At 40.2% G+C, this 288358-nt stretch overlaps 3 protein-coding genes and 1 non-coding gene across 4 annotated transcripts; all 4 read left to right on the top strand.

Annotated features, from left to right (window-relative positions):
* The first annotated feature begins 46506 nt into the window (after positions 1-46506).
* HSD17B12 (hydroxysteroid 17-beta dehydrogenase 12) lies at positions 46507-212068 on the top strand. The gene is made up of 11 exons (XM_068554437.1): positions 46507-46795; positions 100291-100337; positions 107320-107395; positions 150008-150115; positions 171108-171172; positions 172020-172064; positions 188029-188063; positions 195416-195497; positions 197136-197201; positions 210238-210387; positions 210646-212068. Exons 1-11 carry the CDS (start codon positions 46636-46638, stop codon positions 210748-210750), a joined length of 939 nt encoding a protein of 312 aa, XP_068410538.1. The 5' UTR covers positions 46507-46635; the 3' UTR covers positions 210751-212068.
* Positions 182942-183047, top strand: LOC137772766 (U6 spliceosomal RNA). The gene has a single exon (XR_011075569.1). It is a non-coding gene; the product is annotated as a U6 spliceosomal RNA (small nuclear RNA).
* A 15027-nt stretch (positions 212069-227095) lies between the features above and the next one.
* Positions 227096-263024, top strand: ALKBH3 (alkB homolog 3, alpha-ketoglutarate dependent dioxygenase). The gene is made up of 10 exons (XM_068554893.1): positions 227096-227230; positions 228890-229038; positions 229210-229313; positions 230129-230163; positions 233158-233205; positions 235461-235564; positions 237206-237294; positions 243945-244154; positions 261626-261724; positions 262482-263024. Exons 2-10 carry the CDS (start codon positions 228960-228962, stop codon positions 262557-262559), a joined length of 846 nt encoding a protein of 281 aa, XP_068410994.1. The 5' UTR covers positions 227096-227230; positions 228890-228959; the 3' UTR covers positions 262560-263024.
* An 18775-nt stretch (positions 263025-281799) lies between these two features.
* Positions 281800-282822, top strand: C11H11orf96 (chromosome 11 C11orf96 homolog). Its single transcript, XM_068555524.1, has one exon. The coding sequence runs from the start codon at positions 281827-281829 to the stop codon at positions 282196-282198; it is 372 nt and encodes a 123-aa protein (XP_068411625.1). The 5' UTR covers positions 281800-281826; the 3' UTR covers positions 282199-282822.
* Positions 282823-288358: the final 5536 nt, after the last annotated feature.

Here is a 288358-nt window from a genome sequence, read left to right on the forward strand (position 1 = left end):
TATAATTTTTTACATTCTCCCATAAGAAATCATTGGCAATTTCTAAATTTTAAGATGAATTATTTTTAATTCATAAATATTTTAATTTAGGAATAACATTATTGTAAATATTGAAAACTCTTCCTATGCTTTTTAAAAGTTTAAATTCTTGATATTTGAAATAATAATATTTGAAATACTAAAAGGAAGATGAGCTAATTTCATTAAAGTTTTATTTCTATGAAAAACAAGGAGCTGCTAAGAAAGTATTAATTGCTTAAGATTTTTTATTTCAATTTTTGAAAAATTGAATTAAAAAAAACTCTGCATTATACCATTTGTAAAACAATGGAAAAGTATACATTCTGGACAGAAATCCTATTTAAAAACATTTACTAAAAACCAAAAGCAATTTTAACTAAATATAAAAAATTTTAAATTATTTCAGTTAAGCTCTTCTTACATTTATAAAGCAGAATAACAAAATTTTATTTTGAGTGCCAAAATTTAAGTAATTTGGTATTTTATTGCTCAGATTTTTGTAACCTTTAGTTGGAATATAAACCTTCTACTTACTTCAATTTATTTATAAATTCTAAACATAAAGTATACATTCTAGAATTAGTCACATATTTATTTATTGGTTTTTAAAATGCATATAAAAATAATGCATTTTTGTTTTTACAAACAAATAAATGAACTAGTAGCAAGAAACAGAAACCATATGGCATATTAAAGATTTCTTGCATTTTATTTTTTAAAATTTGCTAAAACAATAATTTCAGGAAAAGGATTATTTTCATTTTATCTGAGACCTGTAGTAAAATAAGTAACATTTTCAAAGGAAAATAATACTATTCTTTTTAAACTTTCCATTTTGCCCACTCTTAGGCTTAAATGAAACAGATGCAGCAGATTACAATTTGATGCAAAATGTAACTCAAAACATGGTTCATAATCTTATCTTACCAAACTAAGTATTTGCATTGATATAGAAATAAATATTACACATTCTATAGGGTAAAAATAATAGTAAAATGGGTATTACACAGAACGTAGGAGCTACTACAGAAAGAATCAGTAAGGAGGGAAATTTTAATACAGTTTTAGAACCTTCAAATCCATGCTAATCAGTTGCATTTACTTTACTTTCTTAATGAATTAAACTCACAGTCTTGAAAGCTGCAGAGGGGTAGCTTGGTTTTAGAAGGTGCACAAAGGTTAGATGACTCGGTTCTAGCTACCTGATGTTTACAAACATCCAGTTGTCAGGCTTCACCCAGGCAATAGTCCTGCGCAGATTTCTGGTTTTTCATACAGATATACTGACATTATAAAAACATGGTAATTGGTTTTATAGTGATTATATGGAATTATACCAACATTGAAAGAAATGTTAGGGATAAGCCCTATTATCTCCTGAATTTGCTATTTAAATGTTTAGGTATTAGTCCTTGATTTAAAAACAAAATTAACTCAATTACAATGAACTGCATTTAAGAAAAAAAAAAAAATATATATATATATATATATTTTTGAGTTAAAACAAAATACATGATTTAACAAAAAATTTATGCTGATATCGAATAGGAACCATAGATGAAAACTAAAATGACAAAAAAAAAAACCCCTAAAATGGCATTTTACTGTTTTGTTATTTACTATTATGCATTCATTAGATATTTAAAACATTTTAAAAATAGTGATGTTATATCTGTTAATGTGTAATTTTTAATTAACTTTAAAAAATTTTATAGTATTAAAAAAATCTGTATTCTGGTGTCAGAGTATTTGCCAGTATCAATGAAAGCTTAACAAGTAAATTGTGCCTATTTCTAAAACATATTTTCAAATATTCTAAATGATATTCCTCTCTAGATTTTGATCAAAGAGTTCTGATATAATGCTAACCTTTAGACTCTTGATCATGATAAATCTTTAAGAAGTTTTAATTTTGTGTAATGTTAAAAAAAATCTTATCTGTATTTTCAAAGTATTATTAGAAAGAACTGAAAAGCAGTGGCAAATTTTTCTTTTTGTCAGCTTTAATGTAGGTAATAATAATATTTTAAAACTTTCAATACTGGTCCAGAAGTTTTTGTCTTTTTGACTTTTTTTTAATTTTTTTTTTTACAAAATACCATATAAGAAGAGATATAAGCAACAAGGATTTACTGTATAACACAGGAAGCAGTATTCAATATCTTGTAATAACCTATAATAGAAATAGTCTGAAAAAAAATGTATATATAACTGAATCACTTTGCTGTGCACTTGAAATTAAATCAACTATACTTTAAAAAAAAGAAGAAATATAAAATTATGGTTTAAAATGTTTGCAACATACCACATAAAACAAATATTACAAAGCAATGATTTTTTTTAATTACTAGAGAAATTAGATCCCATTTCAGTACAATTTTCTTTCCTTTTTTAAATAAAATTAAAAAAAAATTTTTATTAGCTTCTCATGTTTTGTTTTTATAGTGAAATCTCATTTTGCTGAAGAACTTTCTGTTTGAAACTTACCCCAAACAAAATAGATTTGAGCATTCTCAGCGACATTATTGGTTCAAGCTTGGCAACTATTGACTACATTTCTTTTGCTATCCACATGTTAACAAAAACAACAACAAACCCTCTGGCCTTGATCACTTCTCACTGTCACTGTTGACTAGAATTTTAGAAGCATTTTTAATTCTCAAGATTTGTTAGGCATTCAGATGAGCACTGGCTCACAACTCACAGATAAAAAATCGGCTACCCAAAAAGAATACGTTGTGCAAATATAAATGTTAATAAAAATGGACAAGAAGACCAGTTCACCCTCTCGCAGTTTTTCAGGCTTTGACTTAAAACCATTGTGTCCTAATACACATTTGGCTGGGTTAGAACTAGTCTCCAGATCTGTGTTAACTTTCTAAACCTTTTTTTTAACCTGTATTATAGCCATAGCCAAAGAAATAAGAAATGAATGGATGTATGGAAGCACACATGTATATTCTTTTGGTTTTATATATTTATTGTATTCATGGTTCTAACTGAACTGTGATACTACGTTATACCATTGGTAGAGCTATCCCAAACCTCTCTTAAAAAGCTCTGAGATTCATCTAAGTAATTTTCAAACAATTACTGTCGACTTTTGCAACGTCATTTGACTGGCTTAATCAAAAGTGTTATGAGCTATCCAAATAAGCATTTAAGAATGTCACTCATCTTTACTGATAATCCATACCATTAATCTCATAACCACGTTTCACCCAATGTCTGGGTCTACATTTGTAATTGTTACAAAGCAGTTACTTGGCCAAATGTGATCCCACCCTTACTTTTTTTTTTTTCATGTTGATGGAATTGGAAGTTGATTTACCCAGGACTATTTTTCTAGGGAAACATGGATGATGGGTGGAGGAGGGTGGGAGGGGAAGGGGGATGAAGAAACATCTTTATTCCTCTCTGTCTACAAACCTGGAAAGATCTAGTTAACTGCCAATTCTGACAAAGTCTATTTGCAATCCCTTTGCATTGAACAAATGACCTAGACTTCTTGACAAAATATAATAATTTTTTATAATATTATAATTTTACAAATGAGCAGTGTCAAGTGATTCTAATGGGGTCCTGTGACATCTTGGTTTTCAAATTGTGATCATATGTGTTATTTTTGTTCGTTAACAGGAGTAAGTCTAGTTCATTATCTCTAAGTGTACCTTGAGAAAGCTACTATAATTTTTTTTGTTTGTCCTTGGTATTTGTTCAATTTTCTCTCTTTCTCAGCTTTAAATCTATTGGGTGACCCTAACCAACATAGAATATGCTGTTCTTAGAAGAGCTCATTGGCAGATGGTTCAAACCCCTTGGGGATCCCACTCATGGAGTTTATTGAGCCTGTCTGGTGAAGTTTCCTCCTCTCTCTTCTTCCCTCTTTTCTCTTCCTTATCACTTCTCTCTAGGTCTGCGTAGAAGGACATATTACCTTGGCCACAGGCTCAATGGGTTTACACCAGTTTCATTTGGTGAATTCCTTGTGACTGCAGGCTCTTTTCTGTATTAAATGATCGCTATAAAATAGGAAAGCCCATAGGGTTGGACTTCCCAGCCATGGTAAAACCTGGTGTTAGGTCCAGAAGGGAATTTACAAATCAATACATTCTCCATAACTGTTTAGTAGGGAGGTTGCAGTGTTGGAACTCATTTTTTCACGGGAAATATTTGTATTCAGTCTGATCTCCAATTCAAACAGGGTGTGTTTAATTTTGTTTGTTTTTTTAAAAATTGGGATACAAAAGAAAAATCATAATATACGCAGTACGAATGTAGACGCTAAACAAACAGAAACTATTGTTTTCAGACGTCAGTTAGGAGAACCTCTGATTCCGTGTCCAGGAGATCTACTTTAATTCTGAGTCTGGCAGTGACTCCTGGTGTAAACGTCTATAGTAATTTCTTTGTCTGGAAAATGGGGATAACTGTATCTACCACAGAGGTTTCCTTACAGGATTATTTAAGGTGATGAATGTTTAAACATTTTGGAAAGGTGAAATCCAGTGCATAGAAAAGAGAACTGGACAGGAGGCAGAAGTTCCGGATTTTTCAACTTGTTGGTTGTGTCGCTTCGGGTACTTTCCCTCTCTGGATCCCAGTCTCCTTATTTATAAAATGTTAAAAGTGGACTAGATGAGTTTAAGTCCTCTAGTAGCTTTGACAACTTGTCTTCGGGGATGATGATGAGCCTTAGGGCTGGTGTCTATTGACAAGATAGCAAGTCTCCGAACTACCCCCAAGGTGGAGGGTTTCCAAGGTGGTTTTTTTTTTTTTTCTGTGCTTGCATTAATGCGCTACATTTCTGTTTGCGCCTCATGCCTCCGTTTTTTTAGGTGATACTGCCCTGGAGGGTATTACAAACCACGACAAGCCCCTGTGCCTCCAGGTTTCTGTGACAACCAGAAGCATTTTTGTCTAAATGCCCCGCAGTGGAGTATCTTGCCATAGAGTGGACTGTGGGGGAAGGTTCACTATTCGGCTACCTCAACTTCTGTGTTTCTATGAAGTTCATCTCCTTGTAAGAACCTAACTGGATGGCCAATTGAATGGGTCAAAAGGATGAAGGTTCAAGATGGTTGAGTTTTTACTGCCTTAATTAATATGTCACCTCTATTGAAGTTTCCCCAGCATTGGATTTAATGCCCTGTAAATTGAATCTTAATCGTCTAATAGGTTTCTTTTCTTAAAAAAAAAAAAATGTACCTTTGTCTTTCTAAAGTTGGTTGCTTGGACACATGATTTAGACTACAAAGGAGATTTAAGTTTTGGTGCAATCAGAAAATAGATGGTGGCTGGTTTGTCCAGTGGTAAAACAAAACAAAAGAAAACAACTATAAAGTTTTTTGAACAAATACAGATTGGATAGAAAGTAAGGGATCTCAAGTGTCTCTTTATAAGTATTATATTTAACAAGAGAGCTCCAAGTCCTCTTGTAGCAAGAGGACTTTCTAAAATATATTTTAGAAATAAACAGAATTTACTTGTTAAGCTTTCATTGTTACTGGCAACTACTTTAAGAGGCCAGAATATAGATATTTTAATACTATAAGAAAATTTTAAGTTAATGAAAAAGTACATGCTAACAGATATAACATCACTACTTTTTTTTAAAGAATCTTCCAAACATTTTCCCTCAAAATTCCTAAGGGCAGTTTCTTATTTGTCCAGAGCATGGTCAGTCCTAATAGGCACCAGCTGAGCTCCTTTTGACCCTTTCTGTTAAAAGAGACCATCAACATTAATACTGGGAGACAATAAGGTCCCATATCAGGAGACTGAATGAACGACAGAAAAATGAGTTTCTCTCTCTCTCTCTTTCTCTTCTTTCCCCTTCATTTCTTTCATTGTAAGAATTGTTCTCTATTAAACCCTGAGCTGTTCTGCCCTGAAGTTACCATGCAATGAGCTATGGATTCTCATAGAAAGGAACCACCTTATCAATATTTGATTTAAAGCTCAATCTGCAGGGATCCTGCCATTTTTCTGAACCGTGGTTTCGACTGTGTCTGGGAGAGCCTCTATGTCCTATAGCCAGTGTCCTGTTTTTTCCCTATCATCTCTCCCTCTCACCACAGCTGGGCTGGAGAGCAATCCGGGTGGCAGTTGGTTGACCATGCCCCATCAGGGTGCATGTGTGAGGGAGTGGGAAGTGAGAAAGGAGGGATGGAGAAAATGGCCAGAACTTTTCCTTCTTCTGAAAAGTTGTCAGAAAGCACAATTCTTCATCTTTTAGTTTTGCTAGCTATTCTCTATCATGTCCCTGGCAGTTCCTTCTTTTGAGCTCTTTGCCATCTATTGAAGAAGATAAACGATTCAGAAAGCCGTTTGACATTGGTAAGTCATTTTACCTCTCTTGTCTCCCTCTGTAGAGTGAATAACTTGAATTAGATTATCTTTAAGGACACTTCCAACTTCAAAGACCAATGTATCTATTACCAGGCATGTAGAGGTAATCAATAAGTATTTATTATATAAGTAAATGATGCCAACATTCTGTTTCTTGGACATGCTGTAAGGATGGCATAACACAGGACTACTTATACTGTAAACGTCACTTAGAAAGTAAATCTGTACAGGGAAAAAAATACCTTTCTTTTGAGGCATTTAAAGTTTTCTGAAGTGTGTGTGTGCGTGTGTGTGTGTGTGTGTGTGTGTGTCTGTGTCTTTTGAAGTTGTAACACGCCGTTGAGTGAGGGCAGGAAGGCATCCGGAGGGACGACCACATGGGCAAGGGTGGATGCACAGCCTGTCTGTCCATCCGCATATATGTTGAGTGGCTCTGCAGCCAGTGTCACTGGTCAGGGATGGATTTCTGAGTTTTTAGATCTCCATAGGTCCTTTACAGCTCTTTTTTACTTCTTGCATATTTGCCATTTTTCTTGCCTTTATTCCGAAGAGTGGTAAGGGGAGGTAGCCAACAATTAAGTTATTTATTTATTTTGCTGGAAAGCTTTTTATTACTAAAGGGAAAGATGGAGAACTGTCTTTGGATTCTGGTTTCCCATACTGTCCTTTGTTCCCATTTTTGGAAGCAGTTCACTTTGATTTCCTCCACCTAAATTATCATATCAAATGTAAATGTTTCCACACATACGTTTTTGTAAATGTACACATGGGCATGTTGGCATGTCTTTTAGAATGAGGTTCTTAAGGGGGTGGCACATGGCTGAGCGCTGATGGGTATGCCTCACTCAATTCTGATACTATCAGTAAATATTTTCTACTTCATACTTTTGCTATAGTTCTCTTATTATAAAAGAAAAAAAAGAGAGAGAAAACATAATATGGTATGCTTTGGTTACAAAGGAAAGGGGAAGTATCTTTTCCCCACCCAGTTTTACCTCAGTGAACAAACCAAAATTTGTATTTCTTTAACTAGTTCAGTCATAGGTAAAAAAATATATATTTTTTTAAAATAATGAGAGCACACATTTTTAAGGTGGCTTTGTGGCTTCAGGGAGAAGGGGAAGATTCAAAAGGTAAAGCTTGAGAAAGGATGCTGTTGGGAATTCCCTGGGGTTCAATCCCTGGTCAGGGAACTAAGATCCCACAAGCTGTGTGGGGTGGCCAAAAAAAAAAAGGATGCTGTTTAGCTGTTCCAAGCAATGCTCTCACTGTAAATAGCATGGAAGAATAGCCTTCAAGTGTCCGAGCTTGCAAAACCCTTGACTAACCATCTTCCTTTGTTTGCATCAGTTTTTGAAAGACATATATATGTATATAGAGATATATAGATATAGATTTAGATATAGATAGATGATCATTTCTAGAAAAACAAATAGCTCGCAGATGGAACTGAAAAGAAAAGATAATCTTAGGTTACCTATTTTCCTTATTCTGATTATTTCCTACAAAAGGACAAGAGAGATCTTTTGCCCTGGTCTGTATGACAAAGCATAACAAAATTTATGTCAGGTTAATTTCTAGTCTCCTCCCCAAACCCCTCAAAAACCCTCTTTATTCCTCACTTCTAGAAATCCAAATAATCCAGTTATTCCATCACCTTCATGGATTATTATAATTTTACTTTCACTGAGTTAAATAAATGATTGAAGGAAAAATGAATTTTTTCCTCTGAGTTTCAGTGAATTTGACTCTATCAAAAATTACCACCTTAGCATCTTGTGCGGGTTGGGCTGTATAGACCTGTACTGAGTGAGGCAAAACAGCCCCATTTTAAACTATGTGACTGTATTTGGGGTTTATGGTCCCCTGTCCCACTCTCTTTGCTCCCCAATGCACACTGATTATTGAGGGGAGATATCTATTTGAAATACCACAGGATCTTTTATCGAGTTCTCATCAGTGTTTGATTTAACGTGACATCCCCAACAGGCAAAAGGGCAAGATTAGATGATGCCTGATGATCTGTCAGATAACGGACTTGGAGCAGTTCAAGGTGGGTATTGCTTCCTTAGCAGAACTAGTTGGAATTAGCCACTTTAGAGGTGGCTTTTATTTAAGAACATGTGTGTACTGTCACTGATGACAGAACAGAGACTTAAAAGATATTATCAAGAAAATTAGATTCCAAGTGGAGAAATTAGAATATGGCCTGTGTAATAGGGAATTATTGTTAATTTTGTAGGAGTGATAATGGCATTCTGGTTACGTAGGAAAATGTCCTTACTTTTTAGACGAGCACAGTGAAGAATTTGGGAGTGAAATGCCATGATGTCTGTAATTTCCTTTAGCGTATCTCAGCAAAGAAAAAAAGGGAGAGAGAGGAAGCAAATATGACTAAATGTTAATAACTATTAACATTTAAATAGAAATGATGTATGCACGATGTTTGTTATACTCTTTCTACTTTTCTTTGAAATTCTCCATCATAAATAGTTTAGAAAAAAAAAAAAAACCCCGAACAAATAAAACCCCCTTGGGATCCAATATTTTAATGTTAAAAAATACCATGCATATTAATAAAATAAAATCTTATTGAGATAATATTTTGTGTGCATGTTCAAGAGGGGAGCATGGACTTAAAATTTCCCTGGACTAAGGGCAAATTTAATGTTCTGAGGTGGGGCTTTAGTTTTAAAGAGTATGGTTAGTAACACAAACCAGTATAAAATGAAAATCCTGTGCAAAAATACTATTTAATGTTTTTTAAATGCATTTAAAATTCTAGAATTGAAACTACAAGAAAAGCTCAGTAGACATTAAAAAATGAAGACGTGTTCCTTTTTATTTACCTGAGCTAATAGATGAAAAGTTTGGGGTTCTGACCTCAGGGCAAGGTGGAATGTTGCTTGAAGAAGGTCACAGAAATAAAAGGGTTTGAGGAACTTGGATTCTTGGATAAGAACTTGAGAGGAAATCAGGGTAGCCAGTATCGCCATATAAGATAACTGCAAATCTGATGCTGATGAGATAAATTATGAAATTATAAATTATACCAAGATATTTTGTTTTAAACATCTTTAGAATTACCAGATTTATGTGCTTCTTAAAAATGCTTCTTTTATCTTTTGAATAGTAATTATCGCAGTAGCTGTGTTCTAACCAAGTAATGTAATACTTTTTTGGTATGTTAGTATAGCATTTGTTTCTCACAAAATGTGTGTGTGTGTTTATTTATTGCCATGAGGACACAAAAAGAAGATATACCTACAGTAGTGAAGGGATTGTTTCTACGTAAAATTCTAGAGTGCAGAGCTCAGCTTCAACTGTGCTGATGTCAAGCCCTTTGATTCTTTGCTGTATGCAAATGCATGCCTGAATCTACTGTTATCATATTTGATACGTCACATTGATTTAAAAATATAAATATTACCTGCACAACCCTTGCAAGCCCCAGTTTTGTTTATACAGGGAAGGAGATCTTTCCTTTTGAATACCTTTTTTTTTTTTTTCAGTTAATACCTATAAAATGGGCTCATTTTCAAGTATGGGGCCTCTGGTGAGAAATACATTTCACCAAATCAATATCACTATTTGAAAAGACTTTAAACCTATTCTTAACACGGTGGTCATTTTTAATAAACAGGAAGCCTCTGGTAAGCTTGCTCTTCCAAAAACAGACACTGCTGACTTACAGGTTAGCAAAGCCCAGCTGTGCACCAGGAGGTGAAGACAGACAAATCCAGACTCCTTGATTCCCTGGAATTTGCCTTTTAGCAAGAGCTGTGTGGCTCAATAGCTAAAGCCCTGAACTAAGAAACACAAGACATGGGATATTTTAAAGTCTTAAAATTTAAGTGTGTCTCTGAAGTTAGCCTTGCATTAGTAAATGGTATTTTTAAAAAAGAAGTGGGTGCATTACTCCTGGGTTCCAGTCCTAGATTTTCCCACTAACTTCTGACCTCAGTGTGTTCATTTGCAAATTGAGAGCTCACCCATTAAATAATTGCTGATGTCTTTTCAAGCTATTTACTCTGTGCCAGGCACTGTTTTGAGTGCTTTACATTAAATTTCTTTAATTCTCATAATTATAAAGTAGATATTCTGCTTATGCCTAATTCATCAATTAAGAAATTAGATATTCTGAGGTAATCAAGTGCTGGGTAATCAGAGGATTTTAGAGGTGGGAGGGCCCATGGAAATCATTTAAGCAGAAAGGCAGGGCATCATAGTGGTTAAGGGTGCAAGCTCTGTCCCCAAAATGTATGGTTTTCAAACTTGGATCCTTCACTCATCAGGAATACACCTTGGACAAATGACTTAACCTTTGTTTGCCTCAATTTCTTCATCTGTAATATGGGGGCGATAATAGAATCTGCATTAGAAGGTTGTTAGGATTAAATGTGCAGTGCTTAGAATAGTCATCTGCCATCTAGGAAGCTGTCATGAATATTATAAATGATGAGGAGGATGACGATGATGACAGTAGGGTAAGTAAACACTATTGTTTCACTTAGAAGAATGTGTCACTGTCATTAAGAGATCCTCAGTTAGGTCAGAAAAAGGCTGCTGGTGGCAGTGATAGTCTTGATGGGAAGGATAGAGTTAACGTTATTAGAGATACAGATGGTTTCTTAGAGAAAGAAAATAATTAGTTTGAAGAAGCAAACTGAAGAGGGGACTGGTAGCCTAGAAAGGCAGAAAAATTGTGTTATATTGTGATTTAGCAAAAAGTTTATAGAAACATAGTGACAGCAGTAACACACATAGAAATGAGACTCAAATTTCGGTGCTTATATGGAGTTGGTCCAGTTTCTCTGGATCATCATAGACACATATAGAATGTTAGAGCTAAATGGGACCTTGGAGATTGTCCTGTACAACCCCCTCATTTTACATTTTACATTTCTATGAGGGTAGAATTTGAAGAAATTCGGCCAAGATTGCAGTACAGTGAAGCCAGGGAAATTTGTGGTATGTTTAAAGAGGGATTTCAAATAAGGATGAAGGAAAAGAGAGGGGAAGTTTCTTCAGTTTTAAAATGATACCCGGGTAGCAGAATAGAGAAGTCAGTGAACTTTCCCAAATTAATTAAAAGAGGGAGGGAAAGAAGGAGGGAGGGAGGGAAAGAGAGAGACAGAGACAGAGAGAGAACTCTAATTTTACGCTAAACAGTGTTAGATTGGATTTGCGGTTAATGTTTAAAAGCCCATAGTAAAGAAAATTCTTTTTTTAAAGATTATTTCTAGGAACTTGGTTTCTAAAATGAAAAGGAAGTTTGGGGGAGAGTTTGGCAGCGTTTATGGTTGCAGCAAATGAAGAATCAACCCCGTTTGCAGCTGGTGTTGAAACTGGTAAGCAGTTAATGTTAATCTGTTACTGTTTAGGATGACTATATCTTGGCTTTTTTAAAAAATCACTTTTAACTAAGTTTAAGCTTAGTGCTTTCTTTTACATAATGGAGTGTCTCAATAGGATCTAATGAGTCAGATTAATTTGGCGTGGAGTTCTGAACAGGGGAGGGGCAGAATCCTCCCAAACACTAATAACGCTTTGCTGAGTTTCCTTCACAATTCACTGAGCTAGGGTTGGGTTGGAGGGAGTTTCTCTGAGGGGTTTAAAGGCTCCCCACTGTGCTTGCTCCCCAGTTATGAGAGCGTTGGGTTACTGAATGAGGACTAGTTTGTCTGTTTACATGGAGAAAAAGAAGCCAATAGCACTGAGGCTGAAGGAAAGATAAGATTTTTATGGCCCTGAACCCACTTGTGTATTCTTCTTTATAAAAAGCATTTACCTACCATGTCAATATTTTAGAAAGAGGCTTTTAGCCTGGCTTTTTTTTTTCTTTTTTTTATTAAAAAAGAAAAACATTGCTGTTATTTCTGACCCTCATTGCCTGCACTGTTGTAGGGTTTGGAGATATTGGAGGCTGTCCATTTTTTTCCCATCAACCTCACCCAATGGCACAGCCCACCGCCATTGCTGGGAGGCTTCAGGAAAATGGGTGGAGCTGAGGCATAGATGCCAGGTTAGTTTAAGTCTCTCTTCTTTTGGCCTTTTGATTCTGCCTTCCTTGGCTACTCCCACTTCAGCATCTGCTTGTTGTACTGAGTCAGGGAATGCAGTTAGAGATGAAGAAACTGAGGCACGGTGTAGTTATATGCTTATCTTCAATCCCTCGGGAGCATATGACAGGCAAAATGAGAGGCAGAACTCAAGCTTTTAGTCTGGGTAGAGACCCCGGAGGTCACGTTGCTTCTGACCTAGAAACTGGTTGGGTCTGTGAGTGGCCCCCTTTCCTACCCTCAAAAGAAACCTTTGCTTTGCGCGTGCATATTATACCACAAAGTTTACATCCTTTGAAAAAATGGCTTAGGAAATTGAAGATAGCCGAGGGTAACATGAGGAAAGGGATTTTTTTTAGTGCTTGTGCGTGTGAATTTTTAAAACCCTAAAGCGTCAAGGTAGTTTGAGCAAGATACTTTCAGTGATGTGAACAGTGGTATCTGTGGTTGGCATTCTTTCTTGTGGATCTAATTCACCTTCACTCTCCAGCTTTATTCATCCATATGTGAATCCCAAATGGACGTCCTGGTGAAGAACAGGAAATTTCTAGGGTCTGTTGAATGAAAGCCCACAAGTCTCTAGTGGGGAGTGAAATTATTTATGTTTGGAGTATGGAGAGGTACCATTAGCCAGACTGTGATACATGCATCAAAACCCAAAAAGAAAATTGGAATATGCCCTGAAATGTTGGGGAAAGAAATGTCAGACAAATCTTGGTGGTGTTAAAAAAAAAAAAAGAAAGAAAAAAGCTAAGTGGGGTATGGTAGAATCATATAGAGGGAAGAATTAGAAACAGGTCTAGGAAAAGAAATTCAGGGGAGAAACAGCATAATTAACACTCATTAATACTCAGTTTGACATAGTAGCTCCTTATGTGAAATTAAGGGAAAATGTAAGGGATCTGAAAGTTTTCCAAGCCGAAGGTAATTTTTCTTTGGAGAGAAGGCATGATGGGGGTTAATGAATGTAATCCTGAATTAAAGTGGAGAAAAAATTATGAGCACAAAGAGGAAGAGGGAGGAGCAGGATAATTGTTTTTAAAAATTCAGCCTAAATCCTACTCTGTCTTAGAGTATTAGTATTTCTGCCTTAGAGTAGGTAGTGTTTTACACATCTCTTTTGGGGGAAATTGATTTGAAGTTAGAAAAAGCCTTCTGAAAGAAAGTTTAGAGTTTGGATTTTTTTCTTTCACGTATTTATTTGAAATTTAGACTATAGAAAGTATATATAAAGGAGGCATTATTATGTATTAGAAAACATCTTAAAACAGATAAAGATAGTTAATGACTTCAATAGATTGAAAGAGTATTAAAACTATTGAGCCATATGCATAAAAACAAGAAAAATCAATGGCAGAATAAAATGCAGAACAAGTAAGTATAAGAAACTACTACCTTGTGGCGGTTCTGTGATAAAATTTAAACTGTAAAACAAGATGATTTTTTAACTGACAGCATTGATTTAATTAAATTCTATTTAGACCTTGCTCTCTAAAATTAAGACTAAAAAGATTCAACTATCCATCATCCTATTATGATTTTTTACAGAGTAGAAGTGATCATAATCATTAACCTGTATCTTTTTCATTTCCACAGGAAAATGTAAAAAGTCTTATCTCCAGACAAACCTTGAAGATTCTTTTTGAAAGTGAAACATTTCATCTTTAGGTAAGGAAACGTTTTCCATTGTTTATCCATCTGTTGAAAAGAGAGCATTTCGATCAGAGAAAAGAAGTGACATGTACTTAAGCTTTGCTTATCCTAACTGATGTCAAACATTATGAAGAGGAAAGAAAGCAAGATTTTTTAAATTAAATAAAACAAATTAGTTGGAAAATTTTGATTTAAAAAGATTAATTGGTTGGAAAAAAATGAATGCAAAATTTTTTTTGCACTTTCTCATAGACTGACGTGATAGTAGGATTCCCATCATCCAGCTTTTCTAAGTATTTAAGGCATAAAATTAAAATTATATTTAGCAAAATCAGAAACTAGAGATTTTTCAGACAACTAGAATATTCCTAAACATAAATGTAAACGTATACGGTAATAAAAAGTAGACTATTTTGATAAATTTGAAAGACTGGCCACTGCTTTAAAAGCAGGCCAATGAATTAAAGTTAATTAAGATTTGAGAGAGAAGCTTAAGCTCTGGGATAGACTCACAATATTGCTTTGTAGGGTTATAATGTAAATATAACCAATTAGTTTAATCAGGCAAGAACCTGTCCTTTGTGTGTGACCTCTTTTCAGTTTTTGCTTGTGTCATACTGGTAATGTCGGAAAAGAAAAGACAGACTAACTTTTTGAGCAAAAAAGAATATTAGCAACTCATTCTGTTTTTGGCAGTAATTCTATTAGTGCAGTTTACTTGCATGAACAGTATAAATTATGTATATGAAAATCAGATGTTTTAAAGCAGATAAACTAAAACTGCAATTAAAACATCTAAACAAACATTTAGAGATGCATTGAAGTATTTTATGAAGTTAAAAGGATAAAAGAAGTAGTTACTGAAATTATATATAGAATCTGTTGTAAGATCTGCAAATCTGTACATTCTAGCTTTGTCACCAATACCACATTTGGAAAAAGAAATAGATTGCAGTGTTTGACTTCTATTAACATATATTCTCAAGAATAAACAAGATTTACCCTAATTTTAAATACATTAATACCGTTACATGTGAATATTAAAAACAAAACATAGTATAGAGGTTTAGGTTTTTAAGAAATACACGTAAAAATTCATGTAATAAAACAGAATCTAAAATTTTGGGAGAAAAATACTAAATTTTTGGTATGAATTTGAAAAATTCATTTCTAGAATACATTTGTTATAAAGGAACTCACGTTAATATTAAGTATATAGGTTAAGACTTACTTAAATTACTTAACTAGGATATACTAAACTTCTAAGTTATTTTTAAAAGAAGAATTATGGTAACTTAAAAAAATATAAAATTACTTCTATTTTAATCTTTAAATATAGCCCTTTAATATACCAATTTTTAAATCTTATAATTTGAAAGATAAAAGCAAAGCAAAGAAAAAAATGACTAACCTCCTAATGGAAAATATAATCTCATAGCACTGAGAAGAGAGTTGTAAGCATGTAATACATATACGAGGAGATAAGTTTCATTTCTGACTTGTATCTTAGCCTTTCTTATGAATCATATATTTTAACATCAGGAGAATAATATATAAAATATGCATTAAATTCTTATGGTCTGGCAGCTATTAAAAAATAGGGGGAAAACAAGTCAACTTCTTCTACCTAAATTCTAGCTAAAGTGTTAAGTGAAAATTAGAAAAATACAGAAGCTATAATAGTATAATGAACTAAAATTCAAAACATATATGAATGTATAATTTTTTATGTCTTGGTATGTAGCATTTATCTTAATTGTTAATGAAACTACATACTGTAACATGAGTGAAAAAAATAAATGATGGAGAAATATTTTCTCATTGTAGTTTACTAGATCAAAACATTTACTAATAAGCTAAATGTAATATTAAAAGATACGTTTAAAATAGAATATTGTAGAATAGAGTTTTGCTGATGATGTATCTTTCCAAGAAGGCTATGGGTTTTTGTTCGTGTATTAGGATTTCTGAGTTTTGTGCTTTGAAATTCAGGATACATTTTGAGTGCCCTTTCAAATGGCAAAATGCTCCAATGGAAAAATCAGACATTGTGTACATTTTATTTTATATTTGGGTATAAGAAAAATAGCAGATACTTTAGGAGAATTCTAGTTGTTGTTTTAGTGCATGCATCAAATACCAAACAATTATTTTGTCTGTCAGTCAGTTACACGTCTGAGCAAGTTAGTTTGTGTAAGTACAGCTTAGACACTTAATTTATATTGATGATACAGTGATCTCTAAATGTGATTGTCATCTTTACTGAAATTATGGGCAATATATTTAAAAGAAATGTATTTTAAACCTTACTTTTAATTAAAATGAGAAAGACTTTAAAGGAGTTCTTTCGTGAGAAAAAGATGTGCTGTGCAGTTTTCTGAAAGAATGAAGTCTTCGTTTATTTTTCAAATTATATTAAAATGTTTCTTTACCTGTTGTTTGCTGATATTTTAAAGTCGGAAAGGAATAAAGCAGCAGTTTATGCTATATCTGACTGTCTATCAATAGAAAGAGAAGAGAGAAAGCAAAGTATGTTGGCACATGAGGTTTTCCCTTAAAAAAAAAATTAACTTGAAATTTAAAAGATATATTGCCCATAACTAATTTGTCTTATTAGGACTTATTTAGAGTTGCATGAATTTCTTAGTCAAATATTTGAGAAAATTCGTCTTATAAAATGGAGAGATGTAGAACATTGTGGTCAGTTATAGGATAGTCTTTCTCTCTTGATTCCCAGAACTTGGAAAACAGATTTAAAATTAATAAAGTTGAGTACCAAAAGCTCGAGGCTATAATAATTCAGAAAAATGTCAGAAAATTATGAGGGCGAAGGGGAAGATTAATTGAAGTTAAATGTCCCCGAAAATGATAAACATTTGGCACTGTGAGGAGAGCTCTGGAAATACCAAAAAGTTCTCTGTCAGGGATAATCTTCTGGGCTGCTGAGGTTGTTTGTATGATAAAAGAAGGCACCGAGATAGCATAACTGTAGCTGCTTGACAAAATTTCCAAAGTTAGTTTCGGACTGTGAGGGTGAAAGTAAGTGCAGCAGTTGGGAGTTGGGAGGGGGACGGGAGAAGGGCTCGCCAGCCCCGGCGCCACGACAGGGTTAACCGCGGCGCCGCCCGGTGCACTCTGGGAGTTGTAGGCCGCGGCATTGTGGGAGTTGTCGTAAAAGTCCGTTTTCTTGCTGTGATGGCCGCTGCCGAGGCAGGAGTTGGGGGATCCTGCCATTCCGGACGGCTTGGGGGGCTCTCTGTACCGTTAGAGGGCCCCCAACAGCCCCCAGGTTGCCAAGAGCCTGTTAGTTGTGTGCTTGGGAGGTGGGAGAGCGGCCTGACGGGTTAATTCGGGGGCCTGCTGTCGTTAGATTGTCCGGGGCGGTGGGGAGGGGGGGGCCCTGGCGGCTACCGGCTTGATGAGGGGCCCCAGCCTGCCGGACCCTGGCCGTCTGGCCTTCTGCCTTTGAAATACCTGTGTGGCTAGCGCCTGAGAGTTTTGGAGTCGCCTCTGTTTTGTTGTGGTGTGTGTCCTGCGCCCCTTCCGCGTTTCTTACAGCGCTCCACTCTGCTGTAGTCGGTGATGCTTACGACCCTGTTTGGGGTGAGGTTGGGCTCGTTTTCTTGGGTCTGGTGGGATTTATGCAAGAGCTGGGATTTTGGAAAGGGTGGACAGCAGTAGCTTGGGTGTTGTCTCTTGTTTTAGGTGTAAGAAACTGTATGAGTTGTAAGCCTGTCGGTCGTGAATGTGTGATTCCCTTTCTCTTGCATGTGGTGAACTTTAACCTTGTTTGCTAATGCTGTGAGGTAGTGGCAGGCAGTTCCTTCTTGTGAAGTGCTTTTCTGCTAACTTGGATGTGTTCTTAAATCTTTGGAGCTCTCAGAAGAGTGTTTTGCAGCTGTCTGTAGAAAAGTATTGTGTGCAAAAATGGATTTAAAACAAATGCTAGTATCACAAGTAATACCTTTAGTTCTAGGGAGCAAGCCCCTTCGGCTTCTCTGGTGCTCTGAAGTTGTTTGGGAACTTTTGGAACTGTTTGGGAATCAGATTTACTTTTACCTGTGTTACCTGACTCTTGGCTCACAGGGTGCTTCTGCATGTTGGGACACTTTGATCTTTGTTATTGGGTATTTTCTCAACATGAGGCAAAAGGAGACACTGTGCACTGACATGTAACTTCATGTATTAGCATCTCCGGATAACACCAGATTGCCAAGCAGGTCAGCAGCTGCCTTACCTACTGCAAGAACTTGGACCTCACTATTTCTGCCACCATGTGTTGCTCCATAAATTCTGCCTTATAGTCTGGTTGTTGTCTATGTAACTTGAGACCTAACTGGCCATGAAAAGCCATTTCTCAGACAAGGTTATTTAAAAGCTTCCCCCCCCCCCACCCCCAAGTAGAACTGGTGTGTAGAAAGTTCTTTCACTCAAGTTTGGTGAAGTAGGGGATTTGAAATAATGTATAATAGATGTTTTGGAAATCAGCTATCAGTTTTTAGTTTGGGGGGCAGGCCACATTACAGAAATTATTTATAGAGAGAGTAAAAAAATTATGTTCCATTTTTCTCTTGGTATTTTGGAGCATCTAAAACCTGTTTCTGTGTCATTGCATTGGACCACTTTCATATATCATTAAAAAGCCCTTTGACGTTTTGTAATGAAGTAGGTTTTCATAATTTTCCTCATCTGAGTTTGCTTAGTACTTGACTACTTGAGAGTATACTAATGGTAGAAAAAGTAGCAAAGCTGGGTGCGTTTGTGTGTTTCTGCTGAATGTGATTTTGGGTATAAATTGGTAGACTGATGTTGTTGGCTTGCTAGTCACGTCAGTTCAATTCTGCTGCTGATGTAAAATGTGTTTTGTAATACATAAAGTTCTTTCCTTTCCTCTGACCTGACCCCAATGTGTCTCAGAATATTAGCTAACTTTCCAGTTGATAAAAGATTGAGAAACTTACTTTTAAATGGTCTGTATTGTCCACATTTGTTATGGTTTGGTGATGCAGTAGAATAACTGGTGAGTTGGTTTTGTATCTTAGGAAAACTGGATGGCTAGAAGTTGTAGATTTGTAGAATCATTCAGAATCATTCAAAACCAACCACAAGCACAATTTGCTTTGAAAGAAGATACATTAATTTTAAATTGCCAGGTTACCTTTGACTTGCGTTAAGCAGAACAGATGGTTCATAAGAAGGTGCTTTGAGAGTGGATGGGTGTTTACTTATAAGTTTAGAGATAAACTTTTCAATGCATTTGCAAAGAACCCTTCTGGACATTTACGAGTAGGCACATCTCTTGACGAAATGGTGAGGTTTTACACCCAAGAATTCTAACATTTGGCCCCTGAGGCCTTTATTTTGTACTCTGCTTTCCGTCTCCATCACTTCAGTTCTGCTGCTGGTGTAAAATGTGTTTTGTAATACGTAAAGTCAACAGTAGTTTCAGAAAAAAATATGGCAAAATCCACTGCCTTTTGGAGAGGATGATCCCTAAGGTTGTGTGTTGGATAGGTATGTCAAAAGCTGTCTTTTTGAAACTTAGGCTTTGCATGGTTTTGATGAAACTCCTTTCAATGAGACATAAACCAAAGGGTAACTTTCTTGACCTAGGTGTTATAAGTGAAAGCCTTTGGTTCTGGTGTTCATTCAAAAAAGAGACACAAACTTAGTTCCAGATACAGGCATACTGTGTTTTACTGTGCTTCACTTTATTGCACTTAGCAGCTTTGGTGGGTTTTTGTTTGTTTGTTTGTTTGCTTTAATAAATGTGTTTATTTTTGGCTGCATTGGGTTTTCGTTGCTGTGAGCGGGCTTTCTCTAGTTGTGGCGAGTGGGGGCTACTCATTGCAGTGCACGTGCTTCTCATTTTGGTGGCTTCTCTTGTTGCGGAGCACGGGCTCCAGGTGTGTGGGCTTCATTAGTTGTGGCACATGGGCTCTAGAGTGCAGGCTCAGTAGTTGTGACACACGGGCTTAGTTGCTCCGTGGCATGTGGGATCTTCCTGGACCAGGGCTTGAACCCGTGTCTCCTGCATTGGCAGGTGGATTCTTAACCATTGCACCACCAGGGAAGTCCAGTACCATTTTTCTAATAGCATTTGCTTACTTTGTGTCTTTGTGTTACCTTTTTGTAATTCTCACAATATTTTAAACTTTTTCATTATTATTATATTTTTTATGGTGATCTGTGATCAGTGATCTTTGATGTTACTGCTGTGACTTGCTGAAGGCTCAAATGAGGGTTAGCATTTTTGGCAATTTTTTTTTTTTTGCGTTGCCTCGCAGCATGCGGGATCTCAGTTCCCTGACCAGGGATCGAACCCACGCCCCCTGCAGTGAAAGTGCGGAGTCTTAACCACTGGACCACCAGGAAAGTCCCAATAAAATATTTTTTAGTTGAGGTCTGTACATTATTTTTTAGATATAATGCTATTGCACACTTAATAGACTACAGTGTAGTGTAAACAGTACTTTTATATGCACTGAGAAACCAAAAAATTTGCATGACTTGCTTTATTGCGATATTCGCTTTATCACGGTGGCCTGGAGCCGAACCTGCAATATCTCTGAGGTACGTGGTAATAGAGTTCGGAAGATAACAAAAAATTAAGTTTTCATTTTAGATTGTAGCCAAAATTTGGAAACACTTGTAGGGGTGGGGGTAGGAATATCTATTTGAGGCTTTTTCTCGAGTCCTTTCTATTCCATTTCCCTTTGCTGAAAGTAAGCATCTCTTATTAATGTGTTTCTGCATCTGTGAACATTTGTGAGTGGCAAAACTGCATGTACAAGGCAACAAATCACCCATTCAGAATTTGGCCCTTATTTTTCATTTACATTATTTGAAGAGGAAGAATTATTGATTGTATTTTGTGCACTTGTATGTGTATTTTGTTTTCTTCTGTTTAATACATTTGTTTTTAGATTGTGATACTCTTAAACACACAGTGTGTCTCCACCCCTCACCTCCACCTTCCTGGGAGAAAGAGGAAAGGTATTTAAAATTTTTGCATGCCTGTCAATTTTATTTTCTGATTCTTCCTACATATATTTCTAGGACAGAATACATTATCTCTGCTCTGCTGGGCCTTATTTTTTGAAGTCAGAGTATGTCATATGATTTTTATGGGCAAGACACAGCAAACCAACAGGTACTTCAAAATACTGTGTCTAAATTAAAAGACATTAATTCATTTCCATCTGAAAGAAAACAAGGTCATAAGCATATATCCTGCCACTTAAAGGATTCTAGCTATATCTGAAAGCTTCAGAAGACCTTAAGAGGTCATTTTGCTGTGTCCTCTGCCTTCCTTGTTTTTCTTTCTGTTTGACTTTCTCCTTCAGTGTGCCTGTGTGCTTCTAGAACTTAAATGACATTTTTGTTTAGTTTGGAATTTGTTTTTCCAAATTAATTTGCTTCAACTTTAAAAACCATTTTTATCTGAAATATTTGTAATAAGGACATTATTTTAATAAAGGATACTTGTCATATTATAGTTTTATAATTAAAATGCTATGCATATTATATTTCTATGTGCTGGGGAAAAATGAGTTAATAACTACCTTAAACCTGAGCACAAAGTGCCAGAATTTGGCATGCAAAAAATCCAGGACATATAGCTTTAGTTTGCTTTTTTGTTATTAACAGTCTTTAGTTAATGAAGAGACGCATGACTTGTCATTTTCAGACAAGTCTTGCTTGAAGACAGTATTATTTCTTGTCTGACACTCTCATGAAATAAATATTTGTGAAAGGTTTTATTGAGACAATATTAGAAGTCCTTGAATTCACATAATAGAAGAAAGCAGTTCTGTGTGTGTTTATTAACCAAAAAATATTATTGGTAAACTGCTTTTGTAGTTTGCTTTTTTTTAACTCTGAAATAAATACATGTTTCTGGATTTTAAATTGTTTCTAAAGAACTTTTTTTGAGGGGGTGAGGACCATATTGTCAATGAAGTTGTATTAAAAGAGTGGACAACTTTTTCTTTTTTATTTTAGCGTTAACCAAGGGTGTAGAGTATGTGCAGTTTATGAGGGGAAAGAAAAGGCCCATTGTATTAGAAAGTTAAAATGAAGACATCAGTGATTTTAAACTTTTTGTGCCATTTATTCTAATTATTTTATTATACAATTTTATTTATTTTTTTTTGGGCGTGCCACGCGGCATGTGGGATCTTAGTTCCCCGACCAGGGATCGAACCCACGCCCCCTGCACTGGAAGCACAGAGTCTTAACCACTGGACCACCAAGGAAGTCCCTGAATTTTTAATATAATGGGATTAATTTAAAGATATCTGTGAAATGGTTTATTCTTTGAGAAGATCCTGTAACATATATCATTAATTTTTTGAGATATATAGATTTCAGTAATTTTTTCATCCTAACAAAAGATTTTTAGAAGGAAACAGTGAAGTAAATGAAACTGTCTTATATTCTTCTACCTGAGGAGGAAAACTTGGAAAAAACATAATTTTTATAAATGAAAATTTTTGAGATATGTAATATAAAAAGTTTTTATAAATCAGTAGGAAAAGATGGAAGGGCTAAGCCATGGTTTGACAACTCACAAAAGAAAAAAAAAAATCAATAATGTGGCAGACTGTGTTTTCCAAAGTTGGCCACAACAATATCTCCCAGCTCACATGTTCTTCTACAACGTGATGTTACTCTGTCATCAAAAGGTGGCATCTCTCCACTTTCTTGAATTTGGGCAGGGCCTTTGAGTGCTTTGACCAAGAGAATATGGTAGAAGTGATGGTGTGCCAATTCCAGGTGTTGCTTTTACCTTGCCTGACTTCTCTTTCCTGCCTCTTGGAAGCCAGCCACTACATAAGAAATCCAATTACCCTGAAATCACCATGTTGTGAGAAGTCCAAGGTCATAAAAATAAGCCCTGGAGACTGAGACATCAAGTAGAGAAGCCAAGGAGCACCAAGGAAACTGAAGAAGTGAAGTGTAAGTGAAGAAGTCATTTTGGAAATGGACCTTCCAGCCCCAGCTGCCTTGGCTATTGCTGTGTAAATCAGGGGAAACGCCCAGTGGAGCCCCTCCCAATTTTTGACCCAAAAATATCATGAGCAATGTAAAATGGTTTGTTTTAAGTGTCTGAGGTTTTGAGTGCTTCATTATGCATCAACAGATCACTGGAAAAAGGTACTGAGAAAAAAAGATTCATAATTTATAATAGATGGCACTATTGGAGAATATATTTTCATGTCTAAATCCAACAAGGACCTAGTATCTATAATACAACAAGTAATACCTAGTGGAATCTAGAAAAATGGTACAGATGAACCAGTTTGCAAGGCAGAAATAGAGACACAGATGTAGAGAACAAACATGGACACCAAGGGGGGAAAGCGGTGGGGCGGGGGTGGGGGTGGGATGAATTGGGAGATTGGGATTGACATATATACACTAATATGTATAAAATAGATAACTAATAACCTGCTGTATAAAAAAAATAAATTTCAAAAAAAAATACAACAAGGAATACCTAGATCATCAAACAAAAAATAAGAGACCGATAGAAAAATGCACCAAGGTTATAATCAAGCTAACAACATAGAAAGATATGCTCAAATTCATTAGTAATCAGAGGGGTTCAGATTAAAGCCACAATATAATATCCTTTATACCCAGTAGACTAAGAAATTAGAAGGATGGGTAATGTCAAGTGTTGATAAGGATGAGGGGATAGGAACCCTCATACACTGGTGCTGAGAGTATAAAGTGGTAGAACCATTCTGGAGATTAATCTGGCAGAATTTAGTCAAATGAATATAGATCTTAATAAATTGTTTCTGGGTATGTGTCCTCAAGTCTTATGCAGGTCTCCAGAGAAACAAAAATGAGGATATTGATCTCACTGTTTTTGGTGGCAGTAGCTTAGAGTGAACCTGGGATTCTTAATCCCTTTGGGGAGATGGGGGAATAGGTAAAATATGGTGGAAGCACATATATAGTACTATGCATTACATAGAAGCAAAGGACTACATATACCCACCACATGTGCGTATATTTTTTAAAATGCAGTGTTTAGTGAAAGTAATAATGAAATCTATAACATAATACCATTGTGTACATTTAAAACACATGGAAACAAAAATGTCTTACAAGAAAATATTCAAAAACATGTCAAACATAGAATGGTTTCCTAAGGACAAGAAAAATGTTGCCCATAGACCAAAAAGGAGAGAGAATAGGAGCAGGAAATGAAGTAAAAGGAACTAAATTAAAAGGCCAATGATGATGGTGTGCTGTAAACCAAGGCATATGTTCAAACTTTCTGTGCCTGAGGTCCAACAATCTTCCCAAGAAGAGAAAATTACTCTCCAGTAATCAAAGAAAGTAAGTTGAAAGAATAGAACTATATTTAAAATCTGCCACATTTGGAGAAAAATGTTTAAATGTGATAAGTACTTACAAAAGTGTGGTCAAACAGGCATTCTCATATTTTGTTGGATATACAAACTGGTATGACCTTCATAAAGGACAGTATTTACCAAGAGTCTTAAAAATGCTCATGTCATAACAACAATAATTGTAAATTGAAATTAAGAAACAAAACCATTTAACTAGCCCCAGTAAACATGAAATACTTAAAGATATATTTAACAAGGTATGTTCAAGACTTGTATGCTGAAGCTGCTGAGAGAAGCTAAAGAATACCTAAATAATGAGAAAGATACCATGTTCATGTATTGGAAGACTCAATATAGTTAAAATTTCACTTCTCAAATTGGTGTATCTCTCTCTCTCTCTCTCTCTCTCTCTATATAAATATATATGTAATTCAACAGGTTAAAATTTATATGGAAATGCAAAGGCTCTAGGGTAGCCAAATCAGAACACTCTGATTTTAAGACTTTAATTTTTGGCCATGCAGCGTGGCTTGCAGGATCTTAGTTCCCCGACCAGGGATTGAACCCAGGTCCCAGCAGTGAAAGTACCAAGTCCTAACCACTGGACCACCAGGGAATTCCCAAGACTTACTTTAAAACTACAGTAACCTAACTGTAATTTTAACAATGATAAATCAGTGGAACAAAACAAAATGGAGATGTGCACATGTAACATCAAGTGACTTTCAACAAAAGTGCCAGGGTGCGTATGCGTTTTTTCCTGAATATATTCAGGAAAAAACGCATCCACCCTTTTTGGCCAACCAAGCAACCTGGAAAGGCAAAACAGCGCTACAAAGAAGTCTCGCTTCCCATCGGTCAAAAGGGCTATGCTGAAAAAAGTGTCAAAATCAGAAATGCAGGACAGGCCATGGAGAAATGGGAGCCTTGCTATGCTGATGGGCGGGATGTAAATTGCCAACAGCCACTCTGGAGAAGTGTACGGTGTGTCCTGAAACATCGAAAAAACACAGCTTAGGGAGCATAGGGCACTTCCACTCATGGGCGTATAAACTGGGAAAACTAAAAATCAGCAAGACACAGGCACCCCAAAGTTTAGGTCTGCTCTGTTGACAAGAACCTCCACTTCATGACACCTTAAATATCCCAGGAAAGAGAAAAATGGATAAAGAAGTTGTGGTCCTTATGTACAATGGAATATCACTCAGCCATGAAATCAATGTCATAAGGCTAGTAGCAGCATGATGAGTGGATTTAGGTACGACGATTCTAAGTGAAATAAGTCACACAGAAAAAGACACTTATCATAAGCTATCACTTATAGAGGGAATGTAAAAACCGCTACACTTGAACTGAATTACAAAACAGAACAGAGTCACACGTTTAGAAAACACACTATGGCTGCTTAACGGGAAAGGTGAGGTGGGGTGATGAAAAAAAAAAAAAAAAAAAAGTGCCAGGGTGAGTCAATAGGCAAAAATAATCTTTTCAACAAATGATTCTGGAACAGTTGGGTATCCATATGCAAAATGATGAGCCCTGTTCCTAGCCTCATACTATACTATACACAAAGATTAACTTGAAATGGGTCATAAATCTAAACATAAGAGATAAAACTCCTAGAAGAAAACAGGAGAAAAATCTTTGTGATCTTGGTTAATGCAAAGATTTTTTAGATAAGACACAAAAAGAAGGAAGCGAAAGAGAATAAAATTGATTAATTGTATTTCATCAAAATTAAAAACTTCCTCATCAAAATACACTTAAAAAAATGAAAAAGTAAGCCAAAGACTGGGAAAAAATATTTGCAACACATCTCAGTAATTGCATTTCTAAGAATTTAATATAAAATAATCAAGAGATGTGTATAAAAACATACTAGTATTTGTTTCAGCTTTATTTATAATAGCTGAATACTAGAAACAACCTAAATGCCCAGGAATAGAATATCATTTAGATCTATCTATGATATATCCATACATGGAATCTGTCAAGCCATTAAAAGTTATATAGAAAATATGACTTGGAAAAATGTTTACTATTTTAAGTACAAAGGCAGATTACAATATAGTATGCACTCTAGTTTTTGCTTTTATTTTTATTTTGAAACTGGGTTAATAGAATACATTGTTCACTATCTCACTGATAAATGAGGGGCAAGTGGGATTTTTGTGGTATTGTGCAAATGAGATCTGAAAATCTGCTACCTCCATATGTATTTTTTCTTCTCATCAGAAATGGAAGAGATTAAAAATTTAGAGCAATGTTCTTTAGCACTAAGGTAGACCAAGTTCACCATTTCCTTTTACTATAAAACGAGGATTATACTCACTCTGAAGGATATTGACTAATGTTTATAAATCCCCCAATAGATCCCCTTAGGTTTGATTTATTAAAAATCTCCCTAAATTAGATTAAGAGGACACTTACTCACTTGTATCTCAAATCAGAAAAGAGTTGAAATGAGACTATAACAAGGGCAAAATTCTAACTAAACATAGATCCTCAGTACATTCCCTGGGGTATGGAAAGGGTCAGAATATCTCATCCCATCAATAGCCTGTACGTAAAATTTCCCATCTACTGGTTGAGCAGCCCCAGAGCAGGAGTTCAGGACCACTTAGACTACTGAATATTTCCACCTTGAGGCAGGGAAGGTAAAACAGGTCATCTGATAGTGTTCGAACCTACATTAAATAAGGAATAAAGAGACTGTGAAATTCTTGGATTAGTCTCTATCTTGGTGTCCCCAAATTTTCATTTCATGATTAAAAGAAAGAATGGATTAACTCCAAGATCTCCAACTTTGCACCTCCAACTTTCACCAACCCTAGAACATCAAGGAAGTTATCTAAACAGGCAAAATAACTATTAAATAATTGTATATATATTTTCAGTATCAGTTAATTTTTTGAAAGTAAAGTAGAAAAAAGTGGTAATGTTCAAACATTTTAAACCATGTCTTCTATATACTTGGAAATCTGTACTCAAAAATTACAATCTTGTCCAAAAATTGTTTTTGTTGTCTTCTCTATAAATTTGCAATTAATTGGATTTTTAAAAACAGGGTCTTTTATGTTAAGCCCAGATTATTAAACACTTTGTATGAATAACATATATTCTCCGTTTTGGATATCAAGTCTTTTTCACATTCACATTTAAATGATTAAAATATCTCATTCATGAAATGATGAATGAGCAGTTTATTTATGAGGAACTTGTGAAAATATTAAAATTGGGCTCTTTGGTCTCTCTACAAATTCAAACCAAAAAGAGACCTATGTTAAGAAACTTACAGAAAGAGTGAGCATATCTCCATTAAATACACATATATAAACATATGATAAAGTGCAGAATATAGTTATAATGCTGAAGGAAAAAAATGTCTAAGAGACAGTGTATGGATTGGGAATAGAAAACAGAGCCCTAGGAAGTACTCATATGTTGTGCAAAGGTTGTTTCTCCGTAACAAAAACTAGAGTTTTGTTACTGAGTCCAAGCTCGCTCTGCTTGCTGCATGACAGACCAATAAATTGGGAGACGAGGTGTTGAGGCAAGCAATAGCGACTTTATTCAGAAAGCCAGTCGTCCAAGAAATGGTGAACTAGCATCCCAGATGTACCATCTTATGTGGTCTGGATGCTAGCTTCCTTTATAGAACAGAGAGGGGGAGGAGGTGAGGAAGTAAAGTAAAAAGGCCATAAGTCTTGCAAAATATCTCCTGGTTTTGGCCAGCCTCAGGGAAGGGGTGTGTTAATTTCTTCTTTCCTGCAGCCATTCACAAGTGGGCAGGGTCAGGGTGTTTCCCTGTGGGCTGAACAAAGGCACTTTATTTTAACATTCAGGCAGAGGGGCAGGGTTCCCTGAGGCAGGCCATTATGTATGCCTATAGCTATAGACAGAACAAAAGTAATGGAAAGCAAAGGTCAAAGTAAAAGAAACAGATCCAACATGGAGTCAGATTTTGTTCTTCCCTGTTACAGTTTCATAGTTTTATTTTCAGATTTGTTTCAAAGAGCTATTGTCATTTGCACTCTGATTTTCATTTAATACAGGTATGCTAAAACCTGTATTTCATTTAATAGAGGTATGCTAAAACCAAGAGCAGTTTTTTCCTTTGTGTCCAACTATAAATAAAGACCACTTGCTTTGTGCTCCAAGAAGCTATTTCACCATTAGGATAATCACATAGTCCTTTTTTTTTTTTTTTTTTTCTTCTCCCTTCTGTTATTCACAAAGTGGAATGTTGTTTTCTTAGCTGACTTGGTTTACACATGTTTCTGATGATTTCTTTATTTGTGGTGAGTCTGGTTACTGATTTTACATCTGTCTTTAACAATTCACTTCTAGTAGTTCTTTGTTTAGTTAGCTAGATATCTATTTTTGCAATTGACTTAAACTTTTTTTTCCATGTAATCCTACTTTCTTGTTTGCTTTTCCTGGTCATTAAAATGTTCTCAACTTGATGAATCTTCCAAGTACGTATGTTTGAAACTTGCAAAGATAAAAATGGTATGTGGTATGTGACTTAGTGGTATTATAATTTTAAAAAGAGCTGTTACCAAATGCAAGTTCGTGTGCCTGACTAGCATAGGAGTTTGGAGCAGAGAAATGTTTATTGCAAAGAACATACAAGGAGAATGGGTGGGTCAAACTCAAAAACCCAGAACTCCCTAATGGTTTTGTTGCAGGAAGGGGGACCCCTTCCAGGGCCCGAGAGTGGGCTCTTGTCTAACACTTGGAAATGAATTGTCTGAGGAGACACATGTGCTGACAAAGCAAGAGACTTTATTGGGAAGGGGCAGCCCGGTGGAAAGCAGGAGGGTAAGGGAACCCAGGAGTACTGCTCTGCCATGTGGCTCGCAGTCTTGGGTTTTATGGTGATGGGATTAGTTTCCGGGTTGTCTCTGGCCAATCATTCTGACTCAGGGTCCTTCCTGGTGGTGCACACATTGCTCAGCCAAGATGGATTCCAGTGAGGAGGATTCTGGGAGATTGGTAGGACATATGGACTGGCATCTCCTTTTGACCTTTCCCAAATTCTTCTGGTTGGTGGTAGCTTATTAGTTCCGTGTTCCTTACCAGGACCTCCTGTCATAAAATAACTCATGCAAATGGCTACTGTGGTGCCTGGCCAGGGTAGGCAGTTTCAGTGAGTGTTTCCCCTAACGGTTTTGGGGGAGTTTTACAGGCAAAATTTGGGGTGGTGGCTGCAGGGGGTGTGACTTTCTTCTGATTTGTTGGTGGTGAGGTAACTAGATTGGTGTTCCAGGATTGTGCTGAGCCTGAACTTACCATCCTCCGCCTAGACAGGGCATTAGTTCCTGTAGCAGAATTCAAAGACACTGTTATGTATAACCCTTGAGGAGGAACCAGGACCCAGCTCTAGTTGCTGCACTATTCTTTCTTGGTTGCTCCTCCTTTGTTCTGCATTCCCTCACTTCTCTGATTAGCAACTGTTTGAATCTGCCCTTTGGAACTCAGGGAAGGTCTTAGGAGGTTAAATGAAGCCCATTTCCTACAAACAAGAAACAGGGGACATGGAAAGGATTTGTACCTGGGAGCCTCACAGGGTCCTGCTTGGTTCCAGAGCCATTATAATTTTAGAGATACATGCTGAAATATTTTCATAAATGATATGCTTTCTGGGATTTGCTTCAGAATAATTTGTGAAAGGGGAAGTGGATAGGGGTATAGATGAAACAAGAGTGGACATGAGTTTATAGTTATGGAAGTTCATTATGTGTAGGAATTCATCAAATTATTGTCTGCCTTTTCATGTGTTTGAAATTATCCACAATAAAAAGGTAAATGCAGGGACTTCCCTGGTGGTCCAGTGGCTAAGACTCCACGCTCCCAATGCAGGGGGCCCGTGTTCAATCCCTGGTCAGGGAACTAGATCCCACATGCCGCAACTAAGAGTTCACATGCTGCAACTAAAAGATCCCACATGCTGCAACGAAGATCCTGCATGCAGCAACTAAGACCTGGCGCAGCCAAATAAATAAATAAATATTTTAAAAAGTAAATGCATTTTGAAAAGGTTTAATAACCTTACACTAATAACCTTGTAATAACCTTTTACAGATCATTAGGATAAAGAGAAATACACCAGTGAGCAAAAGACATGAACAGGCAGTGTGCAAAAGAAAATATATAAATGGCAAATAAACATATGAAGAAAACTTCTGCCTCAAAAAAAATGCAAATTAAAACAATGTGTGATTATATTGTGATTTATAATGAGAAACATATATTTGGTCTTCCTCCACTGTTCCTGGCTCACAGCTCCCCAAACCCTTGGAATTTCCTAAGTGAAAAGAACAATGGGAGCATCATTTGTTATAATATTTGCTCTTCTGTAATCAGTTCCTTGAAATAGTTCCAGAGCCATAAGGGTGATAGGAGTGTCTTGTTATTCATAGCAAGCTCCTTTGAACCGCATCTGAGTTTATGTTAATGAGGTGACTTTTAGAAAGCTCCTAAGGATGGGGGCTGGTTGCCAGGGGACCCCACAGTGATTAGAGGGTTGAAACTTTTAGTCACACCCCTCCCCCCACCTCGGGGGAGGGGAGAGGGGCTGGAGGTTGAATCAGTTGCTAATGGCCTACTATTTCATCAAGCATGTCTACGTAATGAGCCCTCCAATAGGATGGGGTTCTGAGAGCTTCCAGGTTGCTGAACAAAGTGTATGTGCTGGGAGAGTGGTGCAGCTGGAGAGGGCATGGAAACTTTGTGCCCTTTTCCCACACTCCTCGCCTTATGCATCTCTTCCATCTGGTTGTTCCTGAATTATATCCTTTTACAATACAGTAATCTAGTAAGCAAACTGTTTTCCTGAGTTCTGTGAGCCATTCTAGCAAATTAATAGAACCTGAGAAAGGGGTTGTAGTGAAACCCTGCACCTCAGATTGGGACTTGAACCCACTGTCTTTTAATTGAGATCACACACCTGTTCTCAGGACTTAAGGAAACTCAGGTTCTTTATGTCTAGTTGCAGAAAGAATTCAGAGACAGAGTGACAGGTAAGAAGTGGATTCATTTAGAGAGATACACATTCCATAGACAGAATGCAGTTTGTCTCAGAAGGCAAGAGCGGCCCGAGGGCATGGGGGTCATCTGGAAAGTGAGAGCGGCCAAGATAGAAACACACTCCACAGACAGAGTGTGGGCCATCTCAGAAGGTGAGAGACCCCGAAATATGGGGTGGTTAGTTTTTATGGACTGGGTAATTTCATAGGCTAATGAGTGCGAGGATTATTCCAAGTACTTTGGAGAAGGGGTGGGGATTTCCAGGAATTGGGCCACTGCCCACTTTTTGGCCTTTTATGGTTTGGCCTTGGAACTGTCATGCTGCCTGTGGGTGTGACCTTTAGCATATGCTAATGTATTACAATGAGCATATAACAAGGCTCAAGGTCTACTGTAAGTCGAATCTTCTGCCATGTTGGACCTAGTAGGTTCTAACCAGTTTTTTTCATATCCTTAAGGGCTATGTCATTCTTTTAAAGGCTGTGCCCTGCCCCCTTCCCTTCTGTTTCAGTAGGAACCTCCAATTTATAACCAGTCAGTCAGAAGTGCAATTACAACCTGTATTTGCATTTGGTGTCTGAAGTGGGGGCAGTCTTGTGGGACTAAGCCTGTAAGATCTTATGCTATCTCCAGCAGATAGTGTCAGGATTGAGTTAATTTAATTGCTCACTAGTGTTGGAAAACACATTTGGAAATGAGAGACTTTTTTTCCCCTGTAGAATTGACTGAGGACAAAATTGAATGATAATAGCTACTGTTGATGAGGATGAGGTAAGGCAAATAATCCACCTGAGACAGGAGGGAAGGGGGCAGGGCACAACCTTTAAAAGAATGACACAGCTGTTGAGGATATGACAAAAACTAGTTAGAACCTACTAGGGCCAGGGACTTCCCTGGTGGTCCAGTAGGTAAGACTGCATGCTCCCAACGCAGAGGCCCTGGGTTCAATCCCTGGTCGGGGAACTAGATCCCACATGCCTGCCACAACTAAGAGTCCACATGCCACAACTAAAAAGATCTCAGATGCCACAGTGAAGATCCTACGTACCACAACTAAGACCCAGCACAGCCAAAATAAATACATAAATAAATAAATATTAAAAAAAAAAAACCTACTAGGGCCAAGATGGTGGAAGATTTGACTTCCAGTAGACCTTGAGCCTCATTATATGCTCATTGTAATACATTAGCATATGCTAAATGACACACCCACAGGCACCATGATAGTTCTGAGGGCGACCATAAAAGGCCAAAAAGTGGGCAGTGGCCCAGTTCCTGGAAATCCCCACCCACTTCTCCAAGACAGAATATTCCTCCCACTCGTTAGCAGATGAAATTACCAAGCCCATAAAAACTAACTACCCCATATTTCAGGGCTTCTCGCCTTCTGAAACGGTCCACATTCCTATGGAATGTGTATCTCTCTAAATAAACCTGTTTTCACTTTACTACAGCCCACTCTTGAATTCTTTCCTACGCAAAGCCAAGGACCCTCACTTGGCAGCCCCAAACCTGGGACATGACCATCCTGTCGCCCCCCATTTTCCTGCAACACACCCACCACTAGTAGATATGTAAACCCAGCAGGCCTCTCAGGTTTCTTGGTTGTCCTCTCTGTCTTCCCCAAAAGGTAGGCATTATTTGCCATCCCCATTTTACACGTGAGCTAACTAAATACTAGAGCTGTCCAAGGGGATACAACTTAAGACTTGTTCTTTTCCTCATACTACTGAAAGAGAAGATTCTGTTTTTGAAATATTTTGCAATATATATAATAATGAGTTGTTTTCTGACCTGGGTGATCCAAGATGATTGTGAAACAGAGCAGACGTAAGCCCAGCCCTGTCATTCCCTTTCCTGCCCTACTTCCCTTGCCCTCCGGTCCTGCTACTCTCTTCCTCCCTGAACTCTTCAGCCTTACACCCTTTAGGCATGCTCTTCCCTCAGTTCCCTCCATACCTGGGTGCTAGGAAAGGGGGGGCAGCTATTTATTTCTCCATTCCCCATCTTGTTTAGAAGATTTTGAGGAGGCTTATTAAAATTCTCTTACTGCAAAATGAAGAAAAATAGAAGGGAGCTAGAGATAGGAAAATATGTTTAGGTCCCCTACATAGGTAATGTGAACATAGTTCACTAACAATATCTATTTCACAGAGACATACCCAGCATTTTGACTTTTCAACATCCCCTGTAAACTGAGTAACAGGAGGTGGTATTCCTAAGATCCAATCACTCTTGAGTAAGAGGTGACAATGAAGTTGGTAGACTTACCAGGTGAGCCCCAAAAGCAGGACAAATAGTAACCAACTAATTGTGTACTATTTTTAACAGCTTGCTTTCCCCCCTGCAGATAGTAAACAAACTGATTTGGGCTAGGTGAGTTAATAAAGCATAGCTTCTGTCTAATTCTTGGTTTTATAAAGGAAAAATCGGTGAGTTATAACTTAAGAAAAGTAGAACCAACAGATGAGCTATATAGTTTAAAAATTGTGACTGATTTTACTTTTCAACTGGAAGTTATTGCTCCCTGCCACTAACTTTTACACTTTTCCTTCTACAATAATAACCCATTCGATCATTTAATGGATACTTATTGAGAGCCTATTATATATTTACCAGGGCTATACTAGTGAATAAGACAAACAGAACTTTATGGTGCTTAAAGTATGGTTGGTGCAGTATGGATCTTTGTGCTTTTGAGGACTGTAGAGAAGGACCTTATCGCTTATGTGTAGTGAACAAGAGAGGAGGGCAGGGGCCAGAACCAGGTATGCTTCTTTAGGGCACACACACACACACACACACACAAACAGCATTAGTTTTCTACTGTCGATATTACAAATTACTACAAATTGGTGGCTTTAAGCAACACACACTTATTATCTGACAGTTCTATAGGTTAGAATTGCAACATGGGACTTACTGTACTAAAATCAAAATTTTTGTTTTGGAGGTTCTAGGGAAGAGTTTTTTTCCTTGCCTTTTTCAGCTTCTAGAGGCTGCCCACATTCTTTGGCTCGTGGACCCCTTCCTACATCTTCAGAGCCCGCATCATTGCATCTCTCTGACCATTCGTCCATAGTCACATCTCCCTTTCTGACCAAAGCTGGGAAAGATTCTCTAATGTTAAGAGCCCGGGTGATTATATTAGGCTCATGTGAATAATCCCCTCATCTGAAAATCCTTAACTTAATTGTATCATCATAATATGTTGTCATATAATATTCACAGGTTCCAGTGGTTAGGATGTGAATCTTTGGGGGGTGTCATTATTCTGCCTAACACATACATATATGTACAAAGATAGATATGTAATGAATTTTAAAATTTATATAGAATTTTTCTCAAAAAATGTGAAATAAAGGAACAAACAATAAGACTATACCCTCAAACAGAGGAATAATCATTGTAGAAAGAATAAAGTTTTTCACATATGTATTATTACTAGGTCTCTGATGAGATATTGCCATTGATATTGAGGGGGAAAAAATGGAGAGCTACAGCTACAGTAAACAACATGAATAATCCTTAGAAACATGATGTCCAGTAAAAAAAGCAAGTCCCAGAAGACTACCCAAATGTAGGTCTTAAGTCTATGTATGAGCTTCCTTGGGCTGCTGTAACAAATTGACAAAAGCTGGGTAGATTTAGAGAATGGAAATTTGTTGTTTCACAGTTCTGGAGGCTAAAAGTTCTAAATCAAGGTATTGGCAGGGCCATGCTCACTCTGAAGGCTCTAGCGAAGAGCCTTCTTCCTAGCTTTTAGGGGTTGTCAACAATCCTTAGCATTCTTTGTCTTGTAGCTGCATCACTACATTCTCTCCCTCACATGGTCTTCTTTCTTCTGTCTTTCTGTGTGTTTCAAATCTCCTACTCTTTATAAGGGCAGTCACTGGATGTAAGTCCCACTCTAATCCTATATGACCTCATCTTAATTTGATTACATCTGTAAATACCTTACTTGCAAAGAAGGTCACATTCATAGGTGACCATAGGGACCATTCCTTATGGAATGCCAGGGACTTCAACATATCTTTTGTGGGAACATAGTTCAACCTACAACAGTCAGGTTTCCCAGGAAATAGACTCTAAGACTGAGATTTGCTTGCAGGGGACTTATTTATGGAGTACTCTGGGGAACAACATCAGTAAGAGAATGAGGGAAGCAGGATCAAGCTGAGGAAGAAGCTGAGCTTCAATGCAGCAGTAATAGAGGCCTCAGCCAATTCCACAGGGAGCTCTGAAGCTAGGATGGCCCTTCAGAGATGTCTGTAATTGAAATAAGTGGGCCAGGCTTTTGTATTTCTGCATTAACCAGGCACTGGAAGCAGGCTGTCCACAGGAGGGACAAAGCAGCTCCCTTTGGCCAAGGATAATGCCCAGGGAGGGACACAGCTGTGAGCCCTCAGCAATTAGCACTCTCCTCAAATGGATATCTTGATCCTGCTGTGGGTGTCTGGGTTGCATCCCCCAGCATCCATTTATACTATGGTTTTTGTTTTGTTTTAATATTTTATTTATTTATTTATTTATTTGGCTGCCTGGGTCTTAGTTGCAGCACACTGGATCTTTTTAGTTGCGGCATGCGAGATCTAGTTCCCTGACCAGGGACCAAACCCTGGCCCCCTGCATTGGGAGCATGGAGTCTTAACCACTGGACCACCAGGGAAGTCCCTACAATATGGTTTGTAATAGATCTCAAAAATAAGCAAAACTAAACAATATATTATTTCATATAAATTTGTGATAAAGTATTTATATGTATATGTATTTTTAAAACATTTATATATAAAAACAGCAGAATGACACACAACATTTAGGAATGTGCTTACCTCTGAAGTGTAGGATAGGGTAGCTTCTTGAGTCTTTGGTTCTTGAATTGGATGGTGAGTTTAGGGGTTTTTTAAATTATATTTTGATTTATAACTAACTTATGTATTTCACATAATCTTTTGTATACATCGAATATATTTACAAATACAATAAAGGGAAGAAAGAAAAGAACCAGGTGAAAGTCATAGAAATTAAGGTAGCCAGAAATTTTAGAAAAAAAAATATGAATAAAGATAGCAAATCTTGAGTCCACTGCTAAAGGAAGCATTTAGGTGAAGAAAAACTTCACCTGAAATTCCCTCATATTCTTTATTTCAGTTTGTTTGCATAACCATCCTAAAGTTTTGTTATTTTTGGCTAGCAGTGGGATGTTGGCAAAATATATTGTTTACTTTCCCTTTCACCTCATTTTAAACTGATGTGTTCATCATGGCACGAATTTTTTTTTAAGTGTAAGAATATTTTGGGTAAGGTTGTTGGAATGATTAATAGATCTGCTGGTGAAACAAAGAAATCCAGTAATGTGCAACCCTTATATGTTATTTCACTATGTCTTTTTAAAGGTATATTGAGTGGAGAAAGAAAGTGGTTGGCTTATGTTTGTATGATCACAGTTTGTACTTTTTTTCTTCTTTTTTTATTGAAATATACAAAATATTTATTGTTGACATACAAAATTATGCTAGTTTTAGGTGTACTGCATAGTGATTTGCCAATTGCATACATTATGAAATTATCACCCCAATAAGTCTAGTAACCATCTGTCCCCATACAAAGTTATTACAATATTATTGGCCATATTCCTTATGTTGTGTATTATATACCTGTGGCTTATTCATTTTATAACTGGAGATTTGTACCTGTTAACCCACTTCACCTATTTCACCCACTCCACCACCCTCTCCTCTGGCAAACACCGATTTGTTCTCTGTATCTATGAGTCTTGTTTTCATTTTGTTTTATTTGCTTTGTTTCTTACATTCCACATTTAAGTGATATCATACATATTTGTTTTTCTCTGTCTGACTTATTTCACTTAGCATAATACTCTCTAGATTCACTCATGTTGTCGCAAATGGCAAGATTTCATTATTTTTCATGGATCAGTAATATTCCATATATATCTCTATGTATCTATGTTGATATATATATATATCTCACATCTTTTTATCTACTCATCTATCGATGGACACTTAGCTTCCATATCTTGGCTATTGCAAATAATGATGCAGTGAACGTTCGTGTGCATGTATCTTTTTGAATTAATGTTTCCGTTTTCTTTAGATAAATACCCAGGAGTGGAATTGCTGGATCGTATAGTAATTGATAATTATATTTTTAATTTTTGAGGCACCTCCATACTCTTTCTCATACTGGCTGCACCAATTTATAATCTCACCAACAGTGCATGAGGGTTCCCTTTTCTCCCCATTCTCACCAACACTTGTTATTTCTTGTCTTTTTGCCAATAGCCATTCTGACAAGTGTGAGGTGATAGCTCATTGTGGTTTTGATTTGCATTCCTTTCCCTGATGATAAGTAATGTTGAACATCTTTTTATGTGCCTGTTGTCCATCTGTATGTCTACTTTGGAAAAACGTCTAGTTAGGTCCTCTGCCCATTTTTTAAACAGGTTGTTTGTTTTTTTGATATTGAGTTGTGTGAATTCTTTATATATTTTGGATATTAACCCCTTATTGGACATATTGTTTGCAAATATCTTCTCCCATTCATTAGGCAGCCTTTTGTTTTTGATAATTTCCTTTGCTGTGGGAAAGCATTTTAGTTTGATGTAGTCCCATTTGTTTATTTTTGCTTTGGTTTCCCTTGCCCAAGGTGACATATCCAAAAAAAATTTCTAAGACCAATGAGAAAGACCATAGTGCCTATGTTTTCTTCTAGAAGTTTTATGGTTTTGTTACAAGAAAATGGGGCACAAGAGGATGGCCATGTCCTGGGTCTTGGGCGAGTTCCTGGGATGGGCCACCAAGTGAGGGTCCTTGGCTTCACGCAGAAAAGATTTCAAGAGTGGGCCATAGTAAAGTGAAAGCAAGTTTATTTAGAGAGATACACATTCCATAGGCAGAATGTGGTCCTTCTCAGAAGGTGACAGTGGCGCTGAAATATGGAATGGTTAGTTTTTATGGACTGGGTAATTTCATAGACTAACAAGTGGGAGGATTATTCCAACTATTTTGGGGGAGGGGCGGGGATTTCCAGGAATTGGGACATTACCTACTCTTTGGCCTTTTATGGTCAACCTCGGGACTGTCATGGCACCTGTGGGTGTGTCATTTAGCATGCTCATGTGTTACAGTGAGTGTATAATGAGGCTCAAAGTCTACCGGAAGTTGAATCTTCCACCGTCTTAGGCCTAATAGGTTTTAACCAGTTTCTGTTGTATCCTCAACAGCTAATGGTTGTGCTCTGCCCCCTTCCCTCCTTTCTCACTTTTAGGACTTACATTTAAGTCTTTAATCCATTTTGAGTTTATATGGTGTGAGAAAGTAGTCCAGTTTGATTCTTTTGCGTATAGCTCTATGGGGCTCAGCAGTGTGCTCCTCTCTGGTCATCAGAACGATATGCTCTAGGGGTGCCCCCTATGTGTACACCCTTCTGTTGTGATGGGCTTGACTACTGCGGGCTCTCTGGTAGGTGAGGCTGGTCCCTATCCTGATTGGCTGCAAGGCAATGCCTCCAGAAGTGGATGTGGGCTTCCTGGAGCATGGGGTAGTCTTCCCTTGAGGCTGTCTGTGTGGTCCAGGGGTTATTGGGGCCACTTCTGCTGCTGAAGTGTGGGGCCAGGTGCCTGGTGCTAATAGACTAGATGGAGGGTTACAAAATGACATTTGCCAGCAGCAGTGTTATTACGGAAGAATGAGCTCCCCAAAATGGCTGCCACCAATGTCTCTTTTCCCAGGGGGGAGTTCCAGTTGCCTCTTTCCTCTCCCGGAGGCTCTCCAAGATCAGCCAGTGGGTCTCACCCAGGCTCTTTTCAAACTACTGATTCTGTGCTGGGACTTGGGGCATGTGAGATTTTGTGCACACTCTTAAGAGCAGAGTCTGTGTTTCCTACAGCTCCCTGGCTCTCCCAAACATAAGCCCTGCTGGTTTTCAAAGCCAGATGTTCTGGAGGCTTATTTTCCTGGTGCAGGAGGTGCACGACCTTTGGGCTGGGGAGCCCAGTGTGGTGCTTGGGCCCCCTGCTTCACGGAGAGGACCTCAATGATTGTGATATTTTTCCCATTTGTGGGTTGCCCACCCAGGTGTGTGGGTCCTGACTATATTGCATCTCCATTCCTCCTACCTGTCTCATTGTGGTTCCTTCTTGATGTCTTTAGTTGTGAAAAATCTTTTCTGCTAGTATTCAGGCCATTCAAATAGATAGTTGCTCTGTAAGTAGCTGTAATTTTGGTGTGTCCTTGCTAAGAGGTGCGTTCAGGGTCTTCCTACGCCACCATCTTGGCTACCTCTTCACAGTTTTTTTACTAAAAAAGAAGTATGTATGTTGTATATATCATATAGCTTTATTACATAGAAAAAGAAATGGAAGAATGCACTCCAAATTGCCAGCTGCATTAGTGGGAACAGGAAATGAGGTGGGATGGTTTTTATATACTTCTGTGAGCTTTTGAAGCTAAAAAAATAAAATACTAAAACTGTATTTTTTCAATCATTTGTTTCAAAATGATTAGTTTAGTTTTATATATTTACAGAAGGTTGCATGAAATGTGAGCGTTAAGTTCTCTTATAAGGTAGGTGATAAGAGTAGAAAAGAGCACTGGATTTTTAGTGCAAACACCTTGGTTCTAGAAACAGGCCTACTGCACCAGAGTGGTTCTTAGGCAAGAAGTTCATCTCAAAGAGTTTGTTTCCTTGTTGAAAAAATAAGAGTGCTAACGTGATGTTTGAATGGATAATATATGTGAAGTCACTTTGAAAACGATAATGCAATATTGAAGCATATAAACGTTAATGCTCATGTCATGGTACTACTGTGTGTTAAAGAAATTAAATTTTTACTATTTGGAAACCTCCCAATTTCTAATGTCACAGGTTTGTTTATCATGGCACTATTTCTTTTTAACCTAGAATTGAACACCTCAACTGAACTTAAAGGAGAAATTAAGTGCAATATTTTGAACTGAGTTTAAATGAAGATGAGATAGAAGACAGAACTGTTATAAATATGTAAGTTTTATTATACAGACAAATGAAGGATTCAGCTCTGTTGTAATGTATTCTTAAAAATTCCTAGCTTCTATGTAATTCTCTAATTACAGAATTTTGTTTCATTATATTGAACTACTCCTGATTTCACCATGAAAATCTGACCTGGAACTCAGTTTACAGAAATACTGCAAATGAATTTACAATTAAATGGGAATATTGGTATATTAATATGATACAATTTGGTTGATTCCCATTTTTTTCCATATTAAAGATTATTCTGAACTCTAAATCTTTTAAATAAATGAGACTGAAATTCAATGTGGTTACGTCTGAGTATGTTATCTGTGTAACAACCAAATATTTCTAGAGACTGTTCTATTCGCCCTTAAGCATTTTTAAAAATGCTGCCTTCTCTGATCTAGTTATTGAGAAATGATTGCATAACCACAGTTTTTTTCCATGAATTTCTTTATTTTAGTTTTATTAGAGTATAGTTGATTTACAATGTTGTGTTAGTTTCAGGTGTACAGCAAAGTGATTCAGTTATATATATACATATATTCATTCTTTTTATAGATTCTTTTCCATATAGGTTATCACAGAATATTGAGTAGAGTTCCTGGTGCTATACAGTAGGTCCTTGTTGGTTATCTGTCTTATACATAGTAGTGTATGTGTTCAACCCAAGCCCCTGATTTATTCCCCCACCATGTTTCCCCTTTGGTAACCATAAGTTTGTTCTCGATATCTATAAGTCTGTTTCTGTTTTGTAAATAAGTTCATTTGTATCTTCATGTTTTAAATTAGATTCCACACATGAGTGATATCATATATTTGTCTTTCTCTGACTTATTTCACTTAGTATGATAATCTCTAGATCCATCCATGTTGCTGCAAATGACATTATTTCATTCTTTTTTATGGCTGAGTAGTATTCCATTGTATATATGTACCACATCTTTTTTACATCTGATGATGGACATTTAGGTTACTTCCATGTCTTCGCTATTGTAAATAGTGCTACAATGAACATTGGGGTGCGTATATCCTTTCAGATTATGGTTTTCTCAACCACAGCTTTTTTCTTTTTTTAAGACACCAGTTGTACTTGAACATTTGTTGCTTTCTTTCTTTTTTTAAAAAATTAATTAATTAATGAATTTATTTTTGGCTGTGTTGGGTCTTCGTTTCTGTGCGAGGGCTTTCTCTAGTTGTGGCAAGCGGGGGCCTCTCTTCATCGCGGTGCGCGGGCCTCTCGCTATCGCGGCCTCTCTTGTTGCGGAGCACAGGCTCCAGACGCGCAGGCTCAGTAGTTGTGGCTCACGGGCCTAGTTGCTCTGCGGCATGTGGGATCCTCCCAGACCAGGGCTCGAACCCATGTCCCTTGCGTTAGCAGGCAGACTCTCAACCACTGCGCCACCAGGGAAACCCCCTCAACCACAGCTTTTAAATTGAAATCCCAATTCTACTACTTAGTTTCTATGTGTCCATAGGAAAAGTATGTAAATGTTTTAAGCCTCACTTTCCTCATCTGTAAAATGGGGATAAAAGTAGTACCAACCTCTCTGAACACAATATCTCTGTGCCAATCGCTGCTTAAGTAGTATTGCCGCATTTTACAGATGTAGAATTTGAATGCTTAGTAGCTAAATCCACCCAAGATCATACAGCTAATAAGAGGTAGAAGTAGGATCTTGTCCCAGATTTCCCTGACACCAAGCCCAAAGTTTTATAGTTTTGCTCCCTCTTTGGAGAGTTTTTAATGGTTTCATATGTTTCTACCAATCTCTGGGAACCGTGGTCTATATTAAATTTTAGCACAGAATACTGCTGAATAGGAGTAGATCACCATAGGTTCCTGTATGTATTAGTGTTTTTAGAGGTTCATAAAGTTTATCCAGGGGCAAAGGATTGTTGTTCAATTCCAAAAGTGTGTAAGTGTCTGAACCAGAAAGGGCTTAACTCTGTCATGTACCACTTCACTCTGTGAAGCCTCTTTTTTTTACTTTTAATGAATAGAATAATTAATATTTCTAAAAGGAAGTTGAGGTGATCAGAATAAATGTGTACATTTTTAATAAAAATTATTCCTGTTAATTGCATGGGTAGTGCCCAGATTTTATAGAAAAAGAACAGATATCAAAATGAGGTGGTTTCAATCTTCAATATTCCTTGAGTTAAAATAACATACTTAATATGAACTCTAACAGCAATGGAAAGTATATTTCTATGGTACCTGTCTTTATTTATTAAGAAAAATCCAAAATCAACAATTATTTTTTAATGCCTGTTTAATTTTATGTCAGATGCTATGATAGGTGCTAAAGACACATATGTGTATTCTTCAAAACCATTAACAGGTATTGTTGCTCTTTCCTCTCCTCTCTTCCACTCCACTCTTTGCCAGATTAATTTCTGCTTATCCTTAGATCCAGTTTAAATGCTACTTCCTTAGAAAGGCCTTTCAGGGCAGTCTCCTCTCCCCACCTATCCTCTTGCCTTAAGCCCTATTCTTTTCTTCTTTGTACTTATTACAATTTTTACCATATAATTAGTTGGATATTTGCTTAATGTCTGTCTCTCCTGCTAAAGTGTTTTCCTTCATTCATCATTCATCCATTCAATGGGTATTTATTGAATACCTACTAAGTGTCAAGTACTCTTAGGTGCACATCTGAGGTGAAGAGAACAGTGGTGGACAAGAAAAGATCACTGTCCTCATGAACTTAACATGCTATTGGGAAGATGAACAAAAATTAATCAAAGAATTTGAAAACATTAAGTGTTATAAGGAAAACAAATTAGGGTAAAAGGATAAGTAGTGACAGGGCAAAGGAGACAGGCTATTTGGTCTATTTATGTAGGTCAGTTAGTGAAAATCACAAGTGGTGAGCAAAAGTCTAAATAATGTAAAGGACTGAGTCTTGGGAAATAGAAGGTAAGAGGTTCCAGGGAGAGGGAACAAGAAGTAAAACTACTTTGAGATTGAAATGAACTTGACTTATCTGAGAAACTGCAAAAAGTGTGGCTGGAATCAAGTGAACATAGGAGAGGGTGGTTGATACTGCTGGAGAGGTCAGGGCAGTTAAGCTGGTATTGGAGGATTTTGTTAACGTGATGTAAAGTCCGTGAAAGGATTTGAGCGAAAGAGATATCTAATTTACTTTAAAAAAATTCTAGTTGCTTCATGGAGAACAAACGCCAAGACAGGCTTCAGGGGGACGAGTTAGGAGGCTATTGCCATATTCCAGGTAAGGAATACTTGTCATTTGGATTAGGTTGGTAGGAGCAGAAGTGGGGGAAGTGGTCTGTCAAGGTATATTTTGGAGGTAGAATGAAAAAGACTTGCTGAAGAATTGGATATGGGAATGCAATGGAAAGGCAAAAAATCAAATCAAGGTTGACCCCTAGATTTTGGGCTTTCAGAAGTGGGTATATAGTGGTGCCTTTAACAGGGGAAGGGAGGGGTATGTGTATGGTCGGAGTAGAGTTCTGTTTTGAATGTTAAATTTGAGATGTTTATTTTTATCGTACATCTGAGTGGAGATGTTGGGTAGGCAGGTGGAGATGTGTGTGTGTGTGTGTGTGTGTGTGCGTGTGTGTGTGTGTATACACACTCTGGTCTGGCCAGAGACATTTGGAAATTATCCGCTTACAGTTGATATTTAAAAACAAGGGACTATGGTAGTTCCCTGGTGGTATAGTGGTTAGGATTCGGTGCTTTCACTGCCACAGCCCAGGTTCAGTCCTTGGTCAGGGAACTGAGATCCTGCAAGCCGCGTGGTGTGGCCAAGATCAAACAAACAAAAACAAACAAACAAGCAAAAAAAACAAGGGACTAGATAAAATGTAGAGAAGTAAAGAGAGCGGGGGTCTGAGCCCAAGGGCATTGCATCATTTAGGGGTCATCAAGAGCAAGGGCCAGCAAAGGACTCTGGGAAGGAGCAGCTGGTGAGGAAAACAGTGGCCACCCACTGTTGAATGATAAAATAGGATGAGGATTAAGAATTGACCATTTTTTTCACTATTGTATACCTAGTACCGAGTTCAGTTACTGGTACATAATTAGAGCAGAATAATATATATATTTTTGGCTGTGCTGGGCGGCTTGCAGGATCTTAGTTCCCTGACCAGGGATTGAACCCAGGCCCTCGGCAGTGAAAGCGCAGAGTCCTAATCACTGGACCGCCAGGGAATTCCCAGAATAGTGTTTGTTGAATGAATGAATCTTTACTTCTACTTATCTGTTAGATATTTGAGTGTCTCTAAGTTCCAGGTACTATTCTAGGTCCTATGGATTCACAGCATAGTGTTCCCAATAATCATAAATTGTAGTGTGAGCTATATATGCATACAGTACATACATACAAATGCCACAAAATATGTATTTTTAGTTTATGTAACTCTTGCCCCCTCCTTCCACCTTATTCTAAGAAGAATGGGATTGAATATCTGGAGGGCCCTTTTTTGGTGAGCAATGATGAATTGGGATATATAAATTTGGGGCTGTACTGTAGGCAAAGGTTTTGACAAGAGCGAGAGGAGGAAGGTGAGGTGGAGGGAGAGGAGTGGTGAGACTTCAGTTGAATTGGACAGGCAGCCCCAGCCAAAGATATCAAATTCAATTATAACAAAATATGGTGCCAGCTCAACTCACATGGCTGAATTCTGCTGGACAACTGACAGTTTATGAAGAACATTAATTAATCCTATAAGAGGGAGTGGAGAAATAATATATAATCCCATAAGAGAGGTTATATCTAATTAATCCTATAAGAGGAGGAGAGAGGGGGTTGGGCAGGGAGACATAAGGCTCTTAAAGTAAATATTATAAAATTATGACTTTAGCTTCAAGATGTGTTAAAATGTTGACCCTTAGAATTATTACCCTTAAGTCTCTGCCTTTTAAGAAACTCTCAAGTCTTGAATCAGCAGCCCCTACTGACTAAGAAAACATTTTAGGTATCTTATATGATTCCCAAATCCCTGCCAGAAAAAGAAACAAAAACTCCTGATGGGAGGATGAAGGAGTATGTGTGAAGCACCATATGGCATTACACAATTTCTTAAATTTACCTTGTGGTCCTACTCCCCTGGAACTTTGCTGCGGTGGTTTTCGTATCTGTACTTGGACTGTGCACTTTTGTACCGTCTCACCACTCCCCCTCGCCCCCCACCAAAAAAAAAAAAAGAAATACAAAAGGAAAGTAAAAGAAAAATCTCTATAGTCCTTTAAGTCCAGTTAAAACATGGAGCCCTTCCCCCATCTAACTGTTCATCAAGCTGTATTCCCATAATGTATCTTTCATTCATTTTATAGCTCTTATGCCATTGCGTATTATAGTCATTTGACGCCATGAAGTTATTTGCCTTGAACTCCAAGACATGGGGAACTGTGTTATTTAATGCTCCGCGCGAGAGGGACGCCTGGCATTTAGAAGGCCCTCCATAAGGCTGTGTAACCGGAGCGAAGGTGTGTCGTGGGGACGGCACAGAAACAGAAGATGCAAGCCTTTATTCGGAAAAGCTTACAGGAACAATGACAGCACATTTAACAATGGTACAGAATCGTTTAACAAAGATGTGAAAATAAAACCATGGCTCCACGTCCACTTCTTACTACAATCTTCCCATTCACTAGCGTTGTCTCTGACCCCATTCCCCCCTCAAACCCAAGCTCAAACCAGACTGGGTCTGATTGGCCAATAGGAGCACAACCTTCGGTAATCGCGAGGCCTTCTCCAGCCAATGAGAGACCTGGGCGATTTGGCGGCGGTGAGACGTGCAGCCGTCTGGCGGAATCCTGGGGGCGTGGGGACACGTTGGGCGGGACTGAAGTTTGATTGGCAGGTGAGCGATCCGCCGCCTTAGAACGGAAACGCGGCTAGGTGAGAGCAAGGGGGGGGTCGTGGGCGGGGCAGTGAAACTAGGGTCAGCCAATGACCGACGCACTACATGCAGAGAGAAAGATAGATCACCAATGGCGGCACGGATATGGTGCCATGGGCGGGGTTTAGGCCCAAAGCTGTGTAGGAGCAGCGCCTATTACGGTAGTCCTCATCTTCACGGCCGGCGCCTCTGCCTGCATTCATTCGTTTGTTTTTTCCATTCACGAAGGTAGTGAGGCCTGGTTGAAAGCCATGGAGAGCGGTCTGCCTGCCGCCGGCTTCCTGTACTGGGTGGGCGCGGGCACCGTGGCCTACCTGGCCCTGCGCATCTCGTGCTCGCTCTTCACGGCCCTTAGAGTCTGGGGTTTGGGTCACGAGGCGGGGGTCGGACCGGGGCTCGGTGAATGGGCAGGTGAGTCGAATCCAGGGCCGCCGGCCCCCTCGCTCTTGCTGCGGCTCGCGCGGCTCCCGGCCGGGCCTGGTACGCGCTGTTCACTTCTGGGCCCAGCGCTTGGCCTTCCCGTCCCCAGCTCCCCTCTCCTCCATTCTGAGACTCCTGCGTCCCGCATACCTGCCTGTCCCCTAAGCCATTTTCTGGCTTGCTTAGACTTGTAGAGTTTTTAAATACTAAATACATTGCTGGCTTAAGTCAGCGAATCTGAAGTGCCACTTGGTGGGCGCGGGAGAAATCTGGCCTGAACTCCCTGGGGCTTGTGTCCTTTAAGCCGTTCCGGGTTAACGGAGTTAGTCGCCTTGCTGCTTGCTTCCTCAGTCGCACTCTACCCACCTTGGCTCGCCCCTTATGAGTGTTTTTAAAACAAAGTCTTTGTCTTGAATACTGGCCCTGTGCTCAGGATGAAAAGCATTCTGTTGCCTTTTGGGGGGCGAGGGTGGAGGAAGAGGACACAGAATTTCAGAAGACTTTCTGCTCTTTGGAACCTTGGATTCGGCCTAGTTCATGTAATTTACCAAAAAAATTTGGTTAACTGTTCTGGAGTCCTAATGAGTAGCAAGAATTATTGCTTCTGCAAAACGGTAACTCTTCATGTAGAAATCGGAAATACTTTCTGCAGAAGGACATTTGCAGGAAAAAGTATCCCCAGAAAGAGTGAGCTAAACAAACAGGTCTTGTTCCATCTAGTCGGGGGATTTTGAAGATGGAGGAGAAAGGTCAGATTGGAGAAGTTGGGAAACATCTGAGGAAAGTTTTGCGCTTACTGTTTTTCTTTTTCTGCCTTTTTTGCTGATTTTCTTTCCTTATTTTTTGTTTCTTTTAGCTTTTTTTTTTTTTTTAAACCGAGTGATATGCCGTTCTCCGATGTGATTATTCATTCTGCTGTTTTATAATTGAATGTTCACTTCACAAAGCATTTTATTGAATTTTGGGGTAGTTAGGGGTTGCTTTCAGACTAGGCTCAAATAATGTACACAAATAATGTTACTCCATATTCTTAACTTTATTCACTCAAACACATTTCAACAACTTAGTAGGAAAAACATAATAAATTAACATTTTGGGACAGCAACAAAAGGAGAAAACATCTCAAGTAGGAATGAATATGTGAAGCAGCTATTAACATAATACATATTTTAAAAAGTCACTTAATTGTTTTTTGATCGTTGAAAAAGCAAGTGAAGTGCTCAGCTTGATTATAATCAAGATTGTAATTTCACGGTTGATAAGCCCAAATTCTTGGTTGTCATGTTTGGAAAACTTGCTTGTTGACTCTTTTTTTTTTTTAAATGAAGGTTTTATTTATTTATTTAGGCTGTGTTGGGTCTTCGTTGCTGTGCGCGGGCTTTCTCTAGTTGTGGTGAGCGGGGCTACTCTTTGTTGCGGTGCGCAGCCTTCTCATTGCTGGGGCTTCTCTTGTTGCGGAGCACGGGCTCCAGGTGTGCGGGCTTCAGTAGTTGTGGCACATGGGCTTAGCTGCTCCGACGCATGTGGGATCTTCCCGCACCAGGGCTCGAACCCATGTCCTCTGCATTGGCAGGCGGATTCTTAACCACTGCGCCACCAAGGAAGTCCACTTGTTGACTTTTGAACAAGACCCTAGTGCCTTAGGAAATTATATATCAAGATGAATAAGTTTTGTAATATGTAAGCAAAGACTTATGGTAAAAACTTTTTTTTTGCAACTATCTAAAATTGACCATAGTGGCTAATAACTCAAAGGGACCAAGTCATCTGTATATGAATCCATAGTAAAAAGCCAAGTGATATGACATTGCCATTTCATAAGTATTATTTATATTGAAAAGATTTGGCCCCAGAGGAAGGATGTTTGATAAATTAAGGGCAATGTTTAAAAGATTTGGAAATGAAATTTGAACTAGAACACTGGGATATAACAGAGAGGATCATAGTATCATAAAGTGAAATGTTATCCAGTTCACTTGTTGGGAAAACTGTCTTTTTTAAGTACTTAAGTAGAAAAAATAATGAAGTTGTTATTTTTAACATTACTTACATGTGGTGGCCTGGATCTTAAAAGTAAATACGTCTTCCTTTATGTCTCCAAATTCAGGGAATCTTTGAAAAACAAAGAAAAACTGAAATAATTTGAAAAACAAACCAGCAGAGATGACATTTGAATAATTAGGGTTAAATTGTGATTAAAAATAGGTAATTTGTTCAACCAGTTATTAGTGTAACTAACCAGGCAAGGGCTCGTGTGCCTGTGGTGCTGAAAGCCAAACTCTGACAGTAAGTGTTTGCAGCAAAGTAAGGGTTTATTTGCAGGGCACCAAGCAGGGGAGTGGGAGACAAGCCTCAGATCCACTTCAACTTGGTCTTTGAGTTTAAGGTTCTGTTTTTTTTGTTTTTTTTGTTTTTTACGGGAAAGAACAAAGAGGCTGGGGTTAATTATCATCTAGGGACATTTCTGTAACATTTCCTAATCATAGTTTTGGGAGTGAGGGTGTCTCTGGTTTATGATTCCCAGGCCAGGTGGTCCACGGCTCAGGGGTCTGTGAGCTCATCTTGTAGTGGAGAAACAGCCTGAGTTTATACGTTGATGATGTTATTGACAACAGCAGTTTTAGTACATTAATGATGTTATATGGACAGTGGCAGTTTCAGTCATCTGACTCTGGTTGATTAGTGTTCAGTTAGCACAGGATTGAGGTCAGAGGGGACCAGAGAAGGAATAAAGTTTTGGGTAGAGAGATTAATCATAAACTCAATAAGGGAACTCGGTTTTAGGGCACCTTGGTGTCATTAGGGAGGCATTGCCTGGTTTCTAATACTGATGTTTATTTAACATCTTCCTCTCCATAACCAATTATTTTAAGTATTACATAATAATGTGTGTTGAGTTGGTAGTATATTTTTATACTTGTTATTCTTAAGTCTCTGTATGTGAGTATGTTTAATTTCTCCCCTTCAGATTTTAGAATCTGAGAGGCAGGGACTGTGGGTCCTCATTTTTTGTCTTTTCCCACAGTAACTGGCATATTGATCAGATATAAGCTCTTCTAGATATTTAAAAAAAAAAAACCTTGGAAAATCCCCAAAATACAGTTGTGCTTTGCAATCTGTAAAAATATTCCAGACCACAGATTCCTTAGTCTAGTAGGTTTTTAAGACCATCCATTACATGGCCCATCCTCTAATTTATCTCCTTCATCTTCTAATCAAGAGCTGGGTCATCCCTTCCCTAGTTCTCTCCAGTAACAGTCCCACTCAAGTGAATCATGCTGATTTCACTAGGTCCCTAGCAGGTGGGTTTAGCCAATTTAGGAGGTAAGGCTCTCTTGCCTGCCATTGTCATGTGACACTTTCTGTATCTCTTCCGAGAACAAAGAGATCCTGTGAAAGTGGAGCTTCAAGTTGTTTGAAGGTCACTGTAGCAAGTAATGAAAAGAAGATTGCTAACAAAGGTGGTCAGTTTGTGCTAAGAAGAGAATAGTCCTTGCTGTGGAGCAACAGAGAATGTAATCTGTAGAATTTGGTTTGAGCGTAGACACATTTTGCATTTATTTGAGCAAGTTTCCATCATTGGAGTTCATCAGTTAATGAGTTAGATTTTTAAAATAGCTTTATTGAGATATAACTCATAGACCATACAATTTACCCATTTTAAAGTGTACAATTCAAGGTTTTTATTATATTCACAGGGTTGCGCAACCATCATTATAACCTAATTTTAGAGCATTTTCATCTTCCTTAAAAGAAACCCTGTACCTATTAGCTGTCACTCCCTCATTCCCACCCCCTCGAGCCCTAGTCTTTCTGTCTATATACATTTCCCTATTCTGGATATTTCATGGAAATGGAATGAGATAATGTGAAGTTTTTGGTGGCTGGCTTCTTTGATTTAGCACAGTGTTTTCAAGGTTCCTTCATGTTGTGGCAAGTTTCAGTGGCTTCATTTTTTTTTTTTTAATTGCTGAATAATATTCCATTCTGTGGGGAAGGAAATCCAAAAAAGAGGGAATATATGTATATGTATAGCTGATTCACTTTTCTTTACAGCAGAAATGAACACATTATAAAGCAAACTATACTCCAATAAAAATTAATTAAATAAAAAAAGGAAAACTAATGAAATCCAAATAAAGTATGAAGTTTAACAACAACAACAAAAAATATTCCATTCTGTGGAGTGAGTTAGATTTTGCAAAGGGTCTTCTCCTCTGTATTTTGCCCTCTGCACATCTGCATTAGCAGATCCCTGAGATTTTCCAAAGCTGATGGAACTCATTTGGCTCTGTAGTATTGCAAGGTTTTCCTAATTCAGTAGACAATGAGGACTTAAAAAGGGTATGGGGTGTTGGGGTTCTCCTGTGGAAAAGCCATTCGTCAAAGCTGGCTCTGCTTAGCCAAGCTCCAAGAATCAAAGGGTTCTCAAAATCAGGTGTGGTACATAATTACTGTTTTTACATCAGACAGCTGTGCAGGATTAGTCTAGTTACCTCAAACTGTTGAAGGCTACTTGAGTGACCAGGGCCCACTGACAGTGGGTCCCTTTCTTTAACTAGGTTTTGAGGTATTACATGATTATGTATGTACATATGTATGTATGAAATGTTATTTAACTTGGCAAGTCCAGAAGAAATATTACTATCACTTATTGAATGCTTGAAGTGTTCCAGGCACTTCACATAGATTATCATTAATTTCTCTTTGAGTTGTGCTCCAAAATCCCCAGTGTACAGAGAAGGAAACAGGGGCTTAGGTAAATGACTTCGTCTGTGGTTTCATAGCTGGTGAGTTACAGGATCAGGATGCAAAGCCAAGTTGTCCGTTATGCAACATCTACATGCTGGGTGTGGTGGGGATTGGCTTACAGACTACGTGGATACTTGGGGTGGATTCCTTTATACCTTAGGAACTTTATTGCTTTTTGATTTAAGGCACACTTTCAAATCTGGACATGCTTGGTAATTCTGGAAGCATTTCAGGATAAGCAGCACATTTTAGAATCAAGTAGCTCGGTATTTTCTTCAGATTTGTAACCATCAACACATTGGAAAGGCACTCAAGGTGCTTAACAAAGCAAAGGGTTTGACTGGCATCAGTACCTGACCTTGAATGCTGTTTTCTGTTTATCAGTCTGGCATTCTCAAATGGATTTAGTGATTCTCCGGAGGTCCAGCTTGGTTAGTGTAATATGCTCCCTGTTGACATTCTGGTAGACCTGTTCTTGCTGGTGAGTTTGTTTTTGATGTTGATCACAGTGTTTTTTAAAAAAGCTGTTTTTTTTTTGTTTGGTTGTTTGTTTTGTTTTTTTAAAGCAGGGCAGGTGGTGGAGGGCAGAGAAACAGATGAACTTAGTCATAAAAGTTCTTGAAGATATTTATTAATTCTTCACTTCATCTCTGAAAAGGGAGTCCATAGGCCTAAATGGAACAAAGTTTCCAGATTGGAGTTAGCAGTGGCAACCTTAAAGCACTAGGGCTAGAGCTGTGTAAGAGGAAACAGATGGAACTGGAGGATCGGCCCTAAAAGCATGCCCTGGTCTTATTTGGAGGAAAAACCAAAGAGGATGGTTTCCTGGAATTAGAAATTCAGCCTCCTTACTCTGAGCTGTTCCCTCCAACCTCACACCAGCCTCCATTGTCTCCTGCTCCCTTTTTTTTTTTTTTTTTTTCTTTTCTGTTCTTCCTCTTCCTTTCTGTGCAATAATAAGTTTCCTATTTAAGGGTCAAGCCTGAGACCTCAGAGACTCAAATCTAGACTTGGATTCTAGCTCCTCCAGTTTAAACTAGAGTGTAACATTGAGTAAGGTAGTAAACATCTGTGAGCCTCACTTTCCTCATCTACAAAATGGGGATAATACTGGAGCCTGTTTCATAGGATTGTTGTGAAGGGTAAATGAAAATACTTATTCTGTGTAAAATAGGTGGTGCAGTGCCTAGTACATAAATGCTTAATAACGTATTAGTAATATTATTAGCCTTTGTAGCATTATATATTAATCACTTGAGCTAATTGACAAGATAAGGCTTAGTAAGAAAAGGTTATTAGCTGGCTGACTGCATCTTCAGCAAACAGATTACCTTTGCTACTCAAGTGAGACTATTGAGCTTCGAAACTAATTTTCTGTTTGTTTCTGTTGGTTGAGGATAATTTTCAGTTTCAGAAAAAAGTTATTGAAAGATTTAGTTAGTGAGCAGAGTACATTGGTAAGTGGGTTTGAATAGATCAATTCCATTGCCTTTAAAGCCATTTGTAGATAAGGATAAGTTAAAAGAAATTTTATTTAATAGTGTGTCTTAGTTCGTTTAGGCTGCTATAACAAAAATAGTCTAGGCTAGGTGGCTTAAACAACAAACATTTCTCACAGTTCTGGAGGCTGGGAAGTCAGATCAAGGTGCTGGCAGATTTGGTGTCTGATGAGGAACTGCTTCCTAGTTTGTAGATAGCTGTCTTCTTTTTCTGTCTTCACATGACAGAAGGGGCCAGGGAGCTCTCTGGGGTGTCTTATAAGGGCACTGATGCCATTTGTTAGGGCTCCACCCTCATGACCCAATCACCTCCCAAAGACCCCACCTCCTAATACCATTATATTGAGGGGGTTAGGATTTCAGTATATACATTTTGTTTCTAGCATATGAATTCAGTCTGTAGCACAGATCCTTTATTCCATTTCTCTCCCGCTCATCTTTCCTGAACATAAAAATATTAAAATATAGCAATTTGTGTCTCTGCCTTCTGGGATAGATTACGATTAAGGCTAGGAGGCAGGGAGGGTGAAGCCTTCACCATCTTGGTGGAGAATGTGATCCAACACTGTTCATTTGTCCACCCACCATCCACATCCTCCTGAGGCTGGCCATGGACCTTGTAACAGACCAGTGGGATGGCAAACAGGAATCAGGAACAAACTGCCCTGTTAAGTGGTGGAAAGCAGACACACTTGGTTCTATGGGAGCTTGTGAAAGAAGGTCAGAGTGATGACTGAGCTGAGATCTGAAGGGAAGTGAAGAGTAGCAGACAGAGCAGAGGGACCAGCAGGTGCTAGGCTCCTGAGGTGGGAAAGAGCAGGGTCCCCTTAAAACAAGGCCTGAGCGCTTGGAGCCAAGAAAGGGTAGGCATGATGTAAGATGGGAGTGGAGAGGGGCTCAGGGGCCAGTGAGCAGGGCTGTTTAAGAACACGGAAGACAATTGTGGGGATTTTAAGCAGAAGAGTAATGCTGAGTTGCAGCTTTATTGTTTTAAGTAAATTTATTTATTTATTTATTTTTGGCTGCGTTGGGTTTTCGTTGCTGCGAGTGGGCTTTCTCTAGTTGTGGAGAGAGGGTTCTATTCTTCGTTTTGGTGCGTGGGCTTCTCATTTTGGTGGCTTCTCTTGTGGAGCTTGGGCTCTGGGTGCTCAGGCTTCAGTACTTGTGGCACTCGGGCTCAATAGTTGTGGCTCGTGGGCTCTAGAGCACAGGCTCAGTAGTTGTCGTGCACAGGCTTAGTTGCTCCGCGGCACGTGGGATCTTCCCGGACCAGGGCTCGAACCTGTGTCACCTGCATTAGCAGGTGGATTCTTAACCACTGCGCCACCAGGGAAGCCCTGAGTTGCAACTTTAAACAGAAGTTTTTGCTTCTGTGATCTTTCTGAAGCTGTTGCATTGTCACAGAGGTAGAGAAGAGCAGATTATTCACATAATCTCAGTTAAAATTGCCTTTAAAAATGCAAATTCATACTTTATAGTAAGGGAGGCCATTTTTGTGCACTTTCTGGTTATCATCTTTCAAAGACTATTTCTCCCTGGGGGAAAATCTAATCACTGTGGTATGGGAAGTTCTACTCTTGACCAGGGACTGGATGATAACGTTGCATGAACCCTGAAACTGGGTTATTGCTTTCTCGAGGTCACGCCATAGGACCATGATGTGATAGTTGAGAAGTCTGCCACACATCCGTCTCAGAAGGAATGCTTTGTTTTCTTATTCATTTTGTCTGGTGAAAAAACGTGTTTGTCTGGTGAAAAAACGTGTTTGCCTGGTCTCTAACTGGCAATTCCAGGGAGACTATCCAGTTTCTGAAAAGTTATCCTTACCACTATTAAGTGAAGTTATTTCTACTTAAATGATCTAGTCATTGGGGGAAAGGAGGAAAGACTAGAGAACTAAAGATTTTGAACAATTACTGCCTCTCAGGAGTATGACATTGGGGAACAGTAACGCTAACGGAAGATTGGCTTTAGGGTCAGTACAGCAGGTCTGAGCTTTGCTACTTGCTAAGAAGTTTGACCTTGGAGAAAGATTGCTAACCTCTGAGCATAACTTTCTTCATCTAGTAAATGGGGCTGTTACTTTTCAGGGTTATTATGACAGTGAAATGAGATGTAAATGAGGTTCTCATGTAACATCTTATGTGTTTTTATGGATGCCAAGTAACATATATTTAAGACATCTTTATTTGTATACATTGCTCTTATTTGATGAAAAGAGATTGTTGAAACCAAGAAATGTAGTTCACTCAGCAGATAAACTATTGGAAATCTGAAGTTGTGAATAGATTGATTAGGAGGTGATTCACAGTACTCCAGGAGAATTGCTTGCTTTGTGAAAAGATTTACTAAGTGGTTCCTTGAAATATGGTCCCCATTAGTGAACCTGAGATACGATGGACTTAGAAAAATCTGGTTCTGTGCAACTTTTCAACTACATTGTAAAAACCTTGGGTCATTTTCAGCTCTTCTTCTCTCACCCACATACAGTCTATTAGGAAATCCTATTGACTTTAACTTCAAAATATCCAGTATCCAGTTCCTTCTACCACTCTGGTGTAAGCCACCAAAATCTCTTGCCTTGATTATTATAACAGCCTCCTGTCCTTCTGATTCCACCTTGGCTCCCCTATAATCAGTTCTTACAGAGCAGCCAGTGATCCTTGAAAAGTTCTAGTCAGATCATGTGATCCTTTGCTCAGATCCCTCCAATGTCTTCTCATCCTGTTTACTTATTTATTTTTTTAAAATGAATTTTTATTGGTGTATGGTTGCTTTACAATGTTATGTAAGTTTCTGCTGTACAGCAAAATGAATCAGCTATACATATACATATATCCCCTCTTTTTTGGATTTCCTTCCCATTTAAGTCACCATAGTGCATTAAGTAGAGTTCCCTGTGCTATATAGTATGTTCTCATTAGTTGTCTATTTTATACATAGCATCAATAGTGTGTATACATCAATTCCAGTCTCCCATCTCATCCTGTTTAGATGAAAACCCCACTTGTCACCATCTCCCATACTGCATACTTTGCTCATGTATGACATTTCTTGTTTGTCTACCCCTGTTAGAATGGAAGCACCATGAAGACAAAGATCTGTCTCTCTTGTTCACTTACGTATCTCAAGTGCCTAGGACAGAGCCTGCACAAAATAAGTGCTAATACATAGTTGTTGTATGAATGAAAATATTCAGGTATTCCAGTGTTTTTGAGGGATAATGTATTTTTTGTGGGGAATTATCTTCTCTTTCTATTTTCTCTTATTAGTTGTAAATCTAAGAAATATTAGTGGTCTCCCCACCTCTAAAAATGAAATTATTTAGTCTGAAAACAAAATATAGATTATAACCTCAGGAAGAAGTTCTCATAGTATAGACCCTGGAACTAGACTGCCCTGAATGTCTTTGTGTCCCAGATGTGCCTGTACTTACCGCTTCTTTCTGCTTCTGTGTCCTTTTGCTTGTGCAGAGACATTCAGTAGTTTCAGTGGTTGTTGAATGTTGATCTCTCTGCCTGGAGTGCTCTTTCTTCTGTTGTTCACTCTTCCTTACTCCTCCTGTTCATGAAATTCTACCTACTTTTCAGAGTCCTGATTCTGAATGTTTATGTGCAGCTGCCCACATGGAAGCCATCATGTACTTTTGGAACTCTGATAGTGCTTGTTTTGTGCTTTTTTGTGGGCTTTTCCACACTTTACCTTTTTGGTTGTTTGTGTGTGTGTCTGTGCTTGCACTCATGACTTTGTTCTAAACTACAAGCCCCTCGAGAGTGCACAATAAATAATACGTAGTGAATGAATATATTTTCTTTGAATTATATTTTGATGGGGATGGGGTGTTTTGCTTTGCTTTTGTATTTTTTTGGTTGTGTTTTACAAAATAATTTGTACACCTTTTTTCCTCTTTGTTTTAAAACCTCAAGTGACACCTAAAAAGCTAGATTGAAGTTAAACCCAGACTGACTAGACAAAGACTGGTTATGGAATTATTGTAGCAGAGCTGGGATAACAGTTTTGAAAGTGTGAAATGCAGTGAGAGCAAAGAGATGTCCTTGTGTAGCATTGGTAATAAGCTAATCTTCCTTCATACTTGTGTTAGGAAATTGCTGTAGGAAATCAACCACTTTGCCAGATTTAATAAACATTTCAATATTAATGGCTATATTTATTATTCATCCCCGAGTCTTTATAAAATTGTTACAAGTAGGCTTTCTTTTAGTAAGAAAGACTTTTCCAATGAAAGTTCCAGTGAAACCTTGCTAATTGGTAAGGCTGAGATGAATGAGTGAAAAAACTGAATTCTAGGATGTGTTGATCAAAATGTAGTTTTGTTATTTTAAAGGCCTGAGAAAATGAACCCACGCCTTCTAGAGCCTTCAGACTTTTTGGGGACATTGAGCTGAATTTCCTGGAAAATCTCTTTGGTAGTAAAGGCATTGAATGGTCAATGTATGTACTTAATAACTGCTAGAAAGTTAACCACAGAGCATTGAATATATGCGTTGTTTGCTTCATGGAAAAAATGAATACTGCAGTTGGTTGATAATCTACAAAAGTTTAGTCAGCCATTTTGTGAGAAACTTGAGAAAATTGAAAAATCATTAGGAGGCAGAAGAGACTAATGATAGAATAACAAAACTGGAAGGGCTGTTGGTGACCTCTTCAGTTGAACTATTAGGGAAATAAGCTGGAAGAGGTAATGACTTGCTCAAGTTCATTCATCCAGTTAGAGATTGTTTAGGCAAGAGGGTCAGTGGCAAAGAGCAGAAAATGGGGGTTGCATCGGTGGTCGGTTGATTAAAAGCAGTGGTAGGAGTGATGAGCGGCAGGCTCTGACAGCAGAATAGAAGAGACTTGTCAGGGATGAATTAAGAGAGGAAAACTGGTGAGGAGGACAGGCAGAGGTGATGAGTGCTAACAGTAAGGATGCTGGCAGAACTGAACTTCATCCCATTTCCGCAACTGGTATGGGGCGAAAAGCCTTCTCTGTGCAAGAGCCTGAACTCTCGAAGAAATGACACACATCTCTGTAGCCCCGAGGGTACCGTGTTTCCTACCCTTGGTACACTCCTACATGGATGTTAAGACCCGGGGACTTTTTCACTATGTATAGTGCTACAAGCCAAGTGGGTCGATCCAATGTCTCTTATCTATAGTCTTGGCTGTGCCTGTAGCCCTAACTACAGATGATGTTGGTGACACTAAATTGCCAAGGAAATACTGTATAGTTTTTAGGGTTGCTTCTCAAGGTGGCCAGAAAAGGGTGCAGTATCCTTTAGAAGTTTAAATTCCAGTTTTAGAGTTCCCTTAACCTTCCTCGTATGTAGAAATCTCATTCTCCAGATTGGTTTTACTGTAATGCCGGCAGTAACTGCTCACCACCAAGCTCACTTCCAGTAGAAATATTGCCAAGCTTGCTCTAATGATTGCTGAAACTCCCATCTTGTCACATAAACAGACTTAATAAAGTAAGCAAGCTCTCCTAATCTTGCACATTCAGTCATAATTTTGCTGTGGAACGGGGAGCAGCTTCTTATCTGTGTGTTCCAGTACCTATCATTGCCTGTCATGAGAAAGGGGGGGATGATCTCTTTATAGATAATGTGAAAAAAAAAAACCCACAGGGGTTAGACAATGATGTTCACACATTCTGAATTAGAGGAGGCTGAATTCATGAAATTTTACCGTAATGTTGACATCTTAATTTACAAATTGCTTTTGCAAGTATTCTCCAGTGATTGCCATTACCACCCTGTAGTTATTATTTCCACGTAATATACCAGGACCAGAGGGAGCTGCAGGGACTGGTAGAGGGGTTACACAGCTAGTAAGTGACACAAGAAATTGAATCCAGGTTTTCTGAGTCCGGGCTCCTGCCAAATTTCCTGCCGAAGCTCCTGATAAGGGTGATTCTAAGGCAATTTGCAGTTCCTGTCCAAGAGCTTATACGTCGGAGACTTCCTCAAATGTTGTCTGACAGTGAAAGGTCTGTTTATGCCAATATCCATGGGACATAAGAATCAGTTGGATGTGTTGGTTAAAAATAGAGAGTCTAGGGCTTCACTACAGACCTACTCAATCAAACTCTCTAAGAAAAGAACACGGGAAAATGTATTTTTAACAAATTAAGTTGATTCTTAAGTTGATTCATGCATTTTGGGAAACACTGGACTGGGGTCGGGCTAGCCTTAGAAGAAGGCAGTGGACTACACGTGCAGGCTTTTTAGCCAGATAGCTATTCTTGGTACCAGGGCTTGGTTTATAATAGTGTTAAAACTTCAAGTGATTTCTGTACTAAATATTTACATATAACTTTGACAGTTAAATAGAGATTCTATTTTAGGCTAGTTCTGTGTTTGTGCATTTGAAATAGATTAGAAAAAAAGAGAGAAAACTTGAAACTTCTCTGTGTTGCTATGCAATGAGAAGAACCACAAGCAGCACATCCAGTATTTCCCAGTCTTCACTAATTGGAGATCGGGGGTGAGGGTAGTGGGGTCAATAAGAATGGTTTTTGGTAGATGCAAATAATTGAAATTTTACTTTGCTTTTGGTAAGACCATAGGAAGAATAGCTGAGGACTTTGGAAGCTTCACTATAAAGAATAGAGAGGGGCTTCCCTGGTGGCGCAGTGGTTGAGAATCTTCCTGCCAATGCAGGGGACACGGGTTCGAGCCCTGGTCTGGAAAGATCCCACATGCCGCGGAGCAACTGGGCCCGTGAGCCACAACTACTGAGCCTGCGCGTCTGGAGCCTGTGCCCCGCAACCAGAGAGGCCGCGACAGTGAGAGGCCCGCGCACCGCGATGAAGAGTGGCCCCCGCTTGCCGCAACTAGAGAAAGCCCTCACGCGGAAACGAAGACCCAACACAGCAAAAATAAATAAATAAATAGTAATAATAAAAAAAAATAATGAAATCTGCCATTCTGACCATTCAAAAAAAAAAAAAAAGTTTCTGTAAGAAGTCAAATTTAATCCAAGGTGTGGAAGAAAAGTAGTAGGAAGATGATGATGTTAATAATAGTAATAAGACAAAATGTTTGTTAAAAAGCTTACCATTTACCAGATACTCTTCTAAATGCCTCAGTGAATTCATGTACTCCTCACGCACTCCAATAAGGTAGGTCCTATCCCCATCTGACTGAAAGAAAGCTAAGATAATAGAGAGGTCAAGCAGTTTGTCTGAAGGCACATGGCTAGGAAGTGGAGGAGCCTCTGGGATTGGAACTCCTGTGAACTCTGCAAACTGCGTTGATGAATGAGAAGTGGGCAGGTGGGGGGTTGGAGGACAGGGGAGTTTTTCCAGCAGAGAGAAGACTTGGCGTGAAGACCTTGAGGAAAGTGAGAGCATTCAAGAACTTTGGGCAGACAGTCCTTGAGAGGAGAGAGGCAAGAGATAAGACTTAGAGAAATGGGCAGCGGGCCAGTCCTAAAGGACCTTGAGGCTCCGTGAGGGTTTTATTTATTCTCAGGGCAGTGGGAAGTCATTGAAAGATTTTAAGCAGTAGATGTCATGATCGAGTTTGTATTTGGACCGCTTACTCTCGCATTTTGGAGAATGGATGTGGAGGGAGCCACCCAGGAGATGGGGGGGGACCAGCAGGAGACTGGTGATGGGTGATGGTGGCTTGGATTAAGGTCATGGGGCAGGGACTGAGCGGGGGAGTCAGACGAGAGACAGAGGTAGAAGTCCTGGGCCCTCGTCACAGGTATGTTGTGTGGGTGAATGAGGCGGCAGAGGCTGACACTGGGCACCGACCGTGGGAACCCAAAGAGAAGGAGCAGGATTTGGGAGGAAAGCAGTGATTCCCGTGTGGTTCTGGGTGGATGTCCGGCAGTCTTCCTGTAGATTAGCACTGGCCCGAGCCTGATGTTCTGGAGCTCCTTACCAGAGTCCTTTGGCTCAGCAATCAATTATAGTTGTCAAAAATTATATGCTATATCTTACGATCTATAGAAACTTTGGAGCCTCAACATGTAATATCTTAGGACAAGGAGAACATTATTTTTGAGCTGTTTGAGTGTATCCCATGTAGCACTTGGTGGCTTAGTTTGGTAAATGTTTGCTATTTCCTTTTTAGGCGGAAAAGCAGGGAAACACAATCAGAAGACCTGAGTTCAGAGTCCACCTTCCTTTGACATTTATTATCTGTGGAATTTTCAGTCAGCCCCTCTGTTTATTGCATCTATCAAATTATGTCTAAAAATACCCACTCTGTATATCTTCAGAGATGTTGAGTCTCTGAATCGTGTCTGGAAACACTGTACAAAGCATTATGCACAAACGGGACATGGGGCCTTTTTCCCCCTTCCATTTTCAGTTAGAAACCTAGAAATAGAATTGCCCCATGAGTTGATCAGAGCCTTTGTGTGAGGTTCAAATTGCTTCAGAGATTTATTTTGGGATCTGTTGCACATTTGTCATGATCAACACCTAAGTTTCTTTTGAAGTGAGTATCTAATATATGTCAATTTTAGAACATACCTAAAACTTTTTTTTAAACAACTTTGTTGATGTAAGCTGGGTTTCTGCATGAAAAGTTAAACTAATTTAACCACAAATTATGTTAATTTTAAATAAATACTTCAACTTTATTTTTAACATATGCAATGGCTATGGTTAGGTATAATGGATTAAGGTTATAGTTAAGTTATTGGCAGTGAAGTGTCATTTCAACTCTGATGTAATTGGAAGACTCTCAAGTTTGACATAACTGTTTAAAGTTCCATTATTGTATTAGAAGCGTTATTGTAAGAGGTAATTAGAAGTTCCTGTCATTTTTTACTCGGTACCCTACTGTTTTTGTCTCAGGCTTAAAGATATTCAGAGGGTAATTTTCCTTTAGTTAAAGTTTTCTATTCCAACCTTCATTTAAGCTAGATTCTTATGAATTATGACATTGATGACATAATGGTACTTTTTAGCTCTCCAGAGCAAAAGTATTATCTTTGATATGAGGAAATAGTTTCCGGATGTACTTTGATTCTGATTTTAAAAAATATAGCAAAGATTAGGACCATGTATAAACACCCAAATCTTCTAATAATACTTGCTTCAAAATACATTACTGCTTTGAAAATTGTGAATTACTTTTTTTTTTTTTATTTGTCAATGTGTTAATGTTTCTTCAAATGGAAACATTTACTTTTCTCTCCTTTTGCATTCCTATCTTTGGGTTCTCCCAGAAGCAGATACTGAGACAGGGACTCAAGTGCAATTAGTTTGTTTGGAAGATGATCCCAAGAAACACCAGTAGGGAGGGAGACAGGGAAGGGAACACAGCCAATAAAGGGGCTATTATCAAGACCTGTGATCACCTGTAGCTAGTGTAGAACTCAAGTTTCAGAGCTACTTCACCTGCAGGGCCTGGAAGCTCAAGTATTTTATATACCAATGGCCATTAGTCACTGGTTGAGGGCTGTTGGTGGTGAGGAACACTAATTCGATAGTACTTATTATGTCCACTGTGCACTTGGGTGTTGCTGGCTTCAGCCCCCAGATAAAGCCCTTGGGGCGAAGAGACACATTTGGAGTGTGCTGTCCAATGGTGTGGTCAGCATGGATATGGACAGGGCACTACCGGCTTAGCTCTAATTCCCATCACCATATTTGCCCTTGGTTTCATTTTCTTTAAACAAAGCAACGAATAAAGACCAAGGAAAAGGTAGGAGGAGTTATTTCCTGGAAATAATAAAAGAAATATAGTAGATTTGAAGTAGATTTGATATATGTTATAATCTTTCACTGTGGATGGGAGTTCTGCTACCTCTCAGGCTGGTTGATGGATTAGCCTGTTTTAAGTGTTTTTACACTTTTTATAAATACAGATGACTGACTAAATATTGAATGAACTTCATTAGGATTATGTTTGCATTAAGGTATGAATTAATCTCTTCCTCTCCATAATTTAGTTCTGATCTACTAAACAGGAGATGGTTGCCATATGGTCAGTACAGAGTGAGTACAGCATTTGAGGGAGTTGTGGCAGATGTGGTTGGTTGCTTGTTGACAGAATGCCAGATTTGTATAGGTATTGGACAACCATATACTTCAGAGGAGAATGGCCCTCTCCTCAGACCCAGGGGCCCAATCGTAGTTTACACTTATTTTGATGATTCCTCTCTCCTTGCTAGAGATTGGTTTAGGAATGGGCATGTAGCACAGTTCTGGCCAATGAGATGTAAGAAATCTCCTGGAGCGAGGGCTTCTGAGAAGCTTTCCTCCCCTTTCAAAAGAGGCAGAAGGAAGGGTACTGGTCTGTGAGGATGTGATGCCTGTAGCCGTCTTTGGGACCAGAGGGGACAAACTGAGGAAGGAACCAGCACACTGAGGGCTGCAGAGCAGAAAGATGGAAAGCATCTGGGTCTTTGATTCTGTCATTGAGCTGCTGAATTCACCCATTCTGGTGGTGCCTTACACTTCCTTTTGTTTTCAGATAATAAACCCCATTTTTCTTAAAGCTATTTCTGTTATTTCAGCTGAAAGCATCCTAACCTACAGATTCAGTAGAAAAGTAGGGAGATTTTCTTGTTTTGAGTAAAATTTTATAATTGATGTAAGGTCCTATAGACTTGGATAAACAATATATTGCAGTTCATTTGAATACTGAAATGGATGAAAGGAGGCCAACTTTGGTATGAGATATGATTGCACGTCTCATTAAACAAATAAAGTCTCATTCCTGATTATGCTGGTCATTGAGTTCTTGGCCATATTAGGCCATTAAATTGTTTTAGTCAGGTCTACAGTTTATAAAGCCAAAGAGTATAAGTATGTGAAAACTGTCTTATTGCCAAGATTCTTTGAGAACTGTTACCAAATGATTTAGGAATATTGGGTTTTCAATTAATTTGAAGTAAATGTCATAAGATGGTCTACTTTAAGTTAGTCTAAGTAACTTTATTTTTAGGAAGTACCTAGTAATCTGAAGACTTTGACCCAGTGTAGTTCAACTGAGCTGGAAAAGGATCAGGACTGGACATGAAGAAGTGAAGGTGGGGTGGGTGCATGTTATGTGTGGGTCTGTTACTATCCTTAGAGCTTATTTCTCTCTAATTCCATTTCAAAGCCAGTAAGAAGTCAATAGTGTTCATTACCCTGGTGGTATATTCTTAGCTTTGCCATTTCCCCATATTAATGTATTATTAATATAAAAATTATGAAATCCATTTCAAATATTCCTGGTTGGGGCAACAATCGAATATAAGGTTAGAGATTCAGTGTTATTTAAATTCCCTTGTTTTTAAAGTCCAAATGGGGAAATGTGCCATCTGAGTCACTGAAAAGCTGGAACAAAGATACAGGAGCTTAGGGACATGGATTCTGCTTTGTATCTCAGATAGGGATATGGCCTTACTGATGCTGAGTTTGTTTTAAGAACCAGGAGAGCCTGATGCGTGAGTCTAAATACTATTTTAAAAAGAAGATAGAGATTGAGTTCATCTTGAATAGCAGTAATGCAAGGACCAAGTCTAAAAGGACTGTAGTACAATAAGAAATTAAGCCTCTTGGGCCTGTCAAGACTCAGGTTGGCCATGCACCATCGCTGGGGCTCAAGGGAAGCTGTGCTTCTTTGTGTGGGTGTGTCACTTCTGATAGGAGAGATTCGGTAACTTACTCAAATTTTGTCCCTTGAATGAAGGGGTGTGTGTGTGTGTTCTTTTCCTGCCTTCCTCTTTCAGAGGTGAAACACTCATGGGTTTTGGAAAGATGACTATTCTTGTGTTTAAGAAACAGGTATTATTTAAGGTAAGGTCTTATTGCTGATTAGTGAAAGAATCTGATTCTCTGGTAACAGATCAAAGGCAAGTATAAGAAGACTAGGACGGCTATTATCACCAGTTTTAATTTTGTAGTCTTTATGCCTCTTTTTCTTCTGTATTTGTTGTTACATTTTTATATTACTACCATTTCTGCCCCTTATTTGGTATTGGCACCTCATATCAGGCGTACAACATATATCATGGATATTGTATCGTCTATTCTCGGGCTGTCTCCATACTCCCATCATTAATCTTTCATTTAATTGATTCAACAAATATTTGATCATCTTCGGTGTGCCAGATACTTTGCAGTGTGCTGGGGGGGATAGCAATGAGCAAAATGGTCCAAGTGTTGGCTTTCATGGAACTTGCATTTTAATAGGGAAGGATGGACAATAAACAAACAAATATTTGGTAAGTCTTGCGATGAGATGTACTAAGAAGAAAAATAAAGCAAGGTAGACAATAGAGAATAACAGGAGCATGGAGAGGAAGTTTGTATCCCTGCTAGTTTTATATAGGGTAGTTAGGCAAGATTTTCTCATGAGGTGACATTTGAACTCAGACCTGAATGCAATTGCCTCTCTCCACCCCAGCCATCCTGGCCTCCTTGCTGTTCCTTGTGCATCTACAGCACAGGCTTTGTACTAGTTTATCCTTCTGCCTAGAAGACTCTTCTTATGGTTAGCCATGATTTAAATAAATGGGGAAAAGGATTGGGAACGATCAATTGTGTTACCAGGCAGATCGAATTCTTTCTTCTCTTAGGACTGCAGAGGATTGGTCTGCCTGCCACTGAATTATGTAGAAGATCCTAGCTGGAACTTCTGGATTTCTTTGATGCACTTAAAATAACATGAATAATTTGTTTAAATGTACATGATATTTAGAAGATCTTTCTGAAGGCTTAATCCCACCCAAGTTATTCTGCCCCATTTGCTACTTTAAAAAATTAATTTGATCTATCTGTAATAAAAAACTAAGTTTTAATGTTTTGTCATTTGACCTAATAAAACGTGATTCCCTGGGTAATATCCATGGAGTTGTCCTCCATCACTTTACTTTCAACACAATAAAAGCTTAGAAAGCTTACTGATAAGTTGGAGCCTACAAACAGTTTTATTCAAAAGCAGTTTTTAAAACAACAAAAGACTGTTGTTTTCTAAGCTCCTCTGAAAGCTGTACATTTATTGACTTTATCGAGAAGTGCAGTGTTTGTGTCTCTTTGCTAATCTTTTTCCTAAGCATATTGAAACTACACCCTTATGATTGATTAGGTTTGTAAAGCAAAGGCAGCTATAAATGAACTTCTGAATAGCATCCCCTATTGGCTTATCTCTAAAATGATAATGCAAAAACCAGAAAATAAAAAAAAAACTATTTTTTCTGAGCTTATGATTTACGTCATTGCAAAAGAACTGAGTCATTCAACACCACATTCTCATGGTGATGCCTTGTTGGGACCTTAGTAGTCGTGTATATGCTTGTTGAAGAGGAGAATTTCTGTTTGCACTTACTCTTTAGATTATTCTGTACCTGAAGTGGGTCATTTTCACCATTTTTAAAAAGTCATTCTTTGCTTTCCGCCTCATCTTTTATTTATGCTTTATATAGATAGTGGTGTTTGGAATATATTTTTTTTGGCTGTTAGCCAATTAGTGATTATCTTTTATAATGGTTTTCAAGGAGAACAGAGATAGGTAAAATTCAGAAATATTACTGAGACATCCTTTCTGAGAGCAGCTTTAACCTCATTTCCCACCCATACTTTTTCTGGAACCGTAGAACAGACCAAATTAGGTTTCACCAAATTTTCTTTTAGCTAACTGTGCCCTCCAGTGGAGAAAACACAGGGCAGTGAAATAGCCCAGGTAATAAGCAGCAGAGAGGAGGCGATGTAACACATCAAGAGCCAAGCTGCATAACTATTTTCTACATAAAAGAAAGAGCTTGTTTTTACCCCTCATAAGCAAGAATACTATGCATTAGCCCTCCTCTTTATGGGTTTGTTGAACGTCTAAAGAGGGATTTATCAGTAGTGCTTTGACTTCATTGCTTTATCAAAGTAGTTGATGCAACGCTTTGCCGCGTTTTGTCCCCTCCGTGATGGTGTATGCAGTTTATGAAACATCAGGCAAGTTTAGTAAGAGCTGAGAGTAGGGAGTAATTGGAGTTTTCCCCCTAGAATGAGCTTAAACAATTACTTTTTTAAAAAAATTTTTAAAGAGACAGAAGAAAACCCGAAATTAATTTAGTGGATGTACACAATAAACATCTTGCTGCTGTACCTGTGCATATTTAAAGCGTTCAGAAAATTGTGAATGGACCACTACTCCCCTCTTTTCTGAACAGAAAGGGCTGCTGCCTTGTGCTCTGACTGCTGGCCTGAACGTAGTGGTCTTCTGGTGACCACAGGCTTCATCTGTGGGTATGGTGACTGCGTGTGCCTGAGCCCCTGAGAGCATTGCAGAGGCGCATGCTCAGAACACGGGTTGGTACATGTGCAGCTCTGGGCTGGGGGATGAAGCCAGCGTTAGGGGTTGCTGAATTCTGCTGCGTGATGATGGGCACATTGTGCCTGCAGGTTTCCTTTGTGTCTCTGCACTTCTAGGGTCGGAGAACTGGATCACTCAGTTGAAGGGGAAACATAAAAAGAGATTTGATGGTAGTTTTTGTGTTGGTGGAAATTTGGAGATATGTTTCACTAAAATAATTTAGTGGGTGATATCTGAGAAATAGTAAACACAGGCTTTCTTTTTCTTGACTCTCACAAAAACCTGGGCCAACTGTCCTTACAGTGAATTGTCATTTGAAATTTTCAACATATTCAAGAAATATAAGCTTCCTTTATCTTATTTTAATGGAGTATATATTAGGTAAACTTTTTTACACATAGAGTGATTCTTAAAATTTAGGCATATGGAGGACAACTAGAAATAAAAATACATGACTTAAAAATCTTAAAAATGCAGGTTTTGGAGCAAGAATCTTTGCATAGTAAACTTCAAAAGGCATAGTGTCTTTCACTTGAAACATCTTTTTGCAAAACAATATAAATATCTAAAGGAGACACTGCGAAACAACTCATTTTTAAAAAAGTGTATGCGGACTTTTAGAGGGGAATTTTGAAATTTTTGAGGGAAAATTATGATATGACTGTGATTTAAGTTCTTTAAAAATTATTTACCGTTATTTTATCACTTTTTATTTTATTTATTTATAAAAATTTATTTATTTATTTATTTTTGGCTGCATTGGGTCTTCGTTGCTGCGCGCGGGCTTTCTCTAGTTGCAGCGAGTGGGGGCTACTCTTTGTTGTGGTGCACGGCCTTCTCATTGCGGTGGCTTCTCTTGTTGCGGAGCACGGGCTCTAGGCACGTGTGCTCAGTAGTTGTGGTGCCACGGGCTTAGTTGCTCCGTGGCATGTGGGATCTTCCCAGACCAGTGTTCGAACCCGTGTCCCCTGTATTGGCAGGCGGATTCTTAACCACTGAGCCACCAGAGAAGTCTGTATCACTTTTATTTTAAATAATGAATTACTGTTTTAACATCTGGTTCACTTTGAACTGTAATAACTGACTCTAGAGGGCGCTGATGAGCACCAAACACTTTATAAAAATTTATATTGAAGGTGATTTTTATTAAAATGAAGTTTCCTTTGGTTTTTAATTTAGTACTTGAACATAAATACATATTTTGCCTCCCAAGAGAGCCCAAAGCAAACATACTTAGTTTTTTTTTTCAATTGGGTAAATAATTTACCATTATATTTTGAAATTCTTTGAAAATTCCATTGAATTTGTGCAATTTCTGTAAACCATCTTTGCATCCCACTTTTGGAAGCTTGTTTAATATTTCAAAAGAAAAGAACCTACTTCATGGATATAAAATACAAATCTTAGTACTGGATAGATTTGCCATCTTTTAAATTCAGATAAGTTTGCAGAGATATTTATTTTAATGCTTTAGAAACTCTTCCAAAAGTGTATTCTAAAGTTAGAATTTATAGAATTAACATTCAGCTATTAGAGTCCCAAATAAAATATGCTTTATATATTTTAGGAGATAAAATACTTTAAAAGTATAGTGTGATATATTAATTTGAAGAAAGTGATCAGACTTTTAACATGGGAAAGCTTTTAGAAGATTGCTCCTTTTACCCAAACTCCAAAGATGGTGATGTTGAAGATGTACATTAAGAAAAAGGTCTATATTACAGGGAGGAAAGTTTGCTAAACAAAATTAGCATTGCCAATTAGTATTGCCATTAATTGGAATATTAGTCACTTCAAAGAATGAATTTTTACATAAACTTGCATCCTCTCAACCTATGAAAAAACGATATATTTCCTTTTCTTCTGACTACCCCTCTGTTTAACATTTCTTCTGAACTATCACACTGTTTTCATTACTGCAGGCAGAAAGCCATATTGAAAGAATTCTCTCAGTAATTTGATATGAAACTGTTTCACTGAAGGCAGTGTTGTCCAATAGAACTTCCCATGATGATGGGAATATTCCCTTTTTTTCTTAAATAAATTTATTTATTTTTTATTTTATTTTTGGCTGCATTGGGTCTTCGTTGCTGCACGTGGGCTTTCTCTAGTTGCGGCAAGCGGGAGCTACTCTTCATGTGTGCAGACCTCTCACTGCGCGGCTTCTCTTGTTGCTGAGCACGGGCTCCAGGGGTGCGGGCTTCAGTAGTTGTGGCTCGCGGACTCTAGAGCACAGGCTCAGTAGTTGTGGCGCACGGGCTTAGTTGCTCCTCGGCATGTGAGATCTTCCCGGACCAGGGCTCGAACCCGTGTCCCCTGCATTGGCAGGCGGATTCTTAACCACTGCGCCACCAGGGAAGCCCAATGATGGGAATGTTCTATATATGCACTGTACGGTTTGGTAGCCACCAACTACATGTGGCCTTTGAGCACTTGAAATGTGGCTAGAGCAACTGAGGAACTGAATTTTTAATTTTATCTAATTGAAATTAAATTAAAATTAATAACCATGTGGCTAGTGACTACTGTGATGGACAGTGTAGATTTAAAGTGCCTCTGCTGAGTGATAGATATATCAGGGGTTGAATCATGACTCTAATGGGATGTATGCATATCCATTCAGTCCTCTGCATTTTTATAATCTTGCCTGAGATTCTATAATATGTAAACATCTGGCTTTAAAATAACTACCTTTATGTGGAAAGAAGAGGAATTTTGTTCTGAAAACTAAGTTGATGTGTCTGTTTAGGTCTAGAATTCTGTGACTCTTAAAACCCACAAATGAAAGTGTTTTTGCCCTTTGGGTATAGCACAAACCATGAAGGTTTTCTTCATGTTAAATACAATTACATGTTAAAATACAGATACACAGGATATGACAACTGACTGCAAATGGAGTGACCGATTAAAACAAAGCAAAAAAGCCCAACACACCAAATCATGTCTGGTAAATAATGTTAAAAAGTTTGAATGATGCTTTATAGTTTCCCAGGCAGTTGCAATTCAATCTTCTTCTTGGATTATTAGCCCCATTTTACAGCTGAGGGAACCATGATTTAATCAAAGTTTAAGGCTCATTCATTCAACAGACATTTATTTTTCATTTACGATTATACGTAGATTTCTGGGTTAGAAATGGAAGAACAGCCCTCCTTTGGAGGAACTAACAATCTAGTGGGCGCAATTAAACAAATAAATAAGAAATTATAATATAGTATGTTCAATACTGTGCTCTATTTATGCCAAGGATGCAGTGGAAGAGCAGGAGAAGCCCCTGACTGATGAGGACATCGGGAGTCCTCCAGGTGAAGAATGTGGGGGAAGGGCACTCCAGGAAGAGGAGACAGCAGGAGCAAAGGTGCAAAAGTGCTCATGTTCTAATCAGGGAATAAATTTAGTACATTGAAGATACCTGAAAACTCAGGTGTTCAAAATTTACTAGTGGTATTAAATCATCTTGACCTCATTTTTTCTTCTAGCTCAGCCTGAAGGAGGGCCGGGCTAAAAAGAACTCCTGGTACAGTGATAAAGCATCCAAGTAACAATTTCAAGGAGAAAGTTAAAACTAGGTTTAGTTATTTGGCAAACACTAACTTACAATATTGATGTGCTTAGTAGAAATCATTTTATTTATTAAAGCAGATCCCTAAAGGTCTCTTTGTTTCGCTTGCTTGTTCCTACTTTCACACCTTTGCTCCTGCTGTCTCCACAGGACTTTAATTCACTGCTGTTTTCCCAGGGCCTAGAACAGTGCCTGGCACATATTAGGTGCTCGGTAAATATTTGGTGAATGAAGAAATGAGTCCTAGGTTATTATCCTAAAAGTCACTGTGAATGTTTAAAAGTATTAAAATGTGTTTTTTTTCAAACTTGAAAAATTCAGACATTTTTATTATTCACACTGGCCTTCCCACCCCCCCCCCCCCACCCAATGTTTCAGTTACCTGTTGTATATAACAAGCTATCCTAAAACTCAATGGTTTAAGAAAGCAACCAAATATATTATTGCTAATGATTTGTGGATCAGGAATTTGGGCAGGGCTCAGTGGATACAACTTTGTTTCACATGGTAATCGCTGGGGCAGCTCCACTGGGGCTGGAATGTTCAAGACAGCCTCACCTCCATATCTGTGGCCTTGGAACTCTTTGAGGGGAGCTTCATTTCTTCTCCATGTGGCCTTTCTAGGTGGTCTCTCATCATTCATTAGACTGGGTTGAGCTTCTTTACATGGCAATGAGATTGTTCCAAGAAGGTAAAAACAGAAGTTGCAAGGTATCCTAAAGCCTTGACCTGGAAATCATACAGTGTCACTTCTGCCACATTCTCTTGGTCAGAACAAGTCACAGGACCCTCCCAGAATCAAGTGGGAGAGAAAGGGTTCCACCTTTTGATGGAAGAGTGGCAGATTCCCATAGCAAAGTGGCATAAGATGGGAGATATTGTTGCAGCCATCTTTGGAAATGGTCTACTACAGTCAACCCTCTAAGCATAACAATTCACATCTCTTTCATATGCAGAATACACTTACCCCTTTTCCAGAAGTTTTGGAGAAGTTTTATCCCATTACTTCAACCTGAAGTTGAGGACCTTATCATTTAAATAAAGAACAGATGCACATGAAGTTTCTCAGGCACCTCTGCTCTGGTACAGCTTCTTATGATCTAGAGGTCTATGAACTAAGAAGACAAGTTGCCTACCCCACTCACCTGACCCACCCACACCCAACATATGCTGGTGAGACAGGGACAGGAAAATTGCAATAGGTATTCCCATTCAAAAAAAGGAAGAATGAGAAGTACATAGCCATCACTGGTCCATAGCAATTTTGAAATCCAGCTGGGCACTATGTTGCCAGTTTTCTTATTCCACATATTGAAAATGTTCCTTGATTTGTGCCCATTTCTGATCCTTGGGAGTTGTTCCCTAGTACATTGTTTTCTGAGACTGTCAGCTCTACCCTTTGGTCTTCTGGCTTTCTCCTCTGCTGCTTTTCTTTTCCATAAGAGATGAATTATATTTGCAGCTGAGTAGCTTTTTCAACCTGCTTCCTATCTATATGAAGTTGGGACCCCCGCCCCCAGACACATTTTTTCATTTTGAACTATTTCTTTCTCTTTTAGTCCAAGATGGTAGTGCTTTTAGCACTACAATTTTCTTAGAAACTTTGAAGGTTTTCTATGAATTTTATTGGGGGTTGATTTTATGTCCCCAAAGCTACATCCATTATTTTTTCCAAGACAGACTTGTCTTTGGTTTGCATCTATAAGACAAGGTCCATACGATTCTTACAAGTCCCTCTGTATAGGTGAGAAGAGTCTACTAGATAATACCTTAAATATTTCCAGGGTCTCAACAAAAGATTTTAGGGACAAACCCTTGATTTGATATTTACCCTGAGACCATTTCTTAATTTGAGAATCTTTTGCCAATCCTGTGCCCTCTATAACTTCTTGAAAATTCTGCTTGAAAATTAAACAGGTCCTTGTTTAGATTATTTCTATCTGGAAATAATTTGGTATTTGAATTTGTATTCTTTGCTGCTGTAGATGATTGATTTGTACAGTACGTCTTTTAGGGGATACAGTGATGTGTAAGACAGACATAGAGATTATTATCCATCTTTCCCTCCTTGAATATAATCAACTAGCTCCATAAATAATAGAATCACAGATAGTGATAATTGCTCTGATGGAATAAAGGAAGGATAAAGACGATTGAAAGTAACTGGTATGTGAGTGGTGAAGTGGTGGGGATATTTTAGGTAGGATGGTCAGGGAGGCCTCTCTGAAGACATGATATTGAGTGGAGACCTTAGTGATGAGAAGCAGCCAATCTTGTGAAGTTCTACAGTAAGAGTGTTCCAGACAGAGGGAAAAGCAAGTAAGAAGACCAACAGGTGGGACTGGGCTTGGTGTGTTTGAGAAAAGGCAAGACCTTTGGCTGAGCTGTGTGACTAGGTGTGGAGTGTAAGGGGGAAAATGGTAGTAGAAGAGGTAGGTATGGATGAGGCCATGAAAGATCCCATAGGACATGGAAAGGACTTTGGATTTTATTCATTTTGAATATTGGGAAGTCATGGCGGAATTCAAGAGGGGTAGTGATGTGACATGATGCCATTCACTTTTGTAAAGGTGACTCTGGCCGCTGTGTGGTGAATAGACTGGAGTGGCCAAGGGTGGAAGCTGGATGGGCACTAAGGAGCCTTGCAGTCATCTAGGGGAGATGTGCATGGTGGCCCCTTGAACTAGGGTATGGTGCTTTAGGGCATGAGAAGTGCTTGTACATGGTATATATGTGAGAGATAGAGTAGACAGGTCTTGTGGGTGGATTGGGTATAGGATGTGGGAAGGAGGAATCAGAGCTGACTTCTAGGCTTTTGGCTTGAGTAGCTGTTGGGTGGTCCCATGGGGAGTCTGCAAGAGGAGCAAGCTTGAAGTGGGAATCAAGAGTTTTACTGTGACCGTTACTAAGTTTGTGATACCTACTATGAAAATAAGATCGATGATAATAAAAACTCCTAAAAGTGAAATTTTTTTCTTATGGCTTTTTATGGCTTTTTATACGTGCTTTTTTATTCATTAGGAAACTTTGCCACTATTTAGATTGAGACGCAGTGAAGCATATGGATGTGTATTGGAGGAGATATATTTTTTAATGTGCAGCCATTTACTGTGAAATTAGTAGTACAACCAAATACCTTCCAGAGTTAGGCAGTGTTTTTTGTACTATGTTGTAAAAACTTCATGCGCCCCTGAAAAAAATGTCGATTTGGTTTTTTTCCCCTATTTATTCCAACTGGGCGTGGTCATAAAGGGTCATGTGTCATTTGTTATTCATATGCTATTGTTATGGAGAGTTCATTCGTTTTTACTATTAAAAATGGTGACATGATAGTAACCAAAATGTTCTGGGAGAGCCTTCTAGAGGGGCGTAACTCTTAGCATTGAAACCAGCATTTAGCTGAGACCAGACTCCTAACTACATAAAGCAGAATTGAGGAAGGTGAATGGCTTTGATGAATTATAGTGCTGCTTGTGAAGGGCAGTAACTTCACTTTTCCATTTGAGCTAACAGCTTTTTATTGTGGAGTTCAGATGCAAAATGAGATAATAGGTGTTTCACCCTATCTCCAGAGTCATTTGGAGATGGTGTTTTGACCAGATCTGCCATTCAAGTCAGCAAGCCTTAGAAATAATTCATGATTTTATTTTCAAATTGTGATTTTAGGCTATTATCATGAGATGGTTATGATGCCACTCTATTGTACTATAATTGGGCTGGGAGGAAATAATCTTTTATATAAGGTGAGTTAATGGTTTATTGCTGTTACCACTTATTTTACCTTTTTTAGTAAATGAAAATCATTTAAACTTAATTTAAATTCAAATGGATATTCTATAGAGAGCATAACTGATTGAAAACCACATAAAATATGTCCTTTTGGCAACAAAATGTTCAGTTTTTCCTTCTTTTTGAAACCTTGAGTCAAAATGTGCTAGTGAGTGAGGGTGTTTGTATTCCAGTGGTGTAGCTGAACCAGACAGGTCTGCAGCGCAAGGGATTATTTTTAGATACTGGGATGCCATTTTTATCCTGCAAAAATATTCATCAGTGTCTTGCTGACAGGCCATCAGTTTTATAAATGTGTCACACAGACCAGATTTAATTCTTTGTCTCATTTTCCCTCCAACTTTTTTCCTTTCCCTTTGATTTGTTCCTATAACTGTTTGGAGGAGGAGAATTGTTTTTTTTATTTCAATTCATGTATTAGATACTTCAATTCACAGATTTTCAGCATCACACAGTTCATTCATCTCTCTGCAGCTGCTCACGCATCTCTGCTTATTATCTATTATGGGAAAACTGTTATAGATTACTGAGCTGTAGGCAAGGAAAAGAGGAACGTGTGCATTGGAGGCTCTCTTCATGGGCCCATTCAGTTTTTGGCTGCCTTCTCCAGATATGTTATTTTATGTATGTATTTGTATGCAGTGTGTGTGTGTGTTTATTTACTTGTCTCACCCAACTAGGGACTGGCATTATTTTGCATGAGGGATAGCTGCGTAAGGGCCTAGGGGTTACTATATGTGGCAGAAAGCCTATTGGTGTGTGTTGAAAATAAGTCCATCATTATCTCTAAATACATACAACACCAATCATTTAATTTGTTAGGAGGCCCTTCTTTTATTCTGGATGGTTGAGTGGCAGATACAGCCACAACAGGAGAATCCCTGCAATTAAGAGAAAGCAAGGGGCAGCTCATAAATATAGTAAATTCATTTTTTTTTTTTAACAAAGTATACTCATGTCTCATTTTTATAAAAGTTTAGATTTCCAAAGTGGGCGTGGTATTCACTTGCCCATCTCTCTAATAAATGTTTACTGAGTAGATACTTCAGGTCCTAACACATTAATTGCTCTGGTAGATACCAAGGCTTGGAAAACAGGCTTCCTGACTTGTAGAGTTTATAGTTATTTTAAAGAGAGAAGATATATGTGGATATTTCACAGACATGGTTGTATAGTTTACTGGGGAAGAGTGTAGGCACAGGAGCCAGAAATTGGGGTTTTCAACTTGTGCTTGTCATCTCCTAGTTCTGTTACCTTGGGCAAATTATTTAGCTTCTCCGAGCCTCAGTTTCTTCATCTACAAAATTGGTATGTACCTTGAAGCTACTGACTGTAAAGGTTAAAAAGATGGTGCTTATTTAGCAATATGCTAAGGATATGGACCATCATGCCTAGAACCTCGTAAGCACATAATAAATGCTAGTTAATTTATAATAACTGTAATAGCAATAACAGGGATAATAATGAATATTTGATGAGTATTCTATAGTGCTCTAACAGTCAGGAATGTATTCAGCTATAAATAACAGAATACCTGAGTCTGGTGGCTTAAATAGATAGGTATTTATTTATCTAATAAGAGGTCTAGGGCAGGCCAGATTGAATATTCATCATTCAGTAATGTTTATTGGAAATCTATATGCCAGCTCCTATTCTAGGCACAGGGATTCTTCAATAAGTAAAATATAACAGTCCCTACCCTCCTAAAGCTTTTATTCTAACTAGGGAGAGAGGCAAAATAAACAAAATAAAAATGTAAGTTATTAGTATACTAGGAGGTGGACTGCAGAAAAAGCTTCATAAAGGAAGGCCCATTTAATTACGTCATAAGAGAACAATAGAGTTTTAGTAAATGAAGGCTAAGAGAAAATACACAATAAATGTAAGAAAGGATGGAGGGCCTTCCCCAAAATGGACTTTCTGTGTTAGTCATCAAGTAGTCAGGAACCAAGAATGTAAGATTTTTGTTAAGTTTTCTAAATTAAAAAAATCTTCTGTGTTAATGTTATTATTCTCGCTTTATATAACAATTAGCAATCAGATACTTCAAACACCAATAATGATACTAGTATATAGTGCTTTTATGTCAAACATTGTTCTAAACAGTAATAATAATGAAACATAATGGCTGACACATATAATTAGCACATACAATGCTAATTATGTGCCAGGAACTAAGGATTTGATATCCATATTCATATCCTAGTCTCTGAGTTAAGTACTATTGCTATTGCCATTTTATAGACGAGTGCATTGAGGTAGTTTAGTAGCTTGGACCAGGTTATTTGTCTTCGAGAACAAGGAAAGAGGCAGCCAGAGAGATAGCATCTCGTTCTCTAGTCCAGAGGATCAAGTAGGTGAGAGTAATGCTAATGGAGTGTAAGTAGGTTGCATCCCTAAATCCTGAGCAAAGGAAGGAAGGAGAAATCGAGGGCCTGAGATGGCTCATACCAACACTCCTATCCCTGACCTCTACGACTCGGCTTACCAGTAGATGTGATTTGGTCCAGAACTCTTGTCATACTTCACAGATAGTCTTCCCACAACTAAGCCTCAAGCATATACTTTCCTCATCAGGTACCATTAGAATCCTTTGCTCATAGAGAGAGTATCTTTTTTGTTTGTTTTTCTCTTGGTTATCTCTTGAATTAAATGAAAAAGGACTTTTGCAGCTTCAGTGTTGGCCTTCTAATGGACTGAGTTTCCAAGATTAAGCACATTTAGGTAGTATCTGAATAGCTCTTATAGAACAAATGTTATGACGTGGCCTGTCTATTAAAATTTCCATCTGGTTTCTTGTATACATTCTGTCCCAAATTAGAAGCTGCCAATCCATCAGCATACAGGTGTGGTCCATTCTTAAGGAAACCTGGTGTAAGAGAATATAAATTTACAAAAATAGCTAAAGTAGGAGGGGATATTTACATTCCAAAAAGATTCTTAAGGCTTCTATTAAGTTAATTGGGGAGTTTGCTTTACATAATAATTAAAATAACAGATTTTATTTATACAGTATATAAATATGAGACCACAGTTATTACCTAAAGGGTAAACTTACTTATATATACATTGCATGGAGGACTCGATCATGATACAATGTCATGTTTATTCTCAGTGAAGGTGACAATTGTGTAGTCAGGTAGCACATGCAGAGAAGACCGTAGCCTATTTAAAGGCCAAGAGGGAACAAATTCAATGTAAAATATTGCAGCAGTCCTCACTATTTCATTAATTATTCTTATGTGTTATCAGCTGACTCACTAAAAGTGGCTCTGTTGTCTTTATCTTTTTTTAGTTTTTATTTTGGCTCTGTTGTCTTTAAATGAAAGCTGAGTAGATGGCTCCAGGGAAGATCCAGTTTAGAGACAACTTTGTGGGAACTTTGAGTCTGTTTGAATCTTTAGCTTGCTAGAAAAGTAACTCATGATTATAAGGCACTTTGTTGATATAAATTGCCCTCATAGAGTAAACCATCATCTCTTAATGCTGAATTTTACAACTGTCTTTCTCCAAGTACTTGGTATTACGGTAAAACAGTAGAAAACCCGCCAAATTCCCCTCTCAATACCCTCTTATCCTTTTTGGCCTTTGATCAGTCCTGTTTCTCTTTGTTTTCCCCACTATACCTCTGGGTCTCAGGTCAGGAGAGATGGACTGAAGCAGTGAGTGTACAGTGGGCATGGCTGTCCACTTCTCCAGAAGTGGTAGAATAGGTTCAGCTCTTTATTTTGTTTCATTTCTAGAAAGCCTGAGTTTATTAAGTGCTTTTCTAGCCTAGGTTTTAAGTGGTAACTGAATTGAACAGACCATCTCACTGAGGCAATAACCACATAGGGACTTCCACAGTGTAATTCAGTTTAAGTTAGCACTTACAGAATATAATTTTATTTGAATTTTAAACTTTAAAAAAACATTATATAAGAAATACCTTTAATTATTATAGAAAAATTAGAAAATGCAGCTAAGTAAAAAGAAGCAAATAAAAATTACTTACAGTCCTCTACCTAGAGGTAACTACCATCAACTTCTTGGTCTATGTATGACCTTTTAGACTTTTTCCAACATACAAACAAACATACACATACATATGTATGTGTAAATCTTTTTTTTTATATAAAAGATAGCAATTGTACTTGTCATTCCTACTATTGCATCTGGGAATTGGCTTGTTTATAAGCTAGGTTTTTGATAAGCTTCTTTTGGCTCATTATTAGATAATGGTCATTAGAAATTCCAACTAAGGGTCTTCAGGAGAAATAAATGTCGTTAAAACAAATATAGTCAATTTTGTTCCTTATGGTTTTTCTCCAATTTGTCTTCACTTAGCAATATATCATGGACACCATTCACTGCCAATAGCTGTTCTTTGGTGCTATAATTTTTGATGGCTGCATTGTGTTTCTATTGTATTGACATACTATCATATATAATATAGGTATTATATATTTTATATGTAGTATACATATGTATGGATATACTATGTATTACTATATATACCATAATTATATACTGTATATCTACTATATCCATATATAGTATATATATTCTTAATTATATATTCTGTGTAATTTATTTAGTGGTCCCTTATTGTTGAATGGTTTCGATTTTGCTATTGCAAACAATGCTGCAGTATACCAGCATCTTAAAGGTCATGCTCATTCTGAAAAATTAAAAAGGAAAGGCAATAGAGCATTAAGTTAGTAAGGGCCAGCAGATGGCATGGAAAGGCATGACATTTAAAGAATTGCTTCAGATGCCCTTGTTTCTTAAGGATCAATGACCAATTAAGAAAAACTGTACAATTAAGGGCTACTGTACATCTACTAGAATCTAGTAGAATACTGAAATTTATGAGTTGAGCAGTGAGGCATCCTAATCTTGTGAGGAATTGAAGATGTTTTCAAAACATTAAATAGCAGATGGTATTAATCCTTCCAGCATACCTGTAAGGTAGGTGAGTAGGTCAGTAAACAACACAACTTTAACATCAGGCATCAGAGACCTTATTGTTTCTCTTTTTCAGCTCTAGTTCAGACAGTGAGACTTTGTTAAATAATTTACATTCGAAAAAGTTGTGGAAACTTTTACTAGAGACCAGTGAGTTGCCACAGTTCCTTTGCGGAATAAGAAGAGGTATAAGTAAAGAAATGGGACTGCTGAAAAGTACATAAGATTGCATTTTAGATCAGCCTTTTGTTAGAATTAATGTTTGAAGGAGGTAGCTTCTTGAAGAGAGGAGAGTATGTGTCCTTTGGGTCCATAATGCTCCCAGACAGCTGTGCTTGCTACCTAACCATTGCATCTGAGCGAGGACTTATTCATGAACTTGAATAAAGCAGGCTTCAAGCAACAAGCAGAAAATCATTTCACTGGTCTTTACCACCTCCAGAACACCAATGGTTCACAGGTGAAATAAAGTTATAAAACAAGCCTCAAGCTTTCTACCTTTCTTGTTAACTTTTTTTTGGAAGAAAAGTTGAAAACAGTTAAAAGAGTTTTTGATTCAGTTACTCATGTTCTTTCTGTCTTGACTTTCTAAAGATGAGCTAGCTGTAGGTCTATTTTATTATCATAAATCATAGCTCTGACTTGACGTCTACTGTTTCTAACACTTTTGGATGTGTTTGTTTCAATAATTAAAGGTGAGAAAGAAGTCATGACCATGACTTTATATTCATCATAGTCATGGAACCATAGGGTCTTGGCTATTCATTTAATATGTGACTACACTTAAAAAGATGCTGAAATTGAGGCTCAGAATGTTAATTAGTGGTCGAGGTTCACTGAGCTAGCAGAACCAGGGCTAGAACCAAGGTTTCCTGACTGCTAGTCAACTCACCCCTTTTTAACATATCAATAGAATATGATCTCTGTAACTGAGAAACATGGTGTTGGGTTATATGAAGCTCCTTTAAAAAGATTAGGTTGAAAATGTATCTCACTGAGTGTTCATTTTGAAAAGTGTGATAGTCGTTAAGTTGCTTAGCATAATTTCATTGGCAGTCTTGGGTTTTCCTAAAAAGTACAGAGGATTCAGCTAGATGTTGTCTGATAGGAGGGAACTGTGCTTCCGTGCTTCCATGGTTTTGGCTTTTCAGGGATAAGAAAAAAAAAAAAAAACTATTGGAGAGAATAGATTAGCATTCTTCATTTCCTTCCTCAAATTTGTTGTTGATACTAGCCAATCTTCAAGATATATATCATAAATTGTTTATTGGGGAAGCTGTTCTGAAGTTCTTTTTTATTTTTATTTTATTTTTTATTGACGTATAGTTGCTGGACAATGTTTTGAAGTTCTTGACCAGGCCTGAGTCAGAATGAATTTGATTTCTTCTGGGTGTAAAGTACCTGCGGATGTGGTGAGGCTTCTTTGGCTGAAGCATGAACATTTAGGCTAGGGAAGCATCTGATCCTTGAAAAAGAAATTATTTACTAGGAAACTCTGGCTCAAAATATGACTTTATTGCAGTGTTACTGTGATAAACCTAGTTGAAAGCAGAATAGCTTTTTAGTTGGAAGGGACTTATTTATCAAAGTGACTAAAATCTGGGTCTCTTTGTTGGAGGAATTTACCCACTTCTTATCTGAAGAATATTGTTAAGAGCTTAAACTGGTTGAATTTGGTTGAAATAAACCAAACAATCTACACTAGACCCTCCTTATATATATATATATGTATATATATCTACCTTGGTGTGTATAAATTCAGACCATTCAAAAGAAGTTAATTATTGGAATTCCCAAGTAGATCTCATTATAACTCTTTCACTTTTATCAGGCCTGAATTATATATTTCAAGGACACTCATGTAATAGACACTATTGTCCTAATAGTGTGTTTTCGTACTGTTTATTAGCTAAGGAAATGTTTGATTTAGTTATCACTATTCCAGTTAAATGCATATAATCATAAGATATGTCAAGAACTAATGTTTCTTGTTTTGAGCTAAAGGACTGTTCCAATTTGGACTTGTTGAAGTAACTTCAAGCCTGTAGGCCTTTACGAGATGTAAATTTCTTACATAGGCGTAGAGGGAATGTTATAGTTTATGTTGAATATAAAACAATTACATAGACTGGACAATTGTCATTTGAATGTTACCTACTCCACATGAAGAAGAAAATGGAGCCAGGATTACGTAACATATCAGAGGTAGGAATCTTGTAACTATGCCATCAACTCATTCTTTTTCTTTGCCTTATTTCTTTGGCCGCACTGTGTGGTTTGTGGGATGTTAGTTCCCTGACCAGGGATTGAACCCGGGCCGGCCGCAGTGAAAGCGCAGAGTCCTAACCATTGGAGTGCCAGGGAATTCCCTTCCTTGCCTTATTTCATGATCTAAGTTTTTATTTTTTTTTAAATTTATTTATTTATATTTTTGGCAGCCTTGGGTCTTCGTTGCTGCGCGTTGGCTTTCTCTAGTTGCCGTGAGCGGGGGCTACTCTTCCTTGTGGTGCATGGGCTTCTCATTGCAGTGGCTTCTCTTGTTGCAGAGCACGGGTTCTAGGCGCGTGGGCTTCAGTAGTTGTGGCGCACGGGCTTAGTTGCTCCATGGCATGTGGGATCTTCCCGGACCAGGACTCAAACCCATGTTCCCTGCTTTGGCAGGCGGATTCTTAACCACTGTGCTACCAGGGGAGTCCCTCATGATCTAATTAACCATTAGGATTAGAACTAGATAAAAAGTCAGAGAACTTCAGTTCTGTTTCTTTGCTTCCAGTTATTGTGAACTTGTGAACAGTATTTAGCTTCGAATAATAGATTAGTCAGGCTTTGACATCCTAGAGGCTAGGATGTGATTAAGTCAGCTGGACTTAATGATTGTTGTTGTCTGTAAAGCTTAGAGGTTCAGATTACTGGAAGGTGGCTAATGGGGGTAGAGAGTAAAGAGAAACATCCTTCTCAATATTGAGCACAACATGGGGCCCATTCCCTGGCATGTTATATTTGGAAAACACCAGACAAATTGTCTGGGGTTAAGAGGCTGGTTAAGGAATAATGAAAAATAAAGTTGGATTCTGCATCATCCGATTAATGAGCAAGGAACTCTGGAGTATTTGTGTATGCACCATGCATCCTTGCTAAATGTGACTGTTTTAGGCACTTTCAAGTTTATAAGTCAGTGTTCTATTGTGTAGTGGGTTCATGTTCTGGGGATCAGATTTAGGATGATGTGACCATTGGCAAGTCACTTAACCTTTCTGAGATGGTTTCTTTATTTATAAAATTAGATATTGGGAATTCCCGGACACTTCAGTGGTTGGGACTCAGTGCTTTCACTGCTGGGGCCCGGGTTCAGTCTCTGATCGGGGAACTAAGATCCCGCAAGCTGCATGGTGTGGCCCCCAAAAATAAAAATTAGATACTATAATAAGATCTTATTATCTATAACCCTCACATACTTGCTGGGGTAGCTACTAATTGAGTGTTGGGACAATTAAAATATCTGTAAATTGCTTGCTACTGTGTTTGGCACAGAGTAGGTCCTCCATAAATTTAGATGCATGTAAAAGGGCTGTTCTACCCATGGGAGCAATCCAAATGTAGGTTCCTCTGCATTCTGTTGTGTAAATTGAATGATGTGTTAATTGAAGTCTTACTTCCTGAATTCAAGGAACCATACGGCAAGAGAAATAGCGATTTCTTTTCTTTTCTTGGTCTAGCCCTTGGTGAAAAGCTAATCTTTACTAACTTTTTTTAAAAGAGACTTTTAAAAATTGAGGCAAAATTCTCATAACAGAAAATTAACCATTAACCATTTTAAAGTACACAGTTCAATGGAATTTAGGACATTCACAGTGTTGTGCAACCATTACTTCTATCTAATGCCAACACATTTTTCTCACCCTAGGAGGAAACACCATACCAAGTAAGCAGTCACTCTTTATCCCTCTTTCCCCAGCTCCTGGCAACCACTAATCTTTCTTCTCTGTGGATTTAACTATGCTGGATGTTTCATGTAAATGGGATCATACAGTGTGTGATCTTTTGTGTCTGGCTTCTTTCACTTTGAGTGTTTATACATAAGGTTCATCCACATTGTAACATGTGCCAGTACTTCATTCCTTTTTATGGCTGAGTAATGTTCATTGTATGGATATGCCACATTTTGTTTATCCATTCATCAGTCGATGGACATTTGGGTTGTTTCAACTTTTGGGCTATTAATGTACAAGTTTCTGTTTGAATGCAGTTTTCAGTTCTTTTGAGTATATACCTAGGAGTGGAATTAATGGGTCACATGGTAAATCCGTGTTTATCTTTTTGAGGAGCCACTAAACGGTTTTTCCTCAGTGGCTGTACCATCTTGCTTTCCTACCAGCAATGTACAAGGACTCCACTTTCTTTCTTTTTTTTTTTTTTTAATTGCATAATTTCACTATCACCCAGAGAAAATTACTGCTAGATCTCTTTCTTTCTTTCTTTCTTTCTTTCTTTTCTTTTCTTTTCTTTTCTTTTCTTTTCTTTTCTCTTCTTTTCTTTTCTTTTCTCTTTATTTTTGGCTGTGTTGGGTGTTTGTTGCTGCACGCGGGCTTTCTCTAGTTGTGGAGAGCCGGGGCTAGTCTTCATTGTGGTGCGCGGGCTTCTCATTGTGGTGGCTTCTGTTGTTGCGGAGCATGGGCTCTATGCATGCGGGCTTCAGTAGTTGTGGCTTTCAGGCTCAGTAGTTGTGGCTCTCGGGCTCTAGAGTGCAGGCTCAGTAGTTGTGGCGCACGGGCTTAGTTGCTCTGCAGCATGTGGGATCTTCCCTGACCAGGGATCGAACTTGTGTCCCCTGCATAGGCAGGCGGATTCTTAATCACTGCACCACCAGGGAAGTCCCCAAGGACTCCACTTTCTGTACATCCTGACCAACACTTGCTATTTTCCATTTTCTTTTTTTAAAAAATTATGGCCAAACTAGTTTGTCATTGTAGTTTTAACTTGTGTTTTCCTAATGATGCTGAACATTTTTTCATGTGCTTGTTAGCCACTTGTATATCTTTTTTGGATAAATATCTATACAGGTCTTGCCCATTTTAATATTGGGTTGTCTTTTTGTCGTTGAGTTGTAGGAATTCTTTATATATTTTGGGTATTGGTCCCTTATTAGATATATGATTTGCAAATATTTTCTCCCATCCTTTGGTTTGTCTTTTCACTCTCTTGATATCGTCCTTTGATGTACAAAAAAATTTAGTTTTGATGAGGTCCAGCCTATTTTTTTCTTTCGTTGCACATACTTTTTTTAAAAAATTTAATTAATTAATTAATTTATTTATTTATGGCTGTGTTGGGTCTTCGTTTCTGTGTGAGGGCTTCCTCCAGTTGCGGCAAGTGGGGGCCACTCTTCATCACGGTGTGCGGGCCTCTCATCATCGCGGCCTCTCCACAGACTCCAGACGCGCAGGCTCAGTAGTTGTGGCTCACGGGCCCAGTTGCTCCGCGGCATGTGGGATCTTCCCAGACCAGGGCTCGAACCCGTGTCCCCTGCATTAGCAGGCAGACTCTCAACCACTGCGCCACCAGGGACGCCCCGTTGCACATACATTTGATGTACTTTTAGTAGCTTCTTAATTTTCCTTTCTGTACCCCTTCCACTTTCTATTATTCCTCATCTATTGCTAATATTTGTTGAGAATTTATAATATGCTAAGTTCCATGCTAAGTACATTGTATACATTATGCTGTTTAATTCTCAAACAATCCAGTATGATGAGTACTATTATTAACATTTTATTGAGTCTTTACAGTAACTCTGTGGGACAGATGGTGTTGTCTTCACTTTATAGATAAAGAAACTGAGACAATAGAGGTTAAGTAGCTTCTGATAGTTGGCAGAGTTTGCATTTGAACCTGGACTTGGAACCTTGCTGGTCTGATTTTAGCACCCATGTTCTTAACCACTTCACATACTCCCTTTGTACTTAAATGGCAAAAGCCTAAAGGCTTTCCTCTGTGGGATCTTACTAGGCCTGTGATCCAGAAGTAGTAACCCCTTTGTTCCCAGTCAGAATTCCTACTCTCAGGAGGCCCCTTCTGTGTTACCCTCACATTTTGGGTATTCCCAAAGGAAGCCACAAAGCAGTTTGAATCCGCTAAATCACGCAAAGGCACAAGGATTGATAACCTTTTAATTCTTGTGCAAGGGTTTGCATTTTTAAAGAGGATGTGGCATTCACTGAAATGAATCATTATCTGCCAAGGTTTTCAGTTAACCAAGTAAAGTGAAAGAATCAGGCAGAAGATATTTTTGGGTTTTGGTGCTGCCAGAATGTTATTACTGGGCCTTGCCTGGAAGTGGGCCCAGGGGATTAGCTGCCTTAAGGGGATCCTGCTTTTTGCAGTTTCTTCCTTTTCTCTGTTCTGAACCTCTGGGTGCTTTGAATGTTGTCTTGTTCTGTTTTGGTTTTGTTTGTTAGTTTTTGAAGTGGCAAATTATAACTGTCTGCCCTATTTGGTTGGGTCAAGGGAAAAGGAGGGAAGGTTAAGAGAGAGAGAGCTGTTCAGTAGGGAACCCAAGAGGACGTAGTGGGAGAGGGGCCTATGCAGTACTGGGATAGCATGTTTGTAAACTGACCCTTTTCTTTCCATAGTAGCATACTGTACTTGAGAAGAGGTGTGTATTTCCCCAAACCGTGAGGTTGTGGGAAATGCCCACAATATCAAGGTTGATGCATAATCTGATTTTTCTTCCTATAAAATTTTTTTAAAAAAATATGATGAGAACAAGTTATAGTTGTCTTTATTTTGCATCACTTTCACTGCTTCTCTTTAATAAAAATGCAGGAAGTTGCTGCTGTTTTATTAACTTGCAGGCTGCATGCCTCTCTTCTTTGTTCTTTGTTAAATATGAGCTGGCATGTGTTAGACTACTTTAGCATTTGCTGTTAGGACTTCAGTGGTTTCTAAATTCAGCCTGGCTAAGCCTGTTCCCTGTTTGCCTGAATCAATTGAGACTGCTATTTTTAGCAACAAAAGGGGATTGAAATAGCAATTTTCTTTCCATGTAATAGATCCCCAAGAGGAATACTGATGCAAGCTCTCTGTCATTTTCTGTTCTCCCCACCCCGCAAAAGCACTCAGAGGAACGGCAGCTGTCGTGGTTTGCGGCAGTATTAATCTTTAATCAATCGAGTGTTTTCTGCATTCAGGTGTTGGGGGAGGGGTGGGGAGGGAAGGGTCAGGAGAAGGAACCTGCTTGGAATAACTTAAGCTCTTATGCATGGGCTCTGCAGTCAGAATTTGGTGGGTAGTAGCAGAGAATAGACAGCAGAGCTAAAAATAGCATGTTTGCTTCCAGTGTTCCTCTAGTCTACTTTTGATGTTTGACTTTGATAAGGTTGATTGGGTTCTTACTAAAAATATCTGTTCCTAGCAAGTTGAGGACAAAAAGAGTAGAATATTTTTAACCTACACAAACAGAAGCATTTTTGTTGACTGTATAAAATCTGGAAGCTGAGCCCTGGTCAGTTGCCAGTATTTTATATAATCTGTAACAAGCTAGACACTTCTGGATGCCAAGTTGGGATATTCTTTATAGTTGTCAGTTTCTATCTTCTCAAAGGCTTGCAAATGTGGTTTCTGGTGTTATATTTATATATGAAAACATAAGCCTTTTTGAATCTCCTTTTTCCCCCCTCCCTTCTCTCCTTCCTCTACCTCAGTTCTGGCCCTGGCTATCATAAATTACTCTCACAACCCATAGGGTTGTGGGTAATACCTGAGGCCACTGGGTTATGCGTGGGCAATACCTGTAGCTTTTTTCTGTGTATTGTTGAAAACTACCTTAAGTTATCCACTTGCTCCATGGCAAAATGAAATCTGAGAACCCCGAGTGTTAATTGAAGAAGCCAATCTTAATGACAAGAACAGAGAACTGTCCTTTGAAAATGTGTATCTATAGATTCATCATAAACTAAGTTAAACTTCTCTCTGAAATTTCTTAAATTTTATTTTAGATCACTGATTCTTGATGTTGAGAGGGGCTGAGGAGTAGGTGGGGTTGTGTACAGTAGGTGATTGGGTGTTATTTCTAAAAAAAATGGGTAAAGCAGTGGGGAGTATCACAAGAGGCTAGTTTTCCATTCATAATCTCCTTTTATTCATTCACTCATCTCACAGAACCTCATTCATCATCTACTTTTTGCCAGGCACCATGCTAGCACTTAGACTGTGGTGACCCAGACCCTTATGGAAACCTATACGATGAATGTCATGCAGGGGAAGTACAGAGTACCATGGGGCCAGTGAGCTATGAGAGCCTGCTAGTCTAGAGGTCAAGGAAGGCTTAAGGGAGAGGAGATGCTCAAGCGAAGATGTCAAGGATGGGAGAGAGAAACTGGGGGATGTGAAATTGGGAGTAGAGGGGACATTTGTGAAAGGAGAGCATGTTACCTTGTAGGAACTGGAAAAATTTCAGCATGACTAGGGCAGTGGGTGGTAGGGGGAAAGTGATGAGAGGTGCGGTCAGCTCATGGAAGACCTTGTAAAGAATAAGGGCAGTGGGAAACGACTGACAGATTTTTGGCAGAGAAGTGATGTCAGATCTGCCCAGTGGAGTGATCGCTTTGGCTGCAGTGCAGAGAGTGAGTTGGAGAGGAATAAGAAAGGGAGCAAGGGGCTTCCCTGGTGTCGCAGTGGTTAAGAATCCGCCTGCCAATGCAGGGGACACAGGTTCGAGCCCTGGTCTGGGAAGATCCCACATGCCGCAGAGCAACTAAACCCATGTGCCACAACTACTGAGCTTGCGCTCTAGAGCCCGCGAGCCACAACTACTGAGCCCGTGTGCCTAGAGCCCGTGCTCTGCAACAAGAGAAGCCACCCAATGAGAAGCCCGCGCGCTGCAATGAAGAGTAGCCCCCCGCTTGCTGCAACTAGAGAAAAGCCCGCGTGCAGCAACAAAGACCCAATGCAGCCAAAAATATAAATAAATAAATAAATAAATTAGAAAAAAAAAAAGGAGCAGGTGAAGTAGTTAGAAGGCTGTTGCAGTAGTTCTTGTGGGAGATGAATGCTGGTAGCCCCAGGTGGTGGCAGTGGGGAGATGTGACTAGATTTGTGTTCCAGGTTTTATATAATTAGCAATAGGGAAATATTGTTGCTTCTTGACAGAAGAATGAGATCATAAAAATGATGTCTGAGAAAGATAATTCTTAGCTGTGTATTGCATGAATCAAGCGGGAAGGAACTGAAAGGGTCATTGCACAAGTCCTTGTGTGTTGGGATGATAGCTTAGACTAGGGTGAGAGCTGTTGTGAGAATTAACTGGATAATATCAATGAAGTACCTTGAGCAAATAGTCTTATAATGTGAATACTGTTGATGAAAATAATCAATAAACAATCAATAATGAGACTAGAAAAAGAGTTTTATTTGAACTGAACTGAGGACTATAGCTGGGAAAACAGCCTTCAGATAACTCTTGAGAAACTGCTCCTGAGAAGCCTGGTTTTCAGTACGGTTTTATATCTTGTCGGAAGAAAGAACATTAAACAACTCAGGGATACATTTCTTCAGGGTTTCCAGAAAAACGACCAGCATGTACACGGTGAGTCAGTATGGCCTGGGCGGAGGGAGTCTTATCATCAAAGGAGTACCAGCATTGGCGTCCCAGGAAGGGAGACAGTTAATCTTTATTTTTAACGTGGACATTCTTTACTTCTCGTCAGTGTGCCCTTTTCTTTAATAATTAAAGCAGATGTACAGTGTATGTTTGATAGGCCACAAACAGGCTGTTTCAGTTAAAATAAAATTCAAGTTAACTCATATATAAGCCAGAATGGCTTCCCCATACCTCAAGATGTGAAAATTTATTTTATCAATATTAAATATTTTGTTTTAACAATTTACTGACAGCTTACTCTTGCTTTTCTGGCCCTGTAATAGTGACTTTAACCATATAGAAGTTTATTTATTTTTCACCAGTTTAAAGAAGACCAGATAGACTTTTTGTGTATGTTGTTTTGTTTTTTGTTTTTTTTTCTTTGGCTGCTCCTTGCAGCATGCAGGATCTTAGTTTCCCAACCAGAGATCAAACCTGCACCCCTGCAGTGGAAGCTTGGAGTCCTAACCACTGGACTGCCAGGGAATTCCCACTTTTTATGTATGTTTGATTCCCTGTGGTAAGCAGTTAATAAAAGAAGAACTGATTGGTTGAAAAAAAAAACACCTGGCATAGCAATTCCATGGCGTCATGAAAAACCTTGATTTCTACGAGTATGTTCCTTCACCTTAGCCCATGGCTTCTACCCTCAAGGTTACTTCCTGGTTCAAGACTGCTGGAGCTACAGCCATCATTTTTTGAATTGGCTAGACGATGGGCAGAAAGGGGCCTCTCCCTGCTGAGTCACTCCTTTAAGCAGCCTTTCTCAAAGTCCCTCACAACACTGCATCTTACTTTCAAGATTTAATCCCATGGCCACACCTAGCTGCTAGGGAGGTTGTATTCCAGGCCACGATTGCTGCAAAGAAGGAAGGGAAGGATGGGTACTGAGGAAGACAGCAGGCTCTGGCCCATGTGTGTACATAACATAAGAAGGATGGGTCCCCAGGAGTGTTTTTGCACATTGCATCATCTTTCGGTGTGGCTATGAGTGCTTAATTTTTTCATCTTAAGAAAATGCAAAAAACAAGCAGTATTTCTAATTTGGATGATTTGGAAGCTGGTCTTTGTTTCATTTGGTTTTCATTGCAAGGTGGTAGGTATATCAGGGTGATAGTGCTTAGATCGTGTTTCCCAAAAGACCTACCAAGAAATGATCTTAGGTACTGCACTGATGAATATTTTAAAATGTTAATGGCTTTTTTACATACGTATTTTACACTAATCTATTTATATTTATTGAAACTGGTAGTCTTTTACGATAACCAAGTAGTTAAGTAAATAGTAGTCCGGTAATTAAGATTTCTATTAAATTTAATTGTTTAAAAATCAGTTTTAAGAAGGTATTAGGTGACCTTAGGAAACACTGACTTAAGCAGTGCTACATTGATTTTTGGGAAACTGGAATTGATGAAGAACCTGCTGGATCAGTTTACACCATCTTTCTATTCCTGGTATTTTCCTGGTATTCAGTTTACACCATCTTTCTATTCCTGGTATTTTCTTTCCTTTGGAAAGGCAATACAAGCACACGGTTAAAGAATACCAACAGTAAGAAGAGTAAAAAATAGTAACCTCTTCCCTGTATTTCCCCAGTGCCCCAGAACAACTGCCAAAAGAATTTTGATTTAAGGTATGCTTTAATTAGCTTCAGTAGTTGTGGCTCGTGGGCTGCAGAGCACAGGCTCAGTAGTTGTGACGCACAGGCTGAGTTGCTCTGCCGCATGTGGGATCTTCCCGGACCAGGGCTCGAACCCATGTCCCCTGCATTGGCAGGCGAGTTCTTAACCACTGTGCCATCAGGAAAGACCCAAGGATTTTTTTTCTATCCAACTATGAGCTGCTGTCTCTGCTACTACTGTTGGAAGGTATGTAGCTTTAAAGCAAAGAATATATCTTTAAAAGCAAAGACAGGATAATCCTTGTCCCCATCCTCCCTGTCTTAAATAAACAAATTTATTATTATTATTTTTTGGCATCAAGTAAAACTTTTATGAGTGAGTAAAGTTTGACAGATGACTTGGTTGTGTCTGTACATTATTTCAAAAATATTACCTATCATATGACTTAGAGAACTAAAGAATTTGTCATTTCCTTTGATGGGGAAATGATACTTGATCCCCCATTGCCTGGCCATTGTACATGCCTCTGATTATTATAGAACTGCAGTGGTGCTTACAGAGACGAATAAAGGAGGCTCTTGGTTTCCAATTTTATTTTTTGTTTCTTTGTGCCCATAAAAATAATTTTTATACTTTTCTATTTTCTCAGGAAAAAAACATACTTGTGAGGCAGTATCTGACTTATGTGTAACTATACAGTTCTGCATTTGGTTTTGAGAATTATCAGAATATGGAAAAGTGATATTTTATCTATCTAAAAAGATCAGAGGCTAAATTTTTAATATTTATACAATTTAAAGTCATATTATTTCTGTTTAATATTTGAAGCCTTAACCGTGAAATGGGTGATTTATGGAACACCTAATATCCACAGTGGGTCTTATACATCATTGTATTCTCTGTAGTCATATACATAATAGTTCCTAAAAACTGTTAGTTTGATTTAAATTTGATAGTTAATAGCAGATGATAGGAAAAAATGTTCTTGTTGGGAGCATAAAGCTAAATCTTTTGAGAAGTGTGTTTTGTATTTATTCTCAACTTAGTCTACTTTAAAATGTTTAAGAGGGACCTTGGGGGACTTGCAGTTTTAAAATAGCCAAGTAACAGTATTTCTAGCCTTTTATCTCTTGGAAATCCTCTCTAATAATTAGGAGAATTAGGAACAGAAAGCACCATTTTGATGAAACTAGGGAACTTCTGAAATCCCTCATCCCCAGTCACAGCAAATGAAGTTGGAAGAGTGATAACTTACCTCACCGAGCCGACACCTGAGTGCTCATGGATGGTCCACCATTGGGAAGCAAGCAAGTTTGCTCTGCACCCCAGAAAAGCACAGGAATTAGAAGTACCAGGTACCTCAAAAGACAGGGATGGGGAAGGTCACTGAACCAGATGTGCTTGAGACTCCAGAAAATTGGGCACAGAAGAGGGCAGAGGTGAGATACGAGACTGAGAACAGGGGTTAAGTGAAAAGTCTACAGACTTAATAGCTGCCCAACTACCCAGCAGCCAGAAGACTGGAATTTGGGAAATGCTTAAGAGATACTGAAGGGTCCTAGAGAAAATGCAGATACTGACTTGTGGATTCCCTAATCAAAAAGCTGGTTTGCCCATCGATTACCCTATAGTGGGGGTCACAGTATAGTCATCCCACCCATGTACACTAATTGCCATGTTATTGCCTTCAAGATGAGACAGACCAAAACAATCAAAAGGAACTTAGAGGAAACAGAATAAAAGAGTAGAAGAAAGTATATGTAAACAAAGTCTAATTAATGTCCTCAGAGATAAGATAATGGATTTATAATAAGAATAAACTGCTGCTTTAAAAAGAGAAAGAGCAATCAATACAGAAGAGCTCTTCAAAATTAAAAAATTGGCAACCTAAGTTTAAAAAGTCAATAGAACATTTGGAAGATAAAAGTTGAAGAAATTTCCAGGAAAGTAAACAAGAAGAAAAGTAAGATTAATAGAGAAACTCTTATGTCTGAACTCTGATTAATGGAAATTCTAGAGAAAAATGTGAAGAAATTATCAAAGAGTTAATACATAAGAAAATTGCCAGAATTGAAGATCATGGATTTTAAGGCCCATCAGTGCCTAGCACCAATGAATGGAAAAGCACCCAGCCCAAGCTCTGTTACCATGACAGAGTCCTAAAGATTAAGTAACAATCCTAAAAGCCCCAGTGACCAAAAAGTTCATGTGCAAATTGTCTGAAATGAGAATGGTGAAACATTCTTTTTAAACAATACTGGTGCAATGGAGAGTTGTTTTTAATTTTTTGTTAAAAATGATCTGTTTAGAATTCCATACCTAGTGTCGACTTAAAAAAAAATGCACAACCTAAAAGTTGAAATTATGTTTTATTCGGTGGACATACTGAGGACGTAAGCCCAGGAGACAGCCTCTCAAATAGCACTCAGGGAGATAAGGGAGGAGCCGGGATACATAGGAGTTTTCACAACAAAACCAAGTAATCAAAAGATTGCTGTTAATTAAAGAAAACCAGACTTCTCGAGTTAATGAATTTAGCACTTTTCCATGTGTGGGAAGATGCAAGAGACTGCGTTTATTGAAGTCATTCCTTTGATATGCACCCTAAAAGGCCAGTATCCTGTTTTTCTCCATCCTGAATCCCCTCAGGGTGCATACTTGGGGGTGGCTATGGCTTGATGGCCTCAACATCCCTTGTTTACTGATATGGCAGGCGACATTCTTTGTCCACACTAGTTAAAATATTATGTGTGAAGTTAGAATATAGACTTTATTTTTAAAGATATAAAAATGTAAAAAAAATTTGCTTCAAACTGTCACACGAAGAGACGTGATAACTAAATGTAATATGATATTCTGGATGGCATCCTAGAACAGAAGGACACTCAGTAACAAGACAGTCTGAAAAAATATGAACTTTAGTTAATAATGTATCATAATTGGTTCATTAATTGTGACAAATTTACCATACTAATGTAAGATGTTAGTAATAGGATAAACTGGCTTGGAGTGTAGGGAATACTCTGTATTATCTTCACTTTTTTTTTTTTTGGTAAGTCTAAAACTTATTTTAAAATCTAAAATTTACTTTTCAAAATGTTTACAAAGTGTATCTTCATGCATCCTTTCTTGGGAAGCTAGATGTGCTGCATAATGAGGGAATAGAACAAGATCTAGAAAACAAGAGCTTCAACCCTGGAGAGACAGTCCAAGGGAATTCCCAAGATTATGTTCTAGAACAATAGCTGTGCCACAGAGTATTCCAGGTTGGATAGGATGAAAGCTGGAGTGCTCTGTGAAGGCGATCTTTAAGGGGAAAAAAAAAAAAAGTAATGGAACAAATTGATGGGGTTGATCATGTGGAAAATTATATTGAGAGGCTGTTAGAGACTGGGGGAACATTTAAAAAGAAAACTACGCAAATGCAATAAAAAGGCAATTTTAACTCCAGGAGAACAAAAACGTTGATTAGGGAAGAGAATGTAATTCTACTATACTGTTTGGTTCACTAGCGGATAATATATTTTTCTAGCCACAGTAATTGTTGTATAATAAAGAATTTGACTGACCTTTGTTCCTGGGAGGGAGCATCTAGATCCTTGGAATTTCCTAAGTGATAGGAGTGTCTTTGTTATTTATGGTGGGCTCTGATAGTTCATACTAATGAAGTCACTCAAGGTGGGACTGCACAGAGCTTCAGGATGGGGGCTGGTCCTGCCAGAAACACCAACCATGTGATCAGAAGATTGGAGCTTTGAGCCTTGTGATACCAACTCAACCTTCCAACCTCTGGGGAGGGAAGGGGGTAGTTGGAGATTGAGTTCAGTCCTGTGACCAATGATTCAGTCAACCATACCTTTGTAATGAAACCCAGTGAAAACTCTGGACCCTGAAGCTTGATGTAGGTTCTTCCTAGTGGGTGAACACATTGAAGTGCTGGGTGAGGGTGGGGGGATGGCCTGCCCTGATTCAGAGAGGGCATGGAAGCTCTGCATTTGGGACCGCCCTTGACCTTGCCCTAAGTGGCTTATTCATTTGGTTGGTCCTGATTTGTATCCTTTATTATAAAGTCGTAATCATGAACTGTAAGTTATCCTGAGGTCTGTGAGTCATTCTAGTGAATTATTGAACCTGAGGAGTTATAGGAACCTGGAACTTTGTAGCCAAGTAAGTCACAAGTGTTGGTGGCCTAGGGACCCCTGAACTTGTGGCTGGTGCCTGCATTGTGGGCAGTTTTGCTTGGGACCATGTCTTTCACCTGTGGGATCTGTACTAACTCTGGGTGGTTAATATCAGAATTGAGTTGCAGTATTACAATAAGGTAAACACTGACAAGTGACAGAATCTTGTGATATAACTTCATTGGAAGGATGGGGAAAATATAAAGGGAGTGAAAGTTCTCATCAACCCTAATGAGCCAAGTAGCATATTGATGAATCAGGAAATTACAGTGTAACATAGGATTTAGAACATGTAAAGATAAGGAAAAACAGTTAAAAGCAATGAAAATGGTTGCTTCTGGGGATGGAATAGGAAGGTGCAGAAGGATAGGGGTAAAGTCCTGCTGTTTTTGGCCTAAAAATTTGTAACTATTATCTTTTGTGGACTAAGTTATGTATTACTGAGACATAAATAAAATCACTTTAAAAAGAAGGAGCTTGGGGCTTCCCTGGTGGTGCAGTGGTTGAGAGTCTGCCTGCCAATGCAGGGGACACGGGTTCGAGCCCTGGTCTGGGAAGATCCCACATGCCACGGAGCAACTGGGCCCGTGAGCCGTAATTACTGAGCCTGCGCGTCTGGAGCCTGTGCTCCGCAACAAGAGAGGCCCGCGCACCGCGATGAAGAGTGGCCTCCTCTTGCCGCAACTAGAGAAAGCCCTCGCACAGAAACGAAGACCCAACACAGCCATAAATAAATAAATTTTAAAAAAAAATTGCAAACCTTTAAAAAAAAAAAAAAAAAGGAGCTTGACTGTAGGCTGTCAGTAGTTCATCAGGAAATAAACTTGGACAGTGAGATGTGTGTATGTGGGGGGGTGCTTTGGGGGATGCTCTCAGGAAGAGCACCTGTGAGGAAGCAAAGGGAGCCGAGTAGGGCAGAGGGAGAAGTCAAACTGTGATGCAGAGTCAAACCTGATCCCATGGGAAGCTCTGAACCTGGGATGGTGCTTCAGAGATGCTTAAGTGAAGTAAGGGAGCTGGATCTTTGTGTGGACCAGTCATTAGACATGTACTGCCCAGGGGAGGCACTGTAACCTCGGGCAAGGCAGCTCCCTTTGGCTGAGGGCAGTTCCTGGGAGATGCTCACTTGTGAGCTGACAGCAGATAACACTCCTGGCAAGAGGACTGCCTGAAGACCTCTGTGCTGGAGGGGAGGATGTGGTTGGTGCTCTAACAGTACCCACTACAAACTCCAAAAACTGGAGAATCTGGAAAAGGAAGGTTTGATATCCCTTAGGCAAATTTTATAATCTCTAGTCCTGGCATATTCTGAGCTATCCAGGATTATTTTTTTTTTAATTTATTTTATTTTTATTTATTTTTGGCTGTGTTGGGTCTTTGTTGCTGCGCGCGGGGGCTACTCTTCGTTGTAGTGCATGGGCTTCTCATTGCGGTGGCTTCTCTTGTCGTGGAGCACGGGCTCTAGGCATGCGGGCTTCAGTGGTTGTGGCGCGCGGGCTCTAGAGCTCAGGCTCAGTAGTTGTGGTGCATGGGCTTAGTTGCTCCGTGGCATGTGGGGTCTTCCCGGACCAGGGCTCGAACTTATGTCCCCTGCACTGGCAGGCGGATTCTTAACCACTGCACCACCAGGGAAGTCCTCCAGGACTATTTTTAAAGTGTGGTATGCTGCTTTAGCTCAGCCTGGGGTTGACAATGTTAAATACACACAAACACACACACACACACACACACACACACACACACACACACCAGAGTCATCTGTGTTCTTCTGAAATATGTATATTCCAGCCAGAAATTCTAGATGCATTATTTGGAGTGACTTTATTGTAGTTTAATTATTGAGCATTTCTTATTGAGGGATTTTAAAGCACACAATCTGAGAAAATCTGATGTTGCCACTGATTCAATGCTGTAATCACATATAGGATTTGCTTGCTCCACAGTTGTAGAGAATAAACAGAATAATCTAGGTACCAAAGGCTCTGTGAATGGACAGATTGAGTGGCAGACAGATTAGGAGAATATAAGGTACTGTACTTGTAAAGTGAAGAACTTTGAGAAACCAGGTTCTCAGGGAAATCGTCCAAGTCCTGTGTGTTTTGTAGTTTGTAAGACCAAGTAAACGTGAGCATCATTCATGCATTCAGCAAATGTCTACTGAGCACCTACCTTGTGCACATCACGTAGCAAGGAGCCTGGAATCTGGTAGAAGAATTAAGACGTGTACACGTAAGAAAATGCAATTCAAAGTAGAGAGTGGTAAGTGCTGTAAGAGAAGTGCATGTAAAGGGCTGAGGGAGCTTAGGGGAGAGAGAGGTTCCTTTTGTTTGAAGTTATCTGAACAGTGGAATTAGTTGGTGAAGTTTGAACAAGCCTTTGAAGGAAGCGGCGAGTAGGTGAGATTCTGGGGGTCTTGGAGAGAGCAGAAAAGTTTATCACAGAAGGAAAAGGAGAGAATTGGAAACAGGAAATGTTTATATTTCATGTGTGACACATTAGTGCATCAGTAACAGGAATACAGTATAAAACTTGGGTCCCCATACTTCCAAAGTACTCAGGAGATGAAGAGTTACAGAAATATGCAACTGAATTGATCATGAGGTTGAGGAACTCTCATATGATTCTTAATTTCATATAGATGGGTTCTGCTATGAATGTTTAAATCCATGAGTTAGTAATGTTTCTTGTAAACAAAACCACAATCATAAAAATGCATAAGTTACCTTTGGGAGATGCCAGAGAACCAATTTACTTTGAAAACTGGTAAAGGAGAAAAAGAATCAAACATTTATCTTGTGTTCCTGTGCAAACTCTGTATCATTTGTAATCAAATAACTGATGAGGAGTCATTTCTCGATGGAACTATTCCAGCTACTAAATGAAGACGGGATGATAGAATTCAAATATCACCATTTTGCAATATCTAATGAAATAATGTGTCTCAGTGGTGATCATCAATGGCTGCTAATATAACAAAAAGTAAGGTTAGCAAACATGTGCCTCCTGATGGAAATATGCAATATCACTTACGAAGTATTCTTACCCAAAAAATCAAACCTGAATTTGATCATCTACAGCTAACTTTTAGGGGATGGAAGAACATGTTAAATGACATCAGGAGGATGCAATCAACCAATGACAGGCTGGTTAAGTATAAATGTATGACCTAATGTCTTCGACAGATGATGGGGGTGGAGCAAGCAGGGAGGGAGAGGAAGAAAAAGAGGAAGAGATAGAGGGGGGGAGACAAAGGGAGATGGAGACAGATAAGTAGATCTAGACAGACATGATTTTATAACTTATTCTATTATTTCATAATCTATTATGATTATGAAAGATATGGCTAGGAAGAATTTAGATATGTTTGCCATATTTCTGCATAGTAAAATAGGGACCATCATGTAATTTCAAAGAAGTGGTTTTAGGACAAATACAAGAAAATCCTACTTTACACCATAACTTGGTTTCCATAATTTATAAATGGTTTGGGAAAACTCATAGAGAATTTTGGGGGGCATCCCTAACCTTTTGCGATGCTATTCAAAACCATGCTATGAATTTGTAACAAACATGATTCTGGTATTTTAGAGATAAGATACCATGGTCTAGCCTGACCCATTATCATTTTCAAATGTTTATGCTACATAAGGTTTTAGAGCTTTTAAGAGAAATATGCTCTCCCATAGAAGAAATAGGTATTATTCAATTTCTACTACCTATAATTAAAAAAAATAGTTTATTAAGGTATAACAGATACAGTGTGTACTTAATTGTACAGCTATATGAATTTTTACATACACACATACACAACAAGATATAGAATATTTCCTACATCCTGAAGGTTCCCTTAATGCCTCTTCCCTGTCATCTGCCCCGTTACTCGGGGTAACCAATATTATCACTTATATCTTTATAGATTAGTTTTGCCCTTTTTGAAATTGCATAAATGGAATCATAACAGCTTGTACACTTTTTTAAAAATTTTTATTTATTTATTTATTTTTGGCTGTGTTGGGTCTTCGTTTCTGTGCGAGGGTTTTCTCCAGTTGCGGCGAATGGGGGCCACTCTTCATCGCGGTGCGTGGGCCTCTCACTGTCGCGGCCTCTCCCGTTGCGGAGCACTGGCTCCAGATGCGCAGGCTCAGTAGTTGTGGCTCATGGGCTTAGTCGCTCCGCGGCATGTGGGATCTTCCCAGACCAGGGCTCGAACCTGTGTCCCCTGCACCGGCAGGCAGACTGCCAACCACTGCGCCACCAGGGAAGCCCAACAGCTTGTACACTTTTATCTCAGGCTTTTTTCACTCAACATAATGTCTGGGAGATTTGTTCTTGTTTTGAGTGTATTGGTAGTTCTTTTTTTTTGAATTGCTATTTGGTATTGTGTGAATATATCTGTTTTTTTAAGCTCTTTTTTTAATTAATTAATTTTATTTTATTTATTTTTGGCTGTGTTGGGTCTTTGTTGCTGTGCGTGGGCTTTCTCTAGTTGCGGCGAGGGGGGGCTACTCTTCTTTGCAGTGCGCGGGCTTCTCATTGCGTACTGTGTTAATATATCTTAATTTACTTACTCATTCTCTTGTAGTTTATTATTTGGGCATGTTTATCGACTATACATAAATAAAGCTACCACGGGCATTGTTTTGGTAGACATGATGCCTATTACCTCTTGGAAATTGTTTAAGTCATAGATAGGCACACATTTATTTCTAGACATAATGTAAAATCGTTTTTCCAACATGACTGTGTCAATTTACAGTGCCACCAGCAATGTATGAGAGTTCTAGTTGCTCCACATCCTTGTCAACACTTGGTATTGCAGTCTTTTAAATTTTAGCCATTGTCATGGGTATTCATTCCTAAATTTGAGCCACTGGTAATTGCTCCATCTTTTACATCAAGTACAGTTGACCCTTGAACAGCATGGGAGGGTGAGGGGCACGGACCCTCCACGCAGTTGGAAATTCAAGTATAACTTTACATTTGGCTCTCAGTATCTGGATCTTGCTTCCGAGGTTTTGCATCTGCGGATTCAACCAACCTTGGATCGTGTAGTACTGTAGTATGTATTTATTGGAAAAAATATCCGCGTATAGGTGGACCCTCGCAGTTCAAACCCATGTTGTTCAAGGGTCAACTGTATTACACAGGTCTTCTTGTGTCTAATTGGTGGGTCCTAATTGTGATCAGTTCTACATTGTAATTCTTAAACTAAACTGTTACTTTTTTCTTTTCTCAGTTGTCACAGGTAGTACTGATGGAATTGGAAAATCATATGCAGAAGAGGTAGGTAATTTTCAAGACTTTTCTTTTTGGTATGAGAATATAAGAACAGATATAGAATGATCTCTTATAGTAGTTTTGATTTTTGAAGTTAAAAGCCCAAATATAGTGTTACACCATATAATAGATGTACTTTGTTTCGATCTTGTTAGAAATGCTATGTTTGCTTAAACACAACTTTAAAACAAATTTTTGTGCAAAATGTGTGTCAAACTTTTTATCCTGGAAAGTTGGAGTTGTGAAAATTTTAGTGTAATTTTATTTTATATTGTGTAACTATAGACAGTTCTCAGTTTTTAAAGTTAATTGTTTTGTATTATTTTCCAAAAGGTAGACAGATTATTAGAGAGTGGTTACATCTCCAAACAAGTCCATGGCGTCATTTTCACAAGAAGGACTGTGATGGACAGATATTGACAGACAGAGGCAAAAGATTCAAGTTCTCTGTAATGTAATTGAAGGAGGGGAAACCATCATAGTTTGAAGACCACTGTACAAACCTCTCCTGTGAAGGAGAGCTTCCCTGCCTTCCAGTTCCACAGAGGCACCAATAGCCTCTGATATTGCCCGATTGTGATGAAGGTCCTGACAGATCCATTGAATCTCTCATTTGTCCTTTAAAAAGGGTTTTAAAAAAAAATCCTTTGTTTTCTCAGCTTTTTACTTTGAGTATAAAAACTACAGAAAAGTTTCAAGAAGAGTATACAATGAACACCCACACACCTTTCACAAGGATTCACCAGCTGTTAACATTTTGCTACATTTAACTTATCATTATAATTATAATTTGGCTGGACTATTTGGGAGTTACAGACATTGTAACAGTTCACTCCTAAATATTTCAGCTTGAAGCTTCTGAGAACTAGAATATTCACCGTTGTAACCACAGTACAGTGGTCACACATAGGAAGTTTAACTTGACACAGTACTATTATACAATATACAGTCCAGATACAAGTTTCCCAATTGTCCCATTAATGTCTTTCATAGAGCTTCTTTTTTTGTTCCAAAATCCATTTAAGGATTATGCATTGCTTCTTAATGTCATATCTCTTGACTAGGAGAGTTCCCTAGCCCCTCCTTTTTTTCTCTTTTTTCTTTTATAACAGTGGCATTTTTGAAAAAACCTAAGCCAGCTGTTTTTTAGATTTCTCAGTATGGATTTGTCTGATTGTTTCCTCATGATTAGATTCAAGTTAAACATTTTTTAGCAGGAATGCTACACAGGTGATACTGTATTCTTTTGAGTTTATCTTATCAGGAGCCACAAGAAGTCCATTTGTTCCTTTATTGATTATGTTAAAATAAATCATTTATTAAGATGTTGTCTACCATAATTTTCCATTATAAAAATACCTTTTCCCCTTTGTAATTAATAAAGAATCTGTGGGACGATACTTTGAGACTATATGAATATTTCATTTCCCAACAATCTTCCACCCATCATGTGTTGCTGTTTTTTGCCTAAATTAGTTGTTACTAGGGTGGTTTAAAAACGGTAATTTTCTGAACTTTTGAATTTTATTTAATTTAATTTTTTATACAGCAGGTTCTTATTAGTCATCAATTTTATCCACATCAGTGTATACATGTCAATCCCAATCGCCCGATTCATCACACCACCACCCCCAACCCCACCGCTTCCCCCCCTTGGTGTCCATACATTTGTTCTCTACATCTGTGTCTCTATTTCTGCCCTGCAAACCTGTTCATCTGTACCATTTTTCTAGGTTCCACATAATATGCGTTAATACAATATTTGTTTTTCTGTTTCTGACTTCACTCTGTATGACAGTCTCTAGACCCATCCACGTCTCTACAAATGACCCAATTTCGTTCCTTTTTATGGCTGAGTAATATTCCATTGTATATATGTGCCACATCTTCTTTATCCATTCATCTCTTGATGGGCATTTAGGTTGCTTCCATGACCTGGCTATTGTAAATAGTGCTGCAGTGAACATTGGGGTGCATGTGTCTTTTTGAATTATGGTTTTCTCTGGGTATATGCCCAGTAGTGGGATTGCTGGGTCATATGGTAATTCTATTGTCAGTTTTTTAAGGAACCTCCATACTGTTCTCCATAGTGGCTGTATCAATTTACATTCCCACCAACCGTGCAGGAGGGTTCCCTTTTCTCCACACCCTCTCCAGCATTTACTGTTTGTAGATTTTCTGATGATGCCCATTCTAACTGGTGTGAGGTGATACCTCATTGTAGTTTTGATTTGCATTTCTCTAATAATTAGTGATGTTGAGCAGCTTTTCATGTGCTTCTTGGCCGTCTGTATGTCTTCTTTGGAGAAATGTCTATTTAGATCTTCTGCCCATTTTTTGATTGGGTTGTTTGTTTCTTTAATATTGAGCTGCATGAGCTCTTTGTATATTTTGGAGATCAATTCTTTGTATGTTGATTCGTTTGCAAACATTTCCTCCAATTCTGAGGGTTGTCTTTTTGTCGTGTTTGTAGTTTTCTTTGCTTTGCAAGAGCTTTTAAGTTTCATTCAGTCCCATTTGTTTATTTTTGTTTTTATTTCCGTTACTCTAGGAGGTGGGTCAAAAAAGATCTTGCTGTGATTTATGTCGAAGAGTGTGCTTCCTATGTTTTCCTCTAAGAGTTTTATAGTGTCCAGTCTTACATTTAGGTCTCTAATCCATTTTGAGTTTATTTTTGTGTATGGTGTTAGGGAGTGTTCTAATTTCATTCTTTTATATGTAGCTGTCCAGTTTTACCAGCACCACTTATTGAAGACACTGTCTTTTCTCCATTGTATATCCTTGCCTCCTTTGTCATAGATTAGTTGATCATAGGTGCGTGGGTTTATCTCTGGGCTTTCTATCCTGTTCCATTGATCTATGTTTCTGTTTTTGTGCCAGTACCATATTGTCTTGATTACTGTAGTTTTGTAGTATAGTCTGAAGTCAGGGAGTCTGATTCCTCCAGCTCTGTTTTTTTCCCTCAAGACTGCTTTGGCTATTCGGGGTCTTTTGTGTCTCCATACAGAATATATGATTTTTTGTTCTAGTTCTGTAAAAAATGCCATTGGTAATTTGATAGGGATTGCATTGAATCTGTAGATTGCTTTGGGTGGTATAGTCATTTTCACAATATTGATTCTTCCAATCCAAGAACATGGTATATCTCTCCATCTGTTGGTATCATCTTTAATTTCTTTCATCAGTGTCTTACAGTTTTCTGCATACAGGTCTTTTGTCTCCCTAGGCAGGTTTATTCCTAGGTATTTTATACTTTTTGTTGCAGTGGTAAATGGGAGTGTTTCCTTAATTTCTCTTTCAGATTTTTCATCATTAGTGTATAGGAATGCAAGAGATTTCTGTGCATTAATTTTGTATCCTGCAACTTTACCAAATTCATTGATTAGCTCTAGTAGTTTTCTGGTGGCATCTTTCAGATTCTCTATGTATAGTATCATATCATCTGCAAACAGTGACAATTTGTATTCCTTTTATTTCTTTTTCTTCTCTGATTGCTGTGGCTAGAACTTCCAAAACTATGTTGAATAATAGTGGCGAGAGTGGACATCCTTGTCTTGTTCCTGATCTTAGAGGAAATGCATTCAGTTTTTCACCATTGAGAATGATGTTTGCTGTGGGTTTGTCGTATATGGCCTTTATTATGTTGAGGTAGGTTCCCTCTGTGCCCACTTTCTGGAGAGTTTTTATCATAAATGGGTGTTGAATTTTGTCAAAAGCTTTTTTTGCATCTATTGAGATGATCATATGGTTTTTGTTCTTCAATTTGTTAATATGGTGTATCACATTGATTTGTGTATATTGAAGAATCCTTGCATCCTTGGTATAAATCCCACTTGATCATGGTGTATGATCCTTTTAATGTGTTGTTGGATTCTGTTTGCTAGTGTTTTGTTGAGGGTTTTTGCATCTATATTCATCAGTGATATTGGTCTGCAGTTTTCTTTTTTTGTAGTATCTTTTTCTGGTTTTGGTATCAGGGTGATGGTGGCCTCATGGAATGAGCTTGTTAGTATTCCTTCCTCTGCAATTTTTTGGAAGAGTTTGAGAAATATGGGTATTAGCTTTTCTCTAACTGTTTGATAGAATTCACCTGTGAAGCCATCTGGTCCTGGGCTTTTGTTTGTTGGAAGATTTTTAATCACAGTTTCAATTTCATTACTTGTGATTGGTCTGTTCATATTTTCTATTTCTTCCTGGTTCAGTCTTGGAAGGTTATACCTTTCTAAGAATGTGTCCATTTCTTCCAGGTTGTCCATCTTATTGGCATAGAGTTGCTTGTAGTAGTCTCCTATGATGCTTTGTATTTCTGCGGTGTCTGTTGTAACTTCTCCTTTTTCATTTCTGATTTTATTGATTTGAGTCCTCTCCCTCTTTTTCTTGATGAGTCTGGCTAAAGGTTTATCAGTTTTGTTTATCTTCGCAAAGAACCAGCTTTTAGTTTTACTGAGCTTTGCTATTGTTTTCTTTGTTTCTATTTCACGTATTTCTGCTCTGATCTTTATGATTTCTTTCCTTCTGCTAACTTTGGATTTTGCTTGTTGTTCTTTCTCTAGTTCCTTTAGGTGTAAGTTTAGATTGTTTATTTGAGATTTTTCTTGTTTCTTGAGGTAGGCTTGTATAGCTATAAACTTCCCTCTTAGAACTGCTTTTGCCGCATCCCATAGGTTTTGGATTGTTGTATTTTGTTTGTAATTTGTCTGTAGGTATTTTTTGATTTCCTCTTTGATTTCTTCAGTGATCTCTTGGCTATTTAGTAACGTATTGTTTAGCCTCCATGTGTTTGTGTTTTTTACGTTTTTTTCCCTGTAATTGATTTCTAATCTCATAGCGTTGTGGTCAGAAAAGATGCTTGATATGATTTCAGTTTTCTTAAATTTACTGAGGCTTGATTTGTGACCCAAGATGTGATCTATCCTGGAGAATGTTCCGTGTGCACTTGAGAAGAAAGTGTAATCTGCTGTTTTTGGAAGGAATGTCCTATAAATATCAATTAAATCTGTCTGGTCTATTGTGTCATTTAAAGCTTGTGTGTCCTTATTAATTTTCTGTCTGCATGATATGTCCATTGGTGTAAGTGAGGTGTTAAAGTCCCCCACTATTATTGTGTTACCGTCGATTTCCTCTTTTCTAGCTGTTAGCAGTTCCCTTTTGTATTTAGGTGCTCCTATGTTGGGTGCATATATATTTATCATCTTCTTGGATTGATCCCTTGATCATTATGTAGTGTCCCTCCTTGTCTCTTGTAACATTCTTTATTTTAAAGTCTATTTTATCTGATATGAGTATTGCTACTCCAGCTTTCTTTTGATTTCCATTTGCATGGAATATCTTTTTCCATCCCCTCACTTTCAGTCTATATGTGTCCCTAGGTCTGAAGTGGGTCTCTTGTAGACAGCATATATATGGGTCTTGTTTTTGTATCCATTCAGCGAGCCTATGTCTTTTGGTTGGAGCATTTAATCCATTCACGTTTAATGTAATTGTCAGTAATGTATGTTCCTATTACCATTTTCTTAATTGTTATGGATTTGTTTTTGTACGTCCTTTTCTTCTCTTGTGTTTCCTGCCTAGAGAAGTTCCTTTAGCATTTGTTGTAGAGCTGGTTTGGTGGTGCTGAATTCTCTTAGCTTTTGCTTTCCTGTAAAGCTTTTGATTTCTCTGTCGAATGTGAATGAGATCCTTGCCGGGTAGAGTAATCTTGGTTGTAGTTTCTTCCCTTTCATCACTTTAAATATATCATGCCACTTCCTTCTGGCTTGTAGAGTTTCTGCTGAGAAATCTGCTGTTAACCTTATAGGTGTTCCCTTGTATGTTATTTGTCGTTTTTCTCTTGTTGCTTTCAATAATTTTTCTTTGTCTTTAATTTTTGTCTGTTTGATTACTGTGTATCTTGGCGTATTTCTCCTTGGGTTTATCCTGCCTGGGACTGTGCTTCCTGGACTTGGGTGGCTATTTCCCTTCCTATGTTAGGGAAGAAAAACGGTAATTTTTTAATGATAATATCTGTCCTGTTACATTTACGTTAGATGCTGTTTTTCTATAAAACGCAGCGTTTCCTTGTTCTTCCTCTCCCATTAATTTTTTAGAAAAACTATCAGTATATATTCATGGGTTCTTTAGATGTTTTATAAATGATTAATTTAGTAAATTATTGCCAACCTTAATTATTTTTATAAAAAAATGTTCTTCCATATCTTCTCATTTACAGTACTACTGTTCATAAAAGTTGGCTTGAGGATTTAGGACTGGAAAATTAGTTCACTAAATCACTTATAGTTCATAGCACCTAATTTATTCTCATTTATATACTGTCTGGAGTAGTTCAGTAAAAAGTTCTATGTGTATCAGTGTTTTTTTCCTCTGCCCCTATATTTATGGGTCTCTGGGGTAGAAACCGTGTTCCCATAAATCATTCATTCTATGAAGCACTTACACAGCACTGGGGAAGTACATAGAGGGTACCCCTCAGGAAATTCTTTTTTAAGTCATCCAATAAACTATCTTAGTTTGCGTTTGTAGTCCATAAAGTCTAATGTTTAAATGAACATTTTAAAATTGATTCAATTTTTAGGAATTCCTAACATTTTAACTGTGGTTTTCTTTGCCAGTTCTGCAGTCTTCATGTATTCTCTCTAAAATGAAAATGTTTTTAAAGCTAATTTTTCAATTAAAAAAGTAATGGATACTTATGATTAAAAAATACTAAGTATAGACAAGTCCAAAATAAAAGTAAAAGTCTTCCTTTTTCTAAAACTCTATGACTTTTATATGCTGGCTTGATTGAGAAAGATAACCCTTTGGGGAATCTTTTTGTAAAGTCTTCATTTTGTTGTGCCCATTCATTGCATTCGGGTTTATTAGTTTTTTAACTTGGATTATCATATGGTCAGATTTTCTTAAAATGACACTATATCTATCAATAATTTACATTTTAAAGTGAAACACGCAGGTGTCATTCAGCTGTTTGGTGTCTCTTTTGTTGTTTTAGTTGGCAAAGCGTGGCATGAAGATTGTCCTTATCAGCAGATCACAGGACAAACTGAACCAGGTTTCCAGTGAAATAAGTAAGTTCTCACATCCTCCTTCCCTCCTGTTATGATCACAAAAGGAATATAGCTAATCTAAATGTAATGTGTTCAAGCAGATATCTAGCATTGACATAATTATAGTTCAGAAAGCTGCTTTTTCATGCTGTTAATGGGATGTTTCACAGATGGATCATCAGGTTTTTCAAATTAATATAGGACTATTATAATTTGCTTAAAATGTCTTTAACTGACTCATTTAGGTTCTTTTGTCAGGAGTCAAATTCTCTGATCATTTTATCATGTTCTCCTTAAATATCTGAATTCTTTTTCTGTTGTTTCATTTAAATATTCTTGCATTTTTTTTACTCTTTGACTTCATTGTCATTAAATGGTATATCATATATGATTGAGGAAGAAGTGCAACAGGTAACATATATACATGTGGCAGGGAAACTATTTTGAAGTTTTTTCTTAGCTATGCTTGAAACCTGAATTATAATACGGCAAACACTCTTTCAACTGACATTCAGTTAACCAACCAGCTGGATAAACCAGTGCTGTCCATTTCCTTGGTAAAATGTACTGACTCATGTTCCCAGTATGCTGACTATTTGTGACCTGTAGGCTTCTCAGTATGATGCTTGTCTACTTTTATTCCTACAGGTCAAGTGGTTTACTTATGAACTGTCAGTTGTATTTGTTTCCAAACTTACTTATGCTGGGTGCATTTGTTATTAATATTCTGTAAACTGATGCAATACTAGTTTAAAAAGGGGAATACAATAACTAAGTTAAAAGCTCTGAAAAAACTGAGAAAAGCAAGTTGTTTTAGAAATTGGCTGTCAGAAATTCCATGGTGGTCCAGTCGTTAGGACTCAGCGCATTCACTGCTGGGCCCAGGTTCGATCCCTGGTCTGGGAACTAAGATCCCACAAGTCCCATGGTGCAGCCAAAAAAAAAAAAAAAAAAATAGAAATTGGCTGTCAAGTTAGGGGTAAACAAGAAAAATTCAGAATATTGGAGAAAACTATAAAAAGTAAGAAGAAATTTGTTTTGATTGTTTCATATATGTTGAAGTTTTTGCTGCATTTTATGAGAGCTGAAACTGCAATTATAAATAATGCATTATGAGTGTGGTTTATGTAAGAAAGACTAGAATTCCAGGTAGCAGATCTAAACTCGGATAAGGACTTGGTCCTACACAGAGGATTGGTGAAAGAATTACACTTATTCATGGTTTAAATGAAAATAAAATGGTTACAGTGTGTATTTATCATTTTCTAGGATTCCTTGCTGTAACTGACTTCTCTATGTAGCCAGCCAACAAACTGCACTAATTCATTCAGATGAGAGATGATATCTACTGTATTTTTCTGTTATTTTTTTCCCCAGCTTTATTGAGATATAATTGACATATAACGTTATGGCAGTTTAAGGTGCACAACATACTTATTTTATTATTAACAGTACCACCTGCTACTAACATTTATATAGTACGTTATTATTTATTTATTCCTTCACATGTATTATCCTCTTTGATCCTTCAGGCATCCTTGTGAGATGTATATTTTTGTTATTATTTCTACCCAGACCATAGCTGGTCCTGTTGGACAGATTACACATTGATGCAGTTTATCTTTAGGTGAAAAACAGATCTTCATAGATTGCTAGTATAACGTGTGTTAAATCTTTTTTTTTTAACCATGTTGAGAGCACAGATCTTTACAAAAGTGAGATATTCAATAAGTCTCGGGCATTTAAGGATTTTAACTTTCAAGGTTTCAACTACATAAAACCAACCCTGAAGGTCCAAGACATACAGAATCTTGTAGTTTTGCTAAGGTGTGAATTTGAATTAAGCCATGACACTAAGGAGCCTGAGGTAGTTATTACTTATGTAGTAGGTGAACTGAACATACTGCCTGGATCTTAGTACTGTTTCTTTCTTAGTTACTTGTAGTCATGTGTATAATAACTCTTACAGTGATAAAAATGTTGTGTGTATGTGTGTGGGGTGTGTGTGTGTGTAAAACTGACTGTTAATGAATGCACTTACTAGTTGCTGGAAATAAATGTTCATAGGCAGAAAATAGAAGCTTTTGATTAAATGGAACGTTGAATTTTGAAATGCTATGCTATGAATGAATCCACCACTTATTTGATGCAGCAACAAGAAAAGCTACCTCACGACACTCACAGCAAGTGCTCCAACCTGTACAAAAATTGCCCAGTGAGTCAGAAGATATACTTTAATGATATTTGAGAATTTGGTTAACTTGTGATATGAGGTGACACATGACTGTGGGCAGAAATGTGATTCTGGAGAAAGACAGGATCCTGTTCAAACATTTTTCATGAAGGAACAGATGGTAAAGGCACTGAATTGACCTTTATTATGAGGAAACAAATTTTTTTTTTAGTTGTTGAAAATTTTGAAAAATGCTTTTCTGGGCATAATACATATTTAATGGAAGAGGTGATATCAGCAGACCAGGTCATCCATTCTAGGCTGAAGAAATAAATACACAGAGGAGATTTATAAGTTTGTACAAGTTTTTTAACTTAGATGTAAATCATCTTTGAGAGGATAATGTTTTCCTGAACATATGTATTCCAGAAGAAGGAAGGACCAGAATTTAATGTTGGTGAAGACAGACTAGCTCTGTTTATGCTTTCAACAAATCTTTATTGAATGCCTGTGTACCAGGTACTGTGCTAGGCAGTTAGGATACAGTAGTGAACAAGATAGATGCTGCCCTTGCCCTCTTGGAACATATATGCAAGTGTAGGAGACAGAAAAAACAAATAGGGAAAAAAACCCCACAATAAACAAAACCAAAAAAAGACAAATAAATAATTGCAGTTTATAGTAAGTACCATGAAGGAAAAAATAAGGGACCAGAGAGAGAAAATGGGGAGTTCTTATGTTGTAGCAACACGGCAAATTTTATGACTGGCAGAGTGTTATATGGCCAGACTAATGACCTCTTGCCCGTATGATGGACAAGCTGGAGCCTTAATGAGGAGCTATCTACTGGGCCCTCTGGCGGGTACAGTGGTAGAGGGATTGTGTGCAAGTTATAATGATAGATTCACTCCAGCATTTCTATTTGCTTATGCTTTTGGGTCCTTGACTCTAGATTATGCCATGGGAAGTTGTGGCCTCCCTTTCTTATTAAATGTGGGCTATCATGGAGTCTAAGTTTCAGTCAGCAACAAGTTAACTCTTAGAGCCCCTTGTAGCTGTATAAGCTAACTGTTAAATCCTAAATCTCTAGTAAGTGACTCATATAAAATATATTGGCCCAATCTGGTGTTATATTTTGTTTTCCTTGGTCTAACACTCTTAGAATCTATTCTCACACAGATTTTTCCAGGTTTCTACCAATACAAATTAGCAAAATTTGACAGTTATTTTTGTGTATAAATTATTACTGCATGAATCGGACTTTGTACTTGTTCCCCAGAGAATGTCAGTATATAACCCTGTTACGGGTGTTGGTAAGGGATGGTCCAGCTAGGTCTTGAGGAGAAGAGGAATTCCCTTGCAAGCAAATTACCCATATATTGGGTTGGCCAAAAAGCTCGTTTGGGAAAAACCCGAATGAACTTTTGGCCAACCCAATATTTATGGTGAGGTTATTACAGGATTTTCAAGCCAGGGAAAGCTAATCTCTTCAGATACAGGAGAGCAGGCTATTTCTATTTCCACTGGCAAGGGAGGCTCAGAGTAACATTGAGGGGGGCAGTGTGTGTATCCAGATTCTTAGCTTCAGCAGTGTCCACCCAAATATCCTCATCCCCAGTTTCAGGGTCTCATTCTTTCTCATTCAGTTTCGCTTTCATCCGTGAAACGTGGTGAGTCTGTGGAATTCACCTTCCATTGTAATTCTGCAGATGGCACAGTTAAATCTGATGTTAGCCAGGTGAGCTCTGTGGCTATAAGACATAAAAGTTTTTACTGGGGTTGTCATAGAAGTTCTCTGGATCCTGATCATAAATGTGAGCTTGAAAGCTTAAAGACCCAAGCTTGTCATTTTCTTTCCGTAAGAGCTCCAGTGCATTCAGAAGAAGCCACATACCACAGTCTTTGTTTTTTACTGAAGTATAGTTGATAGACAATAGTATATGTTACAGGTATACAGTACAGTGATTCACAATTTTTAAAGGTTATACTCCATTTATAGTTATTATAGAATATTGGCTATATTCCTCGTGTGGTACAATATATCTTTGTAGCTTATTTTATACTTAGTAGTTTGTATGTCTTAATGCCCTACCCCTGTATTGCCCCTCCGCTCTTCCCTCTCCCCACTTATAACCACTGGTTTGTTTTTTTTATCTGAGTCTTGTTCTTTTTTGTTATATTCACTAGTTTGTTGTATTTTTTAGATTCCACATGTAAGTGATATCTTACAGTATTTGTCTTTCTCTATCTGACTTATTTCACTTAGCGTAATACCCTCCAAGTCCATGCACGTTGCTGCAAATGGCAAAATTTCATTCTTTTTTATGGCTGAGTAGTATCCCATTGTATATATATACACCTCCTCTTCTTTATCCATTCATCTATTGGTGGACACTTAGGTTGCTTCCATATCTTGGGAATTGTAAATAATGCTGCTATGAACATTAGGGTGCATGGATCTTTTTGAATTAGTATTTTTGGGGTTTTTTTTGATATATACCCAGGAGTGGAATTGCTGGGTCATCTAGTTCTATTTTTAGTTTTTTGAGAAACCTTCATACTGTTCTCCATAGTGGCTGTAGCAATTTACATTCCCACCAACAGTGTAGGAGGGTTCCGTTTTCTCCACATCCTCACCAACATTTGTTATTTGTGTTCTTTTTTATGATAGCCATTGTGACAGGTGTGAGGTGATATCTCCATGTGGTTTTGATTTTTTCCGGTCTTTGCAGTTATCATTTCTCCCAAACTCAAATCCTTTAAGACACTTCTTCAGTAGATACTTTGCTGCAATCAGCAATCACTGTTAATTTGATTAGTAGTGATGCTACTGCATCACATCAAACTGATACAAAAGTCTTTTGAGGTCTGTATTTTGGGCTTCCACTCCTGATACCAATTTCTGTATCAGTCAGAGTTCAGTCAGGAAACAGAAGTCAAACAAGTTCATTTAACTAGACTAACTTGTCTCTCCTAGTCCAGCTCTTACACTCACTCCGGTTGGTTAAACTCATCCCTCTTTCTTCCCCATCTCAGAGGGAGGGAGGAGACTGAAAAAGAAACTAAGTGCCAACTGGAGAGAAATAGGGCTCCTTTCACCCTCTAACTCGCTACTGTCATTATGTAAACTTGGGGATTCTATCCCCAAGAAGTAATTCCTTGAGAAGTAATTCCTGGTGAATGTGGAAGACAGTCTACTCATAAAAGTTCTTCAGAAAAAATTTAAAAGGATTATATACAATTTCGTAGGGAACTAAATGTTTCGCCAACAATGGATAAATGCTTTCTCAGGATTGACTGCTTAGATGAAATTACAGTTCTTTGTAAGGATACCTGTCACTGAAAGTGACACGCCAAAAGTCATCACACATATAATAAGCTTATTTTATTATCATTGTTAGCCAGGATTATGAATATATTAAGTATTTTTATCGATTTTGATTTGTCAAGGAAAAGAAACTCCTGGATAATTTTTGAACTCTGAGTTTTTACTTCCAGTAAAGCACAATGCACAGGAGACTGGCTTTCAGAACAACCTGTTGGTTCACAGAATATAGAGATGGGGCTATTAATAGTTCATATTATTATGTGGCAATCAATAATTCTCATTGCATACAGTTTTAATCAGCTTTGATTATAAAAATACATTTCTGTCTTTGAGTAAAAAAAACAAATATGATGTTTCTTTTTTTTGTGACTTATGTCAGGGTGAAAACCTTTAGGATGGCCCTGAAATTTCATGGCTTTATTTCTTGAAATGCAAAGCTTTTAGAAATATAAATCTTACTGGTCTGTAGTCGACAGAGGAATAGGTTAGGGTGAACAGTATCAGTTTCACTTTTTCAGTCCTTACCTATGATCATATCTGTGCAGTTAAGGTGTGGATTTGACCAAACATGTTTGTTCCATGGTTTTCTGATGCACTATCAGTACTGTAAATATAGTGCTTTGGTATATTTAGCTTATTTCATCTACATAAGGACAATGAGGCATTATTGAACACATAAAGATCTTTTTGTTTTGTGTTTAATAAAACTAGAACTGGGATTCCCCTGGTGTTCCAGTGGTTAAGACTCTGTGCTCCCAATGCAGGGAGCCTGGGTTCGATCCCCAGTCAGGGAACTAGATCCTGCATGCCGCAACTAAGAGCCCGTGTGCTGCAACTAAGACCCGGCGCAGCCAAATAAATAAATAAATATTAAAAACAAACAAACAAACAAAACCAAAAACAAACTAGAACCACATGATAGTAGGATTAGAGTTAATCTCATGCAGCCTCTAGAGTCATATATATATATTTTTATCACTTCTATAGTGCCAGAAATATTTTTATTGCCCTTAGAATTCACCTATTTCAAGGTCAGGAGCCATCAGGAACCAAGAAACCATTCAGTTTGCCTCTAATGATTTTGCCTGTAGTACCTATGACTGTAGAAGTATCCTCTTACTCCAAGTTCCTCAAACAACTCAATGTTCCTGGCCTTCCAGAAAGTGACATTCTGTGCTACCTATAAGACTGAGACTCCTCAAGCCACAGAGCAGGTACCAGGATAGTTTCCTGGCAGGTCTTTGAAGCATTGTTTCCCCATATGGGAGTGTAATTCCTTACTAGTGGGCTTGTCATGCATAATTAAGTGAGATTTATTATTAAATGAAACATTTCTGGCATGGTGGTAGTTACAAATTTGTTTTATCTAATTATATCCTGGTAGGGAGAAAGATAGAGTCTTAGTGAGCCTATGCAAATAATTACATTGCCGTGTAAAGTAAAAGAACTCGGTAAAGACATGTTGTGTAATTTGTGACCATTGTCCTCATGAGTTTTGCAGACAAGGCCAATCAGTATGAGTTGTAGGGACTTCCCTGGCGGTCCAGTGGTTAAGACTTTGCCTTCCAATGCAGGGGGTGCCGGTTCAATCCCTGGTCGGGGAGCTAAGATCCCACATGCTTTGTGGCCAAAAAACCAAAACATAAAACAAGCAATATTGTAACAAATTCAATAAAGACTTTAAAAATGGTCCAGGGCTTCCCTGGTGGCGCAGTGGTTGAGAGTCTGCCTGCCAATGCAGGGGACACGGGTTCGAGCCCTGGTCTGGGAAGATCCCACATGCCGCGGAGCAACTAGGCCCGTGAGCCACAACTACTAAGCCTGCGTGTCTGGAGCCTGTGCTCTGCAACAAGAGAGGCTGTGATAGTGAGAGGCCCGTGCACTGCGATGAAGAGTGGCCCCCGCTTGCTGCAACTAGAGAAAGCCCTCGCACAGAAACGAAGACCCAACACAGCCATAAATAATTAAATAAATAAATAAATAAATAAATAAATAGCATTCCCTTTTTTAAAAAAAAAAGGTCCACATCAAAAAAAAAAAAAAAAAGAAAAAACCTTAAAAAAAAATGTGTTGTATTTTCTACACAATTTCCATCTTTCAATCAACCTAACAATTTACTAGTTTATGTTCCAGTTACTATTGCCACATAACAAACTACCCCAAACTTATCAATGTAAAATAACCGTTTGAGATGCTCACAAATTCTGCTGGTCAGGAATTTTGCCAAGACTCGGGGGACGATTTTTTGCCCGTCATAGCATTACTGAGGTCACTCAGTGGTACTTAGCGGGTGGATTGTCTGGTCTGGAAGATCTGAGATGGCTTCTTCCCAGTTTGGTGCCATGGCATAGCTGGGACTGTGGACTGCAGTGCCTTCATGTAGCTTCTCCAGCGTGTCCATCACAGGGTAGTTGGACTTCTTACATGGTAGCTGTCTTTCCTCAGGGTGAATGTCCTGAGAGAACCAGGCAGAAGCTGCTATCTTTTGGTGACCTACTCTCAGAATTCACATGGTGTTACTTTTGCTATACTCTGTTGGTCAAAGCGGTGATGAACCTGCTCAGATTCAATGGGGAGAGGAAAAGATACCACCTCTCGATGGGGCCGTGACATAGTAACCTTGGAGAACATGTGGGAAGGGAGATATTTTTTTGAAAATAAAATCTGGATTTGGAAAATACAGTCTGCCACATTTTATAAGGTATATTAAGATTTCCCAGAGAATGCTTTTCCTGAATTCAGAGGGATCGGTCGGAGCAACATATCATTCAAAGAGTGTTTCGTTCCAATTTGCCCAAGTATAGCCGGCCACCATGAGACTTAGTGAAAAATGAAGGAGAAAGATATTTTCTCAAAACTACTATTAAATTTCTCTCATGGGTTCCATTCAGTCTTGCAGAATTAATTCTTGTTCCATTGAATCTTGGGTCAGCAGCGTGGCTTTACAAAGTGTCTGATTTTCGAAGAAAAGAGTCTTGTAAACGCTGACTCAGGTTTCTGGTAGCCTGTCCAAGAGTCTGCTCTTGGTGGTGATGTTGGGTTACACTGGGCAGGAAGCCTGACCCGTGAGTCAGTAGTAGTCAAGAATACTGATATAGGGCCTTTATCCAGGCTTTCTTCTTTGAATGTTTCATCCTACAGACTCAATTTTCTCACCTCCAGCTTATGGCCTGGCCTTTTGGCATGCTTGAAAGAAAAGTAGAAACCACCTGTTAATAAGACTGATACTAACTGGTCTCTCGTTAATTTATTACAGTAATTAACAGTGTCAGAATGGAATCCCTGATTGGGGTATAATATACAGCTAATTAATGATTTAGTCAGTGATTATCCTGAGGGCACAGGCCTTATGATGGACACTAAAGGCATTGATAAATGCATCTCTAGGGACTTTTATAAAGTGTGTTTTAAACATGCCACCAATTAACAAGAGTATTTAATACTTAGAAACATAATCTTAGAAATCATTTTCTTTACATCATTGTGCCAGTTTTCGCACAGGATCATGAATATGTTCTGTCCACCCTGAAAAGTATACAAGTGTTGAACCATATTCATTATTAGTTACACCATGGGTCTGCCCATATTATGGGCTTGGTAAACAGGGCAGCTCTCATGATAGAGTTAAGCTAATTAAAGATATGGAGAACACATATTTAGTTCTTCCTAATAGCCTCCTTGCTCAGTAGTGCTACCTAGTGGCTATCTGGGAAGTACCAGAGATAATTTGGGTGTAAAATATATATATGTTAACAATTTTATTATTTTTAATTTGAGGCTTAAGTTTGCGAAGGCAGTATCATAACGAGTTGCCAGGAGACTAGTGATTGCAGGAGAATATAAGCATAAGTCATAGGTGCCCAAGACAAGAAATGATTACAGTCTTGGTTTGGAGTGACAGTAATTAAAATAAAGCATAGGTGCAAGAAACAGTAATTGTTATGAAATCTAGCTTTTTCAGAAACAAGAAACTTTTGTTAAAAAATGTTTAAGGGGCATGACAAAGGTCAACACAAAAGCTCAAAAGTTAACTGGCTGTTAGGAAGTGAGAGTGTTCTGGGAAGTTGAGGAACCTGGCCAGGCTAGGTACTGAAGGCACAGAATAATTTTTTTATAGCTTGCTTGTTAAGAGAAGACTATATTATCAAAGATCAAGTTTCTTCTCAACAACTGGTTTCAAACTGTTTAATTCATAAGCTTTCTTTGTAGATTTTAACACATTTTATACACCCACATATATATATATATAATATATATATTTAGATTGCAAATTAACACTTTCACCTGTAACTTAAAATGTATTAACTTTGTGTTCTCTTATCATAAGATGAAGCATATACCACACTAAATTTGCTATCCTAATTAGAGTTTTCTTTAAGAATTTTAGTCTTTAGAAATTGGCCAGGTAATCAAAGATTCCTCATTATTTAACTCACTGTGATATTAGTATGGTATCTTAAGGCCAATTAGAATTATAGAAGTTTATTTACAGTGACGTTGCAGAGCAGTACAATGATTATTGATACCAAGTTTGTCAGAGATGGCATTTGAAAGTTTTACACGGAAGACGGGAACAGTGATTAAGATCAAGTGATTTGCAGCATTGTCTGTAATTTAGAAGAGCTAATAACCCTTTAATAAAGACATCAATTTTTATGACTTTAAATCATATGTGTGGAAGCAGTGATAATACATCTAACCAGTAAAACCTGTGAAGAAAATTTAAAAGCTCAAAGAATGAAATGTTAGTGCATTATATTTCGTACTATGATATGATCAGAAAGAAGACAGAACTATTTTAAAAATTAAAATGATCAAACCAGCTCTAATTTAGCCAACAGTTTGCCTTAATTAGAAGTTTACATACAAATTGGATACCATTATTAAAATATTTCAAAAGTTTGTATAACTATTAGTTACTAGCCAAATATCTGTTTGACTTTTTAAACTATCACTGCTTGAGCTGGTCATTTCTTTGAGAATGCATTTTCTGAAATTCCTAGCGCATTTAAAGCATTAGAAGTTTTTGTCCTTGCTTGGTAATTTTTGAGTTTTCTCAGATTTAAGTGAGCACTTATTAGTCAGAAAAGAAAAGGTGTTTTAAAATTTAAAACAGAGTTGCTTGATAGTGTTGTTCTTTGCACTGAAATCTACTTTGTCCAAATTTCTTGTGATTAGTTTTAGCATCCAACTTTCTTTTTTTTTTTTTTTTTTAAAGAATTAATTCTTGCTTTACTTGGCTTTGGCTTTTTGCTAGTCTGTTTTTTTTTTTTTTTTCACACACACACACACTCTGTATTTTATTTTTACAAGAGATAAATAGACTGACACCAAGCATTGTACATGGATGACCACAACAAAAACAACAATGATTGCAATTACCAAACATGAAACACACTCATACTATGTCATAATATTGACATTCAGTCCAGTAATCCTCCACTGTAACAGCTCCTTTACTTTGCAGTGAAAATTGATTTGTATATTCTTTGCCTCTGAGTCCTTGTGGGATTTTTTTTTTTTTTAATTCAGACAGAAAGTCACAAAAATTATACTCATCCTCATCAGTTCACTCAGTCCCATGTAATTAATTTTTTTTTTCATCTTGATCTTTTGTTAGCACTTTTATGAGTTCATCAGTTTTTCATTAGAGTTCTGAAAATGCTTATTCATTCAGTTCAGCACTACAGTCAGTTACCAGAAACCCAACTTTCTTTTGATTAGTGTTAGCATGATATATCTTTTTCTGTCTTTATTGTTAGTTTATATGCACTTCATATTTAAAATGGGTTTCTTGTAGACAACATAGATTTGGTCTTGCTTTTTATCCAGTTTGATGATTCCTGTCATTTAATTGGTATGCTCAGACCATTAACGTTTAATGTCATTGTTGGTACGATTGTGTTGAAATTTACCAGTTTACTCTTTGATTTCTATTTGTCCCATCTGTTCGTTTCCTTTTTTTTTTTTTTTTTCTGCCTGCTTTTGGGTTAATAGCACGGTTATTATTACATACCATTTTCTCCCTTGGCTTATTGGCTGTACATCTTTTTTTGTTTGTTTGTTTTTAGTGGTTGCTTTTGACTTTGCAGGGTACATCTTTAACTTATCACAGTGTACTACTTCATGTGTAGCATATGAACCTGATGATCCTATACTTCCATTCCATATATTCTGTTTCTCTGTGTGTTATGGACTGTGTAACAAAGTACTTTTGCCTTAGTTCAATTGTATTTTAAACTGTATTTCATATTATCATTTCTGATGCTCTTCATCCCTTTGTGTAAATAAAGATTTCAGGACTTTTTTTTTTTTTCCTGTCTGAAAGATGTCCTTTAACATATCTAGTAGTGCTGGTTTGCTGGTGACGAGTTCTTTTTGTATATCTGAAAAAACCTTTATTTTTGAAGTATATTTTCCCTGGGTATAAAATTTTAAGTTGACAGGTTCTTCCCCCTTGCCCCCCCAATACTTTAACTATTCTGCTTCACTGCCTTCTGGCCTGCAGTGTTTCTGACAAGAAGTCTGCTGTCATTCTTTTGGCCATTAGTTCATCAAATATTTTTTTCTATCCCTCACCCATTTCCCAGGACTTCAGTTACACGTATATTAAACTGATTGAAGTTGTCCCTCAACTCACTGATAGTGTGCTCTTCTTTTTTTCGGTCTCTTTTCTCTCTGTATTTCATTTTGGATGGTGTCTCTTGCTATGCCTTCACATTCACTAACCTTTTTTCTGCAGTGTCTAATCTGCTATTAATCCTGTTAGTATATACATATATTTTTTAATCCAGACATTGTGTTTTTCTCTATATATAAAAATTTAGGGTTTTTAAAAAAAAAATCTTCCTTATCTTTTTTTAAAATGACCACCCTCTACTTTCTGGAACATATAGAATATAGCATGTTCTCTCTGTCTCTCTCTCGAGAACAACACTGGTTTGAACTGCATGGGTCCACTTAAACACAGATTGCTTTCAATATATACTACCTGATCTGTAGATGCACAACTGCAGATATGGAGTGTTGCCTGTAAAGTTACATGTCGATTTTCAACTGGCAGGAGGTCAGCACCTGGATTCCCGAGTTGTTCAAGGATCAACTGTATGTATATATCTTTCTTGCTCTTGTTCTCACTCACTCTCTCTCTTTACTCTGCTAATTCTGCAGGCTCTGTCTTTCCCAAATGCTCAAGTCTGTTTCCTCAACTCACGGGATACTGCTCATCTCTATGTGAGTTCTCTCTTCATCCCAGTCTAGAAAACCTAGCTGAGCAATAAGCTAGGGCAACCATAGGGGTCACCTTATTTATTTCCCTTCTATTAGATATACCTCTCCTGAACTGTATATTGTGCAGTGTCTAAAAACCATTGTTTCATATCTTTTGTCAATTTTTTAAAGTTTCAAGTGATAGAGTAAACCTGGTTTCTGTTACAGCAGCATGGCTATAAGCAGGAGGGCCCCCCCCCATTTTTTTTCTACCATTATAGATTTTCTAGTAAATATAATTTCTGTCTTTGCACATGTCTATAAATGTTTGGTCTGCATTAGACTTCAAAGAGAGAAAAGGACTCAATTCTTTTGCAAACGTTTGCACGGGGCCTGGCATGAATAAGGGGGTTGTACCCACTTCGCAAGTATTGTTTTGGTGACTGAAGAGTCATTATGAAACCTCATAATATTCTTAATATTGCACAAAAAGATGCTTTTGACATTTAGCTGATGTTTCAATTTTGGCACAAGTGTCTTTCTGAGGTAATGCAGGATCCTGTTGTAAAGCTGTCCAACTAAACAATTTCACCAAGCGTAGCTTATTTCAGCTTCCTTACTGTTTGTTACCAATCGTTTACTCCGATAGAGAAAAACATCTGTAATATGGGTGGATATTTTGTTAGAAATGTAGCATACCTACCAATTAGTTGGCCCAGCCAAATTAGCATGTGTTGGTCTGCATCTCCAATTAAGGCAGCTGCTTGAATGTTGCTATTCTACAGCTGGCATTTGGCATGTGGGAGTGTACTGCACCATGGCCAGACACTAGCTATACCTCTTAATTAAAATATTTGCTTATGTTGGTGTGGTTTCTTTAAAACAGTAAGTGGTCTTTCCAGTCAGGTTATTGATGGTTCAGTGACTTTTGTATAAAACACTTCTTTTTGGTTGGGGAAATGTGGGACCAAGGTGTTCTGAAATTGCTCCCATTCAAGTAGATGATTGGTGTTTCTCCTCCCACTTTTAAATTGTTAGTTGTTGTTTTAAGTGGATAATTGTAATTTGGGGTACAGCCTTCGGCTTTAATAAAAGAATTTGTAGGAAGGCATTCTTTGAAATATTTATAAATTTCAGTAGTCTGATATAGGCATTGCTTTCTTTTTTATCACAGAGAGAAAGTATTTTTGAAAGTCTTATGAAAAAGGTTCACTTTATTTTGATTTTCCCATCAAGTGAAGTTATGTTTTCTTGTCAATTATCCATTGTTTTAATAATCTCTTTATACTATCACTTATTAAGTGTATAATTTATGTTATATGATAATCTTTAAAATAACTACAAATCAAATTTAAATGACCTACTGTTATATCTAATAATAGAATCAAAGAGAAGATGCATCCATTAAAACTGACAGGAAATTTCATAAATTTTGAACTATTTTATTCGTTTGCTATTAAAAAAATAATAGAATTAATATTTAAGGACAGCAGGCTACTAGTAATATTTAGAAAGAATATTGATAGTCAGCTTTTATTATGCTTCCATTCTGTTTAATGCTGTAGAGATGTATAAAATCTAAAATGCAATCACTCTTCAATAACTGATTAAAATACTAAGCCACAAATATAAATATAATCACTTTCGTGGAATGCATAGAATCATGTTTAGGCATGTGTAGTTTGAAAAGCACACTCTACACTATTTTAAAAGGGCATCTCTGTTTAGTAACTACCGATGAACTAAAACCCTCATTTTATAAATATGGAAGCTAAGTCTGAGAAGCCAAGTATAGCTAGAATGGTAGAGGTGGACAGGCTTCATATCTTTGGCTTCTTGTGCTGTGTTCTCCTTTACCCCCATGCTCTTAAATATACTTTAAATAGTGTGGCTGGGTAACTGAATGATAACTTTTTGGAAGGTACATTTCAAAAACGTAATGTCAGAATTACTTAGCATCAAAAGAATAAAGAACAAACTATGCTAAATTTGCATTGTGACTGTTTTTGAATGCAGTTGCCTATTACAGTTATCAGCATTGGATCAGTGATAAAGGACATGTGAGCATTTTGATTGCATGGATGTATTCTTTTTCTTTTTTTAAGACACAACCATGTCCAACTGTGTATTTAAGGAGGACTTTGAATTAGTAAAACCCTAACATAACTAAATAAAACTGTTTATTTATATTAAAACAAGCTTTGATTAAACACAAATCGTCTTCCAGTAATATTTGAGATATTTCCTGAATAAGTAATGAAATAAACATTCATAATTGATCCTTAGAACAATCATGAGGACAAGCTGGCAAGGTTACCCAAGATCACATACTAGGCAGCATGATCTTTAATTGCAGACCATCTAACTGCAGGTCTAGTTCTCCTTCCACTCCTGGGTGACACTTCTAATTATTCATCTCTCCTCCCCAAGTTATCCTTTATGGTATTAATCTAGATTTCCAAGGTGTCTTGAGTGTGTGCCTTGTTTTCCAGTCTTGAATCACTTAGAATCCATGTTTTGGACTCCCATTTCTTAATATCATGGAAGATGCTGCTGTCATACCCAATTCTAGAAGACCATTATTCATCCTTTGTGTGTCTTTCAGTAGTGGTCTATGTGGTTGTATGTTGGACCTCCAGCAAGATAGGGGGCACCGTAATGGGTAGGACTCCAGCTTTCCTTCTGCTTCAGTGTTGGCCACTCTGCTTTTATCAGTTTTGTGCATGGAGTTCTGTGGTCTTTTGATAAAAGGGCCTGTTGCAGTGAAGTTTGGAAACCACTGCTGGAAACCCACACCTTCTCTGCCATCCCTTACTGTTTCCTTCTAACAAAGGACCTGATTACTCAGCATATGTCTCTATATGCCTGGACTTTTATCCTCTTCAGAGGAAGAAATGTTTTCTTCTCTAAAAGCCAACCTTTTGCTGGTATCTTGAATCCCAAGCTGGTATCTCTTGCTAGTACCTTAGGGACCTGTTCCCATAGCACTCTTCTCCTCTGATATCTCAAACAGGTACCTTTTAGATGAGCTTTGTTGGGCTTTTTCTTTTAAAAGTCAGCACATGTCAATTAAGTAAATCATAATTTATGCCTTCCTTTGAAAATCCAAATGATCTCTTAACCCTAGGCCCAACATTCCTATAGGGCAGCAATCAGCTGGAGTTATGACCCACTAGCCCTTTAGGTGGGGACTGTCCTGTCGAGGGTGTCCCAGCCCCTCCCCACCCTCACAGTGCATGCATATGTACTTTTATTAGGGCCTCTTCACACACTTGAGAAATGTGTTTGGCCCCTGAGGACATTTGAGTTTGCAACCTCTATTATCCTTTACAGTCTTTCTAAGCAGCACATCTAAAGAGAAATTCTGTTTCATTTGCAGGGTATGGTAGAACATTTGCAAGGCATGTAGAACACTTGTATCACTTGGATATGTCTTACCTTCAATAAAATATATTTCTAGTATGGTATAGGTACACTTTATAAATATTTTCCGTTAATTTTGGTTTTGTCTTGTAACAGAAATATACCTGTAAATGTTAATACTGAAAACAATATAAACTTAGGATGTGGGAAAACTATGAAAATACTCATGTACAGGTTAGTGAGTGATCACAGAGTTGAGGGAATCACATACTCCCTCCCAATTACTACTCCTTTCCTCCCCTGAAGTAACCACTATCTTAATTTCTAATGTTATCATTTAGCTTTGACTTCCTTGGACTATATATACATTGCATGATACAGTATGTATTTTTTGAGTTTCGTGTTCTTCAACTCAGCATTATGCTTGTGAGTTTCATCTATATTTTTACATGTAGCTATAGTTCATTTATTGAATATACCACAATTTAGCTATCTGTTCCATTGTTGATGGACATTTGGGTTGTTCATATCAGTGACGTTACTGGGCACAATACTGGTGTGTGTCTTTTGGAGCACGTGTGCGTGCATTTAGGTTGGATCTATAGTACGCGTGGACTCATTCTTGATAGCCTCTTTGTCGTGCATAAGGCATTGCTGTTTATTTCAGGGTCTTTGGTAAAGAGCTATCAAATACATTTCTTAAGATCATGTCGCAAATACAGCAACAGATTGGGAATCGGCACCTAAGACCTTAATTCCTTCTGTGCACTGCCACCTTACAAACAAAACAAAAAACACCTAATGAGACTGCAAACTACCTCTTTATTTTTATGTCTTAACTTTTGGTGCTTTTTATGAATTTATGTGTGTGTGTTTGTGTGTGTATGTATATATGGCTGAACATCTAACCTTTTTACTGAACTGCTTTGAAATTTTTCTTTTTTTTAAAAAAAATACTCATTCACACCATTCCATTACACACATTATTGATGGAGTATATTCTTTCATTTATTTATTTATTTATGGCTGCGTTGGGTCTTTGTTGCTGTGCGAGGGCTTTCTCTAGTTGCAGCGAGTGGGGACTACTCTCTGTTGCGGTGCGCAGGCTTCTCATTGCGGTGGCTTCTCCCGTTGCAGAGCACGGGCTCTAGGCGCGCGGGCTTCAGTAGTTGTGGCTCACGGGCTCTAGAGCGCAGGCTCCGTAGTTGTGGCGCATGGACTTAGTTGCTCCGCGGCATGTGGGATCTTCCCGGACCAGGGATCGAACCCGTGTCCCCTGCATTGGCAGGCGGCTTCTTAACCACTGCGCCACCAGGGAAGCCCTGAAATTTTTCAAAGTTAACAAAAATTTTATAAGTTGGTTCACCCGGCAGTTTGCCTTGTTCATTCGGCATGGCTTCAAGTGGTCATAAGTTATAGTGAGGAGACTTAAAGTACATTTTAAAGATCATGTTAATGATGATGGAGCCTGAATATGTGGCAGATTACTGCATTAAATGGAAAATACATAGCGTAAGCTCCCGCACTGCTCCCCACCCCTGTTTTCTCTTAAAAGTTCATTCTTGAAAATGTTACACAACAGATATGTGTACTCATACAAATTCACATGGACCATCCTAATCAAGTCATGAATTAAAATACTTTTATTTTTTGGCTTTGCCTTCTTTCCATCACCCTTTCACACACAGAGCTAAAATGTTATTAATTGAATTTTCTCTTGGCATAAGTACAAGATGATTTCTGCAAGAAGGGCTTAATGTTACTTAAATCATCATTTTACACAACAACATTGCCTCTGGGACTTTTATACAATGCAGCTGCTTTTGGTAGATGAAGGGAATCAAGTACTGCTGCACAGACTTTTAGGAATACTAATATATTTTAAAAAGTAAGTAAAATAGCCTATGTACTGGCTTGTGATCCGGTACGAATGGAGAATAAATCCATAGGAGCGGTTACTTTTTCTTGAGAACAGAGTATCATGGGAATATGGGCTGTTTCTAATCTTTTTTGTGAATAGGTTTTACTTATTTATTTTTAAAAATATTTTATTTATTTATTTATTTTGGTTGTATCAGGTCTCAGTTGCGGGCACATGGGATCTTTGTTGAGGCATGCGGGATCTTTTCGTTGTGGCGTGGGCTCTTCTTTGCGGCACTCAAGCATTTTTCTAGTTGTGGCGCGCTGGCTCCAGGGTGCGTGGGCTCTGTAGTTTGCGGCACGCAGGCTCCCTAGTTGAGGCACGCGAGCTCAGTAGTTGTGGCTCGTGGGCTTAGTTGCCCCGTGGCATGTGGGATCCTAGTTCCCCAACCAGGGATCGAACCTGTGTTCCCTGCATTGGAAGGCTGACTCTTTACCACTGGACCACCAGGGAAGTCCCTGTAAATGGAGTTTAAGTTGTCAAATTCTTAGGAATGATTTTGGGGGAAAGAAAATACTTTCAAGCCATTTTGAAGATGTTTAGAAAAATTAAAGAATATTTTATGAAGAAGGTTTTATCTTACTAGATTTAAAAATATTTTGTAGTTTATTTGTTTTTAAAAATAGGCTTTATTCTTTAGAGATAGTTTTAGGTTCACAGCAAAATTGAACTGAAGGTAGAGAGATTTCCTGTGTACGCACAGCCTCCCCTGCTATCAAAATCCTGCACCAGGGTGGTACATTTGTTACAGTTGATGAACCTGTGTGTTAATACAACATTATAACCCAGAATCCATAGTGCAATGTAAATATTTCATACTCTTGAAAGGAACACCTTTGAATCTCAACTTTTTGTTGTTATATACTGCCCACGAAATGTTTCACTTAGATGTCTGTGCTTGGATTCCTTGGCTTATACTCCTTTGGCTTTAAAAAAAAAATGGCATGGAAAGTAAATTTTTTGCTTTTCACCATTTTATTTTTTTCAGTTTAACATTTTTGTTTTCAAAAAATATATTTATACTGTATGCCTTTTTCTGTTTCTATATCGTTCATTGGGCATAGGCTGAAAGGGATCAGTTTAGATCCCAGGTTAGAAATGCATATGCTTTTAGAGACCAGGAAGGTAATGAAAATGAATGAAGTGGGCTAGAATGAGGCTAGAAGGAGTGGTGAGGTCTGGAGAGCCAGAGAGCTCTTGCCCCGTGTAAACACGTTGTTGGCTCTTGCTAATTGTACTGTGTGGCAGTGCAAGCCTGAGGGTGCCACATTTTCTAGTTATTTAAAAAGAATTTTAAAAGGAAACCAAGATGTCTTATGTAAAACTTGCAATTTTCCATCAACTTAGCCCTAATTGGGGCCAAATAAAATTGAGGAGGCCCCAACAATCTGTGGGCTACTATTTTATTTATTTTTATCGAAGTATTATTTCTACAATCATTAAATGTGCTAGGGACTATTCTAAGAACTTTATAGAAATCAACTCATTGAATCAAGCAACTCTCTGGGATTGGCGCTTTCGTTATCCCCATTTGAAAGGTGATACAAGTCAGATACAGAGGGGTAACTGTCTGTGGTAAGCAGAATTCTAAGATGCTCCTGAAGATTCATGCCCCATGGTGTACATACCCCGTATAATCCCCTCCCCTTGAGTGTTGGCAGGACATCTTGTGATTAGGTTACATTATATGGCAAAGGTGAAGGGAGTTTGCAGATAGAAGTAAGGTCTCTCATCAGTTGATTTAGAGCTCTTCAAAAGGGAGATTATCTTTGGTGTGCCTGACCTAATTAGGTGAGCTCTTTAAAAGCTGGCTCAAGCCTTCCCTGAGGTTAAGACATTTGAAGCAGCAGAAATAGTCTTTTGGCCTCGAAGAAGCAAACTGCCATTTTATGAGGTGGGCCATAATGCAGGGAATGGCAAGGGGGCTCTAGGACCAGAGAGCCCCAGTTTTGCAACTGCAAGGAATGGTATTCTCTCAACAGCCAGTGTGCTTGAAAGGAGAACCTGAGCCTCAGGTGAGATCACAGCCTCTGAGATTGAGCAGAGGACCCAGCTGCACCATGCCTAGATTCTTAACCTACAGAAACTGGGAGGCAATGAATGTCTGCTGTTTTAAACAGGCAAGTTCGTGGTAATTTATGATGCAGCAATAGAGAACTCATACATATTCCCTGGGTCACACTGCTGAGGTCATATTGCAGAACCGGGGTATGGGTCCAGGCAGTGCAGGTGCAGAGGACACTGCCCCGTGTCATTATTTGGTGGCTCCTATCCAGAGAGCTCTTTGCACAAATAATGGTAAGAATGTATTTTTAAACCTTCCACTCGGGGCTTCCCTGGTGGCGCAGTGGTTGAGAATCTGCCTGCCAATGCAGGGGACACGGGTTCGAGCCCTGGTCTGGGAAGATCCCACATGCCGCGGAGCAACTAGGCCCGTGAGCCACAACTACTGAGCCTGCACGTCTGGAGCCTGTGCTCCTCAAAAAGAGAGGCCGCGATAGTGAGAGGCCCGCGCACCGCGATGAAGAGTGGCCCCCGCTCGCCGCAACTGGAGAAAGCCCTTGCGCAGAAACGAAGACCCAACACAGCCAAAAATAAATAAATAAAAATAAATTAAAGCTTCCACCCTCTCCTTCATGACCACAGGGTATATGTTCTACTATGATGTTCTCCTTCATAAATCCATTTTTGTGGGCAACTCAGAAATTTATTTCTTCAAGTTCTCTTTTTATCTTTTTCCCCTTAAATTAAGAAGCTGATAGATGTATACATATGCATATTTAAATATATATATAAATCGTTTATACATAGAAATATTCTTTACATAATATATTAAAATTAGTTTTATTAAAAAGCAGTATTTTTTCTGTATTGTGAACTAGTGTTAATGTTTCCATTCTCATCTCTTCGGTATAAAATTATAAAGAATGAGCATTTCAGGATATGTAAATAAAGTATTTGCTGAAAGCTCTTTGAGGTATTGTAGAAAGTTTATTTTCCTTGATTCAAATTTTAAAAAGGTGATGGAATATTTTAGAACTTGGTAATTTAATTAATGACATTCATCCTGAACTTTCTGACCTTCAGAATTTACAGTTTTTATCTTGTATTTTAAAATCATGAGATGGAATTGATCACTTTTCACTTAACCCTCATGACCTTTAAATATGTGGAAGGCAAATGAGACCTGCCCAAAGCAGTGCAGAGGACATGGCATGGAGTATAATCTACCGTGTGGGCAATAAAATCTCTAAGGGAAACCTAATAGGCATTTATCAGTTCTCGTTATAGGTATTAATGGTTAATGAATCTTAATTATTAAGGATTATCAAGGTTCTTAAATGAGCTGGAATCCATACCTTTTTAAAAAAGTTCCATTTTGGAATGTGAAATCAAGTGACAACACTGTTTTTATCCAGAATGCTCTATTAAATACCAAGTACTGGTAACAGTGCATGATTCTGTGACCATGGATTAACCATTTGTTAGGCAACCTGGATCCATCTCTGGTCTTCCACTGACACCTTTGTCACCCGAGACACCTGGTTGTCTCTTGTACTTTGTGTAGGACAGATATATTCACATCTATGATGTTGATAATATCTGCTTTCTATAACTTAGAGGATTGTTGTAAGGATCAAACAAGATAACATACTTGAGAAATTTTTGAATGTAAGGGGAGAGCTTAAACTTCAGTCTTTGCCATTCCAGGTATAATATGTTAATTGCTTTCTTGGGGCAAAGTGAGAAATATAACTGCTATTTACTCAGGACAGTTTGCAAAATGTCTTCCACGTGATCCGCTGCTGCCTTCCCTTTGGACAGATGATTCTTTCTCTTCCTGCTTTTCATCATCCTGGTCTCCAGTCCCTACTAAGAAAGAAAACTTGCTGCTCCTTTTCCCGCTGCAGATCCTAAAGTTGGCTGCCACTTTAAGAATTGTTGGAAATTGATTGACATTTGCAAAATAATTTTGCTGACTTGGATCTTTGAGAGAATAAAGGTTAGTGTCTCTGTCATTTCATGGGAGGCATTGGTAGCAGGATGTAGGTGATCTACCCTCTCCCAACCCCCAGTCCCCACCCTACTCCCTTCTGCTCCATATTACATTGCCTCCCATACTCTCGGCTGCATATACGTACATATCATACCTATGTTACATAATCATACATGAGGATATCATCTCATGTATCATCTTAGTGTTTCTAAGGAAGATGTAGAATTTTTTTCTTTCTTTTTTTTTTTTAATAAAACTCTGTACAGGGATGTGCTCTTTGTAACTTTCCAGTGCAATGTGATTCATTTACATAGCTCTTAAGTCTTGCTTGTTGGTGGCATTTGATAATGAGGAATAAGAGAGGATAAAAGGGAGATAAAAGATGTTGGCCTTTGCTTTTCAAAGTAACTTTTCATGGCAGTGACACTGTGGTCATTACTGAAGCTTATAAAGGAAAAAGGAAATGTTGCTACAGAAGGCTGTTGGCTGAGGGACCAGTTCAGTGACTATAAAGGTCTGCCTGGGATTATTACTTTTAGGGTAATATGAATTGGTTTCCTCAAAATGACCACTTAGACTGCCTACAAATTTGATTGAAAATACACATATAGAGACATAGGATTTATTAATGATAGACACATTGTGTTTTATATTTTACATTAAATTGTGTGACATTTGTCAATTGGAAAAATTTCAAATACTCATTTTTTTCTTAGAAATAATTGAAAGGTATAGCAAAAACAAGTAAATTTACTTCTTAAGGATTCAGCATTCAATTAGCTATATAATTTGATCCATTAAGAACCTGTAATTACGAATTTGTTGCACACTAGGAATGGCATAGGAATTTAAACACAATGTTGTACCAGTTTAACAAATTAGGAGTAGACAGTTTCTTAGCTTCAAAAAATATTTTCATATTTAAAAAATTGTTGTTCAGTCATTCCCTTTCCCTTTCACCTTGCTTAATTTTTCCCTGTGGCATTTGTTACCAAATTTGATGCATTATCTTTTTTTAATTTGTCTTTCCAACTTAGTTTTCTTCTAATTTTATTTTAAAATTTTTTTATCATTCTTCTTTTTTAAATTTATTTTATTTTTGGCTGTGTTGGGTCTTTGTTGCTGCGCGTGGGCTTTCCCTAGTTGTGGTGAGGGGGGGCTACTCTTCGTTGTGGTGCGCGGGCTTCTCACTGCAGTGGCCTCTCGTTGCGGAGCGTGGGCTCTAGGTGCGCAGGCCTCAGTAGTCGTGGCACGCGGGCTCAGTAGTTGTGGCTCGCGGGCTCTAGGGTGCAGGCTCAGTAGTTGTGGCGCACAGGCTTAGTTGCTCCGCGGCATGTGGGATCTTCCCGGACCAGGGCTCGAACCCGTGACCCTGCATTGGCAGGCGGATTCTTAACCACTGCGCCACCAGGGAAGCCCGATGCATTATATTTTTTATATTTTTACCTGTCTCTTTCCTGTCTGCCCCCACTCCGGCATAGACTCTAAGCTCCAAGATAAGCAGATTGGTTTGGGTCATGACTAATATTTCCACACATAGTTGGCACTCAGTAAGTATCTGTTGAATGAGTGAATGAATGTCCGTAGCATCAACTGCCTTATAAAGAGACTTTGGAGGATGTGCTTTTTAGATGATGAGACTATCCAGATTTGAATTATGTCATCAACAGAAGGAGACTAGCCAGACTCAAGGTGTTCAGGGCCATGTTTCCAGATATTCATACACCGAGAGTTTCAAAAGTAAATTTATGGGTTAAATGTAGCAATAATCCTCAGCAAGTCAAGAGTCATTCTAAAACTGAAAATTTTGTTATATTGTTTGATCTAAATGTAAGGATCTTAATGTAGGGCCGGGGACTTCCGTGGTGGTGCAGTGGTTAAGAATCCGCCAGCCAATGCAGGGGACACGGGTTTGAGCCCTGATACAGAAAGATCCCACATGCCGCAGAGCAACTAAGCCCGTGCACCGCAACTACTGAAGCCCACGTGCCACAACTACTGAAGCCCGTGAGCCTAGAGCCCATGCTCTGCAATGAGAGAAGCCACCGCAATGAGAAGCCCACGCACCGCACAGAGTAGCCCCTGCTTGCCACAACTGGAGAAAGCGCGTGCGCAGCAACGAAGACCCAATGCAGCCAAAAATAAATAAATCAATAAATTTATTTGAAAAATAAAATAAAATAAAAATAAACGTAAGGCTGCCAGCCTCAGTTAATAAGGAAGCAGCACCTGACATGATCAAGAGAGAGGGGGGCTGGGAGTAAGATGCCTTCTCCAGCACTGGATGCCTGGCTTCCCATCTGGTCTCTAACAGAACTTTCTGACGTTGGGCAAGCTGTTTCACTTCAGTTTAAAATGGAGACAGTCCTAGCACTATGTTCTAGGATTGTTGTGAGAATTCAGTTAGATGATTCATGGAAAACACTTGGCTCAGTGCCTGGCATGTGGTAAGCACTCAAAGGTTGCCATTGTGATTGTTTTAGAAGAGTGCTGTGAGATAAGAGAAATATTAAGTCGGAAATAGAACAGGACAGCTCCAAGTTGTCAGAGGAACGTATTCAGCTCAGGTACAGAGTGTGAAATCTGGCTGTAGGCAGGCTGCTGTGGCTGAGGGGCCGTGTACCGAGAGTGGCCTGCAGTGATGCATTTATGGTTGCTGCCAAAGAGCAGTGGCCCGGGCCGGGGACGGAGAGAGCCTGTGTGCCTGCATGTCTAAGACAGAAAACTTAAATTCCACACTGTTCAGTTCAAAAGGAAACTTCTGGAGAATTGGCCAAGATTTACAAACTGGTATATAAATATTGCAGGCCCTGAACCTGATTTTGTCCAAATATTCAGAGTAAATATGCCTTTCAAGGGTAAAATTGCATGAAACCAAGTTTCATAGGCCGATAAACAAAATCAAATGCCCAGTTTTATTTATTTATTTATTTTAAAGGAAGTATAACTATGGTACAGCCTATAATACTTCTCATTGTAGCCACTCCCTGTTGGCAGATGTACAGAGGAAGGCAAAATAAAACCAAAATTTCCCTTCATGAGCATGGCCATCTATTGCCCAAAGAGTTTGTGTGTCTGAGGGCATCAGGTGAAAAGAGTCTGGCGTCTCCATTTCCATGATGGGAACAGCCTTGCCTGGATACCTGTTTGCTATCTCTGGCCGACTCCCCTCAGCCTGTGCTTGGAAGAACATTTCCAAGACTTGCCTTAGTGACTCTCATTTTTTCTACATTCAGGTCTCTCCAGCATTTCTCTCTCTCTACTCAACACTTTATTTCTTTATGTATTTTAGTGCTTGCAGCCTGGCTCTGTTTATAGTTCTGTTAGCCCTGGGAGCCAGTCTTGACCTGGGGAAGTATTTCTTCTTTTAAAATGACAGAAATGCTTCTGGCTTTCTGAAATTCATCAACTACTTAATTCAGACTATAAAAAAGCAGAAGTTGATTCCCTTTTCTCCTGTACCCAATCTAAAAACACATATACCCTGACTGTTCTACATGTAGGAATTTATCCTACAGAAGAACTCAGGTAACTGCACAAAGATTTATATACAGGATATTCAACACAGTATTATTTATAGTAGTGAGAAATGGGAAACTATCTAAATGTCTGTCAGTGACTCCCTAATCCATTTTCCTGTTTGAGCAGAGACAGGGCCCAACCTCTCAATGGAGATAGTAAGAGCTAGATTGCTCTGTGTTAACAGGGCAGTGGGAACATAAGCTACCTCTTCTTGGTCAGTGATTCCTTCCAGACCTTGATAGGGATGATTAGAACGGTAGGCACGGATTTATTGCCCATCTTGACCGCAGTTATGGGGGTAAAAGAGGTGACCAGAGTCCACAAATACTCTTGAATGCTTTAGCTCAGTAGGGCTCTTTAATACATTACTCAGTGTTTTTCCTGTAGGACTTCATGCCTTTGTTTGTTGCTTGCGGTATAACCTTTTCCAGATTCTTCCCCAGACCATTCCCCAGGGTGGCCTTAATGAGACTACAAATAGCCCTGCCTTGGATTATGATTTATTCTACATACTTTATTTGTATACGTATGTTTTTTTCTCTTTTATTCTAATCGCTTTGGCCTGGGGAGGGTCTTGGAAGCTGGGGCAGGTGTACGTGAGGAGAGCAGCCTTAGTTGCAGCCACAACTCCTTTTGGTCAAACTGCTTTTGGCTTTGGTGTTAACAAAACATTCTGTAGTTTCCTGAGTCCTTACTTTGTCTTCTTTTAAAAATAAAGTCTTGGTGACCTGTACAATTTCCTCTGAATTCATTGACTTCTCACATTTTGTTTCTTATAACTTGCCAGGATACACTCTCCTTCTCCAGTACAGTGAATTCTTCCTTTGATCTGTGCCTGCTCATACTATGTTTTGAATGGCTGATTAAATAAATTGTGGCCTAGCAGTTCTGTGTAATTAAAAATGTCTCGGGGCTTCCTTGGTGGCGCAGTGGTTGAGAATCTGCCTGCCAATGCAGGGGACACGGGTTCGAGCCCTGGTCTGGGAGGATCCCACCTGCCACAGAGCAGCTGGGCCCGTGAGCCACAATTACTGAGGCTGCGCGTCTGGAGCCTGTGCTCCGCAGCAAGAGGGGCCGCGATAATGAGAGGCCCACGCACCACGATGAAGAGTGGCCCCCACTTGCCGCAACTAGAGAAAGCCCTCGCACAGAAACGAAGACCCAACACAGCCATAAATAAATAAATAAAAAATAAACCCAAAGTTTAAAAAAAAAAAAAATTTCTCTCCGTATGTACTGACATGGAAGGCCATCTTCAGTGAAAAAAGCAAGTTACAGAGTAGCATATTTAGAGAAAGTCTGGTTTTACTTTTGTTTAAAAAAAAAAAAACCAACATGCCACATATATACAAATACTAACCTCATGAACCAACTCTGTGTTATGTCGATATGCATCTAAAATTGTCTGCAAGATCACAGCCCATAATGTTCACAGTGGTTATTTCTGGAGAGCAGTTTAACCAAAAATGTTTACTCTTTTGAGGGTCATGGACCATTTTGTGATTCCAAATGATAAAAACCTTATTCCTATAAAAATATGTATACATAGTATTTTGCCTACAATTTTAGGGAGTTCAGGGACTCTTCTAGGAACTGCCTTGATTCAACCAGTGTGTTGGTATTACTGTCTAATATCCATCTTAGTTTGTCTATTTTTAAGTACTGAGAAAATCCCTCATTTTTGCCTTTATGATACCCACATTGTAATAATATCTATTGAGCTTCTACTACTTTGAAGCAACTGTAAGGACAGTTGGAAATGATACTGCCTCTGTCTGCTACAGAGAAATTTGTTAATTAACAGGTTTAGCTCATACATCCTTGAGCTTTTTTTTTAAAGGCCCATACTGCCCAAATCATTCTAAATTCTAGGAGGGCAGTTTTATTGTATATTAAGTGGGACTAATATGTTTTAAGGTCAAACTTATGATATGATAGTTACATTTTTTATATGCTAAGTATATACTTTATAGTAAATTGGGTCATCAAGGCAATCAGTATTTGGGAGCATAATACCATTTTAAATTATTGTAGAGGCTGATGGTATTATTTGTGTATTTATGTTATTGGGCTTAGCTATGATTGATTTTAGTAACAGAAATTCCAATTATAAACTTGTTTCTGTGGGCAAATGGGATCTCTTTTTCAATATCTGTTTGGTGTACTTTCTGGAAATGATTTGAGCAGAGTATGGAAGTTGCTTATATATCTTTAGCGTGAAACTCCATAAGTAACCAAGAGCTCATTTTGCCCTACATAGCTCAGATATTTTTTCATACTTTATCTACCAAGTGAAGGCCCCAAATAAAGCTATCCCTTCTTAAACTAAGGCTTAAATTATAGTGTTTTATCAGCCTTTATTACACATTATATATCAAAGACATTTGTGTATTTAGTATCCAAGAGACTTGGATACATTTACAGTATTCTAAGCTCTGGAGAAGAGCCCCAAGGCCTGCCTACAGCATCTTTGGCTCCTCTATCAAAGCATCTCAAGTAGTGTCTCTCAGCGGCAACTAAGTCCTCTGTGGGACACTACCCAATATGTACTTGTATTGTGCCTGTGACACTGCAAAAGTTGGCTGCCAAAGCTTATGGTCTTTACTGAGAGCGGCTACACCCCAATAATAATGAGTAAACTCAGCACCCAGATCTTGGCTTCCAGACTGTTTTCTAATAAAGGATGCAGTGTTCCTTGGAGAAATGGCTAGTTCCAGGGCTGGGGCAGGGAAAATAGAAGGTGAGCCTGGGATATCTTATGGTGCCAGAAATCAAGAAAGTATTCAAAGAATAATGGGGACATGTCAAAAAGACACAGAAGCCAGCTTGAAGGGACTCCCTCCCATTAATCAAATCTGGATAAATTGAACATTAAAATTAAAATGATAGAAATTATAATCTATTGACTAAAATAGGAAATTATGAGCCCATACTAATACTGATAAATAAATGCATAAATTGAAATTTTGATGAGAAAGGGGATTTTATGTAGTCTCAAAATCTCTGCCCACAAAATACCAAAATATTTGTTAATTACGAAGGGAAAAATAGTAACTTTACAGTGGAGGAGCCAGGCAAACACCACCTTAATATGAGATCAAATGTATCTTCATCGGTAATGGGACAATTGATAGGATGCAATGAGAAACACAATTCATATCTATGATATTCCCACCAAGGATGTATAACCTGAATCTAATAATGAGGAAACATACAAACCTAAATTGAGAGACATTCTACAAAGCAGTTGGCCTGTGATCCTCAAAGTGTCTAAGTCATAAAGGTCAGGAAAAGACTGGAAAACTGTTCTAGATTGAAAGAAGCTGAACGGACATGGCAGCTAAATGCAATGGATGATTCTGATTTGGATCCTTTTGCAGTAAGGACATTGTTGAGACAATTGATGAAATTTGAACAGACCCCAAGAATTAGAAGGCAGTAATGTATCAAGGTTAATTTCTAGATTTTGATGGTTATGTAATATTTAGGAGACTGTAGGAAATAAATACAAAAGGAACATTCTTAAACTTTTTAGTCTCAGGACCCCTTTATACTCTTAAAAATTATTGAGAGCCCCAAAGAGCTTTTGTTTATGTGGGATATAGCTATCAATGTTTATTGTATTAGAAATTCAAACTGAGTCATTTTTAAAAATAATTATTTAATTCATGTAAAAATAATAGCAATAAACACATTCTGTGTTTACGTAATGTATTTTTAGTAAGAAAAATAACTTTATTCTGAAACAAAACAAGGTTCAGTGAGAAGAGTGGCATTGTTTTACATTTTTGAAAATCTCTTTGATATCTGGCATAGAAGACAGTTGCGTTTGCAGATCTGCTTCTGCATTCAGTCTGCTGAGATATGTTCTTTTAGTTGAAGTATAAGAAGAAAATCTGGCTTCACATGGATATGTAGTTGGAAAAGAGAAAGTGATTTCAGTAGCATCTTCAGATAATTGTGGATATTCTTCTTCGATACTACATCAAAACTCCTTAAGTGGAGGTTTCTTCAAGGTTAGTTGCAATATGGAATCTGAAAACATATCAATTTTTCATACTCAATTACCTTAAAATCCGTTTGTCTACCTCCCACTTTGAATCGGTCTTTTGCCAATCATGATTTTGTAACTTGATGCCTTGATCTTTGGAAAATATTGGTTCCTGAGTTCTGCAGATCTTACTGTTGTTGGCACAGTCCCCCCAAATTACAATTATGAATATCACCCCTAATCTCATCAGAAAAATCTTTTCTTTCAGTCTCATGATGGTGGATACAAGTTTTCCAAAATTCTAATTTTCACTTAAAATCTCCAGTTTTATCATGGACAATAAATACTGTTGCTTGTTTTTCTTGAAGTGACAGACTTACTTCATTCTTTTTTTTAAGGTATGTCTGCCAAATCTGAATAAGCATAGTTTTTCTGTCAGTTGTTCTTTCAAGTAAAATGATGCTACATGAAAAAAAGGGGCTAATTCAGCTCATGACTCAATTGCACCTGCTTTTTCTCAAGACGGCCATTGTATTAGGTACACAGAAAAAGTGCTTTATGCACACTTCCCATTTTGTCACATGGAACATTAAAAAGATGTGTACGCAAGAATAGAGATTTAAGAAAATTACTTATTTTACCGCTTCATCAGGAGACATTCTTTAACGAAACTGACTTATTTTCTTTTTTACTGCCAGTATGTGAAGAATACAGTGACTTTTAACATAGTTAGGTGCTACTGCTTTGATTCTTGTTAAGATTGTAGCAGTTTTACCCATCATTGCTCTTGTGCCATTGGTGCAATTGTCACAACACTGAAGAAGGCAAATAATGTCTTGGTATTTCTGACTCTCAGGAACCCTCAGGGTCATGGACCACAGTTTGAGAACTGCTACATTGAAGGATTTATGGGTGATGGAATCTTATCAGCAACTGAATGGAACATGGTTCCGGAAAAAAAGTTCCTTGTATAGCATTTGCAACTTTGCTTGAGATTATTTCAAAATTTAAAAAAATAAATAAGTAAATGATGGCTTTTCAAATGATGAAAACTGAAATTTATGAGAGTAATCATTTGTAAGTTTCAGCAAGGTACCAGTAAATTCTTTTGCAGATTAAATGACATAATGTCATTCAGTAGACTTTTTTGCATCTAGTTGATTCTCAGTAATTGATAACTATAATAGTTATTACTCCTGTTTAGTTGGTAGACTATTAACTGCAACCCTATGCATTTTACATGGAACCTCTGAGTTCTTTAGGACGTCCTAGAGCCAGGATGATTGGTGTCGGGTCCTTATCCTTAGTTCAAAGAGTACAGGAGGAGACTAAATCAAGCACTTTTGCTTTTACTTTGGTTTAATATATGAAGACTGTGCTCTTTTAACAGTTTAAATGAAGAGGTTTGTTTTTTGTGTTAAATAGAAAAATGGTTCTACTCTTGACAAAATGTTGAACTATATTGATCTTCAAAGTATTAATTGCGGTAAAGTAAAATACTCATTTCAATAGCTGATATTTTAAATTTTATGGTGCTTTTTTCGAAAGTTCCTAGTTTTGTTTTGTTTTGTCTTTAAAGAAATAAAAGCAACTGTTAAGCTTCGTTTTTCTAAATACCAAAGTGAGAGACCCAGATCTTGAAAAGAATACTTTCTCCTGTGGCAAGATCTCACAAAACCAGAGTGGAATCTTGTAAGAACAGAGTGACAGGTTGAAATAAAAAGAGGTCACTTAAAAAAAATAAAGCACAATCAGCATTTTTAGAAGAAAGGTACCGTGTGATATTTGACTTCAATTAGTTCTAACTACCTTTCTCTTTGAAAGAAGAAGGGAGGAATGTTATGGAGGGTAACAAAAATATCCCTTTTGATTTCCAACTTGATTTTTAGTTCACGACTATCCTGCATGGAAAATTGGTCAGCTCTGGCCCAGATCTTACTGGTAGTACTCACGGCCCTCTGTATCTGTGGGTTCCACATTGTGGATTCAGCCAACCACAGGATCATGTATTATGTTTACAATCCTGGGTTGGTTGAATCCATGAATACATGGGCTGACTGTGGGGCTTGAGCCTCTGTGGATTTTGATATTCACAGGGGGTCCTGGAACCAATCCCCCTGGATACCAAGAGTTGACTATAATTTCATTTCTCAAGCCAATAAAGAGAAGTAAGTAAGCTACCTCAAGAAAAAAGTTGCTTTCCAAAAAAAATAAAAAATAAAAATAACAGAGAAACATTTTATGTGATTTAAAAAATGCCGAGACATATTGGAGGAATGTTGCCTCATATGCAAAGCTTATGAAGACTGTTTTATTTTTTGATTTTTTTTTTTTTTTTTTGGCTGCGCAGCATGTGGGATTTTAGTTCCCTGACCAGGGATCAAACCCATGGCCCTTGCAATGGAATGCAGAGTCATAACCACTGGACCGCCAGGGAAGTCCCAAATGAGGACTGTTTTAGCTCTAAGATACGATAGTTAATAAACTATCTAAAGCAGATGGATAAAACCATTGTGTCCTCTCTTCCCCAACTCAGACTCAACTCAGAGATCCCCCGTTTCCACTGCTGCCTCCCTTCTTTGGGCCCCTTCTCTTAGGACTAATTCGGCAGCTGCTGTGTTCTCTCCCAGCTGCCCGTTACTTTTGATAATAGGCTGTGTCCTCTTTGCCACAGCATTTCCTTCCTAAAAACAAGTGTGGTCGTGTCACTTCCCAGCTTAAGAACCTCTGCTAAGTACTCTAATACACAGGATGACTTGTCAACGTGTTATAGGGCCGCCTTCGTAGGTCTGTATCCTGTGCATTTGCACAGGGCCCTGTCTTTGGTTTGATGCTCTGCTGTCACCATCCTGAAAGTCTTAATTTTTGAACAAGGGGCCCCGCATTTCTATTTTGCACTGGGCCCCAGCAAATTATGTAGCTGGTCCTGCTTGTTATCTTGGCACATACAGCCTCCACCAGTGTCCTTCTACAGAACTGTTTCTTTCTGTTTCTCTCTGTGTACCACCTACTCCATCCACATGCCCTTCCTTTTCCCCATTCTCTGCTTTTGCCTACTTCTCCTTCTCTGCATGGCCCATTCCTACTCAAGGACTCGAAACCAGTGTCACCTCCTGTAGAAAATCCCACTCTGCAAGAGTGATTGCTTTCTCTTTGCACGCTTTGTTTATATTTATTAGAGCACCAGTTGGGTTCACACACATTTCCTTCACCAAAACATGACCTATTTGCAGGTATCTGCTATTATTCTCAGGGTAAAGTCTGACATGTGGACACTACTCAGTGTGTACTTCTTGAATTTAATCAGCCAAAACATACTCATTGAGCTCCTATCATGTACCGGGCACTATTGGGCTCTGAGTGTATAGTGGTAAAGAAAAAAACCAGACACGGACCCTGCCCTCACGGAACTGATAATTTAGGGAGTGAGGTGCTTTGCCTGGTGGCAAATGCCTGTGTCGCCGAGTAAATGAATGAGCATATGCTAAGGTTGTCGGGTCTTAGTTTCGGATGGGCAAGCTTCTGCCTTCTTGACTAGCAGTGGCGTTGGAATGTAATAGGCACTGCAATACCAGAGAATCTTGCATTTGGAAGCTGTCCTTTGTTCATTTTGTGACCTGAAAGAGGAGGGTGGAGACCCGCAGGGTTCTGTTTCTTTCATCAAATCTGAGACACCATTGATCATGAAATGATGCAGCTTACAAGCATTAAGAAAGAAAAATGGCCTATTAAACTGACACACCATCAATTGTAAGGCATTCTGATTTCAAAGATAAAAAGTGAATAAAAATGTGCATCTTGGAATAGACAAAGCATAGTAATTCAAAGGTTAATCGCAAGCAAATTGAGTGAAAGAAACACTTGGGACACTAAAGGCATGGCTTAAGTAGTATATTGTAACCATAGATTCCATGGGTGATACAGTAATAAATAAACCACTCTTTAAGGTGGAGGTATATGTGCTTGGTCAGATTGACAGGGGATATGCAGCTGATGCAAAGAGGAAAGAGTTAATGATATAGATAATACCTACAGCAGCCTGTGCTGTTCAGGAAAAAACAACTATATATCATGCAGTCATCTTCGTAGATATTGGCAGATACAGGAAAATAAAACATTTGAATAAGACTTTACAGTTTCATAAAATACATTCTCATATGCTATGACATGTAATCCTCATAGGAATTCTGTAGGGTGGGTATTATTTCTTGTAGTTTAAAGCCTAAGAAATGGAATTCCTGAAGGTTGAAAGGCTTGATTGAAGGACACTCAGCCAAGTGATGGAGCTGGCAATCAAGTCCAGAGCTTCTGACTGCATCCCCATGCTGTTTTGAACAAATTCTATGTCTTGGTCAGCTCAGGATGCCATAATAAAATATCATAGTCTGGGTCTCTCTCTCTTTTTTTTTTTCAATTTATTTATGTTTATTTTTGGCTGTGTTGGGTCTTTGTTGCTGTGTGCAGGCTTTCTCTAGTTGCGGTGAGCGGGAGCTAATCTTCGTTGTGGTGCGTGGGCTTCTCATTGCGGCGGCTTCTCTTGTTGCAGAGCACGGGCTCTAGGCGCTCAGGCTTCAGTAGTCGTGGCATGCGGGCTCAGTAGTTGTGGCTTGTGGGCTCTAGAGTGTAGGCTCAGTAGTTGTGGCGCACAGGCTTAGTGGCTCCGTGGCATGTGGGATCTTCCCTGACCAGGGCTCGAACCCGTGTCCCCTGCATTGGCAGGTGGATTCTTAACCACTGGGCCACCAGGGAAGCCCCATAGTCTGGGTCTCTTAAACAGCAGACCTTTGTTTCTCACAGTTCTGGAGGTTGGGAAGTCCAAGATCAAGGTGCTGGCAGATTCAGTTCCTGGTGAGAGCCTCTTTCCTGTCTTGTCTTCTCCCTGTGTCCTCACTTGGCCTTTCCTAGGTGTGTTGTGTAGAGAGAAAGAGCTCTCTCTATCTTCCTTTTTGTACAAGGTCACGAATCCCATCATGAGGGCCCCACCCTCATGACCTCAGCTAAACCTAATTACTTCCCATAGGCCCCACCTCCAAACACCATCACATTGGGGGTTAGACCTTCAACATATGAATTGGGGGGGACACAAATATTCAGCCCATAATACTCTGCTTCCATAGTATTAGCAACATCATCTTGGAATCTTAAGCATAATAATGTTAGAAATAATTTTTATATTTTTCTCACCTCAAAAAATAAAATTCAGATGTTTCCATTGGCAGGCCTTTTTTTTCCTCCAAGTGTAGAAAATAAACATCTTTATTTGAAAATTTCTTCAAAGATGCCTTGTCCAGGGGTCTACAATACCTGAACCAAATGTAGAACTCAGGGCTTAAAAAGAATGGGACCTATTCATGCCCTATTGGTAGAACAATTTCACATGGTATAAGGTTTTTATTTATTGCAGATGGCTGTTCTAGTTAAATAGGCTGTAATGAATAAAATATATAATAACCTTGGCTTAAAAAAAAGAAATAAATACTTGGTTTGGGATGGAATCCCTGATGATGCTATGACAGATTTTTTGATTTGACTGAAAGTGAGTCTCTTCATCTGAGATTAAAATTGTCATGAATATATTTTCAAGGGCAATGTAAACAAGAAATGGACCTTGATTTGTGTAGCATCTCTGATAATTATAATTAAGTGGGCCTTTAAAAAAAAATGGAGTCAGATGAATTTTTCACATCTAGGGCGTGAGCACCTTTTCTCCAGAGCTACATAAGGGAGGCTTTGTGGGGAGATGTCTAATCCCAAGGGGCAGGGGTGAAGGGAGATGGTGAGGTTTGGGGGTAAAAAAGAAAACAGGAAAAGGAGTGAAGTTAAGTGGAAAGGATATGTTTAGGGGACTTGTTCCTTGTTTTCTCCTAAAAATTAGAAAAAGTACAAAAGACTCACTTTTTACAGCTCTAAATATTGTAAAACATGTGAAAATGGAGGGGGTTTTCAAAACATGCAGTACATTTTTATAGTTACAAATTGAATTTAATGAATTTAGATTTAAGAAGCTAAAATTGGTAGGCATTGAATATAGTACCATTTTCCCAAGAGTCTCTCCTCTCCCCCTGATTATCTTTTTCAGGGCTGGGGAGAGGGAGAGTGGTCCCATGACTAAAGTATCTTCCACCTTCATCTCGGTGCCCCTGAGTTAAGCTTCTGGAGTACTTTATTCATGAGACTGGATGGTTTTCTAAGGTTTCTAATTACTCTAAAGTGTTTCTACTTCCATGTGGATGGTAGTCCAACCCAGGCAGGACAGATGGAAGAACTGAGTTGTTTCTCAATTTATCTTAATGCTTTAAAAAGCCTAATGTTAAGTACCTTATGTTATTATGTCTCACACAGACATCTCTTACTGGCATGTAGTTTTATTTCTATAGAGAGGAGTTCAAGAAGTAGTGAGATGATTTTGATATATCAGCTGTGTTGGCCTAGATGCATTTATTCACCCAACAAACATTTGAGTGACCTCTGCTATATGCCAGGCATTGTGCTAGGTGCTGGGAATACAAAGATAACAAATTGATTGTGTTTGTTAGGAAGTAGAGACTCTTTGCATAATGTATTATGGGAAGTGCTTAATAGTGTTATATAGAAGGTCTCTAGGAGCACAGTCGAGAGGAAGTCAGTAGCTTTACGTTGGAGGTAATGGGAATCATGAAAATTCAGTCCACAGAGGTGGTGACACAACTCGAATCTTAAATGATGAAATTTATAATATGGAAAAGATGAGGAAGGATAAATGTAATAGGAATTTTGTAATGAATAGGGGGAAACTGAAGGGGGAAAGACAGATTGTTTATTTGGAGCAGATGTGTCAAGAAAGGAGAATCAATATATTATTTTTGGTTGTTATTAATAGAAAAATTATAAATAGTACATGAGTTTATGTAGATTTGACCTCTTTTCTAGCATTCTCAGACCTAATATCCCCAGACACTCAGGGGAAAAAATGAGGAAAGTCTTTCTAAGACCTATAAGATTATTCTTAGAGCAAAACTGTTAAATTTGAGAGATGTCGATTTTTTTTTCTTCTGGTATTTGTATCAATATAAACCACGAATATATTATCCTAGTCTTCAGTGAAAGTGGAGAGATGTCAATTTGTTGAGCAAAATGAAAATAGTGATGGCCAGACCTAGAAGTATGTTAAACATAAGGCTATTATGAATATGTTCGTGACCTTTCTAGGTTTGAACATAAAAATGTGTTATTTTTATTTTATTTTATTTTTTTATTTCTTTAAATTTATTTTATTTATTTATTTTTGGCTGCGTTGGGTCTTTGTTGCTGTGCGCGGACTTTCTCTAGTTACAGCAAGTGGGAGCTACTATTTGTTGCGGTGTGCGGGCTTCTCATTGCAGTGACTTCTCTGGTTGTGGAGCATGGGCTCTAGACGTGCAGGCTTCAGTAGTTGTGGCACGTGGGTTCAGTAGTTGTGCCTCGCGGGCTCCAGAGCACAGGCTCAGTAGTTGTGGTACATGGGCTTAGTTGCTCCGTGGCATGTGGGATCTTCGCGGATCAGGGATCGAACCCGTGTCCCCTGCATTGGCAGGCGGATTCTTAACCACTCCACCACCAGGGAAGTCCCACGTGATAGTTTTAATATTGAGAGGTGTTTTAGCTGCATCTTGAAACTACTTTTGACAGAGAAGTTCCTTCTCTGTCAATTCCAGACTTGAACTAATTCAGGATCCTGTGAGTAAAAATCAGCAATGTGAGTGTAGGAGTGGGACACCCATTCTTAGAAGTGATGGACTGACTCAAGGCAGTTAGGACATTCATTGTTATAGCTCTATATTTATGAATAATATTTGCTTTCTAATATTCCACCATCGTGGTCATGTGGTTTTCAGTGGAATAGTAGATAAAAAGCGATGAATGGTATCAGCCCAGCTATTTCTTAGCTTCATTCCCCACTTTTTAAGCCAGAGCTGATTTTCTGCCCCATTTCTAGTGAGTTGACTGCCTTGCACAGCTCATATCAATCATCAGAGTTTTTTGCTTCTTAGTTTTTCATGTTAGCCACTAGGCTGAGAGATAGAGGGCCAAGACCATATCGGAATCATTTCCATCTGGAAGAAAGGGAAGGAGGGCCTGATTATATTTCGCTACAACTAGTAGCTAGGATGCTAGCCTATCCAATTTCAAATATCAAAGGGTACAAATAGTCAGTAGTATGGAGTATCTTTGCATATGGTGTGTAGTATTCTAATAATGGGATTCTTTAGTTCTTTAATTTCTTTAAGAATTCACAACACTAGATTATACTGTGAGACATTGAATAAATGGAGAGCCTGGAGGGAACGCCACATTGTCATTCTTCATAAATTTAATTGAAATGTTGAATGCAACCCAATAAAAACTGAGACTAAACAAGTAAGGAAAACCAATAAACTTTTGGAAAAGAATAATAGTAAAGGAGCTCTGCCCTACTAGACATATTAAAGCTTATCTTAAAGTTAGAATAATTAAAACTAGGGCATTACGAAAGAACAGAAAAATATGATAATAAACAGACTATACTTTTGGAATCAGAATGTGGGCAGTAAACGCTGTCCAATGGCTTTATACTCTCACCTCAATCACTCATTGGATGTGGATGTCATGAGAAAGGCATGATCTTGGTCCAGGCAACTCTCTGAAGCTGAGGCAACCCCCTCCCCCTGCCTCCCCCTTCCCCCTGCCAAGGGGCTGACACCTAAAAGCCGTCTGCTGATGATACCCCAGCAGCTGGGGTAACCAGAATTTCCTTGAAGGGGCAGTTGAGTGGCTCATCTCTTTCCATTGCAACCTTCAGATTCACTTGTTTGTATATCTTTATTCCACACACTTGTAGGGTATTTACTTTAACTTATCACAGCTCCTACCCTGGAGGAAAGACTTGACAGAGGCTGTCATGTCATGGGCCTCTGTGGTGGGCAAGGATCAGAGTACTCAGAAGTATGTCTCCAAAGGCTTTGGTGAAGTTCTTACTCTTCCCCAAGGGTGGGCTGTTGCTGAGTTGTGAACTGGTAGTCTTAGGTAGAACCTTGGGTAGGGGAGGTGGCGAAGGTGGAAATGAAGGTTGTATTATGTGTATGTGGTCCCCACTTCTCTTCCAGGTGCTTATTACATCCTTGTACTGATGTTTAAAATTGAGGATTCTTGTTCGTCTGTGTTGGCTTCTGTTGGCAGGGTCAGATGAGAGCTGATAGACTCTGGGGAGGGGGAAGATGACTAGATTTATTTCCTAGTTCCTAAGGAAGCCAGCTATCTCCACCTCAGCCTTTTAGAACATCCTTCATAATTCTTTTCTAATTGTCTTGGCCAGAGAGAGGCATTTCCTGTCCTATTCTTATATGTGTGCTACTATTTTTGATTCACACAACTTGGTGGTTGTGGTAGGGACGGTTCACGGAATCCTCAAAGCCAGTACATGGGCCTGGTCAAGAGCATGCATATCCCATAATCTTTTTTAAAAAAATTTTTTAATTTATATTGGCATATAGTTGATGAACAATGTTGTGATAGTTCCAGGTGTACAGCAAAAGTTGATTCAGTTATACAAATGCATGTATCTATTCTTTTTCAAATTCTTTTCCCATTTAGGTTGTTACATAATATTGAGCAGAGTTTCCTGTGCTATACAGTAGGTCCTTGTTGGTTGTCCATTTTAAATATAGCAGTGTGTACATGTCAATCCCAAACTCCCTAACTATCCCTTCCCTCATCCTCCTCCACCTCCCCCCCAACCCCTGTCACCATAAGTTCATTCTCTAAGTCTGTGAGTCTGTTTCTGTTTTGTAAATAAGTTCATTTGTATCATTTCTTTTTAGATTCTGCATATAAGCGATACCATAGGATATTTCTCTTTTTCTGTCTGACTTACTTCACTCAGTATGACAGTCTCTGGGTCCATCCGTGTTGCTGCAAATGGCATTATTTCATTATTTTTTTAATGGCTGAGTAATATTCCACTGTATATATGTACCACATCTTCTTTATCCGTTCCTCTGTCGACGGACACTTAGGTTGCTTCTTTGTCTTGGCTATTGTAAATAGTGCTGCAATGAACATTGGGGTGCATGTATCCTTTCAGACCATGGTTTCCTCCAGATATATGCCCAGGAGTGGGATTGCAGGATCGTATGTTAGCTCTTTTTTTAGTTTTTTAAGACATATCCCATCATCTTGGGAAAAGAAATGTGAGGGAAGTCTGCTGGATTCTTCTGAGGAAGTTTTCCTCACTATAAAAGGGGCATATAACCGGGATGCCCCATTTCTGCCTCTGAACATTGCTTGCATGGGTGCTTGGAATGACAGTGGTTCTCTTGAAACCAAGAGAAGAGCCAGCCTAGGGGAATAGGAGAAAAGGGTGGAAGGACCCTGGAGCCTTTGTGACATTGTTGAGCAACTGAACAAAGCAGATCCAAGACCTTGTCCTCACAAGCTTAATTCTGGTGGGAGCAGATGACAACAAACACATGCATTATTAAAATACATAGTATATTAGAGAGGGGTAAGCGCGATGGAATGAAATAAAGCAGGGAAGGGGAACAAGGAGTGCTGGGGAGGAATGGCTGCATTTTTGTTTGTTTGTTTTTTTTAGTTACTTTTGGCTGATTTGGGTCTTTGTTGCTGCGCGCCGGCTCTCCCCAGTTGCGGCGAGCGGGGGCCACTCCTCGCTGCGGAGCTCAGGCCTCTCACTGCAGTGGCCTCTCCCGTTGAGGAGCATGGGCTCCAGGCGCTTGCTTCAGTGGTTGTAGCTCACGGGCTCTAGAGCGCAGGCTCAGTAGTTGTGGCGCACGGGCTTAGCTGCTCTGTGGCATGTGGGATCCTCCCGGCCCAGGGTTCGAACCCATGTCCCCTGCACTGGCAGGCGGACTCTCAACCACTGCGCCACCAGGGAAGCCCTGCATTTTTTAAAGGGTGGTCAATGAAGGCTTCTCTGAGAAGGTAACATTTACTTAAAGACCCAACAGAGACAGAGGATGTGGAAAAGCATTCCAGACAGAGGGCACAGTAAGTTCAAAAGCCTTGAGTGTATATGGAGAACATCCTGTGTCTAAAGAACTGCTAGGACCCCTGTGACCAAGGCTGGGGAGCAACTGGAGAGTAAGTGGGTGGAGATTAGTTCAGTATCAGGCTGATGCTGAAGACTTTGGTTCTTACTGTAAATGAGATGGAACGCTTTGGAGGATTGCAAGGAGGGTGGCAGGAGCTGACCTATGTTAAAAAAGAAAGAAAGAAAAGCCCACAGTAGAGGCAGTGAAGAAAAGTTAAGAGAAAGTAAACAACGTTAACTGGACTAGAACATGATTCAGAGTAATTCAGGTATCAGTTCAAATTTTTATTTATCTTGAAAAACTTGTGTCAGAAACCATTTTGCTTATCCTAGTGTGAAGACATAAGAAAGAGCTTACTGGAGGGTTCTTATTAAGTAACATTCTTTCCAAAAGGGTCTCTGATTTTTTTTTTTTTTTTAAACAGCGTGTCTATGTAAGACTGTGCCATATAAGTACATTCACCAAATCCTGTGAGATCTAAAAGTAAATTTGATTCAGGGGTTGTGAGGTAGCTTTTATTACTAGAGAGAAATTTTCCTAAATGTCAGTATATAGTGCTAGTGTGGAAACAGACGTTGCTTTCCTCAAATAAATAGATAAATTTTATCTTATTTTACTTCCGGAATAAAGTTTTACATTCAGTAAAAGGTATCCTTCAGCCTTTTGATTTTGGTCTTTTTTCTTGTGAATTGGTGGCTCTGATAAAGGCAGAGTTCTTTACTTACTTGTGGTAAATTCTGTGAACCATTTATGCTAAGACATGTCAGACCAGCTACTGGGAAATGACAGCCCTGTATCTGGCTGTCCATTACATGAACACGTAATAACTCATTTATATTCGAATAGTAGGTATACCTTTAACACCAGATAAGGTATTTTCCAGGTCAGTTATATCCTCTCTAGTTTATTCATAGATTCCTATCTAGGGTGGATACTTTTCATTGAGTCTAAAGAATCTCTTGTGAACCAGCTCTTTAGTTTTAGACATAAATCCTTTCAGATCAAGAACAGAAACCTCCTGTGTGGATTACTGCTGTATATTCTGTGATAAGCCGGCATTGACTTTGAAGGAAGAAAATTTTATTTTTGGAAGCAGGATTTTTAAATTAATTCTTTTGAATTCTCATCAAGTTCCAAAGAATAAGCATTCTTGGAGACTTTATGGAGTGCCTCATGTATGCCAGTACATGGTAGTATTGTTAGTACTAAAGGTAATACTTTGGTACCTTTGTGTTGATAGCACTAATGGGTATTATTACCTTCATTTTCACAAGAGGATGCTGAGGCCCATAGAGGACATGTGACTTGCTCAAAGTCATTTAGCAAATAAGTGTGGAAGTCAAATTGGTACCCAAGTCTGGGTGACCTCGCAGTCCATGCCGTCTTCTCAAAGCGGCTCACTAGTGAAGGCAGAAATCAACATGACATGTTCCCTCAGATGAGTTTTGTTTCTCCAGGGTCTCATTTCTGAATCTGTTATTTCCCTTAGCTTTGTTTGGACCTTAACAGTCCTGTGCAAAGTAGAACACTGAGGTCTTTCTGGTGTCACTTTGTAGCTCCATTACTATGCATTTTGTGTGGCTTTTTAAATGTAGTGATTATTCATTATTAACCAAGCTCCTAAATTCCAATATGATCATATTGATTTTATTTCCACTTTAATAAGGTGGATTTTTTGTTTTAATAGATCACACTTAAGACTTTTTCCTGAAATTATGAAGTATCAGTTTGCAATTAAAATCACAAACCAGTGATATTTAAAGAGTATATAATATTATGATATGCATCATGTTTTATTATTTGTACCTAAGGGTCTAAAAAGCCATCATTATTGATTTATAGGAGAACTGATTAAGGAACATTCAGCCAGCTCTGTGATAACATTGGAATTTTTATTGCAGAACTACTGTGTTGATTCTATATCATATCTTAGGTGGTCTCATGATCACTTAAAATTATCCTGGTCTAAATTTCATATAAAATTGGGGGGAAAAAAGTGTTTGAAAGGGTAATGTCATCAAATGCTTAAATCTTAATTGCCATATATTAATTTTTCCTCTCTCCGTTTGTGTTTTTTTCCCTAGGAGAAAAATTCAAAGTGGAAACAAAGACCATTGCTGTTGACTTTACATCAGAAGATATTTATGATAAAATTAAAACAAGCTTGGCAGGTCTTGAAATTGGTGTTTTAGGTTTGTATCTTTTTCATGTTTAGAGATTCTTCTTGCATTTATTGACTAGGATTTTCTTTTTGGATGTTTGGTGTTCAATTGGTGAAATGACTAGTGAGAAGAAAATGGTCTCGTTAATACAAGTCATCATTAGATGATATGGATCTATATACGCTTGAATCTTTATGTTTTGGATTGTATTTTAATGATGATTCTACAATTTAGGTTGTTTTCCCTGCCTGCTTTATTTCCAGTCTCTCATTCTCTCTGCATATATTTAGATACAGCTATATCATAATAATCCTTTGTGGTGGGTAATGCTGACCCATTTTTACAGCTGAGGAAATAAAGGCTTAGAGGGGTCTCAGCCTTTTGTTCAATATTACCCCCCCCCCCCCGACAAGGAACCTTTTTAGACATTATTTTCCCCTAGTCCACCCTCCCATGAGACTTTAATACCACAGATCCACTGTGTATCTTGTTTATGTGCTGTATGTATATCTGTTCTTTATACATAAACAGGATAAGAGCTCACACCATACCCCTGAATCAATTTTTGTTCCCTTGGGGGAGCTATCACCCCAGTTGAGAAAACGTGGCTCAGAGAGATGAGTGACTTGCCTAAGCTGCCGTAGAGACTGAGTACTGCGCATGGGATTTAGCCACTGTTTGTTTTTTCTGAGTCTCCTACTCCCTTGTGTTACACCTCAGCAACCTTATTGCCAAAAACCGATGCTTCTGCTGAGATGTGGAAGTATTGGACCTTGTTATGGAAAAGATTCACCAGATTTTGAGGAAAAGAAAAAAAAAAAACAGGCTTCAGAAAGTTACCCAGCATTCTCTGACTCATTTCTAGAAAGAAAAAGGGCATCTAGTTCAGAAAAATGTCACTTCTTCACTAAATCTCTTTATCCCAATGCCTAAATTGGTGTGAACCTGGTAATTGCCATTGTTTTCTTTATTGGACTATAAAAGGAGGAACGACGAAGAGAAAATACTTTTAAAAAATGTTTCTTAACCTTTCTTTAGTCAAGACCCCACCTGTCTTCCTCATACTATAAAAGAATGGTCTCTTATATAATTTCTTGAAAAGGCAATTAAAAAAAAGTTATATACATTATAGCCCTACATAGTGCCATTGGACCTGGGGTTAACCCTGGCTTTGATGTGTTATCTTTTCACCTCCTGCCTGGTCCATATCACACATCACCACGCCCCACCTACCCTCACAGCTATTCCCATACTTATAGGAGAGCCAGTAGCAAAAGATGAATGAACACACAGGTCTAATTTTTGCCTTGTTCTTCTCTAATACATACATTACTCAGAGTCTTTCACAAGCTCTTCTTCCTTTAGCTTAACCTAAAGCACAGCTAACATCTGTAAAATTCTCAACTTTTTAAAAATTCCAAGTCAGTAGTAGCTGTAACTTACTAGTTAGGATAGAGACTGCCATAGTCCATCCAAACCCCTTTCAAACTAGTCATGGACTGGATAGTGAAGGCTGGCTTCGGCAAGGAGGGGGATCAAGGATCCCTAATGAGAGGAGACTTATTTTGAACTTGTGTTCTTGAAGAATAACTTTGTTTCAGGAGTAGTTCAGTTAATCACAGTTGTCCTTAGCTTTGTATAAATTTCAGCTGCTTTTCACTGGGTAATTTTGAAAGTATAGCTACTCTGGGACTATGCCATTGAAAACGGAAGATGTCAGGCATCAGGTTGCTGCTGGGCTGGAGGGTTATAAAAGGCACTCTTCAGCTGTTCTTTCCTGACCCAGTATACACAAAGTCTGCAGTGTGATTTTATGCACAATAGGTAGATCTCTTAAGGATGAGGGTGCAGAGTACATGGTGCCCAAGCACCTTTTCCCCACTTCTAGAATCCTAGGACTTGTGTCAATACATAAGCATTGATATTTAGACCTAAGGGTTGATATTTTCCTGGGCCACATATGCTAATGGAACCACTGCTTTTGTAGTCCAGCCCCTTAGTAAATTGCAACCTGTGAGTTGGCAGTTTACACCCCTCTTTATTCATTCATTCATTCATTCGTCAGTCAATGAACTGGAGATAAAACAATGAACAGGAAAGCGCCTGGCTTTATGTAGTATAATGTTCTAAAGGGAAGGACAGCCCTAATAATAAATAGTTACCTGTGGGCTAAGTGTTGAGATGGGGAGGGCAGGGTGTAATAAGAGGGCAAAAGGGATGATGGAGTTGATATGGGGAGAAATAATGGTGACTTGGCCTAGCCAGTGTTAGGAAAAAGGATGATTCCAGAAATATTGAGGAAGCAGGACTCTACTTGTGAGAGATTGCAAGAGAACTCATGATGACCTTCAGGGTTCTGGCTTGAGCATCTGTGTCAATAGTGCCATCTAATAAAATGGGGAATCCTGGAGGAGGAGCCTTCTTGGGAATGAGGATCATTTAAGTTTGGGGTTCCTCTAGGATGTCCAAGTGGGGTTGTTAAGTCGATAGTGGACATACGGATCTAGGTTTCAGTAGAGCTCCTAACTAGAGATAGAGTTTGGAGGTAAGTCATCTCTGAGTAGTAATCTCACTGAAGAAAGGAAACTGGAGCTAATCCAGGGAGAATGGAGAGAAGGTAAAGAGAAAACTGGGGACAGAGCTCTCTGTTATCAAAGGCTGCCTGGAACGTATAGTGTGAAGGAGGGAAAATTTTTTGCACAAGTTCAGCACTGTCCACTGGAAATAATAATGCAAACCACACATTTAATTTGAACATTTCTAGTAGCCACACTTTTAAAAAGCAAAAAGGAACAAATGAACTAATTTTTATAATGTATTTTATTTTAACCCACTATATCCAAAATATTATCACTAACATGTAATCCACATAAAGTTTTTTGAAACATTTTGTATTCTTTTTCTCATACCAAATCCTCAAGTCTAGGGTGTATTTTACATTTATAACATATCTCCGTTTGGACCAGCTACATTTTAAGTGTTCAGTAGCCACATGTGCCTAGTGATGGATATCTAGCTCTAGTTCATCTTGGCTGTCTCTCATCCTCAGTTTGGGTGGGAGAGCCATAAATATAATTTCTAGGTGTTTCTTGTGCTTTAACATAGCTTTCAACCAGGGGCAGTGTCTGGCAATGTCCAGAGACATTTCTGGTTGTCACTAATTGAGGGGGGAGGAGGAGGAAGTTCTACTGGCCCCCGGCGGGTACAGGGCGGGGATGCTGCTAAACTTCCTTCAGTGCACAGGACAGACTCCCACAGCAAAGCACGATCAGTCTAAAAGCTCAGCAGTGCTGAGGTTGAGAAACCCTGCTTTGAAGTTATATTGTAACTAAATAGTTCTGATTGAATACTTATGGAGACACACACACACATACACAGACAACTTAATTTTTGACTTCTAGGTTGGTTACAGATCAATAATAAAAATAATTATAGCTAATGTTTACATACGCCTTTAAAGTTAATAGCAGCACTTTCACATACATTATACTATTAATTGGCTATACATTTTGTTTTCTTTCTACTCTACCAGAACTGTCTCCTTAATCATAAGCTTTGTATAATTATATTGACATTTATTAGCAGATATCTTATATTGCATTGTAATTTTAATTTGTCAAGATTTTTGGGGAAACTATTAAAACACCTTTATGAGCTAAATTTTATCTTATTGCTAGGTCATATTTCAACTCAAATCTTCCATTTCTTTCTCTAGTGTGGGTATAACCCTCTAGAACTTGTGGGAGGGGTCTGGTGTTGATGTTTTCTTTTTTTTATGATTACCTGGGCCTATAGCCCCTTCACTTTCTTCCCTTTTTCCTCCCCATCCAGATCCCACATACCCCCACTTCTGTCTAATAAGGGGAAGATAATCTTATTTATTCTCCTTCCTCCTCTGCTTAATGTCAGTCTCACCTTTATAACATTCCCTAAAATAACAAACATGTACATTGATTTCTAGTAAGATTTAGCAGTCCTTATTAAGTCATAGGAGAGAATTTTGTCTACCGAGTATTAATGAAACCAGTAATGATAAAAAGAAATAAAAATCACCAAGGTACATTCCATTTGTTTGAATAGCACTAACCACTAAAGCATAGTCAGTGCTTAATAAAGAAAATTAATATTTTCAGAATTACAAAGGAAAATGCTAAAGCTATTGGTTATGAAAGAAACCTTGTTTTCAATAAGATAAGCAGAAAGAAAATGGCCATGAATCGTGTGAATTTGTACTGAAAGGTCACCATCACTTGATAAGACTATAAATGCGTAAGGCTGAGACAATGAATTCTTAACTCTGGTGTGTAAAATAAGTAAGCATCTGCTGTCTTCTCTCAGGCAAAGGCCAAGAAACACAGATTTGGGAAAACTTAAAAAACTTCAGCTATTTAGAGAAAATGACATCAGTCCTTTCAATAAGCAAACAATTAGTTAACAAAATATGACTGCTATAGTGCTCACTTGATTCCTCAAGAGAGACTCTCATGTGTGTTCCAGATTGGTTTGGAGGACTTCATACAATACATCGCAGGAGGCGTAATTTACCAAGGCCAGGGGAGTAGCCTTGCATTTAGAAGTATGCCACAGAGAATACTTTTTTCAAATTTCACTATGATTTTTTTAACTTTTAAAAAGTGGCATTCTTTATTCTAGAGGTAAAAATAAAAAGGTCCTCCTGGAAAAAGATAGTTACTTGTTTTGTGATTCATTAAAAAAAAAAAATCAACCGTAGCTTTATTCAAGCTTGTAATTCATACTAGACCAAGAATTTCCCTATGCCAAATGCTATGAAGGTCCTCTCCACCCATACTATCATTATTATTATTATTATTTTTAAACTTATTTATTTATTTTATTTTTGACTGCCTTGGGTCTTTGTTGCTGTGCGTGGGCTTTTCTCTAGTTGCGGCAAGCGGGGGCTACTCTTCGTTGCGGTGCGCGGGCTTCTCGTTGGGTGGCTTCTCTTGTTGCAGAGCGCAGGCTCTAGGCACACGGGCTTCAGTAGTTGTGGCTCGCGGGCTCTAGAGCGCAGGCTTAGTAGTTGTGGCGCAGGGGCATAGTTGCTCCGCGGCATGTGGCATCTTTCCGGACAAGGGCTTGAACCCGTGTCCCCTGCATTGGCAGGCGGATTCTTAACCACTGTGCCACCAGGGAAGCCCATACTGTCATTATTTATGCAACTTGTAGAGTCAAGAGAATCGGTTGGTACAGGGTGACAGCCTGTGATGGCTTAGTGTCTTAGGCCTATTTATTACCCATCAACTTTTTCCTATCTCTACACAGTGCCCATAATTTTATTAGGAAGCATCATTTAAATAACAACAATATGTATAGATAATAAAAGTCAGTTGATTGCAAAGAGTAATTGATTGCAAAATCTGGAATAGACCTTTTTACTCTCTTTTCTTCCTGTGCCCTTCATAAATTAATAATTGTTCTATTAATGTATTTGGTGGGTTATTTTTAAATTGGTATCCTTCCCTTCTCCTCAGCTGAATGCAAAAATACCTCTTGATTATCCTTGCCTAAGCAACCTTATGGATTATGGGAAATACTTGGGAAGCATTTGTGTTCTGTTTTTCTCCCCTACAACCTAGTATTTCCCTGAATGTTCTGAGATGGAGAATAGTTGAGTGTTGGGACTAAGTGTCTTAAAAGATAGTTTGAGCAGAGATTAATAGTTAAGATCAGTCAACTCTATAACTGTTTATACTTAATTTTCAAAGCTTTTTAACAAAAGACCCAAGAGTATTTTTAGCTACTTGGGGGAAAGGACCAGTGATCTTCAAAATGGCAAACTCCCAGGTAATTAATTTGGTTGGAATCCAGAGATGGCTTCCTTATAGTTCAGTGTCAAAGAAAGAGGAAATAGATGCCTAGGAGAGGGAGCCGCAAGCCTGCAGGAACTGGGTTGAGGAAAACTTTTCTAGGAACCCTGGGAAGGAAGAAATCTTGAGCGTGCTGGGAAGTTATGTGGCTTTCCAGTCCCAATTGATGAAGGAAGTTACAAGTAGAAGAGTCTTGCTTCTTTAGAGGGTTTAAAAATATATAATGCTTCAGATTATTTCTTGCCAATTTCAGGAACTTTACTAATTAGAAATTAGTTTTAAATTGCCTTCTTTTGAAATGTAAATATCTCTGAAAGGGCAATGACATCTTCATTTACATCTTATTGGGATTAGTACATTCAGTTTACTGTCTCCTTGCTGGATCAGTCACCCTGAGGAAATGACTATCTTAGTTAATGAAAGACATGGAGAAATCATTTCAAAATGGAGAAGAGAGGCTTAAAGAGGAAACTGTAGTGGTAGATTGGCGATTGGTGGGGTGCTGAGAGGGGATGAAAAATAGTAGGGCAAAATAAAGTTAGTTGAGAGAGCACCAATGATAAGTGTTTGGAAATACCCTCCTTCCTTTTTTTTTTTTCCTGGAACCCAGGTATAAAATGACTCAGGCTCAAGAAAGGACAGAGGCTATTATTCTAAAGTATGTAGGAAAGGATTACAGGAGCATGGTAGGATGATAGTTTGCAGAGAGGGTGGAGTTTCTCTATTATGCCACGATATGATTTTCGTGCCTTCTAGGGGTTAAGGATACTTCCCAAAACTTCCCTTTTGTAATACAATTGAATTCTGTCCCTAACCACCCCAGAGGTCCCTAACCACCCCAGAGGTTCTGTCCCTAACCAGAGGTCCCTAACCACCCCAGAGGTTCTAACTCCACAAGTTCAAGGACACAGTCTCCAATTAAACTGCATTCACTTCAGACATCAGCTACAAGTTTGGGGGCGCAGGCCACCTGCACTTCTGACCAACTGGCTACAAATTCCCCTTACCCCTTCAGGTTCGACAATTTGCTACCCTTAAAAAAATTACAGTTGTATTGTGAAGGATACAAATCGAGACCAGCCAAATGAACAGACACATAAGGCACAGTCCGAGAGGCATCCAAACACAGAGCTTCTGAGCCCTCTCTTTATGGAGTCAGGACTCATCACCCTTTCCACACATCTGTGTGTTCACCAGCTAGGAAGCCTGTGCTGATTTGTCTCCTTAACTTAAACTCAGGTGTGATCGCAAAGGCCCCGCCTTGAATAGCAAAGACATTCCAAGGGTTTAGACATTTCCAACCCAGGAATCTGGGGCAAAGACCAGACAAATTCTTTACTATACAGCATCTTTTCTTTCCTATTTGTGTTTTGTGGTTTTTTTTAAGATACTTTTCTCTTTGGTATTTTTTTTTGGAACATCTTTACTGGAGTATAACTGCTTTACAATGTGTTAGTTTCTGCTGTATAACAACGTAAATCAGCTATACATATACATATATCCCCATATCTCTTTCTTCTTGCATCTTCCTCCCATCCTCCCTATCCTACCCGTCCAGGTGGTCACAAAGCACCAAGCTGATCTCCCTGTGCTATGCAGCTGCTTCCCACTAGCTATCTATTTTACATTTGGTAGTGTATATATGTCCATGCCACTCTCTCACTTCCTCCCAGCTTACCCTTCCCCCTCCCCGTGTCCTCAAGTCCATCCCCTACGTCTGCGTTTTTATTTCTGTCCTGCCCCTAGGTTCTTCAGAACCTTTTTTTTTTTTTTTGAGAGTCCATATATATACATTAGCATACAGTATTTGTTTTTCTCCTTCTGACTTACTTCACTCTGTATGACAGACTCTAGGTCCATCCACCTCACTACAAATAACTCAGTTTTGTTTCTTTTTATGGCTGAGTAATATTCCATTGTATATATGTGCCACATCTTCTTTATCCATTCATCTGTTGATGGACACTTAGGTTGCTTCCGTGTCCTGGCTATTGTAAATAGAGCTGCAGTGAACATTGTGGTACATGACTCTTTTTGAATTTCGGTTTTCTCAGGGTATATGCCCAGTAGTGAGGTTGCTGGGTCGTATGGTAGTTCTATTTTTAGTTTTTTAAGGAACTTCCATACTGTTCTCCATAGTGGCTGTATCAATTTACATTCCCACCAACAGTGCAAGAGGGTTCCCTTTTCTCCACACCCTCTCCAGCATTTATTGTTTGTAGATTTTTTGATGATGGCCGTTCTGATTGGTGTGAGGTGATACCTCATTGTAGTTTTGATTTGCGTTTCTCTAATGATTGGTGATGTTGAGCATCCTTTCATGTGTTTGTTGGCAAATTGTATATCTTCTTTGGAGAAATGTCTATTTAGGTCTTCTGCCCATTTTTGGATTGGGTTGTTTGTTTTTTTGATATTGAGCTGCATGAGCTGCTTGTATATTTTAGAGATTAATCCTTTGTCAGTTGCTTTGTTTGCAAGTATCTTCTCCCATTCTGAAGGTTATCTTTTCGTCTTGTTTTGGTTTCCTTTGCTGTGCAAAAGCTTTTAAGTTTCATTAGGTCCCATTTGTTTATTTTTGTTTTTATTTCCATTTCTCTAGGAGGTGGGTCAAAAAGGATCTTGCTGTGATTTATGTCACAGAGTGTTCTGCCTATGTTTTCCTCTAAGAGTTTTATAGTGTCCAGTCTTACATTTAGGTCTTTAATCCATTTTGAGTTTATTTTTGTGTATGGTGTTAGGGAGTATCCTAATTTCATTCTTTTACATGTAGCTGTCCAGTTTTCCCAGCACCACTTATTGAAGAGGCTGTCTTTTCTCCATTGTGTATTCTTGCTTCCTTTATCAAAGAAAAGGTGACCATATGTGCGTGGGTTTATCTCTGGGCTTCCTATCCTGTTCCACTGATCTATATTTCTGTTTTTGTGCCAGTACCATACTGTCTTGATTACTGTAGCTTTGTAGTATAGTCTGAAGTCAAGGAGCCTGATTCCTCCAGCTCCGTTTTTCTTCCTCAAGATTGCCTTGGCTATTCGGGATCTTTTGTGTTTCCATACAAATTGTGAAATTTTTTGTTCTAGTTCTGTGAAAAACGTCATTGGTAGTTTGAGAGGGATTGCGTTGAATCTGTAGATTGCTTTGGGTGGTATAGTCATTTTCACAATGTTGATTCTTCCAATCCAAGAACATGGTATATCTCTCCATCTGTTTGTATCATCTTTAATTCCTTTCATCAGTGTCTTATAGTTTTCTGCATACAGGTCTTTTTTCTCCTTAGGTAGGTTTCTTCCTAGGTATTTTATTCTTTTTGTTGCAGTGGTAAATGGGAGTGTTTCCTTAATTTTTTTTTCAGATTTTTCATCATTAGTGTATAGGAATGCAAGAGATTTCTGTGCATTAATTTTGTATCCTGCTACTTTACCAAATTCATTAATTAGCTCTAGTAGTTTTCTGGTAACATCTTTAGGATTCTCTGTGTATAGTATCATGTCATCTGCAAACAGTGACAGTTTTACTTCTTCTTTTCTGATTTGGATTCCTTTTATTTCTTTTTCTTCTGTGATTACTGTGGCTAAAACTTCCAAAACTATGTTGAATAATAGTGGTGAGAGTGGGCAACCTTGTCTTGTTCCTGATCTTAGTGGAAATGGTTTCAGTTGTTCACCACTGAGGACGATGTTGGCTGTGCATTTGTCATATATGGCCTTTATTATGTTGAGGTAAGTTCCCTCTATGCTTGCTTTCTGGAGGGTTTTTATCATAAATGGTTGTTGAATTTTGTCAAAAGCTTTTTCTGCATCTATTGAGATTATCATATGGTTTTTATCCTTCAGTTTGTTAATATGGTGTATCACATTGATTGATTTGCATATATTGAAGAATCCTTGCATTCCTGGGATACACCATGATCAGGTGGGGTTTATGATCCTTTAAATGTGTTGTTAGATTCTGTTTGCTAATATTTTGTTGAGGATTTTTGCATCTGTGTTCATCAGTGACATTGGCCTGTAGTTTTCTTTTTTTGTGACATCTTTGTCTGGTTTTGGTATCAGGGTAATGGTGGCCTCGTAGAATGAGTTTGGGAGTGTTCCTCCCTCTGCTATATTTTGAAGAGTTTGAGAAGGATAGGCGTTAGCTCTTCTCTAAATGTTTGATACAATTCGCCTGTGAAGCCATCTGGTCCTGGGCTTTTGTTTGTTGGAAGGTTTTTAATCACAGTTTCAATTTCAGTGCTTGTGATTGCTCTGTTTATATTTTCTATTTCTTCCTGGTTCAGTCTCGGAAGGTTGTGCTTTTCTAAGAATTTGTCCATTTCTTCCAGGTTGTCCATTTTATTGGCATGCAGTTGCTTGTAGTAATCTCTCATGAGCCTTTGTATTTGTGCAGTGTCAGTTGTTACTTCTCCTTTTTCACTTCTATTTCTGTTGATTTGAGTCTTCTCCCTTTTTTTCTTGATGAGTTTGGCTAAAGGTTTATCAATTTTGTTTATCTTCTCAGAACCAGCTTTTAGTTTTATTGATCTTTGCTATTGTTTCCTTCATTTCTTTTTCATTTATTTCTGATCTGATCTTTATGATTTCTTTCCTTCTGCTAACTTTGGGTTTTTGTTGTCCTTCTTTCTCTAATTGCTTTAGGTGTAAGGTTAGGTTGTTTATTTGGGATTTTTCTTGTTTCTTGAGGTAGGATTGTATTGCTATAAACTTGCCACTTAGAATTGCTTTTGCTGCATCCCATAGGTTTTGGGTTGTCGTGTTTTCATTTTCATTTTTTTCTAGGTATCTTTTGATTTCCTCTTTGATTCCTTCAGTGATCTCTTGGTTATTTAGTAGCGTATTGTTTAACCTCCATGTGTTTGTATGTTTTACAGTTTTTTTGCTGTAATTGATATCTAGTCTCATAGCGCTGCGGTCGGAAAAGATACTTGATATGATTTCAATTTTCTTAAATTTACCAAGGCTTGATTTGTGACCGAAGATATGATCTATCCTGGAGAATGTTCCATGAGCACTTGAGAAGAAAGTGTATTCTGTTGTTTGTGGATGGAATGTCCTATAAGTATCGATTAAGTCCATCTTGTTTGTATCATTTAAAGCTTGTGTTTCCTTATTTATTTTCATTTTGGATGATCTGTCCATTGGTGAAAGTGGGGTGTTAAAGTCCCCTACTATGATTGTGTTACTGTCGATTTCCCCTTTTATGGCTGTTAGCATTTGCCTTACGTACTGAGGTGCTCCTATGTTGGGTGCATAAATGTTTACAATTTTTATATCTTCTTCTCAGATTGAGCCCTTGATCATTATGTAGTGTCCTTCTTTGTCTCTTGTAGTAGACTTTATTTTAAAGTCTGTTTTGTCTGATATGAGAATTGCTACTCCAGCTTTCTTTTGATTTCCATTTGCATGGAATATCTTTTTCCATCCCCTCACTTTCAGTCTGTACGTGTCCCTATGTCTGAAGTGGGTCTCTTGTAGACAGCATGTATACGGGTCTTGTTTTTGTATCCATTCAGCAAGCCTGTGTCTTTTGGTTGGAGCATTTAATCCATTTACATTTATGGTAATTATCGATATGTATGTTCCTATTACCATTTTCTTAATTGTTTTGGGGTTTTTTTTGTGGGTATTTTCCTTCTCTTGTGTTTCCTGCCTAGAGAAGTTCCTTTAGCATTTGTTGTAAAGCTGGTTTGGTGGTGCTGAATTCTCTTAGCTTTTGCTTCTCTGTAAAGGTTTTAATTTCTCCATCAAATCTGAATGAGATCCTTGATGGGTAGAGTAATCTTGGTTGTAGGTTTTTCCCTTTCATCACTTTAAATATGTCCTGCCACTCCCTTCTGGCTTGCAGAGTTTCTGCTGAAAGATCAGCTGTTAACCTTATGGGGATTCCCTTGTATGTTTTTTGTTGCTTTTCCCTTGCTGCTTTTAATATTTTTTCTTTGTATTTAAAATTTTTGATAGTTTGATTAATATGTGTCTTGGTGTGTTTTTCCTTCGATTTATCCTGTATGGGACTCTCTGCGCTTCCTGGACTTGATTGACTGTTTCCTTTCCCATATTAGGGAAGTTTTCGACTATAATCTCTTCAAATATTTTTCAGTCCCTTTCTTTTTCTCTTGTTCTTCTGGGACCCTTATAGTTCGAATGTTGGTGCGTTTAATGTTGTCCCAGAGGTCTCTGAGACTGTCCTCAATTCTTTTCATTCTTTTTTCTTTATTCTGGTCTGTGGTAGTTATTTCCACTATTTTATCTTCCAGCTCACTTACCCGTTCTTCTGCCTCAGTTATTCTGCTATTGATTCCTTCTAGAGAATTTTTAATTTCATTTATTGTGTGTTCATCATTGTTTGTTTGCTCTTTAGTTCTTCTAGGTCCTGGCTAAACGTTTCTTGTATTTTCTCCATTCTGTTTCCAATATTTTGGATCATTTTTACTATCATTACTCTGAATTGTTTTTCAGGTAGACTGCCTACTTCATCTTCATTTGTTTGGTCTGCTGGGTTTTTACTTTGCTCCTTCATCTGCTGCGTATTTCTCTGTCTTCTCATTTTGCTTAACTTACTGTGTTTGGGGTCTCCTTTTCTCAGGCTGCAGGTTTGTAGTTCCCGTTGTTTTTGGTGTCTGCCCCCAGTGGGTAAGGTTGGTTCAGTGGGTTGTGTAGGCTTTCTGGTGGAGGGGACTGGTGCCTGTGTTCTGGTGGATGAGGCTGGATCTTGTCTTTCTGGTGGGCAGGACCATGTCCGGTGGTGTGTTTTGGGGTGCCTGTAACCTTATTATGATTTTAGGCAGCCTTTCTGCTAATGGGTGGGGTTGTGTTCCTGTCTTGCTAGTTGTTTGACATGGGGTGTCCAGCAGTGGAGCTTGCTGGTTGTTGAGTGGAGCTAGGTCTTAGCGTTGAAATGGAGATCTCTGGGAGAGCTCTCGCCGATTGATATTACATAGGGCTGGGAGGTCTCTGGTGGTCCAGTGTCCTGAATTCGGCTCTCCCACCTCCAAGGCTCAGGCCTGACACCCAGCCGGAGCACCAAGACCCTGTCAGCCACACAGCCTGGTACGTGGGGAGTTTCTTGCCTTTTGGGAAGTCTGAGGTCTTCTGCCAGCGTTCAGTAGGTGTTCTGTAGGAGTTGTTCCACATTTAGATATATTTTTGTTGTATTTGTGGGGAGGAAGGTGATCTCCATGTCTTACTCCTCTGCCATCTTGGAGGTCCTCCTTCTTTCCTATTTGTTGATTGATTCATCAGTCAGTCATACACTCACTCATTCAAGAAGTAGAATTCCAGAGATATAGCAGTAAACAAAACTGATATTGTTTTTGCTTTCATAGAAGACAGCCAGTAAACAAGTAATTGGGAATGTGTTGCCTTTAATGACAGGGTATGTTATGGAGGAAGCTAAGAGTATTGGAGATGATCTCTCTGAGAAAGTAATATTTACGTTGAGACCTGAATGCTGGTTAACCCTGGGAGAAGAGATGTTTCCTGGTAGAAGAAGCAGTATGTACAAAACAGTATGTACTCTGAGGTGAATGTGCTTGGCAAGTTGGAGGAACTGACAGAAGATATGTAAATCTAGAGCATGAATGCAAAGGGGATAGTGCTAGAGTCTGGAGATTAAGCAGTGCCAGATCCCGGAAGGCTTTAGAAAACCAGGTTGATATGTTTGGACTTTATTGGAAGGACAGTGTAGACATTGTAGAGTTTTAAGCAGTAAATTGATATCATCCTAGAATTTTAGAGAGTTCATTCTGACTCCCAAGTGGAAGGGGCAAGAATTGACACAAGGAGAACAATAAGGTTATTTCAGCAATGAAATATAAGATGAGGATGGCTTATATTAGGATGATGGCAATGGGAATGGATAGAAGTGAATTGACTAGAGATATGTTTAGGAAATAGAAATAGGACTAATTTCTGATGAGGTCCTCATCAGAAGTCTTGTCTGACAGAAGGAGTAAAGAATAATGGTAGTTTGTTGTTTTTAATTATTATTGCCAAGATTCATTAAGTATTTTTTATATGCCATGCATCATGCTAATGAATCTCATTTAATCCCCAACAATCCTATAAGGTAGATACTAATATTTCTATACCCATTTTACAGACAGAAAACAGGCTTACAGTGATTAAATGCATTGTCCAGGGTTATACAATTGCTAATTAGCCACCTCCAGGTCAACTTGAGCAACTGGCTGCTGTTTCTCTAACACAGGAGACCGTGAGCCAGGACAGTTCTGTAGAGAAGAATGATGATTTCGTTTTGGGTTATGTTAAATTTGAGAGAGCTGTGAGAAAGCCAAGTGGAGTTTCAAGTAGACAGTGGCATCTGGTATAAATGCCCTCCTTTGTGTTGAATGAAGCAGAAGCCTGATGTAGCCAATCATGGCAAGCAGAATAGGTACATGGAATTTTTAGGGGATTCATCAGGAACATTATTAGACTAAGTATATAGTGCCTTATAGTTCCGTTAGATGTATTGAATGAGATTGGATTTCCAAAGTGAGAATAAGACTTTGAATTCATATTATTTCCTTTTATTCAAAAACCACTAATGGTATTAATTAAAGCAAAACCTTTAACTTAAAACTGGGTAATTAGTTATGATTTCAGAAATGTAAGTAGAACCGTAATTCATGAAATTGATACGTATTCCTCCCATTCGCTGAGATTTAACTACCAACCTTCTGCCATCCTTCTTTCCTCATCCTCTCTTCCAACTTTATGTATGTGTATGGGTCAATTCTTGCCCCAAATCTTATGTGGTTTTGTAATGAACGTCACGTAGCAGTTTATAATTAAACAGCTGAGGTGAAATGTTCTGTTGTTTTGCTTCTGACTCGATCTTAATTTTTCAATTTCTGAGTAAAAGCGCTGCAGATTTAAAGCCTTGTAAACTCTCTTTTATTTAGAAATTGCTACTCGCAAGTGTAGGAAAACTGTAAAGTTTGCAAAATGTTTTACTTGGTGTTCCAAATATCATCTGTCAGAGTATGAACATGTGCTAGCTACAGCAATATGTTAAATAAGGCAAAGAAGAAATTTTCTTTGCATCACTTTCCAAACTCTGCAGACTGTAAGATTAGATCTTCTCGAATGAAGTAAAGAGGGTAAAGAAGCAATTAGGATAAATTCAATCAGTATAAAGTTATTCTGGTTAACTGTTGCCTAGAGCTCTCTTTTAGAAGGATCTCTCCACTTCAGTGCTGGTCACGAACAGTAAAAACAGAGAGAACTTGGTTGTCTTGCTGCAGCCCTTATGGTAGCGTTGGGTGCAAAATAGGAGTTCAGTGAATACTTGTTGAATAAATGACCACACAACAAGAACAACTCTTTCTCCTCCATTTATTAACATACTAGTATGTTCCAGGCATTGGGTTAAAGATTTTATGCATATTATCTCATTTAATTCTTATCCCTATTTTATTTATAAAGGTGATGTGGAAACTGAGGCTTGTTGGGGTGAAATCACCTGCATCTTGTTAAGATCTGGTAGTAGTAGAGCCAGGACTGAAACCTGGGTCTATTGGACTCCAAGATCCATCCCCTCCTAGTTCAAAAGCTTAAGACAGGAGATGTTTCTCCCTACTTGTGCTGTTACTTGGGTCTACATTTTTATTTTTTTATTTTTTAGAATTTATTTAATTTTTTGGGCTGCATTGGGTCTTCGTTGCCTCACGCGGGCTTTCTCTAGTTGTGATGAGCGGGGGCTACTCTTCGTCGCGTTGTGCTTGCTTCTCATTGCGGTGGCTTCTCTTGCGGAGCACGGGCTCTAGGCGTGCGGGCTGCAGTAGTTGTGCCGTGTGGACTCAGTAGTTGTGGCTTGCGAGCTCTAGAGTGCAGGCTCAGTAGTTGTGGTGCACGGGCTTAGTTGCTCCGCGGCATGTGGGATCTTCCCAGGCCAGGGCTCAAACCCGTGTCCCCTGCATTGGCAGGCAGATTCTTAACCACTGCGCCACCAGGGAAGCCCCTACATTTTAAAAATTCAGTATATTTTCAAATATAGTGAGGTAGCAGCATTTTTAAAAATTCATTTTTATTAATGAATTCTAATAGGTTTTCCATTTCTCTAGTCTTTATATGGGTGCTTGAACTGCATTAGTGTATCCAACTACAAATGTGACCAAAATGTAAACTTATTTTAATATTTTCTACTTTGATATTATGAGAAGGAGATACAGAAGACTTTGCATTATTTCATATATATTAGGAAGCCCAACCATTAGGCAGTGTATTTTTTTTTTTTACATCTTTATTGGAGTATAATTACTTTACAATGGTGTGTTAGTTTCTGCTTTATAACAAAGTGAATCAGCTATACATATATCCCCATATCTCTTCCCTCTTGTGTCTCCCTCCCATCCTCCCTATCCCAGCCCTCTAGGTGGTCACAAACCACCGAGCTGTTCTCCCTGTGTTATGTGGCTGCTTCCCACTAGCTATCTATTTTACATTTGGTAGAGAATATACGTCCATGCCACTCTCTCACTTCGTCCCAGCTTACCGTTCCCCCTCCCCGTGTCCTCAAGTCCATTCTCTACGTCTGCGTCTTTATACCTGTCCTGCCCCTAGGTTCTTCAGAACCCTTTTTTTTTTTTAGATTCCATATATATGTGTTAGCATACGGTATTTGTTTTTCTCTTTCTGCCTTACTTCACTCTGTATGATAGTTTCTAGGTCCATCCACGTCACTACAAATAACTCAATTTTGTTTCCTTTTATGGCTGAGTAATATTCCATTGTATATATGTGCCACATCTTCTTTATCCATTCATCAGTCGATGGACACTTAGGTTGCTTCCATGTCCTGGCTATTGTAAACAGAGCTGCAGTGAACATTGTGGTACATGACTCTTTTTGAATTACGGTTTTCTCAGGGTATATGCCCAGTAGTGGGATTGCTGGGTCGTATGGTAGTTCTATTTTTAGTTTTTTAAGGAACCTCCATACTCTTCTCCATAGTGGCTGTATCAATTTACATTCCCACCAAAGTGCAAGAGGATTCCCTTTTCTCCACACCCTATCCAGCATTTATTGTTTGTAGATTTTTTGGTGATGGCCATTCTGACTGATGTGAGGTGATACCTTGTTGCATTTTTGATTTGCCTTTGTCTAATGATTAGTGATGTTGAGCATCCTTTCATGTGTTTGTAGGCAGTGTATTTCTCAACCACCTTGATTTCTTATGTCTGATTAATCTGGAAAAGGTAGCAGGTTGAAGGTGGTCTCTGTGTGGTTACCCATATCTGTTATTATTGTGTTTGTTCAGATGGACTTTTATTCTCTAGTAATTTGTTGTCATTTGCTCCTCCCGCATGCCCAACCCAGATACCAAAAATCTAATTTCCTAATGACATCATTATCTCTATAGCAGCTGGTTTTGATAAAGGATTCTAAGTCCAGTGAGGTCAGAAGCAGCAGCAAATGAATTTAGAAGAAACAAACCTTGTGTATGTTCTTGTCATTTTTAAAACGTGTGAGATGTGGAAGTGATTTTGAAACAGTAGTATGATGTAATTTAGAATATTTATATATATAACATTCAGAAATACTCTGTGTATTTTCTGAGTCTAAAGTACTATATGTATCAGTATTGGTGTTTTAGAAAGTTCTGGGTGGCGAATGTGGAGAGCACTGCTGAACACGGCGCACTGACATTTCCTCCCTGCGAGGATCTCGCCACCTCCTTCTTCCCACTTACCTGTCGTTGTTCTTGGTCTGTCTTCACCTCTGTTCTCCATCTGCCTCATCTCTTCTGTTGAGCTCTTCCCAATCTTGGAACTCCACTGAGAAACTGATGGGAAATAGTTTATATGTTCATGGCCCTTGGGGTGGTGGTTGGAATTCTGAGATTATGTGGACATACCTCGTTTTCTGAAAGACATGGTGTGTTACACGAGTTAAAAAGCTTTTTTCATTGAACAAAAAATGTTCAATCTGTCTCTGGTGCCTCCTTGAAGAATTCAAGAAAACTCACTAATGAACAGATATTTAATGCCAATTTAAAATGCTACCATTTAAGAGGGATTTTCAACTATCTGAAAAATGTTGGAACAACTTGTGGCATTGTTTGGTTTGGTGAATCCTATAATGAATCCTGTAATATAAGAAGATGGCATTGCATGCACCCATTCTAAGTGAGATTAAATTATAATGGAAATATTTCCATCCTTCCCTCCTACCCAAAGCCTGTTTTCTTCCTTTTCCAAGTCTCTGAAAGCTTTCCGCCTGCTGTTTGGCTGTTGCTGCCACCTAATGTCTCACAATAAAATTGCAATGAGTTTGCCTTTTCCATAAGATTCACACTATTGTGCAATTTATGGAAATAACTGTTTGAGAGCAACAGTTGTTTTTCTTTAACTCTTAAATAATAGCACCCTGAAGTGATTACTTATTGTGAAGACAATATGGGTAGCATATATTCCACTAGCAAAATGTGCAACTAATGAAGCAGGAAAGGATTTAAGAGTCCTAGTCCCTAGTAAAGGACAACTTGCCAGTGTGACCTTGACGTGTACTTCCCTTCATAAAATCAGGCTCAGTGGGGCTTCCCTGGTGGCGCAGTGGTTGAGAGTCTGCCTGCCGGTGCGGGGGACACGGGTTTGAGCCCTGGTCTGGGAGGATCCCACATGCCGCGGTGCAACTAGGCCCGTGAGCCACAACTACTGAGCCTGCGCGTCTGGAGCCTGTGCTCCACAACAAGGAAGGCCGCAATAGTGAGAGGCCCGCGCACCGTGATGAAGAGTGGCCCCCGCTTGCCGCAACTAGAGAAAAGCCCTCGCACAGAAACAAAGACCCAACACAGCCAAAAATAAATAAATAAATAAATAAATAAATAAATAAATAAATAAATAAATAAAATCAGGCTCAGTGCTCTGAAAGATCTGTTCCAGCTTTAACACCTTTTTCTTTTCTGTGTGTATTTTTGGTTATAAAAGTATAACCTTTATACGTGATGCTGTTTATTTCTTTGGGTTAACGTTCTCAGTGTTGACTGTGTTTTCTTTTAGAGTTGTGTTAAATAGATGATCACGTTTTCACTGTATGAGTAGATAGCTTTGATGGCTTTCCTTTGCTCAATTAGCAGAGACAGATCTGAAGATTTTCTGTTGCAAATACAGCCTTACCCAGAGTAACACTTCCTTGCTTGCTTAGTTATGTGTGGGCTTCCTTAGCTCGACTTTGGCCTTGTAATAGAAGTTGCAAAGATTGCAAAGTTAACTGTGCTGCTTAGAAAGTTCCTGGATTTTTTTCTTTAATCCATGTCTGGACTTTAAATATTTATAATTACACTATTCAATTTTCTTTAGAATTTTGAAATAGAGCATTAGTATTTCCATGGGCTAGAAAGAGATCTGAAGATAGAAAGTTTTCTAGATACAGGAGAGTGAAAAGAGATGGAGTTTGCTGTATGTGACAGCATTTTCTTTATTTTATTTTTTAAAAAATATTTATTTGTTTATTTGGCTGCGCTGAGTCTTAGTCGTGGCACGCGGGATCTTTTAGTTGTGGCATGTGGGATCTAGTTCCCTGACCAGGGATCGAACCCGGGCGCCCTGCATTGGGAGTGCAGAGTCTTAACCACTGGACCACCAGAGAAGCCCAACAGCATTTTCTTGAAATCGTGAAGAATGTTACAATTTGTCAAAAACCTTTCCTTGAGGATTCTGTAATCTTAAACTGACTTTGTAAAGAATATTTTGTTTATGCATAGTGTTTTAACAGATATTTTGGTTGTTGCTGTTTCTCTTAGTAACATTATAATAAGACATTCATCATTTATAACTCTGTAGATGGTTAAGACAAAGTTGAATGAACATAAACCCTCACCTTCAACTAGTTTTGGCTTAATTGTTAACAGATCTTTTATAGAATTGATTCCTAGACCTCTGGTGGGTGGAGAACCTTTTGAATAAAATAAAAATAAAAATGGATTTGAACCTGCTATTATTTTTTTGTTTAGATACCATCCCTATTCAGATGGGCAAGAATCTGAGTTAAATACAGTTTGCTTTGCTACTGTCCTTTGCCTACAGACTTTTCAGACAGGTTTCAGTGATCTTGTTCGAGCCATCCTGACCAAATTGTACCAGTAAAATCTTGAGACTCACAGCCTGAAGTGACTGGCTTACTGCTAAATATAGAACCCTTATTGAGTTCCTTTGAACTGCTAATTTTGTTAGTCTATTGAAAACGTTACTATTACTACTATCAGGTTTATCAGGCACAATTCCTTATAAGCTTGAGCAGAACGATCAGAATTTCATTATCTTTTTGCTACTGAAAGCTTTCTTTTCTAATACTCTACCGTTTTATTAAACATTGCTATCAGATTTCTGTTTATTATCCAATTATTACTCACAGTTTTTCCTGAACTAAATACTGAATGAAGGCATAGGATGGCTTTAAAGTAGTGGTTAAGAGCCTAGCCTCTGAAGTCAAATTTCCTGAGTTTGAATCCTAGCCTTACTTTGCTCTATGACCTTGCGCAAGTTATTTAACCGCTGTGAACTTCAAGCCTTCCCGCATATCCCCGATGAGGTCTGGGACAGGCTCCCATAGCACTCTGTACTTTGCAATGAAATAATTGTTTTATTCCTTTTTGTTTAGTGCCTCTCTCTTCCTACTGGATAGTTTGCTCCATGATGCCAGAAACTGCCTTTTTCTTTATGGTTTTTCTAGTTCCTGACACGTCTTGCACATAGATGAATGGTAAATTTTGTTGAATGATTAAATGAACTCTCATTTAAGAGGTGAAGAAACTGAGATGTGTATCATGCGTGACTTACCCCAATTCACACATTTTCTGAAACAGTTATAAGTAGAACTCAAGTTTCCGGTCTCCTACATAATAGTACTTTCCGCTCTTTCTACTACACTATGGAAGTTGAAGATCTAGAGAGGGGTTAAGCAATATCTACAAATAATTGTATTACAGAGGCAGAATACACACATACTTCAAGGGGCTAGGGAAATTGAGAGGCAAATAAAAAGTCCTTTTGCCAGGAGTTGGGTGTAGAAAGGCTTAATGAAGGAGGAAACATTTGAACTGTCCCTACAGGTAGATTTTGGAGAGACAGGTCACTCTGGACATAAACAGCATTTTATGTAATTGTATGTATCATCTTAGTTGATATCTTTAGTCTCTTTTTTTTCAATAAATCTCTAAAATGTATATGTTAGCCAGCTGATGATCTTGTCTTATTTCAGTGAACAATGTGGGAATGTCATATGGGTATCCGGAATACTTTTTGGATGTTCCTGACTTGGACAGTGTAAGTCGTTCTTTATCGATTATGGTCACAAAAAGAATGCACGTAGGTATGTGTAAGACAATATGGTATAACTTTCAGGCTCTGAGCGCTAGAGTCCAACTAACGACCGAGGTTCACACCCTGGTCCTTCTACTCTACCTGAGTTCCCCGGGGAATGACCCAACCATACTTAGTCTCCGTTCTCCTGTCTGTAAAATAGGCAGCTTTACAGAGATGTTAGAAGGATTGAATGAGAAAATATTTGTCACCTCATTTGTACAGAACCAGGTTCAATAATAGCTCCAGTTTTTTATTATCATTTTTATTATATCAAAACAGCTCTGTTTAAGTATCAGGATTCTAAACATCAATTTAAAAACCATAAATGTGTTAATATCAATATAAAGCAATATGGTTGATTCAGATAAACTAGCTCTACCAAAACGAAAGGTATATCCTTGATGCATGTATAATTCTTTAATAAAAACTAGAAAAGCATATCATTGAAGGAATATGTAAATTTAAAAAAATTGTTGAAAACCTTAGATTCAATAATTTCTCCTTTCCATGTTAGCAGAGAGGAAACTGCGTATTTATTTTAGGTTTAGTATGTCTTTTTGCTTGCACATTTCACTTGTACATATACCTTCAATTTTGTATATTAGTATGAATTGCTGCATTTGGTAGAAAAGTAGTGTAACACAGAGTAAAATAAAATCTGCCTCTTTGCCCCAACTCCTCTCATTTTCCAAGTTCTTTACTGTATCTGGGGAAACTTTCAATGCACCTCTGGATCACTTGCATATGTATCTAATATGGTTACTTCCATGATCAAATCTATATAAAATTATCAATATTTCTTTTGCAGACCATCAAGAAACTGATAAATGTTAATGTTCTTTCTGTTTGCAAGGTAAGCAGCTTCTTTATAAATATGCCATCTTCTTTTGTTTTTTTTCTATTTAAAAACACTGAATCAGTTTGTTCACTTCAGTCAGCTCTTGTTTTGATGTAAATACATATTCCAGATGAAAGCAATCTATTTCCTCGTGTCTTCAGGAAATAGAACTAAATACCGAACAAGTGTCTGTATAGTTTTACTTTTTAACAACTGAACATTTATTAAATGCCTCCTATATGCAAGCACTGTAGTAGGCCCTGGGACTGTACAAACTAACTTAGGCTGAAGATTGATTTTTTTTACAAAGTTTTCATCTGTATATAATTCATCACTGATAAATTGTTTCCATTCCATATCCCCTGTGGTCTACGTAAGGTGATGAGATAAATGTTGTGGGAAAGCATTGTATGGGGAGTGTGGGACCATAGAGTAATGAGAGTGATTTTTATTAGCCACACATGAAAACTACTCTCATTTCTAGTTGCTAGGCGTTCATTATAGCCATGTCACTCGTATATGCCAACAAAAGACACCACAGCTAATATATGATAAAAAGATGAATAGCTAGGAAGTATGAGCATCTGAACACCATTTCCCCTTCTTTTTTTTTTTTTTTTTTTTTTTCGGCATCCTAACCACTGGACTTCCAGGGAATTCCCATTTCCCCTTCTATTTTAACAGTAACTACAATGAGATATCATACCTTGATTATACATACCAGACCAGAAGAAAATATTGTCTGAGGCAGAATTTCCATATGTAATGTGGGGTAGTTTAAATTTGAACATACTGATGGAAGGGCCTAATTATTTTCATTAACTCTTATATACTAATTTAAGAAAACCAAAAAAACATTTAGCTCAAAACTATTTGAAGTGACCAGATAAATATAAATAAGAACGTAATTATTAATTTTTACTTTATGGCATAGTCTTGATCCTTTTTTCTATTGTGATATTTAAAAGAAAAGTTCTCCTTGGGTCTTCATTTCCTGAGAAATCGTAACCCTTACATGGTTGATTTCAAGTTCAAGGACCCTAAAATCTTATGCCTTGATCAGCTTTTCGTATATGGCTGTGCTTCTCCCTGTGTAACATATATGTTGCTTTTAAAGTATGTAGTTAATTCAGTCTTTATAATTTCAGCCTTTAGCAATATGGTTGATTCAGGTAAACCAGCTCTACCGAAAAGAAAGCTACGTTGTCGCTATGCATGCACACTGTGTAACATTTGGTAGCTTGCTACCTAAAGGCACCTCTAATGAATCATATTGTAATATGACAAATAGTTTTATAAAACAAATAATCGCTGTATCTCTTTCGTTGTTATTAACCCAGATTATTTCTCAAGTAGGATTCAGTGTGAGGCAAACTATCGATACAAACAAGTGCATCTGTGAGTAGCTTTGGATCAAGACCCACATGCAGAAAATTAATGCTTTTAAAAATGTGGTTAAGGGGACATCCCTGGTGGTGCAGTGGTTAAGAATCTGCCTGCCAATGCAGGGGACACAGTTCGAGCCCTGGTCCGGGAAGATCCCACATGCCGCGGACTAAGCCCGTGTGCCACAACTACTGCACCTGCGCTCTAGAGCCCGTGAGCCACAACTACTGAGCCTGCGTGCCACAACTACTGAAGCCCACGCTCCTAGAGCCCGTGCTGTGCAACAAGAGAAGCCACCGCAACGAGAAGCCTGCACACCGCAACGAAGAGTAGCCCCCACTCGCCGCAACTAGAGAAAGACTGTGTCCAGCAACAAAAACCCAATGCAGCCAAAAAATAAAGAAATTTTAAAAACAAACAAACAAAAAACGTGGTTAATTTGCATGTATCTGTATAGTTTTAAAGGTATTTCCCTTGGCATACTATGTAATCATTCTTCAATAATCTGTATGAGGTTTCAAGTTAATTAAATAACTCTATCATTTACTAGTTATGTGGCCTTGAGTGAATTACTTAGCCTCTGTGCTTCAGTTTTTCATCTATAAATTGAGGATGATAATTCTCTTTACCTCACAGAGTTGTTTTGGGAATTAAACAAGGTAATATGTGCAAACCTCTTTAGAAAAGTGCCCAGATCATACTAAAGCCTCTAAAAAATGTTTCTATTACTTTGTTAAACTCAGAGGTGATAAAGATTTTTAGTAAACATGTGCAACTGTTACTTTTTTAGCAAGCAAATTATTATTATTTTTTTTTTTGGCTGCATCGGGTCTTCGTTTTGGCACGTGGGATCTTTTTGTAGCGGTGCGTGGGCTCTTTGTTGCAGTGCGCAGGCTTCTCTCTAGCTGTGGCTCACAGGTTCCAGAGCGCGTGGGTTCTGTAGTCTGCAGCCTGCCAGCTCTCTCGTTGTGGCACGCGGGCTGAGTTGTCCCGCAGCACGTGGGATCTTAGTTCCCAGACCAGAGATCGAACCCGCATCCGCAGCTGCGTTGGAAGGCAGATTCTTTACCACTGGACCACCAGGGAAGTCCCATAGCAAGCAAATTTTTTGATCAAAATTAATATCACTTCTAGTCTGTAGTTTGTTTTATGGTTTTGTCTTTTGAAATGACTGATTTGTACTATTGTTTTGATCTTTTCTAATACGTTTGTCCAAATGCTTAAAAATAATGAGAGTTAAAAAATAATGAGTGTTTTATTATGTACATGTGTTTCATAATATATTGTAATGAGTTAATCATGAAAAATATTTTCCAGTGTTTAAATTGTATTTTATAGAATTGTGGGATTTTAAAAAATATCTTTATTGGAGTATAATTGCTTTACAATGTTGTGTTAATTTCTGCTGTACAACAAAGTGAATCAGCTATATGTATACATATATCCCCATATCCCCTCCCTCTTGAGCCTCCCTCCCACCCTCCCTATGCCACCCCTCTAGGTGCTCACAAAGCACCGAGCTGATCTCGCTGTGCTATGCGGCTGCTTCCCACTAGCCATCCATTTTACATTTGGTTGTGTATATATGTCAGCGCTACTCTCTCACTTTGTGCCAGCTTCCTGTTCCCCTGCTGTGTCCTCAAGTCTGTTCTCTACATCTGTGTCTTTATTCCTGCCCTGCCACTAGGTTCATCAGTACCGTTTTTTTAGATTCCATATATGTGCGTTAGCATCCGGTATTTGTTTTTCTCTTTCTGAACTTACTTCACTCTGTATGACAGATTCTAGGTCCATCCTATAGCATTGTTAATGCTAGCTCCAAATTAGTCTCCTGATAATTTTAATTCCTCTATCAGATAAACTGTGCAGCGTTTTTACTCTAGATACGTTAGTATCTTCACCTGAGATCTCCTGCTTGTCAGTACTTCTGTGTTTGTATACCCTTACACTCTAAAACCCTGGCTTCCTCTGTCTCCCAAAACATGCATTTTGGGCTGGCAGTCTACAGAATAGTAGTGATAAAAGGCCAAGGTCCTGACCTTGATCTGTGAGAACCAGTCAGCTTGCTGTGCTGTGCAGCCACACACCGCATCCTTCAAGCAGCATCTGAGCACAGATCAGCGTGTGCTGGTGGTGGTCACCTCATGGCCCTGCTTAACGATGAGTAGTACAGTGGCGGGAGATGTGGATGAAGCACCACCAGTCCCACAGCACTGGAGAGGATCTTTCCGTTTTCTTTAAAATAATGATGAAATAATAATGAGGCACCAGTCCTAGTATCTTGACAAATTATAAAATGCTTCTCCCACCTCTTTATTCTTCCTCTTCCACTTTCTTTTTTCCCATGGGCATGGATACTTTTTCCCACGAGCATGGATACTTTTTCCCACGAAATGAGTTAGAGACAAATGCCAACTTATTAAACATCATGCCCTATCATATTGTGAGCCATACTGATGGGAAGTATCACCAGCAGAAGAGCTGGATATACGCTTAAAATTTTTACATGTGAACCTCTTTTTGCAAGTCACATCCCATTTACAAAGCACTAAGGGAGTTTGCTATTTAAAACACTTTTTCGTTAAGCCAAACAATCATCCTTTAATTTATCTTTCATGTAAATATGCATTTTCCTGTCCCTTTGTGATAGGTACTTTTAGTGGAAAAACAATTCAAAATTCTTGATTTATTCATCATGGAATTAGTAACATCTGGAGGACAGCCAGTTAGTCTTCACTGTACTACAGGCAGGATCCAGGTCATTATCATCTCTGTCACACAGTGGACTAGTGACCGTTCAGGTGTGGATATGGTTTGATCAAACAGCAGGAGATGAGTGGTGTGCAGTGGCCAGAAAAGTAAATTAGGACATGATTGTGCAGGTCCTTGAGTGCTGTGCTCAAGAGGGCAGAGAGCCTTAAAGTAGAAACAAGGTGTGATCTGATGTACATTTTAGAAAGACAGTTCTAGTGGCAGAGTGGCCCGGCAATGTGTATTTTATGGTATGTGTGTTGATCTTGTACCGAGAAGGGACATTCACCTTGATGGAGTTCTGTGTCTGTCGCTCCCAGGTTTAGTGTTCTTTCGTGCTGCTGTGATTTGCCCTATAGTATATTTTGATGAATTGTGCCTATTGTCCTTTAGTTGACTGTGTTATGTTGCAGGGTCAGGGCTACATTTTCAGTATCAGTGGCTGTTTGGAGCCCTGGGGTAACTTAAAAGAAGATGAAAATTAGTCTGGCTCTAGAATCTTACAAGGTTTTCTGGTGGCTGGTTATGTGGGGAACCAGGGCATGGATGTCTGCAGCCTAATGCCTTAATAAATGCATCGAAAAAGGCTTATATGAGAAAGAGAACAACCTCTTCTCACCATCAATATTGGTCCAAGTTTTATCTCCTCACCAAACCACATGATAGGGGCTGACCATCTGAGGAGTGTGCCAGGAAAGATTGGAAGAGTCAGCTTGCCCTTGTGACCTTGGGTTTGTGCCCCTAATTTGGAGATATTTCCTGGGTAGGGCGCAGCATCTAGTTGGAAGCCTGTGCTGCCTCATGAGTATTGAATGACCTGGCTTGACCTTCCTTCAGGTCCAGGATTAGTGCTTGGTCCATGTGTTCCCATCCTGTATCAATAGGTCAGATGATAAAAATCGTATCAGTCCCCCATTCCAATAGAGGAATAATAGAAGTGAAATATCCTGACCGAGGGAATTACAGGTCATCAGCAGATGAAGTGGCGATGAGTGGTCCCCAGAATATTGAGGAAGAAATATTAACAAGAATAGTTGTGATTGTAGACCCCTGATGTTCAATTAAAGAGTCCAGATTAGCTCTCCCAGGCCTTTCTCTCTCCAGTTCCATCTGATTATTTCACTTTTCATCTTATCCAATAATTTAGGATTATTCCTTTCTTCTCTCTCAGTGACTTGCTTAACTGGGCTTTCCCTTTACCAGGTTAGTTGAGGTAACCCAAGGGGTATTTAGAAGCCTTGTTGCTTGCTTTACAGTTTTGCTTTTAATACCTTCAGGGTTAAATTTAGTCTTGTTCTTATTCCCTGCAGAGCAGGAACGTGCCAAGGTGAGGAGAGCAGTGGTGTGGGAATTGTACATAGGTGACTGATATGGCAGGTAGATCAGCCTTCAACTGGAAGAAAGGTCCTCCTAGCCAGGGCTTTTTTCCTTGTGATTTCAGATGTTCTGTGACTAAAACCTAAGGTAAGGCTTATTTCTCCTCAGGAACAATGACCTTCAGACCAGAAATGATGGAGTTTAGAGATAATTAAACCTCCAGTTATTGAACTACACCCTTCTACAATAGTTCCAGTTTTATGCCTGGAAGGGGTTTCCATCTCAGAATACGGAGAGTTTGCAAATGAAATTGTTGTATTGCTATGGGTTATTATTAGAGAAATCATGGAAAATGGGGAACGTGCCACAACTCCAGAGACAGGTATATACAAGTCCACTTTCAAACAGGTAGCACACTGAGCACCAATCCAAAGACAAGTTCTGAAGCAGATCTTCTTCGCATTGTTTGTTACTGTTTTGAGATCACTTGTTTTTAACATCTGCCATGTTCGGTGTTGCCTTCCTTCTCTAGGCCTGACTTTCTTTGATTCCTTTAATGACAGTTTTAGGACCTCAAGACACCATAGACTCTTCACTCCTTTTCAAATGAACATGGCCCAAACCATATTACCTGCACTTCCCACAGTTTACCTAATAAGCCTTCTGAAGGTACTGGGCCCTGAAGCTGCAACTGGGCTTGGTGAATACAGTGGACGATAGGGAGTGGCCCTGCCTACACCTGGATCCCTTAGGAGATTTCCAGACTATCATTCTGACAAATAGAGGGGATGTCCCAACCTTCTTTATTACCTTTCTTAGAGCAGAGAAGGAGGTGGGTGGAGGTGTGACCCAAGGAGAAATTTATTAACAATTTCCACTTACAGTGAAGTACCACTGAGTTTTGTTTGTTTTAATTGGGAATGGGGAGGAGGAGTATTAAGCAGGGGATCAGAATTTAGTTCTTCCTTCGTCTGATAATCAGCCAAAGTGGAAACTTGAAACCATGTCTTATTAGGAGTGGTTGAAAGAACTAGAGATGTTTAGCATGGAGAAGGGACGCGTGACATCACACACAGGCACAGGCGCGCACACACACATCTAATCAAGGCCAGTTAGTTCAACCTCCTAAGTATTTTGCAGATCAACTCACTTTTTATCCCCAGTGATAAAAGGTGAGTTCCCTTCTGATTCTAGGCCAGAGGTTGCAAATCAATTGTCTGTGGGCTGGATGTGCCTACCAGCATATTTTAGTTGGCTCCAGCTGTGTTTTCAAATTGGGACATTTCACACCCAAATTTCTAGCTTCTCTTGGGAAAAATCTAAGACTAGGCTAACATAGACCTGAACTGCTGCATGGCAACAAGTGATTAGAGCTGAGTACCAGCTGAGCATGCTGAGTAATTAGGCCTGCACTCTCCAGATTACCACAGTCCCCACTAGTCTGACTTACTGCACTCATTTATGTTACCCACCTGGACCTTTTAGACATTTGAGTTCCTGTTCCCCTGTTCAGTAACTCCAAGTATTCAGTCTACTCAAACTGAATCATTGCTTGCTTGGTTGAGTTGAAGAATTTGAATGGCTTTGACTAAATCAATCTCTTCCATCCCTATGATTATCTGAAATCAAATCACTTGGAGTATGAGGCCCTTTGCATGCTTTTGAAAAGTCAGGTTTTTTTTCTCATAATACCACTATGTATTCATTGTACGTCGCTTAGCCATAATGCTATGCCCTGCCCATGGGATAGACAATAATAATAAATGTTTGGATGGATGGACAGATGGATGAAAAAGCACAGGAGAAGCACTTGTTTACTTTTTCTTACATGGATTTGCCTCTGGCATGTGACCTAGTACCAGTAGGGGGAGCCCTGTATTAATTTGGAAATCCGTCAGAAGAATCTCTGTTCAGCAGTCTAGTTGTATTTAATTTAGGGATTATGCTGAGAATTTATCCCCCCGACTCTGCCCCAAGAATTCAAGTTAACAACAGTAGGAAATTTATAAACTGTAGGAAGGAGAGTATGACCCTCACCACTGCCCCCACCCAGGGCTTTTCAGAACGAAGACATTCCAAGTTAATATTTAGAGTCTTTTAATCCACTTGAAAGCAGCTATCATTAAGCTCTTAAACATTTCCAAATTTGGGGGCACATTTAGCCCTTAGAGTCTCATAGGAATGGGCTGCTTCAGGCACAACCACAAAATGATGGGTTTGTCAAACTACATGACAACCACTCTTTCCATAGTTTTCATCTTAAAAACTGAGGGAGTAGTTGGAGATTGGTTCTAAGGTTCTTTCCAGCTCCAAGTAAAGCTAGTTTATAGGAGAAATGCCTTATAAATGGGTGAAAATGTAAAAATCTCTTTGAGAACTTTAGGAATTACTTTCTCCTACCTAAATCTGTCACTTTTGGAGAAGTCAGCTTATTTGGGGAAAACGTAAGTAATAGAAACTCTTAGCATTTTATAAAATGCTAAACTTAGAAAAACAGTATGTGATGGTATGTGTGTTCTTTTTGTTTAGAGTTTATAAATTATGGCTTTAGTTTCATTATAATTAATTGGCATTCAGTTCTCTGTTCTGGAAAGTTCTTTTCTTTTTCTTTTGGTAATTATTTTAACAAAATCAAACCAGAATTTATTATAAAAGGAAAAGTTTTTTATGGCGTGGGGCTGAATTTCAGGTTAAGTAATATGGGGTGAGGGGAAATGGCAAGGAGGGCTCATAACTTCCACAAAGACCTAAACATTAATAGAGAAGAAAACCAAACAATGCTCAGAGATCTCAAAGCACTCTAAAAACTTTATCTCATTAAGCTTTTCACCCCCTGCGCAGTAAGTATTCTGTTAGCCATACAGGTGAGATTCTAAGAATTTCTAATTAAGTTGTATTTTTGGTACCACAGAGCTCAAATTATACCGTTTGTCAAAGGAAATGTGTGCTGTGTCATTCTAGTGTGACTTCAGTGGAGTTACCACCTCATTTCTCCAAAAGAGGCATTGTGTAACATCGTTGTTACTTTATGTAATTCTTTTCGCTATTATACTGTGATTTTAAAAATTACTGCTAATGATTCCAGTTGAAAATTTGCTTAAGGCATTTGCATCTGTTTCCTTCTAATTTGTGTGGGTTCATTTTTCAGTTGCTTGAATTCAGATCCTGTTTACTCCAAGCAGGTTTCTCTGGGGTAGAGGGCAGGGCAGAAGTGGACAAAGTGGCTATTTGTGGTGTCCTAATTATTTGTACTAATAGCTTGGATTCCTGGGGCTTTGCCCAGATTCTAGAGCAAGTTGTTACACTTCCTATTTATATATAATGGTGATACAGGTGTCAGTATTTGTTTTCTTATTTTACTAAAGTATCTTGAATTTTAATCGTTTCACTTGGGTTTTTAGTTATCTTTTTGAGCACTATACAACAGTGTTTTCTCTATACTGTTCTCTCCAAAAAAATGACCAAACGCCAGAGGTTACATGATATAAAAAAAGAAAAAAAATGTATTCCTCATAAAATTGTACTTTTATTGTAATAACTATCAACGTTTAGATTATACTTACATTGTTTTGGTCAATTGTACACCTATAATATTTGAAAACATAAATCTTAAAAAAAATAATTTGCTTGTAAAAAGAAATTATTTGCTTGTGAAATAATTGCGTAATTTGCATAATTTGCTTGTGTTACCAGTTTTCATACCAAACTAAAAAGTGGGAAACTCGGATTGGCTTTTGAGTATAAAATAAGGTTCCTTCTACAAACTCTTGATTACTGATGCCAGAGAAATGAAAAGAAAAAAAATTTATTCATGTTAGTTTCTTTTAGAAATGACACTGATTGTGGGTGCTCTTCTAATTACAAAAGCAATGCAAACAGTTGCCAAAAATATGAGAAATATTTCAGAATACTATGATGGATACATTTTAGTATAATGTCTTCAAGGATTTTCTAGGCCAGCCAATGCATTTTTAAAAAAATTTTATTTATTTTTTTGTACAGCAGGTTCTTATTAGTTATCCATTTTATACATATTAGTGTATATAGGTCAATCCCAATCTCCCAATTCATCAAGCCAATGCATTTTTGAGTCAGGTTATCTCAACTGAATGATCTAATAATACTGATTTTGATTTTGTATGAAGTAAATCAGCCTCTTATTTGTTTCCCAACCAGGATATACGTACTTGTGGCAGTAAATACCAGTAAATGTTTCACTCTTGAGTAGAATATGTGGTGTCCCCAAGAGAAATTGTATATTGAGCTATTGTTGGTGAAGACTCATTTATCTTTGTATATGTGTATACTCTATGGCCAGCTTGCATACAAAGTGATGTGATATCTTGGTATGAGATAACATATAGTGACGTTTCTCCCTTTGATTTTAGACATCTAGGACTTTTTTGTGGTAAGGATTGATGAAACCGTCACTAAAAAGTATATATATAGAGGAAACATTTGTTTTTTTTCTTCTGCAAGAATTTAAAGCTCCCATTGTTGTAGAGGTACTATTACAGGACTTTAATCTACTTCTTAGGAAAGAATTAAATTCAAATTGTTTGCTGTATACTTTTGGAAACAGCCTCAACATAGGAGAAAACAAGTGTAGAAGTCATGTTTACTACTATTTTTCTAATATTCTCAACCACTGAACTTACAAGTTATGGTAACCTTATTTTAGCGGTATCTTAAGAGGAACAAACATTTTCCTAGTACAGCAATTATCACCTGCAGATGGCCTAAAATAAACATATTGAGTTAACTCCAGAAACAGCCTGTAAGCTGTGAGATGGAGTTCAGATAGATAGTGAGATTTCACAGAAACACTTGGTGTATGTTGTAAATAACCAGATATCAAGATACCAATCGATGCATATAAAGTAAAATGAGAATACTAATAGCTTAATTTAAATATCCTATGTAAAACTTGATGTTAAAGAGAATTTAATTTGATGTTAACGTAGTGAAGCCTCTCTACTTATACACAGAATATTGAGTTACTTGTATACACATACCCAGATAAAGAAGGCTTGAAATTGAATTTATTATGACATGTATTCTGAGTAGAAGGAAAGATAATTTAAGTATAAATAAAGGCATTAACCAATTTTATAAAAGCTGGCAGATTTCAGGTTAACTCTTCTTAGGCTTTTCAGTGTTGCTATATTTGATAGATCCGAGAAGATGGTCTATTTTATGGCAAGGAGAAATAATGTAGAGTCAGAATTTAAGAGGAGAAACCAATGAACAATGCAAAAGAATATAACTTTTTCATGAGTGGATTTCTGTTTTTGCTGATGAATCATTTGGTCATTGAGCATTCCACCAAGTGTTTCTGGCCCTTTAATAGCCAGGTACTGAAAACACTGCTTCTTCCTTTGGGTTAAGTTATTAAAACTTCTTGAGTTTTAATTCACCTGTATAAAGAATATATTTTAGTTCTCACTTCAGCAGCACATATACTAGAATTGGAACGATACAGAGAAGATCAGCATGGCCCTGTACAAGGATGACATGCAGATTTGTGAGGTGTTCCATATTTTTGATGTTAACTAAACTTATTGTGGTAATCGTTTCACAATATATACATATATCATTATGTTATATACCTTAAACTAATAAAAAGTTATATGTCAATTATATCTCAATGAAATGGGGAGAAAAAAGACTATATTTTGAAGATGTCCACACACTGATGACCATCAAGACTGATTTAATGTTTAGCATGCTGTTGATATAATTTTGTAAGTCAGATCATATCTTATGGGGTTTTATTTTGTCTCTGATCATTTCCTGTATAATCTTTGCCATTCAGAAAGGAGACATTTAATATATGACATGCGCAGTGTAAGGGAAAAACAGCTCCCAATGTGTGCATTTGTATTTCCTTAATATCCCAGCTTAAGGTGATATTTCTTATTGGACTGTATTTATGTGTACATAATATATAATGTGTAAATGTACATCTTGGGGGAAAACCTGAGTTAAACTTTAAAACTCTGCATGACTGCTTATTAAATATTCAAATGGTACTGAGATCCCTGGTCAGAATAAAGGAATCCATCAGCAGATCTTGTAGACTTTCCTGGTAGTTCTCCGGATTGATCAGTGCCTACAAATCCCATCCCTTCTCTCCTTTTGTGTAGGAAAGCTGAACAGTTAGTGGCTACCCCTGTCAACTCTACTTAGCTACTTTGCACTTAACAAGTCTCATTTCCTTACTGCAAATGCGCTTGTGCGTGCGTACACGCATACACATGCACAAGCAAACACACACACACACACACACACACACACCTACCCCTAGGTGAGAACATTTTTATTGTCAGTCTTCTCCTTCCTCATCCTGTTTCTAGTGATCTCCGGACTTCGGGGAACTGCATAATAGCTTCTTTTCACAAAATGCTTGGGGACCTCTTTATAATACATTAGGTAAGCATTATGGTCCCCTGATGAAATGTACTAAATAAAAAAATGTTTTCAGATACAGCTAAGAATGCATATAATCTATCCTTACAAAGAAAATCCTCCACAACTGTTACCATGCCTGATGTACATCTGCTTGTAATACTAGCATGGGAAGCTGTCCGTGACGTATGATATGCACACTGCATGACGTATATAATAGGATGCACATATTTTTACTTCTTTGTATATTTCATCCATTCAACAAAAAGGTTTTTTAAATGCATTAATTCTAATAGCATATTGTAATTTCCTGCAGCTGTTCGCATTTTTGCATTCTATTCCCTTGATTAGAATTTTTTTTCTGCCTAGTGAACTCTTATTTATTCTTTCAGAACTTAACTGAACCGTAATCTGTGAAGCTCTACCTGTTTCCCCAGTCGTAACTAGTCCCTCTCCTAAGCGTTGGTGCCCTCTGTCCTTACTCCTGTTGTCCCACTCATAGCATTGTCGTGTAATGATTTATTTATATAAATATCTGTTCTCCTGCTCAGTCGTGAGCTCCCATCACCCAACCCTGATTCAAGTAACTAACATGTCTTCTACTGAATGGAAGAATGCCTGTTTATTACTTCGCATTGCTCCAGGCCATGAGTTGATATGCATAGAGCATTTTGAGAGCTCTTTTATTTCCTGCGTCTGATAAAGTAACATCAAATGTATTTTGTGAATCCAGTTCTTTAATTCTTATCCATATGCTTATTGAGATTTTCTTTAAAAAAAAAGCTTTATCGAGGGATAGTTTATATACTCTATAAAATTCATCCATTTTAAGCGTATAGTTGAATGGTTTTTAGTAAATTTACACAATCTTGAAATCATCATGGCACTCTAATTTTAGAACAGTTCTTTTACCCTAAGAAGCTCCCAGTTGAGGCACTTTAAAATATTGCTGGAACTGTCCAGAAATTTCTGTGTGGTGAGTTGAATTGGATGACCTCAAAATGTGTCACTGTTTTTGGCTCTCAACTGTGTTGGGCACAACATAGTTAAGGGAGGCCTAGATACTTAGTGGTGCTGTGTCCTGAAAGAAGAGTGCACGCTGGCAATAAGGGACATAATTCTCTTTCAGGGGCTTACTCCGTGGTGCGCTCTGTGCTAGGTCCGTTATGTACATCACCTTATATGAAATTCAGAATATAATAAGCTGTGATGTAGATGCCTTCTTCATTTAATACATAAAGGATAAGAGGACTTCAGAGGAGGATAAGAAGCAAACTCGAGGTCACATGGCTAGGAGTGGAAGGGCTAGGATTAGCTCTTTGGCCTGAGTACATACCACATTGCCTTAAACATTCAGCAGCTATTGCTACATGTGGAGCGATTCCTATACTCCTGTAAAAACATAAATCTTAGGAAACATGTAAGCCGATTTGAAGAGTTGTTATTTAATCTGAAAAGAGAAGAGCTGACTGCGTTGAAAGGATAAACTTTGAACTCAGCCTTTTCAGCTTTTTCTTTGACTTGGTTCCATACAGTTTTTTTGGGGGGGGTTTGTTTTGTCTTTTTTATTTTTGGCTGCGTTGGGTCTTCGTTGCTATGCGCAGGCTTTCTCTAGTTGCGGTGCACAGGCTTCTCATTGTGGTGGCTTCTCTTGTTGCGGAGCAGGGGCTCTAGGCGCGCGGGCTTCAGTAGTTGTGGCTCATGGGCTCAGTAGTTGTGGCGCACAGGCTTAGTTGCTCCATGGCATGCGGGATCTTCCCGGACCAGGGCTTGAACCTGTGTCCCCTGAATTGGCAGGTGGATTCTTAACCACTGTGCCACCAGGGAAGCCCAGTTCCATACCGTTTGGTCTGAGGCTGAGCGGGCACATTCTGACTTGAGTCAAGCAGACCTAGAAGAGCGAAGAAATAGGGTCGTGTTTTAACAAACTATAAAATATTGAAGCCATTTGGGCTGTCAGCATAATTTCTGATTGAGTTTGCTTTGGGGATTGTTTCTCTGTTAAGTCATAAAATGTTAACACTGGTTGGTCTTTAACAATTCACAAGGTCAGTTATGTCAGTTAGAATATTGGTTTGGCTGCTGTAGCAGAGGTTTAGTAATGGCTTAAGTAAAATAGAAATTTATTTCTCTGTCAGATAAAAGGCTAGGTGGGTAAGCAATGTTTGGCATAAGAGCTCCACAATCATTAGAGATCCTGCCTCTTTTTATCTCACTGCTCTGCCACCATTAGCACATGGTTTCACCTTGGGGTCTAGGATGGCTGCTTTAGCTCCTTCCATCACATCTACTTTCTAGCCATCAAGAGGAGGAACAGGCACAGAGGAGGACATGTATTTTTTTCCTCCTTTAAGGGCATGACCAAGAAATTGCATGTGTTACTTGTCATCTTATCAGATAGAACATAGTTATAGGGCCACATGCACTGTGAGAGAGAATGCAGAAAGTACAGTTTTTATGGCCGGCATATCCAACTGAAAATTCAGTTGTTATATTAAGGAAAGAATGAATGTTGAGGGACAGATGGCATTCTTTGCCCCATCCTTCTATGAAGATGAGTTTAATATGAGAAGCATAGAGGGACTTCCCTGGCGGTCCAATGCTTAAGACTTCGCGATTCCACTGCAGGGGGCACGGGTTCCATCCCTGGTTGGGGACCTAAGATCCCGCGTGCAGTGTGGCGCAGGCAAAAACAAACAAAAAAACCCCAAAAAACGCAAGCGCAGACTTATATGTAAGAAGGAGGGAGATAGGGGATGCTTCAGGCCAAACTCTTTCTTACGGTCTCTCCTTTTTTCATCTGGAAGATTTGACCAAATCTAGATACTTCTGTTGAAATGATTCCCCTAGGCTTTGAAGACACCACTTCGTCTGTTTAGAAGTTGGCAGTGTGTTAGTCTACCTTTTATGATGCAGTGTCAGTTTGAATTCGTGTTCTTCCTGGAGAAATGTATGCAATGGCCCCAAGGTTGATATCTGGGTTGGGAGTACTCCAGAGCAGATTCTACGTTGGTAAAGTCTGGATGCGTTTTCTTTCTTCAAAATGTTTCTAGGAAAAAATTCTCTGCTCGTCAGGATGCTGTTTTAATTAAGACATTATTCAAGATAGAAAGCTTAAAAAAAAAAAAAGATAGAAAGCATAAAATTCCTATGGTTGGCATGCCTGCAAACTTTTCTGTAACAAAACAGCATTTGTTTCTTAGAGAACTGATGATATTCAGGAGTCCAGAGTTCATACTCCAACCTCAGTACTTAACTATGACGTGACCTTGACTAAGCCAGTGGATGTCTTAACTTTCCTTAGTTAATAATATCTTAAAACAGAGTTTAGAAGTACTTTCTCTCGTCATAGTATATGTATTTAGTCAACAACTATGAAGTTCTTTAAAAATGTGGGTGTCCATGGAATTTTCTGGCGGTCCAGTGGTTAAGACTCCATGCTTCCACTGCAGGGGGTGTGGGTTCTATCCCTAGTCCGGGAGCTAAGATCCTGCATGCCGTGCAGTGCGGCCAAAAATAAAAATAAAAAAATTAAAATGCTGGTGTCCTTTTTTTCATTGTTGGTTATTTGAGATGACAGATAACTTTAACTTTCTTTAAGGATGCGTTTTACTCACAGTTAGCTTGAGCAACAAGAGAAATAAATGTGAAGATAGACCTAATACTTGCCAACATGTCACTTTATGGCATTCTTCTAAAGGCTTTTTTGATAGGAAAAGGTTATTTGATCTCTTGAGATTAAAAAGCTTAAGTAAGTTTGGTATGCAGGATATTTCTTGTGATAACATATGTCCTTTTCTGAGAATGTATTTTGGGAGACATAGATTTCACCATAAAGCCTTAATTATTTGAAGATCTGCATGTCAGTATTACATTTCAGGCAAGACTAATTTTAGCCAAGTTCACTGAGAGTATTTACAGTATTATCTCCAGTAATTTCATCTGATTCCTTTTTAGCACGCTTGCCACAGGCAAATTACACAGAGTATATCAAATAACTGCTGTCTGTAGAAGTGGCGAGTGGTTTCGTGATTCCCTCCCTGTTTGTGTGGGTGAGTTCTCTCCACTCTCTCTGTAGCCTGCATCCTCACTGATGTTTTGTTTTTCTCTTTTGCAGATGACATGGTTGGTACTGCCTGGCATGGTAGAAAGGTGAGTCATAAGCTCACACACAAACACTAGAGCAACAGAGCTCATGATTATTTATAGGGAGAATCCTTACTTTGAAAAATTCATTAAAGTGACTAATGAACCTCTCCTCCATGTCTTAGTGACAGAGTAATGTGCCAGGCGAGTCACACGGTCGAGCATGAGTCATCTGGTGGTGGAGGCCTTTTCCACTCGATTCCCTTTTTATTTCCCTCTCCAGGGTTGTGTGGTTCCTTTACATCAGGATTAAAAAATCTGCTTGAGTCACCATCACTAACTCAATTGCCTGCTGTTCTGAGGGGGCGGATGGAGTTGCTAGGATATTCCCGGGAATGCCTTCCTAAAGCTTTATGCTCTCACAGCCCAAATCAGTGGACTTTCATGCAGCGAGACCCCATCCATCCTCTGGTGTTTTCTGTTCTTACTAGGAGAATGGATGTATGAGGGACTTGGGCATGTTAGAAGGTGATTATGAGATGTCAGCCCCCACCCTTGCCCTTGGAGGAAGAGGCTGTGTCCTCTAGCCCCAGCTGTGTTCCAGTTTGAATGGGATTCCACTAGGATATGCTAGATGTCTTCATTTTTATTGAGAAATGTGTTGCTAAGTCCTTACATTTGAAATAGCGTGAAGTGTCAGATGGTAATTAAGCTCTGTTCCTCCCTTAGAGAAGCCTGAGTGATGGCTAAGCTTTCCAAGAAAACCTGTTGCAAAGAGCTGGGTTTGCTTGGTCATATGCTAAATTTAGGGCTTCACAGTCATCCTTCCTCTGCAAAATAGCTTTGAGTTTGGAAGAGATCCAAAGGAGTCACAGCTTTGCAAAGGGGAGACCCAGGGACCCTACTTCTGTGAAGAAACCTCCATGACCAGCTTTAGGCAGGGTGTACAGCTCGTGTTTATTGATTCCATGTTATGTGCCAGGTGTTGGATGAGAACTTGATATATGTTTGCTCATTTAACTTTGATAGCCTCCCACCATCATGCAAATAAGGACACTGAAGTTAGGAATCCATTTTGTTTTGCAGCTACTTTGTAGCAAGGCTCTTTCTTTGTAATGCATTTTACATGTGGTTTTGTATATTTTAATTGCTTTATTTTAGTAAAATTCCCCTTTAAAACCTTTAAACTACTTATTGATGGCTACAGTGGGAGTGTGCCCCTGATGGTCAGGTATGGAAGTGATGGTGGTCAAACCAGACCAGAATCCTAGAAGATTACAGAGAATTAGGGCAGACAGAGTAGAACTCAAGAGGGATGAAGTTTGGGTCATCAACTTAATTCTAGTTTGGATATCTGCAAGTGACACAGTATTAATTCAGGGTAGTACATTCCATCCGTTAAAGAAGAAATTTATATACCACAGAGGTACTGTAAAAGGAATTTTTAAGTGTGTTGGTAAAAATCATATCAAAAGAGATATTGGTTATGACCAGGAAGAATTAGATTCAAAGAGTCAGAGAATTTCAGTACTTTAATTGAGACCAACCCCCCCTCATTTGACATAAAAAGTGAGATCCAAAGAAACTGAGTGCCATGAGGCTACGTAATCAGTTAGTAAATGATACAGGCACAAGGTGCTCACACCTCTCTCTGTAGACCTAGCAGCCACGATCACAGTTGTAGCTGGAGCCTTAGATAAAGACAAAGAATGCAAAGGAAAGGATCCATCTGTTTCAACAGGCATTCAGTGAGTAAAGTTTATCATACAGAAGATGAATTGGATCCTTGCCTGTAAGAAATCAAATTGATTTTACACGGGGGTTGCGAAATGATCTGGTAGAAAGCCATCATAGGCTAGGTATTGAAACTGATGTCACAGGGGTGATTGTGGCACCTGCTAAGAACTAGTCAGAAATGTAAGTGGGTTTTATGAATCGGTACTTTTGGATAAGAGAAGGAACAGCTATGTCTGCTTGAGTTAAAGGAGTTACTCGTTATATTAGTCAAGGCAGGCTAACTGCTATAACAGACCACCCCAGAATCTCAGTGGCTTAACACTCTAAAGGTTGATTTTCCCCTCATGTCACAGTCTGGTGTGGATCAGTGATCGGGGCTCTGCTCTACCCAGTCATCCAGGGATCTCAGGCTCCTTCCATCTGGGGTGAGGGGGTCCACTCTTCTCTTGGGCCTTGCGATTCTCTGCAGAAACATCTGCATCCAGCCAGCAGATGAGAGAAGAGAGGGGAAGGATGATTTTATGGGTGGTTTCATGGGCCAGGCCTAAAAGTGGTGTCCCTCACTTCTGCCCTCATCCCATTGTCTAGAACTCAGTCACAGGCTACAGCTAACTGCAAGGGAGGCCAGAAATGTCGTTAGCCGTGTGCCCAAGAAGAAAGACTCCGAGTTCACAGATCACCTGAAAGCATTCTTACTTACGTATTACAAGTGATTTGTTTATAGCCTGCCCTTTTTACCATCCCCAAATGGCATAACTATGGTTGGTTACCGTCCGTAGGTTTCGTATCTCCATTGAGGAACAGCAGGGTTCTTTGTTGTTGTGGGTTTTTCCCCTTTCACTGATTCTACTTCTGATGTATGCGATTCTCCAAACTCTCTAGAACTATAGCCTAGGGCCAGCTGACTATCACTAAACAAGTCCCTATAATCAAACTAAGGTATTATTATCATACAAGTAGAAAGTGCATAATTACGTTATAGAGGAAACTTGCTCTTTCCACTTCCCTGGAATTATAAACATTTTGTACAGCTGGAGCCAGGAGGTGGTTGCCATAACAACCATGGAAAAGCTAAAAATAGCCCCTTTCATACTGTATTGCTTAAGGTGGAATTATGACATGTTATGGTGTTTTAGGGCAGGCAGTTCTCTTTCATGTGGGAAATGTTTGCAAACTTTCTTCCACAAAGCAACGTTTGTATAATGTATTTGGATCGCTGGTTCTAATTATATATCTGACCTCCGTGATCCAGGATTCTTTTCTGACATGGAACCCTGTTTTTATACGTTTCTCAGTCTTTTTGAAAATCTGTTAGAGAACTGTCTGTACCAATTTCTGTGTTATGTTTAAGCTTAAAAAAAATGTAATGACCCTCCAAGAGCACACTTATATGCTCCCTGATAAGAAGTGAAAATATGAGGAATTGGGATGTAGTCTTTTTTGCACAATCTCCCTTGTCTGCAGTCACACTCTGTATCAAGTAAGCGGTCCACATTAGGACCGACCCTGTGTTCCATTGCTTCACAGCAGCATTTACGCCTCCCCATCTTCCCCCCCTCACCTGCAGCGTGGAGCAGTGATGAGAGGGTCCCAAGGAAGGCAGAAATCAGTGACTTATTTCATGGGAGACCTGTCACTTCCTCTATGACAATAGTATTTTTGTAAGAGCTGTGCACAAGGATACTACAACAGTCTGATAGAATAGTGGGGCATGTAAGGAAGAAAAGAGGCTTGGGAATTTTTTTTATCCAAGTGATCATTAAGGAGAGTTTTCTAATTGGGGATTTCACAGGACGGAGGAAAGTCTAGAAAGCATAGCTATAGGAGGCTATAAATACAAGGTACTGAATTTTATAGGGATTGGTGTGTTTAATGTCTGGCTTGTGGGAGGGCTAGTCATTGAAGAGAATAATTTTGGATGAAAAGGTGCTTCCTTATCTGCAGTGGTGTTTTCTGCTTTGTATTTTGCAGTATTTTAATTCTAGTAGATCCTCAGTAACTCACACTACTGAGACACCATCGTGTGGCTGTTAGCAAGTAAGCAACCTGATGAATTAAGAATGTTGTATCACAGAAAATATTACTTGACTTGTCTATTTGGATATATGTCATAACAAACTAGAAATGTGCTGAAATATGAGCATCGTGAGTCTTCATTATGGAACTTCAGCAAATATTCTCAATGTACCTTCCAGTCTTAGAATTGTTCCCCAAGTCCCTAGAAAATGAGAGATTAACCAGGGTTTGGTTTTATGTTTGTTTCTGTGTGCGATTAAGCACAGCCCATTTTGTCCTTCTGCTTCATATAACAGAGTTGTCATGAGTCTGGCTGTGCCATGGAAACTGGTTTGACGTCACTAATTCTGCTTAGATGGGGGATTAGCGCTAGACAAAGTAGTTGATTTTAAAGGCGAGTCCTTTGTGCCTCGTGGTCCCAAATGTTCATCTCCATCTCTACGTAAAGAATAGATAGTGTATACAGTACAAGGATTGAGACAGCTCTACAAGTGTGTTATTTGTGATTCAGACAAAACTAAGTCGAATATCATTATCCTTGGAGAGAGAGAGAGAGACTTGTATGCTGTTGTGTGTGGGGGGAAGGTTTTTTGTGAGACAAACCTTCTTCGTAGCACAGTGTTTTTGTGGAAGGGGTGTTTTCTCTACTGTCATTTTGATCCAGTGATAAATGCTATCCTTTTAGTGTTTACTTAGATCTAGTGCATTCTCGCTTTATACTTTGTTGGTGTTGGATTTGTTTTCATGCATTTTAGAGTGCAAATATGGTGTTTTGAATAAAGTACCTTCCAATTCTGACTTTTCACTAACTCAAACTAACTCTACCCCCTAGAAATTTTAAATTAGGGTAGAATATTTGAGAAACAAAAATCTCACTTGCCTCAAGGAGTAAACAAAGCACATGCTTGCATAATTGTGGTATATTTGACTATTGGTCTGTATTAATTTTGCAACCAGGAATGAGGTTTTTATTATCTTTAAATAAATTTTCCTGTATTGAAATCATTGCTTTGGTGAGTGAAGTTTTAGGAATCAGTTTTGGTGAGGTCAAGATTTAATTTTTAAATTGTTTTTGATAACATTTAAACTTTAATTTTGGAAGACTTTTAAATTGTATTTCATTTCTGTGGAAGGAAATAAAGAATGTAAGATTTTTGTTCAAGGGCACATGCAGCCACCTCAGCCAATTTGAGTATCATCCAGCCCATAATCCCGCTGATAAAACCAGCAGTGATAGGTTACAGTGAAAAACAGCATCTTCTACAACTACTTCAAATTGGCTTTTCTTCACTTGCTGTGAATGAGTGAGGACATAGCAATTCCTGGTTACATGAGAAAACATTAAAATAAAGCACTACCTAAACCTACAAGGATGCTTGGGGCTCAGGATGGGGTGCAACTTGTCAGGATTTGGGGTTACTTCTCAGAAAGCATATTGTATTGCAGAAGACACAATAGCTTTCTTAGCTTCTACTTGATTGGGATCTGCCCTTAGCTTAAAGGTGACACATTCCAGTATATCATAAATATATTTCACTTTCTCTTTCTCTTTTTTAATAGATTTTTTGAGAATATATTTCACATATCATAAAATCCACTCATTTAAAGCATATAATTTGATGGTTTCTGGTATATTCACAGAGTATATCACCACCATGATCTAATTTGAGAACATTTTTAACACCCTATAAAAGATAAAGATATTTTACGGGACTTCCCTGGTGGCGCAGTGGTTAAGAATCCGCCTGTCAATGCAGGGGACATGGGTTCGAGCCCTGGTCCGGGAAGATCCCACATGCCTCGGAGCAGCTAAGCCCGTGTGCCGCAACTACTGAGCCTGTGCCCTAGAGCCTGCGAGCCACAACTACTGAAGACCGTGGGCCTAGAGCCCGTGCTCTGCAACAAGAGAAGCCACCACAATGAGAAGCCCACGCACCGCAACGAAGAGTAGCCCCCCGCTCGCCGCAATTAGAGAAAGCCCGTGCACAGCAAGGAAGACCCAACACAGCCAAAATAAATTAATTAATTTTAAAAAAAAGATATTTTAAACATCATAAATTAATACCGTATTAAAAGTCTCAGTAACCAAAGTGGTTTTTAACCCATTTCGGTCAAAGGAATGTCTCACAAATATAGATAAAATGAAATTACTAGATACTCATTGCTAATTCACCAGTTTTTATCTTAGAGTAATTGGGTTCTAACTCCTGATAGGCATTCTTACTCTCTTAAAATTTAAAAAGAAAAGCCTTTTCTGTCTGTGTGAGAGATGCAAGCAAAAACTACAAGAATGGTGTAATTAATACGTTGACTAAATATTTCCAACTTTCTTCAAAACCGTAATATAACAATTTAAAATTTGAGATTTGATTTCTGTGTCCAACGTGTTAATGGATTTCGCCTCTTAGGAAAGTGTATATAACTATTACTAATAAGGACTTCAGTTCAAAAACAGAAACAAAAAACAACAGCTCGTTTTCAGTGACTCATTAAGTGGAGGGTCCAGACTTCCGTTTGATGGTTGAAGTGGCATCTCGCCTAGAGGCTGGCAGATGGACCGGGTGACCTTTGGGGATTATTTCTTTTCAGAGTTTTGTCTAAAATAACTTAGATGCCATTTAATCATGTTTCTTTTATTATTTTGTATAAGAGGAGTCTGTATCGTCCTTTTAAAAAAATACTCAAAAATTAGGCCTTAGGAAGTAAATTCAGCTCAAGAATAATGAGAAACTAAGCTGAAGGAAAGGAACCTGATCTAGAGGGCAGGAGGCAGGTGGGGCAGATTGCAGTAGCTGAACAAGGGGACCAACTCCCCTGAGGAGAATGGATTTGAGGGGGAAACGTTGGCTGTTAATTCTGTCTAAAATTCCTAAAACCCTAACTTCACACTTTACCCAAGCCATATACGACTGCTGACAACTTCTGTGTTTTTACAGCATTGCTTTCCTCAAACTAATTTTCATTTATTTGTAGAATGAGTAATTCCTGGTAACTCTCTGACTTTGAACTTTCATTAGTCGCTAAAAGTTACAGTAGAAATTGAGCTTTGCCTCTTGGCAAAAGAATATGGTTTGATGAACTATAGAGTCGCATGATTTTAGAGTCAACTCTGCATTTAGTGCCTGAGAGCAGGACATAACCATTCATTCATGTAAGTACCTGTTACATGCTCAGGACCGTGCAGAGTATTTCGAGGAAAAGTGTAAGATAAGGGCTCTGAGGTCTAGAAGCTTATGGTTTTTTTGAGGGAGAAGAATGTTTATACTCATAGAATGATTAAATATGACAGCATGATAGTATGTGGTGATATGCCAAATTAAAGGCATACAAGGAGTACTCTTAAGAGTAAGAATTCTTGGTGCTATGGCCAGAGAAGACCTCAGAGAATAGAAATCAACTTGAGGAGACTGAAGATCTAATCCGGTCATGCCCCTGATTACTAAGACTGAGAAATGAGCTAATTGCAAAGAAGAGCTATTTTTAGTTGATTGAGTTATGCCTCGTTCACTGACCAAGCGTGTCACGTGCTGATGAAAGGCAAGGAGAGATGTGTGTTAGAAAAACAGCCAGGTTATTATGTTTCAAATAATTAGATATCTAGATCTGTAATTTATAAACAATTGTATATATGATTTCATTCTGTTTACTTGCATCTTCCTTTTTAGATCTAAAGGGGCAATTCTGAACATCTCCTCTGCCAGTGGCATGTACCCAGTTCCACTGTTGACCATGTACTCTGCAACCAAGGTGAACAATTTTTTAGTAAATTGTGTCAGAATAAGAATAACGAATACTTTTCAGTCTGAGAAATGGGCATGGAACTTTCTTGAAGTTCTAGCCTTAGCAGTTTTCAAATGGACTGAGAAGAAAAGGAAAATAGCCAACACTAGTTTCAGAGGAGCCAGAGCTGGAGATATACTGACTGGTATCAACTTTACAAATGAGGCACCAAGATCTCAGATCCGCAGATGCTTTTTTTCTCCCAATAGTTTACTGGTTTTAAAATTGGTATTTGTACTTCCCAACAGAGAGGTGGTCTGGACCAGTTAGCTCAGCTGATCAGAACATAACATAAATGAGTCTAAGAATGGGGATTTGATTCATGAATGACTCAGCACACAGCTTAAGTGCCAGGTCCGCAGAGCTTAGAAGGATCACAGCTAGTCAGCACATAGATACACATAGTATGCACAAGATAGATGGGGAGAGTGTGAGTTTTTGCCACATTATTCAGAGTTCACAGATATTACTGCCACTTCTGGAGTGAGACAAGAATTTTCCAGACCTCTCTGTAAGATGCCATAATTTTAGACCACATCACCATTCACCTCTTCACGTTACTACTAGGACAGTAATTTAAAATGCATTTGGTACTGCCTGCAGGTCAATAGCATCGTTTTCAAATACGTTGTTGAAGCATAGGATACATCTCTGAAATAAAAATGACCATTGGGACGCTGAAATTAAACAAGCTTTTAGGGGAAAATGAACAAAATAAAATGCACAATAAGAACTTGCAATATGACAGGAAAAGAAAAGAGCAAAACACCTGCCCTCTTTTTCACTTGGCTCTTTGTCCCCTGGAAAAACTTAAAGTGACTACGTACTGTATTTTGAAAAAGCTTGGCTCCGCCCCCCCAGCCCTGCAATCTGCTTGCTTTCTATATATCTGAAACATGCAGTAGGCATGTTTAAAATGAACACCATGTTTCTTGAAGGTGAACTTCAACTTCTTCTTGCCTGTTCTGCTCCACGGAAAGACTGTCACAAATTAGGACCCTAGTGGAGTCATCATTGATACTTTGCATTTCAAGCCTGAGGTTGAGTCCACCTTTGTAAAAAATGGCACATTGTATTTTACAAATAGATTTAAAGTTGTTCTATTGGAAGAAGATGGGCTGTCACATTCACCTCTACACTTCTTGGATCTTGCCATCCCAAAGGACCAAGAGGACGCTTGCTCTTTTCTTCTCTTTACTGACAACAAAATCCCCGTAGAACAGACTTGAACAGAATTCATACTGTGTTTCTGTTTGAATGGCAAGTGGGGAGGAGGAACGCATCCTTTGTTATATAATAAGACGTTTCTTCTCGGAAAGTCATTTTCCAAAAAAAGAAAAGATAAGAAGAGCCTTTTCCAGTTAAATCAGAATTTGATCTGGATATTATATTTGGTAAGAGAATACTTAATTTAGTGGCAGATAAAGAAAACTTGAGGTTTTGAAGGTTTTTTTTTTTTTAAGGTCTCTTCTGCATTTGAAATGAAAAGAATGATTAGAAACTATAGTGTTAAATGGTTAGTTGATTATTTTTGTTTCCATGGCTACAGATCAGGCAGATTGATGTAATATGTGTGTTTGTGTTCTCACTCCCACCCCCTCCCAGGCTTTTGTAGATTTCTTCTCTAGGTGCCTCCATGAGGAATATAAGAGCAAGGGCATCTTTGTGCAGGTGAGTAGAGTTTGTTTCAGTTAAGTATCCCTGTTTTTGTGTGGTTTCCACAGCAACTGTTGCTGTCTTGGCAACGAAAGAAAATCACATTCCTAAGTAAGTGAATGTGACGTTAGCACACCATTAAAGACATCGTTTCTTTTCCTTTATGCACTTAAGTCTAGATTTTAAACAATTATTTCCTAGAATTTTCAAGTGGTAATGCCTAAAGTAGAACTATGCAGCATAAACAGTTGGTGCATAATAATTGTAAGTTCTTATGATCTTATTTTGAGAGAATTAGACTGTCAATATCTCTCAGCTGCCAGGTATGCAAGGAGTGCCATGACTATTCCAAAGCCTCTGTATAATAATCACAAGAGAGGAGAGAGCTGAATAAAACTGAGTTTTACTAGAGAGAGGATGACTGCATACAACAGGATGATATAGGTGTGGTAGTGATCTTTTACTTTTTTTTAATTGTGGTAAAATATACATAACCGAAAACACCATTTAAATCACTTTTAAGTATGCAGTTCAGTGGCATTAAGTACATTGACATTGTTATGCACCCATTACTGCCTTACATCTCCAGGACTCTTTTCATCCTCCAAAACTGAAACTCTGTATTCATTAAACAATAACTTTCCATTTCCCCTCCCCCCAGCCCCTGACAACCACCATTCTACTTTCTGTCTCTGAATTTGACCTCACTAGGTACTTCATGTGAGTGGAATCCTACAGTATTTGTCTTTTTGTGACTGGCTTATTTCACTTAGCATAATGTCTTCAATCTTCACGCATGTTATAGGATGTGTCAGAATTTCCTTCATAATTCCGTTGTGTGTATATACCACATTGTGTTTATACATTCATCTGTCCATGGACATTTGGGAGGTTTCCACCACTTGACTGCTGTGAATAATGCTGCTATGAACATGGGTGTACACCTGTCTTTTTGAGACCCTGCTTTCAATTCTTTTGGATATGTACCCAGAAATGGAATTGCTGGATCATATGATAATTCTTTTTGTTCGTTTTGAAGAATCGCCTTACTGTTTTCCATAGTAGCTGCCCTATTTTACGTTCCTACCAGCAATGCATAAGGGTTCCAGTTTCTTCGCATCCTCAGCAATACTCGTTATTTTCTTTTTGTTTGTTTGTGTTTAATAGTAGCCATCGTTATGAGTGTGAAGTGGTATCACATTGTGGTTTTGATTTGGATTTGCATTTCCTCAGTGATTAGTGCAGTTGAGCATTTTTCAAGTGTTTACTGGCCATTTGGCTATCTTCTTTGGAGAAATGTCTATTGAAGTTCTTTGCCCATTTTTTCATTGGGTTGCTTGCTTTTAATTTTTGAATTGTAGGAGTTCTTGATATAGTCTAGATATTAACCCTTTATTAGGTGTATGATTTGCAAATATTTTCTCCCTCTCCGTGGGTTACCTTTTCACTCTATGGATGGTGTCCTTTGATGCTCAAAAGTTTTAAATTTTGATGTAGTCCAATTTATCTATTTTTTGTTGTTGTTGCCTGTGCTTTTGGTGTCATATCCAAGAAATCATTGCCAAATCAAATGTCATGAGGGTTTTCCCCTATTTTTTAAAAAATTTTATTGACATATAGTTGATTTTCTCCCCTATGTTTTCTTTCAAGAGTTTTATAGTTTTAGCTCTTACATTTAGGCCTTTGATCCATTTTGACTTAATTTTTATAGAGACCTTTGATTTTATTATGTAGCTAACAGAGACAATGCTGTGAAACTACAGTACAAAATACAAGAGGAAGCAAATGTAGAGGTTTTTATGGGTGTCAGTCTCAAATCAGCTATTGCTCAACACAAAGAAATAATGGTTCACAGTATTTCCATGGTTAGGCACATTTTTAACAATGTCTTGGGAGAGGCTGCAATTCTTACCCCTTTCCTGCTCCTGTCCACGACCTGCCCCCACCTCTTCACACATCCAGTGTTCATTATGGCTTTTAATTCTGTGAGCCTAGTATTTTCCTTTTTGCACCCTGAAGCCTCAAATGATCAATCATAATAATAATAGGTAATATTTGAGGGGATACTTTTGAGGAACAATGCTAAGCACTTCATATGTATCCATGTATTTCATTGCGTCTCATAATGATCTTATAAGACGGTGTTGATCATCAGCATCTTTAAATTTATGGAAGTTGGGGTTCAGAGAGGTTAAGCCACTTGCTCATGTTGAACTGGACTCAAGTCCAGGTCTGTTTGGCACCAAAGCCTTTGTTCTTAACCACTGGGCTACTTGCTCCAGGCCTTCAGGACAGCACTGAAGACTTATTGGATCCATCTGCTTAGGCAGCCACGAACCAGAAGGTGCTGGGCTGCTTAGTTCCACTTCCTCCCTTATATCTTTAGGGTAAATGTTTCCTCATCTTCCAGGGTCAGTTTAGAGCCTGCTTCCCCCTCAGTCCTTACCTGAGGTCTCCCCCAAGGGATCCTTCGATGTCATAGCCCTTTGGTGTCATTCCGATTTGCAGCTCCACATAAATACAGGGTACCCTGGGGAGGACAGGGTTTTCGAGAATCTTGAATTTTATACGGAGCTACCATACGCCCCCTTTTCCCCCTTCCTTGACACCTGTCACTTTAATGCTAATAGTTTGAAACTGCTACGTAGAATGTGTTATATTTTGGTAACAGGAAATCAGTAAAGCACTCAGGGTAGGTCAGGCATCATGTGCCACACAATGTGGTGCCATTTTCTCATTCTGATGAATCTATTATATTCACGCTATTAACTTAACAATTTTTAAACACTACTGAGAGCAAGCAGGAATCTTAAAGGTCCATTGGTGGGTGACCTAGAGTCAGTGTGACCAGAAGCTGCAAGTGTTTCAGTGACAAAGGGAGTCTTAGGCCTTGTGAGCATAGATGAGCAATTTCTAAAATTCCGTGAACAGACAGGACTGTTTCGTCTCTCACTTTCAGGTCTGGTTTCCCTCAAAGATCTTTTCTGCATATGGTCTGCCTATTGATCTGCTGTGACTAACAGCTACTACAAAAGCACATTAGCATTTGTTTTCTGAAATATTTTACTTTGACAAATTTTTATTTTTTCCTAATAATGAATTACAAGTGATGTAATTTCATTCATCATTCTCTTCCTTCATAGGAATTCATTCATGGTTTAAACTTAGAATGAATTTGGTGAAAAAACAAAAACTGAAATGTTTGTGAGGAAAAGTACAGTTGTCATTTCTGTGTGAACACATCAAAACTCTGAAGTAGAAGAGAATCTCATATTAATTCTGACCAAAGGGATTAAAAAAAAAAATCTGGTCTAAATGAAGCTCAGTTTAAAAATTATTGGTTTTTCTCTGGTGGTATGTTGTGGCTGCACGTTTTTTTGGACTAGGAGTATTTATCAGCTGGTTTTCCCTTCCACTCCATCCCACATACTGTTTCCCGGGTGATCTTATTAAAAACAAGTCAGATGACGTTGCTTTCCTTCAGTGTCCTCCAGTGGCCACCCGTCATGTTGAGGATTGAATTCAGACCCCACGAGGCCATTGCCTCTTGCCATTCCATCACGCCACCCTACGTTCCGGCCAGAGCGGACACTGTAGTGTCCAGTGCATGCTCTGCCCTCTGCGGTGCCCCTGACTGGCTCCTCTGCTGGCACGCCTTTGCCCCCACTCCTCTGCAAGTCTCCTCACCACATCTCCTCCCTGCCCCATTCGCTCTGGAGCCTGCAGCCCCTGTCTGTCTTTCAGGGCTTCAGCCTCATTTCACCTGCCCTGGGAAACCTTATCTTGGCCGCTGGGCACTTGTGGTTACACCTTCCCTTCTGCTCTCTTATTCCTTATTATATACCTCTGCCTGATACTCTCTGGCCCAGGACTCCCTCCACTCCAGTGTATTCTTGAGAACAGACTTTTTATCGTGTTTGTCTCTGTGTTGCTAATGGAACGTGTAATGCGGGGCACACCAGAGACCTGCCATTTGCTGGCATCACAGAGGACCCTGGCTATGCATGGCCATGCTTGGTGGTACACAGTCCTCTGTTTTTAAGGCCTTTTGAGCTTCTTCTGTTGCTCCCATATGCCTCTGGTCTTGAATTTTCAAACTCTATATCTAGAGGGTTTCCAAGCTAATGCTATGATGCCAAAATTCAGTTTCTTCTAATCTTTGGAAGGCAAGTGCTCTTCTTAGGTCTACCTCCATATGAAGATACAACAGATTGCTCTTTTGGGAGAGGAAGAGAGTATGGTTTTCAAATCCCAGCTCGTTTTATATTAATTCCTTGTTAATATTTTTTTCTTTGCTTTTTTCTCTCCCCATCTTTCCCTCAACTTATTTCCTGTAATTTTGTAAGCGCATTTAAAATTTTCTTCATGAATTCAGATTTGCTAATATGTAAGCATTTCCTGGAAACACAAATAAATAGTAGCAACAAGATGTGCTATAAACGTCCTAGAGGTGAATTTGGACTCTGTTGATGTTTGAATAGAGGATAAGAAGTACATTCTTGTAAATCTCATGGAAAGTGTGCTCTGTTGGTGAGAACAATCTATTCTCATTCTTACCCTATAACTAAAACCCAGTCAAAATTATGCCTCTTTCAAAGGGCCAAATCCAAAGTGCTCTGACTGGCTAGTTGGTGGGCCCCAGTACTGGGCTCTGTCTCTTAATGCTAAGCAAGTAGGAAATAGCTGAAACTAAGATGGCATCCTAAAACTACACTCCTTGAACTCTTATTCTGTAAAACTTTCACAGGCCGCCTTGTTTTTTTTAAACTTTTTATTTGGAAATAATTTCAAATCTATAGAAAGCTTGTAAAAATAAGAATAGTATAAAGAACACCCCAATACTCTTTACGCAGATTCACTTATTGTTAACATTTTACTCCATGTGTTTTATCATTGGGAAGTGAGTTGCATATATCATGTTTCTTTACCTCCAAATCCTTTGGTGTGTATTTCCAAAGAATAAGGATATCCTTATAAATAATCACAATATAGTTACCAACTTTAGAATTAACATTGATGTAGTATTTTTATCTAACCTACCATCTGTATTCTAATTTCTGACCTCATAGTATTCTTTTTTTTTTTTTTTTTTTTTTTTTTTTGGCCACACTGCACAGGTTGTGGGATCTCAGTTCCCTGACCAGGGGTTGAACCTGGGCCACAGCAGTGAAAGCCCAGAATCCTAACCACTAGCCCACCAGGGAACTCCCCCTTATAGTATTCTTTATAGCATTTTTTACCCTCCCGTAAAGAATTCAGTCTAGGACCAGGTATTATATAGTTTTCCTGTCTCTTTAGTTTCCTTTAATCTGGAATACATCCATAGCCTTTCTTTGTCTTTTATGACATGAACATTTTTGAAGAGGACAGTACTCCTCTGCTCTTTTTAATCAAACATTTCTCCCTTGGGGTTTCTCTGATGCTTCCTCGTGGTTAGATTCAGGTTATGCTTTCCTGGCCAAAATGACGTATGTGACATTGTGTCCTTCTCGGGGCATCACATCCAGAGACACATGATATCCATCTGCCCCTTATTGCTGATGTTGATTTCGACCCTTCAGTCAAGGAGTTACCCAGTTTCTCTGCTGTAGCGTTACTGTTTTTTTCCCTTGCACTGATAAGCAGTCTGTGGGGAGACACTTTGAAAACCGTGCAGATGTCCTGCCCCCTCTCACAGTTTCCCCTAGATTTAGCATCCAGCAATGAATGGCTCTTCACAAACCTGCCTTATGAAGAGCTTTTTGATGCTAGAGAATTCATGAAGCCCTGCCCGTATATTTACCCATTTCAAAGGAAGAAGTCTTAGCTCCCCCAGTCCAGGCTGTGGTTTTATGCAGACCACATTGATTACTGGTGTGCTTAGAGGCGGTGAGGAAAGGATGCTGGGCCTAGAGTCAGCAGACCAAGGTTTTAGTTCTGGTTTCACCCCTCAGTGGTCTAACCCACAGAAAGCTGCTTCATTACCTTGAGACTCAGCCTCCCCCTGTAGCAGGTGGGGACACGTGATAATGCATATATAAATAAAAACTGGAAACTCTGAAACATAAGCATGAAGTAAGGAAAGAAACTTGCATTTATTGACTATCTACAATATGCCCCATGTCTTCACCTATTTTGTTATCTCATTTAAGACAGATGTTAACCTAGTCCCATTTTACAGACAGAAAGCCAAGAATCAATAGGAATCATGTAACTTGCCTAAGGTCAGTGAGTGCCTGCCACTGGCCAGCTCTTCAGCCAGGCAGGGAGGAAGCAAGTGAATAAGACACGGTTCTGACCTCAGGGCACCCACAGAGAGAGACAGATACTTAAACACATTAACAACGACAAGGGATAGTAAGTCCAAAACCAGAGGTGTATATTTTGTTCCACGTTTCTTCAGTCAAGAAATGCTGAGAGGGAACTACTAGGGAGGTGGGGATGCAATAGCAAAAAGACAGATGAAGTCCCTGCTGTGTCAGAGTTTATATTTAGTGGGAAGGAGACAGACAATAGCAAGCAAGCAAACAAATGAATGTGATTATTTTACATAGTGATCCGCTCTATGAAGAACCTAAAGAAGGCTGCTGTGTTGGGTAATGTGGGGAGGTGTGGGGAATTTAGCCATCCGGATTGGCCTTGAGGGTTTGAATAACGCCGTGATCTGTGCTCTTTCTGCTGTGCCCTCCTGCTCCTCCCCGGGGTGTTACTCTGCACCATAGTTTCCTTCCTTGGAGCTGCGAAGCCAGGTCTCTGGAAATGCTGTCAACAAGGAGATCATTTGCTAACTGAAACCATCGCATGAGGTTTAGTTTACCTGACCTTTTACCAGAGGAAAGGTGAGGACACAGGTGGAGACCCCCCCCCCAGACCCAGAGAAGGCGGATGTAGGTTTCAGCCGGTCTGGCCTGAAAACGAAGGGGGCTTCTTACTCTTAGCACAAAGATTACAAAAGAATATTCCATTTAAATGGGAATTTACCATAATGGAGAAATTCTCTGGGCCCCATTCTCTTAAAGTCCTACCTTCCAATGCTTTGTTGCTCTCTTGTGATGAGGGTTGGTGGTTTTTGTTAATTCGGTTAAAAATGTAGTTTTTAGTCAGAATAAATTTAGAAAACAAATCGGACAAATTGAGATGAGGGAGCAAACAATTCCAGTTTATTTTGTTAATGAAAGAAGATATTCCTCGTTTATATTTTGTTAAAACATTTTATCGCTTAGAGTAATCATACAGATCTACTGGGCTTCAAAGAGCTAGAAAGCTAAACAGAAAAATTCGTGTCGGGACTGAAAACATAAGTCCTCATCCATCTTTCTTGTTAATTGCCAATGACAATAAAAGAATGTAATGGCATGTGTCTTTAGTGCAAATGGAGTCTAAATACAGAGAACTATAAAGCAACAGAAAGATTCTCACAGGAAATATTCATATCTAGTCAACTGCACCAACTTTGAGAAATGGCTGAAGAATAGTAAAATTAGTCCTGTTGGGATCATTGGACCCAGACCCCTTCCAACTAGGTGAATCCTCATTCTTGTCAGTGATAATGGCTTTTTTCCTTGGCCTTTTACAGCAGTGTTATACCACAAGAACTAAAAACCTAAGGTGTCCTTTAGTCCTTCAAACCACATTAAATCTGTATCCAGAAAGGACTCAGATACCCAGGTGGTTACCACAGTCATTTTCTATAGAAAATGATGTTCTTACCCCTCTTACAGGATATAAAAACTCAGCCAAGTTTTTCTTTCTAAATCCATTCTGAAAATTATAAATATTAGAAAACTTAGAAAAGAATTCTAATACATACCAGAGTTTAAATCTCACACTCTTTAACTGACAATCTTTTTTTCAATCCTCATAATAATACAATAGGGAAGATGCTGTATCCACCAAGGAAGAAAATAAAGCTCAGTATTTTGCTCAAGGTCTCACGACTAGTAAGTGGTCAAGTGGAATTTGAATCCACGTCTGTCTGATTTCAAAGCTGAAGTTTTCTCCCCCTCCCCGTATCCAGCTTATTCTTTCTCTTACACCCCAAATTCAGTCCATCAGGGAATCTCACTGACTTTAGTTGACCCTTTAAACACATCCACTGTCTGACCACTTCTCATGACTGCCACCGTGATCTCTTGCCCTGGTTGCCCTGGACCTTTTGCAGTATCTTCCTATGTGGCCTCCCTACTCCCACCCCTGCTTATAGCGCCACCCCTCCCCCACCCCCCGCCCAGTCTCTGATCTCTTTAAAGCATAATCCAGGTCATCTTACTCTTCTGCTGAAAATTCGCCTGTGGCTTTTCATCTCTTTCAGAGTAAAACCATGAGTTCTTGTGACCCACCATGTTCTGACTGCAGATGTTCCACATTATCGTGTGCCCCCCCCCCCCACACGCCGCTATTTCTCCGGCCTCCTTGCCGTCCTCAAACCCTCTGAGCACACTCACACCTCAGGCCCTTTGCACTTGCTCTTCTTTCAGTCTAAGGCTCTTTATCCAGCTATCTTTTTGGCTTGCTCTCTCCCTTCACTGAGATCTTTGCTTATATGTGACCACGTCACATACATGTCACCGTTGTCCCAGAGGCCTTCCTTGATTACCTGCAGGAACAACCTCCATCACCTCCACCCTTTACTCAGGTTTATTTTCCTTCTTCCTTTTTATCATCACCTGCCAATATTGTAGACATTCTTTTAACCATTTGTTTGTAGGCTGTGTGCACCAGCCCCCCCCTTCCCCCCACTAAAATGTAAGCTCAGTAAGATCAGGGACTTTGTCTTTGTTCATAACTGTATTCCGAGTGCGTTAAACAGTGTTCTAGTAGGCACTCAGGAAATACTTGTTAAATACATGCTGTTTTGTGAGATAACACTGTTTTCCCTTTTGTCCTTTGAATGTTAGCATACGAATTCCACATATTTGGAGGTAGGTCATTTGTAAGATTATCAGCCAGCCAGTGTTGATCAAGGATTTTTTTGTGTAGAGCACAACATTTTAACTCCTTCATTTTGGGCTTAGGTGCTAAGGTTTATACCTAATGTTACTGTGGGGCTTTTGCTCATTGCCATGTTATCAGGCATCTCTGTTCCATCAGAATGATTCCTTTTTCCTAACATTTTCTAGTAAGGCCAAGGGTTTCTACCAATGAGATAATCAAGGGCCCTTTTGTGGAAATGCTCATCTTGTGGTCTGCAAGTGAAATAATACAAACTCCAAAACTAGGCTCTATGCATACAGTTATTCACATTTTCTGGAGGATATCAGATCCTGAAATGGAGGAGGAATACACAGACTTAAGGAGAAAAGATTCCCTGAAATGCCTCATAGGAGCCTCAGCCTCTGCCTTAAGAATATGTGCTGACTTCACTGGTGAACTTAGTGCTCATAAAAGGCAGATTAGACCCCGTCTTGAGAATTCCATGTTGTGTACGTAGACTGGAGCCTGGCGTTCTCTGGACCCATGTTTCCCAAAGCATGGGTGTGAGTTGTACTAGTCATTTTTAAATTTGAGAAGGCATATTTAGTACACAGATGACAACATGAAAGATGTGCACTACATGAAGTTAGAAGGTTCAGTGTTTGATTCTTGAATATCTGCCATGCAGCCCTGGGCATCCATCTTTCTCTTGTTCTGTGACATTAAGTTGTAATAACCTTCTTATTCCTGAATCGAGGCCCTCTAAACTGTTCCCTAAAGACCAGATACCTCAGCAAGCTACTCAGTGGGTGAGAAAAAAGGATACCAAGTTTGTTTCCAGGGATTTTTTCAATAGGCTGAGCAAGGACAAAAAAAGCTTTGCTTTATGGGCTGGTTAATTATTTTCAGTTTGGGATTCTAAGTGCAAAGACCAGGGCACTTGCCTGCATGGGTAGCTGTCAAAGTTCACACTGTTTCCAAGCTGGCAATATTTATAATGGCAAATTGTTGAGCATAAGAAACTTTTAAAAATTTGTTCTGCCCAAAATACCCCCTACGAAAGTATGGGTATCTTCTTGACCTGTTCACTGTAATGTTTCCTTGCGTAGACAGGAAAAGTGGATTAATTATCATTTATTGGGTTTTTGTTTAACTGTTTAAGGATGTACCTAGATGACATTTTGACATATAAGATAAAGATACTTCTTTACTTTTACATAACTTGAAATTCTCCTTTACTTTTACATAACTTGAAATTCTCCTTCTTTTTAAATTCTGAGTAACTAAGACCTGTAAGTTTGCCTTCGTTTAGATAGATAATCTTGCTTAAGCTCTAGAATATCTAAAATTGTGGTTTAAACTCTCATATTACATTGTCAACTTCCTCCTGTCATTAATTTTCTGGGCAGCAGCAGTAGAAAGGGACCCCAGTACTATATTCAGTGCTGTCCATAATGAAGTGTTCTGTTGCTAATTCATTCAGTAGATCTTCTTAGCACTCCTACTACATGCTAGGCAATGGCAATGGCTAAGCATTGGCAATATAATGGTGAATAAGACTGTGTCGTCACAGAGCTTATGCTCTAGAAATCGATAGTGTCGGTGATTGGATTTTGTTTTCTGTACCGTTTAGCCTTCCTTCTGCCACTGCTTCACACATTTCCAATGTCTGAACCATGCTGGCTGAACTACTGTAGTTCCATGAGGACATCCTGCTCTGTCTCCTTTTCTTTGCCCCTGCTGTTCCCATTACAAAATGTTTTTCCCTTATGTGTTTACCTGGCAAATTCCTCCACATTATTAAGACTTAGCCCAAAAGTTATTTCATCTCTGAATCCTTTCCATCCTCTGCTAGGCCATGTTAACTGCTTTGATTTTAAACCATTGTAGAAATAAATACCCTTTCCAGAATAGAATGTACATGCGTCTGTTGTCCCCACCTCAAGAGCCAGGACCTTCTCTAGACTAGCTGGATGGTTTAGCCGAATGATGAGTTTGTTAACTTGTGGCACCATCAAGTGGTTCAGCCAAGCAGTGCGACTTCATTCTTCTGCAAAATCAGAACAGTCCGATTTATGCCACATAGAGAGGGAGGGGGGATTAGAATACCTAATTATGTAATTGGAAGGTATAATGAGTGGACCACCTTTATGTTGAGAAGCTCAATACAGTACTCTTGGCAGGCTTGTGATCAGTATACGGGAAGGTTTTTGTTTTGCTTTGTTTTTTAATCTTTATTTTTTATTTTTTTAACTTTATTTATTTATGGCTGTGTTGGGTCTTCGCCTCTGTGCGAGGGCCTTCTCCAGTTGCGGCAAGCGGGGGCCACTCTTCATCGCGGTGCGCGGGCCTCTCACTATCGCGGCCTCTCCCGCTGCGGAGCACAGGCTCCAGACGCGCAGGCTCAGTAATTGTGGCTCACGGGCCCAGCCGCTCCGCGGCACGTGGGATCTTCCTAGACCAGGGCTCGAACCCGTGACCCCTGCATTGGCAGGCAGATTCTCAACCACTGCGCCACCAGGGAAGCCCCTAATCTTTATTTTTTTTGTAACCAGGAAACCTGGCTCATAGAGATGTGATGGGGTTTGCTTATGGCCCTTCACTGTTGGAGTCAGAGTATATGCATACACTCTCTTTGGTTTGTTTGCTGCTCAGCTTGAATAAACTTTTCTTTCCCTACCCATTGGCAGAGCCTCATGAGCTCTGCATTTCATATTGTGTGTTAGTCTGGGATTTCTCTTTGGTTTGTGCTCTCATATACTGGATCCTTGCAGCAACATGGGTTTAAAAATAAAGACCTGCTTGACCAAAAAAAAAAATTTGCTTTTTAAGTGAGGAATAAGTGTAGAGTAATAATTCCAATACACAAATTCTCGAAAACCAAAAGTCACCTAATCAAAGTTGGCCCAGGTATTGAAGTACTTTGGGGAAGTTAGTTTACTTAGTGTGGGTTTGTGGCTGCAGGGACTAAGAGGAGAAAGTTGGAGAGTAACAGTGGTTAGGCCCTTGGGTTCATGGTTCTAACAGGTGGGCTGAAGTTTCAGCTCACCTGTTAAGGAGGGTGACTTATACTTGGGAATGGGAAAAATACAAAATAAAAGAGATATGGGAACTCCTCAGCTCTTGGCAGGAAGAAAATCTATAGTTTGGAGCACATCTCAATTTTATTTCTGCCTTTACTAATGAAGTTTTTGATTTTGACCACCATGTGTTGAAACAGATCCTCTTCCTTAATAGAAGTTTCATTGTAATTTATACCCTTTCCTTTCATACATGTCAGATAAACAGAATACATTCACTCCTTGGTGTACAACCATGCCCAAGTAATTTCAAACTATAGAAGGAACCGCTTGTGTCACGACTCAGGAGTCGTTGTAATAGGGTTTCCTTGCACTCTGTGTTGAAGCATATACAAAATATAGCAAGCATAAGAAATAACAGCTCCCCTAACCTAAAAGGTAATGTCCAGCTTTGTCATCCCACACCACTTCTGTCAAGTGTCTGTTACCCAAGCTGTTTCCATACTGTTATCCCGTCTCCCCCCAACAAAGAAAAAAGAAAAAAAGAGGTGGTCGTATCTTATCAATAGCAAAGTTTATAAAACTCAGAGCAGAATGGTAAGAAACTAGGGAAGAAAAGTGGTAGCCAAAGCTGAGAACATGAAATGTTTATTTTAGAGGGACCAAAGCTGATAGAACAAGCTTAATAACCATAAAGTATGGAGAAAATTATTATTATCTCTTTAGGGGCATAAAATGTCAAAAATCTCCTATGTGGTGGTTCTGTAACTATGTTGTTTAGTCAGAGTAGAAAGCATCCGGCCCCAAATCTCTGCTATATAGATTTGTTTAATGCCTTCTTTTTAAAGACTCAAAAAGGTACGTTATGTTTCTGCTTATTTTTAATACTTTCTCTAGTCTCAAACTCTGTTGTATTGACAGATTGTTTTTTTACAACTTGTTTTATGCTGTCGTTTGTTCTATCAAGGTAGCTTTTAGATAGCTGCTTCTCTTTTCTTCTCTCTCTCTAAAGATACAAACTTTAGATTTTTTCAGAATGTTTCTGCCACTAAGAGCAATCAAGCATCAGTGTGAATTGAGTTTGTGGCCTTCCTAATCAGTGGCATGGTTTTTTTTGGGGGTGTATGTTGCCATTCTAGAGTGTCCTGCCCTTCTATGTAGCTACGAAACTGGCTAAAATTCGAAAGCCAACTTTGGATAAGCCCTCTTCAGAGACGTTTGTGAAGTCTGCCATTAAAACCGTCGGTGTGCAATCCCGAACCAACGGATACCTGATCCATTCTCTTATGGTATGTAGATTTTTAAGTTCCAAATCAGTACTTTGGTTTGGGGTTTTCTTTCCCGTCGAGTCACAAAATAGTATGTGGTATATTAGCATATATACATTGTCTACACTTACTAGCAAGGCATCTGTTTTCAACTGTATACCCAAGAACCCTAAAATCTACCTATAAATAAAACAACAATATAGTAAAACATAGATCATATGTTTCAAATGAGTTCAAATTGTAAGCCTTAATTGCATATCTCCCTATTTCTTTCCCTAGGCCTCAGTAATCTCAAGCCTGCCTTCCTGGTTGTATTTTAAAGTGACCATGAATTTAGGCAACTCCACCCGGGCTCGCTATCTGAAGAAAATTAAGAAGAACTAAGCATTGGTAACTGTGTTGAGTAACTTGACCAGATGTTCCAGCCTAGGCATGTTTGCTGCAAGGCACCCACCATCTCCAAGTCTTCAGTTGTCATGTTAATTAACAGTTACTGATAAAGCTAAATGTCATAATTGAGAGGAAAGCAGAGTTGCTTTCAGGAGTTCCTGACATATATTCTGGATGCTACCAGGAGTTATTTTGAAATGTAACATAAATGCCCCATCAAAGAGATACAGAACTAACATTAGCAAGAACTGCTTACTAGGAAGGAACACAATTATAACAAATCGCTGAATGATAGAGTCAGATGTAAGGCTTAAGAGTTTCATCTGGTCCAAAATGCCAATGATGATTATGCTTGTATTTTCTCTGAAACGTACTTTAAAAAGTAATGGCCAGCTATCCTTTTTTGTTTTTAACACTTTGAGGGAGTGGGGATTAATTGATTTACTTATGGGAGGACACACTGCAATTTGCATAGCACTCTGTGAGGTTTTCTAAAAGTATGTCCTGGTTTGTACATTTATATGGAACTTTCCTTTCTCAAGGGTAGCTAATGACGTAAAAATAATGATGAAATACAGAGTTATTTTTGACACATGCCCACTAAAATATGCTTTCCTCTAATACGTATGCCTCCTCAGTTTAAATGTATGTAAATACTGAATGCTATATGGTATGATTTATAAAGGTAAACGGGCCAAAATGTACATTGATGGGCAGCCCCTTCAGTGCCACTAAAACCCTGACCCAGCAAGGTGGCCTGCTTGGACCCCAGCTTCTTTGTTTCTGCACTGCACCAATACTGCTCACATATGTGACACCAGGCTACTCCTAGAGCAATGATGATATTAGAGTAGTGGCATTATACTTTTAAATAGGTACCCTATAAATATTGATACAATTAGTTTTAATAAAAGATGTTATAACCATGGTGTTGATTGAAAATATATTCCTTTGGTGCTTGAAATTAAGCCCATTTTTGCACTGGTTTAATATAAATTAAGACTTACTTTTATTCTGCTACATAACTTGTTTGGGGAACTTGCTAAGAAATTAATTCAATGTTGTGAAACATGCAACACAGAAGGTAGGTCTTTACCTAGGCTATGGTTCCCAGGCTCTGAGATTTAAGCACCAGGAAATCTGCAGATAAATAAATAAAAATTTTAATTGGGGTATTTAAGTGTTTCTAGCTTTTAAACTTGCCAGCTAAGGACATAAAACAAAAACAGAAAAACCCAAATTACTGTCTGCTATTGGCATTATTAGATAAAAGAAAAGACATTTTAGCATCCCCAAAACAGGAAGAACATAATCTCAGAATAAAGAATAGTCATTTAAATTGAATAAATTTAGCTTTACGAAAAACACATTGCCTTTCTCTCTCTCTCATTTTGTTGTAGAAATGGTGAAATCACAATGACCTGGGCAATATATTATTTGCTTTCACACATTTGTTGGTTAATTGTTGTGGTGGTGGTTTTTGCTGGACAGTTGGTAGAGAGGGGGAGGGATTGGTTTGCAAGTATACAAAATACTTCGCCTTTTATCCCGTCTAGAATATAGTTGTACTCTGGCTAGGAAATCCCTTAGCAATCTCAAAACTTCTGAGCTATGGCTTTGACTGCTTCAACTTAGCAAGTATCCTCTTGTATTTGACACTCAAGGTTGAAGATGATGACATGAAAATCTATGTTTCCAGGCACATGAAAGAAAAATTATACTAAAAGAGCAACCAATGTTCTCAAAAACCTTCAAAATAGTGAAGCATAATTTTTAGACTTAACTTTATATTGACTTGATTTTATAGTCTGATGTGTGCTAGATAAGGTTTGAACTCAAAGAACAGAGTAGAAGATTAGTATTGATTATTACTGTAGAATCAGCTCTCCACACAACATAGAAAACTGGATTTTAATTTATTGTTCTTTCATTGTCCTTTCAGTACAATAGCATGGGGGAGGGAGGCCAGGAGAGGAATTGCCCTGCACACAGAATGATGTGTGCCATTTTGATTTGTCCTTATGTCAGGCCCATGTGCACTGGCAATAAATAAAGATGATATTGGTCTCCATTTCCTCAAATGTGGTCCTGCCCTAAAGAGATGAATTCTGAGTTCTCACTTGATATTTATTGCATCAAAATACAATAGAAGTGAACTTTATATAGAGTGAACATCAGTGCCAATACCAATACAAATGGTGCTGATTCAGTGTAAAAGAGGAGATTTATTGTGATAATAATACCTTATGAGAATGAAATGAGCTTAAGTAGTAACTATAATTTCTGAAGTCTATTGATACCAAAAATTAACTGATATTTTGGTGGTCCTGGATTTTGCTGCTTTGCTCTGTAGTTTACCAGTATCAAAACAAATGATCAAAGCTTTTTATTTAATATGTTAGAAACTAATTAATTAAAGAAATTTTAAGGACTCACTACTTTGTGACATTCGAATATTTTTAGATTAGCATATTTATGTTACTCCTGATGCAAAACATACAAATATAGACAGAATTAAAAATTCCCTTGTGGAAATGTAATTCTTTCTATTGAGATTTATATGGAAACATCTAGAAATGGAACACTGTCTAGCATGAACACAAACTTAATAGATGAAAAAAATTTTAATGTGATAAACAGCATATTACAACTTTGACCACTCTCCTTTACCTGTGTCACTGAAAAGCAAGCAAAATGGGTACTACAAACGGTAATCCTAAAAGGATATAAAGCCAGCTTGTCTTCCTTGTTAACAAAAGTTTCTAGACAAACTGATGTGTGCGTTTATCGAATGCCAACCATGTCCATTTACGCTTCTGGATGCTGGAGAAACTACAATGAACAAAACAGACAAAAAATTCTTAACCCCAGTTGAGCTTACACTTGAACAGAATGTGGGGCAGGGGAGGGACCTGGGGAGGGAGCAAATGAGGGACAGGTAATAAACAAAAGGAATAATAATGTGGTGTAAGTGCTATATGCTGTGGGGAAAAATGAAGCAGGGTAAGTAGGATGGGGAATCAATGTTTGTTGGGGTAGGGGTGGGAGGCTTGTGACGTTAAATAAGGTACTCATGGCAGACCCAGAGAGAGGTGGCATTGGGACCATCTCGAGCAAGACTTTTACCTCCCTGAGGGAAGAGCATTTCAAGCAGACCAGCCTGTGCAAAGAGCCCAAGGAGAGAGCATACCTGGTATGTTCCAAGAATAGCTGGGAGTACATACATATTGAAGCACATACTGGGTGAGCTATTTCTGGAAGATTTCAGAGATCTTGCTTTAGTTTAGTTATGACTTTCTAGTATTAAATCACCTTTACATTCTTGACCTTATTTCACTATCTTTATTTACTGTGGAATTCAGTTTGCTGGTATTTTAGTTAGAATTTCTGCATCTGTATTTAAGAAATGGGCTTACAGTCTTTCTCATACTTATCTGGTTTTCATATCAAGATTATAACTTCATTAAATGAGCTGGGGAGTGCTACCTATTTACTGTGCTCTAGAAGAATCTGTAAAAGATTGGGACAGACTTTTCTTTGAAAGCTTATAAAACAATCTGGTCCTAGTATTTATTTGTGGCAAGATTTTTAACTACTTATTATGTTGCTTTAAAAATAATAAGACTACACAGGGTTTCTATTTTTTCTTGAGCCAATTTTGAAAAAAAAGTTTTGTTCAAAGCATATACTCATTTTTTCCCCCAAATTTATTAGCATAAAGTAACTTGAGGAACTTTCTTATTTTTTAAACCTCTGCTAGATATATACCTATTTCCTTTCCCAGTATTGTTTCTGTCTTCTCACTTTCTTTTCCTTGACCATTTTGCCAGAAGTTTGTCTATTTTATTAGTTTTTAAAGAACCAACTTTTGGCTTTGTTGATCCTCTCTGCCTTTTTCTTTTCATGCTCTCCTTCTTTCTGGAGGTTTATTCTGTTATTTTTCTTTCATAAATTGGACATTTAATTCATTCATGTTCAATGTTTTTTTAAACTCTGAAATAAACATCTAAGGCTCTAAGTTCATCTTTTACTACATCCCACAATTTGTGTGTTTGTGTGTGTGCACAAATATGTATGTACACAAATGTATTCTCAGGGCTAATATTAAAAAATTTAAATTATGATTTCTATGAGCTATGAATTTTTTGTTTTTAAAAGCACAAATTTAAGTTTTTGTAAATGTATTTCCTTTAAAAAACTTATATTCGTGTCACCATTAATAAGACAATTTTATATTACGTGCATTCTGATATGATGGACTGAAGATACAACGTCACTTATGTGGTGTTCCTGGCAAAAATGTATAAACTGAACATAATCAAGAAGAAATATTTTTTGGGCTTCCCTGGTGGCGCAGTGGTTAAGAATCCGCCTGCCAATGCAGGGGACACGGGTTTGAGCCCTGGTCTAGGAAGATCCCACATGCCGCAGAGCAACTAATCCCACGCGCCACAACTACTGAAGCCTGTGCGCCTAAAGCCCGTGCTCCGCAACAAGAGAAGCCACCACAATGAGAAGCCTGCACACTGCAACGAAGAGTAGCCCCCGCTCGCCGCAACTAGAGAAAGCCCGCGCACAGCAATGAAGACCCAATGCAGCCAAAATAAATATAAATAAAATTTATTTAAAAAAAAATAGTTTTAAAAAACTAAATTGAAGGATATTCTACAAAATAACCAGCTTATACTTGTCAAAAGTTTCAGATTAAAGAAGACTAAAGAAATGTGACAAATAATGCAAAACACATGATCTTGGATTGGATCCTGGTTAAGAAAAAAATTTTTTTGCTATGAAGGACAATTTTGAGACAATTTGTGAGATTTGAGTATAGATTAGATAATAGCATTGTATCAATGGTAATTTCCTGAATTTGATCATTGTACTGTGGTTACTTAAAAGTTTTTTAGGAAATACACACTAGACTATTTAGGGATAATGAGACATTATATATGCAACTTAAAAGTTTCAGAAAAAAGTATGTATATAGAAAATGATATATAGTATGTATATAGAAAATGATAAAGCAAATGTGTTAATATGTTAACATCTAGGTGAAGGGTACATGGGAATTTGTGCTGTTTTGCAAATTTCCTGTATTTCTTAAGTTATTTCAAAATAAAAAGTTAAATCTTTTGTTACTGATTTCTAAATAATTGCATTGTAGTCAAAGAACATGTGAATATGACATAGCTTGGGCAGGCTATAACCTTTCTCCACCTCAGTTTTGCCTTCTGAAAATGGGAATAATAGCTCCTATCTCATAGATTGTTGAGAGCATAAATTAATATTTTAAAAGTGCTCAGAATCCAGCACAGCATAAGGTAAATATATATATATATATGATAAATAATGGTCCCCAAAGGTATCAGGTTCTAATCCCTGTACCTGTAAATGTTACCTTATATGGAAAAAGACCCTTGCAAATGTGATTAAGTTAGGGATCTTGAGATGAGATTTTCTTAGGTTATCCAGATGGGCCCTAAATGGAATCACAATATTCTTAATAAGAGTGAAGCAGAGAAAGATTACAGCCAGAAGAGGAGAAAGCAATGTGACCACAGAGGCAGAGACTGGAGTATTGCAGCCATAAGCCAAGGAATGCCATCAGCCACCAAAAGCTGTTAGGGGCCAGGAATGGATTCTCCCCTAGAGGTTCTGGAGGATGCAGGGCTCAGCCAACACTTTGATTTGGACTAGTAACAATTTGGACTTCTGGCCTCCTGAACTGTGAGAGGATAGTCTTATTTTAAGCCACTGGGTTTGTTACAGCAGCCATAGGAAACATACAAATGTAAGCTTTTTATTATTACCTTTTCTTAGAAGTTTTTTGAGACATGTCTTGGTACAGCCAATTTTTTTAATGTGCCGTATGTGCTTAAGAAGAATATTTATTTTCTAATTGTTATTTTTCAATATATGTCCTTTAAGTCATTTGTTAATTGTATGCAGATCTTCCATCTCTTTATTAATGTTTGTCTGCCTGACCTGTCAGTAATTGAGAGAAGTGTTTTGAATTCTCTCACTGTAATGACGGATTTGTCAAATTCCCCTATTTTATCATTTTTACTTTATACATTTTGAGGCTGTCTTTTTAGGCAAATAAAGTTTAGAATTATGTCTTCCTGGTGAGTTGAACTTTTTTTTGTCATGTACTGACCTCCTTATTGCTAATGCTTTTTGCCTTAAAATCTGTTTTCTGTGATATCAGCTTAGCTACCTTTGCTTTATTTTGGTTAGTATTTAGTAGTATATATTTTTCAATTCTTTTCCCTTCTATCTTTCTACATATTTGTGTCTCGTAAGCCAAATAAACCTGGATTGGGGGTGGGGGATTGTTTTTTAATTTGGTAATCTCTGCTTTTTACAGGCAAGTTTATTCCATTTACATTTATTATGATTCTTAAAACATGAAGACTTCTATCATGCTATTTTGTGCTATTTGTTTCTCTCTTTTATGCTGCTTCTCACTTTTTGATTGGCTCAATTTTTCTTTTTTTTAAACTCCATTTCCCCCCTGTACTAGTTTGGAAGTTTTACACTATATTTCCCTTGTCTTTACTCCTGAACATTTTCAGTGCATATGCAATACAATTTAAAGTTGTCTGGAATCATAACCCCTTCTTTAATAATATATGGTCTTTAGAACATTATTATTCTGATCAACCCTTTCCTGACTTAACATGTTTCTGTGGACGAGTATTTTGGTTTTTTTTAACTCTATAAATTGTGTTTTCATTATTTTATACAAACATGTTGGCATAAAATAAATTACATGTTTATCACTTTGCACACCTCTTGCATCTCAGACCTTCCCTCTCTGGTGCATGTCATAGTTTAATTGGCACTATATTTTCCCCTTTGTTGGTGGTATATTTAAAGTAATGGTGTGACTTAGAATTGATGGCATTTTAAAGTTCATGAAACACCTGACCATTCCACTGACTTCTGGCTTCCACTGTTAGTGTTCAGAAGTGTCAGTATGGCATTCTTCTGTGGGTGATAAACATCTCTGGCCAATTGAAAGACACCGTTTGACGTGGTGTTCCTCAGTATTATGATAATGTATGCAAGTGTGGAATTTTGAAAATTTATCCTGCTTGGTTTATACTGTGCTTCCTGTATCTAAGAATTCATATATTTTGTGTTTCTGAAAAATCCTCATTGTCTCCATCTGTCTCTCGTTATGTGTCATATCTTTATTCTGTCTCTTAATCTCTCGTTCATATTTTCCATACTTTTTGTCTCCCTGAGCTGCATGCTGCATAATTTCTTTACATCTACATTCTAGTTCTCTAATTCTTTCTTCATATATTTTTATCTGCTGTTAAAGCTATTCACTGCTATTTTAATTTCAGTTATATTTTTCATTTTAAAAAGTTCTTTTTAGTTCTTGTTTAAATTTGCCTGGTCATTCATAGTTTCTTAGTGTGTGCTTATTTTTAAAATTCAGTTTTAAAAGTTAATGAAAGTATTTCATACATTGGTCTTTTACATTCCACATCTGGTGATTCTTCTGTCTGAAATTCTTAGGAGTCTAAATCTATTTTTTATATTTTTGCTCTTACCTGGATGTTTGTTTTCTTCTGTGTTTGATATTTTTATTTTGAAGTCTATTTGTTTGATTTTAATCTGGAGACGAATCCTGAGGGCTAAATTGGGATGTTCTGCAGAGATAAATGTTTTGTTTCCGTCTGTCAGCGGCCTAGGCCCTCTACCACATGGCACCACTCTATTTGAGGTACCTGACGATGCAGGAGTCTCAGGCTTAGTTCTGTCACCTTGTAGTGATTCCAAGAGTTACTCTCCTCTTACTAATGCTGATTTGGGCATTTCCCTCACTGATTTATTTTCCTTACTGCTCCCTGCTTCTAGCTCTGGTTTCAGTTTCTTACACTTTTTTCCCTTTTGGTTTGGTTTGTCTTCTGCCCTTAGAGATATCATTTTTATTTCTTGTGAGTCCAGCCTTGCATTAAAATGTAGAGTGGTTACAAATTAATTTTTAGAGTTTGCATAAACATTCTTTTTTACATTTCTTCTAGTTGGGGATTCAGTATGATATAAGCTAATAGATATATGACAGAACAACCCAGGAAAATTCAAAATTTCTGCAAAGAACAGAGGAGCCATACAGACAACTTACGACTAACATTCATAGGGATTTTGTGGCCATTCAGCATGTTTGTCCTAATTTAGCCAAAATCTAGTTGTATTAGCCAAACTGCCAGAATCCTCCATTAAGTTTTCCATTTTTTTCTTTCTCTCTGTGCTTGGATATCTTCTACTGACTGTCACTTTTTAAAATTAATAGACTGTATAGAGCAGTTTTATGCTTACAGAAAATGCGTGTGATATAACCACCATTATAGTATCATAAAGAATAGTTTCACTGCCCTAAAAACCCCATGCTCCATTTATTCATCCCTTCCTTTCCCCCGGCCTCCAAACCCTGGCATCAGTGATCTTTTTGTTGCCTCTATAGTTTTGCCTTTTCCAGAATTCTATAGTTGGAATCATACAGTACATAGCCTTTTCAGACTGGCTTTTTTCACTTAATATGCATTTAAGTTTCCTCCATGACTTCTGAGGGCTTGAGAGCTCTATTCTTTTTATTGCTGAATAATATTCCACTGTACAGATGTACCACAGTTTGCTTATCCACTCACCTACTGAAGGGCATCTTGGTTGCTTCTAGTTTGGACAGTCATGAATTAAGCTGCTATAAACATTTGCGAGCAGGGTTTTATGTGGACAAAAGTTTTCAGCTCATTTCGGGTAAATACCAAGGAGCATGATTACTGGATTATATAGTAAGAGCGTTTAGGTTAGCTCAACTTAGCTTCTTTTCTATTGACCATCTTTTAAGTTCACTAATCCTACCATATTGAGGATACATTCTGTTAAATCCATGTAATATCAGGTATTAAACATTTCATGTCTGGAATGTTCATTTGATTCTTTCATGAAATTTCTAATCACCTATTTAAATACTCCCTTTTTCATATTTTGTCCGTTTCCTCTATTTTTATAAATATTCCAGTCGTTGTTTGAAAGTCCTTGTCTACTTACTCCTACATTTGGATAATCTGTGGATCTAGTTGTTTGTTTTTTCTCTTGATGAGCAGTCACATTTTTCTGCCTCCTTGCATGTCCCATAATTTTTAAAATTTGTATGCCAGACATCTATATAAAAGAACCATCAAGACTGAAGTCAATGTTATTTTTCTCCAGGGAGGGCTTGCCTCCTCGCTGGTAGATAGGGTGGGGACTGATCACTTCAACTGAAGGTGGGTACTGAGCTGAGCTATGGTTAGGATGCCAATTTAATTAAATTCAGTGCCCCATAGTTTGAAATGTCAGCAGAATGAAACCTGTCATGTGTTTCTTGTGGGCTCCTCTTCCTCAGAACTTGGTTTTTAAAGCATAGTAAGACTGTGAGAGGTTTTACTTTGTCTTTCCATCCCAGCCCTCTGTGCTGCCCCACTACTCAGCAAATGCCTTGTAGGGCAAACTGGTTATGCATTTGAGAACTCTTCTAGATTACAATCTATCATGCCATCCCAATGGCTGTCAAAAGGTCTTTTGGATTCTCTTTCCCCTTGTAGAGATGCCACTGTCTTTGGCAAACCCAATTCTCCATTGTCATGCTTGGAAAATGTCCCTGGGGAAGAACATAGCTCACCTAGCAAGGGTTCTTTCTTTAGAATTTTAGTTAAGCTAGTCCTCATTGCATCCAAAAATCTCCAGTGTCTTCAAAGAAAAACAAATTATACTTTACTTGTTTATTTTTTCCATTATAATAGTGACTGTTCACTACTACCATGTCCCACCCAGAAATAGAGGCTTCACTGAGTTTTTAATTTTAATTGTTACATTTGGTTCTTTTTAAAACCATCAAAAATTCAAAGCTATTTTTAAACTATACTTATGTTTTTCATTCTTTTATTTCAACATATTAAACATAATTATGTTGTGTATCTAATAGTTCCAATAATCCAATAATTTTTGTAGATGTTTCTACTGTGTCTGCTGACTTTTGCTAATGGTGCTTCCTTTCCCTGTATTTTTCATGATTTGTGTGTGTTTATGTTCATTAGACCTATATTGGAATTATTCAAAGTCTTATTGAGTGTAAATTTTCCTGGCAGGATTTATGTTTGTTTGCATCAGACATGAGGGCACTACCAATTTTCACCTGCCTTAAATTAAAATTCTCAGCCTGTGCAGTTGTTGGTTTTTGTTGGTCTTGGGTTTTGGGGAGGGGACAGGGGAATTGTATAAATGGTATTAATTCAGCCTTTAATCCTATGTAAAGTTAGGCTAGTGGCCATGAATTCTCAGGGAAGAGTTTTCCCTACCCTAAGTTAATGCCAAGACGAAAAGTTTTCTTGCTGTTGGCCTCTGTGAGATTTCTTTTCTGCACCCCCTCCCGGTATGTACTCCTTCCTAGGTCCCAGCTTTATGCAGAAGGTCTCTGCTATAACTCCCCTTCACGAACTTTGTCTCCATCCTGTCCCAAGCCACCTACCCCCTCCCCCAGGAATATCCAAGCAGTTGGCCACCCAGGAGTGTATACGTCCCAGCTTACTCATCTCTCTGGACTCATGTTCCCACATTACTCCTGGTCTCAGAGGAAATCGTTTTTGCACAGGCCAATTCATTATTGAAAAGCATTTTATCTTTTATTTGTAGGTGTTTTATACCAGATACCCCTCAGGATCTCCAACCTAATTTCTAAAAATGGAAGCTCTATGTGCTTTCACTACATGAAGTCAGATTCTCCTACCTAGTGTACTGTTGACTAGCTTATCTCTGAAAAGCCACTGTTCTGCCCCTGAGAGCACAATGGTGCAAGACATGGAATAATCCTTTCAGACTCATACCTTATGTGGTTTCTGCCCAGCAAGTAGTACTAGAAGTATGAAAGCTATAAGGCCACTTTTAACATGCCCAGTTTATCCAGAGTGTTATTCCATGCATAGGAATGATTTAGGCTTACTATGTTTTTTATTCATGCACCCACCCTGATGCAGGTGTTGGCTGCATTTGACAAGTGGACAAACCAATGGTGGTTGCCAAGCACTACATAACCTATGGAAAAGCTGTAAGTGGAACCTCAGATGAATACTCTATTTAACAGCTATGTTGTCTTTGGTTCTTTCCGGGCAAAAGACAACCTAGGCACATCAATTTAGCTTTTATGCCTCTTTACATAATGGATTTGCTTCTACAAAGTGGATAATTTATTCCTAAGGCATTAGGGGACTTATTCCACTAATCATTAACTTAATAATTTCAGGTACTTTTAATTTATTCAGTAGTAAGTTTTTGTTGACTATTTTCTAACCAGCATCCTAATCACTTGAAAGAAAACAATCCCTGCCTTAGGACACACCTAAGAAAAAATGGACCAGTGTTCTGGTTTCTCTTTAGATCACATAAATCTTTCACCTTTTTAAAACAAATGGATCTGACAACCATTTCAAAGTATCCTATGAGACGGAAAGTAAGGGAGAAAGGGCGAGTGAGTATTTAATGTTAATCATATACTTCATACCATATATAAATTAACATTTAATGTTTATTATGCCTCTCAAGGCCTGCATGATCTGCCTCTTTTCTACCTCATCTCAAAAAACTCTTTCCCTCACTCTCTATTCCTACAGGAACTGCTTCTCCAATACTCCCCATCAAGTAGTGTGGTAGAATGATTGCAAAAATGGCTTCAATACTCTACTCCTCCCAGTATCCATACCCTTTGCAATGTGACTTTACAACAACTCCAATCAAGAGGTGAAGTCTATTTCCCCGCTCCTTGAAACTGAGCTGGCTTGCTTTGGCCAATAAATGAAGAAGTGATTCTGTACCACTTCCAAGCCTAGGCCTGGAGAGGTCTTGTGTGTTTGCACACACCTCCCCTGACACCACTATTAGAACATGCCTGGTAAGCTTGTTCAAGGATGAGAGACCACATGGAGCTAAGGGTAGTCTAGACCAGCCAACCACCAGCTGCTAACCCACCATCTGAATTAGATCCAAATCAGAACTCCCAACCAACCTAGGACTCAACATACAATGGGGATATTACTCCACCAGGTTAGGTCCCCCAAGATAGAGTCTCATATAAAATACCACATCTGTAATATCTGTTTTTTAAATGTCTACCTTCCCTGCTAGACTATAACCTCCACGAGGGCAGGAACCAGGTCTGTCTTGATCACAACTTTGTCCCCAGCATCTAGCACAGTGCTAGCTACAGTCAGTACTCATTATTAGTTGATTAAATGTGTATATCAGTGAATGTATGAGCGAATCTTCATACAATCCAATTCCAAGATGAGGAAAACTAAGGTTGGGAGGGCTTTAGTAACTTTTCTGAAGTCACCCACCAAGGAAGTAGTGAGGCTGAGACACAGTTCATACGCTTGAAATAATACAGTTCACACAGCTGTGAGAACTGAGTAACTAAAGCGGAATCTGCTAAGCCATCTAGATAAAGCCATTAAGAACGACCTATAACCCAGGGTCTGCTGGATTATATTGCTACCAACCCTTCACTTTTGAAGTCACTGAAAGAAACCAGCTATGAGGTCCCAGGAAATGGCTCCATGTATCATTCCAGGAATAGTCCTGCCTTTCTTAATTTGGCCTTCATTCTGCCATGTATTTGTAGAGTAGTCACATGGTGGCATCATGAAGCACAGTGGTTCAGTTTTCTCCTTTGTAAATGGAACTAATATTTATATTACCTACAACACAAGGTTGCTCTAAAAATTACATTAGCGTAGGCATGTAAGTAATTGGAACAGCACCTGGCATGCAAGAAGCTCTCAAGAAATGTTAACTAATAATATTACTTGCTACTATTTAGAAACAAGGACATGGAAATGTAGCTTACTCTTTTCAGGGGTAATGTAACTATCAGAACATCTTTGAGCCATATGAATGCTACATACTTTAATACCTTGACATAACTCCCTGTTTGCCATAAAGGTCTTCACTGATGCCCATAACCTCTAGTGGTCTCTCCTGTCCTGGATTTTTGTCTGCTCTCCACAATTTCACATCCAATTATACTGTTCTTTAATTGTACCTCGTATCATTTACACTGTGGTTCAACGGTAGATTTCATCTCTGGCAGCACCTGCAATCATGCTGGGCACTGAACAGGAGGAGCTCCTGTCTGGAGTCTGGGGAAGCATCCTTTCTCCCTCAACAATGTTTAAAGTTGACAGAGGCTTGAAAACCCCCACGCAAACATCCTCCTCCCTCAAGCCAGGAAATGCTAAGCCTTTGGCAGTTGAGACATGAGCTGGGAATTTCTCTATGAAACCTTCACTGAGAACTATTAGCATGATGGCGGTTATTTGCCTTGGATTGGATTTTCTCAGGAATTCAGCAGCAGGTGATTGAATGTTTGGCAAGAGTCTGGTGTGAAAATCAGCAACTGAAAACAGGCTACAGTGTGTGCCTCACCCAGAATCATTTCTAAGAGCTACCACCACGTAAAGTATCTATCAGTTTTGCCATCCAGGGGATGAGATAACTGTTGGGTGGAAAAGTAACCACCTGAATAAAGCAGGCAGCTGGAAAAGGCAAAGAGAACTCTCGAAGCTTCTTGCAAAATGAAACAAAGCACTGTTAAAAATGCAAATTGCTGGGCCCTGCCCCAGACCTACCGGGGGCCCTGGACTCTTCATATTTACAAGCATCCCCTACGTACTCCAGTGCAGATGGTCTTCTGACTACATGCTGAGAAACGCTGGTTTTAGCTTCCAGATTTGTGCCTACTGGGACTTCAGGAGGGTTGTCTCAGGTGAAAAGAATCAAGAAGGTAGTGCAAGAGTAAAGGGCCAGAGATAATAAAGGTCCAAATCAGAGGCAACCCCACTACCTACAGTTTAAGGCCCGCCCTGGAGCCAGCCACTTGCTACCCATTGCTGCCATCCCTGCTATCACAATCACATTGTAACAGTCAGGACTTAAACAGGAGACAGAAACTATATAGTAATTTGAACAAGGGAAAAAAAATATTAACCATAATAGGGTATTACCTACAAGGGGAAAAAGAAAACTGATATACAGAAACAGCAGATATAGGGAGCAGCCACTACCTACCTCTATGTTGAGGCAGAACACGAAGGAAGGCACAAATCTGGAAGCACTCCCACCCATCAGAGAGCACAGACCTGTGCTGTACTTTTTAAGTCGTCTGCTCCAGGTGAGGGTTTCACAGGGTTTTCAAGCAAAGGATGACCAGTCTCCTCAGACACAGGAGGGCAAGCTGCTTCCACTGCCAAGGGAGGCTCAGGGTGACTTGGATGTGCAAGATGGTCAATTTCATCTGGGTCCAAGCAGATGTTCCCTATTTCAAGTTTTGGGATCCCATTCCTTCCCAGATGATGTCTTAACTTCACAAGAGATGTTAACAAGGCTGTAAATTCAACTAATTCAGTGCACAGAGAGGTGCCAATCACAGCAGGCCACCATGCACTGCAGAGCCAGCTGAGAGAAGCACTCTGGAGTGAGGGGAAAGAGCTCCTTCTCCCTCTAATGTCCCTCCAGCATCCTCTACTGATGAAGCTTAACACCGAGCCAAATGGCAAGAGAGAAATGTTCCAGTATTGCAAGCAGAGCAGAGAAGTATGGGGCTGGGGCTGAGAATCAATAGGCTGGTGACTGGTAACGCACCCCACCTTCATTGTCTCTCCCATGGTCTCTGCTACCGCCCCCTAACAAAAACACAAATACTGCAAACAGAAATGAGGAAATCCAGGATGCCAACACCCATCAAGAACATCTTTCGAAAACTATATACTCACATGTATCTAGGGTGACCAACCATCTCAGTTTGCCCAGGACCGTTCCAGCTTTAGCACTTAAAGTCCTGCATCCTGCTTTAGCACTTAAAGTCCTGCATCCTGGGAAACCCCTCAGTCCCAGAAAAACCGGAACAATTTGTCACCCTACGTACCTCCCAAAGGTTTTCAAACATTCTGTGCATCAGGATCACCTTGGGCACTTGGTAAAAATACAGGTGACTCTGTTAAAACTGTTAAAGGTGATGCAGTTATTTTGGGTGCAAGCAGACCATGGATTGATTTTTAAGAAATGTTCTACTTGGAGGACAGTCCAGGGCTTCTTTGTTCCCGTTCCCAAACCATAATCATTGAAAAGAAAGAAATGACATCCTTTGGAAGATACAGACAAGGTTCCTGAACCAGAAGCAGACACTGACAAATTATTAGTTGATGGGGTGTGTGGAGGGTAGAGATAAAAATTATAGTCTCGTCTTACCACTTTCTCTCCTTTTAGTTCAGGGATAAATCATTTTCCCTTCAGTGTCACAAAGTATAACAAAGAATAATGGACGCTGTGAAATTAGAGTTGATAGTAGTAACAACATAGGGTCGTTGATGGGGTATACTGAGCTTCCTGCAGGTAAGCACTATATAATAGAAGGTTTATTTTAAAGACTTTCACAGAATAACTTGCACAGACATAGCTAATTTAGTGCTACTTTTGCTATTTTCACACTGTAAGGTACATGATTTACCATGGCCACTTTAAAGATGTTTCTCAAGAACTCAGATGGGTTGAAGAGAAGACACTTAACATTTACTGAGTTTCTATTGCGTTCCAGGCATTGTGCTAAATTCTTTAAATATATTATCTCATTTAATCCTCCCAACAGAAGCTGTGCCCATTTTATAAAGAAGCAGGATACTCGACCTAGATTATACACCTAGTAAACGATGGTGTATAGACGGAAACCCGGAAACCCAGGTCTCTTCTCTCACGCAAAATTTGTTAGCACTGTAGAGCCGTAACGTATAAGGCGTGGGCCCACGCCCTGGTCTAAGCGCTATGATCGAGGTATGCACAGGCTGCAATGGCAACACAATGGAGATTCATCTTAGACTCTCAATGGCTTTCAGGATAAAAGTCAAATCCTTTTGCTCAGTACATCAGGACCAGGTTCCCCAACGCCTTCGCCCTTCTGCCAGGCCCGCTGGGTCTCAGTCGCTCTTTCCGCACAGACCAAAGAAGCGGGCTCCTGGCCGTCTCTAGTTAAGGGTGTGCGGGGAATGTCCAGAGGGACTTCGGCCTAGTTAATACGTCTTCATTCCCACCTTCGCCATATCCCGGCCCCTCACGGGGCTCCACCGCACCCTCAGTCTCTGTGCTCGCCTCGAACACCGGCCCTACCATCTGCACCTTCAGCGAGTCGGCCCTCCAGGCGCGGGGAACGCTGAGCCGCCCGGATTCCGGGAGGTGGCGCCGGAAGCGACGGCCGCGGCAGCGGCACGTGACGTCAGAGGAAGTGCCAGACGCCGCGGCCTGTGGTTGGGAGTTGCTGGAGTCGGTGCCCGGCGCTCAAGGTTCCCCGGACTGCGGGCGGCGGAGCAGGCCGGGGGCAGCGGGGTTTGCTTTAGGACGAGCGGCCTTGAACCTCTGTGCCCGTCTCCGCCGGCAGGTGCGGCCTCCAGGCCTATTGCTGGGTGCCCGGGGCTGCGAGTGCGGGGACCGCCCTGAGGTCCCTTCCCGAGCGACCTCCGGGACCTCGTCCAGGGCCTCCCAGGAAAGAAGGGTCTAAAATAGAGAAAGTTGCTAACCCTTATTGAGAGGACTAGGCTCTCTTACCTTCGAGGGTCGCTTAACTCGCACTTGGACCGTGAGAGAGGTATTGGTTCTTCTGTTTACAGAGGAAGAAACAGCCTCAGAGATGTGAAGTCGTTTGCCTCAGGCCATGCAGCTGGGAAGTGTCAGATCTGGGTTCAAAGCGAGTCCTTTGGCTGGCGCCAGAACCCTTGTTGTTTGCACTGCAGCAGGGTTCTCACACTTGATTCGGGTAAAGAATCTCAGCATGGAAGGTGGGGTTAGTTAACAGTGTCTGGGACTGCAAATTCAGTAGGTCTGGGATGGGGTTCTGGAATCTGTATTTTCAACAGCCGTACCGTGCATATAATAATAACACATCGCTCCCCTGTGAACACAGCAAGAACGATAGCTAATGGTTGTGTTAAGGTTTTAGGGCCTCACTTGAGAGAAAATGTCACATGAGGGCTTACTCTGCAAATCATGTGAGACTGGAGAGTTGGTATTTGGTTCTGCCATTAACTTTTTGGGCAGATGGCAGCCTCTGTCCTCTCCCCACCTATTAAATAAGAAGACTTACAGACTTATCACTTGGAGGAATTTTTTAAACATACAGATTCCCGGGACCAGCTTTATTCTACTGAATCAGAAGGCCTGGAGGTGGGGCTGGGAATCTGTAGGCTAAATAAGCTATAAAGTGAGCCTGTTAACCTTTGAGAACTTGAGATGGAAATGGATTATAGGGTTGGAACACTCCCCGCCCCCCTTCCCGTTTTTGCTTTTTTGTAGCTGTGCATGCTCCTGTATTTGCTGTGGGCTAGACTTTTATTGGCAAAAATGTCAAATTAGTATTACTGGCCATTACGAGGTGGATTTTTTACTTAGCTGAAGACTGGAACGTAATAAAATTTGAATGTTAGTCTACCTGCTGTTGATTTCCTGAGTGACACTGGGTGAGCCACTTAACTTTGTGGGCCTTACATACCTGTTTATCATCATCTCCTACAATGCTTGTTATAAAGACCAACACCTGTGTCCATCCTACATCACATCCTGAGACAGGCCATAGGTGTTTTTAACAAGCTTCCGTGGAAGTTTGGTGCAGCCTGTGATAATGGAATATGGCAATGCCCTGGGAAACTGAGTCTTAGCCTATTTCTGAATGTTCATAGGTGGAGTATTACAGTTTCTCTGTGTTCTGCTCTTGGGGGACTAATAAGAGAAATGTGGTTTTTGATAGGTCCTGGTTTTAGAATTTCTTAACATCTACTTTCTTGCGAATGAAGTGAAAGTACTGTGATAAGATAAACATTAAAAGATAAACATTGCAAAAGATAAACATTAAAAGCAACATCCCCAAGTGACTTAGTAGGCTCCTTGACTGAGATGTTGTGATGTCAGAAGTTGATTTCATGTAGAAGCTCTGATTGCCATTGAACCATCTCGTCTGCCTGAAAGGATTATAATTACCCCTTGATAGTCCAAGCTCTCACAACCTCAACTAAAACATCTTTTTTTTTTTTTTTTCTTTAAACAGATACCATTGTGTAGTTTGAATCAGGAACGAAATCTTCTGAAAGCTGAGAGCAGAAGCCTTCTTGGTCAACATGGAGGACAAAAGACGGCGAGCCCGAGTGCAGGGAGCCTGGGCTGGCCCTGCTAAGAGCCAGGCCATTGCTCAGCCAGGCAAGAACCTGTGGGGATCTCGCGCGCGTGTGTGTGTGTGTGTGTGTGTGTGTGTGTGTGTGTGTGTGTCTGGACGAGTATCATCCTATTTTATATATATCCCTTTGGTTTATAGTGAACTCCCATTTCAATTGATGTTAAGGTTTGAGTCTCTTCTCTCTCTTGCTTCAGCTCCCACTGCTGAGAACCATCTCCAACAGAGACCTGGTCAAACCTGGCTGAACAAGGAGCATCGTCTGTCTGACAGACAGTTTGTATTCAGAGAACCCCAGGAGGTAAATTCTTGCTTCTTCTTCAACAGTAACAAAGATTTATTTATAAAAGCAACAGTCACATAGTAGACACTCAAATAAAATAGTGACAGAATAAACTCACGAATAAAAAGAGAGTTGAAAGTATTATAATGATAATGAACTATGGGGTATCAGTTTCTTAGTATGTCTGAGGATTCTTTGTAGTCTTCCCCCAATTTGTAGGCATATGTAGTTCCCATTTTTTTTGGCAAGGAGGTGTACCATGACTAGAGGTTAGAGGTTATACCATGACTAGAGCTTGCATTAGTTATCTAAGTTCTAACGGTCCTAAAAACTGCTAGTATAGCACATACCTCTGGAATTGGATTGAAATTTCAGCTACTACAATGCCTGATCTTTTTAGCTTTTTCTCCCACTGGGAAGAATGTAAGAAAGGGTGAAGAGTCATTTTTTAATAACATGGGAAAAAAGAGCTAAAAATCAGGCATCTTGCTAAAGTAATGATTGTATAAGTAATATTAAAACCCCTTGTTTCCTAGTATATCTTCTGTTTTTAAAAATCCCTTGGAAAGATGGCTTTTCCAGAGCTGCTGACTGCTAGGAAAATGTATTAATTCTAATTTTGTCATCTTTTACTGCCCACTAGTAACTGTGAAGTAGTTCTAAGAAGAATAGAAACAAGAGTTTCTGGTGGGATAGTGAGAGCTTAGAATAAAAAAGGGAGAGTTTTAAACCTGATTTATTTTGACTAGAAATGAGAGGATACAGTAATCCTGCAAGTAAGCCTCCCTGAGGTAGGAATCATTCAGAAATCAGACCTGGCTGTTTCCTTACAGGTGGTACACAGAGCCCCAGAGCCACGAGTGATCGAGTAAGTAAATTGCTGCCCTCCTGTAACTATTGCCTACAGTGAAAGGGAGAGTCCAGGATCTTTCCCTCACCCTAGTTTTTCCATCTGGAAAAGATAATGGCCAATGTGTCTAAATTTTAGGCTGCGATATTCCTGTCTCAGATGTCTTTAAACTTGGTCTTTTGAGAAGCCTTTCTGAATTTGCTGATGGTGTGGGAAATGCAACCAGATATCTGTACATTAAACTCTGGCTCTGGTGTAGATATCCAGACCCTATTTCACTAATATGTCTGCAGATAGTAGTTAAAACATCTCCTAGGTAAAGACAGAGAGGGACTTTTTCCTGAGTCATTGAAACATGGCTCTTTGAAAAACCTGTAAGTATCATTTTACTAGCAACGCTTATGAAAACTGCTAGAAATCTAGATGCTCTTACAGTTCATTTCTTAAAACCACATAACTCTTCCAGAGCAATTAAATGATAGTAAACATTTCTCTTATAGTGATCTGTGTCTAAAATATTCTTTTCCAAAATGATGAAAGATGCTTTGATTCCTCTTTTCCTGCTTCTCAGTTTCCACCTGATGCAGATAAATTATCAGTAGAAAGCATCCTTTTATTTTAGCAAATTAGCATTATGTGTATGCTGTTGCTCATGAACAACTGTTAAGCTGTTTGGCTGTTCGCAGATTGACTTGTATATCTTAGAAAAATTTGAAACGAACACAGATGTCATCATACTTTAAAGAGGGTATGTAGTTGTGGCCTTGCCATTAGTTAGCTATGGTAACTTACCTAGTCCTTAGGTAAGTTATTGCCATCTCTCTGGACTTTTGTTTCCTTGTCTGTAATATTAAGGGTTTGGACTGTATAATCACTTAAGACCCAGGCTGGTAGCTCTAACAGTCTTTGTTTTGCAAACACAAATGTGATACTGCCTCCATTGGTGGTAAAGAGAAGAAACAAAACCATGAAACCTGTTACAGATAGGACATTCAGGTTGAAAAAATGGACAATTGTGAATTTCCAAGTCAGAGAAAAAAATGACAGTACTCATCCTCCTTGAACATAGGGTTTGTTAATTCTGTTTATCTGAAGTTAGCTATGCTAGATTTTTTTTTGGCCTCATTGGGTCTTCGATGCTGTGCACGGGCTTTCTCTAGTTGTGGCGAGTGGGGACTATTTTTCATTGCGGTGCATAGGCTTCTCTTTGCGGTGGCTTCTCTTGTTGCGGAGCATGGGCTCTAGGCGCTTGGGCTTCAGTAGTTGTGGCTCGCGGGCCCTAGAGGGCAGTCTCAGTAGTTGTGGCGCACGGGCTTAGTTGCTCCGCGGCAAGTGGGATCTCCCCGGAACAGGGATTGATCCCGTGTCCCCTGCGCTGGCAGGGGGATTCTTGACCACCGTGCCAGGAAGTGGAAGGGAATCTAGGGAAGTCCCTAGATTTTTTTTTTAAATTAATTTATTTATTTATTTATTTTTGGCTGTGTTGGGTCTTCATTTCTGTGCGAGGGCTTTCTCTAGTTGCAGCAAGCGGGGGCCAGTCTTCATCGCGGTGCGCAGGCCTCTCACTATCGCGGCCTCTCTTGTTGCGGAGCACAGGCTCCAGATGCGCAGGCTCAGTAGTTGTGGCTCACGGGCCTAGTTGCTCCGCGGCATGTGAGATCTTCCCAGACCAGGGTTCGAACCCGTGTCCCCTGCATTGGCAGGCAGATTCTCAACCACTGCACCACCAGGGAAGCCCGATTTTTTTTTTTAATAGCCAGAAATGTCCCTCACATTTGAAGTGAGCGTTTCTAAATGTGGCCCCAAATATATCACACTGAAATATTATATTCACACTCTAGCAAACTTTATAGGCAACTCATTTTGAAATGTGCTAAATGTTTATGATAATAACTCTGCCTACATTTTGGTTCAGAGCGGCTCACACATCTACCTAAGAGCCCAGCTCAAAGATCATGAACTGCTAACTCACGTGGAAAAGGGTGATGGAAATACTGTCCCTTTATATTATTCTCTGTAACTTATCTCTGTGAGAAGAATCTGACACAGTTATCTTGACAGAGGCACCTCTCCAGTCTGGGTCACTTTTCTCACCATGGTGGGTTATAGACCTCACTACCCTGCCCATCTGTAACAGTTTTGTACTGTCGCACATTTGATTAAGTTCAGTAAGCTTTTTACTGCTCATCTATTATGTGCCAGGCACTAGGAAACAGAAAAATAACCCATTCCAGCCCTTCAGGAGCCCATAGTCTAGTAAATGAAATAGACATGTAGTCAGATAAGTTGTAATCCTGAATATCTTGGAAGCGTAGACTTGTAGGTAACGAGGTGTGGTAACAGAGGATGAGATAGCTAACATTATTGGCCTGGATTACAGGTCAGGAAAGGTTTAGAGAAGGTGATGCTGAGCTGAGATTTTGAAGGATGAATTAGAATTTTCCACCGGACCAAAGCTGGGGGTGCTAGATGGTGGGGAGGCATGCTGGCATGTAGAAAAGCATGGGGTTTGACACGGGGTGGTATATTCAGAAGATTCCAAGCAGTAATTACCATGGAAGCTGATGCGTCTGTGGGAACTGTCAGGAGGTGGAGCTGGATCATGGGGACCTTGTACTTGCTTCTGTTCAGTGTATCTCTATTCCAAAGTCTCCAGGGGGATACTCTATTTGCCGCCCCTTTGTGTGATAGATTCCTGCACCACATCAGCCTGAATTATGGGTGAAATATAAAGGGATAGCACTAGAATTTATTTTGCCCTGGTTTTTGCCTCCATGGCCTGATTTTGTCAGGATTCCAATCCCAGTGCCATTAATGATTACCACCCTGTTGCCCCTTACCTCAGTGGTAGAAGAAGGTGAGGCTGTACTTCCCTCATAGTGCGCCTTCATCGTGAAGTGATTTTGGTGAGCTAGGACTTTGTGAACTCTGAAGGACAACCCTTCCTTCCGCTACGTGCCGTATATTGCTTTACTTGATACTAACAAGTCTTTGTTTTCTTTGTTTCTTTAGTAAAGAGGGTGTGTATGAAATCAGCCTGTCACCCACAGGCATATCTAGGTAAGTGAATCCTCACTAGAAAGGGACTATAATTATCACTGAGTTATAGTCTCTTAAAATATTCTACTCCCTTGATTGAAGTAATTAATGTGGTAATATCTCCTTTTATACTAGCTTCAAAACATTTTCATAGCCTCTCAGGTATAGTAGCTCACTTCTCCAGTTTTTCAGGTGAGGAAATGAGGTCCAGGGAGATTGAGTACTTTTTCCTAGGCTACATAGTAATTTAATATTAGAGTTGGGTCTGGCCTCAACTTATGTGCTGTTTGTGTTACATTATATTATTATTGTTAGATTACATTGTATGTATTGGGTTGGCAAAAAAATTGTTCGGTTAGTGAATACGTTGTTCAATAAAGTTCTTGGTGAAAGTGGAAAATGTCTTTTATTTTTATTTAAAACTGAACGAACTTTTTGGCCAATCCAATATTATTACGTATTATGTTAATCATACCTTATTATATATAATATATATTAAGTTATGTCATATTGCTATATAAAGGTAGATTTCAATAAAATTAAAGCATATATGATTTAGGGTATATTAGGCATTAGTCATTGTTTCAAAACACTTTGAAAGCATCACCTTAATGCATGTCACTATAAAATAATGAGACATTTAAATAAATCAGAACTTATCTATCTAAATGAATTGCTTAGAAAGAGTTGCTGTTGGACTTGGAAGCCTCTATAATTAGTCCACTGGCACTGCTATTGTTATAGCCTTTTTCAGAACTTCCCTTTTAAAGCAAGTTTAATAGTCACACAAGAACACCAGTTGCATTATTTTGGTCACATCTCATTGTTAACCTGGTATGGCTTCAGGTGAGCTTTGGCTCTTTCAAAAAATCATTTCACAATATGTGTAAGCCAAATCATTAGGCTGTACACTGTAAACTTATACAGTGCTGTATGTCAATTATATCTCAGTAAAATTGGAAAAAAGTAATAATTCAGATCCAAACATTTTAAATTGGACAACAGGTTAAAATTAATTAATAAATTACTTGTTAAACTGTTAAAAAAAACTAAATGTACCTTTAAAGAGTGAAAGTTTACTACCAACAAGGCTGTTGAAGAGAGTGTCCCATGGGCTTTCAGAACATTTCTTAAGAAAGGTATCCAAAAAAGCCAAATGCATTGTTAAAATGAAATAGTATATTAGGGACATAGAAATCAAAACCACAATGAAATACCACTTTATATTCACTAGAATTTCCATAATCAAAAAGACAATAATAAGTGTTATTATAAATGAGGATGTGGAAAAATTAGAGCCTTCCTGTATTGCTGGTGGGAATGTAAAATAGTACAACCCTTTTAGAAAAAAGTTTGATGGTTTCTTAAAAAGTTAAGCATACATTTACCATATGACCCAGCAACTTCACTCCTAGGTGTCTTACCCAAGAGAAATGAAAACATACATCCACACAAAGACTTGCATGTGAATGTCCATAGCAGCATTCATAATAGGCAAAAGTAGAAACAGCTCAAATGTCCATCAGTTGGTGAATGGATAAATAAAATGCAGTATGTCTGTATAATGAAATATTTTATTCTACCATAAAAAGAAATGTTCTGATAATGTGCTACAACATGGATAAACCTTGAAGACATTATTCTTTGTTGTATTTTACAGTATGTAAATTAAACCTCAATAAAGCTGTTTAAAGGAGAAAAAAAAAAAGATATCCAAAACAATTTTGAGCTGGCTTGGCACTGTTGAAATAAGTGTATATTCAATAGAGAAAGAACCCTTCTTTGGATATGTTTATTTTGATAGTTATAAATGATTGCTTTCCCTACAATTAACATAGTCTTAGAAGACTACCAATTGTTAAAGTAACACAGGGCCAAGCCTTTTATTAGTTATTCTACTTTTCACAGTGATGCTATAAGGTGGAGATCATCTTTGTGTTGCAGATGAGAAAAACCAAGGTTCAGAGAGGTTAAGTAACTTGTCCAAGGTTTCACAGCTAAGCAGTGCTTGGGTAATATTTGAACCATATCTATGAAAGCTGTCATGTACCTCTTTATCTTTCATTACCTCTTTTATTTGTCTTAACTTGAAAGAGGTTTATTTTACATCTGGAGCATCATGATCTGGGTGATATTAAGCTCTGGAGGTGTGGTAAGATGATTTCATCTCCCTACGAAAGGAAGCATCATCCAGATTAATTTATTCTGCTAATGATTAGAGTCTAACTCATCTTTTTCTGTGTTCTTTAGTTAATAACTGTTCTTTCTGCATCAAGGGTGTGTTTGTATCCTGGCTTTGTTGACTTAAAAGAAGCCGACTCAGTATTTGAACAGCTTTGTCAGGATGTTCCCTGGAAACAGAGGACTGGCATCAGAGAGGGTAAGTAGATCTCTGAGATCACAGTTGTTGATGTTTGGTCTTCCTCTCCGGAATGTTTTCCAATACCGTTGCTTCTTTGCACCGTTGCTTCTTTGTACCACAGCCAGATTTAAACAGAGATTCAAAGCCTGACTGGAACCCTAAGGATGAGTGGGAATTAGCCTGTCAAAGGGGACGGGGAAGAGTGTTCCTGGCAGAAGAAACAGCAAGTGGTTCTCAGAACATGGCAGGAGATGGGAGTTCAAGGAAGCAAAGGAAGTTTGGTTTGACTGAACTGTGGTTGATATGCTTATCTCCTTTTGTGTTTGTTCACTATTTATTACTGCAAATGGTGCCAGCTTTCCTCTTTCTTCGTGCCAGCTTTCCTCTTTCTTCATAGAAACTTCCAGAGCTTTTTTTTCCTGATTCTATTTGACATATATTCTTTTGTGATCCTTTTTATCAACTTTTTATTCTCATTTTAGTTTCACTAGAAGAGTCCAGTCTCCTTTAGCTTCAGCATCTGTCGTATTCTACTGAGCTTGTCGAGATTACCTGACTTGGAACACGGGCTCCTCTGTGGTCATCCACAAGCAACAGTACCTGCTATACCAGAGGCGGTCACTGGGGAGCGCCTGTGCTCTAGCATAGAATTTCCTTTCTGGCCCATTGAGTGAATTTAAATTTTCTGTGGAGAAAGAGGCAACGTATACTGGCATCATTTTTGTAACTCAGGTGTCAGAATGAGAGTCAGCTCTTTCAGGGCAGCCTTCTAATTCCCAGCAGTTTCTACAGCAGGGCTTTTGGTGACGGACTTGGCTTTGATTGCTGGCTCTGTCTTTCAAAATAATGGTTAATTTTAAACAAATTACAGTTAAGTAATTTTCTGATTCTTGATTTTCTGATCTGTAAAATAGAGTGAATAATAATATTGGTACCTATCTTACATGGTTGTTGTGATAATTAAATGAGATAGTGCATGATAAGTACTTAACAGAATGCCTGCTACATAGTAAGCCTTCAGTGAATGTTAGCTGCTTTTATTATTATTGTTTTTATTGTTGTAGTGGTTGAAATCAATTGTAGGAAAAATAGCAGATCTATGGGTAACTCCCTCTCTAAATAAATTGGACATCAAAAACTTCTGACTAAAATTAGCTACATGCTATGACTGGTCAGAGCACTTTTTTCTTCATTTGGAATCAAAAGGGCTTACACAAGGGTGGCACAGGGGTGAACAGTTTGTCTTGTTTCTTGTATGGACGTTGGTGCCACAAGTTCCTACCTACAAGGGTTCAGACTCCATATCCTGCATTTTAGACCCTCCCTAATCTGAATCCTTCTGTTCTGCGCTGTGTCCCCTTCACTCTTGTTTATGTCATCACTGACACAAATAAGTCACACACATTCTCACCTCAGAGCTTCATCCATACTGTTTCTGCCAGTGTACTTTCTCTTGTCGTCCTCCTTTTAGCTGTCACCATTCTACTCCTGAAATCCCATGCTCTCTGTGAAGGTGGAGCTTTGGGTCAGGGCCCATCCTTACTCTTCCTTTGTATTTCTCATAGCTTCTTATACATTGCAAGGCATGGTGTTGGCACTCAATGGGTACACCTTAAATAGCATCAAACCATTTCAAAGGGCCTGTATTTTCTTTCTTAGATGTAACTTACCAGCAACCAAGACTTACAGCATGGTATGGAGAACTTCCTTACACTTATTCAAGACTCACTTTGGAACCAAATCCTCACGTATGTTGGAATGTTGTTGTTGGTTTGGTTTTATAGATTGTGTACTATAAATGTAGAGTACTATAAAATAACAGTAAGTTACCTTGCAGAGCTGCATGGTGGTTCCTAGTTCAAAAAATCCTCTGGGTTCAAACACTGAGTTTTTGCGCTTATCACCCTTGATGTGCTTTTGATCCATAGATAAAGAAAGAGGATGAGAAAAAAACTGGAACTAGAGTGAACTAGAACCAGACTCAAGGATTTCAGAGAAATGAATCATTTCTTTTCCTAATCTCCCCTTCCCCAGGCTTTTCTGGCCATAGCCCTCTGTGTGCCTCCTGATACGTATTTGCTGTGGGGCATAACCCTTATGACTGACCAGTGAGGTCAGAATGTTTCTTCCCACTTCTCAGGCTCTTTTGCCGTTTGTGAAAAAATCTGTGCTTTTCTTGTTGACTTTGTATTCATTCTGTGGTTGCAGTTCTCATACTTCTAACTTACCATTGCTTTGGCTTGTCTCTGCTGCTTCTTTTGTTTTTAAAAATTTCCATGACAGACAGAGAGATTCTAGTATATAAATTAAGCTTGTCCAGATGATGGAATTAAGATCCAAGAAAGAGCTCTCTGTTTAGTCCCTGGAATCTTGCCTTTGGCAAATAATATTATGTTTTTATTGAAAGAGACTTTGAAGAAAATGGAGTTTTGCTTATGGCATTGGAATAAAGAGAAATATGACACATTTAGAGCTTCTAGTAATTTGTTATCATAAACTACCATTTTACTAAAACGTTCAGGGATAAAATATTGACTGAAGGGAACATGGCTTTTTCACATAAAGAGATAGCTGTATGCTCTGGTTTCTACAGCTGCATTTAGAATGTGATCCAGGGAAACGTTGAGACCCTCTATATCTGAAGTTGACTTGGAAACATGAAGAGAATTGAATTAGGCCAATCCAGCCTAGACTGCTGGCCATGTTTCTGTCAGAATTAGTTTATCTTCTTGTCAACAGTCATAGCAGAGAAGCTGAGGATTAAACAGCCTGTGGGGAAGAAGTTCTTATTCATTCTAGTTAATCTTTTAGAACAGGATTTCTCAACCTCGGTATTACTGACATTTCAAGCTGGATAATTCTTTGTTTTTAGGGTTATCCTGTGCATTGTAGGATGTTTAGCAATATCCATGACTTCTGCCCACGAGCTGCCAGAAGCACCCCTCACTCAGTCGTGACAACCAAAAATGGCTCTAGACATTGCCAGACATCTGCCAGGGGTCAAAATTGACCTTGGTTGAGAACCACTGCTTTAGAATAAACATAAGGCACAAAGATCTGCTGAGTTGAGTGACCACTTATGCTTGGGGACATTTTGACAACTCTTCAAAAGAATTTTTTAAATGACAATCCTTTTCTTATAATGTAAGTAATATGTGTCTGTTATTGAAAATCTAGAAGCTATAGATAAGTATGAAGAATATTAAAATTTTGGATAATAGTTCCACCTGATATTTTGGTTCCAGTCTTTTTTTTCTTTTTTTTAGGCAAATACATGTAGAGAATTTTTCTATAAAAATAAAATCAATTATTTGTATACTACACTTCATTTTACTATATCATTAACATATTTTAGTATCATTATTCTTTTACAACATTGTATTAATAGGACGTAGTATTCCATAATCTATGTGTAGCATAATTTATTCAAGCAAGCCTCTTTTGTTGGATATTAAGGTTGTCAAATTAGAGTTTTTTAATTTGAATTTGGCTGGCTCATAACTTTGCATTTATTGCTAATAAATTTAGTTTGTATACCGTCTGGAACAAAGTCAAAAGTGATGCCTCAGATTTTTTTTCAGGGGGGATTCCCTAATGTGTTACTATATGTGTTGGGGGTACTGGTTTAAAGTTGTTATTACCTCAAGTTTAGTATCCCATAGCACAGGAAGAGATTCAACCATAGGTAATTAAACTCCTTTTTCAAACTAAATCTTGTATGAACCCAATGTATGAAAATAAAAGAGTATCTCGACTGACTGGTAGTCCTCCCAGCTTGACCTCTCCTTTCTCCTGCTGTGATCCCAGAGACATCTCTGTGGTACCTACGTCTCTACAAAACACTGTTCGAAATCCACTGAATAGGCCCTTTTACATTTGTGATTCATATTTTCTCATACTCATTTCCTCAGATGTCTTTTAAGGATAGAATGTATTCACTGAACAGTGAGATGACTCTGAATTTTAATATAGACGTTCACTTCTGAGGGATCTGTATATAGAGTATTGGTTGGAGAGTCTAAGTTAATCCTCTAGTTCATTATTTCCTTTTTTTCTCCTTTTCTCCTTCACCACCAAAAATAACCAAGAAAAAATATATATCCACTTAGAAACATAATGCAGACTTGGTGTGTTCACAGTGCTCAGTCCCTAAGCAAGTCAAGGAAGTGCTAATTAGTTTCTCAGTCACATTGCCGAAAAGCTCTCATCATCCTCCTTTACATTCTTGTGTTTCTTGCTAAGTGTATAATTCTAGCATCTGATCTTTATCCCCATGAAGATAAGCTTAGGTCATAAAATAAATAGGAAATACAGCTTGCTAACATTATTATGGAGTTTTACTTTGAAACTTATTCTCTTGAACTAACCTATGTTAGTTTAATAACATTTGTTTTCTTGATCTGAGTTTTGTCTGTTATTATTGCTGTTTATTTTTTTAAATCCTCTTCTCAGAGGAGCTGAATAGACATTTTTCCAAAGAAGACATACAAATGGACAACATGAAAAGATGCTCAGCATCACTAATTATTAGGGAAATGCAAATCAAAACCATAGTGAGATATCACCTCATACCTGCTAGAATGGCTATTATCAAAAAGGCAAGAAATAACAAGTGCTGGTAAGGCTATGGAGAAAAGGGAACCCTCATACACTGTTGGTGGGAATTTAAGTTGGTGCAGCCACTATGGAAAACACTGTGAAGATTCCTCAAAAAATTAACAGTAGAGCTACCATATGATCCAGCTATCCTACTTCTGGTTATGTATACAAAGAATATGAAAACACTAATTTGAAAAGATATGTGCACCCCTGTGTTCATCACAGCATTATTCACAATAGCCAAGATATGGAAACAACCTAAGTGCCCATCAACAGATGAATGAATAAAGAAGATGTGGTATATATATACAATGGAATACTACTCAGCCATTTAAAAAAAGATGAACTCTTAGCATTTGTGAGACCATGGATGGACCTTGCTGGTATTATGTTAATTAAGTCAGGTGGAGAAGGACAAATACCATATGATTTCATTCATATGTGGAATATAAAAAACTAATAAAATAAGTGAACAAACCAAACATGTAGATACAAAGAACAGAGTGGTGGTTACCAGAGGGGAAGGGGCAAAATGGAGGGCAAAATGGATGAAGGAGATCAACTGTATGGAGATGAATGGAAACTAAATTTTTGGTGGTGAGCACGCAGTATGGTATATAGAAATAGAAATATTGGAAGAACCCGGACGAACTTTTTGGCCAACCCATATAACGTTGTACACGTTAAACTTATATAATGTTATAAACCAGTGTTACTTCAATAAAAGAAATAAATAAAATTCTCTGCTTAGAATGTAATGCTAATATCCATAACAAGGAATGCCAGCTTTTACCATGATTTCCATGTGACAGGGAAGCTGAGTGATTTCCACATATGCTCCCTGGAAGTTTTACCTGACAATAGTCACGGGATATACCTTATAATGACATTATGCTTTCCTTTGCTGAACATCCATTTCTTTGCTTTCAAACATAGAACGTGGACTTTGAAGGGGTTCCTTATTTTTATTTTATTTATTTATTTTTAAAATTTACTTATTTATATTTTTGGCTGTGTTGGGTCTTCGTTGCTGTGTGCAGGCTTTCTGTAGTTGTGGCGAGCAGGGGCCGCTCTTCGTTGCGGTGCGCGGGCTTCTCATTGCAGTGGCTTCGCTTGTTGCAGAGCACGGGCTCTAGGCATGCGGGCTTCAATAGTTGTGGCACACGGGCTCTAGAGCGCAGGCTCAGTAGTTGTGGCTCACAGGCTGTAGAACGCAGGCTCAGTACTTGTGGCACACGGGCTCTAGAGCTCAGGCTCAGTAGTTGTGGCTCATGGGCTCTAGAGCGCAGACTCAGTAGTTGTGGCACACAGGCTTAGTTGCTCCACGGCATGTGGGATCCTCCCGGACCAGGGATCGAACCCGTGTCCCCTGCATTGGCAGGCGGATTCTTAACCACTGTGCCACCAGGGAAGTCCTTGAAGGGCTTCTTTAAAGTGGCAGTTCTTAAAGTAGAGTCTGTAGATCCCTGGAGGAAGTCCACGAAATTCTTTCTGGGAATCCACAAGGTCAAAGTTATTTTTATGGTAATGCTAAGACTAGGTGACATTTTTCACTGTGTTGAATTTGCACTGGTGATACAAAAGTAATGGTGAATAAAATTGCCGGTGCCTTAGCATGAATCAAGACATTGCCAACCAAACTGTACTAGTAATCATTGTTTTCTTTACTACCTGCACTTCCAGTAAAAACAAAAAGAAAAAAAAATGCTGATTTCACTTAAGGATGTCCCTTGATGAAGCACTAAGCACTATTAGTTTTATTAAGTCTTGATCTTTTTTAATTGTTTGATGAAATGGAAAGTATGCATAAGGCACTCCTGCTACAAACCAAGTATGATGGTTGTCGAGGAAAAACACTTGTGTGATTGTTTAAGCTGTAAGCTGAACGAGCTACTTTTATCATGGACCATTTTACTTGGAAGAGCAACTGGCACACAGACTAGTTATTCAGACTTGAGTATTCAGCAGACATATTCTCAAAAATGAATGAAGTGTCACTTCCAGGAAAATAATGGACAAGATTTGTCACTAATGATAAAAGTTGAGATTTCAAGGAAATATTAGGAATTCTGGAGAAACTCATATCTACCACCTTGAGCCTGACCTCTTCCCTTTACTTAGCTTTTTCTGAAGAGATCAGTGGTTTTTTGATTTTTTGATATTGGAGATGATTTTTTGATATTGTATAACGAAATATGTCAGTATTAAAAGGGTCTGCATAACTCAGTGAGCCAATATTTTCCAAATGACCAATGCTTGATGTTACAGAATCATGCAAGATTAAAACATCCATTCAAAGTGCAAGCTAGACCAGTGGATTTAGATGTAACAATATGAAAAGTTTGTTGATATAGTTTCAGATTCCCCATTGCATCTAACCTTTAAAAAATCAGTTCAGTTGAGTTTTGGTGTAATGTCAAAGAATATTTACAATTATTTGAAAAGACTATAAAAGATTCTTCCTTTTTCTAACTACATACCTGTGTGAAGGCAGTTTTCTTCGTATGCTTCAACAGAAATAACATATTGTAACAGATTAAATGCAGAAGCAGATATTAGAATCAACTCTTCTATTAAGTCAGACATTAAAGAGATTTGCAAAACCGTGCCACTCTTCTCACCAATTTTTTGTATTGGAAAATAGTTAATTTTCATAAAATAATACTTACGTTAACATGTAATGAGGTTGTTATTTTTTAAATGAATTAACCAAAAATTAAAATTTTTTTTAGTTTTAATTTTTAATATGGTAACTATTGTAGCTATAACCCATACGTACAGAAGTTCTTTGGGGCCCTCAATAATTTTTTTTTTTGGCCATGCCTCACGGCTTGCGGGATCTTAGTTTCCCGGCCAGGGATTGAACCTGGGCCCTCAGCAGTGAAAGCACGGAGTCCTAACCACTGGACCTCCAGGGAATTCCCACCTCAGTAATCTTTGCCAGCGGTGTGAGAACTCCTGTTCTCCAGGAAGCTCTGTAAAGCACTTGAGGTTTCCTGGAGGCAGGACGTAGAGTTCTAACAAGAACCGGTATGAGCTGTGCTGATTGTAGCCCCCAACTACAACCTAAGCTTAGGGGTCATAGCTTCCTAAAGTATGTGTGGCAAGATGCTGAGCGCCGCATATAAACAGAGGTGAACTCGGTGCTCAGGAGGCAGGGCTGTGGCCTCTGTTTAAATCTTCTGTAGTTCACAGCCATGTTATGATTCCATTCTGTAGAATGTTTTTCCCCTCTAGGTTCTGTTTTTAGGAAGTTTGCCACTCTGGAAATATTAAATATTTTTTTTAAAGAGCAGTTCTGCCATTCATGATAAAATAGGAATGGAACAGAGGGCCACCCAGCAGGAGAGTTATTTCACTCCTCAGACTTCAGTCTGCATCTGCTAACTCTTGGTGGCCAGTCAGCTGTGGTGACAAACCAGGCTTACTGCTCCACACGCTGCCTCAGTGACTTACTGAGGTGACTGCCCTGAGTGTATCGACAGTTGCTTCTCTGCGAGCGTCATATATTTAACGTAGAAAGGATGAGATGGGTGGATAGGCCTGGTCTTCATGGCATTCTGTACCAAATTTAGTACCTTAATAAAAGTGTAGAGGTCAGCTTGCTTCAAAATAGAACTAACAGGAGAGAATTAAACTACTCTTCTAGGCTTACGTTTATTACGTTTCTGGTGGTTTGCTTATTTCCTGCCCCTGTTTATAACATGACTGATTTCGCACTTCCTGTTTTTCCACGTGGCTGCCACCTTGTGTCTTACGTGAACTGTCTCTGCCCCTTTTCTTGGCCTGTTGAATGCAGTGGCATCCTGTGCTGCTCGTGCTGAAGAACCAAATTGAAGAGAACACTGGCCACACCTTCAACTCCTTGCTCTGCAATCTCTACCGAAATGAGAAGGACAGCGTGGACTGGCATAGTGATGACGAACGTTCGCTGGGGAGGTGCCCCATCATTGCTTCACTCAGTTTTGGTGCCACACGCATGTTTGAGATGAGAAAGAAGCCCCCACCAGTGAGTAGTCTATTTATTCTATGTTCCTCCTGCCATCTAATATTCTGTGAAAAAAACTGAGCTCCTAAAAGGCTCCTGTTTTCAGATTTAGGGGATTGGAGTATGTGTTTTGTTGATGAAACATTTTCAACTGATTGCTTGCCCCATGGTTAACTTTTGACTTCCAAAGAAGCCATTCGTTCATTTACTTATGCAACAGAAATTGCCTGCCGCGTGCCAGGTGCTAGAGGCTTATTTGCATTGGTGGAAAGGACAGACATGGTCCCTGTCCACATGGAAACGGGGGGATACAGATACTACTAATTACTCAAGTAATTGCAATTATGATAAATGCTAGGAAGGAGGGCTTATAAAGGCAAGGTTCAAGTTAGTGGGGGCAAGGAGGCAAAGAAGGGAGTCTCAAGGAAGATACCCCTGAAATCTTAAGTAAGTGTTCTTCATGGCAGTGTTGCCTCTGTTTTGTGAGAGAGCATCACATGCATCCTCATTGCCTTCTTAGCCTGTTCCTGAAATCCAGATGGCTCTGTAACTCTTTCAGAGAGGAAATTCAAGCCAGGTTATCAGACAAGCAGTGGCTAAACTGTAGAATAACTTTAGTTGTCCAGCCCAGCTCTTACCTATATTACAAGACATTTGAGGGATATGAGGGCTATTAGTGTTTTTAAATCAAAAAGTGTAGAACTTTAGGACTAAGGTAGATAGAAGGATAGTAGAAACTCTAAGAGCAAATCTCTACCAAATTATCTTATTTCCAGGATTTATGTTTTTTTTCTAACCAAAGTTCCCAGTCATTTTGTTTATAACATTAAACCAGACCCAGTCAGTGTGGAAGGCCTACAAGGCTGTGTTTTGAGTATGACCTAATCTAGACCACATAATTATCAGGCAGTCAGTGCTTGTGTCTCTTCTCCATCAGATATACTTCTTTGGGCTGTTTTTCTGACGTGTATTTGGGTTTCCAAGCATGGAATTTTGAAGCATATTGTGTTGTTTTGCATTTATGCCATTAAGCACCTTTCATTGGTATATTTTCTGTTGACTGGGTTTTCTTTGCTCTTGTTTGCACAGAAACTTTAGTCTGTGTTAGTGGGGGATTGTCAGTTGCCAGTGACTTACTGAGTGAACTTGCTCCCTGAGCACTTTGAATAGCCTTCACGGTTTCATTGGCAGTCAGCCTTCTCATGTACCAGGGAGTACCACCTGAGAAGCAAGGTATGGTTACGCTTTCATATGTAGGCTTCCACTCAGTTAAATCCCAAGTTCACACATGTGAAGAATTCATCCCGCCCTTAATAAGTCTCCTGTTGTATGAATAGTGGAGAAACACCACATGTCTCATTTTAAACTTCAGACCCTCTTCTCAAGCCAGGCATATAGAACACAAACGTTTTGCCAGGAATGGTCCTGGGAGCTGGGGCTATAGCAATGGATAAGTAAGGTGAAGTCATCTTTCCCCTCCTGGAGCTCCTGATCTGGCCCGTGCTAGTGCTCTGCCTCCCTCCCAGAGTTATCCGTCCAGCTTTCTGATTGGAAAACAAGCTGTAGTGTGTCCAGTATAATCTTTGGTGTAATCCGAGTCTCCGAGTCTTTGCTCTTATTTTCTTTGTTGCCAAGTATTTAAGTATTCAGTTACTGCTTCTCTGTACACGTACATTCACCACCACCACCACCATCATCCCTTTTTAAAAACATTTTTGGCCTGTTTATAGATTTTAAGCTTAAAAATTCCCAAAGCATGCTTTCTGGGTAATTAATTTTGCTGTACCAGCAGTTTCCAACTATTAAGCGTTAACAATGTTCCGGTGCCCAGAATACCGCTATTCCTTTTCCCCTCTAGGCAGCTGAAGGTCTTCATTTTCCCATATAAAAACGTATTCATGTTGATCAAGAGCTATTTCAGTTATGTTACAGGTTCGTGCGTGGATGGAAAATGTAACTACCACTTAGCATTGTTTCTGAGGGCAACCATTTGGAACAAAATCTCTGTGTAAGAGGGACACTGACCATACTTACTGAAACATTGTCTTCTCAAGGCTTCTTAGAGTCTATTTTGGTGAACATGAGTGAAAGCACAGGCCATGAAACACTGAAAATGTGGTTAAGTCCCTTTAACTGTCCACTAGTAGCAGGGGAGTCTGCACTATAACTATGGTAGCTGATTTGATGAAACTACAGATCTGATAAGTCAGAAAATTTGTCTGAAACAAAGTTGGCTGAGGAAACAGATTTGGGAAGAAATATAAATGTGTCAGTATGTCAGGTTACTGACTCTAATAAGTTTTAGCTTCCAGCATAGTCTTAACTATGATTGAAATTGATGCAGTTGTGTATTCCTTCAAATCTGGCTTTTGTTTAAGATGGGGAAATTATAATCATGCATTAGTGAATACAGTTTAAAAATTACTTTTTTCCTCCAGAACCCATAAAGTCCGTTCTTGGATAATCAAAACCCAGGTTTAAACTTTTGGAAGGATTTCTTCAAGTTTCTTTAACAGATTTTAAAAATCTTGGGCTCCACAAATCTAGCTAAACTTGAAGTGCAGAAGCCTTTCTTTGAGTTGACATCCTTGGAAATGTATCTTAGAGTACATCATCTTTATCACAGGATAATGATCCCTTTTCTGAAGGATTGAAAGGAAAAGTTTATTGCAAATCAGTCTACTTTTCTTTCTCAACTGTGGTGATAGCTTTGAGAACATGGCTTATGATTCATATTGTACAACTCAAAGTAAAAGCATAAAATAGAAAGTATAAATTAGTCTTCTGTGTGGAATTTGTAGGAGTCTTGACTTTCTGTAGCTCCTAGGAACCTGTCTCGCTATGCCACTATAGACTGTAATTTTTATGTCTGTCATCAAGACATTTGGAGTGTGCTAGAGGTTGTGGGAGGGCATCTCTTTCAAACTTCAGTTAGTTTTAAACTATCAGAGGAGAAGAAGGTAATACCTGCTTGACTTGAGTCAAAGTTTCTCACCTAAAGCTGACATAGAGGAATTGTGAGATTGCCTGTACTTCATTCAAGTATGCAGTTTTGAGACAGAAAAGCATCTGTTTGGGGCCACTTTCAAAGAGAATTAGCCTTTTTTTTTTTTTTAACATTCAAACTCCTCCACCCCTGCAGCAGCTGTTTGTTTTGCAGTCTGGCACCTTAAGTAGTAGTTCTCTGTAGCTGCTGATCTTCTGAAAGCTGCCCCAGTTCCACACATTGCACTCCTAACAATTTCTCGCTGTGCTGAGATCGTAAGGAGACCTTTGTTTCCTAAGCATCAGTGCCCCTCTGATTCATGCAGTTGGCTCAGGCAGCTTCATGCATGCGTCACCCCTGGGATTAAACATTCACGCCTCCAAGATGCCGATCCTCGTTCCCCTGTCCTCTAGTCCAGGTTTGTCAACTCCTGCTCATTCATGTTGATTTTAGAGTCAGTTACCACTTCCTTTAATGATAATAAGGTACTTGGGGGCACAGTAGACTTGCTCTTCCATTCACCCCATCCCTTCTTTTGTTAATTCAGTTAAACGTGAATGAATAGCATCATATCCATCTTCAGGCCAATGTCAGGATACACTGTCTTAAGACGAAAGTAAAGCTTTCCAAATATACCTCAGTAGACATTTTTTAGAAACCAAGAACCTTTTTTTTTTTTTTTAACATCTTTATTGGAGTATAACTGCTTTACAATGGTGTGTTAGTTTCTGCTTTATAACAAAGTGAATCAGTTATTTTTGGGCTGCATTGGGTCTTCGTTGCTGCGCAAGGGCTTTCTCTAGTTGCAGCGAGCGGGGACTACTCTTCGTTGTGGTGCGCGGGCTTCTCATTGTGGTAGCTTCTTTTGTTGCGGAGCGCGGGCTTCAGTAGTTGTGGCTTCCGGGCTCTAGAGCGCAGGCTCAGTACTTGTGGTGCACGGGCTTAGTTGCTCCGTGGCATGTGGGATCTTCCTGGACCAGGGCTCGAACCCATGTCCCCTGCATTGGCAGGTGGATTCTTAACCACTGCGCCACCAGGGAAGCCCCAAGAACCTTTTTTTATTCTCCCAAGCTGGGCTCATTAAAGCTTTTCTACGCTCGTGTCCCAAACCCAGTTGTACTTTTCAAACTGCATCATGTCCCTGTTGTAAAGATTAGTCTGGTTCTTTTCCCAGTATAGTTTTAATTCTGTACTGAAAAACAAGCTGGAAAAGGAACTACAAAAGCCATTTGGCAGGCTGCTATTTCTCTGTCGGTTACCATAGAAACAGTGATGGCTGAGTTGGGGGGTGTGGGTATTAGATAATAGGAAGTTTGTGATGCACTGAAGGTTTGGATACCAAAAGCCTTGTTTTGTAGAAAATTACCCGTGCGTAAGCTCTGTCCTTCATCAGCTGAATCCTGAAAACGTGAGGGGCTTCTGTCCATCTTGAGGTGATTGAGTTGAGGCCAGTTGGACATTTCTCTAACCATTCCTCTCTCTAGCACCTTCTGAAGGATGTGAACTCTGTTCATATCACCAAAAGAGATGGTTGTAAAACCACTTGTAATGGTAGAGGTTCTGAGAGTTCCCAGTGTGTTTGGGTTCCTAGTACCTCCCTTGCTAATTGGTTTTTTACACACTACTGGGAAGAGTGGAGTATGAAAAGGTCAGTTTGATCATAAATACCAATATTTTTCCAGGACTGTGGAAGAAGTGAGGATATTGGAATCCAAAATAATATAAACTGACTAGCTTACATTTGAAAATTGGATGAACTGGACTGTGTAGTATTTCATGGAGTGGTGACTGAACTGCCACCTCAGCCAGAACCCCCGCTGAGGCTCTTCCGGGCATCCATACTTCTCATTAGTCCATCTTCTGATTACAGCATCTGTTCTGAGAAATTACAAGACCTACCTGAAAGAAATTGTTGATAACCATCATCTTTTTAATACATTCCCTAATGAAGTTTAGAAAATCAGGTTTTGTTTCCTATTTCTGTTACTGACGTTTGTAAAAAGCACTTATCCGCCTCATTTATACTTACTCCTTTTTTGTAAATGGGGATGATAATTGGGAGCTACTTTATGGGAGTAATAGAGAAGTTTTCCCGTGAAAGGCACCATGAAAGTTGTTGCAGTAATCAGTGAATTTTTAAGCTGTTATAAATGGTGGTTGCTACGGTGACTTTCAGATGTGGAAATTGAAAAAGAAAATGAACAGCCAACCTCCAAGTTTGCCTTGGACTGTGAATGGCATTCACTGAGGGAGTACAAAGGAGACTCTGAGAGGGTAAAGTGGCCTGTGGGTCAGGAATGGTGACTGAGTTTTTGAGCTCCTAGCTGTAGGGTCATGCAGTGGTTTGGAGAGCGTGAGTGAGTGAGTGGGAAATTAATTTGTGCATGTTTAAGCAGATAAAGATAAATAGTCCTGGTAGGACCTGAATTCTCTACCAACACGAGATCTTTTGGGAGTTGGAATCATCATTTGCTTCCTTGGGGCCTTGTCTCAGGCTAGAATCCATGTCCTGACTGCCACTGGGAATAACTAATTTTTGCAGAGAGCCTCCCAGTTTCGTATTGCCACCGATAGTACTTTTAGTCTTGGGAGAACAACCTTTTCCAAAGTGATTCGTCAAGTTTCTGTGTGCCCCAATTAGGTATGGGATCTGCTTGCAGACTGTTTTTTAAACGTTGTCCCAATGGTAGAGTTTTTTTCCCTCCACTTTGTCATACTCTAAAAAACTGTTCCTAAGCCTTCTGGTAATTTTTCCGTCTTTCATAAGCCACATTTTCATGGTGGGTGACTGCTTAGCTGAGGCAGAAAAGAGCTTAGTGAGTTTGAGGAAGGAGGAGAAGGCCCCACAGTGGAGCAGAGTGAGCAAACGAGGAGAGTAGCAAGTGATGAGATGGGAGGAGTGGGCCAGCGCCAGAGCATGCGGAGACTCATGCGCCTCAGGAAGGAGGGGATTTTATTTTAAGTACATCAAGAAGCCATTGAAATGTGTTAAGCACAAGAGTGACATGTTCCGATTGAAATTTTACAAGGTCAGTTGCTGCTGCGTGGAGCTCGGGCTAGATAGGAGCAAGAGGGGAAGCCAGGAGACCAATTAGGAGGTTGTTATACTTCCTGGGACCAAGGCAGAGAAGAAGGGAGGTGGACAGCTTTAATGACAGGAGCTCAGAGGAGCAGGTATTTTTAAGAGCAGCATGGGAATAATGGTCTGAAAGTGTTAATAAGGAGTATCCCCTGGCTCTATAGATATGAGAGACGTGATCAGCTTCCACAGGAGAGAGAGTTTCAGGGAATTTGGAATCTTCTGGAGGGACCTAGTTCTTGATTAGGACAAGGAAGTAGAGGGAACCTTCAGAGCACATGAGGCTGAGGATCTAGGGGGGTGTTTGCTCATCACTGAATGAGAATTCCAGCGGACACAGTGGAAGGGCGCAGGGGTGGGTGTGGGAGATTATGTCTGATCAGGTTATGTCCCGGAATGGTTTGGGAATGAATGTTCTGATTTAATGGATGACTGGAGAACCCTGCACTTTTGCTGCTGACTGGGGTCAGCTGGATGTTAGGCTTCATGGAATTTGTTCTGTATGCTCTTCGAGGAAGGAGAGTGTTTATTTCTGGTGCTACAGTGTTGAGTGGAAGCTCTTTCAAAATAGCAGTTCCTTTAAGTTGCATTTCTTGGAAACATTATGTCACCAAGAATGGCATCTTCATTACATTAAGGCACATTCAGTGTGGCTAGAATGACTGTAACAGTCAGTGTAAAGCCAAGCTTGTTTTTGCTTAAATTCAGTAACTTCTGACCCCCACCCCACCGCCGATACTATATCAACAACAAATCTGAACAACAAACGCTGTCGGCAGGTGTTTCACTGTAAACTGCATTTGCCTTTTACATTCACTGGGTTCGCCCGGCATAGGATGATTGATTGCACGTGCCAGTCCCTCATGCTTAGTATTCTCCCTCACCTCGCTAGAACCTTCCATGCCAAATCCATGTCAAAAGTCAGGAAAAGAGTTTGATAAAAACCCAAAGATTTGTGTGTGACAAGCGAGCTCAAAACTGTTTTGAACAGATAACCTCGGTCATTTCAAATCTATGTTTTTCCAGCTAGCCTCTTCCTTTAGCAGATCTTATTTCAGAAACAGCTGCTTCTTTTTCTAAAGTAATGTTTTTCAGATTGATGTTGAGGATGCCATCTTTGCAAGCGTGGTTTGAGTCAGCAGACTAACTGTAGAGATGACTTTGTGGGGTCCTAGCTTTATTCTGTCTCCATAATTTCCATAACTAATATGTTTTATTTATGTCAGATTTAAAAGATACATTACCACTATGAACAAAAAATCCAGCTGTGTTCTTACATCAGCGCTGTAGGAACAACTTTTCTGTCCAAATATAGCTGCAAGCTTTGATGATCGATGAAGCCGTCTAGAAGCCAGCCAGGTTCTCAAGGGCAAAGCAACACCACAATTTGATTGGGAAAACAAGCTGGAAAGAAATGATTAAAAAAGAGGAGAGGGGAACATTTTGGCGTGGCCATAGGTTGGGAGGTAGGGCAATTAAAGGGACACTTGGCTCCAGCAGGCTAAGTAGCTGTAGCACATGCTGGCATTTAGTTTTCAAATATCATTTCAGTTTGCAAAAAAGCCTTGACCATACTTGTCAAGCAGCTCTACCATGTATCTGATTCTTGGACTGGAGAGCTAGGGAAATTCCTATTCTATCTGTTACCATCTTGAGAAAACCCTTTGCTTGATTCTGCAGGCACTCTAACATCTTGGTTTTTTCTTGATTTTGAAGCACAGATTCTGGGATAAGTTGTCTCTATCTGCAGTTTCCCTTGCCTACAACTTAACTTACTTTTGGAACACCTGCTCTCTAGCTCCATCCCACCACACTGCTAATATACTATACCACTGTCCTAAAGAGCGAGTACTCTGGCCTTTTCTCAGTCATCATTCTCCTCTTCTTTGTAACGCTGGTCACCAGTGTCCAGCACCTCTCTGCCTGAAACTTAGCCATCTGTTAGCTGCCTTTTCTTTCTCTTATTGGCTTCTGAAATATTATATTATCTTAGCTATTCTCACACTTTTCTCATTGCTACTTCTCTGCCTCCTTTGAGGTTTTTTTCCCTTTACACCCCTTAAATATGGATATTCAAGGTTGTCTTCGATTCTGTTATCTTTGTCTACATTACCTTTTAGGAAATTATGAGCTAGCAGTAGATTGTAAATGCTGTATAGGCAAGGTCCACTTCTGTCTTGTTTATCATTACGTCCCAGCATTAGCACTGTGTGTGTGTGTGTGTGTGTGTGTATGTGTGTCGGGGGGGGCGGTATTTTGTTGAATAAGTAAATAAATGGGATTTCATTTGTTCTTATGACTTCAACCATTTCTTCTTTGGTGGAGCAACTTCTGGATCTTATTTCCAGCTTTGACTTTTATCTCAGGTTCTAGTCATCACTTTGTACATGTTCACGAGACATTCCCACTTATAACAGCATGTGACGTCTAACCTGAAATTGTAAAATTAGATTTATTGTTGTTCTCTCAGAAAACTCCCCAGTTTCACCCACCCATAAGGCCGTTTATGTTCATGATGTCACTATTCTCTTGGTCAGGTTTACATTGTAAGTTATTTTCAGTTCTTTCCATTCTCTCATTTTAATTGTTTCCATTCCCAAATCTTCTTAGTTCTTTCTTGAAATGTCTGAAAAACTTATCCTTCTAACAGCAGCTTCATTCCAGGCTCTTTACCACACGTCTAAAATACTAAAATGACCTTTTTCCACCCTGATATCTTTAATTCTAATCTTTCCTCCCTAGTTCTGTCTGATATCCAGATGCCAGATATTTTCAGGAACAGCTCATTTTTTTTTCTCTCTCTCCCCCGCCACTCCTGCTCACAAATATTAATTGAGCACCTACTATGTGTCAGGTGCTATGCTCAACTTTGCGGATATAGCAGTAAATGTGGCAGACATGGACCCTGCCCTCATGGATGTCACAAGAGCTAGAAGATAATCAAATGAATGGAGAGACATAATTACAACTTGTGGTTAGAGCTCTGAATTTAGATTTTACTCTAAATGCAATGGGAATAAATGAGGTTGTGACATGCTCTGGTTTGTATTTTTAAAAGAGCTCTCTGGCTGCTGTGTGAAGAATAATTCAGGCAGAGGCAAGAGTAGGAGACTAAATAAAAGGTTGTTTCAGTATTTTTAGTGGGAGACTGCTGATTTGGACTCAGATGGTGGCAGTGGGGAAGAACAAAGTGAATGAATTTGAGGTATGTTTTGGAGGGTGAACCAGGTTTCTGGCTTGAGCAGTTGGTGGATGGAGGTGCTGTTTACTCAGAGGGAGAAGGAGCAGGGGGTTTTGCATTTTATTTTGCTCTTATTTAGGGAGGGTCTGTAGAGGGAATTAAGAGTTCCTTCTTCTACATGGTATGTTCGAGATACTTGAGACTTCCAAATGTAAAGTAGGACATTGGCTATGAAGTCTGGGCTTCACATGACAGGTCTGTGCTAGAGGTATCATTTGGGAATTGTCAGGATAACAACAACAATAACAACAGTAAAGGGATGGTGATCAATAACAAGTGTATAGTACTGACTCTGTGCCTGGCTTTGTTCTAAGTGCTTTACATGCAGCCTCCAGTAATCTTGTCAAATTGATAGTGCTGTTATCCCCATGGTACAGGTGAGGTGGCTGAGGCACCGTGTTCCATCACTTGCTCCACATTGCACAGACAACTATTTGTTGAACTGAATTGAAACTAATAATCTAGATAGTATGTAAAGCTATGGAATTGCACCATTATCAATTCAGGGCAAAAGAATAGAGAAAGAGGAGCAGAAAGCCAAGATTGAGCTCACTGCTTTCATCACTTTGTTTTCCAACTCAAAAGTCTTTATTTGCTCCTACTGGCACAAATCGTAAATGTAAACTCCTCAGCCAGACTGTCAAATCTTTACATAATCTATGCCCCACCAACTTTGGTGTCTCACTGTTTCCTGTGCGATTGCACTATTCTGCTGAACTATGTCTTTGCTCCTTAGGCATGCTCTCCACCTTCTCATTAACTTAAGTCCTCTCCAGGCTTCAAAGGCCCACTGTAGCCTCGAAGCCTTTCCTGATGCCTCCAATGAAGAAACTAATAATAGTGCATGTCGGGTGCTTCCTGTGAGTTTGGGAAATGAGAAACAGGTAGCGGCTTCTACTTTGTTTTGTTTGACCTTTCTGCTCATTTGTGTTTTGTTTTTATAAGCATCTTCTTAGTAAAAAGGTGGAAAAATTTCTAGTAAGTAGCTCACCTAGGAGATCAGAGATGACTTGGAAAACCAGATGTCTCACTGTTGACTAAGACCATTAATTTGGAAGCATATTTTGCGTCCATGGCCTTTTCTGATTGCGTTGGGATCACTGAGATTAAGAATATGATACTTGAAGCAGCATATCTGTCCTGAGCTTTGTTTCAGGCACTACCATGTGGAATGGCAAAGGGGCATCAAAGAAGGCTGGCAGATAACATGTGGCCTTGCTTGGGAGCTTACATAGGATGACAAGACATGGGCATAAAAGAAAGAGTCATGTGAGGGGTCCACCAGCGGCTCAGTTGGGCAGCTCTTAAGCGGAAACTGGTCCTCAGACTTGTTTTGTTTATATACTTCCCAGGGTTTTTAAAGAAACTGAGTTAGTTGCCAAAATTTATAACTCAGGAGATTTCATGTAAAAATCCCGTTATCAGTTTCCCTGTAAAACCCAGAAGATGGGGCAACTCCAGGGGAACAGTGAGGGAGCTGCAGAGTGGCTCCCACCTGCACGCAGGCCCTGTGCTCTCTAGTTCTCCATGGTCCCCACGCCCCACTGTGTTGCACCTGGCCCGCGCCCCTTGTTTATGCTACTTGCTGATGTTTGTGACCCTTACAGTATAGTCAGGGTGCCATATAATTCAGATAGGAAATAATTACAGGATTTCAGAAGAAAGAGAGAGAACTTTGGAGAGACAGCAAGGTGGAAAAAATACAGGCTTTAGAGCTAGGCAGAGATCTAAGTTCAAATACTTGCCTACCTGCCTCTAGCCAGCCCTTTGCCTTAGAAACGTACTTTCCCTCCAGCTTCCTTTGCTTATAATACAAAGGAGAATATCACGTCCCTTACAGGTTGTGGTGAGAATTAGCACTACTGGGTACAAATTGTCCCTAACATGCCTGGTACTTTAGCAGCGTACACCATGGTTGATCATGTCCAGAAAGTCTAGCAGGATGCCTTGGTTTAAGTACCTGGAAATTGTTATGAAAAGACACTTGGGGCAGGGAAGTGGGGAGCCAACTCTAGGTGGATTAAAGAGTTAAATCTAAAAAATATAGACTTTTTTTTTAACTGAAAGGAAATGCAGTTGTATATTTAAGTTTCCTGAAGATGGGGGGAAAACCATGAAGGAGAGCCAAAGAAAGATCAGTAGAGTTGACTGCAAAACTTTTTGAGCTATTCTGTGTTAAATATCATAAATGCAGTTAAAAGGCAAATAGCAAATGAAAAAAATATTTATAGAAAGTAGAACAAAGGGAAAATATCTTACTATACATGGTTACAGATCAATAAGAAAAACATTAACACCCCATAGAACGATGGACAAAAGACACGAACAGAGTTTACAGTAGAAGAAATGCAAACAGCAAATAGCCATGTGAAAAAACGGGGAACTTGGTTAGTAATTAAAGAACTCTATGTTTGAAGAATGAATTGCCATTTTTCCCTAATTTTTTTTTGCCAATTGATAATGTTCCATACTGGTGATGCGCTCAGAAGGCAGGTGCTGTCACATTTTCTTGCTGGAATTATAAATTGCCACAACCTTCTTAAAGCAGTTTGGTGTATAAATCAAAGTGCCTTCAAGTTCATACCCTTAGATCCAGTTATTCCACTTTAAAGAATATATCCTAGAAGTATACTCAGAGATGTTTAGCCCAAGATCTACTTGCAGTAGGTTTTTCTTTCCTTTCTTTTCTTTTTTTTTTAAAGTATTACTGGTATATTAAAATCTCTGTTTCCAACCATGTGTACCTAACTGCTATATCCTTAGCACTAGCATAGTGCCTAACATATGTAGGTGGTCAAAAAATAATTTGTGAGTTTTAAGGAGGAAGGATGTGTTCATACAAAGGAATATTATACAGCCATATTATAAAAATACATTACATCTAAGATGTAGAAAATGCTCACAATACAATGTTAAAAATGAGTGCATGATTGTATGTGTAGAATATTCCCTGTGTATGTGTTGTATGAATTCTGGATGACGGGATTAAAGGTGATTTCTATATTTTCTTGGTGCTTTTCCTCAGTCATTCAGGACATATTTATTGATGTGTGTGCTAGGCATTGAGCGTATTTCAAAAGGGAAAGACAGCATAGCCCTCCCCTCATGGAGTTTGTTATCAGAGATCAAGAAAGCAGACATTGAACAGGTAATTACAAGTGTGTCAGTTACTCTAGTGAACTTTATGTTACTTTTATAGTAGGAAAAAAAAACTATGCCAATGATGATTTTCAAGCACTGATGTTTGTATCGGCTTGGCCAAAAGGTTCGTTCGTTTTTTTCCATAAGATGGCTCTAGTAGCACCTAGTTGTCTTTAACTTCATTCGAAACAATTTTGTTAGATTGTATTGTGACAGCTGTCATGTCAGTGTGCATTTAAAAAAACACCGTATCAAAACTGGTGAGTTTTTGTGTAGCCATTTCAATATTGAAGATGGAAGAAAAAAAGCAACATTTTCGGCATATTATGCTTTATTATTTCAAGAAAGGTAAAAGCTCAACTGAAATGCAAAAAAGGATTTGTGCAGTGTACGGAGAAAGTGCTGTGACTGATCGAACGTGTCAAAAGTGGTTTGCGAAGTTTCGTGCTGGAGATTTCTCGCTGGACGATGCTCCACGGTCGGGTAGACCAGTTGAAGTCGATAGCGATCAAATCGAGACGTTAATTGAGAACAATCAACGTTATACCATGTGGGAGATGGCCGACATACTCAAAATATCCAAATCAAGCGTTGAAAATCATTTGCACCAGCTTGGTTATGTGAATCGCTTCGATGTTTGGGTTCCACATAAGTGAAAAAACCTTCCTGACCATATTTCCGCATGCGATTCTCTACTGAAACTTAACGAAAATGTTCCGTTTTTAAAACAAATTGTGACGGGCGATGAAAAGTGGATACTGTACAATAATGTGGAATGGAAGAGATCGTGGGGCGAGTGAAATAAACCACCACCAACCACACCAAAGGCCAGTCTTCATCCAAAGGAGGTCATGTTGTGTATATGGTGGGATCGGAAGGGAGTCCTCTATTGTTAGCTCCTTCCGGAAAACCAAACGATCATTCCAACAGGTACTGCTCCCAGTTAGACCACTTGAAAGCAGCACTTGACGAAAAGCATCCGGAATTAATCAACAGAAAACGCATAATCTCCCATCAGGATACCACAAGATGGCATGTTTCTTTGAAGACCAGGCAAAAACTGTTACAGCTTGGCTGGGAAGTTCTGATTCATCTGTTGTATTCACCAGATATTGCACCTTCAGGTTTCCATTTATATCAGTCTTTACAAAATTCTCTTAATGGAAAAAATTTCAATTCCCTGGAAGACTGTAAAAGGCACCTGGAACAGTTCTTTGCTCAAAAAGATTAAAAGTTTTGGGAAGATGGAATTATGAAGTTGCCTGGAAAATGGCAGAAGGTAGTGGAACAAAAGGGTGAATACATTGTTCAATAAAGTTCTTGGTGAAAATGAAGTGTCTTTTATTTTTACTTAAAAACCAAAGGAACTTTTTGGCCAACCCTATAATTTCTAAGACACCTTTTTTAGGACAAGAAAGGCGCAATTACATGAAAAATCTACATAGATCTCATACAGTGTGAAGTTTCCTTTCCAATGAAAAGAAAAATGTTTAGATTTCTTATCTGTTGGGTGGTTTGTAGTGATATAACAATATACACCCAGGCTTTTTTTTTTCCTAAATAGCATTTTTTAAAAAATATTTATTTATTTGGCTGTGCCGGGTCTTAGTTGTGGCACGCGGGATTTTTATTTGCGACATGCGGGCTCCTAGTTGCGGCATGTCGCATCTAGTTCCCTGACCAGGGATTGAACCCTGGCCCCCCTGCGCTGGGAGTGTGGAGTCTTAACCACTGGACCACCAGGGAAGTCCCTAAAGAACATTTTTCTAAAGGAAACTGAATAGGCTGAGATCTTGGTGAGAGTTGTGGAACTTTGGAAAACCCCAGCATTCACTGGAAATTATAATTAAGCATTCAAATGAATTGGCTATGGTTGGGGAGGGAGTGAGAATGTTGATTAACATTAATATAAAAAAAATTTTTTTTTTGCTTTTTCCATCTACTTGTGAGGTTTCAAGTGTGTGGGAAACCAACACTATCAACAGCAAAACCCACCCTGTAGACTGACTGTGACCCTAAAAGTTTCTTTTGACTGGGATCGGGAATGGAAAATTTTATCCTAAGCCATGGCTTTTTAATGGGTGTGTTTTGTTTTGTTTTGAAGAAAGACCTGAGTAAATCAGAAGGGTTACAGAGCCGTGTTTGGGTAACTTAACCATGCTTAATGGCTGTGAGTGCATTCCTCTAAACAGTCTGAACTGTGCTTCCACTGTCGCTTATCCATTTATCAACTGAGCCCTTAGGCTTAGCCACGTGAGCTCCTCTGGCCTTTTATCTGCTTCCTCAGTGGAAAAAGTCTCTGTGTATCTTGGTTAAGTTAAAGCGTGGCTCTTTGGTCTGTTGCTGCTCTGGTCTCAGGGGAAGGAAGCATTCGTGAGCTCTGTGTTGCCTCGGTAGAATTCCCTGCCCTCCTTTCTGTCTCCTTCTGTGAATTAGGAATGCACTTCCTAAGCCAAGGGTGTTGGAAGGAACAAATAACAAGCAGCAAAGTAATGACATCACCTCTCGCTGTGAGTGTCCTGGTATCACTGTCCCCTTCAGGGACTGATGAGAGTAGCTCCCTGCCAAGTGAAGGCTCACCCCCTTTTGCTCTTTGGAACAACTAATGGTTATACTGGATGTAATGTGTTTCAAACCAACCTGAGGCTTTCTCTCATTTGAAAACCTCAGATCTTAGGAACAGTGAGGGCAATGTGGCTCTGCTGAACGTCACTTTCCGTCCATGCTGATATTTCTCTCTTGCATTTGGAATTCTCTTTCACTTGCTGGGTCTATTCCTGCTGCATGTTTCCAGGTAGAATTACAGTGCTCCCCTCTTCTCTTCCACTGGCCTTAGCACTCCCTCCTCCCCAATAGTGGTGTTTGTTTCTTTCTTCACGTTTGGAAAACCGTAAGTAGTTCCATTTATTTGGAGCACAGGGTGCCTGTGAGAGAGATGTAGGAGCTGAAACTAAAGAGAAGGAGCAGGCGGGTCATCAAGAGCCTTGGGTGCCAAGCTCATGGATTTGAACTTCATCCTGAAGCCTTTGGGATGTCATTAAAGTATTTTAAGCAAGGGAGAGGAATTCTGAGATCAAATTTGCATTTTATTACAGTGGCTCTGGCAGAGCAACACTGGATTAGAAAATGCTGGCTCTTAACTTTTCTAACGTCTCCAAATTACTCCTTACACCTGTTCCCTGGGCTCACAGACCTGTGTACACGGGATGGGGCTTGGTTTCTTGGCCTCTGGGCTGTTGCACGTACAATTCCTTCTTCCTAGAACATGCTTTTCCTCCTTAGTGTATTTTTTTTCTTTTTTTAAATTGAAGTGTAGTTGAGGTACAATGTTATCCCAATAATGTTTTAATGTTCTAAGAGATCTTCTTCTCAGGATTCTCTTCCTGTTGTGTTAAGTGTCTTTCCTGTCCACTGCACTCTCCTGTCTTAGTGTCTGTGCTTGGTTTATAGATTAAGGCCCCGTTGTACTTCTGGATTATATAGAGGGCAGCAACAGTTCTGTTTCTAGCTGTGTTGAACCTTGATCTGGTAACTGACTTCACAGCCTAAATCAAGGAGCCTTGGACCCTCTGATCTCATGAACGATGCATCCCTTCTGATATCTTTTCTTCAGTAGAACATACGTCTCCTCTGTCTGGAATACTTTTTTTCAGAGAGCAACCTTTTGCTTTTCTGAGATGGAGCTGGGCTACCTGAGGACAGGGTCACCTTCCCACTGGCTGGCTGAGGGGTCAGAGGTAAATGTTTTGGTGCTTACTTATTACTGGAAGACAAAAGGTGGCAGACACAAAATCAATCACTGAGACCAAAAGTTATTTCAAACATTGCTTATATCTTCTGCTTATAAAGTTACGACAGTGCTTGACAAAGTCACTGCCAAGGGCTGGGGACTGGAACCTAGACTGTTTATGAAAGTTCATTTTGTTTTGATTTTGATTTTCCTGGGGAAAATCATTGTAAACAGTTACATTCTCAGAAGCACCCCTACAATAATAAACATAAACACAGCATTGCAGTGAAATTAATCCTGTAGTAACCCAAATGTAATCTCTTGCATTGGAAGTGAAGCAGATGAATGGACGAATCTGCCCAGAATGGAGGTGAAGAAGTCAGGAAACTTGGGTCTGTCCCGGTCTCAATTCTTGACGTGCTCTCTGTTGCTGTGAGCAAGGAAGTTGTTTAATGTGCCCCTTTGTCAGCGGTGGAGGAGGAGTGACACCACCTGTTGGCCATATTGCAGCCCGTGCTGGGAGGCTTCATTACGTGTTGGACGTGAATTGACTTTGAGTTCTGGAAGAAAGGGGCAGTGTAAATACGGGCATTTGTATCCTAGGTGCTCAGGAGTTACGATCCATTCTCAAAGGCTTACACAGCCAGTCTCAGTTTAGCAGCACTATTCTGGTCACAGAAGAGCTCCCTTCTTTGAGAAAAATCTTGTTGTTGACTGTTGTGGAAAGAAACAAGAATATATCTCCAAAATACCAAACTAGCTATAGGAAGAGTTGTGACTAGTTTTAACATAGGTACCAATTAGTGAATTAGCATAAATTATGAAAAGGGGGTCAAAACTCATCACACCATGTCTTGTTTGAAAGCCTATTCTCCTAACACTGTGTCAAAACACATGGCACAGAATAAGGCAGATGTAAAGAATTATTGTATAAATGACTTTGAATTCCTTCATAGGCCAGAATGTGCTTTTCTGCACTTTGGATGCTGGTAATACTAATACTAATAGCTGTTATGCTGTACCTAATACGTACCAGTCTCCAAGTAATTCACACATATGTAAGTTGAGGCTCACAGCAGCCCTGTGTGGCAGGTACTCTCGTCATCCTCATTTTACAAGTGAGTAAATTCAGGAACAGAGAGGTGAAGTAACCTGCCTAAGGCCAGTCAGCCGCCAAGTGACAGAACCAGTAAATGAAGCCCTGCGGTCTGGCTGAGTGGAGGCTGGCATTTCTTTGATGACCAGCGTCATGTTCTGTTGAAGCATCTTGATCACACAAGCAAAAAAATTCAGTGCAATGAATGCTGTTTTCTAGGAAGAGCATGGAGACTACACATATGTGGACAGAGTGAAGATACCCTTGGATCACGGGACCTTGTTACTCATGGAAGGAGCCACCCAAGCAGACTGGCAGGTGAGAACATGCAAGTAACGTGGATTTGCTGTCATGTAGAGGCAGTTTCCTGACTGGCTTACGGTTATTAATTTCTATATCAGACGTGGTGAAAAGCAAGTGGCTTTTATAATGAGCAAGAGGCAATAAACTGACATCTTTTCCAAGGGGTTTTGATTCTACTGACAGTCAAAATGGCCCTCTACAGCAGCGGTGTCCACTAGAACTTCTTGTGATGATGGAAATACTCTGTATCTGTGTAGCCCAATGTGGTAGCCACTATACACATGACTGTTGATCTCTTGAGATATGGCTAGTGTGCTGAAGAACTGAATTTTTAATTAATTTAGAGCTTCAGGCAGCCAGTGGCTAGCATATGGGGCTGCACAGCTCCATAGCTTAGGCCAGGCCATTCTTAAGGTGTGCAAATTAAGAACACTTAGCATGAGAGGGGAATCTCATGCCTGTCTGTGATCTCAGCCATTTATGTGTTCTCTTTTGAGCTTTGGAAAAATGGCAGGAGGCTGAGAGGAAGAGCAACACTTAGAAAAAATGAAACTGTCTCCCTGTGAGGGTGCTGACATATCACAGTGAGGGTGGTGGTGGAGATTTGTTTCAGAGAAGAAGACCTTTCTCCACAAGACTTAAAAGAGCTATTGCTGCTCATTGAAGGGAGATAAAATTGAAACATGTCTATGTCCTCATAAATAAGTTTTAAATTGCTTTGGAATAAAAGTGTAAGTGTGTGTATGTCAGAGTTATTCATATTTCCATTTAGCATCGAGTGCCCAAGGAGTACCACTCTAGAGAACCAAGAATAAACTTGACCTTTCGGACAGTTTATCCTGACCCTTGAGGGGCGCACTGGTGATGTGAGGTCTTGCAGAGGGAAGCTGTGCTGAGACTGAGCAAACCTTCCACCATGAAGAAACTTCCAGAGACTGGTCCAGCTGCTCTCATGGCGTGGCTGTTTGGAAGATGAGGATGGGATTTGCTTCCCAGCTTGGAGTCCTATTAAATGACAGCCTGCAGTTCATGTTTGTAATATGTTTACTGTGGGAACAGTAATCCCTAATCATGTTTTGAAATCACATATTTTCTTTAGGCAAATTAAAAACTGCTGTGGCTGTGTTCACAGATGATTTTGTCCATAAGCAGTTTTTTTTCTGCCCTCTCCCGCTTCATTTGAAGAAATATGAATGGACTTTGCCTCCGGGGTAAATCCACACATGTTTGTTCCTTGTGCCTTTAGCAAAGTGGAGATATAAATATGAGTCAGTGACTCTGGAGCCTTCCGTAGGCAGACAGCTGCTAAAACCCAAACAGAGCTTTGTTGAAGTCTGCCTTGACTCCTGAACATCTTGGCTTGTGTGCTATTGTAATGCAAAGCTGCATATTCTGGGAGCACTTTATTTAACTGAGTCTCCTTGCCTGTCCATCTTCCCAGGAAATGCTCAGACAGGTTACAGGCCTCTGAATAAAGAGCAGAGGTGGTATTCTCCAGTGCATCTCCAAGCAGCCACCTGGACTACTTGAAATACAAGAGAAAACTGTCCCCTCAAAGGGAGGAAGAATTGAGTGATGTCATGAGAAATTTCGGCTGAAGAGCAGCAGATGCCCTGCTAGTGGCAGCTGTTCTGCATAGATTAGTTCCCCCTGGAGAATGACTTGAGTCATTTAAACCCTCGCCAGATAGGAGCGGGAGCAGTCCTACAGGGAATAGACTCAGTCACCTAACAGTCCTGTTCACTTTAGAGCTCAGTAGCCCTATGACTAAGGCTTTCTTCTGACTCAGTGTTTTCTTCTACACATGTTCCCGAGATGAAAAGCTTAGTCTCTGATGTCACCAGGGTTCCCAAAGCAGACAGAACGACTGCCCCTTTTTGCATCATAAAAGCACGTGTCTTCCTGACCCCTTGACTTAGGAGCAGCATGCCAGTTCCAAACCAAGACAGTGAAAACCGGAGAGAAAGAGAATGGATTTAAATGGATGAAAGTAGGGCGAGAGAGTTAGAGTTTCCCTTAGCTCCCTGTGGGGAAAATTTACCGAGCCTTCTTGCTTTTGATCTTGTTTCCATTCCATGCTGTAAGATTGATGATCCCCATGATCACAATAAAATGCCAAAGGCTGAGCAGGTTCTTCCCCGGAAGGCAGATGAATGCCATGCCTGGCCAGGCGCTGTTCTCTGAGAAGCTCTGTAGCTTCTTGAACCAGAGTCTCTTTCTTTTAAATGTTGTTGCCTGTGTGCTGCTCCTTTCTCTAAGAAATGCTAAATGCTTTATAAAATCTGAACGTCATACTGACTGAACCTTCCCGTGAGGGAGGTACAAATAACCATAACTATAAAATGAAACCTATTTAATCCCTAGCTTTCCTCCAATTCAAACAAACACAACCTGGCCAGGGCGGTGCAGCCAGCTTTGGCTATGAGTTGGCTGCATGACCTGGGGAGATTCCTCTTCTGTTCCCCCAAGTGACAGAGCTGGCAGATGACTCCAGGTCTTACCCACATCCTTCCTGACCCGGGGTCATGCTCTCCCCTCGCGTCAGCCACGGTGTCACCTCTTCCCTCATCACTGCCATGTCTGTCAGGGAAACTAACTCCTACTCTTCAGCAGACAGCCTGGACCACCGCCTGGGTTTCTTCACCTGAGAGCAGCAGTCTTAGGTGTTGTTTCTTGCTGTCAAATGCCGGAACTGCCATTCTTTCTACCACTAAGATAATGTCCCTTCTGAAATGTAAGTAGGTACTTGCCATAGAATAAAAGTACAGGGTTAGGACCGGACAGGAATTCCAGACCCCGGCAAAGGACGCCCATGCTCAGTGACTGCACCAACCTGTTGCTGTGTTTTACTGGTGGTAGATCTTAACTAGGAGTTAAGGGCGAAGCTATTTTTGCCAACATTACTTGTAAAGCAGAGGGAGCAAATATAACGGCTGTCGCATGAAGAAAAACAGGTCTAGTTTTTTAGTTGCCCGTTTTTTGAGCTTTAATAACCTGCCAGGACAATTTAATAACCGTCCTAGGAGCTTTTCATACATAATTCCTAATCCTCCCTGAAGCCCTGCCAAAACAAGATGCTATTCCCATTGTAGAGACTAGGCAACTGAGCCCCCAAGAGGTGAAGTCATTTCCTAGGACTTAAGAACAGCAGAACCAGCACATACAGCACAGGCTAATGCCTAGACCGTGCTTTCCCCTCTGCCATGCAGAATTTAGGCAGAATAGTGGGCACCCCCAGGCCCATGAGCCTCAGGGCTTGCTCCTTGCAGAGCGGGCAACCCAAGCTCACCCTAGTGCCCTGCTGGCCAGGCTGACTGCCAGGCCACTCTGTTTGTCCCCTGGCTTTCCTGTGAACCAGTGCAGGTATCTGCACCTCATCTCTCCTTAATCAACATGAGCATCTCCTAGTCAGAAACTCTGCTGCCAACTGGATTAGAACTGTCCAGTTTACTGGGGGGAGCTCATCTTGGGCGGACACAGTCCAATTTATGACAAATTAGACAAACTCTCCTCTAACCTTCCTGGCAAGTGACTGAGAACGTGTTTCCTGACCATGTCCAAGCAAACTTTCAGAGGTAGACAGGTGGTCCCTTCCTCCCTTCATTCTTATATGTGAGTACATTTGGGGACCCTGATGCCCAGACTCAGCATCCGGCTTCCTCACGATGCTCACCAACACCACGACTCCCATCAGCAGGCAGCCCAAGAAGCAGGGTAAGCTCTGCACACTGAAAACATGTGGACAACAGGCACCTCGCCTCGAAGCGTGGGTCGGAACAGCCTGACACAACATCAGATTGTATCCTCAGTGTACAACTAACCACTAACTCACATGGCATTGATGATTCCTAATAAGTTTGTGTCACAGCTCATAAACCTGCCATTTTCCTGTGACACTCACTCCCTGCTGCCCCCGTGGCTGGTATGACCTGCCCTCGCGAGTGGCAGGTCTGTCTGGACCTGGTCAGTAAGTGGCACTGTCTCCGGAATTGTGTCTTGGCAACCCCAGAAGAGTTAAGTGGGCACTGCAGTGAGCGGAACGCTCCAGTTGGACGGCTTCAGAGAAAGCCCTGACACATGATGGGTCCCTGCCCTGCTGGGAATATTTCTTCCTTGAGTTCTGGCAGCTTTTACTTGGCTGCAGAATATCTAAGACCCACTTTGCCTTTTCTGGTCATAAACACTTGTAGTGTTGAATCTGAAGTCTTGATTGCTTTATTTTCTTAACTATGCCTTTGAAAAAGTCGAATGTTTCCATAGTGATGCATTCTGTTTGTTTAAATCTTTACATATACGTGGTTCCACCCACACGCTCTCCTCAGAGGGATTTAGTTTACAACTGTCCCCTTACCCCCTCCCAGCTTCCCTTTGCAAGGAACCCCAGTATGAGACCCCTGTCAGTTTTGTGCTGCTGGAATCCATTCTTAGATATGATGATTCCTGTGTCTCGGGGTCAGCAGGGAAGTTATTCTGATGTTTACTAATGAGGGTGGAACACAGGCTAATGGTGCCTTGTCCAGCTGGCTTAGTACTGCTGTGACAAATCAGAAAAGCCTTCCCCAGCCTGTGACCAGAGCCCCATGCTGGGCTGGGCTTTCAGCTGGGCGCGTAGGAAAACGGGATAAATTAGGTAGTATTCTTGTAGCTAACATTACCCAAAAGATTGTTTTCTCAGATGAGCCAACTTGGAGCTGACCAAGGCATGTGTGACCCTGTTACCATTACAGTTATTTGAATGCTATCACTTCCCCTCCATGTAATGATGATGTCACACTCCCTGGACACCAGGGACAGTCCCTATTCTCATGTGGCCTCCACGAGTGTGGACATGCTCAGGCAGGATCCTGGCCTCTGACCCCACTAGCTTTTAACTCTGGACACAAAGTCTAGGTTTCTAAAAGGGAAGGAAAGGTGAAAGCCAGGAGGAAATGTAGAGTGTTTACTGGACCTGTTACATACATAATCTGACTTATTCTTAAAAACAACCCGCTGAGGCGGTTGGTTGGTTTTTTAAACAGATGAGGAAACAGGTACCTAGAGGATAGATCAGATCCTGAGACTGGGTGTCCCTGGTGGGCAGGCTCCTGTGTGGTTACTTGTCCGCAGGCATTTAGTGCGATCTCTGGGCCTCCCCCGGCCCTGGCGTAGGGGGGATGGGGGAGGCGGCAGCCTGAGTCTCCTGGGGCTGGAGGGACTGTGCTTTCTCATCCCCTCTAGCAGCCGGCAAAACCTCGGGTCCTTGCCTGGGAGCCTGGAAGCTTCTCCCCAGGGGGCGGGAAGCAGGAGGAAGTGGTGGGCCAGGCGCGGGGCTCTCGAGGGCTGCGTGATCAGGTTGCAGTTAGCCGCCCACTGCAGGAAGGGTGTGGGCGAGCGCTGTGACCAGCGCCTGCCGCGCAGCGCCTGTGATGCTCCAGACGCCCCCGAGGAGGCGAGCGCGAGCCTGCAGGAGCGGCTTTAGCCGCGGAGACAGAACGGCGGCCTCGCCTTCCCAGGAGGCTGCGGCGGGGAGGCCCTCCCCCGGGCCGCTCTGTCGCTCTGAGGACTGAGTCGGAGCCTCTGCCACCAGGTCCCTCCCTGCCCCCACCCTTGTCTGCATGAGGATCTGCATCTAGGAGGGGAATCCACACCCTCCAAAAAGCGATTCTGTGTTGCAGGCTGTGTCCTCCCTGCCTAAAGAAAGTTTGTGGGATGGGTGGATGAAGGATGCCGTGGGGACCTCCCAAACTCGGGCCTGGGGTACTCAGGCTGCTGCCCACCCGGTCGGGACTGAGGAGAGTCCAGGAGAGGAGGAGGGCCCCCCAGAAGTGTCTCTCCCATGCCCCTGTTGGTTAGAGAAAACTTTTCTGGAATGTTTTCTCTGAAAAATACATCAAGGGATTAGCCACTAATTTCTTCCCTGCACCCTGTCTCTGATGTTAGCTGTGAGCCTCTGTTCACCCCGTGTGAAGGGGAAAGGAGGACAGTTAGCCTAGAGGCAAAAATCTGGGGAGGAAATGGTCCCCCAGTCGGCCCCCTGGAGGGCCTCCCACCCTGGGCTGGGAGAGGGGGGCCAGAGAGGAGAGTGGGCGGACTCTCCCGCCGCCTTGCTCTTTGTCTCCGCAAGTCCTGTGAGGGTGTAGGCTAGGAGCTACTCTCCCCGTTGGACAGATGCTCTTCTGAGGGCCACCCAGGGCCATGCTGGCAGAAGCAGCGTGAAGAGCCACAACAAGTGCCTAGGCCAGGTTCTTTCCACCGCTCTGAGGTTATGCGACCTCTTCTGAGATCCCCAGCTGAAAGCAGACCCTGGTGACAGGGAACATGGGCACAGACAGCCCCAGAGGGTCGCAGTGCCTGTTGGGGCAGCCCTCCAGGGACTGGTGTTGGCGGTCTCCCTGCCGCCCCGGCCGGGTGGCTCGGGATGTGGCCAGGATCCCTGGCGCAGCTCGAGGGAGCGTCTTCCTGCCGAACATAGAGCAGGCCGAGCTCTGCACCAGCTGCTCGGGGGAGTTAGCTGGACAACTTCAGGCAAGACTGGCTCAGGCCCCCCTTACTGTCACAGTGCTGCCTGCAAGGGTGGAATTAGGAAAGAGCTTTGACACACCCCCTCTGTCCTAGGCCCCACATCTGGCAGACTTACCGCGGAGCCCCTGTGGATCTAACCTCAACTTGAGCCAGGCTGACCTGGCCTTGAGTCCCACTCTGTCCTTCCCAGCTGAGTCACCTTGGACCCGTCTGTCAGCCCCCAGGCCTCGGTCTCCTCAGCTGTGAAGTGGACACAGAGGCAGCCGCCTCTCCGAGGTCTTGTGAGGGTCGAGCTCATGAATGTGCCATGCCTGACAGTAATGTGCCTAGCAACGTAATCGTTTTAAGTAGAACGTTCCACGTGCCCTGCTGGCCCCAACGCTGACCCCTCTGCTGGGTGAGCAGTGCCGCTGTGACTGACAGATGGCCCTGTGACCCTACCCTTCCCCTTGCCCGGCTCCCTGGGTGCCTGCACCTCTGTTGCGGGCAGCGAGGGGAGGCCCAGTGGCTGTGGGAGGAAGAGCAAGACGGAGACTGTGCACAAGGAAGCTGATCATATTAAGATCCAGCTGCACTTAAGCGTCTCCTGGGAAGCTCTTCACAGCACACTGAAGAGAGCTCCCAGGTGCCAAAGCGGCCTTGCATCGAGGCTCGGTAGCTCTTAGCAGCCTCGCCACATGGTCCCAAGGTAATTGGTCTCCTAATGCACCAGCCCTGGCCGGGTTCCACCGCCTCTTCCCCCTCGGGTCAGTTCATGATGTTCCCCAGCCTGGCGAGCGGGTCGCAGACCAGTGTGACGCAGCCCCGCCAGTCACATTGTTTTCTTGTCCTTGCGGCCCGTTTCTAGATTCTGTACAGAATGCCTTGGCCTGGAAGAGTAAACAAGATTGCCAGGCAATCTTGAATCAGGAATTCTGTTCAAGACCAGGGCTTTTGTGTCCAGAAATTGTGTGTTAGATGCAGTGGGGAACATATAAAAGGGAGACACGATCCCTCCTATTACAGATAGAAGTAAACCAGCATGGTTTTCATTTTCTTCTTCAAAATTAGTTTTTATTCCTAACTACAAAAGGGATATGTGTTCTTGGTAAGAAATTTAAAAGAAAGATAAAAGGAAAATCATTTATAACTTCACACCAGAGATGACAGCTCTTCACGTTTTGCAGTGGATTTTCTTCTCTACACATTTGTATACTTCAAAAAAAAAAAAAAAGGAAAGCAACTTCATACTGAACTCATCAACTTGTAGCCTTTTGCTACTTATTTTTTAAATTGACGCATGACATTAATTGTTGTTCCTTAAGAAGTGGCTGCATAGAATGGTATATAGTTGTATCATTATGTACCCAGTCCGTTGTGTTGGATAATTCAATCATTGTTCAAGTTGGAGTTGTTTTTGCTATTTGTAACCATTCTGTTGATTTTGGAAATCATGAGAGTGGATGGTGGGGTGTTAGTGTAGCTAGGAGTCCAGGATTTGGCCTCAATCAGACCTCAATTCAAATAATAAAAGAAGAGATAAGTAACATTTTTATAGAGCCTGAATATTGTGCCAGGCACTGTGTTAAGTGCTTTACATACATTAACTCATGATTTATGAATCCACATAACAGGCCATGGGCTAGGCATTACTTTTATTCCCACTTTACAATTGATGAAACTGAAGCACCACCCCTCCACTTTTGCAGCCGTCCTGTGGCTAAACCTTTGTGCATGTGTATGATTGTTTCTTAGAATACATTCCTGAAAGTGGGGTCCTGGCCCAGATTCGGAAGGCTATACGTATTTTTAAGGCCTTGAATACATAATGTGAATGACTTTCCAGAAAGGTTGCCCCAGCTTCTCCTACCAACAGTGTTTGCATATATTTGAGAAAAATCATGCCATGCTTTGAGCAGCAATAATGTGCCAGGCCAGTGTTCTAGAAAGCTTCTCTCCTTGAAGGAGAGGCTGTGCCTGGCATAGTGTAAGCAAGCACTCAGTACATCTTAGCCAGTGTTAGAATTGTTGTCACGTAATGTGTCGTTTGTTGAGAAAACAAGACGCATACTTGAAGAACCTCAATAACAAGGTGAATGTGGAACAAGGGGTCCTGACAGTGAGTGCCACACGTGTTGGAGGAATATGGGACGTAATTTGGGGGAGTGGTCATGGAAGGCTGCATGGCGGAGGAGGCACTTGGAGAGTGGGAAGGAGGACCCTGAAGTAACAGCCTGAAGGCTCATGAGCAGTGGAGCCTAGGTGGCTTGTGTCCAGGGCTTGTGTAGGGAGTGTTGAGCTGGAGGAGAGACAGTGAGAGAAGAAGATGGGCCCAGCTCAGGCCTGGGAGCCGCCCCAGGCCGAAGGCTGTAATGGTGGGGAGCCTCCGAGGGCTGAGACTTTTAGGAAAATGTGCTTATCAGGAGGGAGCGAGGGGATGGGACTCGAGGTGGGGAGACCTGTGCGAGACCGGGACGGGAGCCCAGGCAGAGCGATCTGCGTGTGTGGCCTGGTAGGCACTCTGGGAGCAGTGAGGAGAAAAGATGTTGGGTTTCCTGGTGCTGGTAACAACCCTTCTTGCCGCGAGTCCTGAAGCAAAAGAAAAGCAGACACAGGGCTCAGCTATGAGGTCAACATGTCTGACAGAGCTGGGTGGGAGACCTTGGCTTCTGTCCATGACCACGGTCAGACTCTTGATACTCCCTCACCCAGTCTGGGCCTTGGGGCACCCTGTTCAAGGAAACAGCACAGCAGGCCCTGTCCCCGCCAGCTGCTGGGAGAGTCGCTGCCCGTGCCGCTGCGCCAGTGCACGGAGAGCCGAGGAGGTGGGCCTCCAGGCCTGCTTCCAGCAGGTGGACGCTGGCCCTTCCCGGTGTCCCTCCCTCCCAGGCGGGGGACACAGGAGCCGAGCAGCACACTCCCTGCCCGTGGGCGGGCAGATCTGCAAGTGGGCAGGAAAGGGATTCGCCATCCCCCAGGCCACTGCCTTCTCCAAGCTCCCCTGTCAGAGAAGTCTGTCCTCCTCTCCTGGAGGAGGGACTCAGGGGGCTTGGGAGAACATTTCCAGTATTCTTCCCCCCCGGGGCTGGAGCGTTCCTTTCCTGGTTGCAACTAAGGTAGGAGATACTCCCCGCTCCCCAACACGGTCATCCTGCCCCATCCAGGATCCTTTGGAGGAAAGGCTGCCGGGAAGCAGCCGGGCAGGGGAGTGTCCAGGTGTCAGTCTTGGTGCCATGTAGACCTGGTTCTAGAGCCAGCTCCCCCGCTTACTGCTGTGTGGCCTTTGGCAAATTTCTTGGCCTGAGTTTGTCTGCCAATAAGACTGGGTTGTTGCGAGAGTTGAGTGTGACAGTGTAGACCCGTCTCGGTCTGGGTAACTGTTATCATCAAATAATGTAGACGGGGAGGAGGATCCTCCAACCTGCGGGCTTGGGGCGGATCTCACTGTGATGGAGGTGGCGTGACTTCTGTGTAGACGGGTCTAGGACAAGGCCTTGGGGGAGAGAGGCCCCAGCATGGCCAAGAGAGACTCGGGAGGCGGCTGTACGGGGGCCATTGTGGGGGGCCAGTGGGAGGGAGTGTGGAAAGGGACCTGATTCTGGGGTATTCCCATGGAGGGGGGCTTGGGAGGAGGGAAAGGAGGTGGGGAGAGAGCCAGAGAGGAAGGAGAAAGTTCTTTCACAACACCCCGTTGCCCCCCACCCCAATACAAAGCACCGTATTCTTCCCACTCTCGCCTGGGAGCAACATGGGGTAACAGTTGGCAAGGCTGATTGTGTCTAAGGTTAAAAGGTAAGAAGTTGGGCCTCTGAAAGGTGGCCCCTGGGTGCTGGGGCAGTAGTGTCCTGGCATCCTGTCTCTGGGCCCTGGGCCAAGCCCTTCTGCACTTGGCCCCAGTTTTCCCATCTGCAGAATACAGGGGTTGCACCAATTTAATATTTTGTAGCTGTTTTGACCACAGTTCATGGTTAAGAAAAAAAAAGTTTACACACACATTTAACTAAAACTGAAGCTTAATAGAACAATACTTTATTACACGTCTCTACTCTGATGTTGTCTGTTGTGCATCATTCAGAAATGCTGGTGATGGCTCCCTAACTGATTGTATGGCCCACTAATGAGTCACACCCCTCGCTCTGAACACTGACCCAGCTCATCTGGAAGTTTCCTTCCTGCTCTGGCAGCTGGCAGTTCTATTCCATTTCCTCTGGCCTCGTGACCCCCATCAACCAAGCCTTTGTGGTTTTCTTCTTCGTATCTTCAAACAGTAATCTCAGACGCGGGAAGGAGCTCCTGGCCTGATGGCACTGCTCCGAGTGCCCTCTCACCTCCGTGGGAGGTCCTGGCGCGCCCACTGTCTGGCTGGGCCCTGCCTGCACTGCCTCAAGTGCCGGGACGTCCGTGGGTGGAGAGGGCCCCGTGCCATCACCACAGGCAAAGGAGTGGGTTTGGATGTCATCCACACTCCTCTCCCCACCCCACCCGACCACTGCCTGGGCCAGAGGACACCAGCCTTCTCTCTGGAAAAGTTGTTCGGGGGCTTCCCTGGTGGCTCAGTGGTTAAGAATCCGCCTGCCAATGCAGGGGACACGGGTTCGAGCCCTGGTCCAGGAAGATCCCACATGCCGCGGAGCAACTAAGCCCGTGCACCACAACTACTGAGCCCGCATGCCACACCTACTGAAGCCCGCACGCCTAGAGCCCGTGCTCTGCAACAAGAGAAGCCACCGCAGTGAGAAGCCCGCGCACCACAATGAAGAGTAGCCCCCACTCACCGCAACTAGAGAAAGCCCACGCACAGCAACGAAGACCCAACACAGCCAAAAATAAATAAATAAATTAATTAATTAATTAATTAAAAAAAAAAAACGTTGTTGGGAAGTGGAGCCTGGCTCCCAGTTGGAATTCCAGACTCTTCCCCAGGCACAGCCGCTTCACCGTGTCCCTCCTTGCACTAAACCCCTGTCTGGGCAGGTCCAGGAGTCACCATCGTGGGAGCTGCTGATGGATGATGAGATGAGCTTTGGCAGTGACAGACCTGGGTTCAAACCTCAGCTCTATCTCTGCCTGGCTGTGTGGCCTTGTGAAAATTCCCTAACGTCTCTGAGCCTGTTTCCTCATCTAAAGTTTGGAGATAGCAACACCCATCTTGCAGGATAAACTTAAGGGTGAGATGATAGGTACCGAGTGCTTTGTGTTGGTGCCTGGCCTGAAGAAAACTCATTCCTTGAAATCCTATCCCCTTGGGTGTCCCTGTGAGGGAATGGCTGGAGAAATGGCAGCTGTTGCCGCCTTAAAGAAAGAAGGGGGAGATGCCTTCCATGGGCCAGTTATAGGAGGGCAGTGTCGGAGAGAGGCTGCCTTAAGTGGGCTGTCCTGGGAGTGACCTGCAGCCCCAGCGTGTCCAAACTGTGCAAAGAGACTGGGGTGCAGCAGGCATCTTGTGTCCGCTGGGCAGCTGGAGACAAGGTCTGAGGAGGCAGACAGGCAGGGATTGGGGAGGATGGAGTCTCTGGGCCCCCACAGCGGGCCAGGAGCTTTTCACGAGGCTGATGGTGTGTGCCAGTTCAAGGCCAGGCTCACAACACATCACACAACAGGGCATCGTTTCAACCCTAATTTTTTGGAATACATTTAAAAATTCACCCTGCTGCAGGGCAAGTTTTACCCCAGTATGTTCTCATAGAATAATCTGGTTTGATCCTCATAACCGCCACCCTGGGTAAAGGATGGGGCAGGCACAAGGCCTCCGCCTTCACAGGGTAGCAAGAAGAACTTTCTGGCAAACACTAGAACCAGGGTGCCCAAGCAGGCAGTCTCGATACGCTGTTTGCCTCTTCTCATGCTGTTACCCATTACCGAGGATGCGTGAACGTCTTCTTTGTGCGTTGTCTTCAGAGCCCACAGCACTTTCTTTTTGGTGCCCCCCTCCCATGATGATAATTATTGAAACACCCATATCCGGGCTTAGATCCGAGTTATTATGGATCTGAGCCAAGCTAGAGACAGGCATGAGGGCACCTCTATCTTCAGATACTGCTGTTCCTGGGCAGCTGCTTCCCAGAACACGGAAAGCCATTCCCCCCAGGGCTCCTGTGCGCATTGGCTCTTGATAGCTGTAGACACCGGGGCTCTGACTGCTGAGGCGACTTGCCCAAGGCCACACAGCTCCAATAGCAGAGGCTAGGGGCCCTTCGAAATGCTGCCTTATGCAGCTGGGACTTGGCACTGCCTGGGAAGACCTCTGGCCCCCTCACCTCTGTGTTCCCGGCCAGCTCCAGCTGCCCTCTGCTCTGTTTTGCCAATAACCAGAAGACTCTCCTTCCAGGGCAGAGACTGGCACTTTAACCTTGGAACATAAGTTCCTGGGGCTTGCTTTGGGGAACACATGGGGCTGGCTCGTGGTTCAGTAGAGGCGGTGAAATTTCTCAGAATCTGCGGTTGCATGCGCTGCTTTAGGCTTACTAGCTGGGGGATGTCTCTGGGCCTCAGTTTCCCTGCCTTATGTGAGGGGCAGTGCCAGATGGACCCCTTCCGGAGAACCTGTCCTCAGGGCAGCGAGGCTGGACTAAAAAGTTCAGGACTGGGTTCTATCCTTATTCTGCCACCACCTTGCTGCTTGCTGTGTGACCTTCGTCTAGTCCCCTCCCCTCTCTGAGCTCCTGTTCTCCACTCAAAAGACAGCAAAGATATCCCTGCTTTGCTGAGGTCATAGAGAGGAAACTACTTTGCCAAGCTCAAGTGCCACAGATGGTAATTTTATCATTATCCACGTAGTGATTCCCTGGCCAGCAGGCCCAGGAGAGGCAACACTCAGGCCTGCAAAAAAGCATGCAGGAAGGATTGGGCCACAGACCCTGGGCTACCAAAGCTGTGCCAGGTAGCAAGCCCTTAGCACGGAAATGCATTCCCATTATTCACATCAGCAAGCCGGGCCCACAGCCTGGGCATGATTGTTGGCAGGTTTCCCTGGGCTCTGGCTCCCTCTGGGTCCCCAAGAGTCTCCCTACTCCCCAGTCCAGGATGGTGTTCCCTGGGGCTCATCCTGGGAGTGGGGGGTTGTCAGGGTGCCTCCCCCAGTGGGATGAGCCCTGCCGTGCCAGCTCCAGCAGCCTCCCTGCCAGCAGCTGGTATTCTGTTGCACCGCGTACAGTGAGGCCCAGATTAGACAGTGAGCTCATCGTGACCTGAATGGGGCCACGGGGGGTGGGGGGTGGGCTGGAGGCTGAAGATCTGACTTGAGGGTATCGCTGGGGATCTCCCTGCACCCTCTCCCTTCTCTCTGTCTCTCAGACTCGCTCGCTCTCCCCCCGCTCCCGTGCACACACCAACACCCTCTCTTGGAGCTTGCTGGGGATTGTCATGGCAACCGTCCAGCAAAATTATCAAAACACTTTTATGCTCACAGTCGTACCAGACCAAGAGCTCATTCTGAGTGAGGCAGAAGCAGGTGGTTGTATGCTGAAGCCACGGGTTTTGTGCGGAGGGCCCACAGGGGGAAGAGGGCGCAGCAGGAGGTGAGGGTGGGGCTTGGCGGCGGGACCCCTGGGGAGAGGCCTTGGCACTTGCTCCTCCCCACCCCTTATGCCACATTCACATTTGTATTCCCTCTCCACACACCTGGATTCACACACACACACACACACACAAGTGTAGACAAGTGGTCATTGAGCCAGATACACCCAGAGTACAGATGGACCCAAACAGCAACATCTGGAATAACCATGACCTCATTCAGCACGTGGAGGCCTGAGATCCACTCTGGGGAGACTTCTGGGTGAGCAGGAGGGCACAGCCAGCCGACCCAGGCTTCTAGCTGGCGATAGGTCTGTGCCAGGGCAGCAAAGCAGCCACAGGAAGAGGCCAAGCCCTCTTGTCGGGAAGCAGAGAAGGACCTGTGACCAGAACCACCCTGACCTGGTTCTCCCCACCTGGCTGCGCAGCCTCCGTGGCTCACTGCCTCTCTGCATCCCGGAACGGACTCAGCATCCCTGCTCCCTTCTGACCTGGGCCAGGGTACCGCAGGCTCCCTTGGAAACAAAGCCGTGCTAATAGCCGAATAACCGGTGGTTGCTATTTTCAAACCCTGGTTCTGCCCGAAAGCCAAAGTGTGTGTGGGTGGGGATGGTGGAGGAGGTGATGGCACAAGCCCCTCCCCGGTCTGCTGCCATCTTCCTGCCCCATCTGCTCCCCCAGCAGCCCCCTCCATGGAGGGGAGCCTTCCCCTGCAGCCTCAGCCCAGGCTGCTTGGCACTCTCTGGCCCAAGAGGAAACATCTGCTTCCTGCAACTGGGTCCCCCCATCTGTACATCCTTCCAAGGATTCCAGAATATTAGAGCTGGAGGGGTCCCCAGCAAATCCGAGTCTAGCCTACTCACTTCACGGATGGGGAAACTGAGGCTCAGAGATGGGAAGCAATGGGTTCAAGGCCACAGGGTACGTGGCTGATGGAGCTGATGCTGCAACCTGGGTGTCTGAATTCTAGTCCTGTGCTGTTCCCGTCACATCAAAGGGATGGTGAGATGCACTGTTGCAAACAATGAGCACTGATTTCTGAGTCAGGCAGACCTGGCTTGAGTGCCGGCTTCAGCACTTAACACCAAAGGTGACCCCGGTAAGCTGCAAAGCACCCTCAGTCCTCAGCTGTAAAATGGGGTGATAGTAGGGTCCCCCTTAAGGGGTGCCGTGAGGATGATCTAAGAGAGGCACATGTAAAGCACTATTGGCACAGAGTAGGTGTTCCACAGGTGACGTTCTCTGTCCTTCCTCTGCAGTTCCAAGCTACAGGCCTGCTGAGAAGAGGGACCATCCTGCATCCCCGGTAATGGCCACCCTGTGTCCCACGGTGGCCAGGGGAAGCAACCTAGCCTGTCCTGGAAAGACAGAGTCCGCCGGGAAGGCAGACCACACTGACAAGTACGAGTAAATGAGAAGGCCTTGCAGACAGTGACCGAGGGGGGAGCCTTGAAGAGGGTGGCCAGGAAGGCCGCTCTGAGGAAGCAGCAGGGGAGCTGAGACGTCCTCAGCACAGGGAAACAAACGGCTTGGCCCAGGCCTCACAGTAAGTTCAGGTGGAGCCAGGCTAGGACCTGTCTTTAGACTCCCATTCTAGTCATCTCCCTCCTTCTAGAAACATCCTTCTCTCGGGTTCTGACATGTGCTTCTGGTGTCGCTCTTACCCTGTTGGGCGTTGCTTCTCTGCGTCCTTGACTGGCTCACGGTCCTCCCAGTGCTGGCTGGTCCCAGCCCTTCTCTGCCTGGAAGGTGGGTTTTCACCCGCTCCCCTATCTACACCCTGACGCGTCCCAAACGGCCACCTATGTCCCTCGCCTCTCCTCTAAGTTCCAGTGTCCTGCTCGACCTCTCCACCCGGATGTCTAATGGTTCTCTTAGTTGGGACAATGTAAGTCAATATAATAGAGACCCCCCAAATTAGAGTAGCTTAAAAATATTCTGTTGATAGCTCTCTCACAAAATAGCTCTAAGGGAAATGTTTCGGGTTGGTGGAGAGCTCCGTCCCACAGGGTCATTTAGGGACCCAGACTGATGATGGCACTGCTGTCTTTAACACGAAACCTCCAGGGCTTCCAGCCAGTGTGAGGGAAAGAACACGGAAATCCCGGGCGGCAATTTCTTCTTAAGCAAGTGAGACAGAAGTCTGACTTCTGCTCCCTTCCACAGATGAGAGCTTAGACACACAGCCCCACGGAGCTGCAAAGGAAGCTGGGAAGTGGGCCCAGCTGGGCGGACAGCTAGCAGTCTCTACCACGCTCCACCCTCTAGAATGGTGCGGCCTTCCCGCCCTGGTGGTGGGGGACCCCCTTCTCTGGGGGCAGCCCCCTCATCCCGTGTCTCCCTGGCCCCCGGCTTTGCCTTTGGCACATTCCTCCTTGTCTGTGGCTCTCCACCCAACAGGGTGTTGAAAGTCTGTCCTCCTTGAGCACTTATTTAGGCTGGGGCAATCATGGGCTTTTGAAGTCTAGCCTTTCAATTTTGTTGATAATAACAATCCCTTCAGAAACGTAGTAGGCTTTGGGTCTTTCTGCTTCTAGTCAGTTCCATGGGCAGTAACCACACCCCAAGTTCCTTTCTTGATGGCGTTACTGTCTGTCTGTGTTGCCCAACCCACCTCTTTCTCTCCCATTTTAAATGAAAGTTTAAAAGTCCCTAAGGACATCTGAAATAATAGACTTGGATGACAAGGCAACACCCCTAAGAGAATACTTTGCCACAAGGGTGATTCCTTTGTTTGGCTTATTGTTTGGCCTAATAGACAGGCTTTGAGAAAGGCTCTGAGCGCCAACGGTCTGATCTCCTGTTCTTTGGGCAAAACCAGTTGGTTTTTCCAACCCTGAGGACAGTGATTTTCTATGTTATCTCCTTTTCTGTTCATCTCTTCTTGCAAACCAGCCAATCTCTTTCTTGTAGTGTCTTGCTAAAGGCAGCATCAAGCAGCCAACACGTGCAAATGTTTTTGGCTCTTTCCAACCATTTTTCTAGAATTAGTGGCTCAAGTAGGCATGTGATCTGCCTTCCAAATTATCACAGGTAATGTTTTTATTAAACGTTTTGTCACAACATAACAAGGATCACTGGTTCTCCGTTCTCCAGTATTTGTTTCCATGTTGCTCACCACCTGTTTGTTGGCCAAGCCAGTGCCACATGTTTTAGGGTTTTTATACATGGCAGCTTTCCATTCCTGGTACCAATTTCTGTATCAGAGTATTGCTAAGCTGCTATTAAAAGGAACTCCCCAATACAGTGGCTTTAGGATTAGAGAAATGAATTTTTCTCTCACATAATGTGGTTCTGATATGATCATTTCAGGCGTCACCCTGGTGGGTAGTGGATTTTGATGGGTAACCTGCAGACCCCACAATGGCCCTCCCCTCCCCAACCTTCTCTTCCCCACACCCCTCCCCTGTATCAATGGCACCACCATCTAACATTTGCTGAGGCCAAATACAAAGACGTCAGCCTTGATTTCCACCCCGCTCCCCTCAACACCTCCTCCCGCCATCCAGTCCATCAGCAGGTTCTCTAAGTTCTATCCCCAAATCCCAAATCTGACCACTTCCCTACAGCTCCGTTTTCTTCACTCTCATCCAGGTCTTCAGTGTCTTGTATCTGTGGGTCATGTAATGATCTTCTATGTGGGATCCCTGCTTCTTCCCCCACCCTTTCCAGTTACTCTTCACACGGCAGCCAGAGTGAGCTTTTAAAAACATAGAACGGAGCTTCCCTGCTCAGAATGCTCCAGTGCCTTACCATCGCCCTTAGGATAAAATGCAATCTCCTGGCATATACACACTACTATATATGAAATAGATAACTAATAAGGACCTACTGTAAAGCACAGGGAACTCTACTCAGTACTCTGTAATGACCTATATGGGAAAAGAATCTAAAAAAAGAGTGGCTATATGTTGATATATCACTGATTCACTTTGCTACACAGCTGAAACTAACACAGAATTGTAAATCAACTATCCTCCAATAAAAATAAAAATTAAATAAATTTTTTTAAAAGAAAATGGTAACTCCTTAACATGGCCCTCAAGGCCTTCCGTGAGTGTCCTTACTTCTCATGCCCCTTGCCCCCTCTACTTTAGCCACATGGGTCTTCTTGCTGTTCCTGGAATAAGCCAAGCTCCTAACTGCCTCACTATCTTTACACCACATTCCCTCAGCCCTAAACATTCTCCCCGCACTGGTCACACACCGGTTCCTTCTTTGTCCTTCACGGGGCAGACAGCTTCAGTGTAGTGCGTAAGCGAGAGGGCTTAGGAGCTAAGTCGTCTGGGTTTGAATCTCAGCTCTGCTGCTTACTAGCTGTGTGACCTTGGGGAAAGGTGCTTAGCTTCTCTGTGCCTTGGTTTTCCTATCTGTAAATGGGGATAGTAAAAGTACTTGTTATCCAGGGCTGCTAAGAGGATTAAATACAATAGTGAACACATTAAATGAGTTAATGCATAAAAAGTGCTCAGAGCGTGGCATCTATTAAACACTTGGTGGTGCTACTATTGTCCTTCGGGGGGCACCTTAAATATCATCCACTCTGAGGAGCCTTTCCTTGCTCCCTCGCCCCCCCTCCACCTCTCCATCTGCATCACTATCACACCACCCACAGTACATTTCTTGTTTAGGTGTTTATTGTCTGTCCCGCCCCCTTACCTAGACTGTCACTTTCATGAGCGCAGGGACTTTCCTGAGCTGGTACGCAGTAGGTTCTCAATAAATCTTTGTTGAATGGCTATGGAAGGAATGGAGGCCATATTCCATGGATCCCCTCCTTTCTCAGCAGCCCCGTGAGCTGGCTGCTGGCACCCCAGGGCCATGTGTCAGAGTGATGCTCACAGTTTCCTCTTGGGAGTCTAGGAACCCCGGGGCAGGGGACCTGCTCTTGGAAGCCAGCCGTGGGGGCATTGGTAGGTATCAACCCTTAGCAGGGGACTGTGAGAGCACTTTCCCCAGCAGTCTCTAATGGGCTAATTACTTATCCTCTCTGTGCCTCCACTTTCTCATATGTAAAACTGAGAGAATACGAATTACCTCACAGGACTGTTAGGAAGAGGAAGTAGGATAATATATGTAAAACACAGCTCACTGCCTAGCTTGGAGTAAAGCTCTCCAGATGGTTAGTTATCATTATTGTTGTTGTTAGTGCCATATCTAAGTGTCATTCTTCTGAGCACGAATGGGGGTGCGCGAGGGACTTGGGGGGTGCGGGTAGTGAGGAGACAAACAGAGAGAAGACAGGGAAGAGAAGTGGACTGGAAAAATCGGGTGTGTTTGTATTCGTGCCCGCGTGTGTGTGCATGTGTGTATGTGTGTGTGTGTTTGGGGAGGGAGGTGGCATGGATCCAAAGAGGACATCCAGCCCTTCCTCGGAACTCAGTTTTGGGGAGCCCGGGTGGCCTGGCTCTCCCTGCAGCAAGGAGACTGGGGGCTGCCCCCGCCCCGCGCGCTCAGCGCAGAACCCGCGCGGCCAAATAACCAAGCGCCTTGATTGTGCGCCTCTGGGATGAGGAGGCTGGAGAGGCGGCCCTGCGCCCCCGCGGCCGCCGCGGTTGGTCCAGACTTGGGGATCCCAGGGCGGGCAGGAGCCCTGCTCCGGGGCCACCCTGCGCCCCTGCTTCGCAGCGTTCTCCGGAGCCTCGGATGCTCCCGGAACCCCCGCGGGCGGGGCCTGCCTTCCGGAGCCGGGCTGGCGGGCGGCGCTGGGGAAAGGGCCGCGACTTTCCCAGAGTGGCGGGGCGACGTCAGGCGGAAGGGCGCGGGGCGCGCACGCTTTACAAGGCATTTGCTGTCATCCGAGCTCGCAGCCGTGGGGGCAGGAGCCGGCTATATAAGCGGCGAGCCGGGCCGCCGCGGGGCAGACGGCGACAGCAGCGGCGGCGAGCGCGTCGGAGCGCAGCGGAGCAGCGCCCCCGTAGCCCCGCGCCCCTCGACGTGTCCGCCTGCCCTCCCGAGGAGCGCCGACCCGGGCCCGCGAGGGCCGCCGCCACCCCGCAGCAGATTTGGATCCCCCGCCCGGCGAGCCCCAGGCTGCTGCCTCCCGGGGGGCCCCGGCGCAGCGGCCGCCCCCGGAGAGCCCCGCCGCCCCGCCGCCCGGCCCCGAAGACGCCGGCAGCGCCATGGCGGCCGCCAAGCCCGGCGAGCTGATGGGCATCTGCTCCAGCTACCAGGCAGTGATGCCGCACTTCGTGTGCCTGGCCGACGAGTTCCCACAGCCCGTGCGGCCCGCCAAGCTGTCCAAGGGCAAGGGCCGGCTGCGGCGGCCGCGCCAGTCCCGCTTCAAGACGCAGCCGGTGACCTTCGACGAGATCCAGGAGGTGGAGGAGGAGGGCGTGTCCCCCATGGAGGAAGAGAAGGCCAAGAAGTCGTTCCTGCAGAGCCTGGAGTGCCTGCGCCGCAGCACGCAGAGCCTGTCGCTGCAGAGGGAGCAGCTCGGCAGCTGCAAACTGAGGAACAGCCTGGACTCCAGCGACTCCGACTCGGCCCAGTGAGGGGCGCCGCCCGCAGACGGGACTCGCGCGCCTCGGCGGCCCGCCGGGGACAGGTGTGCGAACCCCTAGGGGCCCCGCCCCCCGGGGTCCCCCCGAGAACCGGGGACCGCCGCCCCTCGAGCGCTTGCACCCTCGCCCGGCTGCGAACTGGTCGGGGCGCCCCGAGCTGCGCTCGCCCTGGGCGGGAGCGCGTGCCGGGGCGCCAGGGAGGGGGCCCGCTCTCTCTGCCCTTGTAAATGTTTATTTTTTAACTCTTCCCAGTACGAACTCTGCTGTGAGTGTGTGCGGGGAGGCGCACCCTCGCTGAGTCGCCCCGGGTCACCAGGGCTTCCCGGAGAGCCGCTCCACGCCCTTGTCCGATGGTTTGCAACTCCGATTTTGCACACGGCTCCACCGTGCCCCCCAGCGCACACCCGTTCACACTCACGCCCACACACTCTCGCTGAACACTTTTATAATTGTTAGGCGCGGCCGATGGGACTTGGGGCGCAGCGCAGCTGCTGCTGTGGCCGGAGGATTGATATTTATTTTTGCATTGCGATGGCTGACGGCGTTTATTTAACGATCTTTTTACCTGGATATGTCTGTGAGACTCCCGAACGGAGACAAATAAAGTCAATATATTTGCACAGTGCATTTCCCAAGGCTCTTGACTTCTTGAACCTTGAGGGCCCAGGCTCCCAAGACTGGGGGAGAAGTGGGGAGGATTCGCTGGAACGGGGGGCCGGGAATCCCCGGGTGGAGGCAACTCCACAAGCTTCGGTCACCGGAACGAGGTCGCGTCCCCGGTGCCCGGGTCCATTACCCGCCTCCCCGGTGGATCCACCCGGCCCAGAGCTCTCCTGCCTCCCGGGTCTGTTCCCCATCGCCGGTGTCCAGGATGGGGTGGAGCAGCTAGGGGGGCGAAGGTTGGCGCTGTGAGGACGGAGAGCGCCTGCCTGGCGCAGCTGACCCCTCAGGGAGACCCGGGGCAGGGTCATCGCCCGGTACCCACCACAGAAGACCCCACTCACTCCGAGCCCTTTCCAGGCGACGGGTGGGGAGATGCCCGAGCCAGCGATAGGAGACCCAGGCGGGGATATGTGGGTGCTGGGGTCCGAAGGAGGGCTGGGAGCTGGCGAGAGTGTGGGTACGCCCTCAAAGTCGCCTGCGGGTGAGGGGGCCCCGCTGCCCCCGCGCTGACTCAGCGGAGTGCCAGGCGCTCCTGCGCTGCGGGAGCAAACGGCGGCTGTTTCGGTTCTTTGGTCCTTTTCTCCAGCTCTTCCCTTTGCCCTCTTCAAGGTTCCTCGAGGAACTGTCTTTGGTCAGAGCCTGAAGGGCGCTTGGGTACCACGGAGTCCCCCCCACCCCCCGCCCACACACACGCCTTTGCTTACAGATGAGAAAACAAACTAGCAGAGAGGGGAAGGTCACGTGAAGAGCAGGGGCCGCGCAGCCCGCGCTCCTGACTCCGCGTCCAGTGCTCCTTGCGTCACACGACTCTGTCTTTTCAGTGCTTTCCGGCAGCTGCCTGCATCCCTGTCTACGCCCTAAATCCTCTGGGTTAGCAGTGTAAGAGGCTCCTCCGGCCCGTTGTGGTAATGGGGGTAATAAACCACATTCGGCTGAGGAGGGCAGGTCCTCACACTTGGTGCCCCCTCCCAGCCCACCCCTCCAGGAACACCCCAGACTTGAGCCACCAGCGCCAGGCTTTCCGCGGAGCAGTTTAGAGAGACGCGGAGAGGGTGGATGCGCTTCCTACTCCTCTCTCTCCGGGTCGCCGCGTGTCTGTGCTCGGGTGCCCCCTGGTGGTGGGGGCCTGGCGCTCAGCTCAGCCCAGCCCTGCGGGGCATCTAAACTGCCTTTTACTCTTCACCCTGCACCTCTTGTCGCCCTGGGCTCTGTAGAAAACGAGAAGGCAGAGGAAAGAAAACAAAGAAACAAAAATAGAACACACAGGGTGTAAAAGAATGTCCTCCCCTCTGGCTCACAGAGAAGGCGGCCAGGCTCAGGGCCTTGGGGACTGCAGCCTTTGGTGCTGTCCTCGCCCCTGGGAACACACAGGCCATTTCAGTCCCCAGCAACAGCCAATTGCACTGTGAGGGCACATGTCCAAGGCACTTAACTGCACAGGCATCAGCGTGGTGAGGCAGCCGTGGGTCCATGTTTTGATTCCCGTCTCTGCAGTGGCTGTGACGAGGCTGGTTTGAGCTCCTTGGGGTGGGAGGAGGGTGGCCCAAGCTCAGAACTCCCTCTCCGAGCCCCCTCCCCATTCTCTTCCCTCATCCTGACCCCCCTCACCCCCATTTTATCTTGCATCTTGGGCAGTAGCTCCTGTTTCTACTCTTCAAGAGCCAGGTGCCGCAAGCCTTCCTATGGGTTCACCCTTCCAGACTGATATCCTGGCTAGGCGTCCCCCTCTGGGCACCACGCCCCTGCCAATACCCTTCGCCCTGCCGGAGAGCCTCCTTCTCCAGTCCCCCATCTTCAGCCCATACCCCAGCTGAAGGCCTCCCTGAAGGGTCTCCTTGAGTCATCCTGGCCAATGTCTGGGGACGTTGTAGGGGACCACATTCGATCGCTCCAATTCCAGCTCAGCTGCTGGCAAGGCCCAGCGCCCAGTAGGTGCTTCCGAAAAGTTTGTTGGGTTAAAATGAGTAAGAGGGCAGTGAGGAAGATTGATGCTCATCTTGCCTACTTCCTGATTTGTTTTTAAATTAACGTTTTGTTACCCAAGAACTATTTGTTCATTATATTAAAAAACAAGTCAGTCATACTCCTACCAGCCCCGAGATAAAAATGTCAACATTTTGAAGGTTATGCCTGTATTATGTGTGCATGTATATGTATATATATGTGTGTGTATATGTAGATATATATATATACACATATATATTTTTTTTTACAAAATGGGTTTATGCTCTAAATACTATTTCGGATGCTTTTTTTTTTTCTTACTTGGATTTCTATTTAACATCAGTATGTATCGATCTATATCATGATTTTTATGAAATTCTCTTCAATAGATACTCCACATTTAATTCAGCTTATTTCCCACTCTTTGGTATAAAAGTGATGTCCCATTTGTTTCAGTTTCTTACTTTTGCCTATACTGGCAGTTAGTTCTAAGGATTGAATATGGAAACAAGTTTGGAAGAGGTGGTGACACGGAGAGAGGCTGGGGGTAGAGACTGGGATGCTATCGTGTCGGGGGCAGCAGGCTGGGTCGGGGTGCTATGGCCCCTGCGCTACACGGGGGCACTCTCCGGTTCCGAGCCTCTCTGCTCTGCACAGAGGAAGGAGGAGGGGAGACAGGAGGGGCTTCTCTGAGACCCCTGTGGAACTTCTGGGGCTCAGCTCCTCCCTGTGGCTCGAAGGCAATCCAAGGCAGCACGCGGCTCCAAGGAGGCGGCTGGGCTGGGCTGGGCTGGACTGGGAGGCCGAATAGTGGGAGAGGAGGAAAGAGAGGGAGACATGAGCTGAGGGAGCAAGAGAGCATGAGAACCAGAAAGATGGGAAGGAGTGAGGCCCTCGGGGAAACGGGGAAGCCCAGAGACACAGAGAGATGGCGAAATACAGAGCCAGGAGCCAGAAAATGTCACGAGGCTGAGAAGATTAAGGGCCACCCTTAGAGAGAGAGAGGAAGAGAGAGAAAGGGGCCCGTAGAAAGTAGGGGGGAGGGAAGGCGAGGTAGAAAGTACTCTGGAGAATGCGCATTGGAGCAGAGAGAAAATCGGGGTGAGAGCACCTCTCTGGGAGCTGTAGAGCCCGCATGTGCCAGGGGTGGGTGGAAGCCTGCCCAGCCGTCTGGCTTTACAGCCGTCTGGATTTACAAGCTTGTCCAAGGAGACGCCTCCTTCCTTCCCTTCCCCACCTGGGCCTTAGCCCACAGTCCTAGCCTGGGTGATGAGTTTTCAAACAAGCTGGAGCTCAGAGGAGGTAGCAAGTTGCCATCCCAGCCCTGGCCGGCAGCCTCTCTAAACATTTCTCTTTGGTCCTGGGGGAGATATTTATCAGGGTGTTTCTTGGAATCCTTTAAATGCAAGGTTGGCCTTTGCAGTCTGCTGTGTGCCACTCCTGGGTCTGCTTGGTGGGGGGGTGAGAGGGCAGTGCTGTCTGTGACCCCAGGGAATCGAGGTCAGCTGTGGACTTGGGAGTCCTCCGTCAGGGAGCGCATTTGGGGTAGCCCTTAGGCCCACCGGGCTCTGCAAGGTGGGGGGAGGATAAAGACCACCATTTCGTGAGCACCTCCTGTGGGTACTCTGATTTCATCCTGAGAACCTCACCCAGGCGTTTCACAGAGGAGAAAACTGAGGGTCAGCAGGGTTAAGTTTCTTGCCCAATGCCACGCGGCTAGTCAGTAGTGAGCTGGGTTGCCACACATATTTTCTTTTCTATTTGAAAGCCTACGCTCTTTCTCGAGTATGGTCGCAACTTCTTACTGTACCCCCTGTGGCGGCGATGAGAATGGGCCTTGCAGACCTCTGGTGACAGGGGTGTAACTGACCAGTACAGAGCAGCTCTGGCTTTGCAATCCATCCCCTTCTTTGGCGGAGGCTGTGACCCCCCACAGCCTGCTCCCCACCAACGACTGTGTACGTGGCTGGGATTCTAAGGCAGAACAGTTCTTGGGAGACACGAGATTTCTTTGTTGGTGGACTTTGGCTCAAAGATTTCCCGATGGCTCTGCAGAAGCTTTCTCAGACTGGGGGGCTGTCCACGGACACCTTCTCTCCCTCTCTCCTTCTCTCGGGGTCACTCCTGTTTCGCAGCCTGCTGGCTGGCTTCCCTCTGCTTCCCTCTGTATTTCATGTCACACAAGCACGCCTCCTCATGAAAGCCTTGCACACTTAATCCCACCTTGGCGTCTGCTTCTCGGAGAACCCGAGCCTGCACGTCCTTCCATCTCCCGGCAGCTTCATGGCGCAGCCCTGCATCTCCCTCAGGCCCCCACTGGCACAGGGAGGGATGACAGGCATCGTTTTAGAGAGAACTGTAGGGACATGGCCAAGTTTACCAAACAAATATGTGCTGGGAGGTCTGCTGGCCGTGTGGTTCTGGATGGGGGATAGCACGCTGCAGACTGTGTGTATATATGCCGTGAGAGGGTGAGGGACTCCCACGTGGACAGTCCTCTCAGCCACGTGACTCACACAATGGCCATCTGCCCATTCAGCTCCCAGGCCCACAGTGGAGACTGCTAATCGTCCACCAACATTGATTTCCCGCTTCCTCCAGGGCACACAGCCAGCGTCTGTGTCGCAGATGCTCTTGGACTTAGGTCTACCGATGTGCTAAGTTTTTGCCAGTGGCATATATTGGGAAGAGAAGCATGTTTCTCCCAGACCTCGGCCTTAATGTGTACCCTCCTCCTGCCCTCCCCCCCATGCTCTCTGTCCCCTACCCACAAGTGACAACATGTGCCTGCAACCCAGTGATCGAGCCGATAAGGCCAGTGGCCTAGGGGATGGCAGAGAAACAAGACGAAAGGACCCCAGGCCCCTGGATGACCTTGTGGAACCAAACAGCCTGCCGATCTGGAATGATCACCGTGGACACTTACACACGAGAGACGCACTTCTATCTTCTCTGAGCCACTAAATCATTATTGGGTCTCTTTGTTATACCAGCCTTCCCTTACCCTGAATAAAGAAATATTAGCGCTGGCAGTGGGGTACTGCCCTAACAAAACTTCTGCAGTACTGGGCATTAACTTCGTGATTTTGCTGCAAGCGGGGAGCGTATAAACATTGCAGGTTGGAAAGTTAGAGCCCCTTGTTATACTTTGGAAAAGCATTTGGTAAAACCATGTTTATGACATTTTGGAAGGCTGATCATGTATTGACTGAGCACATAGCTCTAGGAGAAGTGGTTGGAAAGAGCCAGAGTATTTGTGTGCATTGGCTGCTCTCTGTGGCTTTTAGCAAATTATTACAGGAAAGGCATGAATGATGGAAAGGAATAAGGAGTATCTAGAAACGTGGGGCCTCACAGGGGTGAGAGCCGCCCCCCTTTGTAACCCACACAGAAGGAAATCATCTGTTGTGGCTCAGAGCCATTCTCGAAGGCTACCCAGGAAGCCCGGCCCGGGATCCAGCCTTGGAGCAAGGTTAGACTAAGGGTCTCATCTGCCCAGTCAGACTAATTGTGGTAGAATCCACATTCCCCTCTCCTCCCCTTC

This window comes from Eschrichtius robustus, chromosome 11, assembly GCF_028021215.1.
Source record: "Eschrichtius robustus isolate mEscRob2 chromosome 11, mEscRob2.pri, whole genome shotgun sequence".
Taxonomy (NCBI): domain Eukaryota; kingdom Metazoa; phylum Chordata; class Mammalia; order Artiodactyla; family Eschrichtiidae; genus Eschrichtius; species Eschrichtius robustus.

Excerpts from the sequence above, each read along its gene's own strand:
- HSD17B12 (XM_068554437.1), top strand. The coding sequence starts at position 46,636 with ATGGAGAGCGGTCTGCCTGCCGCCGGCTTCCTGTACTGGGTGGGCGCG. Across the intron at positions 150,116-171,107 it reads TCTTGAAATTGGTGTTTTAG|TGAACAATGTGGGAATGTCA; the intron begins GTTTGTATCTTT and ends GTCTTATTTCAG. Across the intron at positions 171,173-172,019 it reads ATGTTCCTGACTTGGACAGT|ACCATCAAGAAACTGATAAA; the intron begins GTAAGTCGTTCT and ends TTTCTTTTGCAG.
- C11H11orf96 (XM_068555524.1), top strand. The coding sequence starts at position 281,827 with ATGGCGGCCGCCAAGCCCGGCGAGCTGATGGGCATCTGCTCCAGCTAC.
- ALKBH3 (XM_068554893.1), top strand. The coding sequence starts at position 228,960 with ATGGAGGACAAAAGACGGCGAGCCCGAGTGCAGGGAGCCTGGGCTGGC. Across the intron at positions 235,565-237,205 it reads GAGGACTGGCATCAGAGAGG|ATGTAACTTACCAGCAACCA; the intron begins GTAAGTAGATCT and ends TTTCTTTCTTAG. Across the intron at positions 261,725-262,481 it reads CCACCCAAGCAGACTGGCAG|CATCGAGTGCCCAAGGAGTA; the intron begins GTGAGAACATGC and ends ATTTCCATTTAG.